Source organism: Solea solea, chromosome 11 (assembly GCF_958295425.1).
Source record: "Solea solea chromosome 11, fSolSol10.1, whole genome shotgun sequence".
Taxonomy (NCBI): domain Eukaryota; kingdom Metazoa; phylum Chordata; class Actinopteri; order Pleuronectiformes; family Soleidae; genus Solea; species Solea solea.
This window is the reverse complement of record NC_081144.1, coordinates 13,601,442-13,880,326: the sequence shown is the minus strand read 5'-3', so window position 1 is coordinate 13,880,326 and position 278,885 is coordinate 13,601,442. Positions and strand designations below refer to the sequence as shown.

The following is a 278,885-nucleotide window of genomic DNA, read 5'->3' as shown; positions in this document are numbered from 1 at the left end:
TTCAATCTCCATTCACTTACATTTGGTAAAAATATCTAACATCCAAGCACATATTACCTTACTTGGGTGATTTTATAGGCATAGCTCCTATTAGAGCTCACACAGTAAAACTTGAAATGACTTTGACCAGGGACATAACCAGTCATCTAATACCGAGGTCCATCCATCCATCTTCTACCACTTTATCCTCCACATGAGGGAGGATAAAGTGGTAGAAGATGGATGGAGAACACTGAGGTCATTAGTCCAAATTCTACCAGCATGACCCCACCCACAAAAATTACAAAATGTAATATATACATAAATTAAAAATGTTTTTTTTAAAATGTTATGCTATTTAATGGCCTCTTTATTCTGCCAGATATGACACAGTTTTAGTATAAAATAGTATAGTACAGTATAAAAGGATGAGTCAGTGGCAGCAGTGGCCCAGACTTTTATATGCTAAATAGCTGTAGTGCATCAAGAATATATAATGTATATATAGTTTTACTAAAATTCCTCTGTCTGGTATTTGTTACTGTTCTCTTTTTATCCCATTCATGTTTGTAAAGCTTCTCTTTCATGGAGCGTGCTTAGGTCCGCTCTCTCTCTCGTTCACCTGCTCACTTTTTATTCCAACCTATCATTGTAAGGACATCTCACACATTTATAAGAGCTTTCTGAGGGTTAAGACTTGGTTTAAGGATTAAGGTTAGAATTAGGTTATGAGTTAGGATTAAGGCAGTTAGTTGTGATGGTTAAGGTTAGGATAAGGGACAAGATAATGTATCTATGAGTGATGTCTTGATGTCTAGAGTAGGCAGTCAGATTTAGGCAACACCCACCCACAGTACTACGTTTTCATTTAAAAATGCATTAATGCTGCTCAGGATATGCGTGTCATCCATACCATGCTGGTGTTTTAGAGTTTGAAAACCCTGCAAGCTCCATTTAAATTTGCAGGGGTTGCATTTTAGAATGGATGAGACACTTGAAAATAATGACACAGTTTCCTGTATCCACCACTGTTCATTGTAGAAGTACGGACCAGAATGAACTCCCTACAACTCAGCAGCTGCTGGAAGTAAAGAGTCCTAACTGAGGAAACAAACACCTGCAGACTCACATTTCCTTCCTTTACAAGTTATTTTGGGAGGTCCCGGTTTACCACTCAGACCAATCCCATCTTGCTTATCCCTCCTTTGTGCCATCCCATTTTCTTCCTGCCATCGTTCCTGGAGTTGGGCATAAATCCCCTCAGTTAAGCCGGGTTTTCCTCTGCGTGAGAAGGCAGAGGAACGCTGCGCTGTTGTAGCTTGGCTGGCCTTGTGATGGATTTGGTTGAATGGCAAGTGCACAAAAGCAGACATCCATCTGCACCATACACCAGAAAATTAAGAAAATTAAGTATTTCTTTCTGGTAGAGGTATTCAACCAGCAGTAAATTTGTGGTGTGTTTGTCACGCTGACTATGTGCGACTGTCCATACTTTGACCAATCACACGCTGGAGTTTTCCAGCTCTTTGGGATGATAATAGAGAGACGTTGTGTACAGCTTCATATTTTAAACCAAACTAAACTGCAGGAGACAAAAGAGAAGATGCCCCTTCTATCCCACCCCTCCCATCACTTTCAACTGAATCTCTACCGCCACCTTTGTCTTTCTTTTCTCTCTCCTTTCATCATATGAAGAAAGAGGGAAAACCCTCCTGGCCATTTCTGCAACCCCTGCTCCCCCTTCACCACAACCTCCAATTTCAGCCCCTCCTCCCCATCCCAACTCTTCTTTTGCCCATCAGGTCCAGAGAGAACCTCTCAAACATCACCTTACATCTACACATTCACACACACATGCACACAGTTCATCCTCACACCTGCCCCTTTCCATGCACACACACACTTTCATTTTCTGTGCCCTGCACTTCAAACACATGAAAGGGTGCTCTGCAGGGACCAAGGCGAGGGGAGAGTTGGAGGTGGGGGTAAGGAAAGCAGGAGGAGTGGAGGGGGTATAAAAGCAGTTGCTTGAGAGGGAGATGTATCAGAGATAGTGGTAGTGGTGGTAGAGGCCCACTAGGGAGGAGAAGGGGGTCACAGGGGCCCCATGGCAGACTAGGTCAATGTCAAGGGGCTCTTGCTGAAGCCTCTCCAGAGACAAAACAGCTGTCCCCGAGTCCCACCTCAGTTTCATCCACACTAGTCCATTTTCATTCACAAATGCATGAATTCTGCTCCGAATATACCTGTCGTCCGCAACTACTCAGGCTTTTTGGACGTCATAAAAAGATGCTTGAAAACGCTGCAGGCTCCATTTTTTGTTTCAAAAATCTCAGGCTGTGTTTTAATACAGATAGGAAAAAATATCGACCTGCCTGTCCTTCCACTTCATCCGCTGTGAACGATAAGTTCCACCAACGCTTGCTTTCATTTTCACTTTCACTTCATTGTCCGTCTCTTAAAAGAAATCCTTGTTCTTACTTTTCACTATGATTTTTGGTCATTATAATTTGTAATACTCTCTCAGAAACCCATTTCAGATAGTTTTTTGTTTGTTTTTTTAATCTGAAATGCCATTTTAAATAGAAATGCAGTAGTGTGGATAACAGAAAGAGAGGACTTAGAGGAAGATTATACGTTTTCTACATAAACTGTCCATGTTTAGAAAGAGAAAGTTGCCAGGTGTGGAGGAGCAGGAATATAATGTCCCGCTGTCAGGGAGCGTTGGTAAAGCCTTTGATGCCAATGGCACATCTTCCACTTAGAGGGTCTGACATGCACAAACAACAGTGGATGTAAACACAAGCTGCTTCGAAGGATTTTTTCCCACATTGCATTTTTAATGACTTTGTGCTTAAGAGTGTGATCTAATCACCATTAATAAATCATGAAATTGTTTGTTTGGGTTTTCGCTCAATTCCTCACTCTAGCAGCAGTTATTTATTTATTCTTCCCTCACCTCTCGTCTTCCGCCCTCATTTCCTTTGACCATTTTTCGACTCCAATTTTTTCTTAAACTCGTGTTCACGATGTCAATTTATCTCTGTCTCTGCTTCACTTGCACACAGAAAGTCGATTAAATGAGGTTTAGTAGAAGAATGCGTGAGCGCTGAATAAAGCAGTGTGGAAACGATCAAACCCTTTGGAATGTGGAAGTGAAGAAAGGGAGCGACTGCGTCTGTGTTGCGCCACAGCGTCTGTTTCTTACCAGGAAGGCTTCTGGGGGAAAGGAAGCAGCGATCAGACTGCACCCTAGGCCATAAAAACCCCATAATGCACTGCATCTTGCCTCTTACTCTTCTAAGACATGGGGAAAAGGCAATTAAAGCGTTTATAGGCTTCGCCCCCTAGATTTGCAGCCAGCAATTAAAATTCATTACTAATCAAATAAAAATAAAAAGTAGCTCAAACTACAATTCAGCCAGGGTATCGATTGGATTTATGCTACTTTGAAAGAGGTTATAAAGACTAGAAGGACATTCTTACAAAAATCTGACAAAAGTATTAACATTTAATGGCAGGCAGAGGGAAATACATGTTATCCCAACTTGTAAAAACCTTAACAAGGCAACTTTACTCATTTTCTTTTATCCCTATCATACTACAAAATGTGTCAGTAGATTTTAATTATGGAAATGAGAAGAAATGGAGATTCACTGTTGGAAATTTAGAGCTCTGACAGGCAGCCAATGAGAGTGTGCGGATCAATTGTGGTGTTGATGCATGCGAATGCCTTGTGGGTGTTAACAGCAGAGAGACCTTGGTGGTCAGAAATCACACTGAGTGACACTCTGACACTGGGTGGGCAAGCACCACAAATAGAAATGTCAGCTGTCTGCACGGCTGAGGTTTTACAATGGCAGGAGTGTGGCACACCTTAACATGGTGCCATGAACACTGTGCTTCATCCTGGGGGTTGCACAGCAGCCAAACAACTTGGAGACTTAGTAATGGGTGAAGGAAAAGAAAGTTATATACATGTAGAAGGTGGCAACGCGCTTCCAAAGGAAACTCTTTGTTTGAAGTACATCAAACTTACTCTCAAGTTACTTCAAATCAAAGAGGGGGAAAAAACCATAAAAGTACCTCAAGATTTTTCAAGAGTCCATTTTTACTGGTAGAGAGGAAAATGCTCTCAGAATGAAAGGAGTAATATTGCCACCTATTTAATATCATTCAATACATCAATATATATAGTAATTCTATGAAATTGTGTCTTCCAGTTAAGGAACTGTGCATGGAAATGTGATGATGATGATGATGGTCTCAAAGAAATAAATATTAGGCTGTACTGACCGTGGCCCGGCAGACCCATGCTGCTAGCCAGTTGGTAGAGGCGCTGCTGCTGCTCCTCATAGGACCCGTGCTCGTTGAGCGCTGACATCATGCGCCTGTAGTGATCCTCGGGGCTCATGTGGCCGTGGCTGCCGCCTGCCTCCACCACCGGACTATGGGGGTTTTCTGAAAGCAGGAGGGAGACATTTATAATGTGACCACCGATCTGCACACTATTCGAATCTAAATTATGACAAGATAAATATGAACTTCAGACCCCAGGCTCTATTATGCCGTACGATTCATCTAAATGTGGACACTGTTTCAACACGTTCAGTCCACATTCACCTCCATGTTGTGAGCATATCTCCAACAGGTCTCCAGGGGCGTCACAAATTTTGAAAATTCAAAGTTGAAGACTTTCATTTCAGGGAGTTGCTTAACTAAACACTGCGTAGACCATCGGTTCACGCCAAAGTGACAAGAGATAAAATAAATCTTCACCAGTTTCCTTATTTTTTTGACAATTCCTCTGAGCACCACCAGGAGTTCTTTTGAGGAATCCAAAGGTAAGGAAATGTTCTTCAGGCACATTTTGTAATGTTTGCTTGATAATCTGTATGTATCGTAAGGATAAATAAAATCATACCTTGCACAACATTGCTGAGAGAAAAAGAGGACACGTCGCCATTAACATAATCACGGCACTCGGTGACATATAGCCGGCTTCAACTATGAGCCAGAAGACATGCATACACAGATTTGTTATTAAGAAGTGGGCACTGATGGACTCGGAGCCTCTTTAGATGAAGCTATACACATAGAGAAATGCATTGTTAATGGACTGAGACTGACCCTAGCATGAACTCACCATTTTTCTGACAGAAGGAGCAGCAGTATCCATGCTTACAGAGGCTGCGAGTGTAAAATATAACAAGTGTTGCTTCTTTATTTTGACTAATAATAATGATTATATTAATATAAAAGAACAAGAACTACTGACTTTTCATAATTGTGTGTGTGTGGGAGTACTGCTGTGCTGTGTTTAAGGTGTTGTGAAGATGATGTGGTGTATGATATCTATCTAGCTGTCAGTCCCCACACATAATCTCCCCCTCTGACCCAACCCCCCCAACCCCCCCCCAACCCCGCTCCTTCTGTCTTCCTCTCTGTCAATAGTAACATGATCTAAGGTAAGGACGGTGGGGGATATGGGGCAGCGGTTAGGGAGTTAGAAGAAGGAGAAAGAGGATGAGGATGAGGAGGAGGAGGGAAAAGCAGAGGAAAGCAGGGGTTATTTTTACCACCCTCCTTCTTATTGAAACCTGAGCCTGGCCCCGGGCAGGCGAGCAGGAGTGGCGCTGAGGAGCGGAGGTGGTGAGAAGGAGGTGGGGGAGGAAGCACGCAAGCATCCCTGTCTCCACCGCCAAGCTCCAACTAATCCACCCAAGGTCCTTGAGTGTATAGGTTTGTGTGTGTGTGTGTGTGTGTGTGTGAAACTCGTCTGTGCCTGTCTGAAGTTTTTTCACTTTCTGAACACAGCAGGGGGTGCCAAGTTCGCAACTGAAATAAAAGCAGACAGCATCCAACCTCTGTGGCTCCATCCATACGCTATACTCTGTTCTTTACCTGCGTAAGTCATTAACTGATTATGTGTGTCCAAATTGGAGGCAAAAAGATGGAACACACATATAGGTAGAGGTTAAGTTTAACCTCTTTTTAGCTTTTAAGTTTAGCTTTTCTGAACAGCAGGCCACACACACTCACTCTGCCAAACTTTAACCCTTAATTCAAGCCAACCCTAAAACCAAGTCTTACCCCTAAACAGCCATTTAAAGTAGTAAGGACCAGCCTTACAATGAATGTATGTGAATCACAGCTTACTACAGCGTCTCTCTTATGCAAAGAAGAGTACACATTGTGCAAAAGTATGAGGCCACCATTAGATTTGTTGTTTTAGCAATGCTATAATGACCATACTGTATAATTATTTCTCAGTCACCTTATTGGGACACATCCAGAAAATACAGGAAACGTGTATGCAGTTTTAAAATAACACATTTTTCAGAAAAAAACTTCCACAGATTTAAGTGTCATGTCAAGAATTATCTGCTGTGAAAAGGTTTACGCTTTAGGTGCCAGGCTTATTCCCGATATACTTGAGCATTACATATGCATGTTGTATGATTGACAGCTCATTGACAGTTTGCTAATATATATAAGACCGTCATTCCAATCCAAATGCTAATGATTTATCAGACTTAAATTTAACAGACTGGAAAACAACAAAGCTGGTGGTGCGCTGAGAATCTGGCATTTCCATTGGTTGCTTGCTTTAACAGCACACACTTACAGAGATAAATAAACACACACACCAACACAAAAACATATCCACCAATAAATCCATGTATCTTTCAGAAGCTGGGTTGTGTCTAAGTAACAAGTAACTAACCGTTTCTTCTCTCCACAGTGAAGAAAGAGGAGGCTGCTGATCAGGCTACTATTGGACATAGGTCCCCAAGAGGGCAAAGGTCATTGAAGTGTTCATGCTGATCTCTCAGGACCTCATATAAACTCCATATATGCACAGCCGAATGTTTCTAAATTAACTATGAATAATTTGGACAACTTGGAGTGTAGAGTTTGATCTGAATCACTTTGTCCCGTTTCATTGCTGTAAATTTTATGGGTTGTATTTCAATATTTTATCATTCTGTATTTAAGCCTTCCTGCCTTCATCAACATCATCATCATCATCTAAACTATCCCCCCCCCACCAAATCTTGACTATGCTGCTTATGGTGTTTGACTATGTGTGTGTCTGCAGAGATGAGACGGGATGTGCGGTGAGCCGCCCTTGGTTTTTGCCTGTTGTATAATGCATCAGTCAGGAAGTCTTCTGCAGGAGTCCAGAGGGACAGGCCTGGTGGCCGTGCTGGCTCCACGCTGGGGGCCCGGTTTCACACCACACTAGGGAGATATGAATAATGGAGGACGGTGACTGGATTCCAGAGCCACAGAAGGGCATCGTCTTGCCATGGTGTTCAGCAAGGTCCGTAATTAAAAGTTAAAAATAAAGTGTTTATGTTGTAAAATCTTACTTAAATGGCAGGTTATTGAATGCAAAGTAGGTTTTTTTTTCCCTCAATCTCTCAATGCAGCAATAGAATCATGGGAATTGTTGTCCGGGGCGAGCTTCGGTGGCAAAATGCGCAGCAGACGGTATTGAGTGGTCATGATCCATGAGTGACACATATAAACAATAAAATGAAAAACCATAGATAAACCATAGACTGGTTTATTATCAGTGCCAAATATTTTCTTCCTCACTCTGTTGTTTCATAAAGGGTTCCTCCCGGACGTTACAGCTGTCATATACAGTAATAAGCAAATGTGGTCGCACATTTGCTATGTGCCTTAAGGTAATACACAGGAGGGTTGAGTGTACGATGTACATGTTGTTGCCTGTTCTAGCAGTCAGTCAAAGTTCTGTAAAAACCTACATGGTCATTTCACATTAGGGTTACGTCATTCAAAGTTGACCTAAATGAAACAGTCCATTACCTTGAATATAAATACGGATGTGTATGGATGTTGGAAACATTTTTGTCTAATGTAAGGCTAATTCATATAAAGTATATACATATATATATATATATATATACATATATATATATGAAACTGTGCAAGGCAGAGGGTTAATAGAGGGATGACATGGAAGTGTGTCATTGAGCATGTGAGAAAAATGAGCATGTGTGTGCGGCAGCGTGTGGATCTATATGTGCATGCATTGCCATCATCACCCTAACCCCAACACTCTGACCACCAGCAGCTAAATCAATACCACTGCATTTCTCCCTGTTCTTCTCTCTACAGCTTCCAACGTGTCACTCTAACCCCCGTTCACCAGCTTCCTCTCAGAGCGCACGCCCATACACATCTGTATCAACCAAAAAGTGCAAATATGCTACCAGCTCTTACCTTTGGGGGATACGCTACGTGACTTCTTGCTGTCAGAGGGACACTCGCTGCTGCTGCTGGGAGAGAAGCTTCTCCTCTTGCCTAGAAGGGCATCTGTAAACACATGCACAAAGACAAAGTGCAGTCAGTACAAAACACCCAAGTAAATGCGGGATATTACCGCTCTGGTCTGTGTCTACCTGCATACATGGCGGTTGCTTTGCAAATGCAGAGCTGGAAGGGGGAGAGGGAGTGAAAAGGAGTCAAAGATAGGTGAAAAAGTGACAGGTGGAGAGAGTGAGAGAAACCGAGCGAGTGAAGCAAGCCAGGGGCGTCTAGAGATGTGCCTGTTCTGTCAAAGATGAGAGGAGGCCTGCACCGCTGTGGATGACAGATCTGCCCGGCTCGTTCACGTGTGGGTTTGTCTGCTTGAGGGAGGGCGGAGGGTTCTGTCTTTCTGTGTCTCCTCCAATGTCTCTTTCCTGTGTCCTTAAATGTTATCACTGTTCTTCCTCTCGCTCATTCTTTTTTATTTTCTCTTTTTCCAGATGTTGGCACTGAACCCTGGGAGTGAACCACAACGATGAAAGAGGCTCAGCTGTTTTTGAGAAATTCCTCTCAGCCTACTTAAGTCTATATTATGCGTTTATTTTTAGTTTTCCCACCTCACTCACCCCTCACCCCCATGTTGTTGCTATCCTCCACTCATAAACACACCTCCTCTCTTCTCCTCTAGGTGTACTTGTGCTCTCCTTCCATCGCTTCTCTCTCACCTCCCATTAACACCCTCCCTGCATCGTCCTCCTCCTTTGCTCCCTCCTCTCCCTGACCTCCTCCCCTGCCACCTAAGAGGATCCAGTGTACAATTACAGCACTGCTTACTGCGTCCTCCTCTCCTCCCTTCTCATCCCACTCTTCCTTCCCACCCCATCGCCTCACATCCACCCACCCCCCAACACACCTCAAATCAATACAGGCCTAATCAGAGAGGGAGGGGATCCAGAGCACATAACACACAGCGCCAGCAGGAAGGAAAAAGCTGTGTGTGTCATTGCGCTCCCTCTCTCTCTCTCTCTCTCTCTCTCTCTCTCTCTCACCCTGACTGTCTTTTCTTTATTTCTATCTCATGCACCTCTGTTTTTTCTCTAACACTGTTTATCCTCCACACAGACAGCCAAGCCACAGCAGCAACTGCTTCCGTTTCTCTCGCTCTCTCTCATATGCAAATTTTTAGGGATGGGGGGGGTGGGGGGGGTTCATTTTATTTTCCTCCCTAAAGGAGGTTTCTCTCTCCCTGTGTATCTCTTCTTCAACAAAGCCATTCTTCATCATTTGCACAGCAAGTATAAATAGCACAGAGGGAGACAATGAACAGGGTGCTAAAAAATAGGAATACCCAAGCAAACAACAGCTGGCAATTCCTGCCATGTGTCTGTTCATTGTGACCATAACCCGAGCAGTACTGGAGTGAAATCTGACCTTTAACCCTTAACCCATCCTTTAAACTTGTGGCCATTTTCATTGATAAAAATACAGATAATCACAGAGAGAGAGAGAGAGAGAGAGAGAGAGAGGAGACCGAACAAGATTTAGTCAGGATTCAGAGAGTTTTGTTTTGTTTCACTAATGATCCACTGTTTGATGTTGCGTCTCAGGTCCTGAGGAAATGTTCTCCCTATACATCCTAAAGAGACAGTGGGAGCACACATTCCCTAACCCCTTACCCTAACCTTAACCGTCACAACTAAATGCCTTACCTTAACTCTAAGCCAATTCTAATCCTAACCCTAAAGCCAAGTGTTAAGCCTCAAAAAGCTCCTTTAAGGGCCGACAGAACGTGAGAATCAGTCAAAATGTCCTCACTTTGCCAAGATGTCCTCACTCCTTTGGTTTATAAGTTGTTGGTCCTTCCAAAAATACACGTACAAGAACACACACAAACTTGTTTGTATGTCTTAGTGAGGACACATCATAGACATAATGATACCACTCACAACAAAGTGCCTAACTCTAACCTAAACACAAGTCTAACCCTAACCCTAAAAGCAGGTCTTAACCCTGAAAAAGCACTTTAGAGACATGAGACACAGACAAACATAGGTTTGTATGTTTTTTGGACCTCACAAAGATACACATACTACTATTACTACTACTACTACTACACATACACACACATACACACACACACACACACACACACAAACACAAAAAGTTACACAAAGCTATCCTAAACAAAGCATTATCCTTAACGTAACCCTTAAACTTAACCAGTTCCTCAGAAATGAGGTTCTGCCTCATTAGGACCAGGTTTTGGTCTTCATAAAGACAACTAGTCCTGAGAAAGTCAGTGTTTATGCCAGAAAAGGTCATTAATTGGTAACAAATACAAGAACACACACAAACACACGCATCATGTCAAATACACACACTGTTTTTCACAATTTCGATTTCTTTCATCTATTTTATGAAGACGTCTCACTCTGTTTTTCTTCTTATTTTCAAACCATGTTAGCCTTCCTTTAACAGAGAAAAGAGACAAAAGAAAATAATAAGGGTCTCTATTCACCCCATCACTGAAATATTAGAGAGAGAGAGAGAGAGAGAGGGAGAGAGAGAGAGAGAGAGAGAGAAAGAAAGCTTCCATTGGTAAAACTTCTTCTTCCACAAAACACATGCATATGCTTACACCCGCAGCCTCTCATGATCAAACACACACACTTGAGTCGTCTCTTGAGCCGACCTCATTCAAGACGCTCCGTCTCCTGAGCAAGTGCCCAAGGGCCACAGATTTGAGGCTGGAAAGCTTTTAAAGCCAATTAAATAGGACTTCTTAAAGCACCGGCACTCCCTTTTAATGCCGAACCCCGAGCTGGGCTCGAGCATATATGCTAGCTCTTTTATTCCCACTAGCGCAGCTTGCAGTCAGCTTTTCTACTCTGGGCCTGTTCATATCACCTCCTGGTTAATGTTACTTAGTGTTTATGGAGTTGAGAGATTTATTTCGGGTTTAGGGCCATGACTTTAGCTGTAAAAAGTGAAGCTACTATGATTTTGTTTGATGATGATGATGATGATGATTAGATTTTTTTATGGTAAATAAAGACCTGGTATGTTGAGACCTGGTATTAACATCCATTCTGATCATGATCATGTGCAGATCAAGACCAAAACCATCCTCAGGACAGATTAGAGACTGCCTCCTCACTTTTTTACACCAATCAGCTCTCATGTAATAATACTAATAACACATTTAAACCGTTCTCAATACGCAAGGTCACATTTCATAAAAGCAGATAAAAAAATAGAAGAAAATAAATGTGTTCATTTATCTGCAGCCACTGCCACACTATTGACACGGATCTGTACAATCATTTAAAGCACAATTTTGTTCTTGCCAAAAGTCTCGACATCAAAGTGCATTTGAATAAAGGGCAGGGATGCCAGACATGATCGTATGTGATGCATCCAGGAGTTGGCAGGTGTGAACAGTCCTACTCAAGGCTGTCCACGTGTGATCGGATCACTGAGGACAGCTGTTAAACCAGGTCTAAACAGAGTCTCAGCAAACAGACCAAAGTCACGTTTTAAAGAAACACTTTGTAGCCTCTGTCTCACTGTCTCTGCCACCTTACAAGTCATTCTGCCCATTATCTGTTGTTCCACCCACCAAGAGAAAAGAGAGAACAGCGGGAACCTAAACTACTTCTCTTTCATGTGACACCACTAGGGTGAACCATCCGCAGGGGACCGTTCCCCCCTCTCTCTTATACTCCCAGATTTCCTCTCCTCCCTCAAACTTTAGCCCTTCTCCTCTCCTTTCTCCATCCCATGGAGCGTGGTGACAGCTCAGACAGCCAGACTCCTTAATTCCTCTCTTACTCCGTTAATCTGTCATCTTTATCAGGCTGGGGGGAGGAGGGCCACGCGAGGCAGGGGGGAAGTGACAGGCAGGGATGTGGGGTGAGCCGCCAGCCGCAGCCCCCCGATCAATCTCCACATTACAGCTGACAGAATGGTGCTAATAACTTATTGATCACCCCTCCGTGCGCCGGGGCCTCCGTCGGCCCTGAAAGCCCTGCCATTGATTGGCTCGCGGGCCAATGCAACTACGGGGGAGGGGTGACGGAGAAGGGGAGAGAAGTGCTCCTGTTCATGCTGAGGGGAGGATGCACTACTGCCAATGTGTGCGAAAGTACACACACAGTAACAAACTGCTCCTCAAATTGTTTTTCTTGTTTTTGTTGCTGTTTGGTGTTTCTTGTTTGTTTTACAAGGAAGCCATGAATTTAAGAAGGAAGGAGCAGGAAGAACAGCATGTGAGGGAGAGAATGTGTTGTCATCTAACTAAAATATGGCCGACCTTCCTACTAGATGCTCATGTAAGTGTTTGTTTTTGCTCTGATCGGTGCAGTCTGTCGTCCGGTGCAAAGGGGACGATGCACAGGAAGTGATGTCAGCAGAGGCAGTGTTTTTTTTTCTGACTGCAAGAACCTGGGACGGTAGAAGTTGGTTATAAAAAACTCATTAGTATGTCTTCATTGTAATTAAATTATTTACTGGTAAAAGATGATAGATCTAATTTTACTTTTGAGATAATTTTTTATATAGTGACGGGAGCAGCTGATGCTTTAGCTGATTTTAGGTATGTTTAGGAAATTAACTGTATCAAACACAGAGATAACTGTTGAACACAAAAGTTGGCACAAATGCGGAAAAAGTTGTCCTGAAAGAAAAAAAAATCAATTTTCTCCATTAACTTTCAGCTATTTATTGTTTTTCATAAGTGAATTCTAAACAGAGGTATTAATGGCATATACAGTTATAACCCATAGACTCCATTTTGTTGTGGCAGTACAATTGAATTCCTATTGACCAGTAGGATGTTTTAAAATATTTACACTGTTCATTTCCCTTCATGCTAATGTATGAAAGAGCTAATATAATCAGCAATCCTCAAGTGTTTCCTTTTTTTTAGAACTGCCTTTTTATGCTAATCATGCGATAATTTAAAAGCAGTCGTACGTCTCGCACAAAACACACTGGGCTGCATTATCACATGCAAGGAATGGAACAATTTAAAAACCATACATTCTAAATGACGCACGTAAAGGTGTGCACACACACAACACACACAAGAGCAGACATTAACTGTCCCTGGGAGTCTTGAGTTCAGGAGAGCAGTGGGGAGAGGGAGAGAGAGAGAGAGCAGCGGTCCAAAAACACCTTATCTGCCTGTATGAGTCTCCAGTCTGACCACAGAGCCACAGTTTACAGTCTCCACAGGCAGCCAGACACTCAGCGTTGGCGCCCCTGCTCTACCTCCCTCCCTCCCTCCCTCCCCTCCAGCTTGCCTCCACCTCTCACAGAGCCTCCGAATAGCCAGCAGCTGGAGAGTGAGAGAGCGAATGAGGGAGGAAGGGATGGACGGAGAGGAGGAGGAGGAGGAGGAGGAGGAGGGAGGCAGCCCTCCTGTCTATCCCTCAGATTTAATTAACGGCCCACTCCGGCACAGCAACGGCCCCGGCAAACCTGCTTCCCTTTCCTCCTGACCCACACACACACACACGCACGCACGCACACACACACAAACTAAAGCTGCCGTCTGCCCTCCCCTGATACCACCACCACACTCATTCATCTCATTCCTCTCTCTCTCTCTCTCTCTCTCTCTCTCTCTCTCCTTCTTCACTGCATCCCTGATCTCTTTTTTTTCTTCTCTCCTGTTTTACTCCCAGTTCCCTCCCAGTATTCTTGTAGATTTTAAAACTTTTGGAGAACAGATCAGATCAAATCTCAGAGTTGACTGGCAGAACATTGTAAACACAATGTCACAGACTGTGTTTACATTTCCACCATCTCCAAGTCGAATAATCACACCTACTGATATGAATTTGCATAGGAACACATCTGCATAAATAACTACATGTTGTTTGTGGGTAATTGTGTGTTTTTGAATAGTGTGTGCATCTAAGACAGAATTAGAACCAGTGGCTGATCATATTAGACTCACATTTTAGGGTCCTGGGCCCCTTCTGGTGAAGGCCACACTGTGTTCACTCCCTCCTTCGTCAACGTCACCCACCCAAGTCAGCTACTTAGGGCCCCAATGTCGCCATCAAAATTAGCAGATGATTAGACCAGTATTTGGGTGGAAATCCATCCCAAACTAAGTCTAAGACCCTGGCTGTTGAGCAGTCTTAATACCCTCTACCTTCCACCCACCCCGACTGATATCACAGGCGCCGTATGGACAATTAATCTGGCAGACAAACGAGATGAACCCACAGAGAGAGGGTACCGAGGTACCGAGGGGTCTGGGGTGATTATACCTCTCTCGCTGTGCCTCTGGCTAATGGGGTGAAGGACAGGGTCGAACCCTGGGCAATAGTGGAGCAAAGGTATGGTCTTCACTGATAAGAAGAAGCCAATCCATACTTTAATTAGGACTAAATGCATGTGTTTAAAATTATGGATTTCATGATGAATGTTTTTAGTATAGCTAATTCATTTTCACCAAAGGTATTTTTCTTTGGTGGGCATCAGCATTGGAGAAAAATGTATCAAAAAATAATTAACGAATAGTAATTATTTTTGTCTTTTTTTTTTTTTTTACAATTATATGATAATTATATGTTAATGTGGAAAGTTTGTTTGGGTCGCAGTTGCCATCAGTCATACCTTGTTAGGATGCAGTAACTGCACAAACATTTAGTATGTGAATATCTAACAGGTATAACGAAAACACAGTGGCAGAAACATCCTGAGTGGGCTGGTCACTGAATATTGATATTCACAGAGGCAGATTCACAACCGTATGTCCTCATACACGCTACTTGACAAATAGCTGTGATTAAATGCTGTCTATGTTCTGTCTGTAAGCTGCAAGAAAAGCTCTTAGCTTAGCGTCCGCACACCACGGCTTCCTCTGCTCACATGAAAATGGATTAATGGCAAACAAAGCTATTTATTCAGAGGTAATTTAAAACAAGGGGTTTAACAAAAATCCTGGAGTGTGGCAGAGAATGTGGGAAGAACATTAAGTAATCAACTCTACAGCAACCTTCAGGAATGAGTAATACGCTTATGTAAAAGTCCTCCAATCACACAAATTAGGGTAAATTAAATGGGGGGCATGGAACGTTTACATGTGTCACGGGAGATGAAATGAAAGATATATCATCAGAGTGGGAAAACGGGGGAGAGAAAAAGAAGACATTCTTCTACCTTTCTTTTAAACACACATACATACAGCACCGTTGAGTCCTACCTGTGTTTCCCGTACTGGTGTTGTGGTCGGAGGCTGAGTGGCCCTCGGGCATGCCGTGCTGTCTGGTGTGGTGCAGGTTGGAAATGATTGAAGAGAGATCACTGTCACGACTGTAACAAACATATAAACATCCACGCATACGCACATTCACACACACACACACACACACACACAGAAAAAGAGAGGGGGAAAAGGGTTTAAAAGTATGTCCAAACAATCTTAATTCCACAATGCAATCTAAAGCAGCAGAGCATAAATTTAAAACATTTCACACACTCTGGTCCTTACCACAGAAATCCTCCATCTAGACAGACCTGTCTACTATGAGACTCATGCCCCTACACAGTCTTTGCAGATACAGGTGACTGTCCTGTAAACCAGCTCTCACCGCTGAGGTGTGTAATACACACTGACAGACTACTGCATCCAGCACTTCTGGGCCTCATCCCTACTCATCTTCCACACTAAGATGTATTAACGAACATATTGGTAGTTAGTAGTTTAGCATCTTAAAACCCTAAACTGAGGCTGTTTTTACAGAAATTAAGAAATTGGCATATTTGAAAGGACAAGTTATGAATATTTAAGATTAAATGGAGCAAGCATTAATTTTTTGCAATGAATCTATGCACAATGTATGACACTTTTTCTTGGTAAAGAAAAATTGTCATGCAACACAATGACCAAACAGAGTCAGAATAATGACATAAACAACAGCAAAAATCACCAGCTTTACATCTGAGGTCCTTCACAACAAAACCGTTCCATCCTCACGTGCACACACCTGTCGTGCCCTTCAGCAGCCACAGGAGGAGCAGGAGGAGGGTTTACAGATTAGGCCTGGATCTGGTTGGAGCCACTCTGTCCCTCCAAATGCTCCACCCACCTCCTCTCTATCCTCCCCACACCAGTGGACCCACACAATTGTGTCATGAAGGCATTTCATTTGCAATCTGATTACCATCCTGATCGCATTAAATCGCATAATGATGGGAAATAGGTGCTTAGCATTTGAGGGGAGGATAGCAACCATGCAGCACAAGTATAGTTACAGTGTAATGGCAACCAGCTTGTATGGTAGCAGAAGAACAGGGTCAAATATGTTTTAGTTGACATGTCATCTAGTGTTAGCTGACACCGAAGCATGTTCTAAAGCCCAAATGAACAGTAAAGTTCTTGTAAACTGTCACTTTGTCCACAAATGAATCTGGAAAAAACACGCTGAAGTCATGCATGCTACTTAGACAGCATCAGCATCCTCAATTGTCAGCACAATTCTCCTTTACAGGCTTAACCGACAACTTTATTGAAAGCAGAATCATCCATGAAGGGGTTCTGGTGTGACACAGCAAGCACCGTTTATGGGGCAAAAGTGGTGAATGGCTCTTAGCTGCCACCACTATGACGAGGCCACAATGTTTGCGGCTGCTGGATTTGGGTTTTTACAGTCCCATGATTACAGGCTCCCGCTGTAATGTCAGGCTGCCGGTCGCCAAGCTGTTTTCCACTAACAGGAAAGATGAAGGGGAGTGTAGAGGGCCTAATGCTGGCCGTGCTGGTTTCACCAGTCACCTTGCCGTCACAGAGAACCAATGACTCAGAAAACAGTCCCAGACACAACAGTCCCCACTGGTTGCTAAGCAGGGAGATGCTTGATTGCAAACTTTTTCAACTAATGACAGACTTCTTTCTCTTTTTTTTAAGCGTAAATTGCTAAAACTAGTAGCTATCTGTGTCTGAGCCCAATGGTTATCTTCAAAAGGAAAATGAGATGCAAGGAAGTTTTTTTTTGTTTTTTTTTGTTTTTTAAATTGTGCTTAAAGTCATATAATAATGCATCTGCGTCACGGTGACTTCAACAAACTACACAACACTCATAGACTGCAGCCAGATATTTCAATCATCTCACTGCTTCATAACATCACTCTCTGTCCATCACTTGAAGTGATCATGAACTTCTCAAAGAGGTGATGGGGTTATTATCCCATGGCAAAGTGGTTGCTCTAAGCCATAAATGGCAAGGACATTATTAGTGGGGTAATTAGCACACTTTTCCTGAGCTGTCCCACCTCAGCCTGGGCTAATGAGGGTCTAGTCCTATCCCCACCCACCTCTGCCCTCCCTCTACTCCTCCCGCCTCTCACTCTGTGGGTGGAGGCAAGGTCATATACAAGCCCTGGAAGATGGAAAGGGGGATGGGGATGGTGTTTAAAACCCAGTCACCTGAGTCAGCACTCCCTAAGGAGCTCCTGAGGGCAGAGCAGGGTAGGACAGGGGCTATGGAGAGGACAGCGGGGGAATTATATTGTAGCTGTCGGGCCCAAAAGCTAAGAAGGACATGAGCTGCTTCTTATCACCCAGGTGCATGCCGGAGACAATCATCTCATCCTCAGCTCATCCCTTTGCTGGTCAATACTGCCCCATCATCCCCAGCCACAGGACAGACACACTGACCCAGAAACTGGGGAAAGCTAAAATGTGTCAAAATAGAGTCTGTGGTGGATATTAATGGTGTCAAACATTACTGATTATATCACAATTTCTGTACTGTATAAGAAATGGGATTTCTACACAAGCTGTCCATTATTTGATAGTTTTTTTTTTTAATATGTGCCGACACGTGGGGCACAAGATCCTGCATGAGATTTAAAAAACAACACATTAAGGTTGGCAGTTAATTAAACGCGATTAACATTTTAAACCTTTAACACTGACAGCCCTAAAAATACACACAAAAATTATCTTGCCAACATTTTTTTGTAATAAGGGAAATCAACATAAAATTATAATCAGGGTGAATGCACAATGAGGATAAATGAAAGGACACTTCTGTTACGCTTCATCATTGTCCATTGTCCAAATCGACAAATGATCAACCATGTGTCCTGTGACTTGTGTTGTGACTCTTACACGGGGGTGAATAAGACTGACATCATTACAGCAGGTAACACGCAGCTAAACTGGAGATTTCACAAGGAGAAATGCTCCTGAATGAAGTCAAAGCTCTTCAGTGGACTATATGCAGACAGAGACAGTCTTGTGATGAGTGAGCTAATTGCGAGGAAGCTGAAACCTCATTAAGAGGAGCAATTTGTTAAGGAAGTGACAGCCAGACAAAATCAAATTATTCCAAAATGACAAATTGTCTTTTGTCACAAATCACCACTGTACTATGGCCCATATACTGAAAAAAAACACACTAAAGCAAACCATGAGAAATTGTAGTTTTTCTCTCTGGTCTGTGATGAAAAACAAAACTTACCCAATAAAGACTGAATGCACATTTTGTATGTATTTCACTGTCCCTCCAATATATATATGTATATATATATGTATTTTATTTATTTTTTTCCAATTTCTCCCTTAGGCCCTAACCTACATGCCCTGAGAATTCCATCAACATCCATCCTATACATTTTGAGTTATGCTGCTCACAAACAGACAGAAAAACATAACCTGTTTGGTGGGGGTAAGCATACATGCCATTAGAAATTAACTGAAATTAAAACTGCCAGTTTCTGTTTCAGGAAAGATTGTGCTCCATTACAGTGGACATGAAAAGATTCATATCCTGGCAAAGGACATTGATTCAGTGTCTCCCAGCAGTGGCCTCCTGTGGCCTTGGCACGAGGAGCCGAGGTGGCAGAGCTGGAGGTCACAGTGTGAGCTGGCAGAAGCCGGCAGACCAGGCACCACGACGCCTGACGCCATGTCTAACACCATCACTGGGAAAGTGCTGACAGACACACAGCAGGGACGTGAAGGTGGAGGTGTGAAGAGGAAGAAGCAAGAGAGATGGCAGAGAGAGAGGGAGGGAGAGAGAGCGAGAGAGAGAGGGAGAGGTCGCTGTGTAACATCTGGTGAGCACAGGTTTCATCTCTGGTCTCAAGACAACAGCACAACACAATTCACTGTAACCTACACAGGTGACCCACAGCAACATTCAGATACTACCAGGCAATATGTAATATTAAAAGTTTCTATACGGTTTTCTGCCTCAAATATATTTAGTTTTTTTATTCAAGAAACAAATGTAACATGGACACACATCTAAAGAAGGTTTTTAGGATTCATCTGATTCCTGTAACAATGTTAGCGCATTAGCTATGCTGCTCACTGCTGAATCGAAAGGCAACACACAACTTGGGACCCTGCGACAGGAAGTAATGAATAAATACAGAAATATATACATGAGTAAGAATAAGCCAGCTTCACTTGGACTTCACTTCTTTTATTTATTCCACTGTTGTAAAGACTGACACGAGGTCGATTAAGCAGCCAAGGAAGGCAAGAAAAATGTAAAGGAAATGGAATATATGGAGTCAGCCATGTTGCATTTAGGTTGTCTCGTAAACTGAGTCAGGCACACGCTGTTGTTTAATTGTTAATTTGATCTCTGGCTCATGCTTTGAGGTGTTTATCTTTTTCCTTTTTCTACTTCAGAAAAAAAATTAAAGGAAATATTCTACAGTCACAGCATGTGGTGTTTTCCCTTTGAGCTTTCAAAGAGCAATCTACTGTAGATATTTATATAATATATATAATATCTTCAGCTGATTTCAGTGTAATGTATAAGAGGAACAGATGAACAGTAAACAGTGTGTCCTTTATGCGTGAAAATGATGATCATCATGCTTCAACCCGACGGCAAATTTTGGCATAAATTGCTGGAGCACTGCTGAGCATCTTTTTGTTAATCCCGTGTTTTGACAGGGAGTGAACGGACAAAACGCGGCTCTATGTGGAAACAAAGACCAATCTCGCTGCTACAGCCAACGCCCAATCAACAACTAAATTGCTGTGACTCTGTTGCCATGGCAAACATGTGTAAACAAGGACAAAAAAAATGTCTTCAAGTGGAAAGCTCCTCTAGAAAGCTATAAAACCTCCAAGCTCACTAATTAGTGCTTTAGGGGAGAGCCATTTCCAGTAATTTCACACTGTCCGTGACCCCATACTGGCACAAGGCAATGACACAGTTGTTCAATAAAGCCAGAGGACAAAATGTCACATGCAACAGACATACAGTAGCTAACTCAGCATCAGTGTCTCTCTCTGCAAAATGACAACAACAACATCCGCATTAACAAATGTAACGATATTTGTTAATGTGGATATGTTGTGTGGTTTGTTGAATACAACTACAGTGAAGAATGTCTTCCATCTCCAGCTTTATCTCCGACCTGGGCCACACTTCTATAACAAACAAAAAAAGCCACGCAACATGTGCGTGTCTCTGGTACATCTCACGCAGGAAGCATTCACTTTCTGCAAAGCAGACATGCCACACTTCAATGGAACACAATTAAAAAGACAACATTTAAACGGTGGGGTCGGCAACCTATTTTTGGCATTATTGAGCCCATTGTTGAGCAACAATTCCATCATAACCTTTCAGCATTATTTAAATCAATCAATATCAAAAGCTGCAGTTGAAGAGTCAGCAACAACTGCCTACACTGCAAAGCAGTCTAAAAAGGGAAAAAAAAGTCTAAAGAAAGTAGGACAATAAAAGACATTTGGATATCAGTATATCAGTGGATGGTTTGCCTAAGGTCACATCTGCCATACAAACATCTGCCTGGCTGGAGGACATTAGTATTTTACAGCTTTGGGATGAGACTGAACGATTAACTACTACCTAACTAGAGACCTTAGCTACTTCAAGACAATGATGATATTTATCAGAGTTACACCCACAGTAAATAAGACCATAACTTTGTTTTCTAAAGACAAGAATCCCCAGTAACAGCAGTAACAAAAAGGACAAAAAGGAAGTTATGTTAAATTCAATATGTTGCTTGTTTCAAACAGCTTTTCCCCGGTTGAGTGGATGAACACAAAACAATATGGCCCTTATAAAATGACACAGTGAAACCCTGTGACACACAGACTTATTGGACAGCTTGGATGGTTTTATGCTTCTTTCCGTGGTAAGCAGACCATCCTCCTACTTTATCTGCTGAGTCTATAACAGTTGATGTGAAGTGAAGTGATAAAGGAGAAAATAATCCCGTGCTTGATTGAAAAATTGTGAAATTTAGAGGTGATTAGACGTTTGCTTTGGTGAATGATAATAATAGGTATGGTGTATTTTTTTTTTCTTTCTGCAGAGCACACAATGAAAGGCAGACGTCAGCGGGTGTAACTTATAAAATCCACAGTGGTTGTGGATCCAGACTCTCAGTCAGCACTTTTTGATCAAAGCCTTGTTATCTATGGCCAACTGAAACAAACACTTAGGTAAGCTTTGTTTGCCCTTGAGTCAGACACTCAAATCCCAAGTAACTGCTATCAAATATTTAGTGCATAAGATGAAATCTATATATCAGTGTTAATGAATCAGAGTCACAAACACGAATCCAAGTCACAGACAATCTAAAGCCTCTAGGCAACCAAAGTGATAGCAAAACCTTTAGTTTTTTTTAGACTTAGCTGTTGATACCCCCAATGATCTTATTGTGATAATGATTACTGGCTTAGCTCTGTGGTCAGGCTATATTTAAGTATTGTACTTGGATGCACTTGCAGCTTTATGGAGCACCAAAATAAACAATTTGTCTGTAAACTCGTGGACTTAACACCAACACTAATCAGGTTAAAAGCAGGTGAACTGGCTGATAATGAATCTGAGGGAAAGTCTGGTGCCAACAGTGAGCTAAGAAAACAACCACTGTATACAGAGAGAAACAAAGAGAAGAGAAAATAGTGTGTAATGTACACAGAGTTATACTATATAGAAACTATGAGACATTCTTTAAGAAATTGAATTTACTGCATGAGGTTAGGATAAAAAATTAGATAAATTATTGAAACATACTAATAAAATAATACAACAGAATATTGTGTCAGTGTGTGTATTGATTCAGCAAATGCTGTGATGATAGTCCTGAGACATGTGCAGTGTCAAATAACTGTTACTCGTCAAAATCACTGGATCGGATATCAGAAAAAAATATCAGCACAAAAACCTAAAATCCCATAAATCCCATAAACCCTATATATAAGATAAATAGGCATACAACACCAGTATCATGTGGCCAGAATGTGAGTGATGGATGTGGTGAACATGTGAGCTATGTTGACTTATTTTAAAAGAAGAAAAAGAAAAACGCACTAGACTAATTTTGTAACGAACAAAAAAAGACAGATATTGGTATCCATAGATACCAATATATCAATAGATACTCAAATTAAAAATAACTATATATCGCAATATATATTGCAAAGTGGCCTCTGTATCACAATGTGTATCATATTTTAAGGCTGTAGGAAATACACCCAGCCTTAGTGCTGATGTACCTAAACCATTTTTAAGAGCGGTTAACAGTGGGCAAGCTGTAGCAGCCGAGTGGGTGTGTCACGGTGCTGCCGCCAGCCCTGATGATGTGTGGATGAGACAGCATAGATACACTCACACATGTATACAGAGGCCCTGTATTTTTCACATCCATTGGCCAAATCCAATTTGTTAAGACCCTTCTACGACTCACTTACGAAGCTGCGGTCAATGGAAATAAGATTTCTGTGATTGGACATCCCATTATCCCGTTCGTCCAGACCTGCACTAAGGCATAAAACAAGGCTGAGACGGATGCCCGGGACAGACCGCAGCAGCAGCGGCTCCAGCGAGTCCGCCGCCTTTCAAAGGGTAAAAGCTTGACATATTAGTCATAAGTGTTCTTTAAATTCATTATCATCTTAACACGCCAGCGGCACAAGTGTCAGGGGGAGGGGAAACCCTCTCAAATGAGGTTAGTGGATCCATTTTAAGCTTCACAAGTTGCTGTGCTGTCCGCCGTGTCACATGCAAGTCTCAAGAGATGAAAAACATCCCCTTCCGTAATGAGGTTGCACAGGCTGCTTATAATGCAGCTAGGGATTCACTGGGGTTAATCAATGACCACCTTCTACATTATATGTCTATAACTTGTCTTATTTCTGAATCATACAAATACAGACTAATCACAAATCTATGTTTATTCCAGATTAAAAGTATCTTAATTTCAGAGAGATCAAACACAGCAAAGACAGCACATTTATTATATACAAAGTCAATACAAACTAGTAACGAGAGTTATTGCCAAGGTGGAGACCAAATATGAAAGCGAGTCAATACTGCGCGCCTTTCCTGACTCTCGTCACCGTGGCAGTGACGTGAGTGATGATACCACTTTGACTAAGATAAAGACTGAGAGTGACTGGAATAGAGGGGCAAGCAACAGGCACCGTGGCCAGAGAGCAGGAGTGGAGGAGGGAGGCATGCACTTCCCAAAAAAAGGATGACTCTGCACTGCTTTTCCTGTTACAAAGGAAAAATTGTGCAGTGTCAGGTTCCACTGGTATCTCGAGGAGCGAGCACGGCCTGTCAGTAGGTTATAAAAAATATAGAAATATGATGATAGGTCTTTAAAAATAAAACAGCAGGCAGCACCCGTTGCACCATTGCTCATGCACGAAAAATACACATGTATACCATTGAAATTATGACAAATACCATGATATAATTGTTTTAGTAATACCGCCCAGCACTAGGGGATACTAAGTTTTATTAACTTATTCCATACCTTTGTCTCTAATGTATTCTTGAATTGTCACTTGACAGCAACAGCAGTTGACATAATACCTTTAAATGACTTACTTCATGACCATTTCCGACATATCATGTCTCTTATACTACTATGATCAAACTGCTCACACAACACTGCTGAGTAGGATTAAGCAGACAGTTGAGACTCGGGTGACGTATCGTACACTGAGTCTTGGCAGCAGCAACAATACACAAAACAACCAACCAATTAACTCTTTAAAGCTCAGCACACGTCCTTCCATTAGATATCCCAAAGCAAACCACAAGTACATTTTTGAAGAATTAGGGTTATTCCGTCTGTGTTCATCTGAAGTACGGCTGCAATGTGATGTGCGATAACTTGCTGAACTTTGCGACGGTGTTATCACTCGCAAAAAAATTAATAGACAATAAAAGCCTTTGATTTGTGCTGATATACAGTAAACAAGAAGACAAAACAGACTAAATAAACAAGTGCAAAATGCTTATACAGGACCTTTATAGCCTTATTTTGAAGGCCAGGGTGTAAGGAAGTGATGATGGGTAAAAGAAGTGATGTTGACAGAGTATGTGTGTGAAAGAGACACAGGAGTTCAAGGCGTCCCATGTCTCTTTTTATTTTATTTCATTTTTAGGGCTGCTGAAGGGCTGAAACAATTAAAAAATGTACTTGATTAATCGATTGTTAATCATTTCTTGAATGTGAATATCAACTGGTTTATTTGCACTGTGTCATAAATGAATCATTATAACTGAATAATGTTTGGTTTGTGGACAAAAGAAGACATTTGAGAACATGATCATTTCCATGTCTGATTCCAGGTTTAAACATTTTCTGACATTTTATAGGCCAAATATAATCAACAGATTAATCGATGATGAAAATAATCGTTAGTCCCAGCCCTACTCTGCTGTAGCACAGCTGTGTTAATAAGCATTACATGTGCTGATATTTCAGCCTTGGTTTTACATTTTGAGAAGCGTTTAAGTCATCTTTTACCTACAAATAACTTTTATCCACTGTGTGTGTGTGCGCGCGTGTGTGTGTGTGTGTTGGTGCTCGCAAATAAGATAAAGAACTGAGCAGGAGAGAAGGAGAAAAATGATTGCGAAACACGCTAAAAACACACACTGACCTGAGATAAAACAAGCGTTGCTCCAAATGAATAGTCGAGGAAACACTGAGCCCATTATATTAATGATTGTGTGAAAGTTAAGCTTCACACTGTTCGCTGAGGGAGTGTGTCACTGTTGACTGAATGTGTGGGAAACATTTCTCACAGTTCAAGCGAATGGTTGCGATATGTATATTACACATGTTGATATCGTTGAAAAATGTATAATCTTAGCGTCTGACAACTTTCAGACAGGATCTGAAGTAGGGATGGGTATCGGCCCGATACTGGTCAAAATCACTGGATCGTATATCAGACAGATAAAAATATAAAATCCATTACAATCCAAAAATACCTATAAATCACATAACTCACTATGCACAGACAGAAAATCAACAAAAGCATTTTAGCTGAGTCAGGCTTGTGCTGTTTATTTCTTCTTTTTGGGACATTTTGGATATTGGATAATATTTGTTACACATTTAAAAATGATGTCTTTGAAATGACTCAGCACAATTTAATTAACAGCTTTATATATAGTTCATAAAGGGTCTAAAAATGACTGTATTAGACTAATATTGGTATCTGTAGTTTGTGATATCGGTACTACTACGAGATACTATACTATGACATTTTGGTCAGATTTTGGACGACATACTAAAGTATGACTTTTTTGTCAAATTTTGGACGACATACTATACTTGACTTTTTTGTCACATTTTGGACGACATACTATACTATGACTTTTTTGTCAAATTTTGGACGACATACTATACTATGACTTTTTTGTCACATTTTGGACGACATACTAAAGTATGACTTTTTTGTCAAATTTTGGACGACATACTATACTATGACCTTTTTGTCACATTTTGGAAGACATACTATAATATGACTTTTTAGTCACATTTTGGACAACATACTATACTATGACTTTTTTGTCAAATTTTGGACGACATACTAAAGTATGACTTTTTTGTCAAATCTTGGACGACATACTATACTATGACATTTTGGTCAGGTTTTGGACGACATACTAAACTATGACATTATTGTCCCATTTTGGACGACATACTATACTATGACTTTATTGTCAAATTTTGGACGACTTACTATACTATGACTTTTTTGTCACATTTAAGAAGACAAACTATACTATGACCTTTTTGTCAAATTTTGGACGACATACTTTATTATGACTTTTTTGTCAAATTTTGGACGACATACTATACTATGACATTTTGGTCAGATTTTGGACGACATACTAAACTATGACTTTTTTGTCAAATTTTGGATGACATACTATACTATGACTTTTTTGTCACATTTTTGACGGCATACTATACTATGACTTTTTTGTCACATTTTGGACGGCATACTATACTATGACTTTTTGGTCACATTTTGGACGACATACTATACTATGACATTTTGGTCAGGTTTTGGACGACATACTAAACTATGACTTTTTCGTCACATTATGGAAGACATACTATACTATGACATTTTGGTCAGGTTTTGGACGACATACTAAACTATGACTTTTTTGTCACATTTTGGATGAAATACTAACCCATAACGTTTTCGTCCATTTTGGAAGACTATGACTTTTTTGTGAAAATTAGGAAAACATACTATGACTCCTTTGTGACCTCTGGCATGACTCTACTGGCAGAGACTGGTCTTGAACCACCAATCTCTGTCTTCCGAGGTCAGTCTCTTACCCATTAAACCACTATGGCTTGTGCTGTTGGCGCAGCGTTTTGAATAATGTACTATACTATGACCTTTTTGTCAAATTTCGGACGACATACGAAAGCATGACTTTTTTGTCAAATTTTGGACAACATACTAACCTATGACTTTTTGGTCAAAATTTGGACGACATACTATACTATGACTTTTTTGCCACATTTTGGACGACATACTATACTATGACTTTTTTATAAAAATTTGGACGACATACTAACCTATGACTTTTTTGTCACATTTTGGACAACATACTAAAGTATGACTTTTTTTTACAAATTTTGGACGACATACTAAACTATGACATTTTTGTCAAATTTTGGACGACATACTAAACTATGACATTTTTGTCACATTTTTGACGACATACTATACTATGAATTTTTTGTCAAATTTTGGACGACATACTATACTATGACTTTTCTATGACTTTTTTGTCAAATTTTGGACGACATACTATAGTATGACTTTTTTGCCACATTTTGGACGACATACTATACTATGACTTTTTTGTCAAATTTTGGACGACATACTATACTATGACCTTTTTGTCACATTTTGGACGACATACTATACTATGACTTTTTTGTCACATTTAAGAAGACAAACTATACTATGACCTTTTTGTCAAATTTTGGACGACATACTTTACTATGACTTTTTTGTCAATTTTTGGACGACATACTATACTATGACATTTTGGTCAGATTTTGGACGACATACTAAACTATGACTTTTTTGTCAAATTTTGGATGACATACTAACCTATGACCTTTTTGTCACATTTTGGAAGACATACTATACTATGACATTTTGGTCAGGTTTTGGACGACATACTAACCTATGACCTTTTTGTCACATTTTGGAAGACATACTATACTATGACATTTTGGTCAGGTTTTGGACGACATACTAAACTATGACTTTTTCGTCACATTATGGAAGACATACTATACTATGACATTTTGGTCAGGTTTTGGACGACATACTAAACTATGACTTTTTTGTCACATTTTGGAAGACATACTAACCTATGACATTTTTGTCAAAATTTGGACAAAATACTATACTATGACTTCTTTTGTCAAATTTTGGACGACATACTAACCTATGACTGTTTTGTCACATTTTGGACGACATACTATACTATGCCTTTTTTGCCACATTTTGGACGACATACTATATACTATGACTTTTTTGTCACATTTTGGACGACATACTATACTATGAATTTTTTGTCACATTTAAGAAGACAAACTATACTATGACCTTTTTGTCAAATTTTGGACGACATACTATACTATGACTTTTTTGTGAAATTTTGGACGACATACTATACTATGACATTTTGGTCAGATTTTGGACGACATACTAAACTATGACTTTTTTGTCAAATTTTGGATGACATACTATACTATGACCTTTTTGTCACATTTTGGAAGACATACTATACTATGACCTTTTTGTCACATTTTGTACAACATACTGAACTATTACATTTTTCTAAGATTTTGGACGACATACTAAACGATGACATTTTTGTCACATTTCGGACGACATGCTAAACTATTACATTTTTGTCAAATTTTGGACGACACCTATGACATTTTTGTCAAATTTTGGACGACATACTAAACTATGACTTTTTTCACAAAATTTGGACGGCATACTAAACCTTGACATTTTGGTCAAATTTTGGACAACATACTAAACTATGACATTTTGGTCAAATTTTGGACGACATACTAAACTATGACTTTTTGTCACATTTTGGACAACATACTAAAGTATGACTTTTTTCACAAAATTTGGACGGCATACTAAACTATGACATTTTGTTCAAATTCTGGACGACATATTAAACTATGACCTTTTTGTCAAATTTTGGACAACATACTAAAGTATGACTTTTTTGTCAAATTTTGGACAACATACTAAAGTATGACATTTTTGTCAAATTTTGGACGACATACTAAAGTATGACTTTTTTCACAAAATTTGGACTGCATACTAAACTATGACATTTTGGTCAAATTTTGGACAAGTCTATATCAAAAAAGACAAACTATACTATGACCTTTTTGTCAAATTTTGGACGACATACTATACTATGACTTTTTTGTGAAATTTTGGACGACATACTATACTATGACATTTTGGTCAGATTTTGGACGACATACTAAACTATGACTTTTTTGTCAAATTTTGGATGACACTATACTATGACCTTTTTGTCACATTTTGGAAGACATACTATACTATGACCTTTTTGTCACATTTTGGACAACATACTAAACTATGACATTTTTCTAAGATTTTGGACGACATACTAAACTATGACATTTTTGTCACCTTTTGGACGACATACTAAACTATGACCTTTTTGTCACATTTTGGAAGACATGCTATACTATGACCTTTTTGTCACATTTTGGACAACATACTAAACTATGACATTTTTGTCACCTTTTGGACGACATACTAAACTATGACATTTTTGTCACATTTCGGACAACATGCTAAACTATTACATTTTTGTCACATTTTGGACGACATCTATGACATTTTTGTCAAATTTTGGACGACATACTAAAGTATGACTTTTTTCACAAAATTTGGACGGCATACTAAACTATGACATTTTGGTCAAATTTTGGACAACATACAAAATTTTGGACAACATACAAAACTATGACATTTTGGTCAAATTTTGGACGACATATTAAACTATGACATTTTTGTCAAATTTTGGACGACATACTAAACTATGACATTTTTAGTTTAGTATGTCGTCCAAAATTTGATTAGTTCAACAGTTTTGAGAAAACCCCCACACATCCTATATCAAAACGTGCAGTGTGATCGAGAATGGCGGGCTATTACTTTTCTAAGCGTTTCGAGCAACCATGGCGACAAAAATTGCAAAAAACTGCAAATAATTTCCACATACACATGAATACGAGATGATCGACGAAATGATCACAACCCAGCCCAGTTTGGTTCCTCACAGCTTAAGAGTCAGTCTCTTTTAAAGGGTGATCCCACCATACCACTTTGTCTAAATACTTCAAGTTTTAAAGGATCAATCCCCCCAAATGGTACTCCTTTACCAGCACAAGTCCTGCCCCGACAACATCAGCAGTAAGAACAGCAGGCAGGCTCGAAATTTCACCACGGAATTTTCTAGTTCTTTATCTTATTATACCACTACAATTATCAGGAGGTCTCACTCTGAGTGCTCCCTAGTGCTGATATGGATATTTCCACATAACGGCCACAGGTGTAGAAAGAGGTTAGATAACTGTACAAAACAAACAGAAATAAACACACAAATTATGATTTTGTTTTTTTTCACAACAGCACTCTGGCTAGCACAGAGAGGAGAGTGTATATAGAACAGTGATCTCGCCAGAAAGTTTTTTGGCACTGGTGGTTTATGTAAACAAATGCTACAGATACCTCTTTAGATTTGAGAGTTCTTATGTCACTGCTGTCATTAATGTGTTAAATGAGTGACCTGTGTGGTTTTAACCGTATGTCATCCTTATGTTCATTGTTATTTGTGTGTTTGCCACTCGCTGTATTGAGTGACAGAGGGAGAGACACATGAGTTATTCAGTGCCATCTTTTAACCGCCCTACCCACTGTATTTTCTTTTAAGTCCACCGAAACCCGCCCGACTGACCCACAGATTATTGAATTGACCCGCGCATCACTATATGGGATATTCACTGTTCTCGGAATTGTGTTGACCCACATGTGAAACCATCCTACAGACTGCACAAAAATCCAAAAAAGTCGAGAGAGCCTCACCTCTTTTTCATGATACTATAATGCAATTCGTCCTCTTGTTTTATGTGGGCATGATCACTACTGGCCCGCTCGCTGCCTTCACTGTCGTCACTGCTGAAGATGGAGGCCAGCTCCTTCTTGGGCACCCGGTTGGGGGGAAGGGGAATGGTGCGTTTTTCAGCCAAGCGCCCACGATTCTGCACAACATGGCACAAAAGGAGAAAATACATTTTAGCATCAGGAGTCACTGTTACTTGGCCCTGGAGTACAAAAACATGAAAACACACATGTTGGCCATTTAATCGTGTTCTGAGACTGAAATGAGCTCTCACTTCTGCTCCCTTGCTTCTTGAATACCTCCTAAAAGAACACATTACGGCTGCTGTCAGTGATCTTACTGCCTGTAGCTAACTTTCTGTTGCTGCATTAGTATTCCCCTTCTTCCTCCCTACATCACCTCATAAACGTGTTTGCTGAGAGAGGCACAAGCATCTCAACTTCAAAAACATAGAGGACAACCTCATTTTGGAGATTTGGACCCTGATCGGAAAAAGTGGGGGTACTTGAAAAGGTTTTTGCTGGATTTACTGCCAGAGCCCTGACACTGAGAGACTTTTGACACTCTAGAGCTGTGATAGCTGTCTGAATATAGAGTTAACACCTATTTTACCTATTCTGACCGAGAGCAGCTTTAAATAATGAGTACCAATACAGGAGGAGGTGCTCCAGTTTCAAAAAACACAAATTTATATTACATATATATATGTATATATATATAAATATACATATATATATATACATACAATAAATGTATAATACCGTATATTTGAAAATGTACTGAGCATACGCTTTTATGTAACGAACAGTGTTATATAAAATTTGAGTTTAATTTCAAACGCACATTTTGTAGCATGACAGGTCGTGTCACTGCAGAGGTACCTGAGAACACATGACAAGGCTGTGGAAGCACAACAGTCACAAACTGAAGGGAACTATTTCAGTAATTATAATTTAATGGAAAGCATATGTATTAAAATATTCCCATGAAAAGACACAACAATATACAACAAGCAAAAAACTGGTTCAGCAGCCTCAGTTGGCACCAATGAACCAAACTGAAACCAACACGAGTGAAACTTCAATCACATATGATCTAGTTGCACGTACACATGATACTGAAAAGAAATCCTCTAACACACAATTAGATATGTCTGAAGTAACAAAGCAACTTCCTGTTGCTGTTTCAAAAACAAAGAAGTTAAAAAACTTTAAACAAACTGTTTTTTTTTGTTTTTTGTTTTTTTTTAAATAAATATATAAAGTATGTATATATAAATGCACTTGTTTATTTTTCAAAACGGTCAGGAAATAGCAGAGAAAGACTGGGATAAAGACAAGAGTGTGGCTCTAGGGTCATTATGAAGTGAAGCTGGGTGACCTTTAATGTGACCTGAAGAGGTCACTGCAGATTAACAAGGACCTCTCACTAAGACAGCAGTGGGAGAGGAGAGTAAAGGAGGTTTGGTCACATTAGGAAAGGGAATAAGGATGAATAAACAGGGAAGAGCAAATGTGGGTCTGTGCAGGAGGGAGAGAGGACAGAGGAAAGAGCAAAGCTCCACAGAAATAAGGTCTGTCCAGTGTGGGAGAGTGGACGTGGATTTGAAACAATACCCCTCCCCCTCCTCCTCTGTTTGTGCCGACATCACAACTCTTACCCCCGGACGCCTTCAAGCCCTCTAGCTATCCCTTCCTCTACACGCAATCCTGCTCTCTACCACTCCTCCCCGCTCCCCCCTTCCTCCGCTCTTTCCATCCCAGGAGGTGCGGCAGCATGAGTGGCAGACGGGGGCAGGAGGAGGGATTTGGGGCTCCTAGCCAAGAGGCAAACAGGTGCAGCCCCTCTGGAGTCTCTCAAATGGCAGACATTAAAAACAGTTGAGGACAGAGACAGAAAGATGAAAACATCCCCCAGGATGAGCAGGCTCGCTTTTTTTTCATCCCTAGCCAGAAAAAAGGTTTTTCCTCCTTTTTTCTTTCCTGACAGAGGTTTCCACAAGTTCTGCTCCAGTATTTGAGGACAGTGGATCACTTTCTTACACTCCCTCTACTTCCTCACAAGGCCTTGCTGTAGGAAGGAAGTGCTTGCACTCATGCGCACATCTGTTAAAGTAGGTACTGACACATTGTCAGCCCTGACTTGGCCGAGTGCGGCACCAACACACCGCTGTCACCAGCCTCAGTCATAGACTCTCACCCTCACTGAAAACATAGCTGCCAGTGGGAACACATGGAAAAACGGATTTTAGTCATTTAACAAAATGATTATCTCTACTCTATCATAAGAGTTGGTCTGCAATTAGACAGTTCTTTCCAAAAGGAAACTAAAGTTTGTGTCATGTCACTGTCAATCATTTTACATTTATGAGTTCTCGATCCACTCTTCCCTACGTCAGTAAGTTCAAAAGTGTCATTCGTGACTTTGTGTTTGAAATCCTTCATTCAGATTTACATGAATGACACAAACTGGCCAAAACAAGGGATCTGAAAGTTTCCAGATAAAAAAAGCAGCAGCATGTTTTGAGGATGTTAATTCAAACTTTAGCAGTTGTAAATTGTATTAGGCAAGTATTTTGTTAAGTGGCCAAAATCAGTTAGAATCAGTGTCTCATACAACCACACAACACACAAAGGTTGAACTATTCTCCATCTCAAAGTTTGTTTGTCGCTCTACTCATGTTGTCCGAGAAAACACTCTGACACACACCTGTTTCTTTTCCTTAGAATTCCCCTCCATAGCAGGCGACATCACTTGGAGCAAGCAAGCATTACAGTGTATACAAGAATAGTTTGTTTAACAGCAGTCGTGACTGTAGCCGTGTGTGTGCGCATGCGCATGTGTGTCTGTGACCGTGTAGACAACCACCCACATGGCCGTGACATACCCAGGCTGACAGCCACCCCCCTCCCTTCCCCCCTGTCCTCCCGGAAAGCCCCCGATTCTTTCTTTAGTGGCACTGACGCAGAACTGGGGGTGAGCTCCCACAGCTTCCGGCAACACTTCCGCAGCACGGGGGTGGGCTCTCTGAAACAAAACACGATGCAAAACACACCCCTGGCAGCCCACGTAGGGGCGCTGAGAGGAAGGGCGCCTGGACGCTCAGGCTCGTACATGCACACACAAACACACGTGCCTATGCACAGAGCTGAAGCAACCTTACTGTGTGTGGTCAACCTCCTTTCAGCCATGGAAAAAAGTCTCTCATAAAAGTCCCACTAAAAGCACCTCTATGAATATTGCCTCCCACATGTTCTGTCTGAACGTCAGGCAGCCAAAAAATATATCTGGGCTTCACATTTACACACACACACACACACACACACACACATAGGCGAATATGTTTCACAACATACTGGCCACATTGTTACACAACTTATACAATTAAAAAATATTTTATATATAAAAGAATATATATAATAAGAATTCTCCAACAGATGCAATATGTTCTGAAACCAACACAAGCGAATATAGTTCAACTTAAAAATAGTGCATTTTACATGATCACTTCTGCTATTAAATAACTATGCTAGTTGGATGAATATGTATTAAAAATGACTATTGTCTTCCTCAGTTCTCCTGAAGTTATTAACATTGGGGTGAACACATTACAGTAGCCTATGCTTTACTAGAAGTACAATACACAATGATTGTGAAGTGATTCGGAAAGTGGCAGAGATTTGATTTCAATGCACAAAATTGAGGGGATATTAATAGATCAATAATGTGTTTTAGCTTTGGTAGATATCCACATAACTGTTCAAAGTTCAGGTCTTCTTAAGAAGGCAACAGCACTGAATGTCATGAGGGCTGAGAGTTGAACAATGTTCACACAACATTATCTGACGATCTGCTCGCCGACCAGTTCTGCAGGTCGCAGCCAAGTCGGCATTCATTTCATGTAAAATACTGTCGCCTTCCCAACGTGTCAGACTACGATCTCGTTTTCAGAATGCTGGAAATTTGATCTGAGTTTGTGACGACTCCAGCCACCCCAGCCAATCACAGACATGGACATGCTTCATCAGAGAGGGAAGAAAAAAAATGAGCAATGCAACATTAAAACACAGACAGCACTGCAACAATAACATTTCTGCAGTCGACTTTTAGATGTGAAACCAAGACCACATGAGACAACACGTGGTCTACAGGAGGATGCCAACACGGAAGTAAAAATATATTGTATAGCCTCCAGGGGGCGACTTTTTGGTTTCAAAAAGAAGCTTTGTTTGAATGTCTATGGAAAAGGAGCCTAGTTCTTAATTTATAGCATCACTAAAAATTCTCCTGATTGTTAATGGTCTCAATCACCAGCTTTGGGACTTCTTCAATAGAACATGATGTCAAGTCTCTAAATTATGTTTCCATTTAGAGGAAAATAGACAATAAATAAGGCCCATATGGACACCAGTGGGGGGTGACAGTTGTTATTGACGTTTGGGGGCTTCAGAAAGTTTAGCTTAGATTCTTATGTGTGACATAATAACCAAACTAGCAGCTCCTACTGGTAGTGTGTTACACCTTCAAGTCACCAGTCACTCATGTAGCGTGAACTCTTAATGCGTTCAAAGGCTCCTGATCACAACACAACGCGAGTGAGTTGCAAAGGTATCCTCCGACTCTTAAGTTGTGTATTGTGAACTTGGCTTTACTAAACTACACAGTATTCATGTGGGCTAATAATAAATATATAATATATAATTCACAAAAAAACCCGCACTTACTAAAGTTATTAAAAACAATCTTAAGGAACGGTACAAAGTCAGAAGTACAACGGCATGATCTTTACAAGACAATATATGCTCTTCATACATTAGCATTTAAAAGGTAGATGTGGGTAATAAAGTTTAATAATTGAAAGAAGGACATCAGCGATAACACATGGTGACTGAACATGCTAACATCGACAGCCACCTATGCATTTCAAACTCGTTTGGGTGGTGTCCTGAAATCATCACTCCATGGCCGGAGTTTGATTTAAAGGGAAAACCAATACGGGTTCATTTCACAGCTATAGTACAAACGAGCTGCTAAATCCAAGCTAATAATTTATAAGGCAATCTAATCTTTTCTCTCTAAATTTAAAAGTCTTTAAAACCGGCTCTTGGAGGAAAGTGTGTATACTAATAAGTGTGTTTTCTTTTTCTCTCTCTCTTTTTGCGTTATTTTCTCAAAGATTCAGCACCCTGCCACTGGCTCCAGCTAGCATTAGTGAACACACACAGACACACACACAGACACACACACAGACACACACACTCAGCGGTAGCCGGCCGTGACATTCCTGCAGCTGCAGAGCTCTCTCTCCCTCGCACGCGCCCCCCCAGCGATCTCCCTGGGGGACGAATGCCTAATGAGTCACGCGCCTGTCTGCCGTTACCTCGCAGCATGTATTGTGTGTGTGTGTGTGTGTGTGTGTAGGCGGGATGGAGGGCCGATTTGGCGCGAGCAGTGGGGGAAAGGAGGAGGGGGACTGAGGAGACGACGCGTAAGAGAGGGAAAAAACTGAGTGAGGGGAGGTTGGTGGGGTGTGTGTGGGGGGGGGGGGGTGTCATTACCACACTCACGTAAGCACTGTGAAACAAGGCCAAAATAAACAATCGCTCTGCTGTGTGTGCGTGTGTGTGTGTGTGCGCCGTGTGTTGTGTGAGATTCAGTTCATCATAAAGTACAAATTACAAAAAAAAAATCTTTACTTTCTTTAGTCTCACTTCCTTATCTCCAACTCAGCTGCAGAGAATGCTGGGACATTTTCACAGGTGCACCTATATGAAGGACATTTAGCCAAAAAATGTAAGCTTCCGTAGCGTTGAGGTTGCATAGTATGCAAACATGGCTGCTATAACCTGATTACAGTAAATAATCTCATTAAAGTAGCACTTTGATTTAAGTGTGTAAACGGTTTGCACTAAGTAGATTTCCTTAGTAACCCAATAATAAAGTTTATATGATCTGGCTGATAGTCATGCTAGTACCACACATTAAGACGAAAAAAGACCGAGCTGATGTTTGTCGTATTAAAACATTCTCTTGAACGCCTCGCATTAGTTGTGACGCCAAAGGTGTGTTGCTGTCATCCTAAAATAACATTTTTCATTTTATATTTTTCCCTTCACCCCCCCAGCCATGACACAGTTGGTGTGCAAAAACACCCATTTGCATCACTTGTGCTCCCTGACCTTTCTGATGCACGTGCAGAATCTAAAACAGTGAAAGAAAATCTATGCCACCGTTATACCAAGCAAAAAAAGGGAGAAACCAACAGACTTTTTATTTTTTCCTAATCTGGTTATAATCAATTATTAGGGTGCATGTAAACACACTCACTGCCATATCTGCTCCAAAGATTAAGCAAAGATTAAGACTGGCTGTGAATAAACACAGAGGTAATTAGAAACAAAAAACGAGGACAGATTTCTCCACCATAAAACACAAACATACACTTAAACTAAGTCAAAGCATGCAATACAAGGCTTACAATGTTTTAATTATTCTGCAAAGGCATGGTCATTTGTATGTGTTGATTTTATGTGAATTCATTGTCCTGTGAGAAAAAACACATTCTGCTCCTGCCCTCCCACAAAAATCTCATCAATAACTCACTGTTGTCACTTGTTTTCTCTTGTGCCGACACATGAGTGATAAATTTAAGTTGCTGCAGCTAGTTTGTCACGTTGTCAGCGTGCAGTATATTCAACAAGCTTTCAGGACATAGACTGAGGGGGAACATACAGTACATCAGCCAAGTAAATAACATGAACATTATGCTTTCTTGACTCAAAATAAAATCAGACATATGACAAATCAGATTTTTCTACATTATTCATCTCTCAAAAGATGTGTGCAGATAATTCTGTGTGTGTGTGTGTGTGTGTGTGTAGTCTCTCAGCAACACTTGGTGGTTCAAGGCCATGAGAGAGAGAAAAAGACAAAAGTGAGAAAGCACTGTAGGGCGGACAGGCATGCGACTGTGTCCCCCTCCTCCTCATACATACACACGCACACACACAAGCGCACACACTCTCCTGCACCTTCAGCCCCCACGCGCTGAGTCGAGCGGGCAGTTGCAGCCCAGTGGAGCGGCACAGGGCAAGGAGGGAGGGAGGGAGGGAGGGAGGGAGGGACGGGGCAGCAGGAAGGAGAGGGGGTGAGATGCATAGAGGGCGAGAGACGGTGATGTGGAGGGGAAGGGGCGGGGGTGTTTGGCGGTGCTGGGAGGTCAGTGGCAGTGCAGTCAAGCATGCATGTGCGCCTCTCGCTCTCCCCTTTCCCTCTTGTTTTCCTTCCTCCTCCCATACTCTCTCTCTCTTTCTGTCTCTCTCTCTCTCTCTCTCTCTCTCGCTGTGTTTTGATTGGCCCGCCACGACTGCCACGAGAGAGCTTTACAGGTAACGACCAGGATTTCACTCAACTGCACAAGGTTGGGGATGAAAATTGAACTCGTGATTTTTGTTGATTTGGTCCCAACAAGGCTAACATTTGTTCTGAACTGTCACTCAGCTCCAAATTAAAGTTTGACACACTTTCATTTAAACACACAAAAACAACACTCAGCTCCACTTTATGAAGCAATAATCACACATATATGTACGTACATATCTACAGAATAATGATCAGCAAACTCAGACTATTGCTGACTAAGTATGATAATCAAAAACACTTCCTAGTTTAACCTTATCTTTGCAAAATGAAAAATAATCAATAAAATGTATGTTTATCTACATAATGTTAATAATGATGAGCAAACAATGAGGAATTTTACTTCCTAGTATCACCTTAGAAACATTATGTACATATGTGTGTGTGTGTGTGTGTGTGTGTGTGTGTGCAGAACAGCAGAGGATTCAGAGGAAATCAATGGCAAATCTAAGGCGCAAACACACACACACACACTTCAGTGTGATAAACCACATTCTGCTGACAGATGCTCCACCTTAATTTAGCCTCTTTTGAGCAGAGTTTGTTCATTGCATAAAGAAGCTCAATGAAGCATGTGAATACATTGTTTAAAAGCATGTGTCTGCTGATAGATTAAATAATAAATATTAAACAGTTTATGAAGACCAAAAGCAGCAACTAAAGCATTTTCACATGTATGTTTATGCAATTCATGATGTATTTCTACGTGAAACTGAACTGCACAATAAATCATATAAAAAAAAACTCACTATCTCTATATGTAAACTTGTTTCTACATGACCATAAGATTCTGTATTGTCCTTCTTTTTTCCTCAACCAGTGACAATGCAGCGTTTCAAGAAGTGATGCAGATCTGAAAAAACTGCAGTGAGGGAACTAAACCCAGTGAGAGTGAGTGAAAGACACAAGAGATTTACTGTACAAGAGAAAAGTTATGAAAGGACACTTTGAAAAAACCTATGTCATTTCCCTTTGTTGTATTTCCTTCTATATTAGGCAAATGGGGGAAATAAACATGTAAATGAATGTAAAGTGGGAGGATCATGAGAGAACCGTGATCTCCATTCTAGGCATGAAAATCATACTTCATGTTTTTTTTAAAACAAATCGTGCAACAGTGACATCTTCATTTCTACCAGCAAGATTAAGATCTACCCCGAACAAAAAGCTCATTAAAGGCTCACTTAATCTCTAACTTGTCTGATTCATAGTGAGATGTGCACAAATAAGTGCACAAACACCCTTCCCATGATGACAGCTCTGCACACTTCTGGGCCAATGACCGATTCCATTGTTACCATAGCAACATATCTGGAGCAACACAAGTGCAACAAACACATACAACTGAAGCAGCATCAGCAGCGTACAGAAGGAAGTAGATCTCCAAAGCCAACATTCAGTTATACGTTGTATATAAAGTGTGTGTAAGAGTGTGTCTGTGTCTGTGTGTGTGTGTGCATTTCAAGTTCCGCTTTGCGAGAGACGTCCTTGATTGGAGGAGGTTTTTAGAAGCCGGAGGAGGCGAGTGTAATTTCCTCCCGGCCTTCGCCAGTTCCGCTGAAATAACAGGGCAGAGAAAGCCCAGCTCTCCTGGGAGGAGGCGTACACACACACACACACACACACACACACACTAACACACACATACAAATGCGTACAGCGAACAGGCAAGTCATTCAGACATCACAGTGGCAAATAATCACAGACATGCGTACGAAACACGGAGCTAAGAATCAAATTCAACACGCCTGAATAATTCAGTGTCATATTGTTCACATGCAAAAGTTAAGCTGCACAGTGTCTCTCACATAGCGAACACACGGCGTTGAACAACTTCAAAGGGGCGACTGTAATAACAGTTACGATTACTATGAGAGAGAAATAATTTAAGTGCTTGATTATCACATAATAACAGGATTTAACAGAAAGGTAGCACACCCTGGCAGCTCATCATTAACGGCGTATCAGTCATAAACTGCTTACATTTCTGCGAGGAAGAACTTTATAATGGTTATTATTTAAATTCCAAACAGTTGCATGTAACAACAGTTCACGTCATGTCGTGTCATTACAAACAGCTTGTGTCTGGGCCGACACAGCAAATTAACTTCCATGAGACCTGAGCAGGCAGGTGAAATGTCTCCCCACCAGCTGCTGCACTCTTTTTTTTATGATCGCCTGCCTCATGCCAATAGCAAAACAAGATCACTCCAAGTTCAGCCGTCAAACTTTCAAAATAAATGTCTGCATGAGGTAATTTGTGTCAGTCGGCAGGCATGTAATGTGTGTGTGTGTGTGTGTGTGTGTGTAAGAGTGAGTATGAGAGGAAGAGGGAGAGAGAGAGAGAGAGCTCATCAGTGAAGGAGTACTGGCTGCCATGCCCTGAGGGGAGTCAGTGGGGAGAGAGGGAGACGCCAGTACAGGCCATACAAGTCCCACTGCCTTCCCTCCTCCGCGTAACCCTCACTGCCTCGCACTGAGCTGCCAACAGACTTTGCCTGTGTGTGTGTGTGTGTGTGTGTGTGTGTGTGTGTACATGTGTGTCACAGTGGTATTGGTGGGTTCGACTTCAGGCTTCACCACCACACAAGGCAAGAAAGAAGAGTGAAGGCAACACCATCACCCTTAATGCTCTCATATCCCTGCTTACGTCAATAACAAACTTTTACACCGTCACAGCTTTAACTGAAGTGGAGCCGTACAAGCCCTTGCAAGCCAGGAGCTAATGGCTTTGATATCTGTAATGAGCCCTAAACATAAGCAAATGTGCACAGATTCTGAAATTCTGCACTTCAAAATGAGACATGAACATTTTTACTCTGTTATCGGGCCCCCATTTTCCCTCGGGAGACTCATCTTGGCTGAACTCTGCGTGTAAGGGTACAGGTCTTCATTCTTGTCTATGAAAAACGTTACCTGTTTACCTGTATCACTCAAACACCTCCGGCTTATCTAACCCACCTTTGCCTTGCGTGCCTTGCACACAATAATCAGCAGTAGCCACGCTCAGTAGCTCGCTAAGCCTCTTACACCCTTCCCTCAAGATTAGTGCTTGGGAGCGACGACAGATGCACTCCGTGGTGATAAACACACACACACACACACACACACACACACGCACACACAACCTGTGTGAACAGATTTGGCGACAGTGAGCCGGCAGCGTGCTTGCTCATAACTGACAAAAACACACAGACGCAGAGTGGTGATGCCATATTTGTGACACACCTGCAAGGCCCCAAGGTTTGGCATCATGCCCTGGGCCGAGCCCCGAGGGAAGCACAAGGCACACAAAAGTTCAACAGCCAGGTGAGGAAACTGATTCAACAAGACAGAAGAGCCCGACAGCCAATGACACCTTACGTGAGGCGGCCATATTGGCCGGCTCAGTGCCTCTGAATAAAAGGCTGTTTGATTCGCAGTGTCTGTGAAAGGGTGAAAGTGGATTCGATATTCACGCTGAGAAACATTATCATCAAAGATGACATGTGTGCCTGGAGGTTCTTCACTGTCAAGGTTACAAAGAGAGACAGGGCTCCTATACACTCTCTCTCTCTCACATAAACACGCTCACATCTACTGTTTCATACATGACACACGATAAACATCCCAAAGTGTGCCTAAACCTGCTTTCAAAATAAATCCATTTGATTCAAATCTATTAATTAAAAGACCATAATCTGGTCAAGGGGGAAAAAATGAATTGATAATTGATAGTGAGCATGAATAAAACTACAGATATTTATCATTCAGTTGATATACAATAATAACTAAAAGGAAAGTGTATCGCAACAATACTGTACCAAATGCCACAAAAATAGTCTTTTCAAAATTCTTTGAGAAGTTAGGACCGTCACCAGTGACAACACAACATCACATTAACCCTACATATCACTGTTAAAAAAACAAAAAAAGACAAACACAAACTAAATTCCATCTGTAGCACCTCCTGGTTATCACATTGTCACAACAAATGGACACGCAAGGATACAGCAGCAGCAGCAGTCAGACAGAAGATGAAATATTCTTACCACTGGAGATGAAATTCGACAACCAGGACAGTCACAGATTGGAGGGTGCACCTGTAAGATTCCTTTGGACATGAGAGTCTTAAGACTTTTCCCTGCAATGAGAAAAGCACACAACAGAGACTTTCAGGGAATGTGAACCATCGATTTGTTCTCCAGCCAGTAAAGTTGTCTCCTGGGATAAGAGATAAGATAAGCAGACCTGATTCTTCAGTCCATCCTCTCCAGACCCAAAGTTTTCAAGAAATATTATCAGCAGATTATCACAGAGTGAATCACAGTGAAATTGGAGGAGTCAGCACTTGCACCTATGGCTCCACACTCTTTCAAATCTACCACAGTCCAGACTGAGTGATGAGACAGAGAGACAGCAGCCCACTGTCACCTGTCTATTAGAATCAGTGTATTCAACTATCAGACCATGATTTTTGACCCGGGGGCGACACCCTCCCTCCACATCACCTCTCCTCGGCTCTGCCTGAATGAACTTGAGTGTACGTGTATGTGCCTTATCTGTGGGCGCGCGTCACGCGTGATTATAGCGCAAACATAATTTAAAATATCAGTACCAAACAATAACAAAGGATCTCTGGATACAGAATATATTGTTTTACTCCATAGCTGACATTTAACTTGGCTGCAATAGCACAACAACACATATTTTTAAATGGTATTGAATGGACAAACAACACACAACATTTCAACAAAAACTGCCACTTATTGTATCCTACGATGTGCAAAAGTGTAACCACACATGCACAAGTGCAGCCTGACCAAACGGAACGATCCATCCCATAATGATTTAAAAACATAGCTCAACTGTCAAACGTTGAATGACCCATGTCTAACTTTTCACCTCAGTTCCGGTGCAGTCTGATCCAGATGCCCCGGTTCTGGTGAAGAACCGCAGCCCAAAGTCTGTGTCGAAGCCTCGGTGTATGTGTGAGAGAGTGTGTGTGTGGAGGATATGCGCCTTTTCTCATCTGTCTCCTTACGCACGGACTGCTGTAACCCTTTCACTCCAAAACACAGCAACCAGCCAAGAGAACGAAGTTGGCGCCCGAGATAAGCGGCGTTTAAAAAGTGTATAAATCACCACAAGACGTCCAAACCGTGAGCTCAGTAAAGGTTGTTCTTACCTTTGTGTCTAATACTCCGTTTCCAGTCTTTAGCAGTCTCTCGTCCACTGACAAACTGGAACTCATTGGGGGTGAGCCACTCACCCCGGTACTTAATTGAAGGTCCTTTGCTGCCTTGGCACAGTTTATTGATATAAAGCAAAGCCTTGTTTTCCCCGCACTCCACCTCGATGCACGGCTCCCCGTTGTCGAAGAAGGGCTGAAAGTCGGGGATGGAGGAGAACCTCTCCAGCATTAAGTCGTCCGTGTGATGGTGGAGATGCTGGTGATGCAGCGCCGCCGAGTCGTGGAGCCCCAAGTACGCGCGGTGATGGGCGAAAATGTGGTCGTAGGGCGGCGGATGAGGGGTCACCACGGGGATGGCGGCGGCATTTAAAGGGGCCAAGTATTCGGACTGGTTGAAGGCGGTCAATGCCATGTCGTCTCCATCCAGCCTCTCCTTTTTGATGGCAGGCATGTTCGTGGGAGCCGAGCGCCGATAACAAGTGAAAACCTGCTCGCTCGATCCAACTTGAGCGTCCTCTCCGTCCGTGAGTTGGGCTGAGCCAGACTTGGAGACGCGCCGCTTGGTTTTACGCAGAGCCCCCGTGTCGCTGAGAGACAGCGGTGTGCTGAAGTTGCCGGATAGATTCCCATTCAGTAGGTTCCAGCTCGCAGCGGCAGCAGCTCTCTCCGCCAGCCTCACAGATCCAACCTCCCACATTTAATCACACTCGCTCTGTTAATACCTGACAAGCTGGGAAGCTCTGAGTCGCGGACATGTCACCAGTGGGTGACAGTTACCGACGTCTTTCTCGTTTCTTTGTCCTTAGTGACATTTAAAGTGACATTTTTTTTCAACATTCACTGATCAGTGACTCTATTTTAATCTGGTTTTGCTTGCTTTTTACAGCAACGCACATAAACTCGGTTGTGGGGGAGCCTGCACGTGGCTAAGAAACAATATCACAGCCAATAAAGTTATTTCAAAAATAAAATATAGAAAAAAAAAATATATTCCCTCTGTTAATTAAACTAATGTGGCATATGGTATAAATCAGAAACACGGGCTATGAGCCAAACACATCGGGCTTAAATCTCCACAGCGTTTGCTCAACGTTAATACAGTTGAAAGTTTGTAAAGAGTTGTTTTTAACCCCTGCGTGTGTCGCTAAAGTCACGCTGAAGTTCACAGACCCAGACCAAACAAGATTTGCACTCTTCGCCGCTTCTCAACTTGGCCCATTTAAACAGCGGAGGCTCGACGAGAACCCCCGCACAGGAGGGGGGACAGCGAGGGACGGCCGTCACTGCGACCATGTCAGTCAGGAAGTGGACAGTGGATTCAACACATGCAGCTCAATGTGAAACCTGTGATGATCATAAAAAGATTAAAAACTAGAGGAGGAAGATACTATACAGATCTTAATTCCTGGAATAATTCAGGGGAAATACTTTTTATGAAAGGACTTCAATAAGTCAATTGAATTATATGCAATGCTTCTTTAATGTAGACCCAGTCTATTCAAATGGCTGCCCATAATCAATGTCTTACCTGTGGTTCCAGCAGAAACACTGAGAAATAACTAGATAGACATTTTCTATCCCTGTCCCTCAACCTACAGTAGTCTGAAAGTTTTGATAGCAGGGTTAGTGTGTTTGTACTCTGTTAAAGGCACTTTGAGGTGTCTGTGGGTCACATGACATAAGTTTATCTCCTTTCAAAGATAAACAAAGGCTTAAAATTGTGCACCTTTTTGATTTCATGCACTTTGAGTTGCACATGATATGACAGAACACAGTTCTTTTATTATATTTTTAATGACTTTGTGATGTACTGTCATCACCTGCTGCTTACTGGCTCCAAAAAATGCCTGGACCAGTTAGATTTTGTGGTTTGAAAATGTGGCCCAACTGAATTTGTAATTGAATAGTCCTGATGTAGACATTAATTTTCAATTACAAATTCAGAATAAGCTAAATCTACCACTGCTTTCCTTCAAATCCATATTTGATAAAGAACCAGTGTGCCCTAACCCTATGTCTTATTTCTCATTTTGTGACAAAAATAGAGCAGGATCACAGTTCCATGAATCATTTCAGTGTGTGCATGGAAACAAACTTGAGGCCTAATGTATCAACACATTTTTGACATTGTAAATATAAAGGGAAGTCTGTCTACATCACGTGGGATTATTTTACAAGAATTTGAAACAACGCTGTGAGATTTGTGAAATCAAGTGAAGTAGTAAGACATTAACTCCATAATGCTTAACTTTTTAATGCAAACAAAGGTCTTTTAACCAGTTAACCAAACCATTGTCAAACAAGGTCACAGAATGCTCATTAAGCCAACAAGCTCCACATGACTCTGTGTGTCTCACTATAGTGGTGTGTGATCTCGTGTTGCCCTATGACATTCCCATGTCGCACCCAAGAAGGGAATGATTTTATGTAAAAATCCCAGTCATTCTGCAGTTTGACAGGATAAAAACTTATTGCCTTCTGCCATATTTAAAACCCCTTAGCTTTACATTAAGCTTTCACCATTCATTTAAGCAAACAGATTGTACACGAGGAATTGATGATAAAATGGCTTACAGACCTTCATCCTTGAAACAGGGGCTTAATGTCACATGTCACTCCATGATCTACCCATGACGTCTGATGACAGGCCATGTCTAAATGAAACCATCTTTCTTATCCACCTACGGGGACAACAGCTTGCCCTGACTCAACCCACAGAAACTATAACCACTGTAAATACATTGGTGAGAAAACTGCTCAGATGTGTGAACAGATCAGTCAGTCCCCCCACTCACTCTATTTTACAGAATAAGTGTTTTTTTGTGTGTTATTAACCAATAATTCCATCATAATCAAGTGAACTGTGTGAATATGACACTTCACAACTACTGTAAATCTGTCACATAATGGGTTGGCTTTGACCAATCACAGAGCAGTTCAGTGAGTGATGGGGGCTTTGACCAATCACAGAGCAGTTCAAGAGAAAGTGGGCGCTGGTATTGGCTGTTCCACTACGACTGCATACAGGTCTTTTCCAGTGCAGGACCAACTCTCCATCACTGGTAACATCTTTTCTGGTAACAAGAAAGGAAGGTGTAAAAAAGAGAGTTAAAAACTTAATGAAATTCAAAAATCAACTGTTTCCAACTTTAAATGTTTTATGGGCAGAAAAGTCATTGATAATCTAGTGTATTAAGTGGTAATGTGTATATAAATATTATGATATAATTACACAAAATACAAGTTTGGGTGGGTGTGATCTGCCAGGATACCATTTTACAAAAAGTGTGAGCAGCTGCTTTAGACTCTTGTGACAGGTGAATGAGTCGTAAATGTTGATACTTTTTGTATGTCGTATTTTCCAACACGTACATAAACACAACATGCGTCAGGTGTATTTTTTTATGTCATGTATATATACTATATAGTACTATATATAGTGCTGCAAGCTTGTTCCATCAATTGCAGTAAAATCTCCAAACTGTGAACCACATCTTCTGTGAGCATTCTCTCTCCACTCTGTCCGTGGAGCTTGTTCCCCTGAGCTCCTGGAGCTGGTGAGCAGGATCACATCTGACCCCCATCAGTGGAGAACCACCCAGGTGGATCCACCACCGACACATGGAATAGCCATTTCAGCAACAGAGGTGGGGTCCAAAGCTCTGTGTGTTAGGGGCCTATAAATCAGGCCAAACTGACTCCGACACACACACAGAAAAGAGGCACGCCACACCGCAGGCGGAAGTGGTGCACGGAAAGGCCAGAGACCGCAGCCTGGCCAGAACTAGTATTATACCTACAGCTAAAAACCGGGCAAACACAGTAGACATTTACAAAAACACATGCCAGCTATGTCACCAGAGGTGATGACAGACAAGAACTCTTTTTTTTTTTCTCCTTTTGGACCTGAGAAGTTGTGATGTCAGAAAAGGAAGTTAATGGAAACAGAAGTGTTTTGTATAAGGAGAAATCACATTTTACAGGCATAAAAAGGGGTTGCCTGATATTGGAAAGGAAAAAACTAAAAACTAAATCATGTCATTTCCCACAAGTTGCACACTGAACTGCAGCACTGACATTAAGTCTTGAGCTGCTGACATTTATGGCATATGTTTACAAAACCGTTTCCAGGAAGTGGAACACAGCGTTTGAGAAGAGAAGCTTTTTGATTATCTCTTTATCAAACCAGATCTCACCACACAGAAACGTCTCGGTGGAAACGTTGTTGATGTGTGCGTGGGCACTGGAGACAGCACCGCTGGGAGAGCCCTGGTGAAACTGAAGTCATAAAGGGGACACCCGTGCCCACTCCTACACCCACACCGGTACCTGATTGTGACTCACTCTTGGTGCTTCATCACGGAGGGGTTCCCCAAACCTTTACAGTGACAACACTTCAACTTTCACATTTCAAAGGTTAGTTTGTGCAAGGGAAGTCACTTTTTCCACCAGCCTTTGTGTCATTTTCATAGAAATGTGATGTGACAGTGAAATCCTGTTGTCTGACTTGTTACTACGACAATGTCGGTGTCTCTCAAACCCCATTTTTAAGAATTAGAAATGAGGATATTTGTCTTTTAAATTAAAATCACACTCAAGAATAAAATAAAAATAGAGTTTAGAAGTTCAAAACACAGTAAAAGGGACAAATATAATGTAATGTTGTAATGCTCATGTTGTATTTTATAAGAAATATGACCATTTTATTTCTACTACTGATAAATAGAACTGAATAATACATAGAATATGTGATGATATGAATATAATATCTGTTCAGAAAAACATCTAAAGTGAACTGAAACCATATAATTATGCTGTGAAACACAGAGTTCATGAGCATAACTATTCACAGTTACATGATACACTGGACATGGATTATTGCACCAAGTGTTTTAAGAAAATCCCAATATCAGTAAAGAACTATCCAGCAGAGATTGTGCTCGTCAAGTCTTCTTTTCTTCTACTTTCCATTGGATCCTGATATTGATACCATGTTTTTGCAATAATAAAAATCCCAACTATAAAAAAATCCCCATTATGATGATTTTCTTATAGTTGTGATGCCAAGATTTAACTTTACTTTTTGGTTTCCTGGAATTCTCTAAATAACTTCCAAAGAAGTGAAATCTCTTTAGCTTTTGGTTTCACACACACGAGAGGTGAGTGTCAGAGCTGAGTGACTTAGTGACAATAAGGTAAAGCTGTTACTCACCAGTGTCGACTGGAGTCTCATCTACTTGAGAGTTTCTTGCTCTAATAGGTCTCAAACTTGTGGGCCACATGCGGCTCTCCAATTGATTTGATTTGGTCCACTGCATAATAACTTATTTACTCAACTTAGAGTTATTTCTGTGTGTTTTTTTTTTAATGAATACACTTGTTTTGCATCATAAATGTGTTTTTATTATGAGCTACCTTTTGTCTCAAATCAAAACAAACACTTTTATTTTGAAATTCTGTGAAATATCACCACCACCCCCTACTGAACAGTGGGGTTTTTTTTCACTTAACTGGCCCCAACTGACCAGATTAGATGCTCAGTGGCCCCCAGGTCATAATACATTAAAGAATAGTGGTTCAGATATGATAAATCTGGTAAGTCTTCAACAACAGGTTCTGGCACCAAAACCATCCAACTTTTTAATGTGCTATTCCCCAATTTCATGACTGCACATCCATAGGAAGAAAAACATATTTCTACCAACAAGGAACAAAACTAAATTTAACAGAGGAAAATTAATTTAAATTAAATTCTCATTTGTACCAACTTGTACAGAAGTTTTGGTACTGGCAGACTTCCTCATATAACTTCAAGCAAGTTTCCATAGCCATCTTTTTTGTTGTCTCTTTGGACCCAAACAAGATGGTGCCACCAACTGGACTGTAAAGTGTTGTGCTATAGGGAGCATGCGCATACTGTCCATGTGGAATTTAAATGGAGGTGTGCATGACCCGAGCAGACCTCTGCATACACATGGACATGGAAAGTATGACCCAGTCCTAACAAGTGCACTTCCTCCCCCACAAACTTCACTGGAAATTTGATGGTTGTATTATGAATCAGCATCATCATCGACAAATGCTGGTGACCACAGCTAATGGTTATTTTCTTAACATTGAACCAGAAGTCAGAAATGTCCATAACAATTTGAGCTTCAAAGGTGAGAACAAATGGGCTCTCCTAAAACAAAGATATTTTACTTGACTTATCATTAAGTCATATTTCAAAGTGTTTTGTTTATCCCTGCCCAGATAATTGTCTAACTACCTCATTGAAGGTGGATAATGTGTTTAATAAGTCTATAATTTGAACAGGAAGAAGAACCTAAAATACTGTATAAACAGAACAGTAGTTTATCCCTGGACTTATGACATCAGTCCTCTGTTTGCAAACCATAAATGATGTTTAATGAAGATGTCGTGGACAGTTTCTTGGCCATGTAATGAGGCTCAAATTCTGTCCTTCCTCAAAATGCATTTCATGTTTGTTCTGCTCCTTCTTGTGTTCATCGTCCGGCGGGAACCCCCCTAACGCGGCCCCCGCCTCTGCGCCGGTTGTTGGCAGCAGCCCCGGAGCCGCAGCGCTGCCGGCGGGGGAGAGAGGTAATAAATAACCCGGGGAGAGGAGCGGAGACCGCCGGGCGGTGCACAGTCTGACCTGACAAATACTCACTGGAAAACCATCAGAGAGCGGGAGCCCACCCCTAGCGCTTGGAGCCAGCCTTTTAGACATGAGCTGCAAAATATATAGGCCTGCCCCTGCTGGAAAAAAAAGAGAGGAAGACAGGCAGAAGCGTCTCCCTCTCTCTCTACCCCCCCCCCCCATCCTCACCCAGACAGCGCCGGAGACAAGGCGAGAGTAATTAACTATTTAGAGCAGAGTCTGAATTTCTGTAGGAAGCAAGGCCAGCATAAAAATATAAGACACAAAAAAGCACCACGTTTTGCTTGAGGTGTAAAGCCACATACTAAAAATATGACTTTTTAGGGGCCCAGAGCATCCAAACATGTTTTTCAAACATGGTCTTCTCTGTGACTGAATGAAAAGCAGAAGATTGTACATTTTCTCATGCAGGTATTTATTCCTATGACGCACTGTCAACAGGTTTCACAGGTTTCTCTTTAGTCAACGCAAACTGTTGACACTGTGGATTATCCGATAATGGCATATTGTTTCTGCAATGACGCATTAGTTGGGTTTCCATCAGCCTGTTTTCAATCTGCACATTAACGAAACATGAATAGAAACATAGAAATTTGAAAAAAAAAAAAAAAAAAATCATGAAAAGCCACATTAAGGTTGTCACAATTGAGTGGGGTGGAAAATTTGGCATACTGTTTAACAAAAAGTAAATCCAAATAAGTCAAATGGAGACATATGTTAAGTAGACAAGACAAGTGGCGCTTTTCCTCCACATAGTCCCAGCATGGCTCGGCACAGCACGGCTCAACTCTACACAGTTTAGTTTGTTTTCCATTACTATAGCACCTCCTCAGCGTGGGTGGAGTCATTATAGCACAGCTGCAGGAAACTGCTGTGACTTCATTTTACATGTGACACACACAAACTAGTGACTTGTAAAGCAGTTATTGTGGATGTACAGAATCATTAGAATCACTTCATTAAAAATATTTGTTCACAGAATTGTAACCTGCCGTTTGCCCTATGTCAGATTGGCTCCAGTTGCCCAGTGACCCTCACGTGGAGGATAAAGCAATAGACAATGAATGGACAATGAAAGAATGTTATTAAGCAAGAGAATTATACCTGCCCTGTCCTAATTAAGAAATGTTATGTTTAGTTCCAAGTGATCATTGCGCTTGCAGCCTCGCGACACTGTCCTCCAACTAAACATACCTATGGTTGTATGCAGGAATTACAACCCATAGGTATGTTTTTAAAAACTTCCAGCTTAAATTTAGGGATGGCTATTCCATGCAAAAACACTACTGGAAAGTTGTATTTTATAATCGTCGAAAAATCAGTTCCTGAGCCTGAGCCAGGAGTTTATTTCAACAGGACAGGCCGAGGCAACGTTTCTCTGTGTCGGGCACTATGAGCAGCAGCGCCCCGGGGCTATTCACCTCCGACATCATCGCTGCCAAACTATGAATATGTAACTTGATACATAAACCACATTTTTAAATTCTAAATGACTAATTTCTCGCCTCAAATGTTATTAAAACGGCGTTCCATGACACACAAAATGTTTTATTTTAAAGTTCTGAGCCAGTGTTTGAATTTAACAGGACATTCCACGGTACCGCTGCTCTGTACCAGGCACTGTGAGCGCTGTGCGTCTGCATTAGAGGAACTGATCACCTCCAATATTGTCGCCACCAAACTATAAATATGTCCTATCTTGATACATAAACCACACTTTTGTCATAGTCGGAGAATTTCACTCTGTGTGGGGTGGACACAAACACTGCCGCGTGAGTGAGGACTACGTTACTCCACCCTGCTCACAGACACAGAGCTGCACAGAACAGTGTATGATAAGTTTGTTAGTAAGCATGGTTTAGCTCATTGCTGACATTGGCTCCTCTATGCAACGTGTTTGCATAGAGGAGCACCTGAGTGCAGATATTCAAATAATTTGTCAGATGTCGTGATGAAGAGTGCAAGACTTTCTTTACACAGTTAGCTTCCTCATTAAACTTGTCTATCCGTCACTGATAGTTTCCATTGTCCTTGCATACAAGGCTGTGTAACACAACAAAGTTATTTTATTAAAAAATGTTGTGATCACTGGATTGTTGTAATTTGTAATTCGGATCGCTATCCCATCACTATCTGATCACAGAAAGTGCATTCTAACGCCAGGTTTAAAGGCGGCCTTTAATGTATCCAATATGAGGGCCATGAGGATGAATGTCACACTGCTAACCTACACATTCAACTGGAAATCACATTGATTCTTAGTGCAATACATCTTATTCTCCAATGCTTTTTGTACAATTTGTCTTCGCTGTGCCGTTCCAGAACGAAAGGTAAAAGAAGCAAGAAAACACGTTTGCTTCAGGTCAACCTTCTGTTGTTGCTGTTCACACTCATTAAGTTTATTTGCTCCTTTAAGATGATGCTACCTTTGCTGACTCACTCTCATTTTAGCTCAACTTCTCAGGGGTCCTGGAGGGAGTTTAGCTCCCCTAAGCTGGAATTTGAGGAATTTAATATCAGAAAACGTTTCAGGGGATACAGTCTCTGGGCTTTGAGTGTGCAATACTAGCAGGCATGGAGAAACATCACACATTAGAGGGGGGAAAATGTGGATCAGAGTGCTGAATTTCTGACAAGAGTCTTTGGCATTTCAATAAGCGCCATCTGGTGATAGTGCTAAACAGCACATGGTATTTCAAAACTTTTCATTCGCAGTATGTCTCTAATTGCCCACCAGGCAGTGTTTGGGCCACTGTTTACAGTCTCTAAACACCCCCCCCCCCCCCTTCAATAAGGTTTAAGTTAAATTTCCCCATTGATTTAAGTTTTTTAACAGTGTAAGCACATAGAGACCTATGTGCTATTTTTATGGTTTAACCCAGGCCACAAGCTGAATCTTTACACCAACACTGACCCAAAAATCCCCTAAAACTGTTTTAACACTGAACAAGTATAGGAGCAAAGCACGGCAGCTTCAGAATTTTAGACTTGGCAAACAGGCAGAGTAACATTAGACCCTGGAGGGGGTGGGGGGGGGGTGTTGGTGGGGATTGTGCTGTCGTGCCGGCGCCCTTGGCCTCCCCTGGCTGATCTGGGGGGTCAGGCGGCTGTCTGTGATCCCAAGCAGCGGCTCTTCCACATGGGATTTATTTTCTTGCTGGATGGGCAGGCAGGCGGCCCAAGAGGATTCTCATTTTAGACCAGCGTCTGTAGCTGTCAACGCCAGCCGACAGAGGCGAGCGGACACCCGACCCCGAGTATCCTCCCTCAACACTCCCCTTTGCACTCCCCTCCCTCCCCCTCCTTCTATTCCCTGTTCACACACAAACTCACAGCACATATACACACATGCACACACCGAAATGAAAAAAAACAGTTTGTCTACATGAATCTCTCAGTCACTACGATAAGGCAGGAAATTATAAAATTAAAAATTCAACGTGTGTTTTCCAGTTTTTGAGTTTAAATACATTTTGAATTTACCTTTGATATACATGAAGAAATCTCTGTGGTGAACTCAAAGCTTCAACAAGCAATGAGCCAGGTCTATCTAGCAAAAAATGCACAGCGTCTCCCCTTCCTCCCCAGCGCCGTTAATAATTTGTGCAGTAAAAGATAGCGTGCCTCTCTGAGTTTGTGGGAGTTATTGGCACAGTATTCCCACCATATTTGTGCGAGGCAGTGATAGGAACATAAATTATTTCTTATCTCTTCCGCAATCCATTTTTCAAAGGGCTCACTCTGTGTTTGAAGGGTAGCAGCGCCAACTGCCAAAGCCCAGATAGTAGGCTACATTAGCCTTCAAGAGATTCAACTTGGTGATTTCAAACAATGCAATAAAAGAGAAATAGCTGATATAAGCAGTGCCCTATATGACCATAATTTAACAACAAATTAGGCGCCTGGAATCCAACTAAAGATCAAAATAATGGCCAAAATTACGACTACAAAGACAGACGTTGTGAGGTTGTTAAGTTGATGCACAGCAGTATAATGTGAGAAAGTTGATGATAGGGACTTGGAGGTTAAAGGTCTGATAGATCGAAGTGGACACACTGTTGACCAAAGTTTAAATAGTTAAGCCGTGTGTCCATCATGGTACAGTTCGGTTTAGTAAAGTACAGTGCACTTTGGAACGGTGAAGCCAATGGTCAGGCTTGTGCTTCAACTAAGAACAGGGAGGGAGGTTTGCACTGTGCTCTATGGACGCGTCAGCAAGATACGTAGTGTGACAAAGAACACGACACAACATTTTATAGCTGTTTGTCTCAACAATAGTCGAGTTTGTATGAGAATAGACTGCAGGCATCGAAGAAACACTGGTCCCAATCAGCTGACTGTCGTGAGTCTAGCTCCATCCGTAACGTATCATTACTCTGGTACCCCAAGGGTAGGGGACAGGAAAATGGAACTATTGGGGCTGGTTATTTTGGTAGTATTCCTAATGGAAACGCAAAACAAAACGTACTGTACCAAATCTTTCCACTCGGTGGAAATATGCCATTACTTTTACGTTTTGCTGTATTTCAAATTGTTGGTAGCCACCAATCTGCAATGAAACCGTGAATAGACAAACTTATGCCTGTGGAAATCTTCAGCCCTCTAAATTGTGCAGTTCTGAAAGCACAAGAAAATACTTGTAAATCAAATCAGCCACTTAAGGCCACTTTGGTTTCTTAGCAAAAGTCACAAGTTTGTCTCTCTGTTCAACATATATACAAAAATAAAAAACAGGAAAAAGTTTGGGCAAAATTAAAAAGTCAAATAATTACTTGGTTTCGACAAGCCACATGAACACTGCTGTGAGATCAGATCAACAGAAACTCAACACAAGCAGTGTCAGCTATCAGTCAGCAATTTGGATTTATTCTATGTTTCAGGATGATCTGCACAGGCAAAATGACAAATGATAAATACCAAACCCCTCCTGTGCAAAGCATGAATGTCTTCTTGTAAAGAATAAACCCTGGCTCTCCCAGCTACTATTGATTTTTTTTCCCTGTGTGATGTGAAACCAGCAATCAGCACTGCGGTTCGAAATAGCCCTGAAACTGGAGCCGAGACGTCGATGAGTCGCCAACACATTTCAATTAGTGAGCCGCCCTGGCCGATCTCTCCCCCGAGGCACAAAGCACAGAGGGTCGGGCACACCCAGCCCAAGTCCACATATGGTCCTAGGTTGGCTCAAATTAATCAGATAAGAGTCTGAGGGATAATTTATATGGACTACAGCCAACTATTTGTCTATTTCTAGATCTTTCAATCAAGTACAAAACACAAACTTATGTATTTTCAAGTCAAACCAACCCTCAGCCTCTGAGGGCTTCCAAACAGCGCGGTTTGTTTGACATGGTTTGTTTTCTGGTAGAAAGATGCAGATGAAGCAGCGAGATTTTACTGCTGCAATATGAGCCAGTATGGTGCTCACGTTTCATGTTTTTGAAAATGGTCTGTCAACTGATTAACTTGTATTTATTTAAACAGTGCATCTAGAATGGGTTTTCATTTAGAGTGTGCCCATGCCTGGAGGACCCGTGATTATTCACAACTTAATGTTCTGTGCTGTGGACTTTCACTGTCAGCTACTTTCAAAACTGTTCTTTTTATGTGGAACTGTACATGAAGGTGCTGGGTTTAGCCTTGTTTTTAAGATTACGCGGATGTTGTCGCATCAAACATACATAGCACAGCAAACACATTTGTGGGACTGATTGAAACTATCCAAGACTGAGTGTTACTATAATATAATTTTTTTGCAATGACCCAATGACTGTGTTGGGCTATTCCTTTATGCAGGATTCATGTTCAGGTGCCCCTGCTTATTAGAACTAAAGCAGCCAAAATGTTGGTCAAAGTTTAATATTTGGACAAGAATTAAAAAAAAATCTAATGATACCAAAAGGTAGCAATATAACTGATGAAAAACATTTAATCATTCAAGACCGTGTTGTTTCATTCTCTGACAGCTCCCATCAACAACACCGCACTGGTGCCGATAATGTGTGCAAGAATGTGTGTTTGTGTTTGTTGTACTGAGGGGCCAGGGTTAGGGTTATGATGGAGCCACGGGGCCACAGCAACAGCTCACTGCCCCCCCTCTCCCTGCCCCCCGTACCCCTCTGGCCTTTTGCTCCTCGCCTGGCTGGCAGCCCTGCATCAGGCAGACACACCACGGGCTCTGTTCCGCCCCTCCCACCCCCCCAACACACACATACACACACACTTGCTCCACCACCGCCCGCTCTGAGGCGATCGATGCAGCTCTTCGCCTTTCATCTGACCATAGCTTTGGAGGAGCCACACTTCCTGAAGAAAACCCAATACAGCTCTCACTCTCAGAACAGTTTTCTCTGTGTGTGTGTGTGCGTGTGTGTGTGTGTCTATGCACTGATGCTTACATGCGAATGCGTAGGTGTGTGAGGCAAAGGACAGACTTCATGTGAACTGGAAAATGATGAGAGGTCAATTAAGAGAAAGACAAAAGCAGGATTTTCTTTCATTGAATGATATGTATGAAAGACATAAGACATATCACTAACCAAAGTGTTATCCCTAACCTAAACCAAAACCTGTTTATGTCTGACCCTAACTTTAAAATAACCACAATTAAAATCCTGGTCCTAAATGTATCCAGTTCCTCAGAAATGAGTTTCTGCCTCATTAGGATCACATTTTGGTCTCCATGAGGAATACTGGTCCTGAAAAGGTCAGTGTGCTAAAGAGGTAACAAATACATGTTCACACACACGTACACAGACTGCCCGGCATAGCTGAATGATGAATACCTTACAGCTTCAGTGGCTAAGACGAGTTCTACCTAGGCTGACTGAAGTATGTTAGAAAGAAGTTTTAGTTTTAGTGGAAGGTCCTCATAAATACTTCAAAAGTAGGAGAGGCAACACTCATTTCTCTCCCTCAATTTCACTTTTACTTATCTGACAGCTCCCTGTGTTGTTTGAGCACTGGGTTTCAGCTCTGCCTCCTTCTCTTCTCTGTGATTCCTGTGTTGCATCTACACAGAGAATCCTAACTTCCTGTGTGGAAAAGGGAGACACTGTTGGCTGAGTCTCCTCACTCATCATAATAAGAAACATCACCCAGGTCACATAGGGGTCAGGTGAAAACACCACCTTTCAGGACAAAGGCATTCCAGGTACTGTTCATACTGTTATATAAAAAATATCCCTATGAACAAGTAATCTCATGAAATGTACATGTTTATCAAGAACATGTGCTAAACTGAACTTCTGCTCAGGTCAGGTTGTGTGTGTATAAGGAGGAGACAATAAATACACATTGCTGATGCACTGTGTCCACTATGTTATAGTGCTCTTATTTAACTACAAGAAGAAATTGGAACCATGTCCGCATGAAAACAAATACACTTGTCTCATAAACAGTATAAATTCACAGTTTAGTTTATTTTAGTACTTCGGGACATTTTTTGCCTTTTAAAATTTGCATTTATATTCTTTTGTGGCAAATGTAAGAGACTTAACAATGTGTATAATTATAGAGAGCAGCTAAGTTTATTGGGAAAGGCAATAGTAGAATACACATTTATGTGTATCTGTGTGTAAGAAAAGTCACTGGCAAAAATTCAAACTTACCAGACAATGTCTAAGTTGTACTTCTTAAGTAAATGTAAAAAGAAAAAGAAAATACAAAAATAACATAAAATCAGTGGTTGTTATGGAAATTTTAATTTAAAAACCTATTCATAAAACATATTTAAAAAATGTTAGTGTGCCACAGAAACCCCCAAAACATAGACAGAGCCAAATATAACTATCTTCACAGAAAAAGAATAACAAGGAGTCCTGCAACTGATGGTGTGACTCCGCCCCCAGAGCCCTGAGATGACACAAAGAGACAGAAAACACTAAACTCTACAGGAGAATTGTGGCAAGAACCCCAAAATGCCTCCTGTCAAGTACCTGAAACAGCTGAGTGTGTCAAGGAGAACTAGTGCCCTTGTAAAGTTTCCGTCTTTAAGCATCTGTGGGCCTTGCTGTTGTGCTGGTTTCTGCTGGTTTCATGATAAAAAAGCCTTGTTAAAAAGGTAAATGGATTGAGGGAATCAAATCACTAGAGTGCAGACCATCTGGGTCAAAAATGATTTATTCATGACTTAACTTACTCTCATTCATAAATGAAGTTTTGCAACACAACATGCAAACCTTCATTACTCAAGTTTGTTTTCCATTACAATGAGTTAGCCATTAATATATGCTTCTTGGTCTAGATCCTTTTCTACCATGTTTGAGAAAGGTTTATACGGGCACAGTGATTTCCTTTTGCTCAGGTACAAAGCGCTACAACGAGTTGCATAATTGGACCACCAGAAACCATGGACACATTTGTGGAGCTGGACTCCACATGCCAAGGCTGGCACAAACTTGTGTGAATGAAAACTGCTGACCTGGAGCATACAAGGCTCAAATGCCTCCTGATGTGCTCCAGCATCCACATCATGCACCCCCATAGCTCATTAATGTTTACCCCACAACTTGTCTGGTCTCACTCAGCCCAGTCACTTCCACTGGAATGAAGTAATGATAAAAAAAACTAACTGGAATTAACACCAAAACAGAATCCAGTTTAACATTATCACAATTAAGTTAATTTAATGAATTACACAGTAAACCTCACCACACAAAAACAGTATGGATACAAACAAGTGGAGGTTAAATTTCCATTTATTCAGCAAAAATAAGAAAGCTAACAGTGTAGTTACTCATGTGTGTAAGTTCTAAAGTCAAGGTAATGGTAAGTTTCCCATTTTGGTGATATGGCATGAATTTAATAATAAAGTTTAAAAAAAAACGCAGAATTTTTCCTTCCATTTCACTATAAAAAGGCAAGTGTCTTTATACAGATGCATGCAGATGCACATGCTTGCAAACCAGCCACCCATCAAAGGAGCTCCGGTTAGGATGCTGTCTGCACAGATGTTTAGTCTTTCCAGAGCAGCACACTGTCTTCTGTATTTAGTGGCTCTCCAAATCTACAGAAGCAGAAGACGGCCCAGGTCGAAACCTGCCCCACACCGTTTGTCAAGAAGAACGTCATAAGGGTGAAAGAACAGGTTGGGGGGGACAGAGGTTGGAATCAAGGGAACTGTTGCCAGATCGACACGGCTGCGGACAGGGCCGCATAAACAAAACTGAATGTGGCCACCAGGGACTGTTACATTCTCCCAGTGGAAACGTCTGGCCCTCTATGACTCAGCCTCCGACACATTACAGGCGGAGTGGAGAGACACTGTTCTGTCCCAAACAGTTTCCAGACTATCCAAAACTGGCCTGTTAATCGCAGCCTGATGGTAACCAAATGTCAATGGACAGATGAGAGTCTTTGTCGGATGTAACGTAATTTGCCCATCTAGAAGTAAATCAAATTTAAACAGACAGCACATGACCCGACTGTTCATCCTATAGTTATTTACTATGACCGTAAGTCTGAGGATAGCACGCAACTTATCAATGTGTGAGTGTGTCCACCAGCATGTGGCTGCGCTAGTGATCCTGCATTCCTCTGGATCAAATTCAAGAAATCTAATTATACTCAACAGAGCAATTTTAGGACATTTTGAATGACTCCACATCTTTTGATGTCTTTTTTTCTGCATATTACGCACAATAAAGTGCCAATAATAATGTCCCTGCATCCAATGACATGCTCCATGGTCAGTGTGCTTGAACACAAGCAAAGGAAAACAAGCCCATAAATTAGGATTTCTGAAGACAAACCCTATGTAAAACAAACATAGACGCAGCTCCGCAGCAGCAGAGCTAAAAGAGACACGGCGGGTCGGTGACGCAGCTGTCATGCAGTGCACAAGCATCCGGCATGACCCAAGTATAAGAACCCTGAGCAGAAGAAACACATGCATCTCGTGCATGTTGAGGAGTACAAACCTAATCTGTCTTTGTAAGCACCAACCCCCTCATGCCTCTCACAGTCAAGCAGCTAGCTCCACAGTCATTAGCCCAATTAGCTAACTGGGACATGCACAGACCTGTGCGTGTATATGAATTTAAGAAGGTACAATCAGCCTATGGATGCATGGACAAAACAACGATTTTTTGATTCTGCATGTTAAATCTAATACCCTTAAGCCAGGCAATCATTGCTGGACCATATAATTCACCTTATTTTATTTGTTTGTCAGTTGTGGAAATTAGACATTTCTTAAATGCATTACTTCCACGGATCTCAAACTGTGGTACGTGTACCACCAGTTGTACGCGAGCTTCCTCTGGTGATAGTAGGAAGATCAGACATACTGTTCTACTGTGTATACCTGGGTATGTGATTGGAGTGGAGCTGAGTAATTTTGACCAGAGTGTGTAGAAAATGAAACAAATAACTAAATAATAAACTAAAATAATAATAATTAGAGTTGTCTTATCTCTCACTCCATCTCAATATAATTTCACTATCACAGTGTTAGTATGTGAGGAAGAGGAGGATGATGAGAGAGCAAATTATTTTATTGGGAATAAATCTGCTTCATGTGAAAAGACCGTAGCTGACTTTGCTCGGCCTATTTATTCCACTGCATTTTAACATTAGCGATAATGGTGTTACTTCAAGAGCTCAATATTTTCTCAAGGTGGTATTTGGTATAAAAAAGTTGCAGAAACAATGCATTAGCTGATTAAAAGCAAACTATAATGAAGAAGCTCTTTCAAACATAGAAGCAAAAGTAGCCATGGATGAGAGGAATCCAGCACCCAGCAGAATATTTTCTACTCTTCTCTCTCTGGGAATTAGTCTCCATATTGTGATCCAATAATGTTCTCCCATGAGACTGCAGGAGAACATCATCCTCTTACATTCATGCACAGAGTAATACCAAGTTTCATAACAAACTCTCATCAGGACACTCTTAAATAACACCAAAACAACGCAGGCTACTCCTTCACACCACTTACAGTATTGGCTATGCAAACACTCCAACAAGAACATTAGTATTGAAGGTTATCTTCTATACTCGGTGATTTCCCTCACAACATTTGAAATTGTGTTTATGATTTCCAATGCTTTGTGACAGACAACAAGCATTCACCCGCACATTTTATTGAGCAACGTGGGTGCAACAAACAATAGGAACAAAGCATAGTTTTTCAATTGTCTGTGACAGTGTGGGCTGCTGAACACAGAGGCCTTCGCCCCAACTATTGGGACTGTGTTTGTTAAACGAGCCAGAGCAGCACCACAGAGCCCACAAGGCTCCGTGATCTCTGATACAACCGGGGGCTTTTCTCTGCCTGCACACTCCCTCCACCACCTTGCCTCCTTCCCCCATCCTTCCCCTCCGTCAGGAATCTATATTTCATAAGCGAGCTGTGGAGCTCCAGTGCCCAATTATCAGCAGATAAGGCGCAGGAAGCCCTGGAGCGCCGGCACGGCTATTTAGACGAGGAGGGGGAAGGAGCTGGAGAACGAAAGGCAGGCAAGCAAGCAGGCAGGCAGGGACCCAACCCCCCAGGGGCACTTCGCCCTCACCACTATTTTTTTTTTTCTTCCTTTTTTTTCTTTTCTCTCCCGCGCTGACAGCACCCCCCCCTCCCTCCCCATCATACCTTAGCGGCAGAGTTCAATTAGTGCCAGTGGCGGCTAGCACCCGCAGCCCCGCTCAGCCCAGGAGCTGGAGCCTCTATCAGCACACACCAACAACACGCAAGGCTGAGTCCAACTAGCAAACTAACGTCAAGGCAAGTTCTGTGCTGGTCTCACACATACAGGCACCACACACAATCACTGTTAGAATCTCAGCCGTGAGCACAGCGTGGTCATCCACATGAAATTTTAAGTAAAAACTGAGGTAATTTTTTTTTTCCTGAAAATAATAATATCTCCATTGTTGCAGTTTATACTCATGTTGGAACTTAGAACACATAATGAAATGACTTGTCTCAACAAAGCTCAAGAAAAATAATCAGCAACAAGTTTTTTACTGTTATTCCACCGTTTCTCAGACTCGTAGCTGCCTCTTCAGATTCACACTTTTAAGTCATGACTTTTCACACTTCCACAGCCTCAGACCTTTATCAGCAAGGGGGTAAAAGTCAAAGCCAACCCTCCCCCCCCCACAAAAAAAAAAAAAAAATCCAACAACCAATGCTGAGCAAGGTCGATCGGGGGTCAGGTACAGCTCACGGATACGAGTCGGATATCGATTTGCTGGGACAGGCCACGAGCAGGCGAGCATGAACACACATTTTCTTTAACCTCCGCTTTTACTCCCATTCTCTGCAGTCACAGGGCAGGCGTCAGCCAATAGATCAGCCAGAGGCAGGAAACGGCCTGGGTCAGAGGGGATAGTGTGTGTGTGTGTGTGTGTGTGTGTGTGTGTTGATGATAAGACCAACAGCCTGCTGAAAGCAACTCTCATTCAGAGCTGTACAAGACCACCAGGATGTGCAAATTCACCCCCAAGCAGCAAAGCAAATAGCTTCAACCAACCATCGATGGAGTATTTACAGTATCTTACTACTGATGGACACACATCCACAAACATGAGCCCACTCTCCACACAACTGAGTCAATATTTATGAGCAACCTGCCCCGTTTATAATTGCTGGCCTGTTACAAAGTTGCACTCAAACGTCAGTTTATCAGTGAAAAGTTGATATATTATAGAACAGGAGGATGAGTAAGTGTGCAATGTTGCTGTTGTCCAGTGGCCTGTATTAGGAAATCCACCAATGGTGGGGAAAATGGGGTAAGATCGAGTTGAGGCGTCAGCAGCCACAGGCACACTGGAGGCTCAGCTGGCATCGTGCACATGCAGCATCAGCAGTGCATGGGTCGCCATGTGTAAGCACGTGCCATGCACAATTGCTGTGCATGAGTGAATAAGTCAAGAGCTTATCTCAGAGGATGTGTATGTGTGCTTAAACGCACATGTGTGCGAGTGTGTGTCGAGCTGTACTGTATATGTAAGAGAAAGTCAAGGGGGCAGTGAAGCGGAGGAGGCCAGGCGATGCTTCCAGGCATAGAAAGCAGGCCAACTCCATCACCCACTCTGGAGAGCTTCAAAGAAATGGTGTAGTAAAAGTAGAAGCTGGGTTGTATAAAGTTGCGTGAGATGAGCAGGGAGTTATGCTATAAACAATGACTTTAACATATTTTTTTGGTAATTTTTTTGAATGATACACATCATAGTTTCTATTGTCTGATGCATTTGGTTTTCATATAAGAATGGGAATCCATCCATTTCTGTCTAATCAGAAGGTGCATGAGAGAAAAATAAATTCAAGAAAACTGAGAGTCTTTTAGAAGCCTCTACTGACAAAACATGCAGTTTTGTTAGACAGAGAGAAGGCAAAACCAAAAACAACAGAGGATTCATATAAACAGGCAGACAGAGAAGACAGCAAGACAGTCAGGGGGAAGTTAACTTCCCCCGCTGACGCTCTTGTTCCACGGTGAGAATCCCCCGGCCGGTAGCCTCAGACATCTGGTTCCAGTTAGCTCTCAGCGCTTTGACGCGTTTCCTGTGCTGCTGCTCCACGCAGCCATGGCCACAGTGCAGCCCTCCCAACCCCATGACAGCCAAATGCTCTGGAGATAATACACTGCAACTCGCACACACACGCACAGTCAACCACATGTCTACTCAATGTTGAAACAGGCCAGAGGAGACTGAGGCTGCTTTCCAATATTTATTCATTCTGCGATAAAGTTTAGTGTTGCTAAAAAACCTCCAAGAGGCTCCATTTAGTGTGTTAAAGATATGCCGAGAACAAACGGTTCAGGGAGTGACTGACATCAGCGCCAGAGTTAAACCAATGATCTGTGGATTTATGTGACATATTTATGTGACAGAGAAGGGTTTTTACTTCGGCAGCAATCAAATACGAGCTTGATGATAAGAAGCCACAATGACTGAACATACAGAGAAAATCCCTCTATCTACTGAAAAAGGAAAAGGAAGGAGAAACAGGTTGATCTCTCAGGAACATCAGTGCACAGCAAAAGTGAAAACCAAACAGATTTATAGGAGAGAATCACTCAAAGAGGAGAAGTAAACCAAGTGGAAAACTTTGTTATCAGTTATTAGACTACACAGACTTGTCATAGCAGGAAAAGCACAGGTGTTACTAATAACATCAACTATGGCGCTGGTCCATTAAATGAGCCAGAAAGACATGACAGCGAGCCAGCATACACATCGCCAGGACCCTGAAACTGCGTCAGCTAAATGGAATGCAGTTGTTATCAATGTTATTAATTACACCTGTGTTTCTCCTGCTGTGACATGTTAAAATGTGTGCTGTGAAAAACTGAATATTCTATCAATGCAGGCCAGTTTGTGAAGTGGATACTTCCTACTTAAGTGTGTTTTCAATCAGCAAAACAAGTTTAGATTGTTCACATTCTTTGATGTGAACATGTTCTGGTTTATTTGCTCCAAAAATAATTGACAAATGTATCAATTACGAAAATAGTAGTTATGTGTAGAGCACTTTCTGTTTGTTATTTATTAAATATACAGTGGTAAAAAAGCTGTGTCTACTGCGCTAATGGTCATTAGAGACCTGTAGTCACTGTTGCTCATGAACACCATTTTATTTTTTTTAATTCTTAAAGGCTCAAATATTTTGTTTCTAAAATACTTATATTCAATGCATTAAAATCCTCTTCACGTGTTGATAGCTGTCCAAAAAAAAAAAAAATGAAGTTGTCTATATGCCTCACCACAAAATAATTTCATTCAGACAGACTAGCTTGTTTTTGTTGGCATAGCTGCCACTCACCAACCTGCCTACCTGTGGGGTTTATCATAATAATGTCAAGTGTTTTCACAGGTGATTTAGAGACAGTGACGTAATCGATGTATACAAAGCAGAGTGCAGAGCGGAGCTTTGACGAGAAGACAGTCGGAAGGGGGTGGGATGTGTTGGTTGCAGTGAAGCCTGCTATTGCAAGCTTTTCCAAACTTGTAATACTTGACGGGTGTCGGGGAAATGAAGAGGATTTCAACAAAAAATGTTGCAGACAAAAATGTGGACTACGTCTGTGTATTTGTGGGTATGATGTAGGTATTATCTGATGACTCCATCAATGTAAAAATGGCAAATATCTCGTGTGAATTTCACCTACAGAGCGAAAATACTCTGCTGTTACTCTGCTTTACCCACACTTATTAATCAATTCATTTAACTGAAATGTAAACTATTTTTGGTTATTCATAGACAGAAATGAACAGGAGTCATGGGAGATATATGCAAATTCACTGAAATTGGGAAATTGGACCAATGGGCTCAACAACAACAACATTGGAGATACATGATATACAAGTAGTTACTATGGAGCCCATTCATGTATATTCGTATATACATAGTGTGTCAAGTACATTTGCCTTAATATTCTTATATCACTTAAAGAGGAAAAAGACAACTTTCGTTTCCCCAAACAGTTTCAGGTAAATGCTATTTCCTTCATTCTTGTGGAAATAGAATACCACTTTCATTAACTTTAAGTTTTGCACTTTTTCTACTAATTCACATATGAAGGCTTCATACAACTCACTGTAAGAAATGAATTATGACTTATTACAAAAGTAATTATTAGATTAAGACAATATTCATCTATGGTACTACACAGCAAATGTCTGCTGCTGTTTACATTTCATGACCAAGCCACACTAAGGAAGATTCTTGTCATCGTTGTTGATAAGGCAATAAATTACTGAAGCTCGAGTCTAATACACAGTAAAAAGGATGTTGTGAGGCAAACACTATGTTTTGACCTCCCAGTTTCAGGAACTAATAGCAGAGCATGTCATGTCACTCACACTGTGCAAGAGTGCAATGTTTCTGTTCAACCACTCACCAAATCAACCGCAAGGTCTTTCAGTGAGGTGCTTCCCTGTGTGGGGGAGTGGAAAAGGGTGACCCAAGAATGGAGACATACATTTGAGAGGTAAAGAAAGAAAAAAGAAAAACATAGGCCCACACAAAGCCATGGTAGTCTGCAGTAGAACACACTAACCTTGTAAGCCACGTCAGGGATTACAGGCGGTGAAAGTGAGAATGAGGGGGTGAGAGGAGAGAAAGAAACAAAAGTGCAATGAAGAGGAGGTGAAGAGACAGGAAGGACCTTCTTAAAGGCTTTCCTGCGCTGGAGGGACTCCCTACACCACACAGATTCTCTGTAAACAGAGTAAAAAATAGTATTCTCTGAAATCATTCGTGACTGGAAATTTACCAACCACATATTCACCTTTTTCAGTACAAATCCCACGTACACATCTTAATCCATCTGAGGTACGTTGTAGACCTGAGATATTGACATACAATAAATCCATACAATTCAATCACTTCTTCAGGGCATAATAATGGATAAATATATTTCCATCCAAATTCATTTTAGGGCTAAATCTGTTTTATTAAGACACAAAAAACAACAGCTTTAATTGCTCCCAATTGTGGGTGAGCACGAGCAAACGATGACAAATGAAAGTTTAAGGAGGGAGTATTGATGTAGGGGGAGGTCAGCGATAGGTCACCCCTATCAGAGAATCAACAAACAGCCGCCAGCACCTTGCTCAGCTAAGCCAATCACCGTCTGACCTTGTCAACCGTTACCATGGCGAATGACCCAGAACCACACAGACCATACACTCGGCTCCTTGCTGAGTGAAAGCAGCAAGGGAAAAACCTGAAAGAATGAACCACAACTAAGTTGAATTAAAGCTTTTAATTATGTTTTATGAACGCGTGAGCCTTTTTTTCTTGTTTTTTCATCACAAGGTGGGCGAGTAGTGGTGATTAAAAATCATTGTCTTCAACATCAGCCAGGATTTGATCCAAATGTGTTATTGCTTCACAAAGCTAAACTCTAATTGAAATTAGAGGTAGGCCCATTAGTGGGTTGGGCCAGTTAATCGACCGTGACATCAGTTATTACACACAACACAGTTTTGTTCTCAGAAACTTGATAAATACACAAAAGTTACGTTTTTTGATGGCCTGTTTTTATGTATTCCTTTGGTTTAAAGAAAAAAGGAAATCAGGTAAAAAAACAAAAACAAACGGCATCATGTGACAGCATCTGATTCCCATAAATCTACATCAGCATCTTCAATAAGAAAGCCTATAAACATTCGACCACAAACCGAAAATGAACAATGAGTGAAAGAGGTATTTTAAATTTTTTGAGTACTGGACATTATGCACGTTATGTTACTCTCAGGTTGCTGTTCTATGCATTTTTGGTTTTGTAATTTAGAGTAGCTATATATTTTACTTTGAATTTTAGTTTATTTTAAAATTAAAACTGTGTTTTAAAGTTCTCTTTTTGTCATAAATATTTTGTGATTTAAACACCACCCACCCTTTTATTGCCACTGTTAATTTATTGCCTCCAATTAAAATAAACATTTACCTTTACATCTGGTTTTATGTGACTTCCCTTTCCCCTTATGAGCCAGGTCATAACACCATACAAATACTAGGTCAGGCTTCCTTTTGCTCAAACAGTCTCAGTTTTACATACCACATGATCATTGAACCATTTGATATTCTCTGTGTTTATATGATTACATCATGAAGTTTCTCATAAATAAAGTTAAGTTAGTTAAGTAAAAACTCCTCATTTACCTCATCTTGAAGATGCATGTTTGGGATCAGATGTGGTGACTTCGGAGTCCACAGAAGGTCACTGAAGTGATTGTCATCTTCTTTTTAAGATTGCCATTTTGTGACAGACATCTTCAGCATGCTGGAAGTTAGAATTAGAGAGTAAATTATGGCCATGAGAGGATGCACATGGTCAGCCGCAATCCTCAGATAGGTGGTGGCACTGAAACCATGATTGATTTGCATTAAGGGGCCAAAGTGTACCAAGAAAACATTCCCCACAAATTACATCACCACCAGCCTGGACCATTGCCACTAGGCAGATTGGGTTCATGCTGTTGATGCTTTATTACAACGCTTCAATCTGCAGCCTCAGCAGAAATCCAGACTCATCAGATGCGTTAATGTTTTTTCAGTCTTCAACTGTCACATTTCTTTGCCGGAGTGGAACCTGACATGGTCTTTTGCTGTTGCAGATCATCCACCTCAAGGATCAACATGTTGTTTATAAAGAGAAGCTTTTCTACTCACCACAGTTGTTAAAAAGTGGTTTTCTGTGCGGTACCATAGGCATTTCTGTCAGCTCCAACCAGTTGTGCCACTCTCCTCTGACCACTCTCATCACTGAGGAGTTTCCTCTCACACAAGTGTTCACTTGACTGTTTTGGTATTGACACACCATTCTGTTTCTTTAGAGGTTGGTGTGTGTGAAAATCCCAGGGGATAGACAGTTTCAGAAATATTCAGTCTAGCATGTCTGACACCAACCAAACCACAGTTTTTACTTCATTCTGATGTTTCATGTGAAATTGAACTTATTTTTCTCTGTCCTTGATGTTCTGCTTATTCATTTCCATGTTGCATTGTCACATGAGGACGCAGGTGTTCCTAACAAAGTGCTATGCAAGTTTATCCCAATATTGAATGCTACCATTACATGTCATTTAGCAGACGCTTTTATCCAAAGCGACTTACAATAAGTGCATACCATATCACCCAACACAATCACTCATGTCACGCCTTTTGTATGAGATTGTTTTTACCCATTATAGCAGAAGAAATCTAAAACTCTTGCCTTCGACCACTCTTTCCATCCTTCCACCTTCCCCCCCTGACTCCTCCCTACCCCTCCCTCCCTCTGAGGCAAGCAGGCAGTGGTGGTAACCAGCCCTCTGGCAGTGTGTTCCTATCCTGCAGGAGCCCTCAGGTTCCAACCTGTCAATATCCCAGGCACCGTCTTGGCTCTGCCGTGACTCCGTTAACCTCCTTACTCGCTGCAATCACACAAGGGGCTCCTGTTCCAATGCCAGCCCAGAGACGAGCACAATCACCCCACCACCCCGCTCATCCTCCTCCAATCCTGAACACTGCACTCGCATCTGTAAAGGGCAGCAACAGCGAGCACTATGGCAGCTGACGGCAGTCTGCCGTTTGCTGACATGTCAGATGTTTTGGACGACGGTTACGTTGGAAGCTCAAAGGCAGCAAAGTGGAAGCAGATATCGCAGAAAAGTCTGAAGCCTGGAGGAATAAAAGCTCAGTGGCCCAGTGACAAAGGTCCCGTCATCGCGTCATCAGTATTAATTTCACAGAGAGGTCGGGTCACAGGAAAACAGAAACGCTGTATTAACACGTTGCAGAAAGTCATTTCAGAGCGGTTTAAGGAATGTACGTGTAAAGTTGTGAGAAAGATCTCAAGTCAAGGGGAGGTCTTAGTGTCAATGTGTGTGTGTGTGTGTGTATAATCTACACAATCACATAGGCCTGAACTCAAGAGCGGTAGCATGCATGTGGCAGCATGTCATCCCGTCTCAAAACACACACGCACGCACACGCACGCACACACACACCAACCCACCCACACACACACACAGACACACAGACACACCTCCGTGCCTGACTGCGAGGCACCACGGCTGTCTGCTGTGAGCTCGGGTTACAGCTGACCGGCGGGACAGACTTTATGGAAGCTTCTCTCCCACACCCACTCTCCCCCTCCGCAGGGCTCCGGAGGAGATATCAGGTTGCCAGTTCAGCGCCGGTCGGGCTTGGTGATGGCGGTGGCTTGTGATCTTGGGTGTGCCTGTGTGTGTGTGCGTTTTATCTCCCACTCTTTGAGGTTACTGGCACACAACGCTGCTGTCTCCTCCAGGTATGTAGGTGTGATTTACAGTGTAGACACTTCACACTTATGCGTGCACACACGCAAAATCTGACCTCTTCCTCAGTTCCAGGGCACCGACAAGTCTCTATACTACATTACACAATCTTAAAAATAATGAGAGGAGAAGATTAAACCCACATTACAAATAAAAATCCAGATGTTGCTACTTCTTCTTCTTCTTTGTGTGTGTCGAGTAATAAAGATAGAAGACATTTTAACTCATTTTCAGTGATACTGGGTGTCATACAAGAATTAGTTCAATAGAGTCATAAAACATTAGTTTTAATAGTTGATTAATAGTCAAGTTTTTTTGATGTGTGTTTGTATGAGATACTGACATATGATCAGTATTGACTTCCCCAAGGGTGTTGCCTCGGCCGAGACACAAACACTTGCCCTCATGGAAAGAATGACTGCCAGCAGGGACACAAGGAAAGCCACTTACTCAAGAGCCACCAATTCAATTTGTGTCTGCTCAATATCTTAAGAATATGTTTGGTGCTTTATCCTATGGTTCATTTACAGTGACTACTAATGGCGCTTTTCCACTTTACAGTTGTAGCACGGCTCTGCGAGGTACAGCTTGACTCGTTTTTTTGTTTTTCCATTAGAGGTAGTACCTGGGAACTGGTACTTTTTTAGAACCTGCTCTGAGATTCCAAGCGAGCTGAGCCGATACCAAAATGTGATGTCGACAGACTGCCGGCCACTCAAACGCCACTCATGAGTGTGAAATCCAACACAAGAATCAAACTGAACAATGTCGAACTGCAGATGAGTTAAGAAAAAAAAACAAACACTTAAAAATCCAGAAAAACATTAATCTCCAACGTTTAGCACGAAAATTTCTAAAATCTTAATATTTAACAGAGGAGTCTGGTGTATTTAGCAACAGAACTGATGGGAGCCGGTGATCGTGAGCCGCATCACAACCACTTCCGCTGTGTTCAAACTCAGTGACTGTGTCAGACAGAGTCTGCGCTCCGGTCATGCAGGAAGTACTGAATTAATCTTTTTAATTAACTAGTTTGTGACATGTATAAAACAACGTCATTTTCTTGCAGCCGTGGTATGACGACTCGACCCACACTGAGGCAGTACTATAGTCACGGGAAAACAACCTAAACCGTGTAGAGTCAAGCCGTGCCATGCCTAGGCGTGCTACAACTATATAGTGGAAAAGGGCCATAACTCGTGAAGCTCTGCAGTGAGAAATACTTCTGTTCTTTTACTCTTGATTGACATTTTTAGTGAATTACCCTCTACCACAATAAAAGCATATATAACAGTCATAAACAAGCACTTCAAGAGAGTTTGGTGCATGTAACTTTGGATAATCTTAGGCCAAGGTCAGGTCCGGTTTCCACTCCAGTTGGTGGAAAGTGTTGTTTTGTTTTGCTAAAAACGACAACGAAGAAACTTGTTTGAGGATATATGAGGAACAAATAAATAAGGGCGATTTCCTGGTGAGTAACTGGAATAGAATATGAGATTGAGTACACGTGTGGAACAATAGACTGACATGGAGTCTCATTGAGTGTTGGTGATCCAAAATATTATTGATGGAACGATACATTGCTAAATCATACATACAGCCAGTAGATGGAAGTTTCATGTCATTTTTTTGATTGAGCCTTCAAAAGAGGTACTATGATGATCAATTATATTTTCATAAGGTAAGTGAGTGTGCAAGGAACATATGCAAAGGCTGAGATCTCCTCCAAGAAGTGTCCCTTTAAAAAATGATCATGTTTCCATGAATTAAAAAAAATATACATACTAAACAGAAGACCATCACCATAACGTCTATGTGGTTTCCAAATCTCTTGGCGCTGTTTGACTTGCAGCTCTCCCTCACGTTGAGAAGCTTGCTGTGGCTCATTTGCAGGAAGGAGTTGCAGAGAAGGTGCATGCACAGGTCAACATGGAAGAGGCCCTCTATATGCAAGGACTTTGTGACGGTTCTGCCGCTGGCTCGCTTGCTAGCACGGCATGGAACGGAACTCATGAATAATGCACAGAGACATCTGCCACCCTTGAATTATAGATCTGTGGAGGCAGAGCATATGGGAACAGCCCACCAAGTGCTAATGGCAAAATAAGGGTTAGAGACACACGTGAAAGCTACTCGGCCCAGGCTACCTTAGTGATGCTGGTGAGGTGGATTGTGAATGTGATTATTTACGTATGTGTGTTTGTGTATCGGGAATGAGGGAGGGGTTTTGATGATATGACCATGAACATATCTACCCTGGTGAAGTGTGTTTGAGCAAGGCACAGGTGCTACAACCTATACTATGAATGAATGATTTTGGAAAAATATCTACTTACAATTTTGATTCATTTGCGATTTCAGGCTTGGTCACTTTTTAAAAGATGTAAAATGCAATTTATCATAAATACAAGATACAATCATAGCTATATATTCTAATGTGAGGATGAGAGATTAAATTCAAGAAGTACCATTACTTAAACCATTACAAGTAAATTATCAACCTCAAATCAGATGTGCTGCATATTCTAAAGCCTTTGTGATTTGTTAATTGCCGTGTCTCACAGAGTGATTTTGATATGAAAATTATTAACAGCCCTAATCCATACTCGTAGATTTTCAATTAAACTGGTGTTTCAATAAAACAACAAAAGAACAACACAATCAAGACGAGCATTTCAGCTCTGTATCAGAAATAATCTGCAATCATACCAACACACCTGAAACCCTATACCACATGACCATTCAGATACACTGGGCATGCATGTGTCGCTATAAATAGAAATACTAAGACCAATGACAAGGTAAGAAACTGAAACCAAGTGTTAGAAGAGCTTTTTCGTTAACAACTAATAGTTGAGTTGTTACTGATAAGAACCAATCAGTGAGTGAATGTGAGTAAGAAACTGCAAAAATAATCAAAATAAATTTATGTATGTTTTTTTTTGCCTGACCAGACGAAAAAGCAGCCCTGGAGATTTCAAACAAAGCTTTTTTTCAGGGCTTGAAAAAGCTGGCGAGCGGTAGCGTGAACAGCAGGCATACGCAGAATGTATGTATTTAAATGTGTTTGTGTATTTTTAAATAAAGAGCCAGAATTTCTTCTTTGGGTGAATCTGTCATTGTTTCTCCACAACAGGATGTCATGTTTTTTCTAATCCTAATTCAAGAAAACCAGTGAATATAGCTCTCTAAAAAAAAAGAAAAAAGCTTGAAATACTCTCAGCCCAACAAGCAGTGGCTAATGTCTTTGAGCCTTTTATGTAGCCTTCCTCCTGCTGAAGTGCAGCCTCCTTGAATATTCTATACTCTCTGGTTTTGAGTCGTACTCTCAGCTCTGAAGAAGCAGAGACTGGGCCCCCCCCAGTCTCTGCTTCTCTGCAGGAGGGGTGGGGATGCATTTTCTTCCAGCCCAGTCGAGCAGTAGGGCCTGGTCTACTGGGGACCACTTCGATCTTCGCTTTTCTCTCCAGGATTATCCTCTTATCAGCACCGCAAAGCGCCACGCTAAGAAGCACCAGTAATTATCCTATCTTTAATTAACGAGCACCTTGCACCAAAACCACCCACGGTCCATGTAGGCCTCCACTTGGAAAGCAGTAAAGCACGGCGTACAAACGAGCAGACTTAATCTTGTTTTTGTCTAAAACAGAGTGAACGTGTGGAAAAGGGCAAAGTTCATCTTCAAGTAGCCGGGGAGTCGCACCATGCAGAACGTCCCTCATGCATGCACGCCTGCAAACAAGACTTTCTCCACGGCAGGTTTCAAAGGGAATCCTTCCACCCACCACTGTTCCACTTTATTGTGCATGTGTGTTCATTTGAGTGTGTTCTCTAGTGTGTGGATGGTTTACTGCACTCAAATTATGTCTCCTACCAATCTACAATGGAAATTTAAGTCGCAGAAAATGTGAGAAGTAACATCCACTGAAGTTTAGAAAGTAGAAAGGATCACAGCCTCCACACTAACCTCCTTCCTTTAAGAGGAGTTTCCACATGGTTTACAGTAATATAAACAGCTACATACATTTAAAATAATTGCAGAAAAGTTACACTGTAAATAGGCGAGGGATTATGTGTAAATTGTAATTCAACACATTATTGATGGAACCTTCATTTTATTTGGACACAACGGTAACGTAATTATGGTTATGTATGCAATGCCATTGTAACTTTAATAATGCTAGTTTCTTTATTAAGGTAATGTAAGTAATGTTTCTTGCAACATTAGTTTCTGTGCATCCGTAAACTTTCATAAAATGTGCACAAACAGATGAAATGCTATGAAAGCATTATTTATGATATAAAAAGTAGACAATCTTGTAATCTTGTAATGATATGTACTAATGTGATGATACTAACAAATATGTTAGTATCATCACAAAATAACAAGGTCTCCTCCAGTGATTTGGGGGCAGAGCTTTGACCAGATGGCCGAAAGAAATTACTGAATGACTGGAAAGATGCAGGCTCCCCCTTGTGGCACTTCAAAATAAATCACCAGAATATTACGCTGCCAAGCTAGACAGCATTTTAAAGCCACTCGTGCAAAATTAACAATATTCCAGATTTTGAAGACTTACTTCAATCGACTTAAGATGAGTATTTTTTTATCACGATGCATGATAAAATCTTATATCAACCCGTACCATGGTTTGAAGTATGTACTGTTATAACAATAGATTTATCGACACAGTCACCTAATTATATAACCGATAGAATCAGAGATACTGGGTCATCTTAAGGGGGAGTGAAAGCAAGATGATGATGCTTTCACATGAAGAATAAAAGAGTAGACAGGTAGAGAACTTAAATGGTGCTGCGGTCTGGTCTGGCTTGGCCCTGGCATCGACAAGCAGGAGGGCAGCAGCGGCGGCGGCGGCGTCCCCAGCCCCAGCCCCAGCACGCATACATTAGCAGTGCTTAGGCGCACTAATTGCTTCTCACTTAGACAAATCTTCTGCAAATCACGGCTGTGCCGCCAGCACTGCCCAAGCCCCCTGGGAAGGAGAGACGGCAGGCAGGCGGACGGAGCGAGAGGCGAAGGAGGTGGAGGAGGAGGAGGAGGAGGAGGGGGTGGTGAGTGGAGCGTGTGTACCAGAGGCGCCTCGGAGCAGGATGGAGGAGGAAGGAGAGAAGGAGGGGGACGGTGCTCCCAAGAGAATAGAAAGAAACGAAGAGAGAAAGAGAAGAGCTCCAACACTTCAAGAGAGCCTCTCTTTTTTTCACTCTGCTCATCCATAGCCCAGGCGGAGAGCCCCCCCATCCTCTTACACCTCGACCCTCAGAAGCCCCACTACTGCTCTGCTCCTCCTGCTGCTCTGCTCCCCCCCACCACCGGCTCTCAGATCTCTGATCTGCCCCCTTGCTCGCCCCTCCTTTCTCTCTTGCACTCCCTCCTCTCCATCACTCTACAGAAAAGTGGAGGAAAGATGAAACTCTACAAAGAGGGGAAAAAAATCAATAACACAGATGGATAGCTGGATAACAGGGTCCGGCATGCTTCGGCGGTGAGGCAATCCAGAGGGTGCCCACACAACTTCCACACAGAGCAGAGAGATGGGCAAAAACAAGATGCTCTGAAGAGGGTGGTGATCAGCCTCAGGAAGTCAACATCACCCACAACACACAAGTACACACTTGTTCACATACTAGCACAAACTACAATACATGGCTGCATGCACACATTGGCACACATGCAAAATTATCAACAATAATAAATATAATTCTGCAAAAAACAGAAGATGACCCAGTCCATCGAAACACAACTGAGAAAACACTACAGAACAATAATAATTGTGAGGTAGCCTGTATGAAAGTGTAGCAATAACATACACCTAAATACGATATACAAAATACCATTATCATTGTTAGGTCTGCACTGTTTTCCTGAAAGTAATTTATATAGGGCACATACAGATCACTCAATTTTTGTTTATTTCTGTTTAGGATACACCTGCTGTCCACAGTACTCCAGTGTTTTAAAGGCCCCAAACCACAGACGTTTGAAAACGCTACTGGCTCCTTTTTCATTTGAAACTCTAGATCTGCGTTTTAGTTGGATGGGCAGAAACTGAGATCTTTGGAAATAATGACGTAGGTTCCTGCATTTAATTCCCAATCAGTCACTATTGGCCACAACTTAAGTATCACCTGTAAACGAAAAGCTCCTGACATTTCAGTTTCACATTCACTTCGTCATCAGTCTCATGACAGAAGTCTTTGCTCTTACTTTTCATTACTGATGTCTTTTAATGCTACTGCTGAAAATATGGATGCAGCTTCTCAAGGGATTATATTACTGGGTAGTATCATCACTCCATCAACAGCAACGTATACAATAAACTACAAAAACACAGCACCTACATTTTAGTATATGTTTTTGATACAGGACAGGTGGAGTAAAATCACTTAAGTACTATATATGTACTATGAATTTCACTGTATAACCTCCTACTTCTGTGTTGTTATTCTCATTTGTTAAGGACCGTGGAAAACGTCAAATCATGTAGAATTCGGCAACATTCTCTGCTCTGAGATGCTGGGGGTCGTATCCACTGAAGGAGCCCAACACAGACCTATACACGTTTTAGTGGGGACAAAAGTCCACAAACGTTGCTGTTTGTCAGTGTTTGTACAGAATTTAAATGTAAATACACCAGTGCCAAACTCTCTGTTCAACATACATTGAAGCAACGTTCACCTGCTTTGGTCCCCACTAAAGCGTGTATTTGAGTCAGTGTCCTCACACAGTGTTGACAACTTAGTGACCTTGTCACTATATTTAGCTAGTATTCAGACCCCAAGACGACTAGTGATAAATCTAAAGACTTTTTCTAGTGTTATTGGAGATTTTAACGTGAAAGCACGTATTGTTTTACTTCTCAACGACCAGCGGGTGTTGCAATGCCCCCCTCCCCATCCCAACGCACTCACAGGCAGCCTAGTCCTCTCCTCGCACAGCATCCCAGCTGCAGTCAGAACAGGAGATGTTCACTCTTGCGAAGCCGCCGCTGGCTGATCTGTAAATGTAACATTTTCTTTAGGGCCAGACAAGTTACCATCATTTTCTCACATTGCCACTTACAGTTCTTATCTGTTGTCTCTACTGTCTGATGTAGATTATATACATGTGTTATAGTTAAAGATATTCATGTTTTAATGTGACTTGTTGTAGGCTCCTAAAGCCATGTTTCCACCATGGTACCGTTCGATTTGGTACAGTACAGTTTGGAACGGTAAAGCCTTGGGTCAGGCTTGTGTTTCAAATGAGAACAATACCTTTACTTGGTAGGTGGGTGTGCACTGTGCCTGATGGCCACATCAGTGAGATATGGAGGGTGATGTTGAACTAGTCCGACAACGAACGACAACACTGAACGTGACACAACAGACAACGGAACAACTCATTGTTTTACTGCTTGGTTTGTGGCTCTTTGTCTCAACAAGACGTCAAGCTTTGTGTGAGAACAGACTGCGGGCGTTGACTAAACACCTGTCGCAAGGGAGTTGCACTTTTCTGTGGCACAATCAGCTGAATGTCGTGGTTCTAGCTTCACCAGTACCGTACCATTACGGGCAGGTTATTTTAGTACTATTCCTACGCAAAAATAAAAATGCATTCTGAATCTAACATGTGGTCCATAAGGTTAAAAAGTAACCAATTCTAAGTAACACCCAACACAGTGTCTCTCACTTTTGCTGGTCCCAAAGCCTGGATAGAGGAGCACATTAAAAAAAGAACCAACAGAAGAAAGTTCACTTCCATTACAATTACATACACATGTCTAATTATGCAAATTAGGTGATGACTTCATTTAGAGTTGGCAACAGACATATTAACGGCTTAGTGGGAACCAAAGCAGCTCGTCCCTATTCGTCAGTGTTTGCACAGAAAATGTACGTCAACATTCCTGGTAACGAACCACTTGTTTAACAAACATGTAGACAGGAAAACCTTTCTCCATTTTGGTCACAGTTTAACGTCATAAACACATCACAGAGCTGGTTTAGCTACAGTCCTGCTCTCTCTTTCTCTATCATTCTTTTTTGTATTCTTCTCTACTTCATTTCGTCACATTTAACAGTTTTAAATAATGTGGCAGAGCTTTACTGTGTTTTTGCACTGAGGTAAAACACATTTACCTGGATAAATACACCTCAGCTAGCAAACCACAGGCACGAGCATAGAAGCAGGTGCAGTTAATCACGAGCGGACGAACGGCGCTGTTGTCTTCTTCGTCTTCTTCTTCTTTGAGGTTTTTATGGCAGTTGGCAAACAACGATGTGGCGCATTACCGCCACCATCTGGTATGGAGTGTGAGCACTGTGTGCACGCGACATCTGCGGTTGTGAAAAACACGGTGGCGCCATCTTCGTTTAAAAATAAGAAACGGGATAAACAGCGGATGAAGCACGGTATTGTTATTATGTTAAAAAAAAATAAAAATAAAACAGCACGAATTCTGAGATCAAAGTCTGACTGCTAAGGAAAAAAAGTCAGAATTCTGACCGTAATCTCAGAATTCATGCTGTGCACCTGCACATTTGTTTTACATGTGGCCCTAATACTTTATGGGCAAAAATAATTGACGACAAGGCACAAACGCAGTGGGCTATTGTTATGCATAAGTTAAATAAAAGAAAAAATGCTTCTGCTGCTACGTTTAACAAGTATTTCCGATTTTAAAACACAATTCTGAAGTTAGCTTCCAATACGCCAGCTTCCAATCCGGGAAAGGGGAATAACAACCAAAATCAACCAAATGCTTCACAACATGAAGACCCTGTCATTTTCCTGACTGCCTGTAGGGGCGCCAGCTGTTTCTTTGTTGTTAGACTAGCATCACTGAGACACAAAGAAAAACTCATTTCTTTGATTGCCAGAGAACATTTCATTGATGGCTGTCACGATGTAAAGAGAATTTCCAAAAAATAAGATATATGTTTTGGAAACTAATTTATACCACGGCTCAGACTTCCTGAGTGATAATAATCTGGATTATGCAGCCAACACGTCTCCATTTAAGGCTGATGTTTTATTCTGTGTGGTAAACATGATCAGTGGTAACCATTTAAATAAACATACAGTATTTCATAAAAATGTACCTCACCACAGCTACATGGATGCTCACATAGTTTGGTTTATGTGGATTCAGGTCTTTGAAACCTGTTAATTTGATGTTAATCTCTGCTCACGATGGAACACGTGCTGCAAAATACTTAAATACAATGTATGTCAATGATGAATCAAACACACACACACACACACACATATACAGAGACAGAGAGACAAACCCTACTCTCCTCCTACTGTCTAATCTTTGTGGAAATTACTATAATCCTATTTTGGGCGTAGTGGTGATTTTTTCTGATTTGGCAAAGAAAGAGCTGTGTGAGTGTGAGGTGGCCGTACAGAAGGCCAATGGAAGACTCCTCCACTCACACGTTATTAAACAATGATTCCGTCACGAGGACACAGTGGATTGTATTTGAGTTGAAGTTTGAATTTAAAAATGAATTAATTTAAGCTCATGTGAGAGGGGAAGTGAAACCAGCTGTCAAGAGTTCAGCTCAGTAACGTCAAAAAAAATAAGCCCCTTAAAAACAATCAAACTTATTTTTGAGTGCACTGATGATATAGAAAACATCAGTGAATTACAATTCATACAGTGAATTCTCAGAAACAAATTAATTTAGGTTTTCCTCTCATTCAAAGCTGAACCCCCCACTGATGCCATGTACCAGCGCGTTGCTGAGATGATAACCCAATAGCGCCATCTGCTGTCTTCTCTAAAGCTGTACTCTTTGTTTCCTGGTTCTTTTGTGCACTGAGGTGCAGTAACCTGCAGCACAGCAGGAAAACACTATATGGTTATGGCTCCATCTTTTGGAGAGACACAAATGTCTCATCTCCCAGTTCATCGACAATTTACAGCACAACAGGTTTTTTCCATTCTGTTGATAAAAGCTCGGACAAAAGATACAATTTTGGAACGGTGAAATGGATAACTTGTTAAATGGTGATAAACATTGTGCATTTTTAGATGAAAAAGTGAATAAAAGCAGCATTAATATTGTCTTGACACACAGATATATGCTGTTGTTATAAATGATTAAACTATCTTATAAAGGATGAGACCTTTCCTTTTTTTGTGTGAAGAATGACACGGACAAAGATTAGTGTTTATTTACTCATGAATAAAAAAGACTCACTCACTCATCTCCTGCCGCTTTATCCTCCATATGAGGGTCGCGGGGGGGCGCTGGTGCCAACCCCAGCTGTCAATCTAGAGGGTCCAATTTGCCTAATCCCCAAATCTGCACGTTTTTGGACTGTGCAAGGAAACTGGAGAACACAGAGAAAACACACACACACACACAGGGAGAACAAAGGCAAGAGTGCTAAATACTACACCAACCGTGGGACCCATGATAAATATACCTGACAGAAACAAAGATAAAGAGCAGTGTAGCTTATTTTCATTGAAGGAGGTTACTTTGACGTTGACTTTTTGTAGTTTTTCATGTGGGAATAAGATTGTGTCTTAGATCCACTGTCAGATGTCTATAAGTTTTCCCATTCAAATGAAGGAGAAAACATTCAAATAACATTAATATCACTAAATGTTTTGCAGGTAAAAAACGATGATATCAATACTTCATTTGTAAAAACAATATTAAATGGATTAACCTGAGATTCGCGAGAAATGATTTGAATGTTGTTAAAATAAATCTGCTGAATCTGTGAAGTTTTACTGCTGTACTGTACAGAGTTTAGTGCCGACTGCCTCAGAGGCTTTATAGTTATTTACCTGCACCTGCCATTTGACTTGTGTGTTTACTTTGTTTGGAAATGGACGTGATAAAGGGGATTAGATCTGAACTTGATAGGTTCCACAGTAGTGGATCCAGACTGTCTGTCTGTGTGCCTCCACAATGTTGGCGTCAGGACTGTGAACTGTGGACACACCAACTGTTACCAGCACTAGAGTCTGTGCACAGAAATATCAGAATGGGCCTTTACAACAACCATCATTGTGACAGTCCTCAGTTTCAGGGTTCATGCTGGTTCACAGTCCTGAGGATTGATTTCCAAATCTCTAAGGTGACTTATTTGCACCCAGGTGTCGCACAAACAAGCTTCTAATGCACACTCAGCTCCTCTCACTCTGGCTTTTTGGTCATTTCACAGGTGAAGGCAGCATTTAGCGTTTTATGGTTCACTCCTGTGGAACAGCCTGTCGGAGGGATTTTTTTGGTTATTGTTTTGTTACAGAAATGTGTTTTCTGGACCTTTTATTTTTGGTTTTGGTGAGCATTGATTTCCCAAAAGTGTGAATTTTGTTCCTAGAGACTGAAAAGTCACAATTTTACATCGAGTTATCATAAAAAACAAACACTTGCAGTTGAAAATTCAGCTTGAGTTCATCTTTTATACGGCAACAGAAATCTGTCAGTGTCTCAGCACATACAGGCTGTCAGACTCCACTTACTTTTCTTTTGGGAACAGGAAATACCTCAACTCTGAGCGGGTTGAACAGATGTGCATCATGTCTCGTCAGAACACAAGTGATCTATCTAGAATTCACATTTAGAATAAGTGTATTATTAATGTCATAGCAATTATCAGTCATATAATCCACCTGCACAGTGTTCAGTGCAATAAATGTGATCTTCTTTTGCATCTCAGTCTGTGAAGTGAATGCAGTGCACACAGTGGCAGTGAGTGAGTGAGTGAGTGAGTGAGTGAGTTCACACAGACAAACAAAGGGCGATGAGTCCGTCCTCTCAGCCAAGTCGGGACAGAGGGTCACGCTGATAGCGGCGCTTGAGACAAGGTCAGCCATGATGAGACTGACAAGCGACACTGGTGGAGATTACACTTGATAAGCTTTTGTTCAGCCAGAGGCCTCACACTCACTCTCCTCCCCCCCTCACAGGCTACAGTGTCAGGTCTCTCTTTCAAGTGTCAAGTGTTTACTATTTCAGTTCCATGTCTGCCTTTCTGTAGTGAATGTGGTGAAAAGACATTTTTGTGTGTGTGTGTGTGTGTAACAAGTAGACGGCTTTTTTTTTACTACCCTCTTTACTACTCATATACACACACATCTGCAGTCACACACAAACTTCTCGATGTACGAGCAGACACAGTTAGCAAACCTGCCACTTCACTCCCACACGGGCTGAGCTGTTCCTGTCAGCACTGAGTGGGAGAACATGGCACTACAGCGTGTTTGCCAACGGTTAGGAAGCCCAGCAAAAGACACTCAAACACACACAAACAACCTTATCACTGTTTACACATGCTGCTGCTGCTGCTGCTGCTGCCTGTTGAAGCTCATATGTGCACACAGCAACTGTGCAAACCCCAATAAAACTTACATCAGCCTGCCTGTGTGTGTCTGTGTGTGTGTGTGTGTGTGTCCACAACAGCTGGTGATTGTAGATGCAGCCAGACTCAGTGAGACAGAAATGTCGAAGCAAAACTATGTTTGCAATCTGTCTGTAAATATTGCATTTGAAGCCGATGACGACGTTAGTAATATAAATATATGAGCCTCAGTGTTATCGTGTATTTGCTTTGAGGTAATTAGTTTTCAGCTAATAATCTGATCATAAAAAAAGATGCTTCAGGCAAAACATTCATATTAGTTCATTGTTCATCTGTGTGAAAAATGGAGAAAGAAAATCGTCCTTTTCCTCACTTTTTAGATCATTGTCATTAATTTGAAGTCATTCGGGGCAAAACTGGGCCTCTTTGCATGTTGAATTAAAGAGTAAACACTCACTCTGTCCACTAGAGGACTCTGCACCACCTTCTATCACTGTGCAGCACAGGAGAAGCAGATGTGCTGGAGGGGCTGCCACACTCCCTGAAGAGGGCAGCCTTGTCAACAACCTTTGAAATCCACCTTTCTCTGCTCTCATTTCATGAATTAACAGCTCACTCGCAGACTGTGCAAACCTTATTAACAGAGAATAAATGCAGCCCTGCCAACGTCAACCAAAAACACCTTCCAAAAAACAACACTCTTAAAGGCTCATAAATAATGTAAGATGTTCATAATTGTGCATAAATCCAAACACAGTGCAATAACAGAAAAGTCAATCACATAAAGGGAACGAGCACAGGCTGTAAAGCAGTTTAACGGCTGCCTGTAACCCCTGTGGCAGCTCTGCGTCGGGCTCGGGCATTTGTAGCTTGTGTGGTGTTCTTGCTGCTCTTTGTTCTAACCAGACCATATGCCACAAGCCCTCACTGCTTTTCCTCAACAGCTGCTAAACCCATTAAACGTGCAGCCAGCCACCAGAGTGAAGAGTTTACAGGGAGGGAGGAGGGCTCGACTAAATCATGCACTGTTTCACCATAAGCCCAGGGGCTGCTCCGGAGAAGTATTCAACATGAGTATGGATAATGGTGATGAGCAGCGTGATGTGTCTGCGCTCTGTTTGCTACAGTAAACACTTTTCAGGCAAACTCAATTCAAATCTGATTATAACAATATCATTTGGATCCTGTGTGGAGAGGAGATGTAGAGTGGTGCAGGAGCCTGAAGAAAGCGCAGTCTAGTCTGCGAGGGCTCTTTTAAAGGAGACTTTATGAGCAGTGTGGTGATTATCCAGCATCCACTCTGCATCATTTAGTGAACCAACACTCAGTCCTGCACCTCCAGGCTCAACGGCTCCCTGTGCCTCCATTTGTTGTGCTCCACAATCTCACAACTGTTTTTTATTTCCGGGGCTTCACATCCCCTCATTAAGCTGACCTGCCCCTCTGTGCGGCCGTGAAGCCCAGTTTAATGAAGACTTTCACAAAAACAAAGAACACTGCACTCCCTTCTGTTTTGTCCACATTCAGCCTCACTCACTTCAAGGATTAGTGATTTAGCTCCAAGTCGTGCAGGCTTCAGTTTTTCCATCACCTCACTGCTCTCAGCTGGCTCCACAGCTGAGGGATTAACCACAACCACTGATTAGTAACTTACCACTGCACCTGCAGGAGGGTTTTTACACTCAGAGCACAAACATCGTCTGTGTCGTAACGGAGACGTCGAGGCTTTTTATCGTGAATGATGACAGACTGTGTTATAATACAGTCTGAAAGCAACAGTGCACAGAAGGTGTGGCATGTTCAGTGTCAAATCAAATTCTAAGATCAGTGTAAAACCACATGATCCCTATAAACCCACAACACTGAGGCAAGGACAGACACACAAGCCTGTGTGAGAGGAGAGACTTTCTCATGATATGATGAGCAACTGGCAGACAGGAAACTGAATGTTGTCGTCTAAAAATGACCATCATGCTACTTTAAAGGTCCAGTGTGTATGTATGTACTACCAAATGCTAGGGTTGAATATTGGCAAGAATAAATATCCCAATACAGGCGTGATGATGAGGTTTATTGTGATATACTGGGATACAATGAACAGGGAAGTAGAGAAAGTCAGATGGCTGAAAGTCTGCTGCCAACTAGAGGCTGGAAGCTTAAATACAATTTAAAACCACTGTCATGAGTATTTCCAATATACGGATACAGCACTTTTAACCCTCTGTGCCACAGGTGCACCCAAGGTAAATTGCAGTGGGAATAATACTCAACTCCTTATATGGACATCCTGTGGGGGTGTGTTTATAGGTCACATGTTCAGGCTTTACAAAAAGCATTTTCTTATGCGTTGTTGAGTCAAAGTTATGATTCATTTTGTATCGCTTTAAAAAAAAGTGGTAAAGAGTAGCGATAATTGTGCTAAAGTCACAAAGTAGACCATTTTTCTTTTATTTTTCTTCATGAAAACGAGCCAAGCAAACTTTGAAATGTGACATATTTCCATATCTCACAAATTCAATCTGATGTTGAGTACTTTGCTCAGGTGGGTTTACATAGTTGGTGAAAATGGAAAGAAAAAGATAATACTCTATGTTTCACATTGTTATAGCCTCTGTACATACTGTATACTGTTTCAACATAGTAAGGGAAAAAATCTGCCTAAATGCTCTGTGTTCTAAGAGTTAATAATTAATACAGTATTTTCCATGAAATATCGATATTTTCTTACACCCCTAATCCATACGTTTGTTTAAGTGTATATTCGCTTTAAAATAAAATGCACTTGATGTAATTGTACTTTATGGGGTCGGCCATTTTGTGCTGCCATGTTTCTACAATGAGGACATGTATTTTGCTTTTCTTTGCCTTTCTTTGCTTTTCTTTGCATTTCTGCATTTCACTACATAAACAAAGAAGAACAATAATCTGTCTGAAACACAAAAGCCACCATAGTTCCCTGACAGAGTCCTCTGTGTCATCTGATCTGCCATCTTAGACCTTTCAAACTAGGTTCTGTGTTATAGTTGATGATCTGATTCAGTGAAAAACAGCGCAAATAACACTCAAATGATTTAAAAATGCAAGTGTGCCAGGACAACTTTAAAAAGCTAGTGTGTTTCACAGTGTAACAAGTGAATTAAACCAGAGTAAATTTTGCTAAATCAGTTTAAAAGAATATACAAAATACAAATCTATCTATCTATCTATCTATCTATCTTTAGAGCAGGAAAATAGCACTATGATCATTTGTTTTAAGCCATTTTAGTTCTCTGCCTTATTATCTTCTAGTAATAGGTGAATGGAAGGTAGGCCTCAGTGTAAAATATCTGATGATGATGGAGAGGAGAGGAGAGGAGAGAAGAGGAGAGGAGAGGGTCTGTTACTGCTGAATCTTTCCAGAGATGCTATTTCCATCCAAGATAAATTGTACTGTGGAGCAGGGACAAATATTGTACTCGCCTCCTCCGTCTGCTGATAAACAAGGTGAGTGAGGAGGAGACTGGGAGCAACATGCATTTAAACATCTTCTTTCGCCATCTCCTTGGTGGTGCTTGTCCTCAGGGTTTTGAAAGCTGCCTCCACCCACCCACCTACCCACCGGTGACTGTGTCGTCCTGCTGCCCGCAGCTGTACAGAGCTCTCCTTCCTCCATGGACTCACGCTGAAGATTAATTACACGGCGGAGGTGAGGGGAAAAAAACAAAGGCCAATCCATCTGAGTCAAGGCGAGTGGACAGCCCCGTGGTGCGGCAGGTAAATGCTGTGGCAACGTCATCTATCACAGAGACGGTCATTACATAAACACAAGGTCAGTGTGCTCCCTGTGTGTTTCAGGCCTCTGAGCCACAGAACAGCAGGGCCAATCGCACATCTTAGCCCCCGGGTGCCCTTTAGTCCACCTTTCACTCTGCTGTCCTAGACCTGAGAACAACAGGATGGAGCGCGAACCTGTCGCCACACTGCAGCAAAAGCCAATACTGGCTTAGGCAACTATCAGTCCTGACCCACAGACGGATGGTAGCCGAGGAAATTGCAGAGGAGTGGAGGCCATTTACTCGCTGTGATTTATTTAATGTTTGTGCTGTTGCTACCCTGAGACAGGCAGAGTCAATAAAGCCCCCACAACAAGACAGGCCAGGGTCGCTCCTGCATTATCTGCACATTTGGAGCCTGTAATACATCATCGTGTACCATCGTTATTGTCATAATTGTATACAGTTGTTGTGTGCTGTTTTTAATCTTCACTGCACTTCTGTGCATCCTGGAAGAGGGACAGACGTCCTCTTCTCAAGGATTCTTTCATTTTCCTTGGTGTTTCTTACCTGAATCGCGGCTCTGAAGACACAAGACGTCACTTCAAACAAAAAAACAAACAAGAACAATGTGAAGTCACCTGTGCCTCGGGGAAATCTACACCGTCAGATCACTCACTCCAGGTTCTACACCAGGAACAACAGCAACAACACATAATATAAACAATAAAAACAATAATAATAATAATAACAATGACTGCTCCACCAGTTCACCACAGGTGACTTGTCACCATGTTGCTGTTCCTCTGCTGGGAATTGCAGATCACACGGGGGAAAGAAGCGTCACATGAGCACCTTTAACATGTGAGACAAACACCAGCTGTGGCCAGACACAGAACGACTAAACTCACACGCTGTAAATGCACATTTACATCTGTGCTATCATATCAGGTTTTCTTTAAGGACCAGTGTCATGTGACAGTATCTCATACAACCTCAACTATTCCACTCCTGCCCACTCCTTCACGCTCCACGCCGGCTCCAGCAGCTGCACAACTTACAAGCTCATGTGTCTTCAGTGCAGCTTCAGGGAAACTAATCACATTATGGAATCAACTGCAGGGAATTTTTGGAATAGTTGCAACTTAAATGTACAATCAGGGAAAAGTCATTCCTCCAATGATAAGGGATGTTCTAATCCTCTCATTTCCCAAAGTGTTATTTTATTTAAGTGTCATTTATTATAAATGAGAAACAATGGGTGGATCCACTGCTGCCTGTAGAATGTAGATTTTCTCTGTGAACTTTCATGCAGGAGTTTTTCCCCAAAAGAAAATTTTTAATTAACTGAAATAAAAATAAAAACTCACTAACTAACTACACTAACTGAAACTGACTAAAATTGTAGTGAAAATGTGGTTAGTTTTTGTCTTTGTAAATTATTTTCTTATATAATTTGTTTTTTCTCTGCCGGCAATTTTTAAAGATTGTACTCTCATTCATAATAAAATGTTTTTTGGTCTTTTGTTGTGTTTACTGTTTTTTTTTATTTTTATTTTTTTATTTAAATTTTGCTCATGTTTTTCCTGAGACTTCTGACTCACAAACGTCATGTGTCTCATGAGGGTTATTTATTTATTTATTATAATTATTACTTTTTATGTATGTTTCTGTTCATGTGTGTCTTTAGTCTGCTTAAATAAAAAGTTACAGTTTTAATGAACCAAACATCACTTGGAAAACCTTTGTTTACCAATTCAAAATGGTATTAGTGGGTGCTGAAAATGATTTGCTATATGATGTACAAATTTGGTCATGTCACGATTTAAAAAGTGTGTCCCAGTAAGTTTGAGAAACACTGATCCAAAAAGCACATTTTCGGAGATATCTGTAAATGAAACATAAATTCCACCTTATCATTATGATAAGAAAGAATAAAATCCCAAAACGCACGCACGTATAAATCAAAGATGTATCATTGCGTCCTGTGTGACTGTGAGAGTAAACAGAGTGGTAAATATGCTCTGATGGTGATTATCATCGTGGCTGTAAACACTGTCAGAGTCAAAGATGACACCGCACTGACGTTATGTTCATTCAAGGACAAACGGCCGATAATAAAAGTGACAAATAAAGACGGAAAGTGCTCACAAATGAAGGATAAAGATAAAATGGGATCACCTACACGAAGAATAGTTCAGCAGTGAGTCCATGCTGGACTGTGTTCCTAATGTCAAACACACTCAACATCAAAGAAAGCTGTTTTGGGGATTCATTATATAAACTGGTCTGTTTTTTTTAATAAGCATGAGGCTAAAACAAAAGACTCATGAAACCCTCACAACTTTACATTCAAGGCAGAGAATGAGTTTGGCTTTCTTTTCCTTTAACGCAGCGTGGAGATGAATCTGATGTCAGGCCGGAAAAGTCTCATTTCCATCTGACAAAAAGGTTTGGAGGCCGTGCTCCGTTCACAGAACCAATGTCCACTCACCATCCTGGTATTCCGTGATGACAAGAGAAGACATTTCTGCAGACTCCTGACTTTAGATTTTCCACTGGATGACTGGATGAATTGAAATGCCCGTGCCGTGGAGCTGAAAAGTCAGGTCTACATGACTCTGACAGTGCACAGATGCTGCGGTGAGAAACATGGAACGTGGACAGTGGGAAGGGGGCATTATCCAGAGCTCAGTGTGCAGCAGCAGCAGCAGCAGCAGCAGCAGCAGCAGCAGCAGCAGCAGCAGCAGCAGCAGCAGCAGCAGCTACAGAGTCCCACTGAACATTAAGTCTCTGCCAGCTGCATGTTTTATGACAACACATTAAGAGGAGCCTGGAAGTCTGGTGTGTGAGACTTGCATTGTCTCTCCTCTGCCAGCGAGGAACCAAACCTGGCACGCTTTACTGAACAAAGAGCTCCTACGACTCTGGCTGCAGCAGGCCGCTCCCCCTGAAATCTAAGCCAAACAATAGAGGCAGAAGGGGAAAAGGAGTGCAGGGGGAATGAGAGGCAGTATGCGTGAGGTTTGCGGTACACAAAGTGGAGGCCACTTGAGGGAGTTTGTGTGTGTTGGGAGTGGGTGAGGAATGCTTGGGCCGGGCCTGTGGCCGCACCGGGTTGATCCGCTGCTGCAGACAAGGACGGGGTTGGGAGGGGGGGCTTTCCAGATCAGCTATGATAGGAATGTGAGAGCGGTATATCATTAGAAGCATGGGAGCTGCAGCGGCTCAGCACAGCAGGCAGCACAATGCAAACACATACACGGAGATAACACGGTGATACAAACACACACACACACACACAGGGAAAGTCATTACAGCACCCAAGCCAGGACTGAATATTATAAGCTGGTCAAAATGGCAGCCAAGCCTTACTGAAGAAATCTTACTCTCTGGTATGCTGCTCCACAGTGTCCTCCCCTCCTTCATCCATTTTGTTCTTCAAAAACACTTTTAATTGTGTCCAAGTGTAAAGATATAACATGGGACTCTAGTTCTTCTTCTTCTGATGATGATGATTATGATTAGTGAGAACAAACCAGTTTTACCAAAGTACAAGTAAAAAAAAAAGTTTAACGAGGTTTTAGCAGCACATGAACTTGACTATTCTAAAGGCTCAGTGCGTACAAATGAGTGACATCTAACGGTGAAACTGCAGACTGTGCAGATTAGACGACTCCTTCACTTATCTCTCTTTGTTTCTAAGCACGTGTAGGAACTACGGTGGCCTTCAAATACCAGAGAGGATGTCACACTTCTTTCATTCAGGCACAAGATGGCGTCCCCTATGAAGCAAGGCCCTTAACTAATGTTAAATGTATATATATATAAAAAAAAGGCTTATTCTTAAGCGATTACACTTACACAAACATACTTGTTCAATTTCTGAGGCATAAACTCTCCTTAATGTTGCATACTGGTACATTAAGTACTATGAACGCCATGTAGTACCGCTTTTATCACCATCTTACATATGCCGGAGTATGCAGTACAGATTAGATCATACTTTGTTTGAAAAGTACTGTAATATAGTATACGTGTAGTATTTCAACCAGAAATGTACCCACAACACAACACCACCGTGTAAACATAACATCATTTAAAATTCTAAATACATAATATAAAAATATAGTATTAGTAAAAAAAATGGCCCCTGACTTTAAGCACATGTCAAAGGTTTCCTCTCCCACGTGTCGATATTATTAAAGTGTTACTTTAACCTTTCCTTGGAAAATGAAGGTTGTTTCAGTGATATAAAAATATTCAGATTACTGAAATGCATGGACAAACATGGCTTTTATGCATATTTAAGGCTGCTTCATTTGCATTTTAAATGCACATAATGACTTTTATTTGCATGTATCAAATTCCTACAGCTGTGCCCGAATCACTGGATGGAGCCGACGCTCAGCTACAGGTCGCATGTGTTACAAAAACTGAAAGAGGATAAGATGGAACCAGTGGGCTTTTTTTTTTTTTATTACTGCACCACATTAAAACTAACAGACAGGATGATGGCTTTTAAAGGAACACCAGGTGTATAATATCATGTCTCTGGTCTGTGATTCAGTAAGTCAGTATTCTGTAAGTCAGTCAGTGGACGAGGAATAAATCTGAATATGAACAGAGTTGTTATTCACATTAAAAGGGTCATGCTCTGGCTCTCGGCTACCGGGCAGCTGCAGAGCTTTTACACTGAATGAACCTTTCCGACTGGATGCACTAAAGGAGCAGTGTGGGCTCCTCTCTGCCAGCGAGCATCACACTCTGCAGGTAAGAGACAGTGGAGCCAGGAGGACGGAGGAGATGAGGAGGATCTATGTCCGAGCCCTGCTGCAGCAAAACACAATAACAGTATGAGCGCGGCAAAAGACATATTGCCACTGCACATGTCTTTTCAGACTAGGACTCCCTATGTGCCCGCCTGAGGGCTACACACATTATGAGAAGGATTTGAGTTGACACAAGTCACAGTCGCTCCATCGCCGGTGAGGAGGAGGAGGAGGAGGAGGAGGGGGGGGGGGGGGTAGAGATGAATTATTCAACCAGCCAGCACTGCTCGCCTCTGACGTCTTGTTGTTTCTTACGGGGAGGTGAGGCGAGCCGGCGGAAAACAAGCAGCACCTCCTCGCGAGGCGGCCGTCACATGACAGCCCCAGGATAGAGCATCCAAGGAGCCTCGATTTTCCCGAGGACAGGACATCATTCCAGAGAGCAGCAGCAGCAGCAGCAGAATAATAGCTCCCCTCTCACAATGACAGCCATCGCTGCAGCACAACCATCACAGATTGTTGGTCTATCATTCCCCCACACACACAGGATGAAATGACAGCCCAGCCCCGCTGATAGGCGAGCGTCTCAGTCTGAGTAGGTGTTCCTTCTGGCTTAGTCTGGCTTTGATGTTATTATGCCACAGCAGAGCAATATTCAGCTCGGAGATTCACGACCTGCTGCTGGGATCATCTCTTAAAGCTCGGTGTTTGCGAAGGCTGAGAAAATGGAAGAGTGAAATGAAACGGGGACGCTCCATCTATTCCCAAACACATTTTTCCTGTCAACCGACAATTCTTTTATTCAAAAATGTGTGGGACACGAGTATGATCACAACAGACTCTCTGCTCGGCGACAGAATTACATTTCACAAATGTAAAAACAAAGATTCCCCTTTTCTCTCTTCGCCTTTCAGCTTTTGCAGACAGAGAAATAAAAGCAGCAAAAACAGGACGAATGCGTTGCTGCTGCTGCTGCTTTAGAAAGAGATAAAAGATCCACTCACGCGTCGAAAGGCATCAAATAAGAGGAAGCTGTGTCTTGTGGTGTAACTTAGTCGTTTATTTTAATTCCACAAATTTTTCAAAAAAATTACAAAATACTCAAATGGAGAGAACACAGGACTCACAATTTTCTTATTATTTCTACTTTTTGTTTACATTGTGTCATCCCATGGCGACTACTCATATATACAATAAGCTTCAAGATACCAGTATATATATAAATCTTAGCAGTCAGAATTTACATTCTGCTATTGCCGCTTTGAAACAAGAAGCTAAACCATTGACAACACTTAACATCAAAGGTTCTGGAGACACAAAAAGAGGGAGTAAAAGGCAAAGGGAGTCCTCCGGAAACGAGGCAAAGGATGATCGTGGTGATGAAGATGATGATGATGATGATAACGAGAAGAATGTTGTCAGGAGAGAGACAGGAATCAGGAGGAGGTGGCAAGACAGAGTGACAGGTTGTTTTTGGGAGCTTGACAGACTTTGTTTTGGATCATTAAAAAGGAGGGGAATGAGTTGAAAGACGTAAATGATCGTGCTCCGATGCGACCATGTCTCAATGCAAATACAAGTTTCTTCAGTTGACTTAAAAAAATAAAAAAAATAAAGACATTTTCATGATAGTTAAACAGTCTTAGTGCACAAATGAACAAATGCAGAAACAAAATCATGGATTTAAAAAAAAAAAACGATAAAAAAGGGGCTCATGTGCACTGATATGACAGACAGGTCAACACTACTGGTAACAGTCAGTGGCACACAGACGCACGGCTCCTGACGACCAGGAGACCGCGTGAATCCCGAAGGAACCAAGGCATATAATATTGTGAGGACACCCACACACACACACTCATTCATTCATAAACCCTCTACATACTGGTGGTCACGTGTTAGCAGGACCCTTCTAGTGTCACAGTGAACATTACACAGCCTAACGCTGAAGGACGACGTCGTCTGATCTGAGACCTGCAACAACATGGATGACTGGACCAGGGAAAGAAGAAGGGGGGGAGGGAGGGAGGGGGTGGTCACCAACCACAACACAAACAAACTAGCACCAACTCCCAACCATTCACACATTTAAAACAATGTTATTGTGACCAATGCTTAAAACTCAAGTCCCAATTGTTTAAAAGAAGAAAGTGTATTTTTTTTTTTAATTTCTTCCATTTCAGCCAAATATGTTTCTGGTATCCACATTTTAAAAATCATAATTAAAGTCACTCTTTGTAAAAAAAACAAAACAAGTATTTCTCCATTAAGCGGACTTAAATATTGATGTTGAAGAAAAAAGGATAAAAACCAATCGAGTGGAGCTCAAGGGAACTCTTTCAGTGCAAACTTTTTTTCTTTCTTTTTAAAATCGGCGGTTTCAGCGTGCACTCGGCAGGAACCTGAGCGACCTCACCGCCGCCTCTTCAAGTGAATCACGTCGTTAACTCAACACGTTTGAGTTCACACGTTGTGACAACCTGCTGCGTGTCAAATGGACATGGTTTATGGTTTACATCGTGTATGCGGGACTAAATCTAACACAGTGATGTCAGAGGAACGTCACAACTGAACTGCAACTCTCTCAGAAACTGCTCATATAATGCCATTGTGCTCCCCTCTGAAACAAGGGATAATGCTGCAAAACAATTATATTGGAGGTTGAAACGACTTGGTTCGGAGTCCACACCTAGTAATAATAATAATTATAATAATAATTATATGTTTATATATACTATTTACAGACTCAAAAACGCCATGCTGTAGCTTTTCTTAAAATTATGAAAAACCTCCAACAATGTATTAAAATAAATGTTGAATTTAAGATAGCACTTGTTATTTTTCAATAAACGGCCTGACCGGTCTTGTCTTTTTCTTTTCTTTTTTGTTGATAAGCACAGTGTCTTGTTCTAGCACCTACAAAAAAATGTCAGGGAAGCTTGTCATGCAGGAGTCTTGAGGACGCTGTCACTACTGGCTATATACCAAAGAAAGTCAATGTCTTGAAGAAAAATAATAATTAAAAAGAAAACGTCCTTGACGAGAACAGAAACCCCCCAAAAAAAAAAAAGATCTGAAGAACTCTCAGACGATCCAGTTGGCCTGTGCTGTTCTTCAAGACTGAATGTGTGACGCGGCTCCTGCTGAGCCTCTGCGTAATCGCTCTGTAACAACTTCCTGTGTCCTGCACTTGTCTGTCCACGCCGCCCTCGGCTGGTTACAGCTGCTTGTCGCTCTCCTTTTTCAGCCGGCTGAACACAAACAACATCCAGAGTTAATATCTGGTCAATCAAAGGCACAGCTGGTGACTTTAGTGTAAATGCTGTTTTGTCTCGTTACCTATTGCTTATCTGACCTGTAATAATCCTCCTGGCCGGGCAGAGGTCCCCCATGCATGTGATGGTGTCCATGGAGCCACTGCTGCTCCATGGCTAACCTCTGGAGCTCTGCTGACTGTGCGTGCATGGCCTGCAGCTGGTGAGCTGCAGACATGGGCGGCGGCAGACCTCCTTGCAGTTCCCGTGGGTATGGAGTACCTGGAGGACACACACACACACAAATGTTTCATGAGGAAATCTGGCAGAGGCGCTTTCATCTCATAGATCGGACTCAACATGATTGTAAATGAGAGTAACTGTTGGCTGAGAACTCACCGAAGACTGGGTGGCGCAGCATCTCGTGTTCATGTGGCTGGCCGAGGAGTGCATTAGGGATGGCGCCGGGTGGGTAAGGGAAGCGAGCCAGGTGAGGTCCACCTCCGAGGGGGTCCAGCGGGTGGGCCCCCGAACCTGCCGGACACACAAGACATTCACCACCTTCTGGGGGTTAGTGTCTTAGGGGTCAAGGTTCACTCATCACATGACAGTGCATCACAGTCAGAGCATGCGACAGACAGCAACTTCAGACCAGGTCTCTGCTCTATGGACGTGCAGGGTTCACTTCTATTTGTCTAATGCTCCGTTACAAGCTTAACATATAACATGCGTATATGGCTATAAACATCTTAGAAACTTAAAAATGAACATACTGAACATACTCTTCAATGCAGATAAGTCTTATTTATACTAAACATATTTCTACTCCCTGTGAAAACTACATCAACTTGGTTTATAATAATAGGTTAAGTAAAACCAGTGAATATATGATCGCTTTATTACCAGTGATATATAACTTAGCTCTTTCACTTAAGATCCATATCAAAATGCGTCAGTCAATACATTCAGTAATTCACACAAACAATTTCACAATAAAACATGGAATAAAAATATTCAGTGACAATTTACCAACATGTATTTATTGTAATGAATATTAGATGTGTATGTTTGTTTACTCTTTATGAAATAAACTACAGTGTGAAATAAAAAAACAGTTAAATGATAAATATGATGTTTTCAATGTAATTACTAAAATGATTTGATCTATAGTGTATTTATTTTTAAGTAGTAGAAAAAGACATCGAGTGATACAAGCAGGGCTTTCGCTCACCTTGGTGTAGTGGATCTTGCTGGTGGAGGTGGAGATGGGAGTGAATGTGCGAGTGCTGGTGGTGATGTGGCGTAACATTGAACATCTGTAGACGGGCGATGGGGTCATTGGCCACTGTGGCCATCCTCTCAGCGTGGAGTCTCTCTGCAGCCAGCCGCTCTGGGTAGCTCATTTCTGGCCGCAGCTGGGGCCCGGCGAGGGCTAACCGTTCGCGCTCTAATGGATTCAGGCCCGGATGGAAAGACGCAAAGTGGTGTGGGCCGGCCATGGGGGGCAACGTGATGGCCCCGTGACGGGCAAAGTGCTCCATGGGGTTTGTGGAAGGGTGGAGTGTGTCCATCTCTGGAGGTTTAACCTCGTAACCTGGTTTCATCCTTTCCCTTAGTTCCCTCTCGCGTATCTCCCTCTCGCGCATCTCCCGCTCCCGCAGCTCCCGCTCCCGCATGGCCGGGTCAGCGTTATACAAGCTGGGCATGTGATAGGCCAGCAGCGGGTCTGCGGGGTTGAGGGACATAAAGAAGGGGTGGTTTCGATTGGTGGGGGACATGACGTGTGGCCGGGCGTACTCACTGAGCGTGCGCAGGGCGGGAGTATCGGGGCCAATGTACGGAGGAACAGCTGCGATTGTGGTGGGGGGGCCGTCGTAGGGTGGACGCATGTGAGCGTGACCGACCATCTGAGGTTCACCCATTCTGCCTTCGTGAGAACTTGAGGCTTTCTGTGACGAGGGGAAAAAAAAACATAGGTTTAGTCGAACAGGAAAAATAAGCTACTACTGCCAAACAGAAGCGAGACAAACGAGATCACTCACCGAGGCGCGCTCCGCTTCCTTTTCTCGTTCCCGCTCTCTTTCTCGTTCCTTTTCCCTCTCCCTCTCTCTCTCCTTCTCCTCCCGTACTTTCTGTTCTGCTTCTCTCTTGGCTTTCTCCAGCGCTTCCTCGCGTTTTTTGGCCAGTTTCGAAGAAGCCAGGGGAGTGAAATAGAAATCCGTCCTGGCGCACGAGTTGTACCCTCGGTCCAGGTGCTTGTAGAACCTGTGGAGACGGTGTGAAAGAAAAACATTTAACACACTGAGCGTGCACTCACAAAAGCTGAAACATGCTGCAGTTAAATACTGACAAAAAACAAGACTAATTAAACTAAAGTCATTACATTTATCTTCAATTGAGGATAATGTCTCATTAGATGAAAAGACAGCTTGTATCGGCTCTCACTGGTCTATTATTCAAAAGGAAACAAACTCCCTTGGCTTTCACCTTTGCTGCTATGCAGAGAACGTATTAAAGTCCTCATTGCTATTCACTGGCAGCCTAAGAACCACTTAAGCACAGGGCAACTACAGATACTCAGATGTCTTGATTCACTGTAATTAATCTCTCTGCTCTGTGTCCATAATAATTCCTGCCATCAGCCACTCAGAGCTCAAAGCCTATTGTGGACTGTTTGAGTGAGGACATTGGATTTGGTGTGCACATCAAAGCCTCAACACTCTCCCTTTGTTGTTCAATGTGTCCGGGGCTAATTAGTATCAGCAGACAGGACAGTAAGCTGCTCAACAGATGAATAAAAGCTTGAGGAGGTGTCTTTTTTTTCTCTTTTAAGACAGTGTTTGAGGGACAGGGGTTAGCAGACATACCGTGCTGACTGGCTGGCATGGCTGGGTGTGTTGACAACAGTAGGCTCTGGGGAAGGGCTTCTCTGTGGGGGTGGCGGACTCTCTGGTTCTTCCATCTCATCCAAAGGCTCTTCTTTGATGTGTATCGGAGGGAGTACAGGGCCCGGACCGGCACAAGTGACTGAGGCAGGGAGCGGCATGGAGATGGAGGAGGACGGGGCAGAGGAAGATGGAGGATGTAAGCTAGGCATAGAGTTTGACGAAGATGAGGGAGGGCCAGTTGGAGGTAGAACTGTATTGAAAGGATGAGATGAGAACGGCGGCTGTGGTGGACCGTTGGGGTGTGAGGCTGCTGCGGAGGGTGGCAGAGGAGTTGAAGGAGGCTGGTGGTTGACTGATGGCGGGAGGCTTTGGGACTGCGTGAGAACTGGAGGCTGGGCTGGGGGAGGCTGGAGCTGCTGCCCCTGAGGCATGAGCTGAAGGGGTGGCGGGTGTGCTGAGGGAGGATGGTGGGTGGATAAAGAGCTGAGGGGCTTAAGGGCAGGTGGTGGCGGAAGGTTTGAAGGCATCTGAGGAAACGGAGGTGCAGATACGTGCGGCGGGTGTTTGTGGGACTGTGGGTTGGGCATCTGAGGAATGGGTGTTGTTGGTGGGGGTTTGATGTGAGGCATGGACAAAGGTGCAGGGGGCAGCGGCTGCTCCCTTGGAGGCTGACATCCGCTCTGAGATGACGGCTGGGACTGGGAAGGAGGCGTGTGCGGCCTCTGCTGTGATTGGCCAGAGATGGCTGAAGGTGGGACCTGAGACTGACCTACGGGGAAGCCCTGAGGGGGCATGGAGTGAGGGTGAGGCATGTGTGAGGGGCCAGGCTGCAGTGGATGAGGCATGGGAGGCATCGGCCCGTGATGCGAGCTAGGTAATGACTGAGGTGGAACCGGGGGCCCAGGAGGCGGAGCCTGGGTCATAGGTGAATGTGGAGAAGGAAGCCTTTGAGGGTGAAGAGATGGCCCTGACTGGATAAGAGACAATGGACTAGTCTGGGGCAGAGGCTGGGGAGGTAGAGAGACAGAGGCCACTGTAGGGGAAACCTGCGGAGGCAGTGAAGGGGCTGAGGTCGTAGGTGGCGGAGGTCCTGAGGAGGCTGCTGAGGTGCCCGGCTGACACTGGATGACAGGAGGGTGCTGGCTCTGCAGGAGCTGCTGCTGCTGGGCAGAGGAGTCTGAGTCACTTTCATTGTCTCGGGGGCTGGGGATGCTGGGAGAAGAGCTGCGGTTGTCTTGATCAATGTCCTTAGGATCGCTACTAAGCTCCTCGTTAATGCTACGCCCATCAGAGCTCTCGCCCTCTCCCTCCCCTTCACCCTCGCACTCTGAGGGTGAGTCTGGTCGACTAAGCTCCTGAAAGAAAGAAGAGAAAATGATGAACATCATGACACCGTGTGTATGCTTTCCACTTGAAGGACAGACAAGCACCACCAGGCTCACTTGTGTCTTGGACTTTTTGGCACTGGTCCTCTCCGACTCCTCTGTGTCAGATGCTCCTTTCTCTCGTTGCCGTTTGACACTTTTCATCGGTGAAGGAGCCTCTTCTTTAATCTTCTGTGGAGCCAAAGCACCAGAAAACTTAGTGTCCGTTTTAAAGAGATACATGCATAGAAAAACAAGGTGCCAGTGAGTCTTTGTTAAGTTTACCTTGCTTGGCTTCTTCATGGAGTCTGTCTTGCTGTCAGTGCTGTCAGTACTTGCTGCACTGGGTGAGGTACGTCCACTGGAGCGCAAATCCTCGTTAGTAGGCGAGGCTCGGCCATCGGGACTGGCTGTCTGCTTCTTACGACCACTACGTAGAGTTGACATCTATTGACAACAAAATCAACATAAACTATGAGTGATATTAGAAATATATATACTTTTGAGAGGAAAAGTCAAAATGAACTTAAATCATACAATTCCAGACTTTAAAACTTTTACTAAAGAGACCAAACAGGTATGACATAATGATCACAAATGCAGTCACTTGTCTAAAAAAGGTAAGCTTATTGCATTGGTGTCAAGCTCTGGGACTATGGTATCTAAAAGTGAAAATAGAGATAGATGGAAAGCAGGAGTGTGTGCGCACCGAGCCTCGGTTCCGTCGGGTCCTCATGCTATGCTTCCCGCTGAGTCCATCCTCTTCCTCTTTGACAGGTTTGAACATAAATGGCGGCGGATCCACAGGCTTCTCGATGGGGGGCAGCTCTCCGTACTTCTTGAAGTGAATGCGGCAGTCTGTGCACAGCAAGATGTTCTCCCTGCCCCCGTGGTGCCAGTCCTTGGAGGCTGAGGAAAAGCCATTTACAGTTGTGAAACAACGAACACTCTCACAAGGGCGGTGATAAGTACACACCACACAGAAATCATCTCACGAGTGCAGCAATATTAACCAATACAGAGGCAATCCTGATTCTTTCCTTATGTCAACTAGTGTGATTTTACCATGCAAGAGCTGAAATATGAACAATGTACATCTCTATCCTTTAATTACAAACTATATATGTGCTTCCATTCATGTGCTAACAAGGTCTGTGTATGTTAACACAATAAAGCTAAAGTTATTAACCACCCCTGTTGTTATGGCAGTAACCAAAGTGTGATCAGATGGAAGCCTGGCACTGGGAGCCAGCTGTGTGGGAAGAAGGGAAGGATAATAATATGGAGACAGTGAGCGAGCTGTGGGCTCATGTCTAATTTGATCAAATTAGCCCTGACATCTTCTCATGCCCATCTGTCACACAGCGCTGCATTGTGCAGACTCACACTGATCCCAATCAGGACAGGAATAACCAAGCAAGTCCACATGATGACTGTGAGTGTCTGTTTAAAGCAAGAGTGTCTTACTGGTAGTGAAACAGTGACGGCAGGCGTAGCCCTTCAGCTCCTGTTCGCTGTCTTCACTGTCAAAGTCATCTTCACTGGCTGAGCTGAGGTCCACTGGAAAAGAGTCAAAGAAAAGGCACTTAATATACATCGTTGGCGAGAGCAAATGACATCAGGTAACTCCTCCCACAGCCACCATTCATGGGGTCACATATACGTACAAAACTCGCTGGAGGGGGGACGTGAGGGAGTGTTGACAGGAGTCGAAGCAGTTCGAGTCTTGATGCGCCGAAAGACGGGCTGGCGGCGGTGTCTGCGGTGAGCTCGACAACTGGCTGCTTCTGGAGTCTTCTTCCAGTAGTAGTAGAAGGTGATTAGCTCTCCCTGAAATGACACAAATAATAAATGCTGTTAATATGGGCAAAATAGATGAACACAAACTGACACCTCTCGATGATCTAAGTGATCTATGGTCTATCTGTTAAAGTTGAAGGGAAATCTGGAATAATGTCTACAATAAGGTTGAACCAAAAATGTGGAATACAGCAATGGGGTTAGTCCATGCCAGGATTTGTCATTGACCGGGCATGTTTGTGCTGCGGCCTCATCTGTCCCAGGATTAGGCGAGGAGGCTCGCTGAATGCAGGGATATTAGGATCAGTGCATTGGTGGCTGCCTGGGTGGCAGGAGCTTGAATGGGAACAAAAGAGCATGTCAGGCAGAGCTTTGGTGCTACAAATAGGGAGTGAAATGGCTCCTTGCCCCTTCACTGGAAGAGTCAATTGAACTTTAATCAAACATTCGGAGTGGCACGCTTGCCAGTGAGCGAGGTGGATAAATCGTGCGTACAAAAGGCTGCCAGGAAATCAATACCCAACTGAAATATTAACACATGCAATCATGGATTAGAAAACACTTTGCTAAGGAAGCCTGTGTATATTTACCACTGCTTTCTGTCACTCATAAAACACAAGAGAGAAGAGTTTTTGTAAAATCATCCATTTTCCTTTGGAGCTTTGCCCTTCCCCCACTCCCCTTACCTTGAACTTTATAGTGGTCTTCACTAGCTTTATTACAAATTCATGAAGGTGTTGTGTGACTGTAGGGTGAACAGTCACCTGTTTTAAAGGACAACCATCTACTGTCAGAGGTTTGGTAATGTGCTGTTCAACAAAGCTCACAGGGTTTAATGGCTATTGATTGTTTTCCTACTGCACTTCAGCACAGAAACGTGATATAAATTAGTTAGTGCATCACTTTCTAGAAAAACATTAAAAGCCTTTAGCAACATCTTACTAACTTTTATCCAAATGTAGCAAAACAGACAATAGCCGGAAAGGATTTGACTGAACGTTGCTGTCGCCATAAAAAGCTTCTTGCACACTAGGGGGGGGGGCAAAACATTTAATTATATCATATTTAGGTAAAATAAATGAAAGTAAATGGGTAACAAAACTTGAGGCTAGTTGACTTGTTGTTAGAAGAAGAAGAGCGACAAATTGGTATGGCCTATTAATTGGGCTTTTTTTTGCCTTTTTAATCATCAACATCAGCCAATTTTATTATTATTTATTTATATTATTATTCAGATGTTTATAACGCACTTGTAAGTGTAAGTGTGCACATTTTTTGTTCTCAAAAACCTAATAAATGCAGTGAAATAAAACAATGATCCAAATGTTAATGTTCAACCAAATGAGTTTCATTTAAAATATATACGCTGATTGGAGAGAATGATTATTACTGTTGGATAATTTGTATTTAAATGCAGCAATGTAACTGTACCAAGTGTAACTATTAACGGGAAAAAATAAAAAGGGACAAAACATCTAACCAAAAAAAAAATCTAGCATTGGCTGCATGCATAGAAAATAGAATAGAAACAGAAAAACCTCTATCAACGTTGTGATAAAACAGGTCAAGAACTGTCTAGTGGCTGTTCCTTTAGCTCCAAGAATCTGATATTAAGGAACAAACTACGCCTTATTTGATCACGGGTTTGACCACCAGAAAATGGTCGATTCATTCGGCTCCGGCCAGTTAAATAAGATTTCCCTTCATGTGGCTCTTTGTGAATTTCGTATCTACCACCGCCTGAAGAACTTCATCTCATCAAGCAAAGCAGTGCAGGGAACATTCAACAAAGCATTCCAAGCTCAACGAAACCTTCTTAAATGAATATGCCAGAATGTTCCTCCAGTGTTCAACACACAGCTTGTGCTAAGTTATTAGGGCCTCATGACTTCTGTAGACAAGCACACGTGTAGTGGTGGGATGTATCCACATTCAGGAGTATAGCAGAGACAGAATAGTAGGACTCTAAATAAAGAATGTTATGCTGCATGTGATGCATAGAAACCAATCAGCTATTGTTATCCTTTAATACTGTCATAATGACATCACTCATATTGACTTATTTTGTACACACACCAGTGTGTAGAGTCAAAACATTACATAACATTTAGAGGCCTTCAAATAGCTGGAAGCATTTTTGTCTGCGCTCACAGTGAGAACAGAGCAGCTAATGATTATTATATCAGCTAAAAGCTCTATTATGTTATGCCATCGTATGTTTGTGTATCTATTTTAGGCAGCAACAGAATTTCCTGTTCATTTCCGAGTGCGCCTGCCCCTCCAGCCTGGCCATTTGGGAAGGCAGGGGCGCAGGTGGTAACTGAGGGAAAAGGCAAGCATCCTGATGTGAAATCTAATTGAAATGTGCAGATCAAAAGTGTTGAGTGGTGCCGAGCGCTGGCTTTGCTCTGTGCTTAATGACTGCTCCCAGCAGGGCCTCTCTGCTTCCTCGACTCAGGCTGACAACTACATGGCCTCAACAACAGCTTGGCGCACACAGGGAAAGGTCACCCTGCCTCTCCATCACTTATACTGTGTCAAGTACCATTACATTAGGCAAGGGCCAATGAAAACATGAAGTTGGGCTTCTGAATTGGAATTAACAGGTGCACTGATGAGATGGTGCAGCTGGATGCAAATTTATACAGCAAAACAAAAGAGGCTGCTTAACAAATTGAGAGTAAATTTGGTGAGTTGGAAAGTTATTCCCATGCAGAACAACAAACAAGGGGCTTCTGTTCAAAGACAAACACAACAACAAATTACTGTAACATCTGTAACACAAAAACAACCCTTATGTGGTGAGCTGCAATGCACTGGAAAACACAAAATTTTGCGATTTTCACCACCAAAATATCAACTATAATACTCTTAAGCAAGGATAAGAAGATATGAATTGTTTCCAAAACATAAAATCTAATTGGCCTAAAATAAATCAAAAACAAACAAAGAAAAAATAAACTGTAGCCTGGGAGATCTTTTAATTGTATTGTTGTGATTTCCATTGTAAAGTGATTGAGTGTTCAACCCAAGTCACTAATTCACTGGTTGTCTGTCACTTTTTAGTTAATAACCACTGCATAACAGCAATATTCCACCAAATTTGCCACATTGGAAACGTCATGATTTGAGGCCTGTCAAAGTTTCTCTGATCCTTACGTACTATTTCATTTTTCAAGAACTAACAGTTTAGACGATGACAGGCCCTATTTGTCATCCAATACACCCATCGATTGTTTTATGTGCGTTTTATTTCCATTTGAGTTCATGACCACAAACATTGAGCGCTGATGACAAACAAATGATTAGTGTGAGGCTCCACAGGCAACGACATTAGAAAATGGAAAGGACCAAACCTATCTGAGAGTGAATTGCAGTTGAGGGTAAACATGGTATTCCTGTGGTTGAGAGATGTGCTATAAATTGGCATCACGATAAGATTGACAGATTACCTCTCTGAGCATGGCTGCATGACAATTATGGTTCCTCTGAAGTGACACACTGTCCGTCGGGGGGTGTAATTATGTCCATATGTCACCATATGTCCACAGCAGCACTCGCTTTCACTGCCTTCTGTTGCTCTACCTGATTGCATGCTCAGCCAGAAGATCTGTGTGGACCATTTGATGCTTTCGAGTAATGTTGCCATTTTCTTCATGAAATGAGGACTACAAATCTCTACCTGAAAACAGTTGCATCCAGTGAAAGCCCATGGAAATACTTGAAACAGAAATCTAAATTGGCCCTAGCCTCTGCACCATAATTTCCCCCAGTCCACTAAATCACTGCAGAGCAGTACAGAATGTGCTACCACTCTGCAGAACATGAGATAGTGACAGCATAAGCTCAGTCCTATAAGGCCTCTTAGACTGCTTCCATCTGCAGAAGCTTTCTGGCCAATGGATTATCCAACAAGGAAAGGGCTTACCACGACACTTAGAGCCTCCATTCCAGTTATTACCACTTAAAATCGTCATCTGCAAACAAGTGTGTTTGTGAAATGGATGTAGGGTTCAAAATGACATGTTCCCTTTACAGTTTTTTCTATCGTGTAAGTATTTTTAGTCCTCAAATTAACAACAATCTGTGCTCTTTTAAGTAATAGATAAAAAATTACATATATATTACATATTACCTATTCTCTGTAACAACAGAGGTAAAGAGGTGATTCAAGAAAATGTATCCAGGGTCTCAGGTTTTGCAATTACTAAAAACTATTTTCTAACATGATTATTAACAGGGAAAACCACGAGACCCCAATAGACTACAGTGTAATTGGTGGGGGCAGTGCAAGATCCTCTACTGGGCTTGGTGGTCCTGTGTGCATGGGCAGGGCTGAAGGCGAAGGCTAAACTCGTGTATTTACACCCTCATCCCCTCTCAGGCTCAGGCCTGAACAGATGGTTTCTGTTTTTCCTGGCAGATTTGTGACAGAGCCACAAAAGGCCCCTGCTTTGACATGAAGCCAAACGGTTAAGGCCGTTACTGGCAAGAGCAGGGAAGGAGGAGAGAACAGGAGAGAGCTGAGGAGGGAGGGCCGAGAGGGAGGAGTAAAGAGCTAGCAGAGGATAACAATGGACAATCAACCCCGAGTCCAACCACAAACCCTCCTTAAAAGTCTCTTGACAAATAAAAATTTCAGCTAAAAAACATTAGGCACAGCCAGGGGTGCAGGGAGTGGAGGAAACATGTGATTTCTGGGCTCTGGTGACGGATAGTGAGTTGTGTAAACATCCATTAGTGCAGCATGAACCTGTGCTCCTCCTGCTTCCTCCACAGTCTGCAGCTGGAGGAGGGAGGATCGCTTCCTGATTCATGTCAGTGAGGTAAAAGGGAATGCATTTCTTGGAGCTAAATCAAAACTCAGTTTAATTATGTCTGTGCTCGACCCCTGAACTTGGTATTCTTCATTGCCCGTGACAGGTTGTATAGTGTATCGCTTCAGTGAGTGGTGCTTGACTTTCCTGTCACCCTTGTTCTGACTGTAACTGTAACATTGCAAATGTTTATGTGGTTAAGTGGGTCAGAAGTGTACTACTGACGAGTAAAAGGGGCCATTTAACAAGTTGTGAAGAGGAAAAAAAAGTGCATGTTTATTTACCATAACTCTTACTACAACATTTTAACTATAGTAGCAACAATATTTAAATAATAAAAATGACAAAATAAAACTCTGGGGATGCACAACATATCGATCCATCATTTTCTTACAATGTGGTGGCCTGACACACTTAAATCCCCCCCTCATACTGCAACATGCTCATACCCTAACTACTCTGTGGGCACTGCAAGACTGCTGGGTTTCATTTATTGTGTTTTTATTTATTTATTTAAAATGTAACTTATGATTTGTATGTATTTATTTTAGCAATGCACCTTTTATTCCACTGTCTACACACTCACATATACTTAAGTATTGTTTAATTATAGTAATTCATATCAGCATTGCAGTAATCTACAATGCCAGTGCATATCACCTGTTTTTCAAAATATCATGTTGCACTATTCCTATTCAACTAAAACATAAACTAAACTTGGATTCTTGGAAGTTCATAACATTTCTTAATTTAGTTTAATATGTTAAAATTGTAATGCAATATACTCTAAGATATAAGAAACATTTAAAAGTAGACCTACAGCACACTGATGCCTTTAAGCCCAACGGCAGACGATGGAAACTGAATAGTCACAATACCTTGGCTGGCGGAGCAGAGTGAATGTGAAGGCGGTTAAATAGACAGCCATTCCCTGCTGCGCAGAGCTTTTCTGTTGGAGAATCACTGAATAAGCTCTGCTTTCACAGGTCAGGGACGCACATGCTGAAGAATCAGCACTTGTGTTTTCCTGCTGTAAGCGCTTTTGCCAGTGAAAGCAGATTGGATGGCAACAGTGGCTCTTTGCTGGAGGGTCGATGCTGCGTGTTCTGCTGATAAGCTACTCCCCAAAAACCACAACATGAAGCCCACCAAAGAACTCAATTACACAGGGAGCTGGAGCTCTCTGAGATTCATCTCTTAGAAAGAAAAGCTTAAGAAAAGATTTATCCCACATTCAGCCTGCACTAAATTGCCTGTCACTAAAAGAACATCAGTACATACTGGTTGAGCTTCCATCAGCCGATTTTTTTACCGCCTAAACGACTTATATCATTTACCACACACACCGCAGATTTCTGTCACTCCACTGACAGCTGTTGCCAACTGGACCCGGCCCCTGTAGCTGGTTTAATTAGTGTTTGAACCAAAGTATTTATAATTGCACTCAACCCCATGGTTCTGGCTGCTGAGCTCAGGACATGGCAATGAATTCAACTTGACGTTTGTACAGATTGTAGCAGGGCAAACATCTGCTGTGAGGTTGTGTTGAGAACATTGTTCTCCTGTTGGCCAGCCTGTAAATGACAGGGCCTGAGGGGCAGAGTGCTCTCTTTTCTCCGAGAGCACAAGATGCACTAAACCATCCCCTTCTGGTTGATCTGACTGCCGACACAAACAAGGCATTTAAAAAAAAAAATACCACTAAACAGACATCTAGCTCAGGTCAACCATTTGCTCTGAAAATGAAACAGACGTGCTTTCACCTCACATGGTCAAAAGCTTTAAATAACAATACAAAACAATGCATATTGCATATGTTAAATTAAGAGAACTAATATTAGGAATAGATTATATTTTCAGATTGTTGCTGCTACTCTCCCACCTGTTAAAAACAAGCTGTTTGTCTTCCAAGGACACTTTGTTTGACTTGCTCTGTCAACACAACCCAAATAACACAGCGTGGCTTCACCTGCGTTGAGTTTTCAACACACTGCCACAGCAACTCTCTGTTGTTTCCACCTCTGTGGCAAAACTAAACAGCAAAAACAGTCTCTATGCATCAGTGTCATCTTTTTTCATTCCCCCCTGCCTTTCAATGTTACAGAGCTTGTTGCTGGTAACAGCTGACTAAATGCTAGATCAAGAGCTTATTCTTTTAAATGTCATCATTAAAAATTTTTCTGTAAAATGTAATAGATGTGTTTTAATATTTTGAGAGTGCAGCAAAGCAGTGGGCTCACAAGAGAATAACAGGATGCAGAAACTGAACCTCAAGGGAAAAACCAAACAGGTGAAAATACACATACTCTTTAAAGATAGTTTTACCATGAAACTGAATTGAGTTTATTACAATAGTTTCCATTATGAGGCTATATAATTATTTATAGTTACACAATACACTCATTTGGAACTCTAAAGCAAATGAATAATGACACAAGCTGTGCTGAAAAACATTCAAGGCACAAGCTGATTGTGCAGGTGTATTTTTACATGCATATTTTATTATGTGCCTTCAGCACAGTGAAAAAATGAACTTCTAACTAAACACTTGTGCAGGTATGTTAAAATGTTTTATTTTGGCAAATTTAATTTTCAGATTAAATGTAATGTGCTCTGTCCTGTGTGGAAAAATGAGCCACAACTTAAGCTATTCTAATGTGTCGATAACCATGTACATCTTCACAGCAAACGGAGCTGCAGCCAACACAAATCACCTCAGGAAATTCTGTTCTAAAACCACATCTTTGTGAAAACCTCTCCAGTACAAATATCAGGTGTTATCTGTTGTCTGAGATCTGCCATTTCAGCATATTTACTTGTTAAAACACTGGGAGTAGCCTGCTCATGTTCCATGACGTCCTTTCTGGAGTGAAGGAAATGGTGGCAGCAAAGTCAGTTGCAGACGGTCAGACGTCACACCCACTTCCCCCCTCTGGGCCTTTATGTGACTTTATATAAAGCATTCCTGAGTGTTAGTCAGGCCTTGTGTGTTTACACAGCGCTTGGTGCTTACCCTTGGCACTGGTTGTCCGAGCTTTGCTGGCACTTCTGGGGCAGCGCGGCTAAAGGGGGCTAATGGGAAGAACAGAGATGGGCAGACGCGCTGTACTGGCGCTCTGAATATCAGGGCTTTAGGGCTTTAAGCTCTGCACTGTGACTCAACATTAGTGATCCAGTCAGAAATCAGGACAAGAACTCCTGCATTTCTGCAAAGCAAATCTTTTCCAGTGGCAAGGCATGTGAGTGGAGGAACAGACATATGCATCTGTTACTGGAATTTAATGGAAAATCTGTCATTTCCATGACCTAAAACATTTTAGGTCATATTTCAGAGGTAGGCTGTAGGAATGAGCAGGCAGCAAATAAACAGTCTTCTCAGGATTATGACAAAAACTTAATCCTACATTTTTAAAAAGCAAGTTCAATCACAAGCAGAGTTTTGTTTTTGCACTTTGTGACATGCCAGGCTTTTTAGTGTCTATTATTGAGCCAACACATCACCCTCCCCTTGCTCTTCCAGTCATTTTCTTCTCTTTTCACATGTTTAAAGGGCAGTTTATTTTCCATTTGCAGGGGGAAAATTAATCTTTCTGTGCTCTGTGGTGGTGGCAGGCCGAGATCCTGGAGGAGGTATATTACCTCTCCTGCCAGGACGGCTCCCCCTCCAGGTTGAATTGCATTAATACCTCCTTTATAGCCAATCAACTGGACTAGTCATACATTTCAAAACCAGTAAAAATAATTGAAGAAACCTTTGTGAGGAAACGATATTTGCACACTTTAATCTCTTATTTAAGAGGCTGAGATTGGTTTTTAAAGGAATAAAAAATGTAGCACAGAAGAGGTGGCACTTAAGAGCCGTGGAGTAAAAATATTACACAATATGTTTGGGTTTTGAAAGCAGGGCTGATGTATCCTCAGCTCACAGCACACAAGGAAATGAAGTGGGTGAGAAGTACACCAAACACCTTTTTATGTCTGTGTAAGCACTGTGGAGCAGCTTTACAAGAACAGCAAGACCGACACGGCTTGATGAATCAAAATGCGTATCTAAGATTAAACAGCTGAGTCAAAGGTGCTGAGGACCCATAAACAACAAGTCTTCGTCTTGTTTTAGCAATGCTATAATAACCAAACAGTATAATTATTTCTCAACCACTGTATTGAGACACATCCAGGAAATACGGGAAACATGTATGCAGTTTTAAGATCACATTTTCAGAGATGGGAAAAAAAAACAAACCAGCTTCTACAGGTTTAAGTGTCAAGTATTTAGTGTTGCCCTCCTAAACCTGAAGTGGACTCTAATTAATGTTATTGGTGAGGTTTTACCAATGTGTTCTACTATTTCATAGCAAAACATATCTGCTGTGTAATATTATGCCAGGTTTATTCCATATATACACACAACTTTCAGTCATATCATTCCAATCCAAATGCCCCTGATCATAGCATTTGCTAAACATGGAAACAACAAAGCTGGATGTGCCCTGACACTTTTACTCAGTACTGTAAAATGTGTTCCCTTTTTTTTGCCAATTATAGCCAGGGTATAAAAACTACTTCTCTTAAGCGTCTTTCCTGTGCAGATCTACGAAAAGATTATAGTAAAATGCCACATGTTGGCGGAAACTAGATATACAAACAAAGTATGTGATTATCAAATTTAATAAGGTCAACTATTGTTAATCATTGTTTGGCCTGGATTTGTCCTATTTGTACCATGAAACAGGTCACACAGTTGATGATTAACACATTAACACGCATACGTCTCATACACACACACACAAACACACACACACACACACAGGAGGGAAAAACACTGACAAAGGAACTTATAACACTATTATATGAGTTCCATAAGGTGAGACGAGATAATAAATGACTTTTTCCCCTACAATCAGAAGCTTTGACAAAGCTTAAAATGATTAAAACTAATATAATCCATGACTGAAATGCAAAGCTCATGTTTGTAACCCAGTGTGTTTAGGTCTATTAATACAAACACACACTAGAAGTTGTTAGTGATTTCTGATGCTGTTCAAGGACGACATCAGCAATGATTTACTTTTAACCTTTTATACATGAAGTATATGAATTTATATGATTAAAATTAAATGGCTGAGACCTTGAAAGAGGTACACTGTGTTGTGACTTCACTTCTGCCATCTGTCTGACACTGTCACACACAATGTAATTTAATAATTTAGATTTCAGCTAAAGCCTTTATTGTTGAAACGCTCACAGGTAACCTACATTTTAATCTTCAAAGAAGCCATTATGTTAAACACCACATTGGAAATGTAAAAAACAAAACAAAAAAAACTACTTAAGAGCAACGACAAGACTTCACCATAAATAGGAGATGAAACAGGTTGCTCTTCAGACTTTGCAGTGGCTCACATCACATCTTGTTTACAACTCGCTAACAGAGGGTGCTAATTAATGTTCGGTGCATTTAGCATTTGCTTTTCTGAGGTATGACATGTTTTTTCCAAACAGCCTGAAGGAGAGATAATATTACTGCAGCAAAGTTGTTGGCAGGCTGCTCTCACTTCTTATCAATCAGCCCTAAATTTAAAAATTAGCTATGCTAAAAATATCAACATCAAAATGTTATGTTCAATTACTCAAATCTTCAATAATTTACAAACAAATTATATAAATTTTTTTTTATATAACACACACACGCACACACACACACACAAAAAGGCGCAGCAAGAAAGAGAAATAAATAATCTTACCGTTTCTTTGTTGGGCAGCAGCTCTTTCCGGATCCTGAAGAAGTTTTTGCCGAACTGTCTCAATCCTTTAATGAAGCGCTTCTGCAATTTTTCACAGAGGAAGAGAGCGAGAGAGGGGAGAAAAAAAGAGACCAGTTAGTGGGCTTAACTGCTACTGCTACTGCTTAAAGTTATTGGCTTTCAACAACACAGAGAAACACTGTTTTCATTTTACTGTCCGTGGTTGGAGAGGTTTTTACATCTATCTCGATGGCTGTTTAAACTCCGGAGCAAACACAGCCATGTCAGGGCAAACCGAGAGAGGAAATGACAAGTAAGGTAGGGAGAGACGCTGTGATTCAGCTCCTCTTTTTATGTAACATAAAATATGAATTTAGGACAAATAAAAAGATGACCACTGGACCCAAGGAATGAACAAGTTAAAGTTTAAAGCCAAAACCTAAACTTGACAGCTTTCAAACTTACTGTACATGGTAGAAAGTTCCCATTTGTGTGTGTATATATTCTGGCAAGAAAACATGTCAAAATGGAAAATTGGCAAATGTAACCTAACATGAGGCAAAGTATATTAACAGCACGATAGCAGAAACTGCAACTTCTTTGCACTGAATTAAATCTGACATGCAAACAGAATGTGAACAAACCAACTCATCTCGACAATCACAAAACATCAGAAATTATTGAACACCAAAAAAGCTGAATCACCTAAATATATTTCTTCTCCTTTAAAAGCCACAAGATTGCGAGCCATAAAAGAGGGAGGCTGAAAACATTCATAACCAGCGGAGCAGACAACCAACAGATTTACTTTCTTGTTCCAGAGACGAGCCCCGTCCCTCAGTGATCTCAGCCAACCGTTTCCACCAAGTAACTCCAGCAAAAAGCAGAGAAAAGTCCTCAGGGAGAAGAGAACGGATCTCTTCACCCAGCCACAGAAAAATTAGGGACAAATCCACAATGTCTCTGACGGCGTATTGCTTTTTTTAATCCATATTTTTTACAAGGAAGAAATAGCTTGTCACTCTCTGCTCTTCCACTACAAAGGGGAAGGCTTTACATGTGATCTTTCTGCAAGAGAGCCTCTGGTTCGCAGTAGGCTGGAAAACCCGGAGTGGAGTCCTACGCTACATGTTAGTGTTGGGCGCAGTGCTCATTTCAGCCTGTTTTTGATCATGTAGCACTGCATGAGCAGGATTCATGTCTCTGAACCACACAGAAAAAATCCCAGGCCATAGTCTGTTATTAAAGCTCCACCAAAGCTGTATATATTTCCCTGAGAGGAAACAGTGGTTCTTTAAATGCATCATGCACAGCTTTGAGTGAACATATAACAACACATGAGAACCCCTGCGAGCTGCCAGCCTGAGAGCGGAGGCAGGCTGAGACGGCTTGTGTGGAAAAAGCTCTCAGACATGGTGGAGGGAGACAAGTTAGAAGGAAAACCAGACATGGAGCCTGCTCAGTGTTCCGGTAGTTAATTTTCCATGCTATCTATAGTACATTATGTAACCACAGATTGTTTACATGACAAGCTTTATTGGGGAATAAAGGCCACATTTGCAGAACAACGCCAGATGCAAGACACAACTGTTATAAAATAACAGGCTAGAAAAAAGTGCCTTATCTCAGCAACAGGAATGACAGTTTTTTCTTAACTATTAACAGTGTCAAGTTTACCATAAAAAAAAAAAATAGATAAGTATATGTCTAATTTAAACCAGGGTACATAATCAAACATGAGAGGCCAAATAGTTATTAATAAGCTGCTGATTAAGGAAGCCTTATTCTAATCAGTGAGAGAGACTTTAGTTAATTTGCATTTATCAAACCCAAGGTGTAGCAGTTGATTAACCAGCAGATGGAGCTGTCACCAACACAAGAGCAACCACACTTAAAACAAGGGGTTGAGAGCAGATTACGGTTTTCTACTGTCAAAACATCCACAGCAGGTAGAATGTCACCTCAAGAGATTCATAAGATCAACATTACATGGGTGGTTTGACAGTCAAGGACAAACATAGTCAAGCAGTCAAAAAAAATATTGGCTTCAAAAATGTTGCCGTGAATGCAAATGCATTGGATTTGACCTAAAGAAGGGTTTAAGTGGGCGGGAATACATTTCTGTTAAAAGGTAATATTTTCCTCAGGTTTAAACGTGCTGTGACAAAAATCAATTAGACCCCTCCACATCCTAATTATGTCACCTTAATTATGTTGCCAAACTGTATTTGTTCAGCCTGTTCGTCTCCACAGAGGAGCTGTGTGCATGCTCCCCCTCTCCTCTCCCCACTTTCCTCCTCCCCTCTGTTTTCTTTCTCTCGCTGGCTCCCTCCTCCCTTCTCTACATGTCGGCTCCAGTTTAAGGCTCCATTTCAGCTGCCTGGGCTCACTGCTCTCCAGCCCAGCTAATAAATCATCCGCCAATCTGCTCCCTGAATCGCTCTGCCCCTGCTCCGATTGCTCCAGCCCTCCGTTGCTAGGCAACACCGCGATGGAGGAGGGGCTGAGAGAGCAAGAAGTTCTACCAAATGGCCATCCGCTGTGCAGAAACAACAGGCTTCTCTCTCAGAGTTGAGAGCTGGCACTTTTCACCCTCCCCAAGTTTCCCCTCATAGTCAAACAGTGGACTATTGTGAGGCTGGAGAGGAGACATAAAAGGAGACGGAGAATGAGAAAAAAATACTCAATAGGGCTTTGTTGTGTGAGCGCACCTCCTGCTTCAGAGTTGTTTGTCGGGAGTTGTAAAACTGGTTAAGATAATGCAGTAATATGCACAAAGATGGTGTCATGATGACAAACCGAGTACAGCCTCACACATGGAACATAATTCCTGCTAAATGTTATTCCATGACGACACCAACACAGGGCTGCCCCAACAGCAAACAATGCCACTTTCACTCAATATGGAGTCATTACATTTGACTTGTCTTTAAAAGCTGACCTTTCCGAGCCTGCTGTGTGTAACCCCAGAGGCCCGAGGACAATCGCTCCGATGACCAAAACTGAAGTGAAAACTGCTGTGTCTCATGTGAATGAGCAACTCGTGCTCAAGTTTGGCCACAGTGAGCACAGAGGAAATCACAACACGCCTGAAGAGGGACAGACAGATGCTAACACTCGCCACATCCTCTTTGCACTAACACCGTTAGATAAAGATTAATCTAAGTTTTGATTTGCTAAAAAAAAATGTTTCTACATTACGTTTTAAAAAAACACAATAAACAAAACCGTAAAATATTCTCTTTAGTTAAAACTTAACTTGAAAAGCCAAAAAAGAATAATAAACCTATAACCTATAGATATTCAAGCAAGCTTTGACAAGTGGAGTAACATCATCTGCTTCCTTTGGCTTATAAGGACACAAAAGGTGACAGGAAATTCCAGCACACACCCATCCTGCCTGCTATTAAGTGACTAACCCAGTCTAAAAAGAATTGCAGGCAAAGCACCATAAGGGTGATAAACTGCACTGCTGAGCACAAAAACATCAGAGGAGCAGACACATCTCCCTCTCCCTCTTCAATAAAACATCTCAATTTACTTTAAAATTATCGACAGCCTGCAGCAGTTGATGTGGGGCGACACGTCTCATTTTATCCACCCGTGGTGCTTTTGCGTGGTTGGTAGGTTGGCGTTCTACCACTGGGGGGGCTGCTACTCTCTCCTTTACGCCCTCTTCCTTCCTCCCCTCCCTCTCATCACAGTTCTGTCGTCGTCTTGCTCTAGTCATCCATCAGCTGAAGACACAGTCGGAGATAAGCCGCAGCATAGTGCAGCTGGCTGAGGAATAGACCTCCCGCTCCACAGCAGTCATAGATCAGCCTCTGTGTCTGACATGGCGACACACAGCTCAACTGCTGCTACTGCTACTGATTGTTTATATGGCACCTCCTGTTGGCCAATACATTATTAGCAGCTCTTACTTACACTCAGGAATGACAGCAGCTCCATGCACAGAGACAATTTCATTATATCACGTTTGGCAGTGTAAAAATCCTTCACAGGGGCTTCACCAAGGCTGAAAAAATATCTCTCTTTATATAACGTGATCCTTACTGTGAAGTACTGGTTTATGATCAATCTAAACTGGATAGTCACAAAGGAGGAACAAAATGGCCTTTGTGATACCTAGATTTAACATTTCATAACTTAAAATTTAACCAAACATTTCCAATTAAAGACAGTGTAAAGAATTCACAACACAAAAAGGACAGCCTTCTAGTTAATAAATGATAATGCTATTAAGAAAACAAGAAGGATTCTACAGTTTCGGAGTCACAACTGAAAGATTCAGCCACCAAATCTGCTCATCTAGAGACAAGCTATAACAAGATTGATCTGATTTGAAAAGCAGAAGTCGTTCCCACTGTTGATAATCACATCCTGTCAGCTTATTCTGGTTTTGTGCTTCAAGCAGTTATTCAAACAGTAGAATTATTGGTCCTTCACAAGACTGCATCAGTGGAAGTCTATTTGATGGCAGCAACAGCGTGTTTGACACTTTAAATGTCGTCTATTCCATGTTCAGTCAACGATTGCAAATACAAAGGGATGGGATAAAAGAGCTCCGTGTAGTAGTAAGGATCAATTTTGGCTTCCGATAAAACACATGCAGAGTGAGACATATCGTCTCAGATTAGACTTTAGAGAAAATGGAAAACTGTGTATCTCGGATGGTTTTCCAATCCCAAGACAATACTTTCTCTTTTCTTAGAGTTTTAATCCTTTCTCAACCGTCAACAGTCTGCTGACAAATCTGTGAAATCTTTATTCTAAAATGATTTGCTTTGGTGCTCTCTGTAGTCATCACCTCAGTGATGGATGAAACAGTCTGAGTGGTGCTTGCATCAAGGTGATGGATTTTTTTTTGTTAAAGCTGAACCAATAATCTCAGTGAAAGATTGATCGGGGGTTGAGTATCACAAATCTTTCTGAGGCAAAATAAATTTGTGAGTCTGCCAGAGGACAATAAAAATGTAACAAACAAACTGCTTTACAATAGCGTCAGTTCCTCCACAGCTGTAATGAAACAGCTCACAAATGATGACTTGCAATGGTCTCATCTTTCTTCTAGGGCGTTTGGGTGAGCGTGGGGATGCAAGAACAGTCAAAGGGGGTAGATGAGATGAGGGTGGCATGTAACCCTACTGACAGTCTGATTTCAGTGTCATCTCAGTGGCCTCCACTGTCACTTTTATTCACATCTCTAAAAGAAAGTAGGGTTGGGTTGATAAAAAGAGCAGGCAGGAATAATGAAGCAGGTCCTGGGGGGGGGGGGGGAGATGGGAGAAGGAAGGAAGAGGCAAGGCCAAGTATGGGGTGATAAATAAATGAAGAGCAGCAGGGCTGTTTCCATGAGTGTGTCAAGGTTGATGCCACATTCACACCCATCCCTCAAGGCTGCAGAACTGAAAAGGCACAAGTGGTGATCAAATCACTGGGAGCTGTGTCCTTGGCTGGCCAGAGTCAAGTTGTTGCTTCTCCAGGCTGTGGACACTGAGGGGCAGGTGGGGCACAGATGCGCCCACTGACCGCCTCCACCCACAGACACACAGACACAGCACATGACAAACAGTGTGCATTGAAGTGGCTGACAACTCCTGTGTGAATGAAGTCAACTTGACCCAGAGTAAAGGAAATGGGCTAACGCCAAGCACATTTTCCAATATTATAAATCATCTTTCAGTTGAAATGAATTGGTTAGCAATGTTGTTTTACTGTTGTAATATAATGATTTGAAGACTATAAGGTTTAATTGTTAGTCATGATTTAATATATAATTTTGCAAGTGTAGTGTAGTAATTAAGTAATAAGAAAGACAGACAGGATCAAAATGTCTGGCAAAATGTAAAGTGATGAGGATTAATTTTCTATGGTTGATGTATAGGCATGGGTATAGTTACTTTAATAAAAACTGCTTGTTAGTTTATGAGATAGTATATGTCAGCCCGACTACTTTTAAAGAATATATCAGGATCCATCATTACAGATAATTTACACTAGGAGGCAAAATGTAGATTAACAAAAAAAAATGGAACACTGAATCACTTAAGTGATCACATAATTGTTTAAAAAACAAGTTATTTTCAGATTCTGCAATGCACTGTTTCTTTGACAAGTGGTCTGTGGTTGACCTGCTGTGGTAAACTGTGGTAATAAAGCTTTCCATCAACATGCCTGAGCCCAACATCCGATACAAGCAAAAGCATAACTAGCCCTAACAAAGGGAAGGCTGACTTAATTTGTTGTGATTCACTGTGGTCCTTTGCTGTGGGCTCTGGCTTTATTCAAAAGTACCTATCATGTTCAATTACAAGATAAATACACCCATTCACTTGCACTGGATCTTAGCTGCTGCATTCAAAGCTCAAGAAAAGACTGCCAAGCTCCAGCATTACAAAACAATATCAAAGTGGAAAAAGGGATGATTCATCCGAGAGGAGGGAAAACTAACCAAAGCAATTTCAGTGGTGGGGCGCCTTGTGTTTTTCTTAGATCTACCCTCAGATCAGTTAGTGGTGTTATCTTTAAAAGGGAGTGGATTCACAAATGTGTAGTGCACTGTGTCATAAAGCATCAAGGCCAAAGCCGCAGCACTCAGCCGTTTTGACACGGTTTTATCCACCACTTTCATTCCCCTGCTACCCTCCCTGTTTGATCAAGAAGAAGGGCTGCCATTTTCTGATTCCAGCGCTTCAGCAGCTGCGGTGAAATTCACATCTAAATTCAAATGGAGGCTAACATTACCAACCCTCAATCTTTCCCCTTTCCAGACTTCCATGCTTAAGATTTATTCTGTGGGTCATAAACAGGATGCAGCTGCTCTTCAGCTTTGGAGGAGCTGGAAACTGACGAGTTTTCACTAATGTCTCGTGAGACTGGGCCAAGAGCTCTGTTTTAACTTCCTCTCAACAGCTCCCTCTAAAGACACAAAACCAGCTCTGACAGACATATCAACAAGAAATTGCAACATTTACAATAATAAGCTTTAAATCATTTATCAAGCACCATATCTATTATGCACTGTAAATCACAAAAATGGAAGGTTCTCCTACCACTTCATCCTCTGACCAGCATTTCTCTATCAGCTTGGGTACCGGCTTCTTCACCAGGCGCTGGAGAGCCTTTCCTGCGTCATAGCTGCTCTCGTGAAGCTGTGGACAATTAAATAAATGAATGAATAATACAAATGTAATCATATTTTCTTAGAGCAGGATGTGTATTTTCTCATTGTATTAATAAGTAATACAAAACAAATTTTGTTTTTACTGGAAATCTCAACCTAATTCAGAGCATCAGAGGAAATGCTGCACAAAGCTTTAAGGACCAGCCAGGAAATATAGAACACAGTGACAAAGGCATTTGCTGTGCAGCTCTGTGTCGCATTCAACTGGGTGACACAGGCACCGCTGAAGCTCTTCCTCTGAGAATAAACAAGCACTGCTCATTGGAATTGCAAATGGAGAGGAAGGTCAAGAGACAATGACCTGCCCGCTATGTTAATTCTCCAGTTTATAGAGTCGGCATATAAATGCCCTGTTTGTGATGATTCTAATCTCTTCCTTGTGCTTGATTCCTCTGCATTCATTGTCAGTGTGGTGAACAAATCTCTCATTACATCTAATGTGTTGTCAGCCTCTGAGCCTGGGTTGACTGCAGGGGGCGGGGGTGTACTTCTGGCTCAGGGACCCGAACATTGACCAACACTGCACATGTGCCTTTTAGCTGAGTGGAGGACAAAACACCTGTAACATGGTAATAACTAGAAATGTCTTTGTGTTACCCTGCATGGCTACTCACAGTGTTAAGTGCGTTTAATGTAGTGTCATCTCGTGAGGCTGCTAGACACCCGTCTTCTGTCGAGCCTCCATCACACATCCCTGCAAAGGCAGCCATGCTCCTGTGAACACAATGTAGAGGAAATCAACATTAAAAAAAGACCACAGAAAACTGGTTACAGTACAGTTGTGTAACATGGACAAAATCGCATATCCCGATACAGGCAATATCAGATGGTCAAGATTTAGCACGTTTCTGTCAATTTGGTGAATTGAATATAAAAAATAAATAAATAAATGTAGTTAATGCAAATATACATTTAGTTTTTGGGGAAAGATTAAACTCCTTGCCTACTAATTCTTCTATTTGGATGTAAAGGATAGGCATACTAAGCTTTCTTCTATCTTTGTTGTTGTATATCATTTCCATTTATCTTATTTTTCAGTCTAATAATCTGTCTATATATATATATAGTATATGAAATTCATCTGGGCATATGCTTGATTATAAATGTGAATATCAATTATTGTTCTCACTGTCAAGAGTTCAATACTTTTATATTTTTTAGGAAGAGAATATCCACAGCTGTAGTCTGACACGAGGCTAAAGAGAAGGGGTCGTTTAAGGGTTGTATATTTGGTTATCTATCTATATTTAACCTAAGTTGTGATACCTTCCAACCAGGTTAGACCTTGCCCTGTTTGAAAAGTCTGAATTCCTAGGTTTCTCCGACCTTACCTTGCGGCTCTGAGGTACATGAGAAGGTCGCAGTCGTTGACACCAGGCATCCACACCAGCTCCTCATTCTCGGTCACAGCTTGGCCACCGGGAGAGGGGAAAGGCTGCAGCTCTGGGAGCTTGGCCTGATTAGGGTCGGGGAAAAAGACATGTGGTGTCACACTCTAAATAGAACGCAAGCGTGAAGAAAACATCAGCTTTCAACCACATGTCATCAACGTTTCACTGTGGTTGAGTGTTGGCAGCAGGGAATGGGGACAAGTTACAGTCACAGTGATTCAATACCTTAACACAACACAAGACTGCACTCATATGACTTTCTGTCCTTCACACTAATCTGACTGACTGACAAGGACCATTAATGAGTAATGCAATATTACCTAGTACACTATCATTAAAAAACACAAGTGAAATTTGAGGCCATATGTTGAGTTCGTTGTGTTGAAGTGTGTTGATTAAACAGTTGTTACTAAAAAAAAATTAAAAAAAATGTCATAAATGAAGAAAATACTGTTCCTTTTTTTAACTGTTTGTTTAAAAAATTGGAATGGATTGAGATTAAATATGTCTTCATTCTGCGAAAACATTGCAGTGAAAATCAGGCAATTATTGGCAGCCATTTTGTGTGACAAGGCTGAAATAAAGACATGAAATACCAGTATACATCTTGTTTGTATTTATATTAAATGACAAGAAAAGGCATGATTACAATGGCATCCAAGATGGTAAAAAAACAGTTATCATATTCAAGTTTAATTGTGTGACACTGAAATCCTCAAATTTTGTATCACGTCAGCTGCAGGATGATTCGTGTGTCATTCAGTGACTTACTTGGTGACTGGGTCCCACTCGGATTTCCCCTTGTGTGCTGTTTAGTCGCCTGTGAAGAGACAATAGACAGCAGATTGAAACAGAATACTTTCTTGGCCACATTTCAAAGCTAACTAAAAGAGATCTGCCTGCACTGGGCCTGTTGAATCAGCTAAACAACTGCATAAAAACTAAGTCACAACTGGGTATCATAACTGTGAGGAGAACAAAAGGAAAGAACATTCATGAATGGGACAAAAACACTGCACATTCAGAAGAATTATAATTTTAGATGCCAAAATAGTATAGTGTTTTATGCTAAAAATAAAGTAAATATTTCAGAAGAATATTCCTGGGTGTCTGTTCCTGCATAGCGAGCTGAGAGGAGCACATTTGCAGGTTTAATATTGCGAATACAGCAATAAAACAGAATCCCCCGAAAGGGGGAGGAGGAGCGGGGGGGGGGGCTGGCTCTGGATATGCAAGGCGAGAGCCTCTGAAGCGGCTGCCGGTACAAATTTTGGTAGCCATAGCAACTGCAATTTAATAATAGTGTTCTGAATCTCCAGCTGCAGTGGATTAAAGAAAATGACAAGATGTTCCTTTTGAAAAGCCTTTCCCTCTGTTGCCTAGGTAACAGCGCCGATTTTCATACAGCCAAGTGTGGGGCGGCCCAGAATCTGTCAACGTGATTTGCACCCAGAGAAGCTCACACTCCATCATGCAGACCTGGTGGAAACCTAAGAGGCCGCAGCCCTCTGGTCTCTTTATAGTCCTACAAGCACAAAGCTCGATGACGGGCATACATTTGACTTAAATCACCTTTCGTCTTTCTTAACAAACATCCACCTCTTCTCTGACAGGGTAAAGTGATTAGAAAGGGTAATTCATACCATTATGAACTATGGCTGAAAGAAGCACTGGAACAGACGATACCAGCACAGGCCAATGACTGGATTTCATCTGCAGTGAATGACCCTAGGTCTGCCAGGAGACGCTGCTGCTCCAGAACATGTTGAAATACTTTGATTTTATTGCAAACATTCTCAACAGATAAGACAAACTAAATTCAAAGCGATCGGAACTTGGCTGACTGCGAGACCTCCAGGCAATAAATAATGATAATACAGATATATGTGGATGCTTCCTGCGTCATCAGTGCTTCAGATTTAAATTTTAAGGTATTGTAATGACTTCAGCCCCTTTTGTATTATTTGAGGGAATGTGGTGAAATCATTATTATTATTATTTTTTTTTACAAGTGAATAACAACTAATAAACTATTTCCTTAGAAATAAATTAGACTTGAATGAAGCATACAACTAAGTAATGCATTATCCTGCATTTTACATGCTCACAGTATCACAACCTATTATTGACATATTCATTTTTTCCCCCCGCAGGACTGCACATCATAATAAAGAAAGTTCTACAAATGTGTTCCTGACAATATGAAGGTGGCCAGGTCTGCTGTGTGTCTGGCAGGAGACTGTAAGGATGACAAATGAGAACCCGTGCACCAGAATACGAACAGCGTGTCTGAAGACAGGTGTGTTTTATTCAGGCAAATCCTGAGAGCAGACAGTTGAGGGGAGTCAGAATACAAATGCACGGTGGTATTGAGAGACTTAGTAGTTTCTAGAAAGGCTGCAGGCAAACATGTACAGAGGCAATCTAATATATATCCATATTATATTATTATTATTATTATTATTTTTTACAAGCGCGATACTCTGCTGCTGAAATAAACATTTCCCAGTTGAATACATTTATATTATTTAGATTTATACTTACAACCTACAAAAGACTCAGCAGCTTGTATTTTAGAGTATTAATACAGATATGAAAGGCATTATCAGAGTTATTACACTCAAAGTATGCATTATAACACTGTGCCAAGTCATACTGTTTCTCATCATGTGTAATAAGCTCGTCAAAGCCTTGCTGCTTTACACAGCAAACAACGCAAAACAAAACAAATTCAGACCAAACTCTACATTAGCACACAATCTTGTACAAGCAATTACAGGCTTACTTATTAAACCGAAACAACGACGTGATAATCTGTCTAGTCAACTCTGTGTGAGCGTGTGTGGGCGAGAGAACGTGCATGTGTGTGTAATCAAGGATAACCCCGCCCCCTCCATCAATTTCAGCCAATCACAGAGCGAGCCCGTGGCACACTGACATAATTGCAGCACAGCAAAAACAGACCCAACTTCATGTTATTAAAGTAGCACAACAAACAGCGTGTGCACGCGACATCTGGCTGCAGAGCCGCCTGAGCTTTGTGTGCAGCGACAGCAGAGCAACATGCGCCATGTCATCCTGACTGTACTGTAAACACGGGCTGCAAAATGGAGCCAGGGGCAGCCGCTCCGGCTCCTATCGTCGTCCTGTGTCCACGGTGTGACCACGGTGTGTGCGCATTTATCAGCTTTACACGCGCGGGTGTACGGCAAACACTTTGCATGTGTCGGGACTGTGATTGCGGCACAATGATGCGATGGGATTTGCCTGTGTGATGGCGCAAACCGCGAGCTGCAGTGACAACACTGTCCGTCTGCAGACACAAAGTGCACACCAGCGCATACACGCAGCCGCTCCAAACAAACACACTCGCTCGTGACCGTGACAGCGATGCAGACGGCTCGCGAACATCACGCACATTTGTCGGGCAGCAGGAACGAGAACATGAGACGAGCAGACACTCGCGCAGCAACTGGTAACGGCAGAAGAAAGCGGCAGAATATGATGGCGGACCTACCTCCGGGGACTGAACAAATCGTCCATGTCTGACATCGAGCCCTAAGGTTGTCTGGTGACACTGTGAGTGTGCACTTCTCGTTGGAATCAACTCCCCTCTCCCACCTATTTCTAGGTGCTCAAAATGGAGAACCAGGCATTCGCTCCGGAGGTGTTCACTGAGCTTGTGCTGTGACCTCAGCCTGCACGTACGGCGTCGCGAGCTCGGCTCGCTTCTATGCGGACACTACTGAGCATGTGCTACGACCTCGCACGAGAGCGCGCGCGCGCACTCACTCACTCAGACACGCGCGCGCAGAGGCAGACAGACAGACACGCGTGCATGACACGGAATTCATCTCTTCTCATATGTCTGCGCCATAATAAACATGAGTGAAATTGCAAGGCTGCAGACAGCACGCGCTGAATACCAAGCGATCAGAGGATGAAGGAAGGGTGGGAGGGGAAGACTGACTGAGACTCCGCGGGGCCCTGAAGAGGGGGGTTTCCAACTGGCAACCCTCACTGCCAATAACAAGGGCAGCTGTCACTGCAACACGTGAGACTCCAACAGTGGATAATAAAAAATTATTTTCCCTGAGCATCTACATCCATTCAATCAGCCAGTCCTGACACCGGGATCAGGTGGCTTTCACAATGATGAAAAACAACCTGATTTAAAAATATACAAGATTTGTAACATTAAAAATGTTACATATTTAGTTAAGTTGTGTATTTATATTAGCCAAAATGTTTCCAACACTCTTTAAATCCACAACAATCCAGATTTCCAACAGTCCAACATCACAGGTAAAGTACCATTTCATTTTGGTCACATTTTACTGATCCACTTTGCTAACATCCAGGGGTAGTGCTGCAGATTAGTGAAACAAGTATCAAACTTTACACTAATTCCTTCTTGACCCCCCGTTTTCAGAAAAGCATTTTACACACAAACAAATCAATATATGGTTGCCATTTTATGTGACTTTTGACCTGTGTGTCCACGTGTGTCCAAAGATAGAAGGCTATTAATTGCAAATGGCTCTTAAACTTCTTTCTTTGTGCCATGAAAGGAAAGGGTTGCACTTGTAGATGACGGGTTATGGGTCAATGGGTCAATATCATCTGCAGCTGTGTAGTAATAAAACCACTGTAGTACATCATTTACTACAGCATGTGTTTTCCTGAGGAGATGTTCGGACTTTGTCATAGCAGGATAAAAAATGACTGCTGGTTGTGTTACTCAACAGTGAACTATCATCCACAACACCATGGTCCTGAAACTGAAGCAGCTAAATAAGTGCCATTCATTTTATTATCCACAACTATACTTTTCCTACTGTGAGTCAAAATAACTTATCAAATTAATTACACTAATGACTTCAAAGTGACGAGCTCCATGAAGCATTTCCTCCATTCTGATCTTAATTTAACTCAAGAGATCAGTGATTAAAAGCTGACACATAATTTGACGAATATCAACAAATGCTCAAACAATTACAAAACCACGGGAGGGTTCCTGGGCTCATTCCCCGTAATTATACAACATTAGGACCTTTCTTGGTGCACTGAGAAGACCGATTCAGCAATAATGAGCAGAGAGCATCATTAGACAAACTGCTGTGCCAAAAAGTCAACAAAAGCAGAGGAGAAAAATACTTTCCCATGCTGAAAAACCGTTTCTATTAACTTGAATAGCATTCTGCTACTGTTGGGTGATACTGTGAAGAGCAAATATCACAACAAAAATATGATTTAAGACAATACATGGACAATATGTAGAGTTATTAATAATGTATTTTGTGGTTTTTATATTCAAAACTTTGGCTCTTATTTTGATTTAAGATTATTCAACTAAGTAAAGTGGGTCAGTGTTTCCTAAACCAAATTAAAATGCTGCCGTCTTCAAATGTCTCATCTTGTCCACAAAAACCCGAAATTATTTAAATAAAAACAAAAAACAAAATAATATAAATTTATAAAAAAACAAAACATGATTCATTGATTAGCGAAGATTGATTAATCACCAATACATCTATTAACTGCTGCAGCTATCTGGTCTCTTCATTATGTAAATGAGATCAGGATACTGTAAAGCCTCAGCTAATAGCTATAATAAATAAATCATTTCTATAATGCTCAGAAAATCATAATATTCCCTGTGGACATCATCAGAAATGTACCATTTTCTCAATTGTACAAGTTTCTCAATTTTCAGGCCAAAAAATGGAGAGAACATTAGTTGAGAAAATAATTGTCACATAACTGATAATGAAAATAATTTTGTAAGAGTTGACCCGGGGTTTCTAACATGTGGGAGGATTAGTAAAGGCACTATAACAGTGAAATGGACAGCATAAAAAGCTCCTCACCTGGTCTCTGGGTTATATCCGAGGATATAGAAAAAGGAGTCAATGCGGGCTTTGAACTCCCTGGCAGCAAAAATGTCGGAGAAATGGGAAATGTTGCATTTCCCCCTGTAACAGAAAAGACAGACTTAATTAGACAACAAAAGCAGCTATGTGATACCAAACCAGGAGGAGATGTGGATCATTTAATTAGAAGCTCTGGAGATGTTCATTAACTGAAGGTGACAAATACAGCGGCAGGTATCTGGTTCCTGTCAGTGCCTGCTGACTTTTGCTGTGAGACATCAGATTCGAGCAGCTAGTCAACCCGTGAACACCAGCTGAACATGTCAGATCTGTCTCGACTACTGTAGCTGAGGAGTGTGTGTGGGAGACAGACTTCAGAGAGATCTGGACAGGTATTCAACCTGTTTGCCCCCCCCCCCCCGAGTGAGGCTGAAAGGGCAGAGGCTTGACCGCATCTTAGTGCTATTTCCTGTTTCCAGCAAACTGGAGTCTGGCTCATTTTAAAATAACATACATCTTAGGCATATGGAGCTGGGCTGCCTTACAGAGAAACAGTATCTTCCTCCCCCTGAAAAGATTAATGGGTGGTACGTAGGGCCGTCTTCACAAAGCTTACAGCATTACAGCATCCCGCTGGAATTCCCTCCCGTTTATCTCAAGCCTGGAGAACAAGTCAAATCAAAGGCTGGTCTGTGTATGAGAAGTCGCAGTTAATTTGCCCTGAAATCAGCGGTTTCTGTAAGACACGGCTTTGACTGCACGCCGCTGTGCTGCTCACAGATGGTTTTGGTAAAAGACAGAGAGGGGAGTGGGAGAGAGGAGGGGAGGACATTCAGCCAGGCATGAATGAAGAGCCACAGGCAGGGACACAGAATATATGAATTCAGTGCAACTAAATAATCACCGCCCAGTGCTTTCCTCCTGACAAATGTATGGAGCAAATGAGCGGGTGCTAACAGTTTCCCTCTATAAGGACTCATGTGCTGGCAGGTGTGTGTATGGGCTGTTGATACAGGGACATTTCATAAGTGTAAGGTAGTGTGAGGCCTGCGATTCAAGATTGCTTTGCATCTTTACACATCTGCTTTATTCTCACAGCACTGCCTGAAAGCACTTAATATATTATACTGTATACACATATACAACAAAGACACTTTGAAAACTATTGTTTAAGAGCCTGTACAGTTATTACAACACACAATATTGACATTTTGTGTGTGCTGACATGTATACTGCATGACGTTTTTATGATTGCATTTGTACAATTTTTATACCTGTAATTTACTAGAACTACAAAGCAAATTACTATAAAAACAACACAAGATAGTTTATGTAGAGCCTCCAGTAACACAGGGGTTATAAAGTATTTTACTACTTCATCTCTGTATTCAGGAAAAAAAACCCAGATTCATCAGGGTAAATATAATGCACTGTATTAAAGAGTTATAACACTGTGTTTCATTGTGGTGCTTTCATCAAAACACAGATGGAGTTCGCTCGTATGCTTAAGCATATTACAACAGAATTTGTGTGACAGGCGGACTGTCGGGTATAACGTCGCTAAATTTATGACAGTAAAATATTGTTGTCATAAAAAAGAATTACAACCTAATCATACCAAGTGCATATTGTATTCCAATAACGCATACAGATGAATATAATTCATGTCCAACAGGTCTGCATGTATCCTACATTATAGTACATGGCACCACATGAGTTACATAAACTATTTTTTTAACGGAACAGAACGGTGTTTTGCCATTTTCCGTTTACGAATTGAACTCAAAATACAACAGCAATAGAAACAGCACAAATAAAAGCTGACTGCTGTTACTAGGGGCACTAAATTCTTTATCACACTGAATGCTGTGTTTGTTGAATGTGCAGCTTCTATGCCTACCACAGAAACTACGATGAAATATGAACTGGTATTGCTGCTAGTTTGTGTGCGTGAATGTGTGCACGCAGGTATACAGTAAGTGTGTATATGATCGCTTACCTGAGAGCAGCAGCATGATAAGTGTCCACATAGTCAGAGATGAAGAGCTCTCGACTCCTGACCACTGGGTCTGTGATAACCAGCTCCCGGCCAGAGTCTGTAAGGAAGGAAAATATAGGTACACTGAAAACACACACACACACACACACACATTTATATACATATACATTATGCTAAACAACAGCAAAGTCACTCATCTGTGACAAAGCGGGGACAGAGATAAAGTAGCTTGGCTATTTGAAGTCACTAATAAAATTATGAGTACAGTCCTGCGTACACCCAGAGTAACAATATTATGCCACATAATTCAATAAAGCCAATAAAGGCCAGTTCCCTAAGGAGAGAATATAATGTTCAGCTCTCTGGTGAAATGACCCTTGTGGGGTTAAGACACATCAGCTGCGCCAAGAATGAGCCTGGACTTGTCGTTGACAAACGACCCAAGTTGTTGCATGCCGTGGCCACTGTGCTGTGGCCTTGTGACATCAATTCTAATAATCCCTAGTTCCTGCTGCGAGGAAGGACTGCAAATAGCGTCAAGTTGCCCAGAAACAGCGTCTAAAGGCAGCAGCATCCGTGGTGTTTTGGTTGATAACTTCAATGACACACCTGAATTTAAGTCTTCCCTCTGACACGAGAGATACTGGAATTATTGTGAGAAGGAAATAGAGAGAAATATCCTCTTAAGTTGTCACCGTGACTGCATAAGCATTTGCTCTCTGGTTTCAAGGCTGTTTGTATTCAGAATATATTTAGAGATTACTGTATTCACTGTGGCAAACTGAGAAAAGCTCAACCTTTAGGGGCACGTTAGTTAATGAGAACAGCCAGCTGCTAACAGGCTTGTGTGTGTGTGTGTGTTGTGAGGATGTGTAAACACTGCCGCTTTTTCCTCAAAACTGTGCTTAAATAAAAGCATTCTTAACAGAAATAGACTCAAGAGCCTGTGCCTTTAGAAAATAAAAAACATTATAAAACAAGCTTCAAGTATCTGAATATTAAAAAAAAAAAAAAAAACAACCTTCACAGTGAGAACAATACGTGCCAACAGTCACATAAGCCACGTACAAGAGCTAGAGCTACATTTCTGTTGTACAATTTAAAGGAGGCGTGAGAACACATTAACGACAGATAAATGATTATTCTACTTATTCTTATAAATGTTTAGCTTCCTTTTTGCCATCAGGATTTGATACTCCTTTGCTGAAATAGTGACTGCGTATGTGCGATGAGTCCACTGGCAGTGATTCTGATGAGTGTGTGTGTGTGTGTGTGTGTGTGTGTGTGTGTGTGTGTGTGTGTGTGCTCAAGGGCCTCATGACACTGTAGGGTATTAACACTTGACAGCACTGCTGTCTGGCTTGAAGGAGCGTTACCCAGGGAACAGCACGGAGCCTCAGGATTGGCTCAGCTGTCTGGGACACTGTCCTCTGGTTTCTGTTTGAAATGCAATTGATTCTTTTATCTTTTTACAACCTGGAGTGCAGAGGCAGGTGTGCGCGTGTGTGTAGAAGGGAAACTGGCGTGTTGTATTACAGAGAAAGCAAGTGCAAGTGTATTTACTTTGTATGCAAGTGTATACTGCATATATGTATATATATATAATAAATGTGTACAAAGTGGGCACATGTATGGCTGTCTTTGCGTGTGCACAAGGCAGTCTTACCGTTCTCATTGTTCCGATCCTGCACCAAGTGCTGGTAGACAGAGTCTGGAACCTCTGACTGGCGGTAGTACCATTTCACATTCATCAGCAGATGGTCCCGTTTACTCTGCAACACAGAGGTACAGAGAGCAGGTAAGCAGGTGACAAAGACAACAAACTGACACACGGATAAAGCGAGATGATTTTATGTGATTACAATGTCACAAACTCGTCTCACAGCAAGCTGTGACGCTGTGCAGACACACTGTTTATGACTCACACTCGCTGACGCCAAAAGCATTTGGAGCCTTAATGAAGTAAACAGTGGGATGAAAATTGCTGGAGGAAGTATGGAGAGAGAATAACCAAGGGTAAGTATAAGTGTTTAAATGTTAGACATTATCTATTCCCAATCTGGGTTTATTTTCACTTAATGGCACTACTCAAATAAACAATTAATTTCACACACACACACACACATATACATATATATATATATATAAGTGTGTGTTAGTTTGCTGATGGAAAGGAACAGAGACTGTATGCCATACTTGGCACATAATGATCCCTAAGTGCTGCCACCTACTGGCTATTCAAAAATGTGCAAGTCAGCAAAGGCCTGTAACTCTCAAAACGGCCAGCAAGTGGCACCACTGAGGTGAGAAGAGAGCTTCACTGAGACCAGTCAATGAAAGACTACTGGAGAGGGAATTGTGAAAAGAAAAGTGTGCGGTGGGGGTGGGTGTGAAGAAAATGGTAGAAACTGGGGCCAACACTGAGGTGAGAGATGAAAAGGGCAAAATACTGTTTTCATTTCATGTTGTAAAATATTTATTGTGCCTTCACATAAGCCCAACTGACCGTCACAGCGGTTTGAAAAGAACATTAGAAGGAGTGCTGTGCTGCGACACAGTCCTATTGGCCCCTAGTCATCTTTATTAGGGACTCGGCTGCACTGCAATGCATTGCACTAACCGAGTGAGACACCTGCACCATCACAGTGAGTACAGAAGAAATAAGCATATGGAAAAAATTAAAGAAGGGAAAAAAAAAATCTATGGTAATCTAAGATGGTTTAACATCTGCACTTTCAAGACTCATAACTGTATCTGTTTAAGTGTGTGTGTGTGCAGGAACATGAGGTCATGGTAAAGATATTGAAAGTCTTTACAGTACATTGTTCTGTTATGTCACTGGGGAGGAGAGTGAGCACACGCAGCCAAGCAAATCATCATCTGCCTAAACCTTCAAGTCCACCTCTGTTTTTCCCATTCTCTCCATTCCTTCCTTCTTTTTCACCCCCTCTCTTCCCCCTCCCCCTTTCTCTACCTCTACTCCACCTTTCCCAGCCCAGCCCTCCACTCCACTCCACTCCACCACCATTTTCTTTCCTCCCGTTCACAAACCTTGAGCAGGAAGAAGGAACGAGTGAGTGAGTGAGTAAGTGAGGCTGGACATGTTACACAGCAGCTGGCAGTCAGTCAGCTGCATATACTGCTCTAAATGGTTGTGTGAGTATACACACAACACAATCACACAATCACACACACATACTGCTTGTGATTCAGCGAAGAGCCATACGGATGGCCTGAGACACAGACCCCTGAGCACGTAGACATAGCGTGTGTGTGTGAAGAAATGTGTGCAATGACGTCATGTCCCGCCCCCTCCCTGCAGTTAACCCACCCATCCCAACCTCTTGTCTATCCACTGTATAGAAATTGCTGCCTTCTACACTAACAGGCAGTATAAGTTGTTATGCGGTGCTTCTACATAATTAATATTTTAGGGCAGCCGTAAACGCTGCTGGTGTGCTTCCTAAACATACCATTTTCTGCCTGAGCAAAAATAATCTGGAACAACCTGATACTAACAGTAAAAACAGAGGCAGGAAGAAAGACGCACATACAGGTTTTGCACCTTATTCACAAGCGAGGATTATTTTAAAACCTAGCAAATGAACCAAAGCGGAGAGAGAGTGTTACTTCAGCTATAATCAGTAACCTTGTCACTACAGAGTAGCTGCTGCTCTCCAGAGCAGATTGCTGTTTAGAAGCTCACAGCGGCGTTAAGCCCTCTCAGGCAAAAAAAAAAAAAAGGAGGGAGGGAGGGAGGGAGATGGAGAGAAAGACAGAGTGCAACATATGGAGCACGTAGTGGGAGTGAAGCATAGGTTTCAATTATCACAATTCTATAAACACGCGGGGTGGAAAAATGAGTAGATAACACAAGGAGAAAATGAAGGGGGATGACAGACAGCTCAGGCTTGCCACAAAAACGACGAGTTGTATTGTCTGGGGTTTTGCTAAGCCTGCCATAGAAAATGACAGAGAGAGACTATATAACAGGGAACCACGGAGCTGAATTGATTAGAGACATTCCATGCTGCCTGTAGAGCCCCGCACAATGTCAGCCATCTTTGTCTGTCCTGCCAGAGGCTAAACATGGCCCTGCACTCCCTCCTCCTGGGCCCTAAACCCTGGGAATGCTACTCACTGTGGAAAGGCCAAAAGACTTACTAACCCACTACTGAGAGAAAGAAATGAAACAGGAGAAGACGAAAAGAAAAGACAGAGCAAGGGAGCAGAGCAAAGGACATATGAGAGGAGGAATGAGGAAAGAGAGAAAGCTATTGGATTAAGGGAGGAGGAGGAAGACCTTCTCATTTCCTCTGACTTAAAATTACAACTATCCTCCTCCTGCTTTGCTGAAACCCCCAGGGTACAAGGCTCCCCCCTTTATTCACAGAGGAGATATAAATCTGAGAGTCATGGTTTGGGGCCGAACATAATGGTACCGCCCCTCCCTCCAGTGGCTCAGCCTGGCCTGTGGCATTCTTAGGCACACTCATCACACAGGGCTATGATTATAGGGGGATCTTGAAAAGGGGATATGGCGGAAAATATTTCAAGGTTATAAGAGGAATATTTCCTTTAGAATGACTTTCAGAACAAATCAATGCTTTACTAAAAGCATTCAGAGACAAATTAGGCATTGTGTGAGAGAGATAATTCACCCTCTGACTAGCTAAAGGTGGCTGGCCCCTTGAATCCATAATGGCTGTGCAATTTTCTTTGTGAGACTGCATGTGTGCAGTCAACTCTAGAGCTGGGGCCTCGTGTATGACCATACCACTACAAAGCTTAGAGGGTAAGGGGGAAACACAGAGGGCAGACTTTTTTTTTTTACAAGGAAAAGCTTTACATTTGAAAAGAAACCAGTTCTTATTTAAAGGCGCTGTTTTTGTAAAGAAATTGGTAAAAGTCGATCAGGTGAATCCAGTGATTTTCATCGCAACATGTGTGCCAATAGTAACAACTATTCATGTCAATTTGTTGATATTTGGACTGCACAGCAGCAACAGCAGCAACAGCACGCCGTTAAGTTCTCCCACATCCGTTCACAGTGACCTTTACAATATGCTCATTACTTTGCAGCAAAGCCGACATGTGACAAAACTAAGAGTACGTTGTTACAACCTGTAACCCTCAAACCTGATGCCCTGTTCCTCTTTCTCCCCCTGCACTGTAGCACCAGAGCTGTGCTTTAAACAAAACCAGACGCTCTCACTCAAACACGACAACCCCAATGCACCTCGTTAACAGGAAACCTCTGTTTATTTTCTCTACTTTTCAAACACTCTCTTCTTCCTCTGCTAACTCTGTTAGAGACCCCCCCCCCCACACACACACACACACACAACTAGTGACATCAGCAGCCAGGATCTATGACTTCCTTCAGATGGTGGCAGCCAGAAGTAAGGAAGGAAAGACAGATCCCAAACACACAGACAAAGGAGATGGTGAGAGGGAGGGAAGAGGGGGAGGTCAAACAGAGCAGCAGCAGCAGCAACAGCAGCTCAGTGTTAGCCAGGAATGTCAGGCAGATCAGCTAGGCTAGCAGGATGTAGAGCTAACAGCTTAGTTAGCCAACACCTCAGGGCCAGGGGAGGCTCAGGTATGGCATATCAGGGGCTGGTCACTGTGTGACATTGACAGAGAGAGGCTCAAAATGGCATGGACGGGGGATTGTTGGAGTATTCACCTTGCTCGCCACCAGAGGAGAGCAAGCAAGCACAGCCAAAGAACAAAAGGCTGATTGTGGCATTTGGAGGCAGAGATGGGATCTGGGAGGACTAATCTGCTGCTCCGACATGATAAGATTAGAGAAGGGAGGCAGGCAGGAAGAGCTGGCTGGGACGATCACACATACACTTACATAAACACACACAGACACACACACACACACACTAAGGAAGATGGATCTGATTGGAAGGCTTTTCCACTTTGCTTTTTCCTTTCCTCATTTTCCCTCTTTCTTATTTTCTTGCACTCTCTCTGAGACAGAGGGATCCGCCAGCCCTCAATAAGCACTTCCATCTGGACAACAGAACACACACACACACACGCGCACACACATTTAGTGTGTGTGAACATACACTGGTGAGGTACAAGAATCTGCTGTGCTCACGCAATCTTTGACATCTCAGTGACTGACAAAGGAGGTTGTTACAAAGAAATGCCAGCATGCTGAGCAAACACACACACACAAGCGAATGAGCACGCTCTGTCACGCACACACACACACACACACACAAATAACAGGCTTTCAGGATAAGCACCACTATTCTTCTTGCAGCCTGCAGTAGAGCAGGGCAGGCTGGGACTCTGTGTCAGAGGTAAGAGGAGACACCTCTAAATCACGTTGTCAGAGGCAGCAGCAGGTTTCCACTCTGCAATCCTCCTTTCCTTAATGGCTTCTCGGTGAGAACTTGAGCTATTTGGTGCAAGCAAGGATAACTTGCCCCTCAAGCTACATTCTGTTATGCACATATAATAACCCCAAACAATGCAGATTAAAATATTTGAGAGGAGGAACTGTGCAGTCTGCTTCCTCGCCTGGCAACAAGAACAAATGTAGAGTGTGGAATGCAGGGAGAGGAATGGGGGAAGGGAGGGAGGTGGTGAGGTGAGCCCCAGCTGTGGTGGCGGTGCTAGCAGGACCTTTGCACCATGCCTACACAGTGGTGTCTCTCTCTTTGGCTTGACCCGTTTGGATATTAAATTGACGACCTCTACTTTGAACGCACAAGACCCATCTGTCACTCGGCTGCGTGTTTGATTGGATGAGCATTTGCCATTTCAAAGTAGGCTTTTTTTGTTGCACTTTGTGTGTGTGCGTGTGTGAGAGAGAGACTTTGAACTTGACATATCTCATATCATATCTACCTTAAATTTAAACCTCCTTTTCAACAAATCAAGCAGGTGTGCATAAATCACTTTATGACACATGCGAGTCACTGTACAATTTGTCGACATACAGCGACACATCAGAGCATGTTAACAGGCTCTGCTTGTCATCTAGGAAATAGAAGGAGTGATGGTGGTAGAGATGGAGAGGGGAAAGAAAATGAAGAAAGGGTTGTGTCACATGAGCTCACAGATGATACAGGCTAAAAACCGAGGGCTGAGGGCCATTACTGCTGGATCATACGGTCAACCACTGGCACACTATAAAACACTCAAGAGTCACAAGCACCACACATGACTCTAACCCTGCCTCACTCCATGCTAATAACAAACAATTATAAATGCAACAGTCTTTACTTCATATCTCCTCTGTTACAAATGGGTCTCAGTGGCAAACATTCAATGAATGGCAGAAATAATAAGACACAGCCATGATGTTGACCACATTGCCCTTCTTGCAGACAGAGAGGGGAGGGGAGGGGAGGACACCAGCCTGAGCTGCTCACTTCATAAAATAGCCAGGCTCTGTCCACTTATTCTGCAAGGGATTGCTTTTCCTCACGTAATTTAACAGGAGTTAAGAGATCGTTCAGACAGTGGCACTATGAAAGTCATACGGACAGAGGATAAAAGAATAGAGAATGTGTTTTAGGACGACCTATAAAGATCTGTAGCATAATGATGATCATTAGCGCCACAACACAGCCAAGGGACACCAGGGATCTGACAACGTGTGTTCAGGGATTTAGACTACACACAAACACACACACACACACACGCACTCATTTCTTTCTTTATTTAGTGAGAGCACAATCTGAACTCTTTACAGCCAGAGTGTGAATTCAACACACTATTCTATCTATTTTCAGATAGATGAGTAAATCTCTAGTGTAGAGTGTGTCCAGCGCACTGCCAGGCAAATGTTAGTGCTAAACCAGTCATGTAATGTACAACTGTGTGTGTCATAAGCGCACACACAAACACATACACAGCGATCTAACAATCATCTGACCAAATCAACAACAATAAGAGGCAAAGTAGGGCCTTTGTTGAAAGCGGTTAACTACCGCTTGCCGCCAGTACACTGCTAGCTATCGTCAGGTTAATTAACAGTGATGTGGCAACATTTACAGGGAGCAAGGCAATGTTTAAAAATTATAAATACCCACAAGAGGAAGAGTAAAATGAAGCCACTGCGGAGAGAAACTCCCGTCTCCTGTGAGAAATGGGAGGCTTGGAAATAAAGGAATTGCAGGACACGGGCTAAACTATAATGTAGAAGTTGTGGTGATGAGTTGTGTGTCGTCTGGATGCCATTGACAAAAACAACAAGTTTGTCATAGACAATAAAACAATGAAACGGGAGAACATTTGTGACAATGAACAAAACGTGTTACACTGCCTACATGTCTGTGTCCTGGGATCAATCAGAGCCTCTACACTGGTCCCTGGGGTTTGTTTTACAGCAAATGGTAGAACTGAAAAAAAAAACGATTCAGACCTAAACTTCTTCTGTTTGCATTCTGTATTTGAATGTAATAAATGAATTAGCCTCTGATCAATATATTAAATGATTTTGCTCTGGCCTCTCTTAAGTTTGATTTCAACATGAGACATTATTTCAAATAAATATTAAACAAGTGTGACACACAAAAAGGGAAGTTATGATTTTGGCTGTTAAAAACATGCTTGGCTGGTGATTTACCATCCACCTTGAGTCAAAAAGTCAATGTCAGTCACCGCTTGCAGCACAAGCAGGGTACGGACCAACATGCAGATCCAAGTAAGACTTCAAACACGGGCTGCTTGAGGACAGATGGAGGCAGTTAGTGGAGCTCATATCTGGGTGTTCAGATGATAATACTGACTATATTTCCAAGCTTTCACTCTCAGACAGACATACAATTAGAAACCTGCCAGAAAAGACTGTAATTTCTGACTGTAGTCATTCATTTAGCGCCTTCAAAGCCACCTTGCTTTGATATCTGGCTACGGTTTGTGTGTGTTTGCTAGAGTGTGATGATCATCAAACCTAGTCATTTAAAAGGCAGAGAAGACGCAGCAGAGTGGGAACAAAAAGCAGACATGCAGCAGTGTGGATGCCAACTGCCATAAAAACACCAAGAACAACAACACCTTATGTGTGTGTGTGTCTGTGTACAGCCCAAGATGTTTTCTTAGTGCAGCGTTTGGTCTACAGTCAACCTAATAACAATGAGTCAGAATTCAGAGTTAGACACAAAAACACAAAGACGGAGGAATGCTCTTTTGGATGCCAAGGGCTTCCTTTGGGTTGTGCACTTTGTGTCTGTGTTTAAACGGTCTGGTGTTTTGTTTGGGAGCATGTTTGTCTTTGATCCATTATGTTAGCTTTGCCTTGTTAGCACAGCCTGGTGAGCTAATAAGACATCTTACTAAAACTGACTGAACTACTGCTGTGGAAGAATAGAGGGGGAACTGCTTGGAGAGAGACGGGTGTGCACAAAGGACATGAATATCAAGCTCTTTATCGCTCGCTTTCTCTCTCTCTCTCTCTATGTGTGTGAGTGTACTTGTCATATTGGATGTCTGCCCAGCCAGCTAATCCAGACCCTGTGTGTGTGTGTGCATGCGTGTGTGTGGCAGCCCACAGAGCAGGGTAAGGCAGAGAAGGGCTGATTGAGCACTGTAATGGAAGACAGAAAGTGAGAAGGTTTGCTTAAACCAATGCTAATTTCTCTACCGTCTTCACACATATACAGTATAGGTACATTCAATTTCAGGCTACAGTGAAGGTTAATGCAGTTGCAATAAATGTGAAAAGCAAAAAAAGATTTGACCCGGAGCAGGGTGGTGTGTGCGCCTGTGAATTATATCAACTCACAGGGGAGTCAGAGAGGTGGCTGTGCAGGGATGTGTGCCACTTCAAAAAGAGTGATGGGTTATGTGCTTTGAAAGCGGTGATTTAGAATAACGTGTAAGTGTGTGTTCATGAATGCTTAGCTCTTTTCTATTCAAGAGCAGCTGTCAGGCCATCAGAGGAGTGTCTATAGGCAGTGTGTGTGTGTGTGTGGTCAGCTCACAGGTGAGAGGAATATTTATGAAGCTTCCAACACACACACACAGACCAACAGCACTTCCGAAGAACACACACACACCAAGGAGAGAGGAGTGGGATGCACAGCGAGAGATTGAGGCAAACATGAGCAGAGAACGAGAGCTCAAGCATGCAGAAAAAGATCTTTAAGCTGCATGTGAAAGCAGCAAACAGCCTTGAAGAGCTAAACCAGTTTTGATAGTACTGTTTTATCTGGTCACTGCTTCTGAAGATATCCATCTCCATGTGTCTCTTCCCCCTCTTATCTTGTGTCTGAAGGTGACCTTGCCTGCTTTTCAGTCTCTGGTGATGACACTGGCCCTATCAGCAATACATCATGTAAGCTGTGTATAAGCCAGATGCCACACTCGCTGAGCAGTGGGTGGTCTGTCAGGCAAGCTTGCTTTGTACAATATGCAAATAATCGCATGCAAATTACCAACCCGCGTGTGTCACGATATATCAGAGTGGATGCAAATGTAGCAGGATAACAGGCGAGTATGTGTTAGCAAATGACTTTAAGATGTTACAGACCTCTCACCAAATACAGTTAAAGCTCACAAAATGGAAACGATACTCGCAGTCACTGTAGTCTCAGTGCTGCGGAAGAATGTAATTGTAAAACATGTGCGAATGTGCACACACACAGGCGCACACACATATACACACACACACACACACACACACACACACACACACTGGCAAGAAGCTCTAAGCAGCCTCCTGCTGTGCTGCAACAAGAGATGTATTGTAGACAACACAGCTGCAATAACAAGGCTGGCCCAACCCAATACTCGAAGAAGCTGTACTGCATGACTCTCAGTCTGCACTGGCAATAACAGCCACCATATTGTAACTCAATTACAGATGGGCTTTTGGTGAGTGTCAGTGAGGCACATTTCAGTCTATTTGAAATGAGAAAACCTGGAAATGAGGTTTAATTCACGGCGGAACAGCACCGTCTGCTCCGCTTCCTTAACTCAATAATTACATGGGATGAAACAAACCTGGAATCGAATTTCAAAGGCATTTTTTAAACTGGCAGAAAAGGATGACTTGATCAAATTATTGGCTGACATTTTTATTTATTCCCAAAAGCAATTAAAACACCAATTAAGAGATTTCACATATTGCAGTTCAGCAAAAACATCAATGGTTTGCCTATGGACTTATCGCACACTGTCAACTGGGTAATTGTTATTGCATCCTAGTTAGGCTAATATGAATTAAAAAAAACAACAAAACAATAAAATAAAATGTATATGATGATTAATATTTAGAAAGTGAAAAAAAATACCAGTGCAGGTGCAAAACAAAAGGTGGAGTAAGATATGAAATGTTGGATTAAGAAAGGGAGAAACACATTATTATGTGTTATCTGAACAAATGTGCTGTGAATACAACTGCATTTGTCAAAAGGAAAAATACATTTCAAACAGATTTGCATAGCTACATCTAACAAATTCTGAAGGCTTAAGGCACCTGCTAAAATATAACCTCGTTTTTAAATTTCTGCACAGTCAAAAGAAGTTGGAAATATAAAACTGTGCACAATTCTGTTCCTAGTTATTTGGACCCCTGGGTTTTACAGTATATCTTCAGATATAAATGCAAATGAACCAATTAAATGTTAGACTATTTTCTAATATGTCCAAAGTCAATGAATAGCAGCAAATAAATGCTTTCACGTAGAGAAAAATATATACACATTAAATGTACAATATATTGTTGACAGCACTTTTATTTAAATGTATGATTTTATTAGTTCAGCCTGGTTAAAACCTCCTATACTTATCAGGTGTAACAGCAGGAGAAGCAGACTGATGCTGATATTCTAAACCTAACACTTGGGGTCAACATCAGCCCATGTTCAGTGTTAGAGAGACTGATAACACACTATTGCACAGAGCGTAATAAGATGTGGACCTGTGTTTGCGCCATATGTGAGGGGAGGGGCTAAGGCTTGGAGAAACAGAGAGCACAGGAAACAGATATGCAATGGGAAATTAGTGACAGTAGAGGCCAGGGTCACACAATATGACAAGTGGCCATAAATTTAGTAGGCAACATAAATATAATATTTGGGTTTTAAGCCTAACCACAGTAAAAAATGAGGGAGGTTCTATCGTGCTGTGGGGCTGCTTTGCTGCCTCTGGTACTGGATGCTCTGAATGTATCAAAGGGATGATGAAATCAGAAGGTTACCACGGCATTTCAGAGCGAAATGAGATACCCAGTGTCAGAAAAATACGTTTGAGGCAAAAGTCTTTCAGTGAGGCAGCTTAAAGCACACACACATCAGCACAAATCAATGGTTAAAAAGAAGAATATGTTCAATTTTAAAATGGCTATTAATGAGTTCTGATTGCACTGATAGAGAGCTAAATATGCAAAAACATCTGCTAACTCAGACAACTTGAACACACAGACAAGTGAAAGAGAGCCATTTCTGCCAGAGATCTAGCAAACGATCAGTGGCTCCCAATTACATTTTGTATCATTTCAAGTTTTTCTTTCTTTTGTTCAGTAATCATGGAGATTTTGTTAAAATATCATGGCTGTAAAAAAAATGCAATCCGTTGTATTTTTCTGTAAAGACTTATAATACTTATAGCAAATAGAAAAGTAAACAACTACTCACAGAGAACATGGGAAACACATTGAAATCATGATGATCAGCATGTCAAACACACTGGTTATGGTTCACACATAGACACACACACACACACACCCACAGAGCACCCACCGAGAGAGAACACCAGACAAAGAGGCTGAACAACACACCAACGTCTCTACTCTCTGCAACCCAGGCACATCAAAGCCTTCTCCTCCCATTTATCTGTGTGTGCCTGTAAATCAAAAGCTATACTTTGAAAAGGCACTCACACCCACACAGGCTCAGACTGCATTTGCTTTGTGTTGCAGTGTCCAGGGTTGGGTAGGGAAGGCAAAGGATTTTGATGTAGACGGGGGAATCATTCGCCTTGACTCACTCTGTCAGGGAGAACAGGGAAATGACTGTTTACCCACAGTGAGTGAGAGGGGGGAAAAAAAAGAGAGGAGCAACAGGACACAGAGGTCAGTGGTGTGTCTGAGAATGTTCTTTCTTCTCCACAACTCACCTACTGCCTCACATTCACCCTTAACTTGCCCCTGCCAACATCACTGAAAGGTGACATGCACACATGCAGGTTCACGCACCTATCCTTTTAAGGACTCTGCATCGACTTCCATTTAGTTAGACAGCCTAAACAAAGAGGTATCCCTGACCAGTTAATACCTAACCACAATTCAACCATAACCAGGTCCTCAGAAATTAGGCTCTGCCTTATTTGGACCAAGTCTTGGTCTCCATGATGACTAATGATCCTGACAGGGCCAATGTTTAAGCCAGAAAAGGTCCTAAAGAGGTAACAAATACCAGAACACACACACAGACTCATCAACCTACACCTTTAAGGCCATCTGTAAAGCATATTAAATAACAGGCCTTTCAGTGTAATTAGTTGAAGCAACATGTTCAGAGGCCAAGACACTTTAACAGGAATGGAAGAGGAATAAATGTACAAACACATTTAGAAACCAACAGAGGGAAAAAAACAAGAATGCACACACACACACACGCACAGGATCTGTGCATCCCAGTGTGACCATATGGTTTGGCGGGGACTTCCTACCCACCGCAGAGGAAGTGTCCGTTTACAGTGTTCAGTTTAGTTGTCCGCCATCACATCCTGTCTCCCAGCTCTAAACGGCCATGTGAAGCCTGCTTGGCTCAGCCCAGTCATGGCTTTGGAGTTAAATCAAGCAGAAAGGAGACACAGTTCACCATACCATGCAATCAGCATCAGCGTGAGATCTAGTATGGTGCACGCAACCTCAATAGACAAAGCACTGGCAGAATAAAGAGAGTCTTATGTACTACAGCTTGTGTGCAAAGCTATTCCGTGTTCAGTCTGTCTTATTGGCAGCGTCTTGCTGCTTTTTTTTTCTCCATTGTGGTGTAATGACTGACATCAACCTGTCCTTGGGTGGAGGGTGATGTTCTCACAGCTGGCTCTTTGTAACAGCGTCATCCACGCTTGTAATAGATTGTGTGTGTAGAATGATATGATAGGCTGATGATGGGACGATCCAGTAGACATTGACTAACAGTCTGTGGAATACAACAGGGTGCGGTTATTGATGACTCTCTTAAACACTGGATATCATTGCCATGACAGCCCATACATTATCACAGTGTAGCCACGCCCCATCACCAGCCCTGAGCCAATGGGCAAGCAGCTGCCAAGCAAAATATCCCCAGCAGTGTTGGGATGGTTGAAGGAGAGAGGAGAATGCTAAATGTGCCACTTCATCTGGTGAGTGACACAGAGCTTCTTGTTTACCGTGTGGCACTGAGATTTGCATCTTTTTTTTTTTTTTTTAACCGTAGCCCGCTTCCTCTACCCTTACTTCTGTTCTTCTCCTCTGTTAACCCCCTGCTTCACTCCCACAATCCACCTTGTTTGTGGAGGTGCTACATGAAGTGGGTATTACCCCACCCTGCTGCTATGATATTGATCAGCTTCCTCCCTCCCTCTATTCCTTTCCCTCTCCTCTCTTCATAGCCCCACTGCATTGATTCCACCTCTCCCGCTAAGCCCGCCAGCTAGGAGTGATTACACAAGCTGCTCACACACAGTGATGCAAGTGCACAATACTCATGCTAGAACCCATAGTAGGGATGTAGGGAGGAGTAGCCTTGCTTAAAAGCTTTAAAACTCAGTGGCTGTTGCACCAGCCCAGAGAAAACACTACTTCTTTTTAAGTAAACTATTGACAGCACGCTTGATATGACATATGATAACAATAAACATCCTTTTTATAGCATGTTAGCAATAGCACATCAGCAGGCTGGCATTAAGCTGGCTTTGCTCTGATGGTTTTTGCCAGGGTGGTGTGGATTGGCAGGTGCGCTCTAGACACCTAGTGATTCTGAGCAGAGCCTTCACAGAGCTCTCTCGCATACACACATGCACACATGCACGCACACACGCACGCACGCACTCCTTATAAGGACCTACAGTGCTTCACTAACCATCCTAAGACTAACAGCCAGCCTACTAAAGTCGGAGCAGTTACATGAAACAGCAGAGAGTGGGTGTCGGAGCCACAAAGACAAAAGACCAAATCCAAAATCAGCTGCGTGAGGAGAATTAAAGGTTGGATTAAAGCCACACTGCCTTGGATAATGTGTGCAAGCAACAGGAGTCATCTGTGCACACTTGCACATAATTGAGTTAAATACCAACCCTCTCCTGGTTATGAGACAGCATCTCTGCTAACAATAGCCAATAGAGTGTGAAAGGTTGTGGACGGGGAGTCCTGGCTGACGAGCTAACAAGGGCAATGTAGGCCAATGCCACAAGAACGAACACTTATCTCTGTGTAACATCTTTCTGGCAGTAGCAATAATCTAGCAGAGAGTCTACAGCAAGGCCAGAGATCCCACATAATATACACAGGCTCTACCATTTGGCATTTAAATGGCATTTTGGCAGGAAGCAAACAGTTTGCACCTAATTATGGACAGTTGCTGCTGTATTCCGAGTTAAGCAGAGGCTCTGAGCCATCCGAAGTGAACGACTGTTAAATCTTATCTCTAAAGAATATCTAACAGATCTGCCTTACCACTTAATACTCAAGTGGACTGGGTGCAAGTGTGGAGAATTGAGCTCTACCGTGTGTAAATGTTACCAGGTAGCCAGGAACCCAAACAAGATAGCAAGGACGGTGCAAGTGTGATCAATGGTAGTAATCAATATTCTCCCTCTGTAGCTCTCACTGTTTGAATTTGCACTTGTATTGCACTGCAATTTAACCTCAGAGACAGGCTCAAAGTGACTTTGTATTAGCTATGTGATCTGATAGACTACGGAACTTCAATTAATCTAATTGAATTAATCTAAATTAGCAGTTTCAAAACAGTTTAAGCAGTGATTTGACAAATAAATAACATTATGTCTCATTATCACCCATTCAAAACAACGACACATCTTTAGAGATTATGTTTTGGGCTAAAAAAAAAAGAAAAGAAAAAAAGAAGTATTCCAAGAGACAGTCAGCCATCTGTTAACAGCAAGATCCATCAGTCTCCTACAGGTACTGTCAAAGATCTACAGCTAAAGGAGTGAAAGGAAAGAGGTGTGTGTTTTGTGTAAATGTGTACCCTGGCTCTGCAGGGGAGAGATGACGAGAGGTCACTGTATATACATGGAGCACACCAAGACAGCCTCCATCACCCCCTCTACTTGCTGATGGAGAGAGCCCTTCGCACTCATCTGCCAACTCCATTACCCACTTAGACAGGGCTGCACATTAAATCATTCCATTTCACCTGGAGAGGAGGGTGAAGGTGGGAGACGGAGAGGTAGAGGGAAGACAAGAGTAGTCCCTCAAGAAGAGAGGGACCGTGTTCTTTTGCTCAAGTGTGAACTGATTCGGACATACCCACGTGCTGTGACATCATCGCTAATGAGCCCAAACCAGGTCCCCATCCCACAGTGCCTTAAGGCACAGGACACATCACAAGGACCAGACAGTAGAGGAGACTAAGAAGGGAGAAGCTGAGGAAAAATAGCGTGGTGTAAGGTGTGAGATGCGACTGAATATGAAAAGTGCAAATGGCGAGAGCCTATAAAGAGTTATTCACCCTCAAATGGGGAGGGTATTACAGCAATCTATAAATGGGCTGTTAAGCTCAATAGCCCGAGGTTAGCTTTTTCGAGATGCTGCCATGAAAGTCTATATAGCTGAATGTATTAGTCATCCCATAAACACACAGCCAGTCCCATCTGGATAAAAAAAAAAAAGAGGTATTCAAAGTGCTATGATTATTTCAATTAGCTCAAATGCAAGTAATAGAAGGAATTAAACAGCATATCAGATAAAGTTCCAACACACAGGGCCATGAACAGCAGTTTGGTTTTACAATAGCGCAGGGGCAGAGGAGAAAGCAGTGGATAAAAGACACAAGGGTTTGACAACTGTATCAAAAAAAAAGGGACTCACGGGAGGTCAATACTTTCTTTTTCATTTCATTAAGACACTGCTTAGGCTAATTTAACAGTAGGCTGAAATACACAGACTTTCCTCCCTCTGCTCTGTACACAAGTGTTAACTGTCTGCTGGAACAAAGGCAGCTCTGTTCACAAACACAACACTGCCAAACTGTTAAGTACATTCCTATAAAGAGAAGAACAAAGAGCGTTTGAGCGTGACGGGCGCAGAAATGAATACAGCTACTGAGGGGATAGCACAGCCTGGCCCTTTGATGCCAGGAAATGTCTCTACCATTGTGGATAGTGTTTATACTTCTTCATAGTGCACTGTTTAAGATCGAGGCCAGAATAATATCAACTAGTGGTAGTGTGAAATCTCAGTGGAGACAGTGTTGTGGAGAAAATGAGGCTGAGGTATGGAAGGGAAGGCAGAGAATAGAGAGATGTGCACTGGATGGTTTTTGGTAAGCACAACAAAGGATTGAGGATTTCACATTACAGAATAATTAAGTGTGCAATGTTTTGAGTGTCAGTAGAAGTGAAAAAAAAAAGAAGCACAAATACCTTTGTGCTGAAAAAATGAAGCGTGTGTGTGTGTGTCCATGTTTCTAAGAAGTGCGTGAGGAAGGTTTAAGACTTGGTTTTATGGTTACGGTTAGAATTGGGTTTAGGTTAGGATTAGAGTTAGGTATTTAGTTGTGATGGTTAGGGTAAGTGGCTAGGGAATGCTTTATGTATAGGAGTGTCCTTACTAAGACTGCCACACAATCATGTGTATGCATGTGCGTGTGTGTGTGTGTGTGTGTGTGAAAGAGTGGCGAAGCGTCTCCAAGCGCTCGCAGCTGTGGTTCCCTCGGTCCCTGTGATCCCTTGGCGGTGACAGACAGGCAAACACAATTTAGACTCACCCTTCAAAGCACATACAACAGCAGTCACAGCCACTGTGGGCGGAAATGTGACGCACTACATGGAAAACACACAACCCTTCCATGTCCAAGGAAAAACCTGTTTAAATTTGTCATTAACTAAAATCCAGGAATACCTGTTTGTCCCCACCCTTCTGCTCATTTTCCACATATGATGTGTTTATAGTTGTTACTGTTTGTGTTAGAAAATGTGACTCGGGTTGAGGGGATAATGGCGAATTTCATGGTTGAAAAGATTTTTACAAAACCTACTAAAAATCCACATGTGAGCACAACAGTTGGAGTTGTGAGCCATTTGAGGCTTTTATTCATTGGTTATGGAGGAACTCCAATGTCTAAATCTTGATGACATGACATTTTGGTTTTATGGTTTCTAGGTTTAAAAGAGGGTTTTCTTGTCCACATATTTTAACTGAGTCCAGTCCACTGTCAGGGGGAAATGGCAAACTCACAATGTTAAACTGAGCAATATTACCCTTTCACGATCAAAGCGCAGGCACATGTGAGCCAGTTGTGTTGCATTAGATCAACAACTACTCAGAGATGGGGAGTAGATAAAGTTAGCAATGAGTCAAGTTGTAACACATGTACAGAATGTCAGAGGGTATGTATGAATGTTGATCACTGCTGCAGGGGAGCTGCTTAAGATGGCAGCCTGTGGTGATGTTGCTGTTGTTTTAAGGTTTGTGTGAGGCAGCAGCCTCGAAGGCACGACATGTAGACATTCCAAATTCCTCACAACAAACCCTGAAATTTACTCCTCTTGTGTGTGCTCCTCTCTCTGACCAATGTCCTTGCCCTTCCTCCCTTTGGTCCCATAACCAGTGAGAGTTAATTTGCACCATGTGTTCTTTAATGGACAAAAAGAGAAAGAGTGGAAAAAAAATAGGGCCCTAGTGGAAGCGTGTGAACCCGATACCACTGTAAATCTGCACTTCCACAGCTTTACCCTCTCAAACCCCACCTCCTCCATCCTACACCCCCCCCCCCCCCCCCCCCGTTCTCTCGATCTTTTTTTTTATTGGTATGTCACACATTGGGACAAGCTGGAAATTAAACTGAGCAGAGCTGTGAAGCAGTGGTGAAGCAAGCCAGATACCCATTTAAGCTAGGTGAGAGGGGGGATACACAGAGTGGTAATGTAATGTCAGGGGAGGGCGAGAAGGAGGCGGGTTAAAATTAGCCCACCATTTTTTAGAACCGAGGCCAATCCAATTAAAGCTTGACCACTCCACGCAAAGGTGTTTAGTGTCTGGTTACTACGATCAACACTGTGCGGCCAAACAATGACAAGAGATTGTCTTATGAAAACAATTCTCCATTTAACTACTAAAATATATATTACACACAAGTCTGTGACATCTGCTGTGATCTCGACCCAGTGATCCCGAGGCACTATTAACATTGCCCTACTTCAAAGGAGACTTCAACCTCTAATTTAGCATGCAGCCCCCCCATGCAGGAGTCTACTCTTTTCAACAGAAAGACCTGGTCAGGTAATTAAACAGGCCCTATAATTATTTTCACATATGACAGCTAGGTTGAGGAGGTCTGTAAATTTTTTGACAGCATCAAATCTTCCTGTCTTTCTTGTCATCCTCGGCACATTTGTTTTTCCATCTTTTCAAAGTCGGTGCCAAAGAAGATAACACCGTCTGTTTGCTCTTCTGCTTTTAAGATAAAAATGTAGTGCTCCACGCCGGAGTGCAATGAATGTGCTTCCGATGTTGGTGAAGACATCAGAGGAAACATTTTTTACTTGTGATGTGTCAGGAAAAATACTGAAAAGTGCCCGAGACGCCACTGAATATTTCAACTCTGCAAAAAGAGGTGGAATTAGGACTTGGATTATATGTATATGCAAGGTCCAAACGTCATCGTTACACAGACACGCACACAAAAAATGACATGACAAATTTGCATTGCAACTGTGTGAGCGATGTAGCCAAGCTTGTTGAAAGTAAACTCAATTAACGAAACTCCAAGAGGAAAGAGTGGGCCTCTCTGCTGAATAATTTAACAGTGGTGCGTCAAAGAGGAGGCTATTGATTGAGTTTTTAAAGAGCCTTGTGAAAATGCTATGGGCGCTTGCCTGGCGCTTTAGTCTGACCAACCCCCACTGTCCAGAGGCCGCACCCTCTCCATCTAAAAACACACACAAACCCCATTTTGATTTCAGTCCGTCTTTACTTCCCTCCCCTCCTGTCTTCTATCCCAGAGAAAGAGATGCTCCTATTGGCTGAACAACTAGTTTCCATAGCAGCATTTAGCTAATGCACAGGGAGGGCAGTGAGGGTGAGAGAAAAAAGTGTTATCTGTCCAAAAAGATGAAAAGAGGGGAATGTGAGAGAGGGAGAGTAGAAGCGATGCGCCAAGGAGAGGGTTGGCTTGGAATAATACCCACAAGGATAGCCGAATACAGCCTCCTCCACTCAGTGTGTCAGTGAAGTGCGTTGTTATCTCAACCTTGTCATTTATATTGCTGTATTTATTCATCGCTGCGTTCATGTGGACAATCAGTCTAACCTACCTCCCTAAAGAGAGGCTGAGTTCTGTAGCAGTCTGAGAGATGCCATGCCTGTCTCGAATCTGATTTGAGAAATGCACTGGGCTTGCAAACACACTCAAGTAAGACAAGCACTTGTCAGTCATGCAGATAGAAGCAAGCAGCTGCTGCACCAAATGACCCAACACCTTAGCTTAATGACCTAATGTTATTACAAAGAAAGGCACTGATAGCTTCACCTCAGTGAAATGTCAAGTGTGCAGGGACAGAGGTGGGTGGGTGGGACGGAACATGAGGAGAGGCAGGATTGCTGGGGTGAATTCCTCACAGAGGAGCATTAATCAAAATGGTCATAATGGGGAAAGTCACCTGATACTGCCAAAGCAGCAGTAAAAAATCCTTTGCTCACGGGGTTTAGTCACAGCCAACTGTGAGGAAAAGAAAGGGAGGGGGCTATTTGTCAAATAAACACTGGTAATCAGAGCAGAATTAATTTGTTCAAATAAAAGAAATAAAAAAAACGTGTTCCTGCTCCGGCTCACCTCAGTTATAATATTTAATGTCAGTAACCATTTCTGGTCTGTTTTCCTTTAGGAGGAAAGTGGCATTGAATGGCCATTCACTGTTTAGTGGCTGTTGTGCCATGGTTCTATTGCTTTAAGGCTGCAACTCAATGGGGAACATTAGAGGCAGAACGCTTCAATCAAACAGCTTGCAGCAGGCTCAGTCGCCCAGCCGTGTCTATAGACGCCTAGATGCCCTTGTCAAAGCTGCTTCCTCACAGAGAGCACTGAGACAAGCAGACACTTAAGACAGCCACACACACACACACACACACAATTGTGAAAGGCTGCACCTCCACATGTTCATGCCTGTGAAATGTACCAGCTCCCTTACAGCAGCTGAATGGACCCTGGAATGAAAGAAAGAGCTGAGCAGCACATGGTGTGTGCACACACACACACACACACACACAATTGCCCATAATGACTATAGCGCCCCTCTCTCAAGAGATGGCAGCGGCTGCTGCTCCACTCGATAAATATTAACAAGAAGTGCGACTGATGGCAGTGCTCACTGATCCATAATTGCATTTCAAAATGTTCAGGAGGGGTGGGGTGGAGAGTGGTCACAGAGGAAGAAATGGGCAGATAAAAAGAGGGAACCCAGCCTTTTAGGTACTGACAAGAAACAAGTGATGTCTGTCTAGTCAGCCTCTTTCTGCCATCTGAATATCAGCACACCACCAATCAGAGATTCTCCAGTTTAAAGAAATGCACAAGTTGTTCACTGCAATCTGGTTTTCATGGACTCCCAGATTCATACTGGGCACTTTGACGCTACAGCTTGAAATAAAGGGAGAAATCTGGGCAAGAACCAGAGGGATGGAAAGGAACCCCACTCCCAGATGCCAAATTGTATAATGAGTGATATATTTTTGCATAAATCTGAATATGTGCAGACAAGGTAGCTGCAGAACTGATTCACCAACGAATGACATTGTTTCTCAACACTTTGGATTCCATTAGGGCTACACTCAGGCTCCATAGAAAGCCCAATAACTGCTCGTGTTAGGCATTCATATTTATGCACATATATTTGCATCTTTATCAAACATTTTTAATTATGGGCTATGAAAAGGTGGTATTTTCCAGCGCTGTATGATAAGCACCAGCTAAGACCATCAGGAAACGGCTGTGTGAGATACATTTAACACTGTGTGTGTGTGTGTGTGTGTGTGGGTGGGAGATGTACACATGTTGTTTACATGACAATTGGAAAAGCTATGTTGTCATAGCTGTCCAATGCAAACAAGCATTAGAATATACAGTACTTATAGCCCCACATGGACATATGTCCTTACTATACAGCGAGAGCTGGGGAAATTCATAAATAATACATTTCCCATGTACATGTATTTTAAACATAAATCGCCAGATAAAGCTGCGCAGAAATACTTAATCTAGCATCAAATACATGGTATTCTGTGCTTCATTAAGAAATAAAAGCAAAATTCAAAGTCTCCATTTTTCGGTTTTTGGTCTCAAAGCTATTATGTCACACTGTAATGTTATGTGAAAAATGGAAGAAAACTCATGCGGGGGATCATGCACACCCACACATACAACTCCTGCAATCGACATGGACTGAGAAATATCAACCATTTTCCAATCTATACACCTTATGTTTCAACACATCTTTAATTAGATGACACACATCTATTACCATAAATACGCCCAAGCACATGTATTTCTAGAGGTACTTGATGCACACACACACATGCATTACGTATGTGTTATCTGGCGGTGTTAGGAGATTGAACAAACACACCTCTGCAGAATATATCCACTGGACGTGTGTGAATGCACAGCGTATCGCAGATCCGCTTGCACACATCGCACAGTGCAAACAGAGCGAGTTCAACCTTGAGATGGCCATTACATTATACTGCATTATTAAACTGATGCCAAAATGAGGGGAACAAAATGAGAAGGCAGTGAACACAGTTCACACAATATACTGAATATATGACACAGAAAATCCCTCGTTCTTCTAAGCTCATTAGGTCCCCCAACATACGAGCTGGACTCCTGGCAAGATAATTGCATTGCACATGGCATCTAATTAAATGTCCATAAGCACCAAGATCCAGGTCTGAAGATGCATGTTTGTTTACGTGTGTGTGTGTGTGTGCGTGTGAGAGAGAGAAAGACTAACAGCAAGAGATAGACTGTGTGTGTGTGTGTGTTGGTGTTCTGGGCACCTCCTCAATCTCTCGTTCCCAGAGGGAGAAAGACTGCAATCACTCCATTAGCAAAAGAGGGAGGGAGAACATGGGGAATGCTAGGCGAAAGTAAAGGGAGCAAGAGAGGAATGAGGGGAAGGAAGGGAGGAGGAAACACAGCTGACTTGGCCAATAACAGCAAATGAGGTTAGATACAAGCAAAGAGGGAGGTAGATTCTTTTTTTTTTCCCCCTTTGTGGGGGGGGGGTGTCAATGAGCATCGAGGACATGTACACAATGATCAGAACATGGAGAGAGAGAGGTGGGTGAGTGACAGTAGATAAAGAGGAGTGGGGATGAGGGAGGACTGACGTGTAGAAACTGACAGTGAGAGTGAGAGAAATGGAGACAGACAAGACAATCAGGTTGAGAAAAGCAGGATGGATCGGTGAAGTCATGGATCAGTAGGAAGATATGGCTGCAGGTTGCTCTGTGCTCCGTTTTTGTGTGGCTTATTGTCTAAGTGTGTCTACACATAGGTTTCATTTGTATGTGTGAGTATGCAGTGTTCTGAAACAGTATGAAATTGTAAAATGGATACATGTAAAAATGGATGATTGGTATATAAACACAGTTGATTACACATTTTGTCTTTTCAAAATAAACCTTTATAGACATTATATTGACATACAAGTCCAGTCCCTTGAGTAAATGTGATTAAATGCTTAATTCCAAAGTTATTTTTTTCAGATAATGTATCATCTCTTTTTATCCCTATTATGTTATAATTATCTAAACAAAGACGTGGGAGAATCACAGTGATTAAGTGTCTGGATTTTGACATTTTCATTACACTTGTGTGTTTTTTTTTCCAGCAGTTAAGATGGACTCCTACTGCTCACCTCTGTGTTCTGGCAGACATTTTAGGAGGAAGGCAGGAGGCTGTGCTGGATCAATATGTGACAGGGGTTAGTGTGGGCACTGTAGCTGCTACTGTCGAGTAAACAAACTATACAGAAAATGATTGTCCTTCAAGTTCAGAGTGACCCCAATAATTCTGCAGAATGGACTTTTTGTTTAGCATGCATTATTCCTCGATGGCTTCCTCTTTAGTGTACAGACGCAATGAGGAAGTACACATGCATAAAGCTTCAGTAAACTCGGAATCATCCCAATACAGATGACACACAGTGGGAGAAAGATATGAACTGACAAGAGAGGTGGGCCTCAATCCTCGTTCTTCCCACCACAGGAGAGATTGATGGCGGTATTCAGGATTTCTACACAGCACTAATTGGATTCACAGGTCATTAGATAAAGTACAGAGTGTGACTGTTACAGTCTACACAGTGAAGGTGGAAAAAAGAGACACGGAAAATGAGGGCAACCTCATCAATATGTTGATTAGGCTGTTTGCTTTAAGACCAGCGAAAATCCCCTCCCCTCTGTTGCCTCCAAAGCCTTGGCCCCCACACAGAGGGGGGCTGATCGATAATTTGCACGGCAAGAAGAAGTGGGGGTTGGACACAGACACAGGAAGAGATGAGCAGACAGGAAATAAAGAGAATGAGTTGCCGTCTAATGTGTGGTTCACTAACACAGACCTCAAATGTGCCTGCTCGCTGTCCTTTTCAGTAAAATCTGGCCAGAGAAGCAAATGTGATTACGCCAACCATGATGTTCAACAAAATAGCAGAATGTGTGGATGAATGCTTTTTTTCCCCCTCCCAGTGGCACAAGTACGTGTTCCAGTTTTGAGAGCAGGGTGACGGGAGCAGATTTGAGGTTGGCCAAGTAGATGGCAGTTTATATTGTGCAATTACAAGCTAATGCAGCTATCACTCTAAAAGAAGATTTTGTGCTGGTCTAGTAAATAGAGATTACAGTGCCAATCTTCTGTGATTTGCAGCACGGCCACAAAGTGGCCTCATTGAAAAACACTGTAGTTGTTTAGAGAGCCAGCGGGACTTGTTGTTTTAACATAGGAACGACAAGGGTACAGCCTGCTCAAACACATACAGGCATGCAGATGGCTGTTCATTAATTACAGATGGATGGGGGAGGGCGCAACAGCGAGCGAGAGACACAGTGAGAAAGAAAGAAAAGAGAGATAGAGGTCAGCTAATGGATCCAGTATCCTCCCGCTCTCTCTCTCCCTGGACAATTATCTACGTCTGCCCCAGACCTCTTCTGGTGCTCTTAATCAAGGTGCAGGTGCATGGCGTTTTGTGTGAGTGGGTGTAGGCGCATGTGTGAGCTCAGGGAGGGTTTTCCTGCAATCCTCAGCACTCTCTGGGAGCAATCCGATTAAAGCCCTGCTTCTGCCGCAGGGCCAGGCTGTCCTCAGTTCTGCAGGGCTCACCTTACAACCCTTTCTTCACATAACAACTGCCCTCCACACACACACACTCAAGTATTCACAAATAAACAGCATCCTCCACATGTAAGTATAGACACACATACTGTATACACACACACTCATACTACTACACCTTTTGCAAAAAGGGGTGTGTGTGGCCTCTGAGCTGACCTCCCATCATCACCCTGGCTGTTGGCAGCCATTACTTTGGCCCCCTGGGGCCTGACTGATCCTCAGCAGCCCCTCTGCACCATACTCAACTGATCTGTTCAAAGAACAGCAACCGCTCACAGACACCCATTCATCTGGCACCAAACACTCATTGACAACATACATATTCCAATTAGGACTGGGCGATATGGGGAAAAAATCTTATCATGATATACCTTTTTTTTTTTTCTTACATCATTTGATATTAATATGATATAAATCAAATCAATATTTCTGCGAGGCTGGGTGTTATTACTTATAATAAATAATATATTTCTTTGGCTTTTTAATGTTAAATGAAGGATATTTGCATGTATTGGAAACAATGACATTGCCTATAATCACAAAAAAAGAAATGCAACAAACAGCCTTTAAAACCAGAAAAAACATAATCAGAGATACCTTATCACGATATGAGGATATCTTGTCTCATGTCATGATATAGCTATATTACCGATATATCGCCCAGCTCTAATTCCAATACACTTCAGCCCATTAAATTGTGGTCATGACCTGCACGTAAAAGTGTGTTCCACTCTTTATTCATGACAGGTGGAAACCATACAAAGGACCAATTAAAAATAATCACTTTCACTTCCATTATCAATTTTAGACATCACATTTGATGAACTCTAGACTTGGTTGAGTGCACTGACCTCTGAAAACAAACCCTACACATAGACAATATTAACAACAAAAAATATACTTTGATACTATAGCACTTCCAGATTATAAACATCTTAATACATATTAGGCACGATTTAAAAAGATTTTCTTTAACCATGTAGCCTGTTTTTACAGTTAATATTTATTAATACTACTGTGCAGCAACTTACAAATTTACATCTCTGAAACCACAATATTAACTACATTAACAAACAGCATTAGCAAAGAATGCTTTATAGAAAAGACAGAAAATCCATTGTGGGAAATCCCCGGTGTGTGTGTGTGTGTGTGTGTTCGTAGCTTTGATATATTTTAGCTGCACTAAACAAATTAATCCTTTTTCTGCGCATATATTTTTTTATTTTATTTATTAAATAAATTATCATGTGTAGTAGCAGTGATCAGAGGAGCATTGATAGATGCTTCTAGTTAAACATAGAATAAAATATGGTGAATTCAAATACCGCTTTTTTAATTGCTTCATTGAAATTACAAAAAGATATAACGAGTATAAATAAGTGTGTAAAATAATAATAAGTAATAATCAGTAGAAACTGAAAAGCGTTTCTGTTTCAGACCAGGAATTTACCATTTACGACAGGACTGGGAACGCAACACACAGGCTATTGAAGTCGTCCACAACAACTCATAATAAACCCCATGGTTTGGATTTTTGGTTGGAACGGTTATCAGTGGTTACAGTTCAACAAAAGTTAATTAAGAAGAACTGATGGTCGTTAATGGCGAGACTGATATTTTAATACACCCATAACTGCTGCTCATGACTTGTGCGTATCGGTGTGTGTTCATCATGGGGCTGGAAGCTGCTTCCTCCTGGATGTAACACACACAAAGACACATACACACGCCGATAGACTGGCGCAGACAGGCAGGTTACAACATCCTGTGTGACTGTCAAAGTAGCTTCAGCTTACTCTAATTGTGTCTGGCTATATATGTGTCTATGCAAGGCACAATCAACTTTGCATCTCATGTAAATCATATCAAAAAACTACAGAGAGAGAGCAAGCGAGCATGTGAGAGTGAGATCACCTAACACGAAGCACCTCCTCACTAAACCGATGAATCAGCCATCCTCAGCAGCAAATTAAAAACTCATTTCTTTCTTTGTTCAGCAAAGGACAATGTGGCTACATTAGGTCGTAGAGAAAAAAAAAAGATCAAGTATCCTTCATTAAATCAATCAAGTGCATTAACAAACATCTCGATTTCTATTACAAGCATTATTACACTGCTAGTATATCACAAAGGTGGTTAATATTTCAGTCGAATTCCTTCAAAAGAAATTATCTTCACAATATCAGCTCATTTGAACGATGCAATATGCACACGCTCTCCCCTCACTAGTAAAACGGTGGTGTGTTTTTCATCAGGGGACGTGTAGTTGGTGGGTGAATGAGTGGGTGAATGAGTGTGTGGGCTGGTGCTAAACCTCCGGCTTGTGTGAGGACACAGGGACATAAAAGAGCTCAAACGCTGAATGTACAATGTACTCACCAGCTTGAAATCCTGAATGCTACAAATGAAGTAGGGAGTGTTGGGCCTCCGACTCTCGATGTACACACAATCTGCAAATGAGAAGAGAGGGGAAAGATGTTTAACTATGAACAATGATGTTCACATTTTCCAAAGCTTTCATATTTTTTCTGCTTACAGATCCTGTAATACATTATTCTGTGTGCTGTTACCTCTGCTAAAAAGACATTTTTTCTCCTCGAGTCAAATTCAATTGGAATGCGAGTAATAGGATTAAGGACTTTTCAGAACGCTACAAGGTTGCCTTTCCAAAGCAAACATTACGCCCAAGGGGAATTATGTTATTGTTCCACTCCTTTTATACACCAGTGAGCAATACTCGCTTTAACCCCAGCCCACCCCGCAGCCATCACCGTAACCCATTTCCATCAAATGACAACTTCTATCATCACATCCGTACACAGTATATCCAGTTCACTTTGGCTTAGCTTATCGCAAAAACAAAACATTCTCATTCATGTCTCAGAATGTCACCACATTACATAACTCTCAAGTGTCAGAAACAGCCCCTCACCCCCCCGTAGTGTGTGTGTGTGTGAGGACGTGTCCCTGGCTGACGGTGCTGTTTAATTGAATGTGACTAGTGGTATGGCCAGGTCGTGAAACCCTCATTTCCTTAACAACATTCACGCTGCACAGGACAAAAATACACATCAGCCCTTCTTCTGTTGAGAAACAGAAGGGCTGGAGAAGGTGATCAATGGTCACTGCCAAGTCTAGAACTACAAGACTTCAGCTGAACACATTTTTGCAATTGGGATCGTTTGCAGCATGTATGCATTACATTTTTTTAAATTTGCATAAAAGACAGAACAATCAAGAATAGAATAATTTAATTGCAAATTAAAAAATTAAAATGTCTCACATTACACTTTCAATTAAAAAAATGATGTTTGTTGAATGGTTGTTCAGTCCTTTTTAGGATTATTATCAAAGATTGGCTGTAAGTAGGACAACAGACTATCATTTACTTCGGTGAAACACAAGTGTACTGTTATCAAACTGAGATAAAATGCATTTTATTTGAGTCAATGGAGCACAGCGCTGTTGCTCACATTCATATATACAGTACATAAGCCCTCTAAGATGGAAAGTGTCTCTGCTCCACGTTCTCATAGCGCTGCAAGGTTGGATTACAAAAAACAAAAGGCCACCATAGGTATGATTTACACTGACAACACAAAACTGCAGGTGCTCATTTCACCAAAACACAAGCTGAGCTATTCTTTAGTGAAAGACCAAAGCCGCACTTTCCGTAACTCAAAGATGTGCAGCTAGCTTCTTTCAGTGTCTGGCAGTGCCATCATCTGTTATTTATTTGTTTGTGTCAACTGAGTTATCGATCTGGCTGTGGTTTATCTTACCGCATGCAGAGGAAAAGAGGGGTGGCAAAGATATTAAATGGCTCCAACACCCAAGATACCATTTGTAGAGGGGCTGGTGTCTATGAGTGCATCTGTGACATCACAGGCTTTGTTCTTGAGAGGCTCTATGTGAGTGTGTGTGTGTGTGTGTGTGTGTGTAACCCCAGGGTGGGCCAGTTATCTGCTGTGGGCTGAATGAGTTGTTCTAAGGGAAATGGGAGGGAGGGAGGGTTTATCACCCTTGGTAGCTTTGAGTGACGCATTATATCGCTCTCATGACTGCCCTCTTCTCGCTTTTTTCCTCTCTCTCCTCTACACCATCCCTGGAAGTCATTTACAAGATAACATGAATGAAAATATCCATCAGCGCTATTGTGTGATGTGTGAGCGACATGTGTGTGTGAGAGTGTGTGTGTGTGTTGAGAGAGGGAAGTGGGTAGAGGCGGAGGAGGGAGAAGGAGAGAGAGAGAGTGGGGGAGGGCAGAGAACAAAAGAGACTAATCTGAATGAGATGACATTTTTCAGAGGAGTCAAATTGGGGGAATTAGAGTTCCGTGTCCTTTCACCTTGTCGCCACATTCATTTAGAGAGGCCAGATCTCTGTGTCTACACCCCAGAGTACATCAACAGGCATAAAGAACTGACAGGGCAATAGACAAAAAGATAGGTTGTGGGAAGGAATAAAGAGAGAGACAGGGATCTAGTTTAATCATTCACAGCCAGCAAGCAAGTCTGTTCTTCGAACGTCGAAAGCCCATTTTAAATTCATCCTGGGCACTAAAATCTACTACCTCAAGGGCATTTCTCTGAATGAGACTATAAGACGAATCTTGGTGAATGTGAAAGTTAAAACCAAGTTAGTGTTTCAAACACAGCTATTTGAACGAGACAGAGGCTGCAGAGCTCAGGGAGGTGGGGGGTGGGGGGGGGGCTATCGAAGCACAGCCACACAGTTCCTCCAGGGTCTGCCTGGCTTGTTAAACATTCCTGCCGTTTTGTGCATTTGGAAGTGGGTCTCCTCGCTCAAGTGGAGAAGTGGAAAGGGGAGGGACTATGGATTTAGCTCCGGTGGGGGTCCGTGTGGGGGATGGGAGTTTTTTAGGATTGAAGTATGTGTTAGCAGGATGGATGTAGCGCTCACTGAGGGAGGGCATTTATAGACGAATGTTCATACTCCCTCAGCAGCCATACATTTAACTTCTACATTGCTCAGCCCCACTGATGACCGCCATAACACATGGACAGATAAAGGGCGAAGAAAGTTCAATACTTCGACACAGCGAGATAATCATGAAGCTACCGAGTTCAGCTTCTCAGACGCAGACACTTCACTGAAAGCTGATCCTCACGGTCGTTGAATCTCCAATTACATTGTCACTGCGGAGCTCAAGCAACAGAATATTCATTGTTATGACCACGTGACCCACACACACACGTACACAGCAATTTTCTCAGCTGTAACTCATTGTTCAGTCAGCTATTCTCGCATGACTGCCAAGCATGTCTAATCTAAAACACACCTAGTCTCAGCTAAAGAGAGAAGCCTCCTCTGTGTGTCAAGCAAATAAGATGCTGTTTAATTTGCTGCAGCATTCTAGCAGAAGGGAGGGGGGAGCGCTTAGGTGATATCAGCTTGGCTTTCTTCTGCGACGCAGCAACAATGGAAGAGTCACGTTGTGAACACAGTCATATATGCCAGTGTTTTGTTTACACTGGGTGGTTGGATATATGAAATGAGATTGGCTATACACAACAATAATATGAGCACATTTTAGGCTTATTAAATCAAGGGGGTGTTTGTTTAAGTTGCGCTCAGGGTTTGGGGAGTCTTAGCCATGAAGTGGGATGCACCTGCATTGTTATAAGTGGTGCTTGGCTCAAACTGCACTTGCTGCAGAGCAGTGCAAAGCTTCAGTAGAGCTGCACCCCCTTGAGTGCACTGATCCTAAAATTAAATAGCACAAGGAATGCAATAATGGAACCACGGGGGTGTGAGCAGACTGGAGGGCCAAAAAAAGACAGAAATCTTAAGGAGAGGTTGGTATTATTTATTGACCCTCCATCACCCACAGTGGCTCGGTGAAGGAGACCTGCTGATGACCAAAACTGCCATGTGCCATTTCCTGCTGGGCCAATCCCAGCAGGGTGGGGTAGCGAGCAGCAAGCCCTGGAGGCACATAGACACTTGATTCTTCCCCAACTTTCCTTCCTCTCCCCTCAACCACCAGCCCAACAAATCTCCCTTCTTCTCACTGGAAAAGCAGAGGGAAATACCTGGAAAGTGATACCATCAGCTCTCTACAATAGGGCAGGCCCACAGCTGACTGCGCTCCTAAGGGAGAACAGAGGCTCTTTGACAACACCACCCCCACCTCCTCCTCTCCATTCCCTCTCGCCTAGCCCACACTTTCTCATTTAGCAGACGGCAGGTGGTTGGATTTCACTAAAAAGCCCTTTTCCCAGAGTCTCTTGCGTGGGGAGAGATGGGAGAGCAGAGAGGGCTTTTTAAAAATAGATCTGTTCAGTTAGCGACAGGCTAGAGATTCACACTGCTGTTTCGATGTGAGAGGACTCAGAGGGCTTGTCCCTCTTGTTAGCTTGACTGGAAACAGCAAAAATGATCGACAGCTAGCCTTTGTAGCAGAGGGGATATGCTATGCTAATCAAGTTCTAGCCTCCGGTGTCTTGGCTGTGGAATAACCAATTCAACGCTCACTGAAACACTTGCACCGACTCCTCAAGAGAATACATAGGGAAAACAAAACTCAGATGTGATGTGTTCCTATGAAGTATAATTTACTTTGATCTGATTTCAATGGCCATCTGTGGAAAAATGTGTTTAGCTGTATAATAATGAAATGCTTGGGTGCAGTCATTTGCAAAACATAAGTCAGACTATCTATAAATCTATTGTATTGTTCAACTAAAACCAGACTCATAAAATCCATGATTCATACATCCAGATAATGTGATTGGGAGACATATTTCTATTGCATGTATACCTTTAGTCGGACCAGAGTCAGACTCATGGTGGCCTGGGGGCTCTGTGAAAGCACCACAGCTCCCACCCCCAGCTTAAACCCACAAATAAGAGAAACAGCAGGCAGTGACAAAAACACGACAAAATCCACGGTACATTTGTTGGACTGACGAGGAGACCAATTTTTGGCTCTGTCAGCTTAAAGAGTTGAACATTTTAAAAATTCATGGATGGCACCAAGACTGAATGAATGGTGATGGACATGCTAACAACTAGCCACCAGCTAAGCCAGAAACCACCTAACAATAACAAGCTTAGCATATCACCAGATGGTGTAGCAGAGGTGGACACACTTCATTCAGTAAACTGATTCCTTGCTCGTGCTTGTATAATAGGAGTCCAATTGAATGGGGTTATTTGTAAAAATAAATGTAACTTTTTAAGTTTTTTAAATTGCTCAGTTGTTGACTATGCTAAAACTAAATGAATGCGTGCATCTACAGAGCAAACAACCAGAGCATTATTCTCAGACAAGTCTACTCTCTGTGTATTAGACGATGCATTATTATAAGTAGGATTGGGTAAATTATATTGATTCTCAATGTGTTTATTGACTCTGGAAAAAAAGTGAGGATGGACTATAGTAAACGGTGCGTCCAGTTCCGCACTGTTGTCAACGACGCCAGCAAAGTCCTTGCACTGTCGGTCGCAGTGCAGCCAGGCTTTTGACCATTTTCCAAAGTCTATTCTCACTCTGCTGCCCGTGGCTACCTGGAGCCTGCAAAGTACAAGTAACTAGCTTGCTTGTATTCAAACAGAGGCGTTGTTATGTTGACAAGACAGGTCCTGGAAGATAAATAAAAACCTCCTGGCAGGTAGTCATGTACTGTGCTTGCATATGTATAAAGCCTATCTGCAATAAATAAATACACTTTAAGACACAGATAAGTGGAATAGAATTAAAATGTTCATGTAGGTACCTGGTATCTGGCACATGGAATTTTAAATTAGTTCTAACTTGGAACCTATTTTTTGTTCCAAAGCTAATAACAGAAATGAGTACATTAGTGCAATTCTTTCTCTATTACCCTGAAACTCAGCGGGTTGACTGCGACATCCATGTTGTGTGAAATACACCCAGTTACAGGGGCAAAGGAGACGGTAGGGGGGTGGGGCGGGGCAGGTGGTTTTCATTAGCTGTCTACATTTTTAACAAACCAGCCAGCCACTTAGTTAGTGAGGAAGGAGACATGCTATGGCACTGAGCCATCTGCAATGCCAGCCAGAGTCCTGCAGCAGTGTGTGTGGGGGGGGGGGGGGGGGGGGGAGCAATATGCTTAGAGCTGTGTGTGTATAAGTGTGAGCTTTAATGTGTGTTGCAGGAGTGTGCTTGTCATAAACAGACAGTTAAAAGCATGTATTGTGAGTTTGCAAAAACGCTGGTTATCAACGTGCTATGTGTGTGAATAAGTGAGTGGGCTCATTTGTGCATCTTCTTTGTGGGTGCCTCGTATTCACCCCCTGCAGAAACTATAATCTGAGGTCGGGGAGGAAGGCGAGTGTGGGGGAAAAAAAAGCTCTGGAGGCCTGGAGTAGCAGTGAGAGCTCAACCACAGATCCATTTGGTCTGTTCATCCTAGCAGCCAATCAAGCAAATGTCCTGGGATGCAGTTCCCTGGTCACCACCACAGACACATCCTCCATCCTTTTTACAGAGCAGCAGCACTAGAGATAGCTGCAGGCCCACCTGCTGGCCAACTGAACCTCTCCGTACACCCATCCCCATCCAATCAATGTGCATTAAGCTGCCCGAGCCATCTTCAAGGGATTCTAACGGCTAAGCAGAGATTGGTGGATGGCTGGAGAGTGGGAGCACACGGGCGATTTTAACAATAGATAACCTATTTCTTTATGTGTTGATGTGGGCCTGTATGTTTCTAAACCTTAATATGACAAAAGCAGTTAAAACATTCTTTATAGTTCCTGCATCGCTCACTATTACAACTCCCTCCCTCTCCTCATGTCTGGGGCAGTGTAAATCCCTCTCCGAGGGTGGTCAGTTTTACATATTGTGTGTCACTAGACGGCTATAAAGGGATTTAACATTTAGTAAAGCATAATCCATCGCAGGCTTTGTGCCTGCCTAAGCTGCACACATCAAATCTGATTGCAAGAAGGTTGCTACCAATGAACAAAGCAGGAGGAGGAAAACACATGCTGCATAGAAACACACACACACAGACAGACAAACAGAGCTTTTCACTTGAACAATTAACAGATGAGACAGTGGGAGGTCAGTTGCTGAGGTAGAGGATCTTCCATTTTGACAATAGGAGGTAAATTACAAACTAGTATTGCAGTGCTGGGGGCTGCCAATCCTGGTTCCTCCCTAATCTAAACCAATCTAACAGCTCGAGTAAACATGGTGGGAGCAGGCTTTGACACTCCGGCCACTCTACACCTGCCAAACTAATTGAATGAGAAGACAGGAAACCATTTCCTCAAACGTGGAAATATAAATATGCAGCAGAGCAAATCCACTGAGACAGTCGACTTTGTTTATATGCCTTTTGAATGTTTCATTGATGTGACTGACTGCTTCCGATGTTTCTTCACACCTCTCTCCCTCTCTGCCCCCACCCTCCCTCTCTGCATGATTGACTATGAGACAAAGCACTGGTGCTCTCTCTATTAAACATGAAATGTGGAGCAAAGAATGTCTTCAATATAGTCCATTGCAGAGCGTTAGAGGGACAGAAATAGAGAGTGAGCAACAACCAGGCGTTAGTTCAGTGTGACTGCTTGCTTGAGGACCTCCACTGATACCAGTGCAGAGATAATTCAGCCAACCAGATAACACAGCAAGACAGAGTGTGTAATGTAGGGATGTCTAGCTGTTTCATTGCACCTACTTTAAGCCGTCTGGTAAGTGGCTGAGGGCATAAAAGTGGGGCTGAGTGTTTGTGTGAACGCGTGTATGAGAAGGTAGAAGAAACCTAACACAGAGACTGTAATTTCTATTCCTCCCATTAAATATCAAAATAATGTATCCCCCCCTCCCCCATTTCCCACCTGACCTTTTGCTAGCTGCTACATAAACGAAAAGACAAAGCGACAATGATTTAGTTGCATGGCAGCACTGTTCAGCAGGCGAGAAAATAAGAGAGCGCAGACTACATACACACACACACACCGCCAGCATGCACTGCTTCTAACCGACAGTGAGCGTTGACATTCCCCACTCTAATACAGCTAATTTATAAACAGTAGGGGAAGGAAGGGCCATGTTTACAGCTGAAAAGGTTAGCTCTCTTTTTAGCCTCATTCATCTGATGTAATAAAGACACTGTACTGCGGCTCAAACAGCTCTCCATGAAAACAAAAGTACCTTTAGGCTCCGGGGAAGAAAGCATTCTCTGTGTGAGTCATATTGTCATCTAGTGAACCACCAATCTTTTTTTATTGACTCAGCCCGAAAAAAAACAGAAAGGGCCAACATGGGATTGATTGTGTGATTGGCCTCTAGCTGTTACTGTACTGCTGTTTGAGGTGCTGCTTATGAAAATGTGCAATCCCTCAGCGGCTTATTGTTATAACAGAGAAATCAATTACTGATCAATCAAGCAATTGAATCTTTAAAACAGGCTACTGGAAAGTGGAAAAAGTAAATGACTATGTGCGATTTAACGTTTATAAATGTCCGTTAATGGAAAAAAAACCTACATGTAAAATGAATGGCCAATCAGTGGGAGTCATTTGCTGACCAGTGGATTTGTCATGACTGGGACTTACCTCCAGGTCTGTAAACAACGTCATCTTCTGTGATGAAGGAAGTTATTTCTCCATTCTCTGTGCGCTCGTAGCGTGACTTCTTCTTAGGCGTCTTCTTCTTGCCCTTCTTGCCAGTCTCCTCGGCTGTGCCACTGCCTCCACCTGTGCTGCCATTGTCATTGTCCTCATCTTCGCTGTGTTCACTCTCTGCATAGTTCTTGGCTCCGCCCTCCAGCGTACAGCTACGTCGGGGCCTGGAGCTTTCACTCTCGCGGTCGCACCTGTCCCCGTCCTGCCGGCGGGATTTTCCAGCTTCTCTCTTGTCTCTGTCCCTGTCCCGCTCTTTCTCCCTCTCCTTCTCTTTGTCGGCCGTCATGATCCGCCACGTGCCTTCCTCAGTCCTCTCACGGCTGGGCCTCCGTGAAAGGTAGACTGTGAGCCTGGGCTTCAGTCTTCTGAATTTACCAATCAAATCCAGGGAAAACTTGGCCACACCAACAACCCCAGTGTTTCAGGAAAGCTGTTAAAGAAAGAAAAGGAAAGATAATTACCATCAGCATGTAATGAGAACATTTTCCATACAGTACAGGAACTACATTCAGTAAAAAAAAGGACCATTTTGTGCGAGAGGAGAGTGTACATTGTAAGCACTAGAGATCAGGCACTCTTCTCAACATCACAGCAATTCTTGGCTCCCTTCCACATCCAAGTATACTCAGGAGAGCACAGAGTAGCTTTATCAAAGAACAAAAACTCCCAGTTTCCTGCTCAAACATTTCCATTCGCTCAGGAAGGCAGCAACGCAGAGTTATTAGAGTGAAAAAAAAAAAACGAGAGCAGGAAAAGTAGAAAGACAAACGCTATTTCTACAGTGCACAATGACACAATAAGTTAAAAGGAAGTTGTAATTGCAAACACAAAAAGACAGTGCTGCGTTAAGCTGGCAGAATTCCTCTGACTTTATATATCATGGGGGATTTTCAGCACGAGACGCTGCTTGTCATTTGCAATGCCACAAGAGAGCTGCAGCGTAGAGCTCAATGACAGAGTTAACTGGCTAGCTTCTCTGAAGACCATCTGTGATGACACCAGGCTCAGTTTTACTCATCTGTGCATGCCTGTGTGTGTGTGTGTGTGTACTCGGGCTCACTGGACTGCACCCAACCCCAGCCCTCTGCCCTGGCTGACAGTCACCACTGTGTTAATGTGACATGACAGCTCTGGAGGGAAGAACAGCAATCCACTGGGTAAGGAAAGGAAGAGGAGCAAAGCTGGGCCAGTCATTTTGCCGTGCCCGGTCCACTGCCATTTTCAGCTATGTCGTTCACTCAAAATAGCTCAGCAACCACTTTCTCGCAGAGTAATGAAATCCTTCATAAACAGTAAAGTGGGTAAAGCTAAAGCCGCCCGCTGTCTGCACTACACTGCCCCTACACACTGTGCCTACAAAAGAGGCTTCTCTTTTACTGCCACTGTTTACCCCCCACGCCACCACCACAATGAATTAAGTCGAAAGAATCATTTCAGCCCCCACAGGGATCAGACCAGGCAATCAGCTTCCACATTAGTATAATCGTGATAGCAGGATGGAAGAGGAAGTGTCAAAGGGGGGAAGGAATGGAGAGTGAGCCAGGTAAACAATGTGAGGTGAAGAATAGAAGAGGAAGGTGGAAGAAAAGCTTTTGGCAAGCGCACACACACACACACACAAACACACAATGAGGCACGTTTGACGACGGCGCTCCTCAGCAGCGGGTGCTGTCATCTCTTGAGCAGACACCAACTGACAGGGCAGCTGCTCTTGTCGTCGACTTCAACACAAACACCGGGACTGATTACACCGCAGCCTCGTCACAGCCCCATTAATCACCTAATGATGAGTTACCACGGCGACCACTGGGCTGCCAGCATATACACAGAAGAACACATTAGTTCATACAGAAGCTGCAAGGGCTCACGCACACATGTTTGCTTTTGCACATAAGGACACACACCCACCCTGAATATTACTGTATTCTTCAATTGTTGTGCCATTACACTGCACCCCGATTTAGTATCTGATCTGGCTGCGTGTCTTGGAAGTCTGAGGTACATAAAAACATTTGTGAAGGTACTATTTGATAGCTCAGCTCTAATCCTGGAGGATGCCAGAATCTGTGTATGAGCTAAGCACCTCTACTCTCCTCTAATCAGTAACATAAGCCTCTTCCACTGAAACCAAAGAGGACTCTGAACTGTTGCAAATGGAGGTCTGGGCCATTCTCCTTTGAAGTCGTGGGCAGCTACGAGCCTCAATAAGTATCTTTACAATCTAGGTGCTATTAGTTTGCATCTGGATACACTTTACATAACTGCCTCAATCCAACGTTCGAATTTCAAAGTACCTTGCCAACACTAAAATAAATGTATTTACTAAGCCTGAAAGCAAAAATAATTCTTCATAAGCACATTCTCTTGTTTTATTAGACAATTAACAATATGCCCATGTGTCTTATGGGTAATGTGTTACACCTCAGTCGCCAAAGCTTGATAGAGCTAAAAGCACAATGTGAAGCTGAACAAATTGAGTGAGTAAAGAAGGAGCGAGACAGTGAGAAGTGAAGTAGTAACAGCGCGGCAATGAAAAGTCATAATGTATTGATGGCTGTGAGAAGACCGGGAGACGGGGGACAATGGACACAGAGAGAGGGCTCTCCACCCACAAATGGAGAAACAAAGTGCTTAGAAGAAAGCGGCGCAGGCTGCCTGGCCGATGAATAACGCTGTAAAGGGGCAGGTGAGGCTTGGAACTATTACACATCAATCACTGGGCCAGGACCTTTTGAAAGATACCAGCTGTCTTAGTGGAAAAATAAAGGCGGGGGCAGTGGCTGCAGAGGAGGTCCCAGCCAACAGCACCTAATCCACCATTTACATTAGTGCAATGGAGTCAAGGGCTAGAAGCCAGCAGGGCCCTGCTCAAATACATTTCTCCTTTCGCTGCCTGTTTAAATGAGACCTCTGCCCTGAAAAACCACACAGTTTGTGGCTCGATTAACACATCATCCCCCACAATGGCCACACAGCAGGTTTCAGTTAGTGAACATTTTTTTTCTCACTCTCACTCTCTCAACTGAACAGCCTTTTAAAACGCAATGTTTTATTCATTCCAGTTACTCCCACATACAAATCCACTCTCATCTCATCTTTGTAGATTTAATGAAAACTTGGACTGTAACAATAAATCGATGTATTACTAAATAATCAACTAATATTATAATCGATTAATTGGTTTGAATGGTTTTTTTTAATAATCAAAGGTTCTCTCTATTTTTTCGGCTTCTTAAAACAATATATTTGATGGGTTTTATTATGTAGACAAAACAAGACAATTGAGAACATCATCAGTTTGAGCATTCATTTTGAACATTTTTCAACCTTCGCTGAAATTTTATGGAACAAACTATTACATGATTAATAGAGAATATAATCGATAGAATATTGTTAGCTGCAGCCCTAATAAAAATCCATCTAAGGACATACAAATGATCACACTTCTTGAGCACCTTTAGAGTATGATAAAGCTGCAGGATTTGCATTTTCATCTCACCAAAATTATAGTAATTGTTTGTTTTGGATTAAATTTGCAAAAGCAGGGCATTGATTCATATGGTGTTTTTTTTTTATAGAACAACCGAGACAGACATTTGTAAAATCTGCATTCAAGACAGAATTGAAAAAAAAGGTCGCTGGCACAGTGATCCACACAGTTTTGGGGACAAACTGAAAAGTAATTCATGCCATATTCAGTTTTCAGAATTATGAAGTGGCAAAATGTGATTGGCAAGGATTTAAGGCCGGCTTTGCAAAGGGATTGAATGAAATACTTGCATGAATACAGATTAGAGGAGAACAATGTTAGCATGAATACATACAGGGTTAATAACAATGGGGGCAACTCAAATTGATCTGAATAAACCCACAAGATCCTCAGCAGTGCATTGATCCTAGGTGTGGTGATGTTGAGCTGCAGCAGGTTTTAGTCAGCTCCAATCCATTACTCAGTGCGATCTAATCTAAGCTGCCATCCAAAGCCCCTAAAAAACAACAGCACAATGAAAGGCTCAGCTGGAGGTAGAAGGGTAGGCCATTTCATGAGGGATTCTCAGTAGTCCTGTGTGCATTATCTTACCTGCTGCAATCTCTCTTTATTCTCAAGACCCTTTCTGTTTTAGTTCACATTGGCAGGGCAAAGACACTTGTCTGCTCCACTTGTTTTTCAATTCACTGATGAGTACCCACATCTTTTTCTCCTCTGCTAAAGCCAAGCTCACAAAGGTTCTATTTTTAGCCAGCATCCGGGGTTAGTTTTGTAGGTAGAAGCCATTCTCAAGAAAAGATAGCTTGGGGCTTTCCAGCATCAACATTTAAACCTGCCAGGAGACTCCCATGGTAAAAAAGCAAAGTCCCTGCTTTATAACAACAGATTCTTATATACAATGACAGTGTTGGCGACCATAAACTGCCAAAGTCCAAAAATAAACATCTCCCTGGGTCAAAAACAGGAATTTTCACTGTAATTAAGTAGTTTAATACCATAGTGCAAGATATTACGCAATCTATTGAGTTGTGTTAGAGAGCAGCCGGTAGTAGAAATGGGGCAGCGCCAGTCTAAGAGGAAGTGAAAAATACCTTTGTGCAGAATTTCAGCTCATCACACACTGGTGCTCTTAAAGGGACACAGCACCTGTCTTCTTAAGCCATGTTTCCACCGAGTGGAACGGTTCAGTACGGTATGTATTTTTTTTCCATTAGGAATAGTATCAAATTAACCAGCCCCAACCATTCCATTTTTAGTACCCTTACCTTGGGTTACCAGAGTAAAAAATGGTATGGTCCAGTCCGGGTGGAGCTAGACTGGCTTCACCCACTACAGGATCCAAGGGATCCAACTCCAAAACCAAAGAATTTCATTACCTTCAGAGTCTGTGAAGAGAACTTCATTTCACATGTACTTAAAGACACTTCTTAGTCTGCCACATTTGTTTGGTTGGAGCACAGCTGAATGTCATATCAGCAACTCTGACTGATTGTGGGGCATTGTGTTTTGACTCCTGGGGGAAAAGGCCAGGGCTGTCCACTGTCACCGTTCCAGTTTCTTCTAAATGAGGCACTCTTGAGAAATGTAATCGTAAGCCTGCTTACAGTTACAGAAAAGGACCTCTCCCAATGTGTCATTGATAAGAGAGGCAAAAAAATGATAAGTATGTGGCAGCAGACAGCACTATCATGAATGTGGCTTTTAATTAGGTTTCCTTGCAAATGTGTGGGCTGCTTTTCTGCAGTGTGAATAATGTTTCTGAATCAAAAAGGCTTTCTAGTGTCTTTCACCTCTGGGGAGGTGGTGACAATTCCATTTTTTGGTGAATTATATGCTGTCGTAATTGGAATTTGCTCAGAGGTGAAGCTGGGGTCATAAGAGGTAAAACACACTAGGGACACATTCAAGAAAATATTTGTATCATATCTGCAAACAGTTATCTCTGTACAATGGGAGTAGGGGTGGGTGATATGCCATTATCACACTATTTGTTAGCCTACTCCACGCCCGCCCTAAAGAACTGGTTATCAACTAATCATAGTGATATACGGGCAGTGCCGTGGATTTCTCAATCTTCACCCTGTTTGATTCAGAGTGTAGTGGGAAGCCAAAGCTGAAAATTAAATAAAAACAGAACCACCTGAAGAGACAACGTCCTAAACAATATGCTGAGAGTGACATATATAAGAGATTAGCCACACTGTGGCCAGTCCAGGCAACAGGTAACTTTAGACCAAAACAAACCACTTTAACACAGTGAGTCATTTGATAAAGGCAGGCATGTAAGAAGACGAGCAAGTAGTGGAAAGAAATACTCTGTGGCCTAAATGCTCTGTTTTCTTTGAGGGGTATGTTTTTACATAGGGAACTAGTTTGGTTGCACTGTTCTGTAATAAAAAAATCATGATATCAAATTTTGGCTATAACGCCCTCCCGGAAACGGGATGGAGGCTCAAGCAAGGGGAGGAGGAAAGGAGTTAAATGACATTTTCTCAATCAGATGTATATAGTAAAGTGATTTTCTGGGGGAGGGAAATACAGATTTTTTCATCTGATAAAATGAAAGGACTCTTGAGAATTTAATATTTGAGCACTCAATCATGTACCACTTCAGCTGATATTGTGCAATCAAATATCCCGTCTCTTCCTCCCAGATTTGCCTATCAACTTAATGATTCTATTCGTCACTTCAGCAGCAACTGCTAGTCTAAATGAGTGAAGGAGAAGAGGAAATGTATTCACGCGGCTGCCCCTACATCTTCCACCAACTCTAATCACCGTGGCACACAGAGTGACGAGCCAACACAGAGGAAAAACCAACACAAGCACAGTCGATCACAGTGATAGATGACATAGTTCTGGGGTTTTCAGACTGACACAGCACGCAATCTTGATTGAAGTCTTCAAGAACAATAACAAAAGCCACTCGGTCAGTGCACAAAATCATCTTTCTGTCTGTATTATTTAGCTGCGAGGCAGCAAACTGCACTCAGTCCTAAAGCAGCTGGTACTCATCAGCAAGAGCTATTATATCCTATCCCAATGTCTCGTCTCTAACCACCAACCTCCACCCAACCAACCATCCCCAATGAATAGCATTTGGTAAATAAAAAGAATTTAACATGTCATTTTGTTTGTTATACTTAGCATTATTCCACAGTGCAGAGCTAGAGCTATAACTCACAAGTCAATATGTGAGCATTGCAAACAGACACTGAACGTTCTCCAGTTGGTTATGTGTTTGTTTAAGGAGAAGACCGCTTCAGAAAGCAGCCAGTGGGGGTGGAGGTTGGGTGGGTGACGAGTCGAGTGCAATATTCAGTGTAGCATTCAGCTTTGTCATCCACCATCTCAGCGGTGTAGGCCAGTGATCCTAGGCAGAGGGGAAAGCAGCACACTGGGGGGGGGGGGTCTCCATGCAGCTGGCCACTCTTCTTTTAACTATAGCCACAGGCAGAGCTGTGTTGTAGCTATCGCCTGATTCTGTATGCACTTCCTCTCTCACATTCAAAAAAAGGTAAGGGAAAGTGGTCAGAAGTGATGAAAACACCGCTACAACAAGCAGGATCTGAGCTCGCAGCTCCCATATCCTCTGAGGACAGCTCATAAAACATGCAGTGGCTGGGACTGGGCCTCTTACAGCAGTGGCATTTTAGTGCACGCTGCCACAAACACACAGGCCACACACAGGGAGACTGAAAATACACATAATTAATTTTAAAGAGTCTGAAGGTCTCGTACCTGTTGGTTTACTACCTACGCTTGGGTCTTCAAGATAAAAAATATACATCAGCGACAGACGATGACTGTTTTCCAAATCTGTAACAGCAGGAGCCTAGAACAGTGGGGTTTTGTGACAATAGAGAGACTGGTTGAGTATTGCACAGTGTACAGTAGTGAGGCACAGATTAACTCTGCTTGTTCATGTGTGAAATGGAGACTTGATCCCTAACTGATAGTGTGTTATGCCTCCAGCAAACACAGGCTGCATACTTTTCATCTTTTCCAAACACTAAACAACTGCAAATATATTAGATTACACATTGCATCCTTCATTGTGCAAAAACAATGGTACATTGATATTGCCCAAACAACACCGCTCAGGCTGACTATAAGGCTGCTGTTCACCAAAGGTGAAGTGAACTGGCTGCGCAGCCGAGTTGCTATGAATAAGCCTCAGATATTCTTGGAATGTTAATGTTAAGTTTTGACCATGGCAGCCTCACCAGCTTCTCTTGTCACTGGGCCATTAATGACAATGGAAACAGTACTTGGCCCTGCCTATAGCAATAACCCATGCTTTTTAAACATAGACATCACATGGCTGATTTGTCTTCATAATATTTAACAAAGCAAAAGCAGACGAAAAGCAGACAAGATATACAGTATATATGGTGCTGGAGTAAGCATTCAAAGTGAACCCAATTATCACAATGTTATGACACACAATTCTTAACTAATCCCATGCTTGCACTGTGTTTAAGCACACCAGATGCTGTGCTCATGAATAGGAAATCAGCCTCCAAAGCTTATGCCGTTGGAGTCACTCGGTGGAAATCTAAGGGGCAGGTTTGTGGAGCTAGTCTTGTTAAAATTGCTTCCAACAGCAACTGTAAGCTTATAAAAAGTCACTGAGAGCACATTCTCTACAGTACGCCATTCATCTATATGTATACACATGTGTCAATCTAAAATGTGTAGCACACACAGATATATAAATACATACTCACACACACAAACGCAGCCTCTGAGCAACTGTATTTGCAGTCCAGGTGAGAGAATGTGCTCAGCCAATAAATGGCATGAGTGTAATGTGCCTTGACCTTCTATCTTTCTTTCAGCAGCTCCTTACATATATTGCTGTCTCTCCTCGTATATCACTCAGGCAAATTGTGCCCTTCACCCCGTCCCCTCCTTAAAAGGCTGAGGGGACATTGTTGTCTGCTGTACTCAATTGACAACACAGGCGGCTTCCTCTCTATGCACAAGGGGAGGGGCGCCGATGCTCATAGAGGGGAAATTCTGCAATGAATAATTAGGTTTCATAACAGGCCCCATCCCCCTCCTTTATTAGCATCAAACAATAATTAATGGGGAACAAGGGCCACCGAAAAGTCTGTTTTTCGCTTTCCAGAACATGTGGGTCAACATGCCCTTCAACCCTTCCTCTCTGCTCGACGTCAAAGCAGGAGACACCTCGTCCCTCTAAGAACAAGCGCTCTTCGCTTATTTATGATGCCAGTTGCTCTGCTGGAGAAAACGCAGCGTTCTCGCTATCCTCAGCAGAACTGGCCAGATCACTTTACACAGCAGTTCACCACTTCCATCTCTACACCTACTCCTCAGCAGTCCCACCTAACAATTCAATAATGAATATGAAATGCCTCCTAATAGACGTCTATGGGATTTGGGGTGGCTAAAAATAGGATATCGGACACAAGCTTGACTTGACTAAGTTTTTGTTTCACATTAAAAATAAAAAATCTCTGATCAGCAGCAGCAAAGTCAGTCCTGATCGAATTAGATTTGCACTAAGAGCTCCATTGATCTTGGCACTCATCTGTGCAGATGAGGCCTGGAAAGCCAGCTGGTAATCCAATAGCAGGGATGAGAAGTGCTTCAAGGACTCAGCTGTGTTTGCCCACCTATCTGCTACATCGAAGCAAGATGTTAACGCATGCCACTCACTAGGTTGGTTGGAAGCCAAGGGGCTTTGGGAGCGGCAATGAAGTGAGTAAGAGCAACACTGTGACCAAAAGCAAGGTACTTGAATGCTTAGAGTAATTGCCCTTACCACAGCTATCATGTAATGAGTAAACAGGATGAATCAAGCAAAGCCTGCCAGCATCAGTTTTTAAATTAGCTGTGCAATAACATCAAGGTCTTAATACAGGCTTCACTTTATAACCAAGCCAGGAGTCTAAAGCAAGGCTAATATTTAGACACTCTATTTACTCACTGTGAAAGTGTAAGGTTAGGAGGATCAGCGTAAGGAAATCGGTCTTTACATTGTGATGACTTCATTGCAGCCGGCATCGACGCAAGCCACCGCAATCAATTTTGCATGAAATGAATGACATCGAGCAACAACCCAGAGGGCAGGGAGCAAGTGAAATGAGACAGAGCAAAAAATAAGGTAGTAAAAGGTGAAACATACAGCGGTTCCTGTCACAGAAGTGGTTCACATCGCCGTTCTGCATCACATGCACGACGCCGCTCTTTCTCACACACTTACACACCCACAATCCATCAAGGATTCATGAGTGAATGCTCAATAACAGACTGAGTGCATTTCTCCTCTTTAATATCACTGCAGCAAGAAAAGAGTGAGAACTTTTCAGTAACCCACAGGCACACCACAAACACACACTACTCTCAAACCACACTAATAACCTTGGGCTGCGTACCAATGCCATGACTTTATGAAACGGTATGGGCTCTAAATAGAAACTACACTTCTCACCAGTAGCCACCCTGTAATTAAATATTTATGTTAGCAGAGTGGCACATCATACCAAGGTGATAACCATTTAAACATCCCTATCTATGGCTTTTTTATGCCCCTAGCAACAAAGAACTATTTTTTAAAGGATTGCCTACAAGTGTACCTCTCATCAGTGCATGGACGAACTGTTGAATGTCTGTCCCAGAGGAATACATTTCTCTGAAGCCATATCAGGCAGATTATCTCCTTCACCAACAGCAGATTGAGTGAGTGGGAGTGAGTGTTTGAGGATGAAAAGATGTGCTACTACCTTGCTATGATGTTCTCTCCAACAATCTCAGAAGAAAGACCTAGTGATTTTGAAGTGGAGTTATGCTGGCACGGGGCTTTTAAGGTCCTTGGTTGCTGTGTATCATACTGCTTTCTGTCCTCTTTGTTTATTATGTCACTGTTGAGGTTGACTGGGTGTACTACAGCAACCAGTGTACTGCTTGACTGCCAAAGCCAACAGTCTGCAGGAGAGATTGTGAGCATTATACATTACAAGGAGACAGATGACCAGTCTTGCCCTGACGCTGACTCAAACACTGACAATGACCCTGAAAACGGTGTGTTTGCAAACTGGCCTGATTCCTGGCGGGTCTTAAGTTGATCTTGAAGAGAGCATCATCTCACTCTGTCACAGCAACATCCTTCATGTACTGGCACAGGACTGAGCAGCGTTTGTTATTTGTGAAACATAAGAGGGAAGTTTACTCAAAATATTGCTGTCAGAAATAGGTTCACAGGAGTTATTAGTATAGACACAAAACGGACAGACAGACCCATATAGACAGATGTGAGGGCAGGTGAGGTCTATTGATAATCTCACATTAGTGAATATCTTGCAGTACACTATTCCCTGTTAGTTGCGTCAGTGCACTTAATACTCGAGGCTGTGAGTAAACTGCAATCACTATTATCCACGTAAAAATGCTTACTAAGTGTTTAAGGCTTAGATTATAACGAGACAGACCACATATTTTGAAATCATCTCAGCGTCTGCTGCTTCAGCTATTATATTCAGGGTGGTACATGTAAAGAGAACAATAACCTAGTTGCTGTTTCAAAGCCATTAGAAAAACTATCAATTTAAATGAGTCCTTATGTTACCTTAGGATTGGCAGAACACACAGTTGGACAAAGCAAATTAAGAGTTTTTCTCTAAATGTTTGCATGGTCTACTGAGTGGTAGTACAATGTGTTCTGTTTGCATTTGTTCCACCTAGGTAATGGTTAAAAATAAATGCATTTATAAATAAAATTTTCAAAAAATCCCTTTGCTCCCAGAGGTTTCCCATAAAAGACCTCTGATGGCCTGGAACACATCTGCTATTGTCCCAGTGATGACGAGATACTGTTGGTGTTGAGCCATGCTACTGAGTAATAGCATGCAGCACGTTTTGTGCAGACAAACTAGTAACACAATTTTAAGCGTTTAAACATGACACAGGGCATGAGCAAGCAGAGAGATGTACGGTTCAGATTAACAGAAAAACATTCAATTATAAGACTGAGGACCTCTTGTCACACTAAACAAATGCCATGCTCCAATAAGCAAAATCAAGCCCTTTGAGCATCTGCTGTCTGTAAAAGTCCCGTCCCTTTGTTTTATGGTACGCCATCACAGTTAATGATTTTCTCAAGATCTCCATTTTGCATGATTTGCCCACTTGAAAAGCTTACTTGAGCAGACACTGGTTTGTAAAAACAACCATTACTGCCAAGAACCACCTTTAGAGTGTTTGGGCAAAGCTTAGAAATGTCATTTCAAAAGATAGGTTGATCAAGAGGAAACAGACAAGGTATCAGCATATTGACTTTCAGTTTCTTCTTGTTTACATATCTGGATTGTGCAGTCATCCCTTCCAGAGAGAATCACTGCCAGCAAAAACAATTACACTCCCCCCACCCGGGCACAAGCCTTTCACCGACTGCCTCAACTCAGCTTGACAATCAAGCCCATTAGATCCTTCTGCGAATTAACGCTAGTTAACTTAAAGTACTGACACACATCCAGAATAGTCATTAGCCTGTCTTTTTAGCAGAAAAAAAAACAGGAATGATTTGCCACCTCAGAGAGATCATCTCTCTACATGCAGCCTGGGGCAGCCCTCACTATTCACCTCATTATTTTTAGAAGACCAAGGCCATAGATGAATCCTGTTGGATTAAATGTAAGGCAGTCTCATTATGAACTGGCTTATGCACCGCAGTAGACTGCTTTAAGCTGATCTTCTTACAGACACAAGAAAATGAAATAACTCATCAACACTGAAATATATGGATAAAATCTCACTCAACTGAGCTGTAAAATCAAAGTGCAATAGTTGGAGTGCATCACTCCCACACAGCTGCAAGCACTACAGTGGAGGGGAAAAAAAGCTGTCAAATGTTTTTTTTACTAGATACTAGCTGAGCTGACAACTGCCAATAATACGCCATGAGTGATAAAGACATTCATTCCTGCTTAGAGAGAGGTTTTTCCAGATGTGATAGACTGCAATGCTCCACTGCTTCATTACTAGATAGAAAGAGGCTGTTGTTGTGTTTTCCCATTTAGGTTGCCAGGGTGACAAATGAAAAGCAAATCATCCGCACAACTAATCAAATGACTGAGTGACAACAAGTCAATATTTTCTCATTGTGTGGACAAGCAATATAGCTGCACAGTAACAGGCTGTGCTTCAAGGCTTAGGCAATGCTAGACTCGGAGCATTATACGGATAATGTGTCAATAATCTGGCTTGGTGCGGCTGTTAAGAGCAGTGCCAATAAAGCCGCAGTATCAAAAGACAACCTTCACTGAGTAGGGGCTAAAATTACCAACTCAACAGACATTGCCGAGATGCTGTACTTCAAACAAACACGCTCTGTGTAATGGCTACAAGCCAACAAAGACAAAACTGTAATTGGACATTGATCTTTCCAAGTCTAAGGATAAACCACTCAAAGGGAACAATATGTAAACACCAACCTCACTGAGATATTAGACAAAATGGCAGAATTGAGATCTACAACTACGTAGTAGTGTATTGTGCTCAGACTATTCAGGCTTTATCCTTTTCTTTTATAATTCCTTTGGGATCATTTGTCATTTTAAAAGATATGTCATTAAAAGAACACACACAATTAGGTTGCTTTTGATTACATATTTCACAAAAAATAAAGATAAAACGGGGGAAAAAAATTCCCTAAACACAAAACTCAGCGGCAGCACACATCAGCTCTACAAGCCTGGTTAAACACAAGCAAGATCAATGGGTAAATTTATCAGCAAATATCACCATTCCCTGCCTGGCAAGTAATCATTAAGGAATGGCACTTATGCATTATTCATTGGCTAATGTATAATTCAGACTTAACAGCAGATTCTATGCATAAATAAAGCTGTGATACATTTAAACAGATTAAATGTTTACTTGCTAAAATAGGATATGAGTGTGCTGCATGAATGCTTCCTCGCAAATGTCACTCGATTATTCCCAACCAGTCCTGAGGACGTAAGGTAGATAATTATGCAATATATGGAATATGACAGCCCACTCATCATATCACATACATTTAATGGACACGGGATACCAATATCAAATGTATAGTGTGTGTTCTTTTTCTGTACAGAATGAATAAAATGAAGATCATTCAATAAAAGCACACATAACACATTTACAGTGGCACGCTTTTATATTATGGTGTATGAAGATTGATGTTCTGTCACTCTGTTTAATCAGTTTAATCTCCTCTGGACATCTCCCGCTTCAGTGTTTTAACGTTGTGCTGAGATTGTGAGGATGTTCCTGTTCAAGTGTCAGTGCCGGTGTCAAAGGGACAGTCAGCAGGGAGGACAGGGGGAACAGTGAGGACACACGGCCTTCATCTGATGGTGCTCAGAGCAGGCGGCCCTGTGGGGATCGCCATTCCACTTTATGACCATGCATTGAATTAACGAGGACAGATGCCCCCCCACCCCCCCACACATACACTTAACATGTGTGAAAGTGCCCTCCGATGGGCCCAGCTGCTTTAAGGATGTGCAGAGGGGTGTGGGGGGGAAGAGAGATAGGGCCTATTTTCAATTATACCAATTTCTCACTCATCGTTGGCTCCAGAGGTTTATGTTAATTAAACATAGCAGTCCTTCCTCTGCACACACAACAAATTTGATGGATTTTTCTATGAACAAACAAAGCACCTCCTCAGTCCTTCATCTTTATTTCAGTAGACACCCACCAGAGGGTACTGCCTCCTTAGCAGAGCTACCACTGTTTCATGTGTACTATGTCAATCTGTGGATAATGTATGCTAAGTGAGTCACTGGCACACCACTATCTGCAAGGACAATAGGTCAGGAAATGCAGTGCTAGCTCATTCCATTTAGAAATGAAAGCCATCTCAAGAATCAACAAGACCTGAAGACATTTGTCATCACTCCTCGAAAAACTATGAGTCTGCTTCTGTGTCGGGGGATGGTTCCAACAATGGCATGGAAGCCATGACTTCCCATTGATTTTCCTCCTGGCTTTATGATGAGGCGGGTCTGGCTTTTCTGTATGGTTGGGGTCAAAAGTGGGAGGGCAAGAGATAGCTTTTATGTGGTTGAGGTATATGCAGTTAAGCTGCATACAGAGCATTTACTTGTAATATACCTACATTTGCCTGACCAACAACATGTTAAGGGTTTGAACATCACTCTTTTTCATTCATTCATGTAGCTCATTACAATACCAACAGGTCGAGTCATTCAGACTATTAACCAAATGCAAATGGCATCAAAATACCAGCAGAGTTAAAGAAAAATAGAGACCTGCCAACACTGCATATGTTACAATACAACTTTCTCAGATTCTTAACGCATTACATCATAGTATTGAAAAAACCTTCAGACAGAAAACCTGTGTTTTTTCCTACCAGGCAGCAACTGCCATCATCCTGACACAGGGAGGAAAAGCGGTGCAGAGACGCAGCATGGTGCAATCCCAGTAAGGGCCATCATGCGAGCAGATTAAATACCATTTTTTTCCAATGCCCTGTCAAACACTGAGCTGTGTATGAGCAGCTACACAGCCGTTACAGTCTCACTCTATGAAGCATCTCTCTTTCTCTGTATGGTCAAAAACAGCCTCTTTGATCCGGATATCGCTCCTCAGATTCCTCAGAGGTGACCCGCGCACACACGCCAGTATGTGAGGGGAATGTTTACTAGCTCTCTGTACCTTGTCAGCGGTGAGACTTGTGTTAGTGAAGGGGGGGATGACTCACACCACCACTATGCTCCCCTTGGTTTACATGATTCAACAACAGACTGCAGACTCAGACCCAGATCAAATTGCACATCCGATTTAATATCCCACAAACATTGGTATGAGCACTGTAAATAGAGATGATGTGAAATGATACAGACAGCAGTATGGAAGTGTGTACATAATTAAGATTTAGACTGCTATATTTTCAACTGCGAGGAGTCTTAATGTGAAATGCCCACTCCTCGCTTCTCATACAGATCCCACACTGCGGCTCTTGTGTACAGCTCCATTAAGAAAGCTGACCACCACTTCCCTTTTCTTCCAATCCACAAGTAGTGAAACTAAATGGGTTATCCTGACCACGGGGGAAGTGACAAAGATGCAGTTTCAAAACATGTGCAGAAATACAAGCCATGCAATTTTCCCCACTTGACATTGTTGGCTGGCACTGTGATTGCATGTTACCCATACTAAGTTGCTTAACCATAATGATTTGACCTTTGAAAACAGGCTAATGAACCATTGAGCATCAAACAGAAAAGCATAACACAGTCTCAACAAAAGACACCTCTACCAAATGACAGGGTCTTAAGTGTCACCTACATATGCCTGGAAGACAAGGCTACATTCTTTTTTTTTTTTTTTTTAAATGGATCATGTTTACTCTATTTATGCCTGGAGTCCACACTACTTCAGAGTTTAAGGCCTGGAATAGTGAGATTTGTTTAAACCCTGCTGGCCCTTGGATTATTTCTGATAAAGAGATTAAACTCTCATCTGGATTGAGACAGTTTGAGTTTTTAGATGAAAACATATTAGTGTGGATGTTGCCACAGACCCTGCATTTGTTTACACTGCCGTATTTTTCTTTTGTTTACCAAAACTGTGGCACAAACACGACCTCCCCTGAAAATAAAAAGGAATGCGTGTTATCTGTAAAATCTTAACTCCCCATCTGCTAATTACCGAGAAATAAAAGATCACTCCTATTTCACATTAGAGAAGTCATTCATTAGAGAGACTGACTGACAGTCCAGCTTTGTTCAGTTCCTGGAGGCACCAAGAAAGACACCCACTGTCAAATGTATGACCATAATTACACCTCATGACTTACACCATGTCGCATATTCACATTGGCTTCTTAAGCCAACTAAGCCTCAAGTGTTCAAACAATTTTGGGTGGAGTAAGTCTCCTTTATGTTTCGACAATCATCCATTATCTGCAGTGCCTTGTGTCATACATTAGTCCATGCAGTGTTGTCCCGCTCAAGTGGATTAATCACATCTGAATCATTAAGCCAGAGGTCACTTCTCAGCTCGCAGGAGAACAAAAAAACATGTCACAGGAAGCTGGGCTTGGTGGAGATTAGCTCCTCACAATTAGCAATGCAACATCTGAGTCCACGTAATAGCTCAGTAAAAAAAAAAAAGAAGCACACAGCAGCAGCAGTGGGAGTGGGGGAGAAATTTCATGAAGGGATTGTTTTTATACGGCAGAGATTGAAGGCAATCACTACCCCCCCCCCCCCCATTCTTGAATTGAATCTTGTTTGAGAGCTGAGTCTCTCTTTGTGCTGGAGTCACATGAAGACTTACTATAACTAATGCTGCAGCGATTTCAGAGAATAAGCTCCTCTACTACAAACCTGAAAAAAAATACAAAACAGTAGATAAGCTGCCCCTTAGACAAATAGCTGTAGTCTTCTTTTAAATCCTAAACTACCCTCTCCTAAAAAGACACCCCCCCACTGCTCTTTACAACAACAGGCACACATCACCCACCACCCCCCCAACTCCACAGTGGGGGCTGCATGTGCTCGGGCCAGAGTTCATAGCCTCTGGGGTGCTGCAGGGGGGAGTCAAGTTAATTTGGTGGTCCTTCAACAGTTTGCAACTGGTTCACACATGATTTCCTCAATGTGTTTTTTCAAATACACTGAGCTGCTCTGCTGCATCATTACAGGCCAGTAACCAATTGATGACATGAGCTGCTTAAACAGCCATTTGTTTACATGAAACATGGGGAAATCCCATCTGTTTACATGCCTGACAGAACTACTCCTTTTTTCTCTCTCCCCCAACTCAAAATGTTTCATTACAATAGGTAAAACAAGAGATTTTCACAATCAACTGATTTCTTTAATCAATTGTTAAACAACTGCAGTTGTTAAAATGCAGAACATGTTGGTCTCTGTGCTCGTTTTCTTTTAGTGTTTTATAGAATCTATTCATATTTAACAAACTAGAAATCAATGAATCTATTATTAAACAAATATTTTATAAATCAAGTGTGTCCATTAGCAATGGATGAACTGTTGCAGCCTCTTTTGATTTCACATACACACGCACAGTTGTTTTACAACTGAGCAGCAGCAGTGTTGCTATGTAAACTCTCCTTTCCATGTTTTTGTTTGCTCGCATTATTCTCCCCTTATAACCATGGGCTGGTGAAACACAGTCACAGGCCGAGGGCCAGGTCATGGAGGTTGCTTTGAGGGGTTTGCTACAAAGTCCAGACACAGCCAAGTTTGTAGGACAACACAGCCAACTTTCACGTGCACACACAGCTCTCCACAAAAATGCCTCTGACCCGAGGTCACACGCGCTTCCTGCTGCGGATATAAACAAAAATAGGACACTTGTTTTTTGTTTTTTTTTAAATCCTAAACTCTTGAGTTTCACCCGGCTTTAGTCATCACTATTGTCCCCCAACTCTTGTCTGTGTCTACAGCCACACACTGCTCCCCCTGTCTGCGCCCTTCTCCTCCAACCACAACCATTCTGTAATCTTCTCTTCTTTCTTTTTTTTTTTACTCACCCGCCAGTCTGGTGATTCTTGGGAGTCCCGGAGACTGCTGCAAACAAGTTGAAAAAGACGAGCTTTGCCCGAGATGACCCAAACGGGGGGGAAAACAAGCGAGCTGGGCCAAATCCAAGACCCGGGACAGAGCAACACACACCTTTTTTTCCCTCTCTATCTCTTTTTTTTCTTAAATATCCCCACGGGTTTTCTATAAAGCACGCTGCCCGCACGAATGGGCTCGGGTGAGCACTTGCTTCAACAAAGACGGTTTCACTTTACTCAGACTCTCTTCATGTCCGAAAAACCCAGCGAGGGGAAGAAAAAAAAAAGAAAGCGCAGGAGCGTCGGATAATAGTCCCCCTTCAAAGTGCTCCTACTTCCCGCGGCCGTGTTGTTGTTGCTGTCGGCGACAGTGTCCACATGAAAAGTCACACAAACAGCCGCTGTGAGTTGTTTCGAGGGGCAAAGGAAGCAGCGAGTTCACCGTTTACAGGCTCCGCTTCCTTTTCCCACACACACACATTCACGTATACACACACACGCACACACTCACAGACACGCTCCCTCTCTTCCCCCTCTTCTCTCTCTCTCGCTCTCTTTCCTACACACACACACACACACTCCACGCTCTTTCTCTATCTCTCCCTCCGTCTCTGTAAACCTCCTCCCCCTCCTCCTCCTCCTCTTCAGCTGTTCAACAGACGCATCCACATGGCTGACCCAGTCTTTCTTTATCCAGACACTAGAGAAGGAGAATTACCCCGACCACTCTTTAAAAAAAAAAAAACTCGAGAAAAAAATCCGAGCGAAACAAAAACATGGACTGGATTCAAATTATCGTCAGCAGGGACAAAGGGGAGGAGGATGAGGTGGGGGTGGAAGAGGAGGAGAAGAGGGTGGGGGGCGCCAATGGGGCTGATGATTGATGGCAGCCCCGTAGGGACTCTGTGTGTGAGTGAGTGAGTCTGTGTGTGTGTGTGTGTGTGTGTGTGTGAGATGCACGCAGTCTAAGTGGCTCGACCCTCATCACACGATCAATGCTAACGCTTATGGGAATGAAACACTAAATAGAGACACAACCAACGAAAGCAGTGAGCGCTACTAATAGTAGTAGTAGTAGTACCTGTTAATAATGACTTTATAGTCTGGATTATTTACTGCACACATCTAAATAGCACATGAGCAATTCACAAAATAGAAATCACGATTAAAAACATTGTACTTAGAAAAGGTGCAAAATGTGCAATTTAATCCTTCAGTTCTTTGATTGTTCACCTTCTATGTCATTTCTATAAAAACATAACACAATGTAATGTGTTGACAGTAGTTCTCGATTCATTTATCAGCCAATTAATAAACCCAATTTTTATCACATCATCATATGCCAAGTATTTCACCAATTCCTACTAACACATATTTGTTCCCTATTTTTTTTTTAATAAATGCTAAGTGCATTCCAACTTTATGTTTTCACCCACTTACTTGACAAAGTTTTGTTTCTAAACCGTTTCATGTATTTATACTAGAGTGGAAACAATTACTCGATTATTAATCCATTACTACATTAATGGTCAACTATTTTGATATTTGATTAGTGGTTTGAGAGATTTTTCTGATTTCTCAGCTGCTTAAATGTGAATATTTTCTGGTTTTCTTTGCTCCATGTAACAAAGAAATCATTAAAACTGAATCATTTTTGGTTTGAGGACAAAACAAGATATTTGAGAACATCATTTCCAGGTTTGAAAAACACTGAAGCAAACGATGACTCGATTAATCGAGAAAATAATGAACAGATTATTTGATTATGAAAATAATCATTAGTTGCAGCCCTATTTTATACATTAGGGCAGGGCAGACATAAAATGAAGGCTGGAGAGGGACAAGTGTGTGTATTTAACATCCAGATACGTGTTTATTTAAGCGAGGCAATTTATTATTAATATATAGTATTCTTTTAAGGTGGAAGGGGGAGAGAAATCTGCATTACACTGTATAGCAGTTGTTAGCTGCTGCCATGAATGGTTCCTAAAGGTCTGCATCAACCATAGAAAAAAAAATCAATAGACTAGACTAAAAAATAAATCACAACGATATCTTAATTGTAATATCTGTCAGATATGTCACAATCAGACAACCCAGCTAATGTCACAGAGGTACCACCGGTCAGTTAAGGGTTAAACAGAAGAATGACTTAAGTCACGTTGGCCTGCGCAGGTCACTGTTTTATAAATTAAAGCATATTATGTGCATCTGCAGGAGGAAAAAAAATGCATGACAATGGGATAAGTGAATGCTGCTTATGCTTGTGGAGCTCATTTGCATTTTTGGATAATGAATTAATTAGTCATCCCCCCCCGCACACACACACACACCTCCAAACCCATTCAAAAGGCAGAAATAAGCAGTGAAGATAATGTGAGCAGTCCATTAGCAGTATTTGGGAGGCCAATTTTACTGGTTGTGCACATGATATCAAATGTGATCTGGGTTCTTTTCCAAGGTCTCATTGATTGTCATTTTGTGATATAACAGGTGTTTGTTTTCTCTTTATTTAAACGGAAAAACACAGGTGGGTGGTGTTAAGTTATACATTAATAGGATGATTTTTCATTTCGGTGAGCAAATGGATTCACTGTCTTAGACTTGATATTGGATCACTGTCTAAATCCAATTAACCACACCAAATAGGGAGTTCTCTCTCTGTGCTTCATTTTAACATTGGCAACAGAAAAAGGCAGGCAATAAGGACATGGAGTTGATGAGTTCCCTCATTGTGCTACAAACCATGCTGGTGTGCATTTCAGAAGAGTGGGGGTGGGTGTTCTGCTGAGAAACAAAGTGCTGGTAAAAACCCTTTCGCAGGTCCTCGGGCTACTGCCCTGAGAAGTCCTATTCTCCCTCCAGATTGTAACCAAACACCACAGCAGCCACGGCTCCTCCCTTATCGCTGTATGTATACATTTCACAAGGTCAATATTGATGATAGTTTAACACACACACAATGTGTAACACACACACACACAGTCTGCCTCCTTCCCCCCTCCGAGTTACAAAAACATTTAAGAATCCTAGACTAACAAGGAGGTGGAAATAAACACGCATGTTTAAAATGAATACGAATTATACGAGTGCATTTCTAAGAAGGACCCGGTCAAATGCCAGTGTCTCTCTGTGGGATTGTGGGGCTTAAGTTGGCCGAGACAGCAGTGAGGGGTGAGTGCAGTGAATCCTGTTTGAAAACAGTGCATTGCAAAGCTGGATTGGCTGGCGGGGCAGGTTCCACTCTCTGGCAGATGAGATCCCATTATCAAGCAGACGAGAACTCCACCTCCAGGATTTCACAGTTCCTCTGTTTATCACATGGCTCTGTCAAGTTGGGCACCATTAACCGATAATGAAAGGAGACAACCGGTGCAGTTACAAGCAAAGCACTCCACATTCTACAGGCCTAAGCATGTATCTGGGAAGCTGACTGTGTCTATTCAATTCTGTTCAGCTTTCAAACAGCCCATCACAATACCTTACTTAGTTGGTTACTTGGTGCCTCTTTCTGAATAAAGAGGAAATGACATCTAACAGAGCTGTGCACTGCTTAAGAGAGGAAAATTGCACTTTTCTGCAACACTGCAACAATTCCTTGTAAGAGCTAACAGAAGCAGAGGGAGGTGTATGAGAGGCAAACACACAGAGAAGAGAAACACAAACTATCATTTTGAAAAATGTTTCTTTCCACCTACATGAAGCGTAACTGCGTCAAGTGTTACTAAACAAAACGACAGTGAATCAAAGGCCAGCGTGCCTCTCATCTTCCTCAGTCTGACTTTATAGGATTCTGTAGCCTCTTGCGCTCATTAAAAATGAATACTTAACAAAAGCTGTGGCTGACACACACTGTTTGCTTTAGCCTAATTTCACCACACTGGAGAAAAACAAGCCACTCAAAAAGGCAGCAAACACAGAACACACACCAGCAAAGGAGAGATAGAGAGAGAAAGTGCTAGGCAATTCAAAAAAAGAAAAAAAAAAAAAAAAAAAAAATAGTCAGCCAGTAGCTGAAACAACAGAAAAGGGACATGGATGACTGAGCCAAGCCTGAGATAGACTTGGCAAAACCTCAAAGGCCCTGGCCTCTTAAGCACTCATATCTAGTAACTTCATTTAATACTTTCACCGGGGATGAACAGACAAGTTGAAGAGGGGGAAAAAAGGGACAGAGGGAAGAAAACAGACTTTTAAACAAAGGGGAGGGTTAGGTTGTGGCCGTGGTGAGGGTGTTCTTTAGAGGGCTTGATTTTAACACATGACAACATCCCTGCAGTGTTACAATCCAACCTTCTTGCCGCTAAAACATGAGAGAATGAATCCCTGAGACCGTTTAACCATTCGCAGGCAGGTATTATCTACACAAGCTGTTCTTCTCATACTAGAAACTTGAACAAAGCTATTCCAGATGGGGCTTTTAAAGCTGCGACTCTCTCTACACCACACGTACTATATCCATAAAGAACAAAGACTGTGACTGCTGCTGCTTGAAGTTACAGTTCCTCATGTTGACGGCAGGAGCTGATAGGCCCTAGCCCATCCTACTCCTTTCTCTGATGGCAGGCAAGGAAGAAAAAAGACGCCGACTTCCAATCATTCATCACCCCTTTTAGCCTTCATGGATTCTTAAGAGAGCACTTTATAAGTTAGGGAATCCAAAGGGAAAATAAGGTCTTACATGACTAATTAAAACGCAGTCTTTGCCTGGAGGGGATTGAGAGATGGGGAAGCAATAAAACAACCCTCTCCAATCTCCCAACAAAGTACCCAAGGAAATTACTAGTACGGTTTTAACTATACGCTGTGGATTTCAAGATTCAAGGTTTCCACTGATTTTTCAGCTTTAGCTAAAGAGAACACAGTGAAAACTTTCATGAATCAAAAAAAAAGGATCTTTAACAAAAAAAAAAAAAAATAGAGGCTACACTTTTCTCCAACCCTTACCGAGGTGACAAAAGCCTAACTGAAAACAAAGACGTCCTTTGGAGACAACCCAAATAGACAGCTAGTAATTAAGCTGCTACCTAGCAAGCCTCTATTTGAGATCATTAACACAGTTGTGAAAATGTGAGAGAAGCCAAGGAATGGTATTTCACTTTAGGCAATCAGTGCAAGGTCTAGCCTCACATAGCTATCTTGTTTACATAGCTATTCACAGTCACATTTGGCAGCCGTGCAACACTCTGAAAACCAAGACACTTGTAGGCTACATATGCCTGCTCTCTTTGCCAAAGCTACTCAAGAGAGTGAAACTTGCGTGCAGCGGCCAATTGGTAAAACTCTTTCACATAAAACAATGATATGTACGTAAACTTGCCTCTCAGTATAACCCAGAGCAATCAAGCGGCAACAGAAATGACATCCTCACAAAAGGCCATTCAAATAAAACAAATAAAACATCCTTTTAAATAAAAACTGAACATCACAAGCTCGACGGGAGGATTTGTAGTAGGGTTACTGTCAAGTAAGAGTCTGTTACTTAAGTCACTCTTTGGTAACCTGTGTTTTGTAAACGAGCAAAATAAATATATGGGGGGGGGGAGTCATGAGAGTTATGATCTTAATTCTAAGCACGGAACGATTCGATTCTAATTTTATCCAGATTCGTGCAGCTCTTTTACACATTTAAATAGCTCAGACGCTATTTACAGCACTGCTGATTTTTCAAGCTCTCTCACATGGACTGTCTATGTCTGTCTGATTCTCTAAGTAAAACAGGGCCTCATTCATCTGAATAAAAGAGCAGTTCAGTTCACCAAGAACAGGCTCTGAGGAATGAGACAGGATTTCTAGGGAGGGCCACGGCAAGAGAGAGAGACAGACAGACAGAGTGAGACCGAGTGCAGGCTGTGAGGCAAACGAGGAAGTTTACATTTCAGGCAAACCCTTTATGAACAAAGGCACAAAAAGATAAAAAATGTTGTGTTTTTTTTATCTTGTGCCTAGTGCTTGGATCTGGATCCAGTTAGGAAACTCCTATGTGTGTTGTAAGGTGATCAGCAGTCTGCAGCACAGCCAAAGTTGTCCATGATCATGAGAGCAGAAAAGAGTGGCGGTTGGGGTGTGTGATTCCTGTGTGGTTACCGTCTCCAGGCTGATGTGATCAGATAGCCGGTGACGGCTCCATTTCACACACACACACACACACACACACACACACACACACACACACACACACAGCACATGGCTGTGGTCTCACCTCCACACACTGCCACCCTATGGACAGTGAGCAGAGGTGCAGCTTCATGCAGTGGCTGTGCCAAAAGAGGGGGGTGGGGAAACTGAGGCTCATGTCATGTACAACAAAAAAAGAAAATTATTCCACTCACAGTAATTCATGACATGCGTATTAAGACACTCAATATGGTGCAATGGCCTACAAAGCTGAGTCTATTTTTTTTTCCCCTTCCAGTACCAACGCCTTTTCAGAAATCAATTATTCTCCTATGGTCTCACATGGCTGCTCTCAGTGTGTAAGCTAATGATTCAGCCATCTAGTTTACACATAGATAGCGATAACTAGAATAAGCACATCCATAGCAGGTCAAATCAACGAGATTCTCAATCCATTCATGCTAATCTTTTCCACATCTTGGATTTTTTTTTCTCTTTCATGAATAATAGCAGATGGAAAGACAAATGTATGGTCAGCATGTCAGCACTGGGTGTGGTTACAAAATGTCTTATTCAAAGAGACAACACACAGACAGGGTGTTGTTTTTTTGGTGGGAGCGAATGGGCAAAAATCTGTGTGTGCGCAGTCAGAGCAGACAGTTTGGAGATCAGTGCTGAGGTCAAGAGGAGCCACTTAGCTGTGCTTTGGCCTTCCAACCCCTACAGCATTCAGAATCAGCCGCTCCACTGTGGGAGTAGATAAAAAGCCTGGCAACAGTCTTGAAACTGGAGACAACCACATGTATTAATGCATGCAGGTTTTATTTATGGCTTTTTAAAGGTACAAAATGGAAATTAATGGGGGGATAGGCAAGGCGGTGGGAAGCTTCCTCATTAGCCAGAATATATATTCGGTTATCCTCACTAGTGCAGATTCCCAAAGGCACCAAATCATTTTCTTTTAGAAACAAATGAAGCTATAAATGATCCAGACTAAAAAGAAAACATACCTTTTCTCAATTACAAAAAACCACGGAGGTCTTTTGTGATTTTTTAGCCCAAACTATTATCACTGTAATTCAATAAATGAGTTACAGAGATCTCCAGCAGATGTAAAACACGGCATTTCTTCCCCCCACTGCACAATATTACAACAGCCATGATACATGGAGAAAAGCTGTCAGCTTTGAAGTCCCCGAAGAGCAGATCATGTGCTGAAATCTGAGAATATTATGTTCGGTGTAATTTATGATTACACGGCAACCCCGCTGCTCTTTGTCATTATTGTTTGGACTTATGAATCAAGTGAGCATGGAAGTCTGCAGCTCATTATGCTGCTGTGGACACAGAGAATTACAACACAGAAGTGGTGAACTGGAAATTCTGCAAATTGCTTGTTTGGATGCACATATCATGCATAATGCATGAGGCATCTAACATATAAAAGATATGCGTGTCAGTGTGTGGTAGAAAGTGAGTGCGAGTGTAAGAGATCGCAACCAAGTGGGAGACAGCGGGGGAACAAGAGATAGAGTAACACTGGTGATATTCAATATTGAGTAGAGTGGAAAGCTAACATGCGGCATGGTAACTGTCTTTATAATAAGGACGGGGGAAATAGACAGAAGAGGCTTGATGCTGCATTAGCTCCATAAATCAGCACGTAGAAGAGATGGGTGGAGGGAAAGATGGATGGGCTGAGGGGAGGGAGGACTGAGCAGCAGAGGGAGGGGAGTGTGAGCTGTAGCTTTCTCTGTTCCTGCGCACATCAGCAGCAGAAGGGCAGGGATGCACGGAGGCCAAAGCAAGCCAATTACCAAACTCATTAAGTGACCTACTCATCAGCTTTGAACTGCAGCACCTCTTATATCACCACTGGATTCTACACCACTGTGGCAGACACATTTTACACATGTTCAGAATTAGGAACAGGAACATTGCAGTGTAAAAATCACAAGTGAAACTGTAATAAAAAATTTAAAAAAAGATTGGCAGTTGTGTGACACTGTCAAAAGACAGCACAGCACTGGATATAATGAAAGGAGAAAGACCTGCATACACAGTAAGACGTCAATACTGAAACAAACCTTGGCAGAACAAACGTTATGGAGTCAGACAAAAACACAAGAGAGGGTTAGTGTGAGGACAAATGAGCGCTGACAGGCTGAAGCAGAAAGTAGCAGGTGAATGGCTGAGATGATGCAGTTCAATGGAGAGTGAGGATGATGATGACAGAGTGAAGTAAGACTGAGAACAAAATCACCTAATGGCCAAGAGCAATATCCAAATTGAATAAATTTGCCACAAAACACATTTTATTGCAAGAAAGGAGCCTCAGCTAACAAATCATAGATTTATTTAAAAGTCCAGTGTGTATAATTCTAATGAAATTATTTTAATGTGGCAGAAATTGAGGTGTAAAACCACCTGAGGTGTAAAACCATGACTTTCATCACATTTAGAGGTCGACTGATATGACCTTTTCTTTGGCCAATACCAATTTTTTTTGCCGCTTTCTGATTAAATAAAAATAATTACATAAAATTGCTTAACTTAAATTGGCAACACTTATGGTCTGTCTCTGCCATTATGGGTGTGAACTGCAGTGAACAGAGGCCATCAGAAAATTACATTATGTTAATTAACTTTTTGAATGAATAAAACTACGTTTTAACGACTTAGCAGCATTTATCAAGTTTCCACGACTAAACTGCGTAAAATGTACATGAATAAGTAAATATTGGCCATGATTATTTTTTAAAAAATGGCTCAAATCAGGCTACATGTACTCACATTAGCGTTGTATAATCGCAATAATTTTTTTTGCATATCATTCAGCTCTCGTCCACTGGGTGGTGCAGGAATAGAGACATCGTGGGAGATGGAGAAGGATGTTAAAGCAGAGGGGAAAATGCTACGTTAGACGGCGCTCCAGTGTCGCAAAACAGTGTTGACTAACCTTGACTGCATTCACCTCCTAGTTCACTGCCACACTGCCTCTCACAAAGTATTGACACAACGACAGTCTGCAAGAGAAAACTGAAGGGGAGGAGAGAAAGAGACAGACACACACACACAGAGGAGAGGGGGGGGAGGAAAAAAAAAACATGAATGATGTGTAAATGGAACAAACAAGGTGGTAACAGCTTGACAGTAGTGGTGTATACATGGGTGAAGACAGCTGCCATATTTGGCATCATGTAGAACACATGGTGAATGTAGCCACTGAAAAACATGGAGGTGCACAGAGAAAAATATAATACCACTCACAATGCAGTTAACATTTTCAATGAGGAGACTGTGAGCTTTTATTTCAAGCCAGTATTCATTTCCCTCTTCTCAATAAACCTTTGTGGATACACACACACGCGCGCGCACGCACACACTGAGGCACTCATACCTGCTACACACACACTGTAAAACACACACTCACACACACAGTCCCCCACCTCCGAACCTCCCCCATCATCCCATGAGCCCTCTCTTCTCTGCCTCGCTCGACAAGAGCTTGGAAATAAAAACATCACAGCTCTGCCTCGCAGCACCTGTTCAATAACATTGACATTTCACATTCAGCATCCACACACTGAGAGATTCCCTGCGTTTAGAAATGCAACACACACACATCGCAATCTGGTGTGTGTGTGTGTGTGTGTACGCGCATTTCTGAATGTGTGTGTTTTATGACGTAAAACAATAAAAAATTAATTGTTAGCTACGTGTCTTGCTTTGAACAAGTTATAACACACTCACAAATACGATGACAGCCGTCTCATTCTTGTAATAAAAACCTGTTATATGATATCGTTGTGAATCAAAAGGAATCGCCGAGGACAATTTTAGAAAATGTGTCCGGACGACGTGGATTAATAAGACAAACGCATGCATGATGAGATTAGGGTGGTGCGATTATTTTACCAATTTGAAAGTAAGAGAGCATGTTTTGTTTTGAATTTGAAAAGAACACCAGGTGTGCAGTTAATACAAATCAAGTATTTTTATCCAAGCAGCCTCGGCACGTGCACTGTTGTCTGATATAGCTGCTCATGTGTTTTACAATCTACAAAAAATGAGGATTTAGATATTATGGATTGATCATGACTTTCTTTTACAATGGACCACCACACTGTAATGCATGTTTTCATACAATCATTGCCCGCCACCTGAGGAGAGGCTGAACAGAGCAGTGGACCAACAAGAGCCACGGCTCAATGGCGCCGCCAGGTGCAGCCTAACCTGGGCGACTGAGCAGGGACATCTGTTTGACAGCAGTGGAGCCATCAGTCTCTCGCCATAACCACAGAGTAAATGGCAGTAAAGCTGAGGATTAAGTCCTCGTATGAATAGCTCACATTGATTCTGCAATCCCTTCTGGGATTTCTGTGGTGACAGACAATGTGGCCATCAAGCACACACACACACACACACACACACACACACACACACACACACACACACACACACACACACACACACACACACACACACACACACACACACACACACACACACACACACACACACACACACACACACACACACACACACACACACACACACACACACACACACACACACACACAGAAGCTCATCCGTCTCCTGGGTTTATATATATTTATAAAACCCTCTAAAACCAGTGTGAGACCTTTCTCCATTTCAATCTGCTCATATCTCAACCTAGAGACTGTATCCAACTAACACGGAGCATCATTCCTTTCAAAAGACTGCCCGTCCATTCAGTCTCTCCCACCAGTCTCAGAGGACAAACTAAAACAAGCTCGACAGAAAAAGAAAAGTCCATTCTTATATTCCAGTATGTTTGTTCATGTGAGAGCCAGGTCACGTCCACACTCCCTCAGAGATGAGGGTTATTACCTGTGAGCACTGTGGGGTGATGTGGATGATGACAAAGACAAACTGGCCTTTCCTCCTTTAGCTGCCTGCCCTCAGTCTTTAATACATGAACATTCATGCACTCACCCACTCACTCACTCACTCCAGACAAGCATTTTGTTTTAATGACCAACACTATGTCAACGTTACTCGCTCATGCTAATCACTTAAGGAGACGTGTTGCTGTGTGTCTTCATATCCTGCAGGATTTAGTTTGGATTGTTTTGGATTAAAAAGTATTTTTCTAAAAATCTGCGTTGTGATGTTTTCAAGCGTTTGCTTTTTTTTAAAATTGACTTATGAAAGCAAGTGAGGAATTTGCATTTGAAGTTTAAACCAATACCTTTTATTCCCACACGTTTTGTTAGAAAAAAAAATCATGTTGTGTTTTATACTACACTCATGTTATAAATAGCACTAAGAATGCATATTTATTTATTTATTATTTACTATCACCGTGCTCCTTTTGTTACTCACAATAGTTTTGGAAACAATATCCTCTATGGTGATTTGTCTATTGTCCATGTGTTTCATCTGCTACATTTGTTTTTCTACATAAAAGCAGTAATTAAATTTTTCAGTGAATGGTAATAGCCTGTATTTATATAGCGCTTTTCTAGTCTTGACGACCACTCAAAGCTACTTTACACTACAGTTTGGGGGGGGGTTAAGTGTCTTACCCAAGGACATTAGACTAGCGGAACCTGGAATCAAACCCTCAACCTTCAAGTTGAAAGACAACTCGCTCCATCACTGAGCTACTGTCGCACCATGCCACATGTCTGAACTGTACTGGACTGCTCCAGGGGGTAAGTGCACTCTAGTAGCCTGTACAGGTGCTCTCCTGGGTGGATACAATTGTGACATGGGCCCCTTCGCAAACAGCAGTGGGAATCACAGGGTACCTCACCATACAATACGTGATACATGGTCCACAATACCAATAATATCACGATACAACTTATATGTGAAAATCAAGACAATCACAATATCTGTCTAACTGAAGAAAACAAAGCGTCCGTGAAAAGTTAAAAGTGCAGGATTTCTCAACATAACGAATAAAGTGCACCGATTATCATATTGCACAAGGAAGATGTGACGATATATCCCCAAATCTGTATTCTCTGACCCAAGCCTATTTGCAAAGACGGACTGTCACACAGAATTCTTTAAGACTGGTTAAAGACTGGGATATTTTATTCATAACAACAACAAAAATCATACAGCAACATAGTGCATGGTGTCATCAAACTGACTTGCTCATCCAAAATGGCTACATTGGTCATCACGGCTGACATACGCCACCTCCGATGCCATTACCTGGTAATTAGTGTGCACTGTGAGGCCGCTCCTTTAACCTTTGAGAAACAGAATGTGGAGGCTGCAGTATGTAGCCAAATGGAACATTCTCCCTACTACCACTGAAAGAGGCGCGAGTGAACCGGGTGAGCGAAAGAGAGACGGAGAAACAGACTGTGACAGGAGAGCAGCTTCTATTAGGTAAGCACATTGAGCCATCAGGCCTGCAGATTCATCACCACACAGAATGCCAGTCAGCAGCAGCAGCAGCAGTGGCAGCAGGAGGCTCATCTGCCTCTCAACCATTCTACTGTTACAGTGAGGAAGGAAGGGGAGAGTGACAGGGAGACATTTGCCAAGCAGATTTGGATCACAGCAAATATTCCAGATAATGCACGAGTGGGTGGTCTTAACAATCATTTCCCCTGCCCTAATAGGCCATGGATTGCTAATGATAACATTATCATACTACATGAACTGTAACAGTCTGGTCCCAGGGTGTGCCGAGACCAATGGACAGCAACATTTGGATCAATTCACTCATGTGCTGCGGTTTAGCTGCTGAAACATATTTTGCATACAATGTGTCGTCGGTTGAGCTGTGAATGAGTTGGTTCTTTGCCTGTTTGCAGAGCGAGGCATCGAGACACGGGGTTAGGCAAGTGGATCGGTGCCATGTGAGAAGTGAGCCGAAACTGGCAGCGCTGATGAGCTTCCTCCACTTATCTTAATGTCAAACACTCCGCAACTGTTGCAGACAAAGCTACAAATTTTAATTTCACACTCGAGAAAAATATTTCTATTGTCCCTTTGCACTTGTCAACAGTCACTCCATAACTAAGCCAAAATGGTTTTGGTTTGGAGAACATCCTGCAGTGAGCCTGCAGGTATTATCTGGAGAGGATGTTTCCAATACATTTACATTCTGAGCAAAAGGCCGATATATAAGTATCATCAAAGTAAGTCGGACTCTTCCAGCACCAGTGCATTAATGTTGCATTAGATTAAGACAATATTAGTTTGAAATGACTTCTGATATTACAGTACTATAAAGTACTTCTGAAGCATCAATCGTCAGAATTTGATCATTAATCATTTAAGACATTTTTAAATCAACTGTAGAAAAAAACAAACTTGTTTCTTTTATATTTCTACGTTTAGTGTATACCATTTAACTATGATGCTACATTACCAAATGGAATATCTGTTTTGGGATAAAAACAATACATTTGTAAACATCCCGTGTCCACTGATGGCCATATTCATAAATTGTTTTTTTAGATATGTAATTTATATTAAAAAAAAGATGAATCAAGGGACTTTAGAGGAATTAAAATGACTAATTAAAACTCATTTTTGTTGCAGTCCAAATTCAATCTTGTGCCGATGCAGTTCATTAAGGTTCACTGCTGTTACTGGACTAAAACAGCTGCGAATAAAACAAATGAATGCAAGAGAAGAGAATTCGGAACTGCAAGTCTAATCAACACACCACTAATAAAGCAAATCTTCCATGCACCACACAAGGGGCCATTTCTACTGGCCTATTGCTTTACATTACATTACATTTTACACATAGTAATTTGTTGTGTCAATCTCCCCCCGCCAGGTTTATTCTTGAATCATAAGCACTCGCATCTTTTCCTGCCACCAACTTGGTCTCAATCATGGCTATAATTTGAGAGCGGCCTGATTGTGTTAGGAGGCAGCTGATTGCTCTGATGAGCAGAGAGCTGCTGAGCAGCAGAGCAAAGTGGGCCATCTATGCTGCGGAACAAATAATGACACCAATAACAGCCAGGGTGATATTGGGTTGTCAAAGAAACAGTGTCACTTTTAAATGACAGCCCTGTCACCCGCCCTTGCAAAAGTGGCACAGAAACAACCCCTGTATGAATTTGTCGCCGGTACGACGCGGCAGCACAGTGTCACATTTTTAGTGAGGCCAATATCCACAGGGTTAACCTCATCTGCGGCTTTGCCCCATCATCATCCGTTTGGGGCAGCATCGTGACGCGACTTATTCCGGGACACACAAAGGCTAATGCACGTAAATCACAACTAGGAGACTTGAATGCTTGACACTCGGCTTACCAGCAAAATAGCTAGCCTGAGTGGGCGAGAAATGAACCTTGTTATGTGTCCCGACACTGGGCCCTGCTCTCCAGCAAATAAAAACATGCCTCTCACTTACAGGCTGCCTGCACCCACAGCCCCATACATCAGCATTATAAAGGAGCTCGGCAGCCTCAAGGTCAGCTCAATTTCCTCCCGCTGTTATGAAGTATCAGAATCACAGGGAGAGGGGGCACCCACACACACACATGTACAGAAATGATTTAGGAAGCAGGGGAGGGGGAGGAGGAAACAGGGAAGGAGACGCCGAGTGTAATACAATGGAGCTCGTACGAGACAAACCACAAGAAGAGGAGCTGTCTTTTACCGTTGGGATGTATGAGGGCAGGCATTTGTGAGAGAATAAACAGAGAGAATATTAAGTACACTCCTCCTTCCGCACACTAAGAGAATAAATATATATAGTGGTACAGTCTGCAGTATATAGTAAGTAATGGGCTTGAACATCCTTTGTTTAACAAGCCGATTCCACTCGCGTAATCACTCAAGTGTAAAGTCTATGAAACTACAGAGCAATTAGACCTCCTGAATTAGTGTTTCAGAAAATATGAAAACGATGTTTACCATTTACTGTAATTAAATTCTAAGCTGTTACATGGGCATAACAGCGACCTAATGCAGACATAATGCTTTTGTTCATTTTTTTTTTTTCTGAGATCTGAGCCCATTCATCACATGCCCAAGCAATTTGATAAATGACACAGGAAGCATGAAAGCTGATCATGTGCGTAGCAGAGAGTGTTTGCCTCTGACTGAGTCTGCAGTCGTCCTTGGCTGCCTCACTGGCTGAGGTTTGACATCTTCAGCTAAGAGCCTGGGGAAATAACAGCAAATTCACTTAATGGCACCACCTCATCTATTCCTCATACGGGGAGAGGAGGGAGAAAAAGAGAGAGTTCCTTCAGGTGTTACAAAAAAAAAAAAAAAGGCTGTGTGCTCTTGGTAGTGCTGCCATCTCTCCCATACATGGGGGTGCAGGTGTGCGGTTAAAAAAAACCCCAAAAAATAAGTGCATTGAAATCCATCGCTAGCCTTTGTCGACCGCCAGCTGTAATTTGCAGTCAACTCTGACCCTTCGCAAAAAAGCCAGTCTGCTTTTGTTACCACTGTGGGGCTTTTTAAGGTGCTAGCACAGGCTTGATGTGTGTGCGCCCGTGTGGGTTTAGGGTGTAAGAAAATATGAGTCCACTAAGATATTGCAATATTTCACGGCATGATGTTGTATTGATTCTTTGAAGCGCTGCATCGCTATATAGATAATATTCTTGACAACTGCTATTTGGCAGCAGGATTTAGTCTATTTGACTCCTCCCCCCTCCCCCCACCACCTCTCGCTAGACAAAGAAAACAGTAAATTGGTTATGTATATGACATCAGCTCGTAGTATCCTAATGTATTGCATTATATCATATCATCACCCCATAACAATGTATCGTATTGCCAAATTCCTGCCAATACACAGCCCTGTGTGTGTGTGTGTGTGTGTGGTCGCATGAGGGAATGTGTGGTGATGTGTGCCCACAAAGACAAACACATACAGAGATACATGCAGCGACAGCGTGCTCAGCTTCAGGTACGTGCATGCATGTTTGTGTAGGTGTAACTAAGCATGAGTGTGTATGTTTGTGTGCCTGCAGGGAGAGTCACAGAGCCAGAGGTGTAATGGCCCTACTTCATCTTTGTGGGAGGTTTTGCAGAACAATCCAAAGCAGAGCAAAGCAGCTGGCAGGGAACCTGGGCTGGCTTACAGGTGGATAACATCTCAGGATAACTGCAGGTATTGCTATGAGTGCAGCCCCAATACACTTTGGGGCTATTTTCAGGGCAACTGCCCCTAGTGTGACTGGCTGGATGACATCTCTCTGTGCAGCACAGGAAAAGAAAAAAAAAGAAAAAAACAACACGCTGTTGCTCTGGGCTCCACAACATTTAATTTCAGCAGCCCTGAACAGCTCTGCTATTGTTTAGATGTGTTCTTAAAACACTCAGCAAACAGCTCAGTGGCTGTTTTCAAAGGTGCGACTTCTCAGGGATTTTCCCCCATCGAGGCTAATGAAGTATAACAAAGTGCCATGTAAAAATGTCATTTACATTACCCTAACCTGAATGCAGAATATAACTGCCTGCATTCAAGAGCATTTGACTGATAGTTGCGTCTTAAAGAAAGGATGAATCACAGGCAACAACACAGCTTAGCTCGTAAAAAGATTGTCTTCTCTTGTTTTTACTATGATGCTATGGTAACAAACTGGGAAAAAAAAGAAGAAGCATGCAAGTTATATTCATATCCTGATGTGAGGGTGAATCACAGGCTGAGAGCTTTGATACTATTTCGCAGCCATCTAACTGCTTGATTAAAAAAAGGCTCTGACATCTCACTCAGTGCTCGAGTAGCTGCAGGTTATACAGTACAACACAGTGTGTTATTGCAGAATTTGTACAAAGGTTAGAAGACAGCAGCAGCAACATGACGGGCAGAGAGAGAGAGATGACACAAGGCTGAACAAACACCTGAAGAAAAGGGATTCTGCAACACAATGTGCAGTGGGCGGCGGAAGATCTTAATTGGGCAACGCTGCGTCGCATACAAATGAGAAGTAGTAACGCACATAAACAGCTAATAAAACTATATATGTAGAGTCAGGCCAGTTTGTGTGACATTGCTGCAGTCCATCTAAATTGAGTTGATAACAATCACACCTGCAGGCTGCAAATACCAATTACTTTTATTATTGATTAATGTGCTGATTATTTGCCCAATTAATCAATTATTCATGAACAAATGTGGAACATGCTTATATGTATTACCTGGAGCCCTGAGGCGAAAGCAGAAACGCCGAAAGTTATTCAGCTCATCGTCGAGATAAAAAGAACAACGGAGTCTCACATTTAAGGCGCTACAGTGTTAATTATTTCTGCTTAAATGTATAAATTAATTGTATAATTGATTGTTACTGCTCGACGCGGCTTTAATCAAATCCACCAAGCAGAACCACATTAACAAAAATAAACTAAGCGCGAGTGGGGCATAGACTGTGTGTGTGTGTGAATATTCGGGGAAGTGTTGGGTCATGAATTTTCAAAGAAGCTACTATAAGTCACAGTGCAGAAATCTATTGCTATTGTACATCACGGTGCACTTTTCAGCGAGCAGTAGTGTCTGTTAATGGACTAGCTGATAACAGCTGCATAATATCTATCATTGAGTGCAGTGGTGCTGGAGTGGGGAGATGGACGCCTTCCTGGAGTGCTTTCCTCTAACATAAAGATCTCTCCTCTCCCATCTGAGTGAATGGCATCCCACTACTTGGCTCCCTGTGGTTAGCTTGTCAGCCCCTCTCTCCATCTCTTTTCTACACACCTGCACCTGACATTGTGAGTGTTCCATCACCCACCTCTTCTCATCCCCCTGGAGGATATAGTTGAGCCCCGCCCCATTGCTCCCAGCAGCCCCTGGGGTATGGGACAATTAAAAAACGAGGCAGGAGCTCAGTCAAGCTGTCAGGGCCGAGTCTCAGATCAGACTGAGCTGGTATCACAGCAAAGGTGGGGGGGGGTGGTTTGCCATTGGGGCACAAAGAAAATAATATACTATGTCTGTTGTACTTGAGATCAACATTCACTATAGTGCAAGGTGATGGCAGCATATCAACACCCTGAAAGCAATGCAGTCTGGCTGGAGCGATATATTTGACAGTATTCAGACATTGCTTGACTGAGTGTGCACACACACACACACACACATACAGCACCACTGCTATATCCTGGTGTCAGCCAATTACAAGCCTGCCCTGCCTGCCCTTGACTACACTCCCTAACCTCCCTCCACAAGCCGTGTCAAAACCCTGTGCACTGATTTTTGTGCACCTCTTGCTTCCCCATTTGCCTCTTCTTCTTGTTCTTTTACGGAGTCTCTGTCTTTAGGGTATGAAATATTTAGCAGCCCCATCTAAATACACCTTCAGGCACCAAGTCAGAGCTGTCTCCTTTTGCAGGTATGAAGTAACAAGAGAGGGAGACAGTGGAGGAAGGGCTGGTGTAATATTTCATCAACATTATTAAATCATTTCTCCCCTTGGCAGTCCCTGGGTGGTCTCGGGTTGTGTTATTCCTCAGTCAGGGTTCAGTGGCCTCAGATCGTGGGGTTGAGTTTGGCTGCTCCGCCAACAGAGTACTGTGCTAAGCGGGTGTCAGGGGAGTTTCCCTCAATTAAGCATAGGTAAAGTAATGCCTCTCACCGCGGTTGCGCCATGAATACATTAGTCATGCTGTCACCACAGGCTAGAGTGCCGAGATGCAAGAAGAAGACAGACAGCTGGTCACTTCAAACACAAATGAAGCAGGTTAAACAAACTAGCAAGCAAGATCTTATTACATTAAACACGGGCTTGTTCCACATTTGGTACCAATCACATAAAATAACCTGCATGGCATATGGATGAATATATGAATTTAATCAATTCTAATATACACCAAAAGAGTAAACAGTGTAGTGTCATTTTGTTGTAGCGTTACTGGGACTTGGGCTAATGAGTTTGTATTAGCTGTTTGAGTGGACGACACTGGAGGACAACGGATCCTTGTTGTGTTAATTAAAGCTCAATGAAACGATGCAGATGAAAAATTAGCATGACCCACAGCTTTAGTGAGGGATCTTGCCAGGGAAATGTGTTTCTCTGTTAAACTGTTTTTTCAAGGCGAGGCTTTTTAGAAAATTGGAATCAAAATAAATGATTTCGACCAATTATCAGATTAAATAAAAGTGGCAAACATCTGAGGAATCAATTACACTCATGATGAGAACAAATTACCTTCGACTTTCTGTTACTATATATGTTTAAAAATGAAAACTGCACATGTGCTCACGTGCCCCATTATTTTTAATTCACCTAACAAAGCATTAAAAAAGGAGCGGGGTTATAGTGATGTGTCAACAATAGCAAGAAAGCCTTCTTTTGTCACTTCTCATATGCGAGTATCACAGAGTACTGGACAGGCGTATTAAAAAAGCACTGACTGATGGCTTCACTGCAGACTGGCTGTCCAGCTCTCTCCCTGATGAACCACATCAATGTGGAGACACATGAATGCAGCAGCCTGTCCTCCATTTTCTCCACCTCTCCTCCTCCTCCCTTGTCAGAGGCAGGGAGAATGACGCAGTAAATACAGATGCTGTGTGCACCGTAATTCTGGGCCCCGCTGCCTTTTATTTGCCTTGACAGCTTCTGCCGCTGTTGAAATCAAACGCACAGGCATTGGGGGGGGGGGGCTAGTATTCTCTTTAATAAACTGCCAGGCAAAGCAGAGTGAGAGTAGAAAAGGAGGCTCTGCTCAACACTGTCCAGGTTTTGCTAAGCAGCCGCTGAGGGGAGAGGGGAGAGAGAAATGGGGATAGCGGTCCTTCAGGCATCAGTGAGCATTATGCTGCTCACGCAGGCTCGGGCATTCAGCATCATTGCACTTACCAAGAGCCGTCTGAGCCAATCGGTCAGCAGGGAGTGCTGGGCATTAGGCAGAGATATGCACACGGACATGACGACGAGAGTAAGAGACACTAGTGAGCGTCCCAGTCAGCAGCACCTGCTCCCATACTCATTCTCCGTCCCTTTGAGCTGCCAGGCTCAATTAATTATATCCCTCACTTTATGATCTCTATCAGGATAAACACAAATAAACGAAGGGTGGTTTGACAACAAAGAGCTCGCTGAAAAGCCCTCCAGCATTGTGACAGACCAACCTCTCCTTCTACTGACAAACTGATTAGATGATGTGTTGTTTAACACAGATGCTCGAACAAGACGGAGCTCTCCAAATTCTCCAAGTCCGGCGTGTGTGCGGACAGGAGGAAAAAGGAGGGTTGCCGCTTTGAAAATAGACAGCTTTTTGTACTGACCCCACAGTTGTCACTTAGATATGAGAGCCAGTGTCAGTACACACACACACACACACACTTTTCATAGGACACTGTACTAACATCCATTCATTCAAACAGGCTAAACACTAAAAGTGTTCTCCCTAACCTTAACCATAACCAGTTAATGGCTAACCCTAAACTGAACCTAACCACAGTTTAAATATTATCTTAAACTTAACCAGTTCCTCAGAAATTAGGTTCTGCTTCATTAGGCAAATTAGTTTTGGTCTCCATGAAAATGACTGGTCCTTGATAGGGCTGAGCGATTTTAAATAAATATCCAATTGCGATTATTTTTTCACCTAAAATGCGATGTGATTTACGATATGAGAGGGAATGGTAATTTTTACAGTATTCTCATTTCCATTTCAATAAAATATTCAAAATGATTACCGTCAGATATTTGTGCAGACGTGAGAATTAAAGATGTTTTCTTCAGTCTGGAGAGTATGTGTACAGATGATGTGTATACATCAGGACCATATTTAATCTAAAATGGTAATTTGACAATTGCAGTCGGCCGTAATGCGTCTTTTGATTACATTTCGATGAATTGTTCAGCCCTAGTCCTTAAGAGGTAACAAATCCACCCACACCCTTTGACAGTGCAGCAGGGGAAGGACAAGAGGGTTGTGCTTTAGGTGCTGAGACTGTTGAGATGCACAGCTGCATTAAACATATAAGCAGAAGGGGTAAATCACTAAATACCTGGTCAGTATTTAGAGTCCTGCTGCACTGTCGTGCCCCTAACACCATTAACATTGTTCCTTTAAATCCAATTATGAGCCGTGTGTGTCCACATCAATCAGCCATTTTCATTTGAGCTCATGGTCTTCTTTATCACCGTTACTGCTGCAGTAATTGAGGCGGTGCTATGGAGAGGCTATGCAGTTTACCTCCATCTGGGAGGTCAAGAGGAATGGAGTTGGTTGACAATGATTATGCTCTGGCTGATTAGGCTCTGGGCTACCGCTGAATATTTAGCACTGATTAGACTAAGCTCTGTAAAGAGCCATGTGGCTCACTAACAAAAGGGACAAGCTATACACAGGAACGGGGAGAAAGGGGTATCCATTTGTGTAGGCTGGTTGAAACAAGCAGTCTCATACTTTCAGTGGCTGGGATTGTTGTGATCAGCACATTTCTCTGTTTTCGTGAAGACAAACAAGAGGCTGTGAATAAGCATATAGTATAGCTTTGTAACTCATAGAGTAATCCTCAGGAAAATAAATCATTACAGGGAAAATCTTATTCACAGTCATCTCTACAGGGACATTTTACTGTGTTATCTGAAAATCTACTAACAATTATCAAGGTATATTTTTGCCAGTATGGCAGGTATATTACAACCAATCCATACAACTCCTTGGGAGAAAAGAGATAACAACATTAATAAATGATACACCAAACAGCTCCCTTTATCCTCCTGTGAAAAATGCCAGTACTTTTTCCTCATCATTGATTGTGATATTTAAACAGAAAGTGGAGTGCACTGATGATTGAAACTGAAAAGAGGGTGGATGAGGGAACACAGAAAAGATGTTGAGCGAGAGAAAGACAAGTGTAGTGAAAGTGAGAGGATAGGAGAGAGATGAAAACGAGCAGAGGAAATGACACCAGAGGGAGCTGAGGCGAAGGGTGGAAGAGAAGGACAAACAGATGGAGGAAGGCACGGAGATGTACACTTATTTGGAGAAGCTTTAACTGTCTTGATCCTCAATAAAGAGGTGAAACTGATTAGGTTTATATGAAACGACTGCTCGTAACACAGTGCCTGTCACTGGGAGCACAAATCACAGTCAAGTCAGGCTTTGCTTTTCTTTTTTCCATTTGAAAGAGCCAGCTCTATCCTCACTTGTCTTTCACTTGCTCCTTTATTCAGCGCTGCACAGCCTCCTAGAGCAGTGAGCCAGCTTGTCAGAGTGACAGATGCAGATACGAACACTGACCTAAATCACTCTTTTCCAGCACATTAACCCCCCGTGCCCCTACACCTTTAATGCAAAATACAAAACACCAACATAAAGAAGCACTCCAACGCCATTCCTCTCAGCACACACTGCACAATTAGAAAGAGCCACAAACCCCACCCTATACTGCATTATCACACACCCCTAAACGAAGCCTCTTCTTGAAACAGTTAAACCAGCATGTCAAGCTAAATAAATCACCATCCGATGTTCTTTAAAGGATATTTCTATCCAGTATATAGGCACAAAAAAATAGGGCGGAAATGCCTTCTTGTTCACCGACACGGAGAGGATCAATAATACTTTAATTACTGTAGCCCATGTTTATGAAATGCAATAATCATTCATTAAAGATGCAGACAGCGACAAGCAGGCGGCCGGCCAGGCATCAGGGCTGCATGCTATGGTGGGAGCAAGGAGGGGAGGGGAGGACTGGCGTAAATGATTCATGGTTTGATATCTCTCCTGTATAATGGGCTCCTCCGGGGAGTTGCTGGGGCTCCACTGCAGCGACTGACTGCCTGGATGGCTGGATGGTTGCCTGGCTCACTCCGACTCTGCCCAGGCTGCTTGAGCCACTGCCTATGCCTGCTGCCCAAGATTAAAAAAAAGTCTTGCCTACCATGGGAAAGCAGTTGAATGAAGGCAGAGAGTGGGGATGTGCTCAAACACACATACAAAAAAGGAGGCAACTTGATTCAATATCATCTGACAAAGTCTTCGGGGGCATGCACAAGGACGGAAGGGAGAAAACACTGCCTCATAAGATACTGGGATACATTTAATGGGTATATTGTAGCATTTTTAAAACCTCTCTCCCCTCACCATGTCCATCTCTGCCGGCCTATTACCCCCCCTGCACACCCTGTACCTTTTGGGAAAGAGGTAAAAAAAATATGAAGAGATTAAGGTTGTAACGTGTTAGGCTAATCATAACATAGACAGTTTAGTGCCATCTCGCATAATTAAATGCTTTGCACTAACCACCTAATGCATACTAATTTGGTACAATCCACTCCTAGAGTTGGCAGACCATGAAGCTCCCTGCAAAGGACATGCTCGTTACTCTCTTTGCATGAATGTGAGAGTGTGTGTGACTGAGAAATACAAATACACTCGCACACATTGATTTGCATGGCAGTAAGGTGGTAAAGGTCAGGTCATGGACTTGATAAAAAAGGTCAAGCATTATTACAACGTGACTAAATAAACAGGCTGTGCACAGCCCGCAGCCAAGCCACTAGTGTGTATACTGGAAGTCTCCACCTACAAGCTGTGCTACATGTCTGTCTGTCTGGCCCGGCTTCAGCTTCATCCCTTGTCTTTATCCACATATCCCTCCAGCGTTAGACAGCTGACATGAGGACTGTCATATCCTGCGTAGATTCCTATTCCCCTGGCTTTATTGCTCTCTCTCCCCCTCAGTCACAAGCACATTCACAAACACACACGCACACAAAGCAAAAAAGAGAGAAAGCAGGGGCGCTGGAGCGTGCTTTAAAGCACATTAATATTAATTGCACTAGCTGGAGTGATAACACAGACAAGATGCCCCTGTGAGGGAGCTGGGTGCAGGCAGCCGCTGCTTTTTGTTAGCAGCACTTCTCGTCTGTCGGAGGGCCATGGCAAGTCGGCAGAATGGCGGGCACATCATCTTTGAAGTAGCTAGTTTTCTATTAGAAAGTCTGCCCTCATCAGTGTGGGGAATTCGTGAGTAGTTACTTTATGTGTGTGTGTGTGTGTGTGTGTGTGCGCCTGCGTTCGCTGAGGAATAAAAACTAAGCACGATGAACTATTAGACTACTGTCTACATCAACAACAGTACAAATGTGTTCCAAATAACAGAGTACTTAAAGCCATCCAGCTTTTATCTCTCCTACTCTGCCTGGATTGGCTAGATTTTATGTCCCCCAGAGTGAACTCAATATTCTGAGCAATGAGCTTTCCTATAGATGTAAATAATCTGCTGTCCTGGGAAGAGAACTTGCCTTTTTCAGTAAAGTGGAATGAAAAATACAAGCCTGGGTGCTGAAGCCAGCATGTCCACCTCTTAGCTTCTTTCTCCCCCTATAGGAAAAGCAGGTGACTGGAGGCAACAACAAATTACAGCCATATCTCTACATTCTTCCATTTTTACCTCTTTTCTCTATTTGCCTCTTTTGTCAGTTGCTACCGAGAAGCCTGGTGCTGTCATCACTGCTGCCTCACAGAAGTGGGTTTTTGCTGTACAGTTTTGTGCTCCTTCTTCCAATTTCCCCCAAGACTCATCAACGCCCCATTACCAAGTCTAATCAGGTGGTGCTGCAGAGATTTGCTGAGAACCAGGGCTGCAAGCAGAGAGACACACACACACACACACTCAGACAGGCACGCACATATGGGCACACACATATTAAAGGATTCTTTCAAAAAGCCTGGGAGGTTTTCCACCAGCAGCTCCACAGGATCATGAACAGGGCGAGGAGGTGAACGGAGGAGAAATCACTACAGGCTAAATGCTGGTGAGTGGTTTATGGCTCAGAGGGGCAGAGAGGGAGACAGAGATGTGGTAATGCATCTCTCTGACACTCCTTTAAGCGGCCAACCACATTGTAATCTCCTGGGCCCACTAGTCACACATTATTGTTTCTCATTTCACGTGTCACAAACAATTAAAACACGCCTGCCCACTTCTGTAGGCCATGGGTTTTTTTTTTTTTTATATCCAGTTGCTTATAAACATTTATACACAAATCTTAAAAAAACACTCATGTGACCTCCACAGCACACCCAACATTCCTAAGCTGAATTCCCAAATGACGTCCCATGCATTTCTCATTTTGATCGCTCCGAGACAGTTCATGAAAAGGTGGACAAATAGCAAATTTACGAACGCAGAGTTTGGGTGATCGAGAAAGAGGAGGAAATTGAGGGAGGGAGGGTGCCTTTTTAGTTTTCCCTCCATGTTGTCATGCTCTTCACAGCAGCAGCTGCACAGGCAAGACTAAAAATGTGAAATAAAGCAACATTGTGTATTGTTTTATGGAGAGATTCACACAAGCCTGTTCTTGATTAGAGATAATCAAGATAAATACAGAGGAAAACCAGGAGAAGAGAGGGAGGACTGTTGGTTCTCCAGGGAAGGGTTTCTGAGGGCTGCCAGAGTTGCTGGTGAATCTTTTCCCTGTGACTGATCTGTAGCACTGAAAAAATAAATGCGAACTTCTGCTGTCTGGACAATATTTTTTTTTTTTGGGCTTTCATTACACCAAGCTCACCATGTCTGTGCAATTGTGCAAAGGGTGTAATATGAAGCCAGGTATCACTGTCCTCCTCTTACTACCTTCGGCGGTTGTGGCGTGTGCTGGCTTTGTGCCGAGCAGATTGTTTGCTTTGTTCCCGGGAATCAAAGAAACGACAGCAGAGTCTGACAACGTTCTCCACTCGCTCAATCACAATCAGGAAACCTGTGCTCAAAAACAAAACATCCACAACCTTGATGAGATTCGCGCAATAGTGCCGAATAATGTCCCATATGCAAATGATGTTGTTAAAAATTAAACAAGAGTAAATCAACATAGACACCGCTCACTGGACAATCTGGTTGGAATCATTTGTAGAATGACAAGCACTCAATCAGGACGGCATCAGCTCCAATATGCAACCATTTCTTAAAGGACGGAAGAGCGTTTAAGGGGTTTGACTGGAATAAGCTAATCTATACAGAGAAGCAGGCCTCAGTAATGCTGTGCCAAATAGCTGTGTCTTTATGTGGGAAGATGGTGAAACAGGAAGAGGAGGAGGATATGGCCTCCTGGTGCGTTGCTGTGCCCAAGCTCAGCTAAGTGACAGTGGATCCTACGGTGAGTCGATTTGCTGCTTTTGAGTGCCTGGAAACTTGTCAGGCAGAGTGCTGGCAAGGGAGAAAGATATATGGGAGAATGTGGGGACATAGCTTCACCTCTCTCCATGTCTTCTATCTGTCTGTTTATCCTTGGAGGCTTTTTGATGCTGCTTGGTACAACAAGGGGGGGGGGGGGTTGGGAGGTTCAGGGGTGGGTGGAAACAGAAAAAGACCTCTGCGGTCATCCACAGACAAAGCAAAAGCAGACAGGACAAGTTTATAGGTAAATATTGAGGAGCAGCAGCTGGCTAGGAGCTCAGGCAAGCTCAGGTTTCACAAAAAGAAAAAAAAAAAAAATCAATCATCAGGGACTTTTCCACAGCAGCAAAGACGTAGCCTCCACTGCATTCACTCCACAGAGCAAACCCACTCAAATCTGACTTGACACGGCACCCAGGACACTGTGTCAAGTCTGTGTTTCACCCAATTTCTGGTATGACTCTATGACACACATTGACAAAGGCAAAGACAGCTAATTGCATTCTAGTAACTAGTGAGACTCTGTATCATCAATCTCAAACAGCGCTCCACACCACACAGCAGGCATTGAGCTAAAGAGAGACTCAAGTACAAAAGATAAATTGTAATATAGTCAGTAAACTCCAGAATGCCCTGCACTCACCAGTTTGCCCTTCACGAATTAAATAAAGTATAATACAGTAAGTGCTATTTTTTTTATTTTTAAAGAAAGGGTTACCTCTTTGTGTTGCAGCTACCAAAGAAGTGATGTTCAAAGTCTTGTGGTTTTGCAGCACAGAGAAATATCAAACAAATAAACAAATATCAAGAGAGCAAAGGCAATTTTAACCCGACTTTCAACTCCACACAATGCCGTTTGAATATGGGCAGCTGATGACAGGAGTAATTTGCCACATTGCTGGTTTGAAAAGGAGCACTTAAAGATGACACAGATAGACAACTTTATTGTCATCTTAAAGAGAATCTATGAAGCCAATGGGAGGAGATCAATGGTGTATCTCCCCTTCTCACACAGCACTTTACATAAGCAGCAATAACCATCACAGATTTCCTGTGCAAGACTCCCAGACTCCTACGGGCACACAACAAAAAGCTTCTCTGACTCCATCAATGCAAAAGTCACATTCACAACTTCACATACAACAAAAGAGGAGGAGAATCTGAGACAGAGTGAGAAAGAGGTTGCAGAGCATCTTCATTAAAGTATAGCAGCTAGTTGTGGAGCTGGCTATCCAAGCACAGTAGTAAGAGCAGCTCATCCTCTCAGTTAATTAGGATTTCTGCTGCTTCATTCTGGGGCGAGGGACAGGATGTTGGAGGCTTGATTGCCTTTTATTTCACAGTCTTTCGGCTCCACTGCCTCTGTCGCTTTATTAACAGGAGATCTTGCAGATTTACAGCTCCGCAGCAAACATCAGTTTCAATAATTACAAGAAAACTGTTAGCGGGGGCACAATGAAATGCGCGCACACACATACACAGACACACACACGGTCATTTCCTTTCCATTGCTGCTACTCCAGCACCACTCCCCTCCTTCACAGAATCTAATTTCCATAGATGTGCCCTTTTCATGATTGCATATTATAAACATGTTAAAACTCACATTGATTAGCCTCAGTCACATTTGGCGCTTCAAACACTTATTGACTAATCCCTGACCTAAAGGCCAATGCAAATGTTGTGAATGTCACATTTACATTCAACAAATAAAACTCTGAATTAGTTTTGTTAAAAAAACAAAAGGAATAAAAGGTAATATTATACAACTGGCTAAATGTGGATCTGGCTAGTAGCAAAATAAGGGAATGTTAATTCCCTTGTGTATATATATATATATACACACCATCAAGAGTGTGTGTGTACATACACACACACACACACAGACACACACATATGTATATATATATATATATGAATAAAGGCAAAGGCAACCAGCATCAGATTGAGAACAGAGAACAACTGATTTCATTTGAATAAAATCAATAATTGTGTTGACATGCAATGTATTGCCTGTCTTCTCATCTCGCTTACTAATGTTTCTTTCATGAGCCAGCCCACTGCTGGTGACATTATAGCTACAGCACTTCCACAAGTCCCCAAAGGATGGGTGAAAATGGTTGCCGTAAAACACAATTAGTACGGTCCATATGGCTGCTGGTGGAGGAGGAGCAGGAGAGGTCCCATGCGGTCCTTATAGAGGTCCGCTCTTTTGTTACCTTAAAGATCAAACTGTTGTCATAATAATGGGGCCATTTTAATTCACGCTGCTTGTTTTTCCAGTCAAAGCAGTGCTCCTTCAACAGATCCTCACACTGTGAAATGACTCTTGGCAAATAAATTGACCAACCACCTCTGATAGCCTAATCAATAGCTCCTTCATCATGATTAATGGCTCATATTGGATAATGGGAAAATTTAATGTGAGGGGAGCGTTACTTCCTCATTTTAATGCTCAGCCCTATTGATTGGTTATAACCTACCTTTTTGACCAGTGGAATGTGCTGATAAGAGACCAATGTGTTCGACCTATGTAGAGTGAGTACAGAGAAAATGATTTACTGTGCTTTAGGCACGTCTCATCCACTGATAGCTCTGTATACCCAGCCTGACAAGCATTTTCTTGCCTGAGAAACCCAGACACCTTTTACTGAGTAGAAGCGAACAACAACAGCTTGAGGCAACAGATTTATTACAAATTGATCTATTAGATAGCACTGCTGTGCTTAGCTGTTTTTTTCTGTCCACCCTCCCGCTCTCTCTCCGCTCTCCGACAGCCTCCCCCCTGATGGTAGCTACAGTGTATCAGAGTGGAAGTGCTACAGTGGCAAATCTAAACCCAATCCTCAGAACTCATTTTCTCTGTGCTGGCTGCTGGAAGACGGGTACAGAGACAAGATGTCCATCCTTAAACCTAGTCGATCCAGCTCTAAGTCCCAGAACCTAAACCAAAGGCTCAGCGGGCTCAATAGGTGTGCCTAACCTGCAAGGGCGAGCAACAACACAGTTTACCGGAGGCACCTCGGGAAGAGCAGAGTGGAAAGCGGCACAATGTCATGGGGGTCATTTCCTTATGGCTGCATGAACCCTGAGCTCACCACTGGCTTGCGTGATGTCTCCATTAAAACATCAGTCACTGGTGTGGCCGCTGCAAACAATCTGAGCCTCATGTGCACAGTCACCACAACATTGCAATACCTGTATTAGTCACAGAGGCCACAAAGCACAACCAGTGCATTGTAAAATACAATGTACAAATGATTTGTCTCATCCACAGTGTTAAAAGTCAATCTCCTGCATGGGGGAACACAACATAACAGGCCATCACGGCAACTTCTGTTAATGACGACGACAGGTTTGTCTGAATAACAGACCACTGATATTGACATAACTATCTATGGAGCAATCAATTAAATCAACTGTATCATTTAGACCTGCTAATCAAGGTGGCTCTCTGATATTTATAACATAGTCACTATTTACCTTAATCACTGCACCGGGAAACACAGCAGATATATTCACCATCCTAACATTATTTCTTATATCCAATACTGTAGGAATTGTGTTAGCCTGGGTAGTGAGTGAAAACTAAGCCACCATTGCTCTGTACAATGTGTCTAATGATAGAAGCCTTAAGTGTCACAAGCCGAACAGATGATGACATGTTCCCTTGTGCTTAAGATTCAGTAAAAAGAGCAGATGCCATGATAGATATGTAGCCTTTTTAACAATGTATGTTTGTATTGAAAAGGCCTGCTCTCAGTAGTAATAAAGACAACTGCACTGACTACATTGTGTTCCTCCCCTTTATTCACCTCCATCTTTCATCTCTGCTGCAGCCGGAAAAGAGCACAAAGAAACTATTGGCTTCCAAATGGCATTAATTTGAGCTTTGTTTAAAAACGGGGACACCATTTTAAGATGCTGAAATATTGTAGGGTGAGTGTGTTTATGTCTATATAAACATCTTCAGGCAGGCAGCTGCAGGGGGTGAGCGCAGTAAAACACTGGCATGCATTGTTTGTGTTTCTGCACCACTAGCGCCATGCCGTGTCATTACATGAGGCAATCTCTTACCTAATCAGCACTGACACACACACAGCAGTAGCAGCAAAGCACTCACTCCTCTTCATCTCTCTCCCCCTTTTCTCTCCCTCTCCTCGGGGGACAGCCAGCTGATCCTACACCATTTCATTTTCCTCTTCTACCAAGATGGCAAATGGCTGACTGTTAATTTTTAACACTTTCAATTCATGTTTGTTGCCACTGTAATTGCCTAAGAGCTATTGTCAACCTATTGTGCTCAAAAAGTGGGAAAAAAAATTGCTGAAGTTTATTTCAACTAATAACCGAAGAGACACGCGTGCAATCGAACAGGTACTGTGATAAAGAAAGAAAATCAGTCATGTAGTCACTATCATCAGAAGTGTTCGTGTGTTCACCTTCTTTTGTTTTCCATTGCCTCAACTTTCACAAACGTTATCCAAGCCTCCCTTTCCAGTTTGCATACTCCATTGTACAATCTGTCATGCACATAAATCACAGAGGACACTAAAATGTGGCGAGTTGCAACACTCTGCAATCTGATAATCTCAAGACCACATACAAAATAGAACAAGGCAAAATATGCAAAACGTGTAGAGAAGTTCTGTACCTGCCGAGAAGCTGCCGAGAGGCTGGAAACAACACAAAACACAATACGTCTGATTAGTAAAGATGTGAATCCCCGGCAAGCCAGCCAAGTAGACACTACGGCATATGCAGGATGAAGTGAGACTGAGCTCACAGGGGGAACAGATTTGATCACATCTAGTGCATCAAATACCACCAGCGAAGGCAGCTCAACATTTTTAACAAGGATAGCGTTTGCCGATTGCCATCTCCTTGCCACAATTGTAGAGCTGCAGAGCTAGGCCCGAATCAAACAAAGATTAGATATGATGCTGCAGCATACTTGGATCCCCTTTTATGAGAGGTGAATGGAAGCTGTCAGAAAAACAAAACAAAAAATTACTCAGAAAGCACATCCACCGGAATCTTGCCTCCTCTTTTGGTGTGGTGGGTGCCTGCGTGGAGAGGCGGTTTGCCTCTTTTCTGCCAGTGTGACCTGTGCGTGTCAGTCCAATATCTTAAAACAACACATGCATGGCTTTGCTACAGCCAATTACCCAGCTCTTGGCACAGGAACTGAAAAACATCTTCAGAGAACAATAAAGAGAGCTTGGCTCACTGTGCGTGTTGTCAGTAAGTGCTGACAGATTGTTATTTTTAATGAATATACAGCACTTGAATGGCCCATCAAGAGGTATTTGAGTGAACATTTCTCCTTTGTTCAGAGCATTAATTTTCTATGTAAAACAGCCTGACATCTTCCGATAAAATTGATATCCAGCACTGTAAAGAAAAAAGGCCAAATCAGTTTATCAGCTTGCTTTCTTACTATACACCAACACTTTGCTGCAGCTGTGGGAAGGCATTAGAAGGTAAATAAAATCCATGTGATTACTAACCTGGTGTCTAGAGGTGCTTGATGTCCCCCATTTATTTTCTGCATTTGTGCTAGAAAGCACATTTTTCACTGCTTACCTACTTCTCCTGCTAACATTTGGTAAATAAAATCCCTGGGCTTAACAGTCTCATACAAAATAACAGGCAGCACACCTTTCACAGAAACACAAAGCTTGAGCCTCACTGAAGTTAAAATGTCTTTTCTTTTAAATACAGACTAGCTGCAGCTTTGACGTCTCGTACAATGTGTCAACATAATGCCACAGTGCTTTAGTAGGCATCACATAGTCGCTCTGAAACTAGACACAGGCATTTTAAAGGGCAATCATCTTTCATGACAATTAGTGGTGAAAGAAAAAAATGTAGTGACAGCATCTAGGTGAAAACAACAAGATGACATTCAAGCGCAGCATGTAAACATTGAATTCCAGAGCATGAGTATTGACAAATCATCCAACAAAGAGGTGTCAAGGGGCATTAAAAAAAAGAAAAAAAAAGAAGAGCTAGAGAGCTTTCCTTCAGCACTCTCTAGCCTTCAATTTGCCACATATTACTCGCAGAGAGCTGCTATAACTCAAACATGCATTAGACATTAAAAGGAAAAGAGCAGGGTTATTACACCTCTCATCATTGCTCTGCTGCTGCTGCTTCAGTCACTGAGATAGTCTGATGTTCAATGAAAGGGGGTGTGTCACTGGATGAAGTCATTTTTGAATCAGCACCTCTTGAAATCCAAAATTAAAACAACCCAACCTCCTCTGGCCACTGGAATAACCAGTTAATGTGGGTTAAAAAACATTCCACACATCCATGTAAAAGCCACATATAGGACCTTGGAATGACATGAAAGACACAAACAGAAAATGACCACCACAACTGTTATTTGAAGTTTAAAGCTATTTTAAAAGATCCACAACTGAACCAAAAAATATATATATCTTGCTCCACAAAAACTATAAATGAAACATTAAGGTGCTTCACTGTCACAGTTGTGCTAAAGCAGTAATCAACATATAGCCTGTAATGGCAGAAGACTGTAAGCTAAACTGACAAGTTCACAGTCTAAGTGGCAGTTAGGGGAAAAACTAAATCCACTAACCACTACGCTACTGGCATACGTTATAAAAACCCACTCAAACATCAGACGTGCCGTTTGCAAGACTTATGGTGCTAAAAAGTTTCATCAAAAGGAGCTGAAGTGCAGTGAATCGATACAGAATGTATTCCTGAATAAATCTGGCTGAACAGGAGTTTCTTTTGTTTTGTTTTTCCTCACAGAGAAAAATACAAAAACAATACTGCAGTATCTCTCGCAAAACATTCATGACCATAGTGTACGTGAGTTTACATATGTGTGCGTGACCCACTGTTACTCTCTGACTGACATTGCAGACGTGCATAGTGTTTATGTAACCTTTGATATTCAGTTGAACGACCCGCATCGCTCCACACTATTACGTCATTATCAGAGGACTTGAACAGGTGGCATGGATCAGACAAAGTAACAAAATAAGCCCATGTTGGACTGTTTTGTTAAATATACGACTGAGTGGAAGGGAATTGGGTTCAAATACTGGGACAGATCAAGGGCTGGGGTGCCCCTGAGCAAGGTTCCATTTCTCCCAGGGTGCAGATAAGTGCTGCCCACTGTATGTGTTCACTTCTGGTGTGTAAAAAGATGGGTTAAATGCAGAGGTCAAATTCACTATTACTAATTAATGTGTTCTATTCTACAACCAATTCTACTTCTAAATGTACCAATAAAGGATTATATTATTTATAGGTGCACTGCCAAGATCTTGGAAAAGTTATGTCCTTACACCTGACCTAATATTCTGACACTTACAGGCTTAGTTAGCAGAATGCAATTATTACCTTCACCAAGGAGAGAAGATTTTCAGTCAAGTGACCAGCTCTTTTCTCACTATTATGCCATTATCACAAGGATTGAACAGGTGGCATTGGCAATGTTTGTCTGCTAATTTTTGAGCAGCAAGGTCTAAAGAATGAACTGTGTTTAAATTGTCTGGGGATGTAGGTTATGGCCCAATGGAATAAAATCATTTGACACAGGAAAACTAAGCTGCCTTGGCAGAGGTTTGCAACTTGAGTCACAAGAACTCAATGAAAGATGAATAACTCTCTTGTAACAGAACGGTCTTTTAAACAAATATACTTATTTTAATGGAGAAGTTATGGGACGACTCTGCTTACCGTTTCCAAACTTACAATAAATGATAACCTCAAATCACAGTTCACAGCTACCACTATATAAGTATCTCTTAGAGTCATATTTTCAGTCTTTGACCTGCTTCCCTCCTCACTATTATGTCATCATCCAAGGGCTTGAACAGGTGGCATTGATGAGACAAATATAGTATCAAAACCTGTCCATGTTGGATTGTTTTCCCTTTCATAAATAAACATAAAGTGGTGCTGAGCATATCCATGATTTACGACACAGCGCTGGCAAGATTTCAGAAAAATTTATGAGGCATGTCTTTACGCCTGGCCTGATGTTGTGACACATACAGGCTTAGCTAACAGCATTAAATCACATTCCTTTCAGTCAAGTGGACATAGATGAGCATTTATGCAGCACAACAAATGTTGTTTTCCACTTGTTTGATTACTGAGCAGTGTATATTCATTACCTCCACCAAAGAGGTTACGTTTTTGACCGTGTTAGTCAGTTAGAGAGCAGTATAACTCAAAAAGTAAAGGAAGGATTTTGATCAAATCTTCTGGGGTTGTAGGTTCTGGCCCAGTGCAGAAATTCTTACATTTCTGTGGCAATCCAGGTCCAGATCACCACTTGAGTGCGTTGACACTGAGAAACTGAGCAGCCTTGATGGAGGTATGCACTCTTTTACTACTTTCTACAGATTTATTAATGTAGACACAACACTGTTGTTTAAAGCTTATTTTTAATGGACAAACTGTGTGTGTTTGGGATACAATGACTACTATGTTTACTATATTCCACACTTACTATTCAAATGTACTCCAAATCAGACGTCATGGCTTCAGACAAAAACACTAAAATACCTCTATAATAACAGCTCAGCCTGCCATGTGAAAAGTACTCTGCTGGTAGATTTAGTTCACAAATATTCCTGTGGAGGTTTGGTTTTACAAGACTTGCATATTAGAGCTTACAAATCAGCAAGAGTTGGCAGTTAGCCGTTAGCTTTGTTTAAAAACCAGTCTAGAAGAAAGTCATTAACACTCCCGACCTGAAAGCTACACATTACACTAACTGAACACACAAAGACACCAAGTTAGCTTCTCCGGCTAACGTTTCTATGAGCTAATGACAATAGCTGAATGGGCTCAGACTACTTCCCGCAACAGAGACACTACACCTGGTAATTCGGGATGAGAAAACGCCAGATATGAGACGCTGCAGAGGACACGGTCACACAGACACCACAAAGCGCTTCATAAAACGAAGGCATGTTGTGTTTGCTGCATGTGCTCCGTGCTAACCGGTGTCAACGAACTGTTTGTATCCAGACATTACACTGCTTCTTAGCTGGTATCCCCCCAATCAGTGCTAGTCACTGGCGCTAGCTGCTAACGTTAGGTCACGGTAACCAGCAACAGCAAGGGCCAAACAAGTCTATCAGCTAACGAGCTAGCTTATGCTAATAGGCAAATTAGCCAAATGGCTAGCGAGAAAGAGTGTATGTTTTAACAGTCGTGCGTTTACAAAGTATCCTCCCCTCAGATATTTGTCATTCACTCCTCGTTTTGCTGCTGAACGTCAAAGGCAAAGAAGGCGTCTGGTTAAAGCTCACAACACTTACCTTTAAGAGCTTGATCTACAACATCTGTGAGGTGTTTGATGAGAGACTGCAACAACAAACAATAGCAGCAGCAGCAGCGGCAGAGGGGCAATTAGCCAACGTCAGTTAGCCAAGTGTCGCCACTACACAGTGCAGCACAGCAGCTGCGATGCCACCTGTATGTCTTGTGTAGCTATAACGGAACAACGGAGCACGTTTGATATACTGCTGTCATAAATGATGGAGTTGAGGATAAAGAGGGAGTAATCGCTGCCGGGATGCTCTGTGAGCTAGTGTGTGTATGACTGTGTATGTGTGTGAGGCACTCAGCATGACAGCATCCTTCTTCGTCTTGAGGCGAGAACAGTTGGGGGGTTTCTCAAAGTTCAACCGGTAAAATATCGTCACCCACTGGTCAAAGCTGGGAACTTGCTGTCTGTTCTGTAGAGACACTCGGTCTGTCTTCATCATAAAAAAACAACAAAAAAAAACATGAGATACTGTCAGACTTTGTTAAGCTTGTCAGTGAGCGCCGAAGTCTGAGTGAACTGATGTAAGACAACAATTGTACAATTAAACTGACTAAATAAGCAGCAGAGAAACAGAGTAGAAAACAGAGAGGAGAGACGTACTCTTACCTTTGCTACGTGCCGTATAAGCACAGTACAATGGTGGTAATATACTGTAATAAAGTGGAGATTTACAGTGCGAGTCAGGTGTGTGTGTGTGTGTGTAAACTCTGCACATACACTAAAACCTGTGACACATGTAAAGTACAGGTATGTATTACATTCAATTAAAAAAAACTGGGAAAAAAACCTGAAATGTAATATATTGTATATATTGTAAGATTTAAAGATATATTGTGACATTTAGGTCCACAAATGAGATGGAGCTGCATGATATGAAAAATCATCATATAATAGAATAGAATTGAATAGAATTGAATAGAATTGAATTGAAAATAATAGAACAGTATTTGTGGTGTTTAGATCAGTGGATGAGCCTCACCTTTCTTTTACCTCTGTGATTGCATTTTATTTGACAAATTGTGTGTCTGAAAGACTTACCTTCTAGTGTAAGTCATAAGGAAACTCTGACCTCTTGCCTCTGACCTAACAATTCAATGACCAGCACAGGTGGATCGAACATTGTTTGGTTAATGGATCTGTAAGATCTTCTACTAAAGTAAGTTTTAATTTAAGACAGTAGTACTTAAATAGTACTTACTATAATTAAGCTTAAATGATTGTCAATATTTTACTCTTTTGTCCATCAGGTATGTTTAGACCTTATCTCCACAAGAACTGTCTTTGGAAGCACTGCTTATTGAATGCTGCTTATTGCTGTCTTTATCTGTATCTCTCAAGTTACTGCATATGTTTGACCAGTAGATGGTGCAAGACACAAAGAAAAGAAAGTAACTCAGCGTTGCAATCTCAGAGAAACTAAGTATCATGTCTTGGCATAATATATCATTTCTTAAAAGCTACACTTTGTGTAAAAACATTCTTTTAATAATGTTCTTTCACATCTATCCTTAGGCAAAAAAAAGATTTAAATTCATCATTTGTTGCTAAATAAATACTAATAGAAGACTAATAAAGATTCTGTAATGTGTAATAGGTAGGGTCTTTGTGTCAGTGATTTGTAATACATCTCCTTGGTGACAGCAAAACAATGGAGGCAGGTTCAGACAGGGCTCACACACAAAGTGAACTGGTGTGGCACAAACCCAGCTGGCAATCCCCTGTGGCACCATACCACTGGTGAATAGAAATACATTTATCTCAGCAGAGCCGAGTACAAAAAGAGCTTGCATAGAACTTCTGGAGTGTTTTACCCAGGGGGACAGAAATGGCGCCTCAAAGCACAGAGCTCATGTTACTGCCTCACTGTGATGCTCAGATTACATCACACAGCAGTTACTGAGGAGGAGACCATTTACTGTAGATATTCACTTTATCTGAAGGAAAACTGAAAATGATTTATGAATACACCATTTTTTTTTCTTTTTTATCCCTTCAGACTTGTTAATGAATAACTTCAAACATCTTTTGAAATAGGAACTCCAACATATATAAGATTTAATGTGTGAAGATGCAAATAAAAAAAAAATGGGCAAAACATTTCAAACTATATAGTTTATTATATATTTCTGCCAACACTTACAGTTGCACAAGACCTTGTCAGATGCGACACATTGCACATACAGTACTCGCTGCTCAAGGCAGTTACAGTAGCTCAAATACTCAGTAGAATCACAACAACTCACAAGAAGCTGAACATAAATCTCTCAGACAGTTACATAGACACAAACAGAGGGACCATCACAAATCGGGAGCTAAAGCATAAGTTTGGAGATGAGCCTAAATGTGGTCGTACAAGGATGTCCTGTAGCTTCTCTATGCCACAGACTTGGACCTTGGGTTTCAGCGGTGTTCTCCATCTTCTCTCCAGACAGGGCAGGCGACCTAGTGTGGCGTATATGTGTGGCTGTTATTCAAGGGTAATGAACACACAGAGGCCCAAGATGGAGGACTGGCTTAGATGGGGTGCCTGAAGTTCTGGCCAGCGAAGCGGGCCTTGTCCCCAAGCTCCTCCTCAATCCTGAGTAAAATGATGACAGTTAGTTAACATGGATGAATCATTAGCCTGTTAAATCTACAATGCTGCTACTTCCGAGGAACAATGTTCATACAACTTGTATTGTCAATACAGCTCTGGGTGATTGTAACCAAGTTTTTAGCCATAACACATATATACATCAGTTTTTGGACTGGACTTACCTGAGCAGCTGGTTGTACTTGGCTAAACGCTCAGATCGGCAAGGTGCACCTGTCTTGATCTGGCAAAGACAATAGATCAAGTCAGTGGCGTGAAAAACATGATCCGCTACCGACACCAAACATCAGTCAAGGTTTTACCTGTCCAGTGCAGAGACCGACCACCAAGTCAGCGATGAAGGTATCCTCCGTCTCTCCAGAGCGATGGCTGACCATCACACCCCAGCCGCTGCTCTGGGCCATCTTGCAGCTAAAAGAAAAGACACATGTTAAACCTGTGTGTCAGGTGACACCTTAATTAATGTCAGGTATTGGATTTTCACAACAAGGAAAACCCCACTGCTCTGTTGTGGACACTCACGCCTGCAGAGACTCTGTGACAGAGCCAATCTGGTTGACCTTCAGCAGCAGGCAGTTGCATGCTTTATCGGCAATACCCTTGGCGATACGTTTGGGATTGGTGACGGTAAGGTCATCACCCACCACCTGGATACCGGTGCTGGCTGTGAATTTGGACCATGCCTCCCAGTCATCCTGGTCAAAGGGGTCCTCAATAGACACAACTGTGAGGAAAAAATAAGAAAATATAAATGTTAAGACAATGCATAAATCAAACACACAACCAGAAGACTTGCACCATAGTCTTTATTTACTCTACAAATGTGTAATAACAGCTTCTTCTGGCCACTTGGGGGCAGCAGACACAAGCAATATGTGCTCCACTATTACGTGTTCCCCAGCCAGCTGCCAACTGAGGCAGAGCGCTGTGCAACATAGTTTTAGAGCTTTTTGCTTGCTGCAGACAAAATAAAAAAAGAGGCTGTAAGTCAGAGTTTCTGTGGCAAACCCACCGGGATAATCACTGACAAAGCTGCTGTAGAGGTCAGCCAGCTTGTCAGAGGAAATGTAGCGGCTAGGGTCATCAGGAGACTTGAAGTCCAGGTCATACTTTCCATCCTTGTAGAATTCAGAGGCAGCCACATCCATGCCAATAACAATCTTGTCAGTGTAGCCGGCCTTGCCGATGGCATTCTTCAGCAGCTCCAGAGCTAGAAAAAACAACACACTAAAATGGGACCAAAACATGGGACCAAAACATTCACTTGATTGACACACTGCTCCACTGGGGCATTTGCCATATCAGCATCTTGACCTGTCACTGGAGTCACAGTCAATGCACTCAGTCTCTAAATGAGGCCTTCATTGAGAAACTATATGTTGGCCCGAGAGTGAGATGATAAGTAAAGCACTTCCCGGGAAGGGGTCAAGAATGCACTGCTTATACTCACTTAAACTAATTAAAATGACACACTGCAACATTTCATAATCAACCTTGTAGTTGATTGATATCATAATTTATTTGTTCAGCTGAATCTTTACTCTGGTGTGCTGTAATGTATCTGTCTAAAAAGCTCTTAAGTCTTTCTTTCCTCTCACCTTCCTTGTTCTCCAGGATGTTGGGGGCAAAGCCTCCTTCATCTCCTACATTGGTGGCATCCTTGCCATATTTCTCCTTGATGACATTCTTCAGGTTGTGGTAGACCTCAGCACCAATGCGCATAGCGTCCTTGAAGCTGCTAGCTCCCACAGGCAGGATCATGAACTCCTGCATTGCCAGCTTGTTGCCTGCATGGGAGCCTCCATTGATGACATTGAAAGCCTTAAGGGAAGCAGAATTACACATGAATAAAGTGGTTTTCTTGGATGAAATGTTAATAGTATACTAGGTCTATCAGCATGATCAGTCTTTAATAAGCCTGTGGTACATACTCTACATAATAACAATTGCTCTGTCATACTCACAGGAACAGGGAGGATGACTTCAGGGTTACCAGCCAGGTCAGCAATGTGGCGGTAAAGGGGAACGCCTTTCTCTGCTGCACCGGCCTTGCACACAGCCAAGGAGACACCCAGGATGGCATTAGCACCAAACTTTGCTGAAGGAGGACAGACACACATATTTTAATATTTTGTTATTTCAAGACAATATCTATTCTATACACACCGCTATATGCACATTCAGTAGTTGACTCCAGATTGAGCAGTTATTTCTGACATATTGTGTTAACTTGCAATAGGGTCATAAAAATGAGCAATGCACTGTGGGATCAATATCAGAATGTGTACTGATGCTCTGGACACACATTTTTTTTAAAGTTATTATAGGTGAGAGACTTACTGACATACTGTCTAATTAAATGTAAGCCCCCAAATTCAAAGATGATTATCATTGTGCCTTATATAGTGAACAGGTATAGTTTTCAATCCAAGCATCATCTCAAACATATCCTTAGTAGAAGGGGACAATATGTATGAGAATCACCTCACACTCTATGTAGTATCATATTGAAATGTTAATATCAAAATATGTAGAATTAAGACATTCTCTTCATGGTTTTCACCATTGCAAGAATTTACATTTTTTGCTAGTACTACACACTGAAATTATATGTATAGAAAAAATAAAGGTGGGCAAATGGATATTGTTAGTGGAGCTGTAACTAACGATTATTTTCATAATTGATTCATTTGTCAACTCTTTTCTTAATTAGTAGTATTGTTCAGTGTTCCCCTAACCGAGAAGATCTTGTTCACTGATATGGCCAGAAAATATTCACATTAATTCATGCGATTTATAATCAGTTTATCTATTGGTCATTGCAGCAGTGATAATTACATGTTATACTTTATATTGTCAGCAGCATCTTACACTTGTTCTCTGTGCCATCCATGTCCAACATCAGCTTGTCAATCTTCTCCTGCTCCACAACATTCACATCCTGAATCAGACACAATACGACATGTTATACATTGAATGCAGATTTTAAAAAACAAAATTATGTTTAGTTTTACATTAGTTTAGAGTCTAACTGCAACGCTGTTAGATTGAACACAACATGTCAGATGCACAGTAAAACTGAGGCTCTTCTAAAAGTAAAAGTTTATTTTTTTTAACATTTTAGAACAATGTGAGTTGTAAAATACTTGGAGAAAAACAAAGAGCTGCTCAACATGTCAGTTTTAAGCAAAGTCTTAAGAGTACAGTTAGTCATTTGGGAACTGTCACTACTGCTGCTAGCGTTTCTAATATTAAATAAAACATTTAGCAATAACATTAGTCAAACAGTAAATGGGCCTACCTTGCTAACCAGTGCAGGTGCAATTTTTTTATTGATATGATCAACAGCTATTGAGACACCTGCAAGGGACAAGCACAAGCAGACCATGACTGACCCAGACAGAAGAAGACCATGCAGCGCAGACGAGACAGATGACCACAGAGCAACCCAACCATTCAAGGATTTAGTTTTTAAAAATATCAGTTCAAAATAACAATGAACTCTGTGAGAATTTAGGCACTCTGGTGCCTTCTATGACATGAGTTACTTTTTTCTTTTTCTTTTTTTTTTTAGATCTGTGAACATCTGTTAAGGCCTGCGAGAGTTAGTTTCAAAAGGCAAACCCATTCTTCATGCTGCTGTACAGAGCTGTACGTAAGTAGAGTCAACCTGTTACTCCACACTTTATTTACCTGGTTACACAAGGCAGGGGCCAAGAATTCATTTATATATTTAACTGCTCTTTTGACTCCTAACAGGAGGAAGAGAGATGGAAGAATTGTAAATGAAGAAGTAAGAGATAAGGGCAGAGAGCAAAATGTGTAATAGCATTGGAGAGACATTGAAAGATAAGAGCAGATTACAGCAACTAGTTAGTTTTATAGGGGAAAATAAGAGAAGGATGCCTTACCCTTGCCCATGTAACGTGTTTTGTCATTGTCACGGAGCTCCAGAGCCTCATAGATGCCTGTGGAAGCACCGCTGGGCACTGCAGCTCTGAAAAGACCTGCAGAACACACAAGACATTTTGCGAAAGTCATTCTCTAGAGCTGAGTCATGTCCAAGAAAGACGGCAAATGACTGACTACTGCAGTTTAATGTATTTTATAGTACAAGCCATTGTTATCATCTATATGTAACCTTCTGACAATGACATGCGTCATAGCTAAATTGCATTTTCACTGCTGCAAAAACATTAAGACGTTTGCAGGGAGGGGCTTTTTGATATTCAACAAGCACCAGCAAGTAAGAGACTCCAGCGAATGGCATCCTCTAGCACCATAACACCCCCCCCCAGCTTTACTGGCAGTGATGTAACAGGAGACATGCTGCCAAATGAGCATGTGCAGTTCTATGTGGAGTGATGCCAAGCCAGGCGCATGCATAAATGCACCTCCATTTTGGATTCACCCATGTGAAGAGAAATTAGGGGATGACCCAACAAAAACATATCCATTCAGCACAGACGGTGCGTGTCTGAAGGGATTTTGAAAAAGGAGGACAGAGCTGCAGTTTAGTCCTTGAGCTCAGGATTAACAAATCATCTGCATCAAGAAATGCAGCTGGGGACGATAATGAAAGATAATGAAAAAACACTCAATATTATAACCTAACTGAGCTCAAAGAGATAACCCTTACATGTAAGTAATGTACAATAAAATATACAAATAAATACACTTCAATAATTCCAATGTTATATAATATGTCTCCTACATGGTAGAATAATGATTCCAGGGGACAGTACAGCAGAATGATAAAAGCTCTCAAGATTACCAAAGCCCCTGACATTACATAACTCTCATCATTCATCTCATCAACAATCATAGGAGGCTTTCTACTGTACCTCTGACTGTGAGGAGAGCTGGTTACATAATAACGGAACACATCACAGTGACAGACTTGCTCTGGATGCAGGACACTCGCTTTAAACTGTAATGTTAATGATGCCAAAACATGCCTGGTTGACTTAAAATGGAACCTCACAGGGAGTCAAGGTGCCTTTCATGACCAGACAACCATCCAGAACCAGTGCTGCAGAACAGAGCCCTCAGTTTCCAGTCAGCCGTATTAAAAGGGAGTGCTTGCCTGTCCCACTTACTTCCATGTCAATAGTCATTCAGGTTTCTTCATTTACATTCTCGGGACATTTCACAGAGCTGAACTGTTCCTTTGTTTTAGCTCTCAGAGCTGAGCAGATTGCCGAAATAATCAATCACAATCTGACTATAAGATAATTAAATAAACAAACTGCCGTGCACGGTTTAAATATTTGGATGTTTTTTGTCCTAGCTTTATTATTATTATAGCATAGTGATCTCATCCACTCTAGGCATTGGGATTGGATATAGAGTACTCACCATCCTAAACTGCTACTAGCTTTGTAATCTGAGAAGACACATACTAGTCGACTACAACTGCTTTTACGCAAATACATTTATTGAAACCTGTTAGGCAACAGGTACAGGGCGCATTTTATCCATAGATGGGGAAAAAATATTCACTAGTGTTTCCCAAAATCTCCAAATGACAATATCATTTATATTGTATATATTAATTTGTAACAAAGGTCTGTTGTTAGCTCACAAGCTGTCCCATCCTTAACCCTTAACTTAATTTCTAACAGTACATACAATGATGTATATCAGCCATACATTACCTTTCTTAGTGTAAAGATCGACCTCCACAGTGGGGTTTCCACGGGAGTCAAAAATTTCACGAGCGTGGATCTTGAGGATAGACATGGTTCTGGATCTGCAGAGAAAAGAAATAAGTAACAAACATCAGCATAGTGCTGACTCACCAGCAGAGGCCACTGACACTGGTTACTTTGCACTGTTACTTACTGAATTAAAGCTCGGAGTCAAAACAGTGAGTAGGCAAAAATTTAAATGCTCAGTGAAATACGAGAAGAAAACTTGCTTTTCTGTTTAGTTTATTTTAGAGTGAGTATTTGGAGATAGTAAACCATCCCATGAGTTCTGTAACCGAAAAATAAATTGATCGCCTATGCCACCTGAGCCAACTGATGTGGGATGGCGGGGAGTGCAGAGATATGTCACAGAAAGGCGTGGCTAATGCACCAAAAAAAACCTGCAAATCCCTTTAGTTTACTCAGTTTTGCAAAATGCTTGCATAACAGTCTACAGCACTACTGTCAAACAGTTGAGTAAGAACTCTTGGTAACAATACTGAAACATTAACATGAGAATGGCACAGTTGAGTAAATGTTTGGCCTCTTTTTGTCCAACTACCACCGTGTTATTATGGGTAACATTCATCAATGCAGGCTCTTATCTCATAAAGCCATTGTTATCTCTGCAGATTCCAGTGTTGGAGGTCAGAGAAGGTTTTAAGCCAGAATGTCTGGCCATAAAGCATACTCTATTGATTTCCACTGGTTTTATCAAACTCGTCCTGGATCCCCAAATGGACTTACTCATCAATCCACTCTGAACATGCATGAATGAACTTCTGGAACAACTTCAGGCAAACCAATGGAAAAAGCTCTGTCCTGAAAAGTCAGTGCGGAATTTGCCAGTGGCAGCAGCCAAGAGGCAAAATCACTAAATCTCAAAACAACACATTATAAATGGAAAGATTTCACAGTTTACTGGGTCTTGGGTCAATTACTCAAACTCATTAGTTAATTGCAACTGTGGCAAGATGGTACATTTCATTACCTCTGCCAAGGAGGTTATGTTTTTGGCAGCATTTGTCCATTTGATAAAATGATGTAGTGTATGTTTTCCTATCCTTAATATGCAATCCATGTTGTGGACGTCTTGCACACGACACTGCAGTACATTTCTGTTCCATTTTTTTCCCTCATCATGTCTGGAAATATTGACAAATGTATTGCCCATGGAAAGCAAGGAGCAAAACTGGTAGGACAAAATGGCACCCTCAGATAATTAAATAATTCAGGGTTGATACCCAGGATGTTATTTGAGCACTGAGCTTATCAGGAGTAACTACCATTAATATATTGCTTTAATAGTCAGCCAAACGACAGAAACAGAGAGAGAATGAATGACCACTGGAGCTTGTATAACCTTGCTGCATGCAGTACTTTTCCTTCCTCCGTAGGACACGCCCCCATGTCTGCTGCAAGCAACTAGTAGTTGAGTCATTACCTGGGGCAGCACCAGGCTCCTGTAGTATATGACTACGACTTCCCATCACACCCTGCAATCTAACGGTTCTTTGAGGCGATGGAAATGGCTGTCTGCTGGAAGATGGTGCTGCAACTTGACGCCTCTCCGCCCCACACACACACACACACACACACTCACTCACTCACTGCAGCTCTAAATGGAGTGACAGGTCGCCAGCTGACGAGCTCGTTTAAAAATAGACAAACCAGTCCATTCTGCGAACTCTGAGTGCAAAGCCACCAGCCGAAGACTGAACTGACACGTTTTTAAAAAATAAATAAATAAAATAAACACGAAATACACAAGAGAAACACAAGGACAAGACTTTGAGGTTATAGTTGTGCAATGAGACCACCACATACATATTACTACAAGAACACAAACTGTTAACTTTAACTCAAACTAATTTAAAACATGTCAATTAAACCTTAACAGTCCATAATACGGGGACGAAAACGCAGAAATAACGGGAGTCGGAGTTACCTTTTCCGGCCTAACTGTGTGCAAGGACGGCGCTGTGTCACTCTCGTGCGGACAGACAGAGACGGCGCTCGGTGAGTTCCAGCGTCTGTGATAAGTGGACGTAACCAGGAAGTGTAGAGGCAACGGAGCATCGCCATTGGACGAGGCCGTGTCACATGTGCTAGACGAGAAGGCAGGCACGTTCACTGTCGCCGTGAATAGGGGTGTTCACAGGATGCGAGGTTTCTACTAACAGCAGCGTCGCTTGTTATAAACACTGTATTTGCAGTAAATGTGCCTAGAAACACACGGTTGTATTATTAATTGAAGCAGATACGGGTTATTCTGGGGAATTAGTTTTTACTGGTGTAAGGATGTTCCAAGCAGAATGGTGAGAGATGACGTAGAAATGAGTACGTGCAGAGAATCAGGCACAAAACTCCATTGCGGTGTTTGGTGATGGATCACACGTCATGTCGTTGGTCACGTTTTTCATCATTGACCTCACTTTTCCATCTTCAGTCTCACTACATGAATGACAAATCGGGTTTTTGTGCTTTCCAGATCCACACTGAGATTCAATGATTATATGGGCAACGGATTTTTACAGTAAAGCCTGTTTGGAAACATTCACAAACACCGTAAACAGCTTGTCGAAAAAAGTGCATACAGTAAGTCAATGGGAGGAACTTTTCCACAAACAATGTACTATTGGCTATTCATTTTGCCATCACCATATATGGCATAACCATTGAGTCAGCCATATTTTTACAGTTTAAACGTCATAGATATCAAATGTTAATACTGACTACTACAGTAATTCATATGAATATTGCAGTGATAAGTTAAAATGAGAAAATGAGGGGTTTCCTGGGCACCTGACTTCTTCTCATCACTTGAGTAAAATGTGTTCCATACAGCTGCGCAGTGCAGTGCAGCATCCATTGCACATGAGGCTGCTGAGAGGACAACCTGCTGCAGTGACCTTGAGACTCAGTCTGTCAGTGTAACACCCTACTGCGCCATCTGCTGTCCACATGCTCTCATAAGCATTCCATAACAACAAGTGTCTCCTAGATAGAATTCAAACATGACAAGGCGAGATTAATTTACTGACCTTTAAGTGACACAGAATCAGATTTCTAGCTTCAAATAATGTGTCCAATATAATTTTGATGGTACATCAACATAAAACAGGGTGAATGTCACCTCTGTCTAAGCCTGAGCAGGTCTGCATCGCCTGCATTGGCCCGATGGAATGTCTGGTTTTGCCAAATGCACTTTACAGGAAGGATCAGAGCAGACTCTATCTGTTGAGGAGACTAAGGTATTTCTAAGATATTCTATGAATTTTTTGGAGTGGTCTGCTGGGGCAGTAGTATCTAAGGAAGAGGTTGGACAGACTCAGGATGCCCCCTTCACCCAGTGGAGGTGGTGGGAGAGAGGAGAATGATTGCTCTTGATGACTCTATCATCTGTGATGGACAATCTCTCCCACCACCTGCAGGACACCATCACAGCACTGGGCAGCTCCTTCAGTGACAGACTGAAAAAAACATCCTAAATATCTGAAGGAACGGTATCGCAGATCATTTCTCTCTGCTGCTCTTAAACTATACCACAAGCACTGCTCTCAGTAGACCACATGTAACAGATAACTCATCCCACGTGCAATATACTGTAATTTCATGTAAGTACAATGTATATTCTATTTTTTACCATTTTATATTCTTATTGTCAATCATTTTCTTTATGGTACATTCACAGTTGTGAAAATGCATGTTTATTTATAATTTTGTCAAATTATTAAGTAATTTGATCTTTTTTACTTTTTATTTTTTGTAATTTTCTTACTATATTCTAAGTACTACTTGTGCTATATTTATTTTATTTTATTTTATTTTGTTTTATTTTATTTTATTTTATTTTATTTTATTTTATTTTATTTTATTTTATTTTATTTTATTTTATTTTATTTTATTTTTATTCTCATTTCTTAACTGAGCTGTTGTGAATGTGTGTTTCCCCCCTGGGGGAGGAACAAAGTCATTCAATCTTCAATCTTCAATAATGTCTTTGTTGCTTTGACACTGTAAATGTATTCAGTCACAACCCAAAAACACATGTACAGTGACTATCAAGGATTGAACCTATAACCTGCAATGACCATTGTATCCACTTTGTTGACTACAGTAGGATTAAAGCATTTATATGGTCAACAATAGTGAAAACATGGCAAAAATTATGACTTGTTGATCGCAGTTTTACAATCTGTACATGGTGCAACATTCTCTGTCCCTATAGACCATCAGTTCAGAAACAATTCTTAAAACAAAGAGACTAAAATGGATAGCCACAAAGAGATCCCTCTTTGGATCAATGTGTAATAGACGTCACATGTACAGATAAGATCAACAAAAAAATATACTGTGCACAATAATGATGCCTTTAAATAGAAAATAGAAAAATCTCTTTGCGTAGTCAGTGCGGGAATACATTTTCAAAACATTAGGTTAAGTACAAGTGGCAACACTACACTTCAGCACTAAAGTAATAAAGTAAACGTAAATAATTGTACTTACAGTGTGGAAAGTAAGTCACATAATATTTTAATGTTGAAATGAATTGTTTCATATGAACATTTTTTATTTTATGAGCTAGTTTTGTATTCATTTATTAATTTGTTGATTAGTTCTTTTGTTCATTCATTCATTCATTCATTCATTCATTCATTGTCCTCTACTTTTCCTTTGAGGGTCACAGGGATGCTGGAGTCAATCCCAGAGAGTTTGTTTTGTACATAAATGTTTAACCTGCAATATTTTATTCTAAAATATAGTTAAGGTGAGGTCTATAGTATTGTAAAATGGAAAATGGTGTGGGAAGAACACCAGTAATTCACAGATAGAGATATATTTTTTAATAAATAATGTCTGAGTTTAGTCTTTTTGTCAAGGCCATTTATGAGAATAACTTCACAAAAGGGAAACAGTCGTCCACCTGTGTGACAACCTTTAATCCTGACATCCACCTGTGAAATGGTTGGAGGTTGCTGCACTGGCACTCATCAGGTGATTAGTAACATGTTGCTGTCAACTAATTCCAAATATTTTCCCATACCCAAGTTCCCCAGCTCTGTCATTGGTGCTGACACGTCAATGTGAGACAGCAGTGGTCAAGCCAGAATGAAAGTCTGTTCCCTGATTTTACAGGACTTATGAATTGCTCCTTCTCTGTCCGCTGGCACTGAAAATAATCCAGTTCATTTTGACAACCAAGGCCAAGGATGGACAGTTTTCAGCCTAAAGTCAACAACATTTTTTTTTTTCCCATAAAAGACTTTTCCTTTTCGTAGAGGGTGTCCTTTGAAAAATCCCTGTCTCATTACTATTGCTGAGCTTCCCTAAATGGAAGACCAATTTACTCCAGTGGAGTGACTCAGATTGTGGTGTGGGCAGCTGCCAGGTATGAGTGTTAATGTGGAAACAGGGCGTTCCTGGACTGATCCTTAATGCTCAGTTGATCCTGCAGGCACACGGAGGATCCTGATTATCCGGATCCTGATGAACCAATCATTGTTTTCACTTGGATCAATGTCACATATGTGACACGACTTTGTCAATTTTTGCCATAACACCATGTCAAACAGGGAAAATAAGTTATTGTTGTGCGGGTGCAAATTAAGACACTACACTGCTTGTGCAAAAGTAAATGGAAATGCTGGCTGCCCATTTATATTAAATCACTGAATAATACAGACAAATGTTTAAAACACATTTGTGAGCTTCAAGATGCAACAGTTACTTATTCTAATGGCATACAACCCACTGTATGAAAAGTACTGCATGTTATTGGACTGGTACAACATTTATATAAAAGTATGTTTGGGATTTCATCCTAATTCACTTTGACAAACTGCAAGAAGTGACTTTCAGTACAACAAATACTCATCTGATGTTAGAATCTAGGATCTCTGTGACGATGGTGTCCCGTTATTACGCATTTGTGACAAAGATAAATCTAATTTCCCTAAAAGCAGAATCCAGATTTCTTTTGTTTAGTTATTCCACTGTGTCCTCTTTAAAGATACCATCACACAACACTGTACACATAGTCAGCAGTCATAAACACTCACTCGGCCACTTTATTAGGTACACATGACGTCTACTAAAGAGGCAGGAATGCCATGTGGTGTGGCCCCCAGCTGCTGTAGCCCATCTGCTATGTGCTGTGTGTTCAGAGATGGCTTTCCTGGATGCCTCAGTTATTTGAGTTTTTCAGCTCTGACCTCGAGCATCAACAAGGCATTCTTGCCCAGAGAGTTGTTGCCCACTGAGATTCAAGATTCAAGATTCAAAGTGTTCACTGGTGACTTTCTCTTTTTTTTTAAACCCTGGGGATGAAAAATCCCTGTAGATCAGCAGAAATACTCAGACCAGCCCTTCTGGCATTAACGACCACGCCACTTTCAAAGTCACTTATCACATTTCTTCGTAATTCTGTTGCTCAGTTTGAAATTCAGCCGGTCGTCATGTCCATGACTTCATGTCTACATGCATTAAGTCGCTGCCATGTGATTGGCTGATTAGATATTTAAACCTGTGTAGCTTAAGAGTGAGTCAGTGAGTGTCTGTCATGCTCACCATATGTGCCCTTTAAATTACTGGGCTTGCACTTGGCTTGTACAATTACATTATTAAAGTTGCCTAAACTATGATTGTCCTTCAGGTGAAGCTAAACCGTGTGATTTACTTAAGAAGAAGACAGTGTAGGATCATGTATAAGTGCTGGTGTGTGATAGTTAGGCGCAGAGAAGAATCAAAACTGGGGGCCTCTAATGATCCCTTATTGTGTGTGTGCTTGTAAAATACTATTACAGTACAGATCGGCTCTGTTTTTGTTTAGGCCTCGAAAGCCAAACAGAAAAATAAAACTGGTATCAACGAGGAGCAGGTCGTCAGAGGGTTGTAAACACAGTTCAGAAAGAGAAGGAACAATGAGAGTCTTAAATTAAGTCCTTTGATCACCTTGTAATTTAATCAGGTCTCTCTCACACACACACACACACACACACATATTTGTGCTGCTACTTTTCTTTAGACACTGCATTGTCGTCCATTCACTTAACCAGCCTTAACCATAACCAGCTAATGCCCAACACTAACCATAACCTCAAGTCAATTTAAATTAAATCTTCTACCTCATTAGGACCAGGTTTTGGCCTCCACTAGTTCTGACAAGGTCCAAACTCAAAAACCCTAACTCCCAGCCTAAAGCCAGGACTTAACCTCCCAAAATGCACTCACTCCAATGGTTTATATGGTTTTTGGTCCTCACAAAGCCGCAAATACAAGAACCCTGCTGGTTTTCCATTCTTTGTGTGGACACTCATAGACAATGCATTCCCTAGCCACGTGCCCTAAACTAAACCTAATTCCAACCCTTGCCATACAATCACGTCTTAGTCCTCAAAAAGCCAACCAAAATGTAGTCCAAAAACCAGAAAAAAACTCAGAAAAACAGGAAAATAATAAATTTTTCTTTTTTTTCAAATGAATGCAATGTGCCCCCGTAACATAAAGACCAATTCAGCTCAAACCTAAGTTAGAATGTATAGGTCCAGGCTGCAAGAAATAGTGACATCTAATGGTGAGCCTGCAGATTGTGATTAACAGAGGACACCCCTGTTAACTGGTGGCCTTCATTTACTGGAAGGATTGTTGATCTTCATTTGTGTAGTAAGCTTTTACTTAAGAAACCAAAACACACATTGGCTTGTTTATCCATTTGGGCTCTTCCAGTTTGCAAGAAACCCCCCCAAACATTACACACTTAAACTCTATTAGAGATATTTCCCCTTTTTTTGGGACTCATCCACTATCTTGTCTCTCCAGTCAATCTTCAGTGCACAGTCAGAAGACTGATTACCTCAGTACCCAGACACCAGGAAACATGGGAGCATTGCCAGCGCAGTTTTGTCCAAAGGTGACACAAATCTAAATCTGCTTAGAACTCAGAAACACATTATTTAATAGCATGATACAACCTGTTTGTACAAGAGGGAAACTTAACCACTTAATGTATGCAAGTGGTAGAACGATTTAACCGCTCTTGGCTACGGCACAAATCAAGAAAACCTGTTCTCCGAGGGCTTTAAATAATCAAAGAGAAACAACGACGCCAACTGAATGTCAGCTTTATGACACACGGAAGTCCTGAAGGCATTTCTATAGTAAAAGCTTCAGTGTGAAACTTCTGGTTATTGATTCTGCCTTTGTTTGATCTTTATAATAGAAACAATGAAACATATGCTGCGTCCATCATCTGAAACAAGCTCTACTATCAGACCTGACTGAGGGAGCGTTGATGTATACACCGGCGTACTGTTGTGATTGTGCAGTGTGTTATGTTGTACACCAATTTCCCCCTTTTCCCCAGTTTTAGCGGGGACTTGGGTTTTGCAGGAACTTCGTTGTGCAGGGATGTTGAAGAATTTTCCTTACCACTCCTTTTTGTAGCAGCTCTGTCATTCAGAGTATACATATGACTGGCTTAAATAAATATTTTCTCTTTCACTTTTATTTTCAATGTCTATGAGGAGCTGTGCTGCGCCTGGGCAAACTGTATACGCCCTCCAAACTCACACACCTCAAAAGATTGAGAGCTGTGGCATTTACAGGTGATGTTTATAACAAGTCGAAACTCGAGCACAACAGCAGGTGATACGTGTCTGGTATAATACTGTATCACTGGTTGGTTGGATGGATGTGTTTTCATCAGCAGCCGTTCCGTCTCACTACTTTACCAAGAAAGCAACAGTGTGTCATGATTACCTGCAAAGTCCGATTAACTCAGTTAAACCTAAAAGTCACACAGCAAGTGTAGAATACTGGCAGATATACTTATCCTATATGTGCAAATACTTTGTTACTGTACTTAAGTACAAAATTCACATATCTGTACTTTACTTTGTTATTTATTTCTAGCAACTTTTACTTTTACTCCACTACATTTCCTCTGACTATCTCTGTTACTCGTTACTACCAAATAAAATCAGGAGAAGAAGACTTAGTAATGGTCTGTATTTATATAGAGCTTTTCTAGTCTTGATGAGCTGCTTTATACTATAGTTTTACCATTCAGTCATTCACACGCTGCAACATGGGGTTAAGTGTCTTGTTCAAGGACACATATAGACTAGCAGAGCAAGAAATTTAACCCACAACCTTCCAGTTGAAAGACAACTCGCCCTACCACTGACCCACCATGTTTAAATCCTGACTCACTTTTTTTTAAAAAATACTTTTACATCTAAAACTTATGGAAGCGCATTGCATTCATTCAGTATTTTTGTTTTTTGGTCAAGAATTCTCGATAATTTAGGAAAAAAATACTCTGAAAAACAGAAAAAATTACTCTGAAAAACAGGAAAAATTACTCAGAAAAACAGGAAAAATTACACAGAAAAACAGGAAAAAATTACTCAGAAAAACAGAAAATAATTACTTAGAAAAACAGGAAAAAAACATTAGACAGAAAAATGTATTACTCCGGAGTTTGTTTTTTTCAAATAAATGCAATGCGCTTCCGTAAAAACTGCAGTACATTTTATATCAGAAAATTACTTTTGATACTTAAGTGCAGTAAATGTCACATACTTTAAGACTTTTACTTGAGTAATATTATAAAAAGTGACTTCAAGTCCCACCAAAGTCATTTTCTGGTAAGATACTTGTACTTTTACTCAAGTATTCCTTTTAGGTACTTCTTACAAGACAAACTGTGATGCTTCAAAGACAGACAATAACATCTTTATGTCTAAATCAAGTAAGAGACTGCAACATTTGTCCTCAAGTACAAAGTAAATGACACATTTTGCAGCCATGGTTACCTGTAAGACTTAATAAAAGTATTGTTTTAAAAGGAATCCCCAATGTAATTGCTATAATAATACATTTCAGATCAGACTGGCCGATATAGTCAGGAAGAGCTGTCACTTTGGAGGAGCTGAGAAGAGCTGGGCGTTTTCAGGTTGCAACACCTCCCTTCTCCTCTGTTCTCTTGTGTTCCCTATAAATCCAGAGAGAAAGCCTCAGAGGTGTTATAGTGCCCCAGAGAGGGAACCGAGACGCAGCGATGGAGAGTTTCTCTGCGTTTGTCTGCGTTGTTTTGGTCTGTGTTGTCAGTGCTGGGATTCCTCACGATGGAATACACTGGACATACACAGGTAGGGACATGTAAAGGTTCTACTCTGTTAAATTGACAGTTTAACCTTAGGACATACTTAGAAAGTGACTAAATCAGATTTAATTGAAAGGTGCTGAGTTATGCAACATATTCACTGCGCATTTGTTTTTTGGCATGCAAAACAAGCAGCAACGTTTTTTTTGTTCCACATTGTTTATAGATTATTTTTAGACTATTATGATTATTTATAGTATCCAGTGTCCAGTGTGTCCTGTGAGCGACGCGCAACGCTTTGGCCAAATACCTGCTCCTGTCAGAGACTCTGGTTACAGACAATGTATGGACAAAGTATATGTATAGAAAGTAAATTCAAACACACATTAGCCCAAGCAGGCTCACCCCTAAATGTATAACAGGTCATTTTTTTATGAGTTGAGGCATTTTTAATAATGTGAACAAAGTTGTGAAGTTGGTTTTTCCTTCTTTCTTTTCTTTTTTTTTTTTTTGGCACAGAGGGAGCTTTGGATCAGATGCACTGGCCAACCAAGTATCCTGCGTGTGGCGGAAAGAAACAGTCTCCGATTGATATCCAGCGGCGCAACGTGAGACACAACCCAGACATGTTACAGCTGGAGCTGAGCGGATATGATGCTCAGAGTGGAACTTTCCTCATGAGCAACAACGGCCACTCGGGTAAGATCAACCAGCAGGGATGAAAGTGCGCAAGTTCTGAAGCTGAAAGTTCATCCCACTACACTGTTTTCACGATAGTTGCTTGTGTGACTTGAGAGGGCTACCATGCGTTACTCAGACCCATGGTTCTCAAACTGTGGTACGTGTACCACCAGTGGTACATGAGTTTCCTCTGGTGGTACTTGGAGGAAAATCAGAAATACTGTTCACGTGCATATACTAGGCTATGTGATCGGAGTGGAGCTGAGTAATTTTGACCAGATTATTGTCACCTCATCTCTCTCTCCATCTTAATGTAATTACAATATACCAATGTGTGAAGTATATTTAGATACATATTATGTGAGGAAGAGGAGGATGATGAGAGAGGCCTGTGAAAAGTCTGTAGCGTAAAAAAGTTTGCAATAAAAAGTCCGTAACAAGTTTGAGAACCTCTTACTCAGACTAAAATGAATGCATTGGCTTATTATGTCCATTAGTGTGTGCAGATATTTCAGTGGCAGGAGCTCATTTGTATAAAAGGGCACCCCCCCCCCCCCATTAATAATTAAGTAAATAAATAAATAATATCTTAATGACACATTGTGCACGATAACCATACACGTATGCAAGGCGAAGCAGTTTTATTTCTACAGTGCATTTCACACTCATTGGCAACTCACTGTTTTGTTTTTTTACATAAAAAAAATTTTGAACTGGTAAAAATGGGAAATATTAAAACATACATGCACGCATACAAAACCCAGTTATAATAAAAATAACAAAGTATAGAAAAAGAAAACAAAACTAGATCATAAAATATGACAGAGCTACATGAAACAAGTGCAAGTGATGGAGAGTAAAATTTAAAGTGCTCCAAAAAGCTCACTCATGATAATAATAAGTTTTAACCTGGGTTTTAAAAGATTCACATTGTGGTACGTAACAGTACAACATGGTAATAGTGTGGCAATTATCTGTAATGTCTTATTTTCTAAAGCAATGTGCATCTTGATAATAATATAACAGTTATAACATGCTATTGTACGTAATATTCAGGTATTAGCTTGATAATGACAATGGCTGTAGGTAACCATCAGAGCGTGGATACCTTCACTGTCTCACACAGATTTTCTCCTGATATTATATACACAGAAATTCTGCCATTTGCTGTAAAGAGGAAATGATCAGTTATACTGTAGCTGTTTACCCTCTTGTCCTATTTGTCCTATTATGCCCATTTGTATCTCCTCTGATAAATCACTGAAAACATCTCAATATCTTTATGTTTCCTTTAGTCCAAATCGACCTGTCTCCCACCATGAAGATCACCAAAGGCCTCCCGGGAAAATACACAGCAGTCCAGATGCACCTGCACTGGGGCGGCTGGGACCTGGAGGCCAGCGGAGCAGAGCACACCATCGATGGCATCCGTTACATGGCAGAGGTTGGCTTTAGGGAGCATGAAATCAAAGTTACAGCAGTTGTGCACGCTGCAGAACAAGACGGCGATCATGAGGGAACATGAGTTTGCAGCATTTAAATGTTCACTCTTACGTGCAGCTCAATGAATCGTGATCATGAAAGTATTAATTGCCTGTTACGTGTGTTTGAATTTAATCACACGGCTGCTTGTAGATGCAGTGGTGTTTGTTTCCCCCACTCTTTGGTTTTCCCTTGATTCAGATTTGTTAACATTTGTACTATTGTTAGAAGTGTAAAGTGTAAAGACTTTTGTATTTGAATGGCAAATTGAGCCACTTTTGGCATCTAACCTGTTCCACTTTGCCTTTCAGCTCCATGTTGTCCATTACAATTCTGACAAGTACAAGAGCTTCACCGAAGCCAGAGACAAGCCAGACGGGCTGGCAGTGCTCGCCTTTTTCTATGATGTACGTAAGCCACTCACACTTTTGTTCCCCTGTCCTCCTTGTGATTTCTTTGTCTGAGCGCCAATTTGTTTAGCACCCACACAGAGACCCAACACTGCTCCAGATATATGACTTTCACTTCCTCTATAGGAACTTTAGAAAATGAAAAAAAGCCTGTCGTCCACTTACTCAACGACCCCGTGGCCTTTGAAGTGTGTGATACTTTATTTTGGTCGTCCTGCTGTGTTTAAGGCTCTATTGAGAATTCTGCAGCATGCCGACATATTGAATGAGTGCCTGCATCCAGAGGAATGTTCTAGATCAGAGGAAGTCAGCGGCCCCCAGCTGTGAGAGGTCACCAGTACAGCAACACCATTACTCACATTGTGACCACTCTGTCCCTCCCGCTGTGAATGATAAGACTGTTATCACTTGAATTGCTGATGGCTGAGGTTGTGGTGCTAATAAAGCAGAGTTCACATTGAATTATGTCTCATAGGGTTAGAGTAATATATATTATATTCATTCCAGTTTGACTCAACAAGACATTATTATTACCAATATCTGCTTTTCGCCTTTGATATTTTGTTTCTATACTCATTATTCAATAAATATAGAAACAATTGACAAAAACTCCAGCAGTTGGCATCCACACTGTTGCCTTTGTGTCTTTTATAATCCGTTAAAGCTGAAAGCTGAGTTCAGGGATAGAGTTCAATTCTTCTTTTTCAGATGATTTTACATTTGAAGTTTGACACAGCTGTGCTTTATTTCCAGGACGGGCACTTTGAGAACACTTACTACAGTGATTTTATCTCCAACCTGGATAAAATCAAGTATGCAGGTGGGTTAATAATATCCAGGTGTATTCATCAAACGTCTATGTCCTCAAGGTTTAACAAAACATGAAACATTTGCAAAATCCATGTGATTGAGGGGCCAATGAGTCTGGTCAAGAGCGGGCCGATCTTAAAATTATAACATAATATTCCATCATGATATCGCAATAACGATATTCATGATGATATTGCACTGAAGTAAAAGTGTGGAATGATGTATACTTCATGAATGATAACACATTTATGATGCAAAATAAATCTATCCAAATAAAAGAAACAGAGAAATAAATCTATAATTAAGTTAGTAATAACGTAATAACAACTGTAATTAAAAGAATGTTGACCCTGACAGGTCAGTCCATGAATATATCCAGCATCGATGTGCGCTCCATGCTCCCCGAGAACATGAACCACTTCTTCAGATACCAGGGCTCCCTCACCACTCCACCCTGCTACGAGAGCATCCTGTGGACAGTGTTTGATACACCCATCACTCTGTCACACAACCAGGTACAGTGTGTGTGTGTGTGTGTGTGTGTGTGTTATGTTTCATCCATACACACGCTGATGTTTCTAATGTTGTTTTAAAGATATGACAAAGCACAAACGTGACCTGAGATCACCTCAAACTACAACTGTGTCCATGTGTTTCTCAATAGTCAATTTCCATGCGAAATCTAAGTGCAATAAAATGAGGACAATGGGCAATTAATCTCTTTAAACATGTCTTTAACGCTGTAAATATCTAATCTATGTGCAATGCAAGAAGCACTTGCATTACACAGCACCAGTCACTTAACATTGTTGTTCCTTAATTACCTAAAAACCTATGGATGGTACTTTCTGGTTTAGTTTGCTGTCTTCATGAACTGGAACATGTCTACTGCTTCTCTTTATTTGCTGATGTTGCTGCTATTGTCATGTTCATATTTTCTATCATGCTTAGATTTTTCCATCAATTTCATCAAACAATGGCTATAATCTGGCATATTTTGATGTGCAATACTGTGCAGTGTCCCTTCTCTAATAAATAAATACATAAATAAGATGTGATAAAATTGCAGATGATACAGTTACAGTTCATTTTAGTAAATCCTTCCATTCTTTGGAGCCACACTGTGTCCATTAGGCTTATTTGGAGCATTACGTCTGTCTGCTCTGTTGTGTCCAGATCAGGAAACTGGAGAGTACACTGATGGACATGGACAACAAGACCCTGTGGAATGACTACCGCATGGCTCAGCCTCTCAATGACCGCGTGGTGGAGTCGTCTTTCCTTCCTCGCCTTGGGAAAGGAAGTATGTGGCAACAGTGTGATTACCCTCAAAGGAAAAGATCATTTATACATCTCGCCACCATGACTAATACGTGTCATATCCATTCACCTTGTGTCTCTCAGCGTTTTGTCGACAAGACGAAATTGAATCCAGGCTCTTAAAGATCGAGGGTCTGATAACGTCCCTCGGAAAGCTGATGCATTCAGGTAAGAGAGCCGATTGTTCTGTGAAAACTGCTAGAGACGGCTAAATGTGATACGAGAGGTTTCATATTTACATTCCAGTGTTTTTCATGTATTCCCTTTAGGTGGGCAACGCAATGTAAAGCCTTACAAATATGGTAAGAACTTTGTCTTATTATTCGAGGCTAAGTGCTGTTCATTAATATGAATTATGAGCATGGATGTTTCTCACTCTCCAGGCTAATTCTGTTTTTTCTGTCTACCTCAGAACCTAGTGTTCTGTTTCCTCTGGTGCTGAACTTCCAGGAGAAATATTTAGGCAGTTATGCTTTGGCTCGCCTCAGCCATCCTATGGACCTGGACTCCTTCACGGTCTGCATGCATGTTCTGGCTCAGGTGGATGGCACCCACACCGTCATGTCCTACGCCAGTAACGGCAACGATAACGAGCTTATGATCTCCATCGTCGAGGACAGAAATGTCAGAGAAGTGGGTGTCTGGATTGGCAACGAGTTTGTCAACCTGCCGCACAACTTCAGGTCCCACGACTGGGCCAACTACTGTATCACCTGGTCATCCCACACCGGTGGCGCAGAGCTGTGGATCAATGGCATGGTGGGTGAGCAGCGTTACCTGAAAAGTGGTTACACCATCAGCCCCGGTGGCGTCTTCATCCTGGGCAAAGACCGGGACGGCTTACTGGGCATCTCCAACTCAGACGCCTTTGTGGGTAAGATGACCGATGTCAACGTGTGGGACTACGTACTGACCACAGCAGACATCCGGGACCAGATGTCATGTGAGAGGAACAGCACTATGGTGGGAAATGTGTTCAGCTGGGGAACCACTGAGCTTAGTCTGTATGGGGGGGTGAAGCTGGACACTCAGTACAGATGTAACTGAACACGCTCAGCGGTTTCTGTTAATATGAGCTTTAAAATGCTGCAAAAAACCCAAATATCAGCTGCTGATGGTGGAGATGTTTCATGGCTTTGGCATATGGGATAGAGCAAATGTCCTGTCAGGCACCTGTAAATCAACATTTAATCCAGATTATATTCCAACGTTAAACCTTGTATTGTATTTACATGTTTGCAGCGTCAATAAAGTCTTACAATTGACACTTTGCATTGTTTTGATGACTCAAGCACCCAATCAATCTGCTATAAAACTGAAAGTGGTGCAAGAACAGCACACACACACACACACACGCCCCACACAATCGGGGACTGTGTAAAGATTTCTTGTTAAATAAAAAAACAGAGGCTAAATTAAAACATTTTTAGTGTGTTCCAGTCACCCCACTGTGAAGACTTCCTCTCTCCTGAATGCACTTGTTTTTCTTCAGAGGGCCGTGACCTTGTCTCCATCCCCACGGCTTCCTTTTCTCTCTTTCAGAGGCAGATCCCCGTCACCAGTTTTTATCTCTACTTTGTTCCTCTTGGCAAACATCTGGCAGATCTCCAAGAAGGTCTTGCTCTTGGTCTCGGGGACCACCAGCCAGATGTAGATGAGTGTGAGCAGACAGATGACAGAAAAAATGATAAAGCTGTACGGGCCCAGGCCTCTCTGCAGGGAGAATGAGAGGAAGTGTGGTCAGCTGGAGGTTTATTAAGCACAGCGAGTGTAGTTTGTTATACAGCCAGGTCTTTCATGTTGCTTTTATCAGTGAGAGCAGCCTAAACAACAGAAACATCTCTCCGTGTCAAGCCAGACATTTCAACAGCGTCCCATCCTACAAACTGCATATGACCTTCATGAGGGACGGATTTGTTGCATTAGACTTCATTATTAACAGCTACAGAAGCAAGGAAATGAGGTGACATGATGTGAGTTACAGGCTACTTGTGTTAAAACTCCTCTGTTTTCATTTCCCACACTCGGACACAGAGAGTCAGGCACACCCCAGAATTGTTTGTTAGTCACTTTGAAGTCCAAGAACCGATGGACGTAAATACCCATGCACAATGTTTATGTCATCAATCAGAGACTATGACAAACACAGACACATTTCCCAGTGAAGTGAAACCAGAAAAGTGAAGTAAAGGTCAATGTTTGTATAAAGAAATGACATCTGTGAAAATGAGGAAATATTGCAGTAAGTTAAAAGTGGTGTACGAGTAGGTGAGTAGACTGACCATAGGTGTGGAAGTGAGAGTGAATGGTTGTTTGGACTGGCGACCTGTCCTTTTGCCGTTTGTCAGCTGGGATTGACACCAGTGACCCTGCGATCGATGTGAAGTCCTTACAGTGTCTGAGTACTACTGTGTTTCTGTTACAGTCAAAACTCTAGAAGTTCAAAATGGCTGTGCATTTAAATGTAGAATATCATATCATCTTCCTCTTCTATATTCAAACGACTCGACTTGACTTGAGACTTGAAGGTTAAGACCTGAGACTTGCTTGCGACTCATTTGTGTCACTTACTCCCATCTCTGCAACGTTTGCTGCGTCAACGTAAGCGTTCTCAGTAAGATTGTGACTGACCTCGAGGAAGGGGAAGATGAGGCCGACAGTGAAGTTGGAGAGCCAGTGCACGGATCCTGCCACCATGAAGGCGGCAGGTCTGGCCGACTGCCTGAACATCTCGGTGGTCACCACGTAAGGGATGGGACCTGCAGAGCACAACATGTGGTCAGCTACTTCCAAAAGTGTGTGGAGTCTCATGTCTCAAACAACTGCCCAACATCATGTATCATTCGATGTTTGGTCACATCCAAACAACACTTCAGCTAATGGAGGACACAGTTGTAATCAGTGCGCGTGTAAAGCACCGGTGAGTCAGACTCACTGGGTCCTATGGCATGTCCGATGACGTAAATGATGACACACGTGATGCTGATGTACGGCATCCACGTCACAGTCTCCTGCAAACACAGACCAGCAGATGCTGTTATTATTTATCCAGACGTACTGATGATTAAAAAAAGGAAGAAACATACGACAAATTCTCCTTACAAGCTGCCATGTGTGGGAGGTGAAGGAAAGGTAGTTTACTGTTGTCTCTTCTTTTCTTCAAACCTTGTCCTTTGTTGTGGTGTCTGTCTCAAATGTTGCCTCCAGGTGAGATAACAGGGTTTCAGGAGGGCAGTCAGTGTCTCTGATACTTTAGTGGTTGGTGATGGGTTTAATGCCTCACATCAGATACAGATGTTAAAGGATACTTATGTAAGAGATGTTTTATATTAAGTTAATTCGTTTAATTAATAGACTGATGAACCTGTTGGAATTAAAATCCTAACTTCACTTTTAAAAATGGCACAACTCATGTATATGACACCATTTTTCCCGTTATGGCAGCTGTACCTTTGTTTTACTCCGGTCATCGTGTTGCAGACTTCTGCCTGTTTTGGATTAAGTAAGTGAAAAATTTATTTTTGAGTCCACACCCTGTGTTACCAAAGAAGTGTTACACACCGAATAAGAGGAAATAAAACCAATCGCAAAAAAAAACCAATATTGAGGGTGTTTCCATTAAACAAATGCAATGACTGTATTTGTCAGCCACAAATGGATCTTAAAGATCTACGGAATGCAGCCTTTCAACTATATATCAAATAATAATTTCTAAATGTTATTTACATTTAGTGCCCTTACATGATCACCATATTGTCAAATGTCAGTCATCATCTACCGCTTTATCCTCCATCAGAGGGTCGCGGGGGGTGCTGTGCCAATCTCAGCTACATCGGGCGATAGGCGGGGTACACCCTGGACAGTTCGCCAGTCCATCGCAGGGCCACACACAGATAGAGACAAACAACCATTCACTCTCACACTCACTCCTATGGTCAATTTAGAGTGTCCAATTTACCTATCCCCACATTGCATGTTTTTGGACTGTGGGAGGAAGCCGGAGAACCCGGAGAGAACCCACGCACACACGGGGAGAACATGCAAACTCCATGCAGAAAGGCCCTTGTTCCAACCGGGGCTCGAACCCGGGTCTTCTCGCTGCAAGGCGAGAGTGCTAACCACTACACCACCGTGTGGCCCATATTGTCAAATGTAAATAATGTAAAGTAAGTGTAACAGTGAGCTCAAAGCTGAATAATTATTCTTTTATTTATATAATCCTAACTTTTTCACTGTAGTGAACTAAGAAGAATTCTTAAGAGCTCTTAGAATTAAATTTAAAATCCTCCTCCTCAGGTACAAAGCACTTAATGGTCAGGCCCCTTCATACCTGAAAGACCTAGTCTTACCCTATCACCCTAATAGACCACTTAGGTCACAAAATACAGGTTTACTTGTGGTTCCCAGAGTCTGTAAGAGTAGAATGGGAGGCAGAGCCTTCAGTTACCAGGCTCCTCTCCTGTGGAACCAGCTCCCAATGATAGTTCGGGAGGCGGACACTCTCTCTGTATTTAAAGTTAGACTTAAAACTTCCCTTTTTGATAAAGCTTATAGTATATATATATATATATATATATATACAGCTGGTTCAGGGAAACCTGGACCATCTGATACAGTTGTTGTGTATCTGCTCCTGGTCTCTCTCTCTCTTCTGTCTCTACCTCATCTCCCTCTTGTCCTTTCTCTCCCCCCCTTTTTGTCCCCCACCTCTCACCCCCATTTTTCCTTTCACCCCAACCGGTCGAGGCAGATGACCGCACATCTGGTTCTGGTTCTGTCAGAGATTTCTCTGCTCTCCTTGATGTTGTCTATGTACAGTGCCTTGAGATAATGTATGTTATGATTTGGCGCTATACAAATAAAATTGAATTGAATTGAATTGAATAGTGATTAATGTTCTCGTTTCAAATACAAACAAACACATGGGAAATCTCCTATGGCACAACAAATATCCAAATCTCAGGGTTGAGAAACTCTGAGACACACTATGATGAGTTGTCCTGTGAGCCACTAGAGGGCAGCAGAGTAACAGTAACGTCTCAGTGATGATGGTACCTGGATGCTGAGAGCCACAGTGAGCAGCACACACGCTCCACAGCAGATGCCGAAACCGCAGAGGAGGAGGATCCGTCTGCCTGTAGCCTCCACGATGAAAACCTGGCCAAAGAAAAATTTGCTTTTTTTCCACAACCATCACAACCAATGTTTCTCTGCTACAGCTTTACTAAAGTTGACATGAGCAGGGCACCTACAGCAGCTATGGTCATGAAGACATTTACGGCTCCTGTTCCCACTGTGACGTACTGAATGTCATTCTGCTTCACCCCCGCCGTGGCGTAGATGCTGTCTGCATAATAGTAGATCTGAGGAGGGAGACACAGGAAGAAATCATGAACAGGAATTAAAAAAGCTTCAAATTCACAGTCCTGGAAAAATAATTTGATCTGCTTATGAAAAACAGAACAAGTTGGTTAAAGCAGAGGTTCCCAGCCTGCAGCTCAGTCTCCACTGGGGGGCGTCAAAGCTCCATTTTTAAGGGTGTAATAATTAAGAGTATGCTGTTTTAAAAAACACAAGTTAGAGTTACATTAAAGCCAAGAGTGTTTATAGATATAGATATATAGATATCAGTACATACAGAGATATGTGTGTTCCAGAAATGTAAAGGAAAACTTCAGATACTTTACATTAGCCACAGAATCTGTTCTGAAGAGTATTAAAATCAAAATGGAATGCCAATTTAGCCTTTTTTTTTTTGCTTTTGCAATAAAGGTTTACTTTTTTGTGAGCACACATGGTTATTTGATCTTAAAAACACGGGTGCCTGAAGGAAAAAGGTTGGGAACCGCTGTTTTAAAGGACACACTCATCTGTGATAAGGACTGGCAGGACTCACCGCATTGACCCCGGACAGCTGCTGGCCCATGTTCATGACGATGATGGAGACCAGTTGCCAGCGAAGAGAGCGCTGGGACAGCAGAGAGAGCACGGACAGATGTCCTTCAGCTCTCTCCGACTGGTCTTCCAGATGCATCTCGGACAGCTCTGCGTCCACATCGTCCCAGCCACGCAGACGCTGCAGTGCTGAAGACAGACAGAACATTCAAAACAGGCCTCCATTTACAGCAATATACAGATTATCAAGCAGCTTTTATTGTCTCTCTAAGGTACTGCTTTAGGTATTCATTCTTAAAATGATTTGTTGTTTTCTCACCTTTCCGTGCAGTCTTCTCATCTCTCCTCTGGATGAGCATGTACCTGGGGCTCTCAGGGAAGAAGGGCAGCAGCACGAGTTCAATCACTGCAGGAATACCAGTCAAGCCCAGCATGAGGGTCCAGCCTGGACACAGGTGAAACAGAGACACTTGTTTTAAGCAGTGCACCAAACCACAAAGCTCGACTGCACCTTGATGTACTTCTGCAAAATATAACCTGGAAAAATGTCAAGCACATTATCTCTCTTCTGTTGACTTGTTTGTGTGTGTGTTGTATCTTTCTACAGTTGCTCTGTCTCTGTTTGTTATGTTCCACCAAGCTGCCATGGGACTGCAGATGGAAACTAGCTTTGGGCTATAATGTGACTTGTTAAATACAGTGCTGTATAGGTCCACTTGTATGAACTGTCCTTATTTCTAATCCAATTTAATGTGTACAAACAAATTAAAATTTACAACCATAAATAAAGGACTTATTTTGTCTGTTTGGGTGCATTTCAGGTTCTTCATTTAACAGAAATAAAGTGCTGAAATAAATATAAACACAACTAAAAATGTTTCCTTTCCCCTTCCACGGTTATTTGTCTGTATTAGATTGTTATTTAATTGACATCTATTTATTTCTTGTGGCACTGGCTATGGAAGAGCATCATATGTCATAAAGAGTTGTTATTTTGAGAAGAGTGAGAAAATCCAGCAACGGTGAGAGGTGGATTTATTTTCCTAGTAGTAATAGTAGTATATTAGTATTGTAAGGTAAAGATAATAAAAATATGACATATGTCAGTACCTGTGCTGTTGCCCAGTATGTTTCTGATGCCCAGCACTTGTGCGCTGAGAATGCCAATGGTGATGAAGAGCTGTGGTATGATGCCAAGTGCTCCCCTCAGGTTCTTGGGAGAGAGCTCACCCAGGTACATGGGCACCACGTTAGAGGACAGACCTGCAGAAAGGAAGTGATGGATGAATGAAAGCAAACAGTTTGCATGTGTTCCTGATCCATGTAAGAGATACATATTGCACCGTTAAACATACAGTATCTGACCTGCACAGATGCCCACGATAAACCTCGACACAATGATAATCTCATAGGACTTGGCGATCTCGCTGACTCCCATCATCACAGCGGGCACGATAGAGAAGATGTTGTTGAAGAGGAGGGTGCCCTTCCTGTCACAGGTTCAGCACATTTGAAGTTATGGTAACATTTTTGTATGAATGAACTATAAGCACACATTTACAAGCTCTTCTCCACTCACCGGCCAACTCTTTATTTTCTTTTTTTTTATCTTTTTTATCTGATTACACCTTGGACGTTGACACGCATTAACAAGCCAAAAAAAAATATTTCAAAGCTTCACAATGGATATAATATAGATCTAGACCAAGGGTCTGCAGAGCCACATGTGGAACTTTAGCCTCTCTGCGGTGGCTCCCTGTAGCTTCAAAAATTAAAATGTTTTTCTTTCACAGTCAACACCTCTTTAGATTTAGAGATCAAGGCGAGGAATAAAAGTGTTTGAATATTTGGGCTGCTAAAAATACACGTCACATGCTAGGTCTACGTCAAATCGAACATGAACTACATAAAATCCAAACATTGTTTTATTTATTTCAAAGTGGGACACATTTTATCAAATAGGCTTTGCCGCTCTAGATAAATTATATTTGGGTGGAGAGGGGTCAAATATGGCTCTTCGGTTTCCAGAGGTTGTAGACCCCTGGTCTAGTCACTCTGGTCACTTTATTAGGTACACAGAACACCTAATAAAGTTGTAGCAGTGGTGTTTTCTGCTGCTGTAGGCCATCAACTTCAGGTTTTGGGGTTTTGCACGTTCAGATATGGTCTTCTTCATATTTTTGTTGTGTGATTATTTGAATTACTGTTGCCTTTCTGTCCTCTTGAACCAGTTTGGCCCTTATGCTCTGACCTGCCATGTTTCTCTTTTTGAGCCATGCTCAACCTACAACCATCCCACATTCAAAGTCCCCTGTTTTCCCCATTCTGTTGCTCCTTTTTTCTTCCAAGGCTGCAAAGGTAGTTTTAAAATTGGTGGGGGATTCCTAATTAGTGTACCTAATAAACGGCCACTCAGATGATTTCACACATGCTTGTGAATGGGTCACATGCTGCATACAGACTAGAGGAGCCTGGGATCAAACCATTTACCACATGGGAAGTGATATTAGATTTCTGATGACATGTGACAATACTGTAGCATTCAGTATTTACCTCCCAAGATTATTGACCAGGGGAGCGACCATCAGAGAGCCAAAGAAGCCTCCCAGTGGGTACATGGACACAGACAGTGACCACAGCAGCGTCAGGAAGCTCTCCTCCATTGGCTGACCGTAACGCTCCAGGTACGTGGTGTTATAGAACTGCTGCATGAACTAAAGACGGGAGGGAAACACAACATCACATTACTGACACAAGGCCTTGTAATGACAGTGTGTGTCACAGCAGAGCTTTTTGCTTCTTTTTCATTACCGGTGCAGGAGAGTTGATGACAGCCACATTATATCCGTACTGGAAGGACGAACCAAAAGCAGATATAAGTGTTGCCAGTATCAGGACTGTAGTTAATCTCTGTTAAAGGACATGAGAGGATTACAAAAACGTTTGGTTTGTACGTCGCCACAGAACAGACATGCACAATTCTTTGTGTCAATATGTGATGTGTCTTATTAAATATCTGGTAGAGGCCATTAAAATGCATCAGTGACTAAATTTACAACACACGTTGAAATATCAGCACAGAAACGCAGTTCAAATCATGCAATTCATGAAATTCTATATAAATAACTTCTTTAATACTTGTTTCACTGTATTGTGTTATATCATTTGTTCCAATAGCGGCGCCATGAACAGTAACTGAAAAGCAGTAATGTGAGTATTTATGAAATCATACTGAAACAATAAGTAGTATTTATACATAAACAGACTTGATCACACCTGGACAGTAACTCACCCCTTTCCTCTCCAAGGGCTTCCCCCACTCCTCATTCACGGCCATGGCTGTGTTTGGACTTGTTGTCACTTACAGTAATGACAGCAGCTCACTTTGTTATGACAGCACTGCTGGATTCTACCTGTCCCTTTGGACTTGAGATCAGAGAGCGCAGCACTGGTTTACAGCTTATCTTCAGTTATTGCTTTAATGTTGCTGACTGTATACTCCCAAGTTCAGGAAGTCTTCTGTGTAATACAGTCCAAATATTAAACACACCCCTGAGCTGATTGTTGATATGTGATGCTGTCATTAAAGGCTGTGATTATATCTTATCAGCAAAAAGAGCATCTTTACAGCTACATCTGCTGGATAAAGCAAAACAATCACACAATATAAAATAACAGCTGGCAAAGGCTTCCGGTTTGACCCTCGTATACAAGTATTTACTCAAACTAAAGGAAATCATATTTCACACTGATTAAAAGCCAGTGTTTCTCCTGAAAGAACACAACTGCAAATCTCTCATTATATATCGAACAGAAAAATCTGTATATGAATCTATATTCTTCTATACATGTTTAAAACACAAGCATATTTCTATCAGACTTATAGATTAATGGTACAGTAGTGCAGTGGTAGAAAGAGTGCATGCAAACAGTTGGAGGAGCTTTTTGTATTTGGCAGCATCTCACATGAAAAGGGGAAGAAAAAGTAAGACATTTAAGTGAAAAGTGCAGTTTCACACTGATGTTAGAGTTAGAATGAGTTATATTTGCACACTAACCAATTAGTGATAGTGAATTTCAGCACTTATCAGTGACCGGGTAGCAATAGGGCAGGGCTATTCGACTACAAACTCAGTAGGGCCACATTTTCAAACCAAGAAATCTAGCTGGGCCAGACATTTCCTGCAGCCAGTAAGCAGCAGGTGAGGACAAATTAAAAAAGTACATCCAAAAAGTGCAGTAGAAATATCATATCACCTTTGTACACCTCAACGTGTGTAAAAAAAGAAAGAAAAGTGCACAGTATTAGCTGTAAATAAAAAATGTAAAACGTGTCTGTCATCTCATAGTGCATGAAATCAAAAACAATATTAGCATTTGCCACAGACATCTCAAAGTGTCTTTGACAGAATACAAAAGAACTATAAAACCCATCAGAATACTGTAGGAATTTTTGAAGGACAGTGAAAAGTGTCTCTCCAGTTTTTTTCTTCTTCTTCTTCTTCTTCTAGTGTTTCTGGTGGAACCACAGGTTGGGCCACTATGAAGTTGGATATGGGCCGTGTGTGGCCCACGGGCTGCCATTTGAATAGGCTGGCAATAAGGGATTTGGCACCCAGCTCTTGACCTGTCCCATGATTTAAACTGGCAAACCTCCCGTTACAAGCCCAATTGCTTTTCCTCTTAGCCATGGGCTTGCCGACTTAAACATATTACACCTTATTCACCTGCTTCAAGTGTTTGTGATGTTTGTCTGTTTTGCATGTGTGAAATGTCACTGTCCCGTATTATCCAAATGTCCTGGTGCAGCTTTGAATGAATGCTCATGTACCTTTTGTCGGTGAAGTATTTGAGAAGTAGCTGATGGAGCCAAATGAATAGCCAGCGTTGAACAAAGAGAAGTCCATTGAATTGATCAGTGAATGGTCAGTTCATGCACGCACAATAGCACAACCCTGGGGTACTCTTTAACGTAATGAATTAAGTGGGAAGTGAGCCAGCAGGGGAGAGAGCAGAAAACCTTTCCTTAAGTGATTCCAGCGGCTCCAGTTACTTCAGTATCAGCCCAGCCTCTTGACCAATACAATGGATTCATTCCTGCAGGAATTACAGCGAGTGTCGGTTCTAAGAGAATCCTCAAGGACAAAAAAAAACAAAAAAACAAGCTGCTCAGAGGCCTTTTCAGATGTCATCATCAGCATCTTTCACTTCCACTTTTCCAGATGTGGTGCCCGGTGTTCTGTTGCCGTTACTGATGAATGATGAATGATGAATGAACGCCCTGTGTCCCTTTACTTTGGACGTCCGGGGGGTAAAATTAGCCTGAAGGAAAACATTTTTAATAAAAACTGGCAACTTGTGCTTTTGATGTTTACAGAATAAACCGGCCAAAAACTCCATGTTCTGGAAATGATTTTAGGGAACTAACTGCTCTCATAAGAACACAGGGCTGTCTGCTGATGTGCTGCGAGACAGCGAGATCTCTGACCCAGTGTCAGAGGAGCATCCTTGACCCAGACAAGACAAAAGCTGCTTTCAACCCCTGCACTATGGTACTTCCAATTTAGACCGTTTATACTCCATTTTCACCTTGGCAGGGATGTCCACTCAGCACGCTATTGTTTGCCGTAGCCATAGAAACCTTAACCCTAACGCAGCAAGAGAAATAGAGACAATATCCTGTTTATCATGTGTGAACGACAAACTCAAAGGGAGCTGACCTGTTCATTAGTTTAATGACGACGGTACTACAATACTGAGTCACATACTGAGTCAGTTTGTTACGTGCTCACCAGTGACACTTGGTCCTGTGGGTCTAAAATCTGTGAAGTATTCCTTTAACCTATAAGCACAATTCAAATGTTAGCCTTAAACCGTTCATCAAATTGAGGTTCTACCTCATTAGAACCAGGTTCTGGTCTCCATGAAGACTATTAGTCGTGACAAGGTCAGTGTTTATGCCAGATAAAGGTCCCAAAGAGATGACAAATACAAGTACACACAGAGAGAGGTTTCTGAATAGGTGTTTGTCCTCTGCGAACAAACAACAATAGTCATTTGAAGAGAAAATAAACAGTCACCATGGGAGAAGTTGACCTTCCTCACCCTCACCGACAACCACCACAATCATTAATCTTGTTTGAATGCAGCTTATCTTCCCAGAACAGACGTACTAAACTATTATTCTAGCCAATATTCATGACAGTTGGGAGTTGCTATGGTTGTAACGCAGACCACGAGGTTCATTAGGTTCATGTGCTCATGCTTGTTGCCTCAAGTCTAGAAAACCAGACGTAAGAGAGCAGAGGAGGTCAGAGGAGAAGTGAGGCTCATGAGAAAGCTTCAAGTTTCAAGGAGGAAGGACGACATGTGACGATAGATCACACGTCTGACCGGGATGACGGTGCTGATGTTGACTTCATGCTGGTGACACATGAAACGCTGATGGACTTTCGCAACTTCACTGCCTCACAACCGCCGCAACTCCTACGTTAGGTTGGGATGAGTATTTTAATTTTAGACATAGGTTTCACATGAGATTGTTTTAGAGACTGTCTCATACTTTAATGGAACTCTGGTGTATTATTCAAATAAATGTTCATTAACTAGATTTTAAAGAGAACATAAAACATGTTTGAATATACAGAGTGATATATTAGTACATATTCTATTCTATGTATAATATTTAAGGTACATTGGAAAAATGAGTAGGCACCAAAACATAAACAATGTTGTGCTTAAATGACGGTAAAGGCTTTGCAGTTCTCTCACAAAATGAAATGCAGCTGTAGTTTTCTTGATATTTAAGAATTTCTGTTCGGATGACAAATAAAAAAACGAAATATTTACAGAAACTGGTCAAATCACACCAGCAACATTATGACCACTCTCCATCAGTGCACGTTAGCAATATTTCAGGTTTAAACCTGTGACATGTCTAAACACATTACAGTACATTTACCACAGAAAGTGAAAAGGCCATAATTTCTTCCATCTCTTTCATACTAAAACACAGGTGATTTCCCCGCCTGTGACATTAACTGAAAACTCTGGAATAAAAAGGTGCAAACCCTTCTTTTAGAGATCACGTAAAGCAAATGAGAGGTGGCTCCCCTTCACACACGGTTTATGTTGGAAAATAGTGGCTGAGAACATATATGGAGTAAAGAGTGAAAAAAACTCTCTAGTTTTCTGTTCAGGACTTTTTTTTATGTCATGATAGACATCTACAATACAGTTTCAGAGAGAAATCTAAAAAGGACAATGCAGATATCTTCAACTGAGGATCATTAAAGATGTCTAGAACTTGAATTCTGACTAACCATATTGATGTTGTAGAGATCTGAAGCTGAATTATGTGTGTTTGTAATACCCATACACATGAATGTGTCATGGTCATATGCTGACCATGACACATTCATGTCGCTTCACTACATTGAACAGGAAGTTTGATACCATTGTCTGTGTGTGTGTGTGTGTGTGTTAGAGCTGAACAATTGATCAAGTATTTATCGAAATCGCAGTACGGCCTACTACAATTCTCAAATTGCAGGAGGCACAATATTTGTGAAAGCTAAAATGTGTGTCAAAATATCATTTTAGATTTTAGAATTAAAATCTGGATCTAAACACCTCTTATTCTACACACTGAAGAGGGCATCTTTGTTTCTTTGAATGAAAATCTGAATAATGATGTCAAAATTCCCTCCGATATATCACACTCGCAATTCCTGTCAAAATAATCGCACTTAGATATTTATTCAAAAATCGCGAAGCCCTAGTGAACCTCATTAGTGAACCCAAATATGGCAAGGTGGTTAGTCAGCCATATTCCTGAGGTGACAAAGTCACAAGAGATCATTTTCATTTCTTCTTTACGTTTAAAAAATGCAACTACAGTACAAAAAGTATCTGGATGAGGCATTTATGTCATATTCAAAATGTTTCATCAAAAGCTGGCGTAGAGTCTTCACATCAGCCAAAGTGCAGGCGTGTGACGTGACGTGTGCCACACACATGCACGCACCAGCAGAAGCTCCATCCCTCTCTGCAGGCACTTGCTCTAATGAGGCTCAGTGTGAAGCGGAGGCCGTGCAGCCACCACTCGCTTCACATACAAGCCTCTGCCGCCCGTCTTCTCCACCTCATCCACAGAACCAGGCGTCATCTTTGATTCCCAGCTCGGCTGCTGCCGCCGCCGCCATCTTCTTCTCCTCCTCCTCCTCCTCCTATCTGTGTGGACTCGTCCTGGTTTGGCAGCAGCCTGTGAGAGGCATCGTGCGAGTACTGGCCCTCTGCTCGACACCTGGAGCAGCAGTAGCAGAGTGCCGTGCACAGGCGTGTGCGCATGGGCTTGGTGAACAACACAAACAGGATGCAGTTGGCTGCTCCCTGTGAGGTGTTGCCAATACCCTGTGGGAGCAAACGAAAGAACAGAGTGGCAGCAAAATGTCTCTCAAAAGGGTTGAGTGAAAAAAATTCTTATTATAAATGATTACATTTATAATTTCTTATTTTACTGACTAATACCTATGAATAATATTAATGCAAAGATTATAATATTTTACACCCAAATTGGCAATATGATGAAATAAAACATTACTCCATTGTGAAATATTAAATTGTTAACCATTTAGCAATGCAGGTTTTTGCCATTGAAAAACTGTTGGTATAATTATTGAGCAACTTTTCAGATGTTCAAAAATAACCCACAAACAGGAAATTGTCATGACGGCTGTGTGGTGATTCACTGGCAATCATACCCTCAAACCTTCAACACTAAGTATATTGTCACTTTTTTTTGCCATCATATACACCAGTTTCCCACATTCATAAGGAGTTATAATTTCAGAGGATTATTAATATCAACGAATATGACTAATATCTTGCCAAAGTGAGCACCAAAAGCCGCAACTTACACTATAAAAGTCGACAATGATTAATTACAATGATTCATTTGGACATTTGATGTGAGAAACTATTTTGTTGAGCTGCAACAATTATTTTAGTGTCGAGTGATTACTAAATTAATCAAAAATGTGTTTGTTTTTTGTACTAATTAAAACGACGCCAACGATTTTTCTTTAAATGTGAATATTGGAGTTTCTTCACTCCATAAAACGAGGAAATTATTTTGATTTGTGGACAAAACAAGACATTTGAAAACATAATTTCTAGGTTTGAGAAACACTGATCAACAACTAAATGACTAAATAATTGTTAGTTGCAGCCCCTTTGACTTGAATTGTCGTGGCAAAAAAAAAAATCTAGGGGTTACATTATACACACTAACAAAATCTAAATAAAGCAGCATTAACAGGGCAAGTGACTCGCAGAATAAACATTAAAGTGAGAGGAGATCAGCAGATACTTGACTCACATGTAAGGTGACGAGCACTGGGCTCTGTCTGGCTGCAGAGCCCGCCAGCAGCAGGATGAAGCGCACCGTGCTCCAGATGCGCAGGACAATGAAGATGATAGGAATGAATGTCAGCTTCCTGTCAGCCATGGAGGAGAAGGAGTGGGACGGAGGCCTGTTGGCCAAAATGGGCCGGTACTCGGACAAGGCGGCATGCTGCGGACGCAGCGTGACACAAGATTTTATTAAACATATTAAAAAATGTTTACTGAATCTAGATCCACAGATCTGATTATTTTTTTCTGTGAGTTTACTGTGAACAAACCAATCAACAGGCTGAGACCTGGTTTGGACCTCACCGCGATGTGGATGTGCCTCTTGATCAGGATGTAGAGGACAGGGAGGGTGAGGTAAGCCAGAAACTCCCAGATCTTTCCAGTCAGCAGCATCCACAGGACACGGTCAGGAGCATTGATGCTGACCCAGCACCAGCCCACGGACACCTCAGACGCGTCATAGCCAATCTTGTTCAGGCACACGGCTGCAACAGTGATGATGAGAGGAACGCCCCAGCTGGACAAAACACGGTTTACAGGATAAAACGCTTCACACATGTAAATGTTTGCGGAGTTCAACAAGACATGTGACTCCATGTGGTAGATTATCTTGAGCTTAAGGCTTTTGTGTGACACAACACTGCAGTGTCAGCTAAACAAGAACATTATTTATTTTAGTGTCTAAGGAAGCCATGTTGGTCATGTTCCTCCCTGAGGGAGCAGTTTTCTCCTTCTTCACTCTAAATCAGAGGTTTTAAAGTTGCGGCCCCTCCAATTGATTTAATGCAGCCTGCCATTTAATAAGTCATTATGGAGTTATTTCTGTATGTTTTTTTTTTAAATTAATAAAATTGATTTTGCATCTTTAAGACATTTTATTGTAAACTATAAATCCCCCCATATCAATGCAAATGCCTTTATTTTGTAATTCTGTGAAATTTCATAAAAAAAATTGACGTTGCCACATCATGACGGAAAAAATCATGATATCATTTTATGCTCATATTGACCATCCCTACAGAATGAATGCCATTCCCCCCAAAAATGTTTTAATTTTTTTCACTTGACCAACCCCTTACTGACCAGACTAGATGGGGTTAGGGTTAACTCTAACCCAATTCTTAGCCCTAAACTTAATCAGAAAAGAGGTTCGGCCTCATTAGGACCAGTGTTTATGCCAGAAAAGGTTCTAAAGAGGTAACAAATACAAGTACACACTTGTATTTGTGTGTGTGTTGTGTGCAGAAGCCTCGATGAATGGCTCTGCTGTGTGATCTTCAGCTCAATAGAACAACTGAGAATTCACAGAAACAAAATTAGAATGACCTCAACAGACATGTTACTGTGGTCAAAAATAGATCAATTATACAGTGAAACTGCTGCCACTTCACAGCTTCTCAATCAACACAGACGGCTCATTAATGTCACACAAAAGACAATGTTGAGACACATGCAACAAACTGTATACTCTGCATTTGACTTACATACATTGTGCTCATGTCCAGCACAAGTGAACTGCAGTACAGACACACAATGCAGCTTGGAGATACAAGATCATAAGTGTCATATGATATACAAACAATTCAGACCATTGTCAAATGAGTTCACACACACTGCTGATGAAGCCCCTCAGCTCCACGTTCTCACTATAGCAGTGTTTAGACCTTGTGGGAACATTACTGTGCTACACACTGTGCTAACAAACAAGAAAGGTGCGAACAGGTTGTTGAGTACGACTGGAAACACAAAGAAGTGCCCGTGAAAAATGTAATTTAAATTCAGGAGTTTGAGAGGATGAACACTTCTTACTAAGACAGTAATTTGGTTTTCTTAACGTCATGTAATCATGTAAAACATTAGTGCTTCCAGTCCACAGCTCAAATAAAGTGTGCATGTTTTTGTTCAATAAAATCAACAACAAAGTTACAGACTGCAGCTTTAACTCTCTTAAACTGCTCATGATATATAAGCCATGTTCTTTCTAGTTTCTAAAGATAGGCATTGGTCATGTATACAGTATATATATATATATATATATATATATATATATATATATATATATATATATATATATATACATACATACATACACCCATGTACACTGTATACACATAAACACACATACTACGAATAGTATCTAGTGCTTTTTATAGATAAAAGTAGAGCCCATACTCAGCAGCAGTAGTAGTAGCAGCAGCAGCAGACACTCACCTGACCAGGTGAAAAACCAGCACCAGACTGTCAGCGACTCTTTGGCTGGACCTGACGATGAAGACGTACAGGTAAATGGCGATGGCCACAGTCCAAAAGAAGGAGCTGGTGTTTGCGAAAGTGGACACGGCTCCTTGGACGACGCAGTCCACCGAGTCTGTGCGGAAAACGCTCCACACTCCGTATGCGTACGAGACGGCGGACAACCAGTCCGACACGGAGAGGAAGACCAGCAGTCTCCGCGGAGTGGTGCGTAAATCGGACCACGCGATGAAGGTGACGATGATGAGAGAGGAGCCCACGAACGACAGCGCGCACGAACACAGCACGACCACCTGCTCAGAAAAGTAAACAACCGTCTCATTTCCGTTTGCCATCGTCACGAGTGATTGGACAAACAGCTGCTGTCACCGCATGGACACTCTTCTTTAAACACACTGGGACACTTGTGAAACGCCGAGTCCACTCGAGCCATGTGACTCCACGGACTTACTTCATGTTTTCTTTTTAAAGGCAGCCACACAAATCTTTTCCTCCAGGCTTTAAGCTCTTCCCTCCTCCTCCTCCTCCTCCTCCTCCTCCTGTACGCGCCAACCCGGAACCCAGAGCAGCAGAAGTTGGAGTCAGCTGGCGGAGTGAAGTGACCGGTAAAGTTCTATTTTAAGCTCTGCTGATCTTTACTGGTGTGAGGGAGCCTGGTAAAACTGTTGCATCACACAGGCTCTGAATCATAAGAGCTGGAGACAGTTTGTTAACATGGCTTTTCCGTTATACACTCACCAGCCACTTTATTAGGTACACTGTCAACAGCCAATCACATGGCAGCAAGTTAAGACCTGTAGACATTGTCAAGACAACTGAAGCTTTATGTATTAAGTAGGGCTGCAACTAGTGATTATTTTCATAATATCGTTTTGTCCATAAAATGTTGAAAAATGTGGACATGATGATGTTCTCAAATGTCTTGTTTTGTCGACGAACCAAAATGATTCAGTTTGAATGATTTCTTTGTTACATGGAGCAAAGAAAGCAGAACATATTCACATTTAAGAAGCTGGAAATCAGAAAACTTGTTTTAATAATGGAAAAAAACACTCAAACAGATTCATTGATAATCAGAATAGTTTATTTTACTAATAATTGTTGCAGTCCATAATATTTTCCTTATGAATTCACCAGCTGGTTCAAAAACATGTATTTATGCACTTTAGGTAAGGGCCTTGCTTTACAGAGGCCGCAATCTTGTGATACATATTTCTACAGCAAGTCAGAATGGACAAATTAGAGTGTGCACTTTCCACGTTGCAGCTGAAGCTTAACACACAAATGAAGAGGAACGACGTCCTTTCTCCTCTGGCTACATTCCTTTTCTTGGCTAGTGTAAGTTTGTTTACCTTTACACTTTCAACTGCACTTCCTGCAGTCTTCAGCCAAGAAAAGGAGTGAAGTCAGAGTCTAATATTATGAGCTAGATTGAACCTTTTTGGACTGTGACATTATTTCTGGTTTGTGAAGCCCAAGGTCATTCCCTGACGATGATGATGATGGCGGCAAGGTGAGAGGAGGAGTCCTCTGTTTGCATCTGTTGCAATCCACAGTAGATAAATCTTCTAAATAAGCATAGTCTCAATATTGATGAAAATATCATTGGGACTGTCATTTTGGCTATAACTGAGAATCCCTGTGTTGGGTTTACAAATAATCATAACACATCATGAATATGTAATTAGAAAAGTCAAAAGTCATATTTTATTAGATTCCATAAATTTGGTACATGCAAGTTTTGGGTACGTGGATTAGTTAGTGGATTAGTGGCAACAGGTGCTGGGTTCCATTCTGTGTGGAGTTTGTATGTTCTTCCCGTTTCTGCATTGGTTTCGTCCGATCTCGCCATTTTCCTCGCACCATCATGAAAACATAATTGCAGCAGCTCTGATCGATGATCACGGCACAAATTTCGTTGTGCAGTTTCAGATGTATCATGACCATAAAGATCCTTTTCCTCTCCTTAAAGCATGTAAACACAGAGCAGATCAAATAAAGTTCTATATCTTTATATGAATTTTGTAAAATAAAAAAAACGTCTCCTCACTTCTTGATAAAAACAACTGTCTGAAACCACTTCCCCAAATTCGTTATCTCTTTAAAAATAAATACTGTTTCTGTATGTTACAGTTTTTAGCACATGTTGACTCAAAGTTAAAGGATAGAAATGGTACAATAATTGTTTTAAAACAAATTTGCAAATGAGAGATTCAAGTTCTGTAAAATGATATACTTTAATAATATTAAATCAAATTCAATCAGTAGAAAGTTGATCCATTGACTGGAAATAACTAATGCTGTGAACTCAGAAATATTTTCAATATTTAATTACATTTTCTCTTTTTGTTTGCTGCTCAATAAAATGCCATACAAAAGTGAAAGATAGCATTTAAAAAATCTTTAATCATGACAAAATCAGAATCAAAAAAGGCAGACCCTCTCATGCTCTGCTTCTACTCTATGTCACGTAATGATGGTGATGATCAGCGCACACCAAGGTTATGGATTTGTAGATTTATTCCTTCACAAAAACAAAAAAACACTCTCCACTTTTCAGCTCAGAGCGTTCGCACTCACTGAATACTGTAAATGACAACTAGGTGTTACAGTGAAACTAAGGTAGGAACTTATTTTAGAGAAGTTCACAATCATGAAAAAAAAATCACTCTTAAATAAAAAAAAAAGAGGAAACAAAACAAAATAATTTGAGGAAGAGGAAGAAGCAGCACCGTTAAGCACTAATTGAAATTTTTATCAATATTAAGCTTGTGGACTGAATGCATATGCACCAGGCTCACAAAAAAAAGTACATTCACGTCTGACCACGTTTTAACGAGCAGCGGTTAAGTCTTTGCTTTTTTACCAAAGAGCTGAGGGGCAGCAAAGCAGCGACGCCATCATGTGAGAGCAAGGCCTCAGTGTTTCTGCAGAGGAACACTGAGGTCTCTGCTGCAGGCACCACACAATCCACACAATACTGTAGACAAAATAGGCTGTATGTGTGATAGATAGATAGATAGATAGATGTGAAAGCAAACAGAAGACAATTATAAATTGCTTTTATGAAACTTTTATTTTTTTAAGACACATTATTAGTCTACAACTAACCATATCCACTTGTTATGTGATAACGTCCAGAGAAACTGTAAAATATGAAATCCCACAATGAATGTCTCAATGAAAGGAATTTATGGATTGTCTCAAATGACTAGTTCATACAAATGTTCTATGAAAAAGAAGCTGTTTTCTGTCACAAGATGGCAGCAGAGGACCAAGTGCTAAATAAAGTTTGACACCCCGGTCCCAAACATCTCACAGGCCGTAAATGAAAACAGGCCGTGTTTTCAGTCCATCTATCATCGGTTAATTCTGTTTATAGCTCTGGTTAATTTCTACTGTGTCAGCACACGTGTGAAAACTTACAGTAGCAGCAGGAGGACGGCGTGCTTTGCTGCACTCACTGCTGATCCGCGTTTTCCCCTCACTCTCATTTGTCTCGCCGACGTGAGCGGCTGAGATCCCGGGGCTTTGTTATTGTGAAGAATTTCTGCGGCAGTATACTTGCTGATTGCTTCGTTCTCACTCCTCACAACAACCAGCTAAGACACTGCCAGAGAAACACCCACAGCACCCCGCGCGTCCCACCGCCTGCCTCCACCTGTGAGTCTGGCTCTGTGGACGCTCACACTTTTCCATGCCCAGCTTTGTGTGTGTGTGTGGGGGGGTGGTCACACGCCGACATCTAGAGGCTCTGTAGAAGAAGCAGAAAATAGTGTTTGAGTAGCAAGTGCTTCATGGAATCAACTTGGCCACATTTCCATGTACACTTAATCTTCCCAATCTAAAATAAAGATACTGTCAGACTCTCTGCCCCTCCTCCCTCAGCTTTTACATCACTGTGATGCATAAACACAGTTGCTATGATTGTGAACGAATACCGATCGCTGATAATAGTCTTTCAAACAACATTTAAAAACTGCTCTTATTGTGGGGCAGACATTTGCAGCTCGCACTGAGTAATGCGTCGTCTCATCCTTGATGAGTATGCGCTCCCCCTCCTGAAGTGACCCAAATCTCCTTCCCTAAACAGATCCTTGATACCTTTTCTAGCAATTTCTGCAGCATCACTTTAAGTGCACACAACTTGGACAAACACAAGCACAACGGCTGATCTAAGAATAGACTTACCATGACTCATTATTTTAGCAACAAAAAGGACAGTTTGACTTTTCTCTCATGTGTTTCGTGTGTCTATTTTCATATCAGAAGGCCATATTTCCAGAAAGTTCCGCTCAGAGTCAAGGTATGACGACGAAAATGTCGTCCCTATCGCTTGTGTTTGCTCGCTGCAGTGCTATTTTGAGCCGACCTACCGCTCCATACTGTCCTCTCCCCCTGTGGACTCTGCTCTGCTGTCAGGACAACATGGATACTCGACAGTGTCATGCACCCAATCGGGGAAGAGGGGGAATTATGAAGGCGACGGAGAGGTGTCGGGGGGGAAGTTTGGAAAACATACGCCCTTAGTTTTACTGCAGACTTCCACAGTGGGGGCTCTCTGTGGTCCTCTGTGTCTTTTATGATAAAGTCTTTGCTTGTATAACTAAAAAATTCCTTAATTGACCATTTGGACGTCATCTGATGTCAGTGAAAACTGATATTCCACAGAAATCCGTATGAAATACCTTGTCTGCCCCTGTGGTGCCTGCAGACAAACAAAAGGACGCCTCTCAACCTGTCTTCAGCGTCCAAACAACTGTGTCTCTTTGTGGTGAGCCAGACACTGCCTTCACTGAGCACATGACGACAGGAATTCCATCCTGCTCGGAGCTTGACGTAATCTCTAATAGAGGATTGAGGAATACCAGTGAAAACAACACCCAGTTCTAAATGAATGAGTGGCTGCTTCACACGGTAAACACAAGCAGCAGGAGCAGAGACGCTGAGCCTCGGCTCTCTAATCTGCCCACAGACGTCTCAGGCCTCGTGCTGGGTTCAGCCTTTTTGTCTCCATATTTCTGTCCTGTTGACTAAACAAGGACGTATTTTCACATATTAATGCAAGGAGTGCTGAACTCGTTATTTTTAACTGACAGCTTTAACACACCTTTGTTGAGACCGTATTGTTATCGGATGAAATTATAGGCATGAATGTAAACATAGCTGTCACTGCATTGTTACCAGAGAAATGGATGAAACCGAATGATTAGAATGATATCATTTTCATTATTGATTGATTTTTCGTGGTCTAAAGTTGGTCGATGTTATTCAGTTCACCGTCACATATGCAAAGGAAAAATACAGTATGGAGCTGCATAAACAGAAAACGAATATATATATATATATATATATATATATATATATATAAAACATTGTTATTATTTGATTTGCCTCCACTCTAGTACAAAATGTGAGTATGTATAATGTTTAAAGTCATACTTGCTGCTCATCTATCATATCTGATGATACTGGCATTAGACATCACAGTCTGGTGTAGATATCAATATAATAATCACCCTGATACAGATTTTTTACAAAGTTTCACTCATCTGATGTGATTGTCTTTCTTTATCGCTATCTTCGTTATCTATATGTATCTATGTCAGGAGTGTCAAACATATGGCCTGCGGGCCAGAATCGGCCCACCAGAGGGTCCAATCTGGCCCCTAATCATCATGTGAAATACTATATTTTCTGTGTTTTGTGCCTTTGTAGATCCACATGTGTTAATGGTAAAGTTAGGCATAGTGTTGTTGAAATTGCACTTGTTTTTCTCAAGAAATGTTACTGACATTTGTGAAAAGATATTTCATTAAATGTAAAACAAAGGGAAAAATGTTGACTTCTTCAAACTGCACTGTTTGTGGCCCCTGAACTAAAATGAGTTTGACACCCCTGATCCCTGAGTATGTAGGGGTTTTGGTTCACACCAGATTTGATGTTTTCCTGATATCTGATCCTGATTTTTGACCAGGATCGCACCGACACTGATACAGAATAGTGGCTCATTCCTACAAATTCTGAAACAAAAATGACCTGCTTTGTCAGCCGTGGCTTCAAATGAAGTCCTGTTTGGACTGTAACTTGTGTTTATTATAAGCATTGATTATTGTCCATCTAATTGTTCAGTCTATGAAATGTCAGATCCTAATGTGCCACCTCCATGTTTTGTTTTGCTAATTAATACGCTAAAATACCTCCCACAATATTTTTACTGTATAGTGAAAGGCCTAAATGAAAGAGAAAATAATTGAGATTATTTATACATATCGTATATTTCACATCTGCATGCTATAGTTCACATAGTGTTTGTGTCGTAGTAGCATTTAAGTCTCCATGGGTCTCCCTCTTGAGTTCCTGACACGTTCAAGCAGCAATTCTCCTCAGCACCAGTGAAGATCACATCACGATTACACACACACACACACACACACACACACAGCCAACCCTATAGACTATGTCACCTATGTTTTATGAATATACTGGCTCTGGCTCCTTCTGTTGTCATGCCTCAGATGGTTAAAAAAAAACAAACTCACCCAGCTGTCTACTTCACTTCACACTTCACATCCTCTACTGTGCACACGTCGTGGTTGCTCTTACAGCCACGCTCTCCTGCTCCACTTCCACTCTTCAGACCTAATCATCCTGAAACTAACTGTTATGATGTTAGTAATAATTGTAGAGCCATGTTTCTGATATCAAGCCTGGCACTGGAGCTTAGCCTCTTACACGTGCAGGTTTTACATACTGTATGTGTATTGATTTTGTTTTTGGGTTTTTTTTTCGATGTTTTTCATCTCAAATGATCAATTCAGGATCAACACTGCAGGCCTTTTTATCTTGATAGAAAACATTCAGAAGCAGTAAAAGCAGGGGTCATGAGTTGTTTTTATTATTTTGGTTTTTTTCAATCTTTTAAAAACATATTTTGGATCATGTGTTTGTTTATCAGTGTTGTGTGTCAAACTGCTGTTTTAATAATTCAATGGTTCACACGGCACACACTGTCCTTGGTTACCAGAACACAGAGTTGCCTCAGTAACTGTCGGCGTGCTTGGCGACACACAGGTTAAATACACAGATCCTTGTGCACGGGACATTATAATTTGACTGACGTGTGTGATTCATGTGTGCATGGGTTTTCAGTGCGGAGCTAATCAGTAACACGCTGTGATTTATGTGTCGCACTGTGGACACTGTGGTTCACATACAATTGGCATTATCTGCTGGTCGATGTGCAGCGGGTGTAATCTAATAATACTCCATGTCTCAAAGACCAGACTTCCTCTTTATCACCTAATATCGAGTTATTGATGTTGATATCAATATTCATTCCTTGTCCCCCCGCTTTATCCTCTACATGAGGGTTATGGAGCCGCTGGAGCCAGTCCTAGCTGGGGGGGGGGGGGGGGGGTCATAGCCTGGACAGGGTTGCCAGTCGATCCAGCAGAGACATTTGATACCAATATTCTGAATCAATTTTCTGTACCTAAGGAGTAATGTCATCAGCGTCAGTGAAAAATGCAAAGTTGTGACATTAAACGCAGACAACTTAAATCAAACAACTCTGTGGATAAGATTAATATATTTGTTATGCTCATGAAACTGCTTTAAGTCTGTAAAAATGTCCTGTAGCTTAAAAATAAAACTTAGGTTAGCATTTAATACTAATGATGACAGTGTGGTTAAAAAAAAGGACATACTATTACAGGTATACCATGTTCGGTAATTAGAAATACTATAGATTGACAAGTTTATTTATGTCGCATGAAAATGTTTATGAAGCAAAATTGATTTTTCTTTGTTATTACCGAGCTATTACCTGGTGATTATATGACCAAAAATATGACCTGCCTATTACAAACTTATTACTACAATATGAACTTATTGGTTCTGTCATGTGTAAAGTCATTTAACATTAAAACCGATTTCAAGTATCTAATAGTAATACTAATAGTACAGTTAAAGACGTCCAGATATCTCTATTTATACAATCAACTTTTTAAATACAAATTCATTCCCAGCCCTAGTTATGATTGAGCATAACTAGGACACAAGCATAAACTAAAATCAGCACACTCTCTCTCTCTCTCTCTCTCTATCTGTCTCTTCCTCTTGTTGGTATTTAAGCAGATACAAATCAGAAGACATGAGGAACTCTGACCGCTTTAACTCTTTGTTGTCTGCGTTTCGTCTGTGTCTCCTGCAGGCAGGAAGAAAATCAGCTAATCTTCTGTGAGGATCAAACTCTAATCAGACTGAGCTCAGTGAATCCCTGCAGACTTGTGAAAGGGTCAGTGGTGGTGCCCTGCTCCGTCTATCTGTCTATCTGTCTGTCTGTCTGTGTCTGTGTTTGTATGTGTGGAGGTTACTGTGCCACTGTGTGACTGGTTACTGTGTGTGTGTAACCTTTGTTTTTCGTTACCATGGCATTGTGCTCTAGCATCAAGATGCAGACACTTCAGATGAACATTTCCTCACTCATTCGCCAGTCAGCCTCAGATGTTATTATGCAGATTTGAAGGCCTCTTTAGTGCTTCTTCTGATTTCCAGACACTAATTAAAGTTTCTGAAGTGCAGTAGAGCGTTTCTGTTTCACAGACATGTTCAGTTATATTCACGCACAGTGTTGACACTCACCGGGCAGCGAGGCAGCGGTGGCTCCTCCATCCACGCTCGTCTTCAGCCAGTGTTGACATCAGCAGGAGTGGGTCAGTGGGTGCTGCCGCCAGGCCTCTCTCCTGTGTTTGTGTGTGTCTGTCACTTCACTTGGCAAACTGTTGACCCACAGTCTCTCTCTCTCTGTGTCTGTGTCTGTGTGCAGCTCTCTCTCTCTCTCCCCCTCTGCTACTCTCAGGCAGCACAACAAGTCAAGACATGTTCCAACACAGCACCACAAGCCGGACCTGCTGCATGAGCCTGCTCCTAGGCCAGAGGGGGAGGAGCAGAGGATCAGAGAGGGGGGAAACCCAGAAAAGACCCAGCATGACTCAGCCTGCTTCAGTCAGTTAAGATGCACACATCATGCACACATTCAACACAGGAAGGACACGTTTAACGGTAGATTAAAGTAGATTAAGGAGATTAATGAAAAAGCATTGAGAAAAATTGAGAAAAGTGTTTTTTGGAAAGCACTGACTCGGCAGATCTTTGTTGATGTGTCATATATCGTTTAGAAATCCACTTGTGCCGCAGACACTGGCCTCTTTCACTTTGAAAGCCGTTCATGGTGTCGTTTGTCTTTCTTGGCTAATGCTGACCCCGGGTTGATGCTGAGTAGATTAAAGTCAATTTAATATCTTAAAATTCATCTGCAGCATTGGATTTCATTCATACTCATATCAGCAAGTTGATCTGCGTTATCTTTAACGCCAGCAGAATGAATAGTTTATAGACGCTGTAACCCTGCACCGGCACTCCATATTAATGAAAGCTGCTGATTCATTAAGTCCTGTTGTACAGTACTCGCAGTAGGTCACGTCAGTTACAAATGTGAATCAATTATATGACCATAACCGTCGCAGGAAATACTAAAGCAGAGATTAGCCGTTTAATGTCAAATCTGAATTTAAAAGCAGTTTTTTTTTATTGCAGCGGAGAAAGAATCCTCTCTGATGTGAAGGCTGTTTACTGTTGTCAGTGAGATGCGTCCACTGTGAAAAACCTTCACCAATCACAAGTGCTCATTATGCGGAGCTGCTCTGATGCTAGTCTGGGGTTTTTTTTTTTTTACTAGAGGAGGAGTAATGCTAGTTCATCACTGCTGTAGCAGAAGTTGATCACTAGGCAGAATCTGGGTGCAGCAGCAAGAAACCAGCTCAGCAAAACTCACCTGCTATACAATATGGTCTGAGTGTGGCTGCCTGAGCATCTCTGAAGCAGCACACTGTATTTCACTGGCACTGCTCCTCACTGCAGCTCTTTCATTGACGACCTTATCAATGAAAGAGCAAAGTCACTATGATGTACCGCCAAGAAATAACTCTTTTGGAGCTTTACTCGGAGCTTTGTCTTTTACCCTCTGACGGCCAACATGGAAGCAGCACAGCTGCTTTGTAGGAGAGCAGATGATGCGCACTTGCCTGCAGATAGTGTCATTTATCAGGAGTGGTAATGTGGAACTGCACAGCTGTAGTTCTGCAGACTGAGTTGGATCTTAATCTGTGGGAGCACAAGCTATATGTTTGCGCAAGATGAGGGAAATATGGACAATCATTAATCTAGCTCCCTTGGAGGAAATAATTTTTTTTGCCCTTCAATAGCCATAAAGGAAATCAAAAATCAAATCAAATAAAGATTTAATTAAGTTGTCTTTCTACCTGGGACCCAGATTGCAGGTGAGGCCTGTTTCCTTTGCATCTGTGTCACTCTGGGGGGGGGAATCAGGGGGGAGGGAACCCCGAGCCCAGGAAGTTCAAGGCTTGCTGCATTGATTACATCATCAGGGCTGGAATGGGACAATGCACCATCAGGAGTGTGTGTGTGTGTGTGTGGGGGGGGGGCAAAAAAAAATAATCTTGCCATTGGGCAGAACGTATCAGTTCAGTCCGGTCCAAAGTGACCGTCTCATCTGTCTCACGTTCCCCGCCACTGTGTCATGTGACTGAGAGACTATCTGTGTCTGAGACAGGATGATAGTCCTGTGTGTGTGTGTGTGTGTGTGCGCACGCACGCACTTGTGCATGTGTGCTGCTAGAGGCCGGCACTGCAGGAACTCAACTGCTGCAGGACACTGCAGGATTGCTGTTCTGCTGCTCTCTCTCTCTCCCTCCCTCCCCCCTCTCTCTTTCTCTCTCTCTCTCTATCTTCACTCAGGCAAATCGCTCAAGGAGGATAGTGAGAGCATGTGCTGCATACTTTTTCAGCAGGAGGGGGTGGGGGTGGGGGGGGGGTAGCAGAATCACAGAGGTGCAAAGCATGCTGGTGAGATGCTGTGCTGGGCAACTGTACCTTAGAGAGAGACTACAGTGGAGAAATTGGAGATGAGGAAGGAGGAGGAGGGAAGAGGAGGAGGGTAGAAGGTGGGGGAGGGCAGAAAGTAAGGTGCAAGGAACATCAGGTGAGTGCGGCAGTTTTGTCTGCTGGCAGTGCAGCACCCACCCCCTGTGAGGGTGTAAGCAGGAGAACTGCAGATGTTCAAAGATGATGTCAGGCTCCGGATGTGGCGCGGCGGACCCTTAGTGCAGTTTGCTATCACACCTCACATTTGTCTGTCTGCAGTGAGGAGAGATGCTCTGGACTCACACCTCACTAAGAGCCAGCTGGCAACGAGGGCCGGTGTTTTCAAGGTCTTAGCACAGTTACCTAAGGTGAACCCAGAGCCGACTGAGCCTGCATACATGCAAAATCGCCCGGGCTGGATCCATGTTCCAAAGCTCCCTGACTGGTTTCAGAGCACAATTTGGACACAGAATTGCTGTTGTATGGTGCTTTTAGAAACGATTTAACGTAGTTTTCGGAAAAAGATTTGAAGTTGTGCAATGGCAACGCAGTAACGCACAAAAGACAAAAGTAGCACAGTTTACTTTCCGAGCAGTGAGTTCCTGAGTTACTGCTGCACTGCTGCATAACCCAGTGTAAGAGTCACTCTGACTCTCAGTCATTTTCCGTTTGGGTTTTTAATCCAAGTTAAAAATAAATGAATACATCAGCAATCAAATATTCTTCCTCTCACACTGCTTTTGACAAACCCTTCAAAAAGAACCAGGCTTTGCCCTGTTTTCCCCTTTATATGACTGTGAAAGTCCTGGTAGCTGGAGCACAACTTCATGACTGCACCACAGCTCCCCTGTCCCATGCAGGCCACTCTAGCCTCATTCTCATTTCCTCATTTCAGACACTGACGGTGCACAACCACTGAAAAAATGGATCTTTCTTACCGGTATTCGGTTTTATATATGCGACTAACACAAGCTGCTAAATATAAAGCCACAATTACATAAGAAAAGTAAAGATTTGTTCTCCTCTAAGAGCAAAGTCAGCAGTTGGTGGTGAGCCCTTTCAATCAGCAGCTATCTGACACACCAGCTGCTATTTCCAGCCTGTACCATGTGTTAAACATGGATGAGGGAACGGTGGAGTCTGACTGCTAACCAGCCGACTGATGCTGCCTGGTTTTTACTGGTGCAGAGGATGCTGGAACTGATGAGACAGAAGCAGCCAAGGGGGCTTCAACACTGCAGGCATGCACACCGACGTTATTGAATAATTAAATAAGTACAGTATCCTGTGAGGAGAAGTAGACATGCAAAGAGACAACGTACAAGGTAAATGAGAGCAAAGAGGAAATAGATGTGTACCTACAGAGGAGTCTCAGACGGCATCACACGGCGGCAGGAGAGGAGGAAAAACTTCTTTGCACTCACTCTGAGCCCTCTTGGTTGCTGGTGATGTGCTTTCATGGCGCGGCAAAGTTGACTGCAGCATTGCCTCCTGAACAGAATGACATTGTTTGCAATCTCGCTCTCCCTCTTGCTCCCTCTCTCTCTCTCCATCACTCCTCCTCCTGCGTGCGCTCGCTCCCCCTCCTCTTCTGTGCACGCTTGCTGGCAGCATAAACTGCACAGCTCAGCAGTGTTCCCCCACTGCCGCAGCAGATCCTGCATGAGCTCTGCGTATCTGAGTGGGATGGGACTTTTAAAGGGGAATGCAACCTCCAGGGTCAGTGTGTGTGTGTGTGTGTCCCTGTGTGTGTGTGTCCCTGTGTGTGTGCGCGCACATCCTCAGTCCACCCTCCTCTCCTCCCTGTCCTCCTCAGCAAAACCTCCACTCCCCTGCCCTCCTGACACCCCAAGAATCATCAGTGTATAGGACTCCTCACAGGAGACACCAACCCCCCCACCCCCCCGCCCCCCGTCTACATGCACACACACAATTCTCCATCCCCCTTTTATTCACTTTCACACTACAGCAAAAGACGCTTTGAGAAGTCTGTGTACTCAAACCTCAGTAAAAAATAGTTTACGCTTTAAAAAAGGCCGTGGCCTCTGGTGGGCTTTAAAACTCGTCAACAAATCTCTGAAACCCAATTTCCTCTAAGAAATCCTGGAATGGAAAAAAGACGCAATCAGCATCATTTCACGTTAAAAAAAGACCCCTTACATTTAACATTGCCGTTAAGACAAAAATGATTCTTATTACCGGGTGCTAAAAAAAAAGTGAACTATTAAGCCATTGTTCATTGTTAGGAACCGTTTTAATGGAGGACGCTAAAAAGGCACAACAGACAAAGTAAAGCATACTCGGTGACAAACCAACAATGATGAACTCCAAATAATGTCATTTTAAAACTCACTTATAGAGTAAAATGTCCTTAATCTACCTTCATATCATTACCCAAGGTGCACTGCATTACTGGTGCTATTCTGCAGTGCGCTAAGACATAGAAATTTCTTGACCAACCAAATTTGTCTTTTGCGCGTTGCACAACTCTGTGAGAGTGAGATCATCCATCATTTAGTCAGCCAATAAGGTTGAACTTCTCTTTCTGCAATGCTTCGCTTTACAGAAACACACTTGGTGGTATACACGTTTCCCAGCTTTCTCTAAAGATTTTTGGACGCATGGACGATGGTGTTCTCATTTTTAAATTGTATGCATTGGAGGTCTCAGCATCTTGGCTGTTCTCTGCAGCAGTGCAGCATGCTCTGCTTCTCACTGCAGGAGAGAGGCTTCTTCTCTCCCTCCCCCCCCCCTCTTTTTTTTTTGTGACTTTGTTCTGCCTGGGCCCTCAGTTAAACTCTGGGCTCCTTTGGTGCAGAATTAGCTGCTGCATGCATCTCACATTAACCTTGAATCCTTACAAAGGAGATGGATACTTACCTGTCATACGCACGGGTGTGTGTATTTTAAGAAAGCGTTTCTTCCTAATAAGCTTGTGTCTCTGCTCTTATGAAAATACACTACTGCTGATGCAGATTACTGAATCAGCAAACACACAATGGAGCATCTCTGACTTTTGGGCATCAGCTATAACACTCAGTGTCTGTATCAATCATAGGTATCTATCATTAAAAAAAAAATGTGTAATCAGCTGAGTGTGGGGCATCATTCCCTGCATGAAAGACCTGCATGCAGCGCCACTGCTGCTGCATCAGTCTGCCGAGCCATGCAGCAGCATCTGTCCTCTGCTCTGCACTCGGTGACACCAGGGGAAAAAAGCCCCCGCCAGCATATCCCTCTCATAGCCCTCGCGATTTACAGTAATGGCATCCCCTGAAATGAATAAGCCATGAGGAGGGGCCCTTTTACATGTCCTATTAGGTTACCTCGGTATGCTTTACCTGGCTACTGTCACCACATCACCTCTGACTCGCCACTGTGTGAATTGGTTAAACCTCACCGTTTATGAGAGTGTAGAGATCTGAAGTTATGTCAGCTGTGTAGTTCATGTGTAGTTGGCTATAAGGTATGAGCTGATATTGTAATCATCATACATCGGCCCAGTGCCAGTCCAAATCACAGAATTGGATATTGGCAAAAGAAATGTGTAAAATCTGATAGGATACAAAAAAAAAAAATAAATATCACACAAATGCTCCACTAAGCACAGGTTGTAAAAAAGAAAAAAAAAAGTCTTTTAAATTAATCATGTTGTGGGGCTGTTTATTTTGTATTTATTTGCGCAGAATATCTGTTCTGTTTTCACTGGTTATGTTCTATGTGGGAAATGCACGAGCACAAATGTGTCGTTAACAGCTTAGTTGTTTAAAAATATATAACATGGCTGCCTCATTCTGCAGTTGAATGTTTGGCTGAGTGTTTTTTCATCACACAGCATCGTCATTGAAGACTTGAGCTGTGATTGCAGGTTTTTTTTTTTTTTTATTATTATTTTGCTGCCCAGTCCTGTGCTCCATTGATTTGTTCAGAAATTTTAATAGACACATTGATTCACAAGCTCAGCAGCTTTGCTTGGTTTACTCATCAGTTCAGACTAATTCTCAGACGTCCTCAATCAGGGAGGAGAATAGTCTTGAGTGACGGTCGGACTTATTTAGAAGCCATGCTGTATATTCTCTCTTTCTAATGTAGCCCGTGCGATGCAGAATTTATTCTCACAACTCCGACAAGCTGTTAAATGAGCATAAGTGATGACGTGGTTGTAAGGCACAGCCTCTCGGGACACCTGGCACTGCCGATGAAAAATAGAGTCACAAAGGAGTTAATTGATGCTGGCTAGTTGTAAATCAACTTCAACTTTTTTTTTTTTCCTCTGCTCAGTACAGCGGATCTGGCATTGACAGACTGAATTGTGGGATCCTGCCTTTTGTGGGAGGTGTGCAGCGTATTTTACTGCGCCAAAGGCTTCTTTGCTGACCTCATTTTGCAAAGCTGGTCAGATTCCTCCCAAGGCCAAGTGGAGTGAAAAAGACACACTGTCAACTGCAAACGGGGTCAAATGAGGTTTTGCCAGATTGACTGCGAGCACACAAGACGTGTGAGGAGTTTAGCCTTTTGATTATTTTATTTCACTGACGGGGGGAAATTCTCTTTTCATTTCTCTTTTTAAAGAATCACTTACCACATTACTCACTGTGACATTAAAGATCCTGTTGTGACAGGCAGAGTCGGATACGTGAAACATGAGTAAGTGCTTGGAGTCATCAGTTTTTTGGTTTTTTTCAGCATGCGAAAAAAAATATGAGCACTGGGTCTATGATGGACTTGACATCACGGTGAGTGACTGAACTTATGACAGCTGGCTGCACTGTTGTGGAGAATGGGCTTTGCCTCTGTCAGCTGTCAGTGTCAGCGACAGCTGGCCTGCGCTCTCGTGTTGTTGCAAAGCACGACAACCTGATAAGCCTTAGGTGAGACTGAAGCAGGGTTGATATTAACACTTTTACAGACTCATAATATTCATTTCAAGCATCTCTTTTGAAGTTAAACCAATAATAAAATGCCCTAACATCATCTGTAAGTAATATTATTTCCTTTCAATAGTGTGTACTTTGAAGGGCAGGTAAAAGTGAATTATTATTTGTATGGAGAATAAAAAAAGACATTTGACACATTACTCTGAAACACCCACTCAGTTTTATGATAAATGGATCTTAAGCCTTCGTAGTAAAATTGTGCTTTTGATAAACATTCATATTTGTATGCTCGTGAGGCAGAAAACAACCATGTTTTCAACAGAGATAGTAAAATATTTTAAGTTTGAATCCCACCCCAGTGTTATTTTCATCTGCAGAGATGCTGAACCTCTTTTTATTTTACAACGCTTCCCGGCTGCATTGTGTTCTGCGTTCTATGTTCTTGGAGGAGTGTTGCATATCCTCGACACCAACTTGTGTCATCTGGAGATGTGTCTTGACATTGTCTGGGATAGATAACGTTCCTCCAGTGAGGCCTGCTGTTGTCTTTAAAGCAGATACAGACACCGGCAGATTTTTCTGTGCAGCAGTTCACCAGCTCCAAGTTGATTCCTGATATATGCACCTGCTTCCATCAAGTCTTGATGAAAGGCCCGTAATATAGGAGAGGAATCATAGTTACAAACAGTGTGTCGAATGATTGATGTATTATTTTAATTAGGAGACAGAATGTATCAATAATGTTTTATTGTTACAGACAAAGCTTTACTCCCTGAGCATGTGTTGTCCATGTTTATGTTTGTATACATATTAAATCAAATGGGATGGCAAAAATAAACAATACATTGGTCTTTTTCGTGTGCAGCAGTCTGACCTACAGCACAGGCACAGTGGTTGTCATTTTTATAGAAGAATCACAAATGTATACTTTCATTTAAAATGAATTGTGTTAATAGAAACTAATACTGTTTTAAGTCTGGTGTGTAAGAATTAGGGACAGTTCAGTTTGGTTCTTGTGTTGGACGTCACGCTCATGACTCTTCCAACACTCTGGCCAGTCAGTGGCCGGCAGCCATCCCTCATCATGATGATGAAGATAATTAAGTAGGTTATGCGTCTCCGATCACACTGATTTACAGGGAGCTGGAAGGTGTTCCTGCCGTCAATTTTGTATTGTGAATGATTGCCATGCTGAACGTATGGGCTCACATTTGCCTTGTGAGTTTATATCTGCAGTCTGCAAAAGAGCATCATGGATGCCCTTTGATGATTCAGGACATGGTTTTGATATTTTCCAGCTTGTCCGATTGTCAGTGTGAGCTGGGAACGGCAGATTCTCATCTCATTGCATTGACGAGCCGATCGCCTGCAGTTTGAGGGTAATATTGTGATTTTTCTGACAGAAATTGTGATTGATATATTTGCTATTATTCCCTAACCCTTCTTTCCCTCAACCTATTATTCTCAGCATATATGTATCACATTTGTAATTAGTCAAATATACTCAAAATTAGACCAATTGCAGCCTTCAAATTGTGACTTTGATTTGTAAAACAATTGTTCTGCCCTCCTGACTCGGTCACAGGATGAAATTTGTGGGTCTGCCCTTTAACTGCCAGGATATCCCAGTCATCTCAGTGCAAGTGCATCTCATAGTCAAGGTCATAATCATTTCTATTTCCCTAAAACATCTGTATAATTTATAAACATACATACGAGAGTGTGTGTTATTTTTTGTATTTCTACTGAAGGAATTCTTATAGTGATATACACTGTTGTTGAGTTCTAGCAGCCCTTCTATAAATAAGGTATACAGATGATCTCAGTATGAAATGATTCTGAACAAGAGACCAATATCTGTCCTAAGTGTGCGATGTGCTGGTGTGTGCTGAGCATCTGTTTTTGAGGAAAACACCCCATAATGTGCAGATCACCCATGAAGGACCTCGTCCACCTGGGACCCTTCCCCGGAGGTGTGCTGTTCCGCCGCTGATCGCCCCACAGCCTCTCTGTGTTTCAGCAGCAATGCACCATTCAATTCTGCAGGCGAGTTGACAAATGAACAGCAATCTGAGCAGAGGGGATGCTGCTCGTACTGCACCACACATCCTGTCCCATCCACATCCTGCTGTCCCGCAGTGGTGCACCTCCTCTCCTGAAGAGTAAACCAGCAGCAGACTTTCTTCTCAAAGTCACACGAATACAGGACATGCTAAATTCACGCTTGCTGACATACGGCCACACAAAGAGAGGGTTCAGTGAGTGACTGAGGGATTTCTTGTCCTGCTTCATCATTGCACTTTTGATCTTTATTGTCCTTTCAATACAATGCTTTAAATGATCATATATCATTTCAATGCATTAGTAGTTATACTCTAAGTTTGTATGCCTGCCTGCCTGCCTGCTATCTGTCTGTCCTAAATTATATTACAAATAGTTAAGGTCAGAGTGAATGAAACCTCACTGTCCGTGCGCACATTTCTAATAAAAACCTGAAAGGATTATTTTAATTGCTGATGAAGGGTTTCTTCTGTATGAAGCTGAATTGTGCAGGTCTTATATTGCAAGCCCTCTGAAACATGAGATGTCGTCTCACCTGCAGCACGACTCTGTTTGAGTACTCAACCTCCAGTGCAGTCAAAGAGGTGTGGGACAATTTAAAAAAAAAACAAGGCATCAAGAGGGTTTTATGCTACTTCAGTTGCACTTTTTTTCTCATTTGTAGTCCCATTTGAGTTTAAAAAAGGAAGAAGTAACTGATGGATGAACTACTTCATGAGGTTTATTATTATTTAGCCTGAACCACCATCCTTAACTTGGAGACAGCATCCACCCACTGGTCCACCTCAGAAACTGCATCTCAGAACAAGTGAAGAGCTGAGTGTCTGACGCAGCATGCAATCATTCACCTTGGCAGCATTTGCTGCTCAAACTTGCCCTGGTGCGGCTGTCCATGCATCACCCCCGCTCCCCACCACCCACTACACCCCTGTAAAGGCGCTGTGCTCTGCCAGCCGTGGAGTGGGACGTACTATTGATCCTGCTGAAATGAGGGCTTCTAAAAGGGAGGCAGTAAGCATGTCTGCACTCCCCTGCACTCCCCTCCTCCACTGTAGAGAGGCCCTGAGATATCACAAAGCTCAGCATTTTGCACCATCACGGCATTGGTGAAAATGGGATTTTCACAGGGAGATGAGCTGAGGAGAAGGTAATTCAAGTCGCCAAGCTATATGTTCCCCCACAAAGGATGTAAAATGAGCCACGTTACCTTCAGACGCCTCACACATTGGACAAATAAGGTCATTTTAAGAGTCCCATAAATCCTGGCCCTTGTCTCACAGTAAGATGAGATGAAAATATGCATCAGTGCTGAAGTTAAGAAGGAAGTGGAGAGGAGAGGATGTTCACTGAGCATTGAACCAGTCATTTTTATTGTAGCATTTGCACAGGATGAGTCACAATGTGCAGCTTATAGGCAATGAAATGTAAACATTGTAATGTCATAATTATTATAATAATATTGTTATGAATATTGTTAAGATGTGAGTACATTTTGTGCAGACTGAGGCTCCTTGCCTCAAGAAATAGGTGTTTTTTCCAATGGAACCACTAGATGGCGACACTGCCTTAGTGTTTTCCAACACCCAAGTGGAATGTGTTGTGTATGGCCTGATTTACACAAGGTTTGACACAGATTCAGATGCCTGAACGCCTGAGCAAGCTGTAACAGTAGTCTGTGTCTGTTGCAGTGAGTGAGAGGATCAGGGACAAATGATGACTTTTGCATGGGTTTTCACTTTTTATATGAATGGACCATGTTGTTTTGAAGGAGCTCCCGTTACTCAAGAGGTGTGTTTGATAGATTACAAGTAACTGCATACAAGTTGTCCCTCACATGAAGGTTGAGTGCGGTGTGCATTATTCTCGTCAGTCTCCATGCTAGACATTCCCCTTGGGTGAGTGTGTCAGTGAGTGGAGTATGATTGTGTGACCTACTGAGCAGCACTGACTGATCTGTCACCTGAGGTCACATATATCTCACACACCATGTCAGCAGAGGACTAAAGGGACTGAAGGTCAAGGTGAATAGAAAAGTGCACCAGTTTCACACACCTGTTTCTATGTGTGTGTGTGTGTGTGTGTGTGATGTCATGCAGAAGCAACCCCCTGCCTATGAGACAGATGTCTGTACTGTGAGTGTGAATGATCACACCATCGCACATGTCGTTGTGTCACATCAATATTGACCAAAAACATTACAGGAATGCCTAGTTAATGATTTTGAATCCAGCCTTCATTGGGTTGATGATGATTTTGGTTTGGTTGTTGGAAGTAACATTATTTACTAGTCAAATAATTATGCAATTTAATATTGTTTATTTCTTTGGAACGTAAAGACGAAGAAAGGTTCACAAGCAGACATACAAATCCAATCATTACACCAGTAAAGATTTTTATTTGCCTATAAAGAGGTAGAAAATGGATGGATGGATTCAGATGAAACCCTCAGTTCCTTATTTATTTTTTTATAGTGTTGTGGTAATAGCAGTAGTAATGAAACAGTAGGAAATTGCACTAACATATTGCACACTCTTGTGGATTAACATGAGATAACGGTGCATGTAGAGCAGCAGTGGTTGTGCAGTCTAACAGCAGCAGGGAGGAACAAGCTGCCCAGTGCTGTGACAGTCCTGCAGGGGATGGGATGCATTCTCCATCAGATATGATACACTCTATTCTCCTCTCTTCCACCACTACCACTAAATCAAGGAATCCCAGAATCAAGATGGCATTTCTTATCAGCCTGCACTGTATCTGCTTCTCTGCTGCAAAGCAGCATCCTGTCTAAAATGCATTTCAGGGGGATATGTATAATGAACAGCATAGCAGAAATATTCTACGCTGACTGCTGTGTTGTGGTTGGTATACAAATACCGATGTAAACCCATCGATAGTACCAGATAAACAGGTAAGGCATAAGATCAAGGCAGTTTACAATTATTTCACTAAGGGAAAGACCATGGTTCTGTGATGTCCTACCTGAGTCCCGTGCTGCATAGAGTGGTGTCTGTAGAACCTTGTGAAGGACTGAAGATAGTTTTATATTGGTTGATGTAAATTGCCTTTTATCCATTTTACACAGTGGTAGTTCTCAGTTCTCAAGGCTTAAAAAAATTATAACCATTTGTTTTTTTTATAATGTCTGTCTTAATATGTATACTTTTTTGAATATGTTCTGTCAAATGTGTCTATATCTGGCCTATGTGTGATATTTAAATTAAATGAACATAAAACTCCTAAAAACTAAAACTACTATTCTCTATGAATTACTACAGGGAAGTTACCTTTTCCATATTTCCCCCTCTAGTTTGTGTGTGCGTGTCTGTGATGACACTTATGTATGATCATTTAGAATTTCAAAACCTTTTGATACTTTTGTCAACATAATTGTACAGCCTGAATTTTAGAGTAATATTACTTTGTTGCTTTATTATTAATTATAGCTCCACAATGTATTATATTGATCCAATTAAAGTAGGGCTGAAACAATTACTCAATCAATTGATTAGTAAAGTAATCAGCATCTATTTTGATAATGGATTGTTTTCAGATGTTTCAGCTTCTCAAATGTAAATATTATGTTCTGGTTTGTTTGCTTCCTGTAGTAAAATAAATCATGAAAAGTGAATAATTCTGGTTTGTGGACAAA

General features: G+C 41.9%; 6 protein-coding genes across 18 annotated transcripts in view; 1 reads left to right on the top strand and 5 right to left on the bottom strand.

Moving 5' to 3' along the window:
- samd11 (sterile alpha motif domain containing 11) overlaps positions 1 to 44,615 on the bottom strand; it is a 57,934-nt gene extending 13,319 nt beyond the window's left edge. The window contains exons 1-6 of one of the 2 annotated variants that reach the window (XM_058641940.1): positions 43,351 to 44,615; positions 42,215 to 42,306; positions 30,728 to 30,903; positions 15,482 to 15,591; positions 8,236 to 8,328; positions 4,276 to 4,440 (exon numbers count right to left, since the gene is read on the bottom strand). In XM_058641940.1, coding sequence (XP_058497923.1) covers positions 4,276 to 4,440; positions 8,236 to 8,328; positions 15,482 to 15,591; positions 30,728 to 30,903; positions 42,215 to 42,306; positions 43,351 to 44,053 — 1,339 coding nt within the window. In that variant the 5' untranslated portion in view covers positions 44,054 to 44,615. The remainder of the gene's footprint in view (positions 1 to 4,275; positions 4,441 to 8,235; positions 8,329 to 15,481; positions 15,592 to 30,727; positions 30,904 to 42,214; positions 42,307 to 43,350) is intronic. The other variant, XM_058641941.1, reaches the window with a different exon arrangement.
- Positions 44,616 to 91,670: 47,055 nt separating this feature from the next.
- Positions 91,671 to 216,968, bottom strand: rerea (arginine-glutamic acid dipeptide (RE) repeats a). 9 transcript variants are annotated; one of them, XM_058642103.1, is made up of 24 exons: positions 216,685 to 216,968; positions 205,643 to 205,832; positions 190,253 to 190,332; positions 163,046 to 163,544; positions 154,871 to 154,941; positions 128,614 to 128,719; positions 126,948 to 127,044; positions 124,946 to 125,050; positions 119,847 to 119,895; positions 119,016 to 119,140; positions 118,299 to 118,398; positions 117,554 to 117,652; positions 110,499 to 110,579; positions 99,805 to 99,967; positions 99,605 to 99,697; positions 98,847 to 99,046; positions 98,423 to 98,584; positions 98,216 to 98,329; positions 96,753 to 98,128; positions 95,928 to 96,150; positions 95,117 to 95,834; positions 94,285 to 94,446; positions 93,987 to 94,167; positions 91,671 to 93,882 (listed from the first exon to the last, which is right to left on the bottom strand). In XM_058642103.1, exons 4-24 carry the CDS (start codon positions 163,398 to 163,400, stop codon positions 93,849 to 93,851), a joined length of 4,614 nt encoding a protein of 1,537 aa, XP_058498086.1. In that variant the 5' UTR covers positions 163,401 to 163,544; positions 190,253 to 190,332; positions 205,643 to 205,832; positions 216,685 to 216,968; the 3' UTR covers positions 91,671 to 93,848. The 9 variants fall into 9 exon arrangements, with proteins under 9 accessions (XP_058498086.1, XP_058498083.1, XP_058498090.1 ...); XM_058642100.1 differs by lacking the exon at positions 205,643 to 205,832; XM_058642107.1 differs by lacking the exons at positions 190,253 to 190,332; positions 205,643 to 205,832; positions 216,685 to 216,968 and adding an exon at positions 181,150 to 181,849 and having other exon boundaries at positions 95,117 to 95,611; positions 95,687 to 95,834.
- A 1,824-nt stretch (positions 216,969 to 218,792) lies between these two features.
- Positions 218,793 to 227,062, bottom strand: eno1a (enolase 1a, (alpha)). 3 transcript variants are annotated; one of them, XM_058643654.1, is made up of 12 exons: positions 226,927 to 227,062; positions 224,946 to 225,040; positions 223,200 to 223,295; positions 222,982 to 223,040; positions 222,160 to 222,229; positions 221,253 to 221,386; positions 220,887 to 221,109; positions 220,301 to 220,498; positions 219,811 to 220,012; positions 219,591 to 219,699; positions 219,453 to 219,511; positions 218,793 to 219,273 (listed from the first exon to the last, which is right to left on the bottom strand). In XM_058643654.1, the coding sequence occupies exons 1-12, from the start codon at positions 227,055 to 227,057 to the stop codon at positions 219,210 to 219,212; spliced, it is 1,440 nt and encodes a 479-aa protein (XP_058499637.1). In that variant the 5' UTR covers positions 227,058 to 227,062; the 3' UTR covers positions 218,793 to 219,209. The 3 variants fall into 3 exon arrangements, with proteins under 3 accessions (XP_058499637.1, XP_058499638.1, XP_058499639.1); XM_058643655.1 differs by lacking the exon at positions 222,982 to 223,040 and adding an exon at positions 222,590 to 222,648; XM_058643656.1 differs by lacking the exon at positions 226,927 to 227,062 and adding an exon at positions 225,133 to 225,239.
- A 7,940-nt stretch (positions 227,063 to 235,002) lies between these two features.
- Positions 235,003 to 241,061, top strand: ca6 (carbonic anhydrase VI). The gene is made up of 10 exons (XM_058642723.1): positions 235,003 to 235,132; positions 235,606 to 235,785; positions 237,063 to 237,211; positions 237,561 to 237,656; positions 238,413 to 238,479; positions 238,827 to 238,984; positions 239,646 to 239,772; positions 239,874 to 239,957; positions 240,059 to 240,091; positions 240,202 to 241,061. Exons 1-10 carry the CDS (start codon positions 235,042 to 235,044, stop codon positions 240,834 to 240,836), a joined length of 1,620 nt encoding a protein of 539 aa, XP_058498706.1. The 5' UTR covers positions 235,003 to 235,041; the 3' UTR covers positions 240,837 to 241,061.
- Positions 240,877 to 249,215, bottom strand: LOC131468454 (solute carrier family 2, facilitated glucose transporter member 5-like). 2 transcript variants are annotated; one of them, XM_058642725.1, is made up of 13 exons: positions 248,977 to 249,215; positions 248,496 to 248,594; positions 248,238 to 248,398; positions 247,050 to 247,174; positions 246,795 to 246,947; positions 246,004 to 246,129; positions 245,686 to 245,873; positions 245,042 to 245,152; positions 244,845 to 244,946; positions 242,725 to 242,800; positions 242,421 to 242,548; positions 241,234 to 241,502; positions 240,877 to 240,962 (listed from the first exon to the last, which is right to left on the bottom strand). In XM_058642725.1, the coding sequence occupies exons 1-12, from the start codon at positions 249,019 to 249,021 to the stop codon at positions 241,278 to 241,280; spliced, it is 1,539 nt and encodes a 512-aa protein (XP_058498708.1). In that variant the 5' UTR covers positions 249,022 to 249,215; the 3' UTR covers positions 240,877 to 240,962; positions 241,234 to 241,277. The 2 variants fall into 2 exon arrangements, with proteins under 2 accessions (XP_058498708.1, XP_058498707.1); XM_058642724.1 differs by having other exon boundaries at positions 240,958 to 241,502.
- Positions 249,216 to 253,592: 4,377 nt separating this feature from the next.
- Positions 253,593 to 257,938, bottom strand: gpr157 (G protein-coupled receptor 157). The gene is made up of 4 exons (XM_058642726.1): positions 257,310 to 257,938; positions 255,402 to 255,615; positions 255,064 to 255,258; positions 253,593 to 254,096 (listed from the first exon to the last, which is right to left on the bottom strand). The coding sequence occupies exons 1-4, from the start codon at positions 257,684 to 257,686 to the stop codon at positions 253,848 to 253,850; spliced, it is 1,035 nt and encodes a 344-aa protein (XP_058498709.1). The 5' UTR covers positions 257,687 to 257,938; the 3' UTR covers positions 253,593 to 253,847.
- Positions 257,939 to 278,885: the final 20,947 nt, after the last annotated feature.

What these genes read in the sequence shown, in the direction of transcription:
- rerea (XM_058642103.1), bottom strand. Translation starts at nt 163,400, where the DNA reads ATGACGGCCGACAAAGAGAAGGAGAGGGAGAAAGAGCGGGACAGGGAC. An exon ending in TATCATGCTGCTGCTCTCAG is followed by an intron (nt 125,051 to 126,947) that starts GTAAGCGATCAT and finishes TTTCTGTTACAG; the next exon opens with GGGGAAATGCAACATTTCCC. An exon ending in CCCGACGGAACCGAGGCTCG is followed by an intron (nt 98,585 to 98,846) that starts GTGCGCACACAC and finishes TGTTGTCAATAG; the next exon opens with ATGTCAACTCTACGTAGTGG.
- eno1a (XM_058643654.1), bottom strand. Translation starts at nt 227,057, where the DNA reads ATGCTCCGTTGCCTCTACACTTCCTGGTTACGTCCACTTATCACAGAC. An exon ending in GGATGGCACAGAGAACAAGT is followed by an intron (nt 221,387 to 222,159) that starts GTAAGATGCTGC and finishes GTCCTCCTTCAG; the next exon opens with CAAAGTTTGGTGCTAATGCC. An exon ending in AAGTACAACCAGCTGCTCAG is followed by an intron (nt 219,274 to 219,452) that starts GTAAGTCCAGTC and finishes CATTTTACTCAG; the next exon opens with GATTGAGGAGGAGCTTGGGG.
- ca6 (XM_058642723.1), top strand. Translation starts at nt 235,042, where the DNA reads ATGGAGAGTTTCTCTGCGTTTGTCTGCGTTGTTTTGGTCTGTGTTGTC. An exon ending in GCATCCGTTACATGGCAGAG is followed by an intron (nt 237,212 to 237,560) that starts GTTGGCTTTAGG and finishes TTTGCCTTTCAG; the next exon opens with CTCCATGTTGTCCATTACAA. An exon ending in TCACTCTGTCACACAACCAG is followed by an intron (nt 238,985 to 239,645) that starts GTACAGTGTGTG and finishes TGTTGTGTCCAG; the next exon opens with ATCAGGAAACTGGAGAGTAC.
- LOC131468454 (XM_058642725.1), bottom strand. Translation starts at nt 249,021, where the DNA reads ATGGCCGTGAATGAGGAGTGGGGGAAGCCCTTGGAGAGGAAAGGG. An exon ending in AGCTGTCCGGGGTCAATGCG is followed by an intron (nt 245,153 to 245,685) that starts GTGAGTCCTGCC and finishes CTCCCTCCTCAG; the next exon opens with ATCTACTATTATGCAGACAG. An exon ending in CGGACATGCCATAGGACCCA is followed by an intron (nt 242,549 to 242,724) that starts GTGAGTCTGACT and finishes TGTGCTCTGCAG; the next exon opens with GTCCCATCCCTTACGTGGTG.
- gpr157 (XM_058642726.1), bottom strand. Translation starts at nt 257,686, where the DNA reads ATGGCAAACGGAAATGAGACGGTTGTTTACTTTTCTGAGCAGGTGGTC. An exon ending in CTGGTTTTTCACCTGGTCAG is followed by an intron (nt 255,616 to 257,309) that starts GTGAGTGTCTGC and finishes TGTTTTGTCCAG; the next exon opens with CTGGGGCGTTCCTCTCATCA. An exon ending in CAGTGCTCGTCACCTTACAT is followed by an intron (nt 254,097 to 255,063) that starts GTGAGTCAAGTA and finishes TTGCTCCCACAG; the next exon opens with GGTATTGGCAACACCTCACA.